We start from the raw sequence: 288,358 nt of genomic DNA, 5'->3' as shown, positions 1-288,358 counted from the left end.
CCTGGATTTTGGAAGTCATTTTATAGAACCTGATGATATAGAAGACAATTACTATGGCAATGCACAAGAGGTTAGTGTTCTCTAGCTGCTGCCTGCACTGGATGCACCTCTGTTAAAATTTTCTTAAAAGTTCATGGTTTTGGAAGTGGACAGTTACATCTTTATTGAATGCCACTTCTCTTAAAATTATCTCTTGATATAATATAATGATCTCTTTGTTAATATTTTTATTTAGAAGTCCATCATACTCATGTAAAAACTCTATTATATTTTACTTCAATGTATTTTATTTAGTTGAAGGCTATGGGTCATAGCACACTTCAACTGTGATTCCTCTAACCAGAAGAAAATCTAGCCAGGAAAAGGGAAGTAATGCAACTAGCATTGTCCTACTTTATTACATTTTACGCATTCTAACACACATTGTATTTATTTTCTAGAACCTATTTGTTGTGAAAACTGTTTTCATCACAGTTAGGATATTAAAAGATGCCTAAAGAACTTGGATGCTCGAATCTTGTTAGCTATTCTTCATTTGCTTCTGCTTACTGCAGAGGTTTTACAGTGGATAAATGTCTGGGTAGCATTTAACAGAGGACTCACCTCCAAAATATTATGCCCATTTTTGTCTGGTCTTAGATTACAGGAGATCAGGACATGGAATGAATTTGCATTTGGTTGATATTTCCAAGGTTTTATTCTGAAAGTATTGAGCAATTCCTTCTATTTAGTATGCTGGGACTTTTTTTTTTGGGAGGTGACTTTCTAGATGGCTATTTAGAATTAGACGTAAGAGTCACCCTGAATCTGTATTTGCACCTCAGTATCTAAAATGGAAATTAAAATCAAAGCTCAATTTTATCAACTGAAATCAGAACTCTGAATGGTTTTCATTTCAGCTCAAAGTCCATTTAAATCAGGTCTAGCCTTGGGCTTTTGTGTTATAAACACTTTTTCATTTGTAACTTAACTGATCTTCTGAATAGATGAAAAAGTCTTATGAAAGACAGGCTTCAGCTTAGCTAAATGGTCAAGCAAAATGCCTGCCTTTAGGTTGGTATTAATGGTATAGTTAAAGCTAAGGCTTTTGTGCCAACATGCCAAGAGAGTATCTGCTGTCTTCTGCACAGCTATAGACTAGCTGGTGTGCTTGTCTTGCTAAGTAAGCTGGGCTAGAATCCTTCCAGTAAAAGCTGAAAGGATGGTAAGAGAAAAAGTAACATTAAACAGCATCAATTTCCTTAGTTGTGTCCACAACCCCTCTCCTCTCCCCGACAAATCCATCTAGACTTTTAAAAACATGTGACGTAATTTCTGATGAAATATTGTGTTTGGCTATAGGCTCTAGGTGTGTGTTTTTCCACAGAGTCATCTGCCTCACATGGCCTAATTTGAACAATACGTGTGAACACAGGAGGAACCTGGATATTGAAGAAGAGAGAAGACCCTGCAAATATGGGGCTGAGGACATGATGACAGCAAAAAATGTGTCAAGGGAATGGCAGATAATGACCTGAGGCTTAGATTATTAAAAATAAAAACTATGTCTTATGATCATTTATCTCTGCACATGGACACAGCAGGTCAGTCCTCACCAGCAATGACGTATTGAAGACTAAGGATCTTCTTGGAAGTTGGACTGCAGCTCAGACAGAACTGCATTGCACCTTCTGGATATGCCCTAACAATGAGATTCATTACAGACAGCAAAATGCTTACGCTAACGAGCAGGAATATACTCTTTGGTGTACTTAGGTAATGATTTGTAATCCTGAGTCTAGCACCTACTGGAAATGACATGGTTCATAAAATCAAAGAACAGCCCAATTGGGAAGGGACCTCAGAAGGTCATCTGGTCACACCTTTTGTGGGAAAGGAAGCCTAGATAAGATTACCTAGCACCCTATTGAGCTGCATCTTGAAAACCTTAAGTGGTGGGGACTCCAACAAGTCTCTGGGGAAGCTGTTCCAGTTGACTCATCTCTTTGGAGATGGGCACTTCACTCAGATGAAGAGGGAGACTTGATGCTGCTATAACCTTTAAGATGGTAGTTCAGTGGTCAGGGCACTTGACTAGGACATCAGACCTTTAGGCTAAGTACTTTCCATGAAAGTATAGCAACCTTGGAACAGGAGACTTTTCTGGTCGTAATATTGTGCATCTCAGTTGTAGAAGTGTCGCCACTCATTTTTAAGGACTGAATCAGTCCCTGGCAAGGAGAACTGAAGCATGATCTTGTAAGGTTGATAAGCACACTCAGTGGAGAAGTACTATTTTTCTCTAGGTCCAGCTTTGATGTGAAGCATCTTTGCTTGTGAGTCCCAAGCCACACAGCCCTGGTTGAGCTTTTCAGACCCCTGCAGAGCTATCTGAGGAAGAGGGGGCTGTGGATTACCTGCATGAACCAAGGCATCATTTTCTTGCCTAATTTAAATTTTAGACTCCAATGTCTCATTTTTGATCAGGTCAAGAGTATGAATTAGTCGACTTTAAAGAGATAGTATGCCTAGTTTTAGAAACATAAAGATTCAAATAAATATGTTATTTGAGAGAAATGAAATACTTCCTTGGGAATATATGCTTGTATATAATACATTTTAATGGTACATGTAAAATATACATTCACTGGACTTGGTCTGCAATGGTTTATATCCTTCTAGTAGCAAAGTGTTATTGTTTGATGAGATTACTCTGCCTGATAACCAAAGATGTGCTTTCAAAATATTAACAAGGAATTTATTTATTATTCTGGAAGAAAAGTTTTGACAGCTCGAGGCAGTAAAATTCCTGTCTTGCAGAAAAGAACATAATTCTGCCTCTGTCTAGAAGCAAGACTAAAATTCACAGTTGATTTCAACAGTAAGCTTCCAGATTTTGTAAAAGAGATTTTGTTTTATTAAATATTTATCTCAGAAATATGCAGCTAAAGAACAATTTCAAGAAAGCAGTTCTTGCAGCATCGGTTCTCTGCATCAAACAGGAAAGCTTATCTGATTTCCATTTCTTTTTTCCCCAAGATTTTTCTACCACAAACACTTAATGTGTGAAATGACCTAAGATGTTTTGTTCATTCTGACTAATTTCTATAGCTTTAAAAAAATACTAGAAATGTATAGGGCTGTGAGTGAAATATAAGACCATCTATTTGTGGTTTGGTGTATGAAGTAAGCTGATGGTCTCAGGTCACTTCTTTGTTAAGAAAAACTGTTGTCATTTAAAGCAATTAAAAACCTGGTATCTTTCACTGAAACCATATGCAATTTTGAAAATTAACAAATGAAAGACAAAATTATGTTTGAATATCCACATTTTAGTAATTCTATATCCGTTTCAGTTTGTAATAACTATATGCAGTAGAACACTTGACTATTTAAAAACCAGACATTACTGATTAATGTAAATTTTAATATTATTCTATTCCAGCTTACCCACAGCCCTTTTGTTATTAGAAGTGTTGCTGATAAAAATGTGAAACAAAACCAAATGGTATATGACCCTGAATTTAATGGTACACATTTTGAACGGTGATCAGTCACCACAGTATTCTCAAATCAGGCTGAAACAGGATAAGATATTTATAGAACAACTGCAAATCGGATAATAAATTCACAGAAGTTGTGGACAAGTAACACATACAAAAATTGGGAAAATGTGAGTAATTAAATGTGAATAACTCTCCTACATTAATGTTCAGTAAAACATACAGATATTTTGTGTTGAAAGCTCTTATTCTAGATGTTTTCCCTTGAAGGTAAGTTTGTAACCTACATTCAATGAAAGTAATTTCATTCAACTAATAAAGTTCTGATCTTATTTTTCATTCAGACTAGGTTATCTTTTAGCTGGTGAACTCTGGGAAGCCGGTACTTGGAGTCTGCAGCTCTGATGCCGTGTTGCTCTCGACTTAACCAAGGGAACAGTTCTGTATCACTTTGCTTCATAATCATGGTTGTGTAGTGTCACTGTGGATCAGGTTTTAGGTGAATAGTCAACTCTTTGGAGACCACAACAGATGTTCCATGTTTTACCAGTTCTTGCACCATGATTAAAAAAACCTTGTGTTTTAAAGGTTTCTTTTGTTTCATAGGACTTATCAGAATTAATCTGTGTTAGAAATTAAGCAATTTACCATTTTGGTGGATTCTCAATCTGCTTTATAAGGAACAGATCCTTGTTTCATTCAGGAACATGGGAATCTTCTGCTGTGTTCAGCAGAGTTATGTAAAAGATAGAATTTTTAATAGATTTGCTTATGGTGATGATCAATATCAATCTGCTTATTTTAAATATAAATGATAAATGATAAACATTACAGGAACAGACAAAAATGGAACTGAAGCCATTTGAGTCTATCATTAAAAAATTCATAAGTCACAGTTGACGGTAACACAGTGATTCTGTTACAAGACAGGGGCCAACGCTCCAATCTGATTTACAGACTGAATATGGTTGAACTGTAATGCATGTTTTCTCCTCACAATAATGTACTGAACTTATACCAGTAACAATTCCAAACATTGCTATTCTGGTGACAAATACTTTAGTTCAGTCAGGTACAACTGATCTTACTCATTTTCATCTTTGCAGGGCAGGTAAAAACACACACCTGTGAAAATGTTCTGAACTTCTACACTTATTAAAGCAACATATACAACATCGCCTTGTATTGGTGCATTTCTCCAGCCAGATTTATTTTATGGAAATGAATGGAATTCTAGTGTTGCCAAATGCATGTTAACTCAAATCATTACCTTGTTCTACTAACCCAACCAATAAGCCTCCATATATTTTAAACAAGGAGACTTGCCTTTGAGAAGGGCAGACTGAGAATAGTGGTAAATCCTTCAGCATGCCACATGATGTTGTGCATTTGTACCTTGATCCTTTCCTTGAAAGGTTGGTTATGGGCCAAGTGGGCTATGTTAATCAGCTGAGTTTGAATGGTCACAATCTCTTTTTATTTTATAATGACTAACTGATGAACACACCTGTTCATTTTTTGATTGCAGGATTCGGTATGGTACATCTCCATCTTTAAAGAAATCTGCTCAGTCCCTTTTTTTCTCAAAGCATTCATGCTATTTTTGTGTGGAAGAATTCTGAGGCATTTCTTCAGCTACTTCCATGTTTCTAGGTGAGAAAAATGAAGCAAATAAGAGATAAACTTGGACTCTAGAGTGAAACTAAATAGTAAATCTCTCCAGGGTACAGAGGGAGGCAAGGTTTCCTGGGCCAAGGAAGCCAAAACAACCATATTCATCTTGCTACTTCGTCTATACTCTGACATAGACAAACTTGCTACCTCCCCCTTAGGAGTTGACTTCAGGCTATAATATGCCGGTTGCTGTTATAATAAAATGGTGGTAGCATTTCTCCAGCAGCAGCAGTGGTCATGAATGTCACACATCCCACACACTTGGCAAAAGCTGTCGCTCAAATCTGCATCTTTGGTCTTGGACATAGGAATCTCTTGTACCATGCTTTGTCCTTGTTTTGGGACTTCTTACCACATACAGACGGCGAAGAGCCTGGGTGTGCCAGCCTCTACTTAGCCCTCAGCTGGAAAACCTTTCATGAAGCGGTGGGCACACACATATTCATGGGCTCTCTGTGGTCAGGGTGAGACCATACCGGGGGCATTTACACCCAATGGCCACCAGCCTGGGCCTTCTCTTCCAGCATCTCCTGGGACCTTCTCCTGGCCAGCACCCAACAAGTCATCCCCACTGTTGTCAGAGATCCCAGAAATCACTTGTCCTTTCACTTGTCCCCAGCTCTATTCTGGGAGCAATGGATACAGTTCAGGGTATGGAGCTATATTGTCCATTCTGTGTCCCTTGGGCCCTTGTCTGAGCCTTCAACCCTCACATTGCTCAGTAGTTGTCCTCCTTGTGCTTCTTTCCTCATGAGCTACTGTTTAACAACTGGGAATGGCTAGCAGCTGTGGTTAGGGCAGGAAGGAATGGGGCAGTGAATTCCAGATTCATGTGTGTTGATCTGCCAGACCCTGGGGGAGTGGAGGACTCCAGCATAGGACAGGCATCACAAAGCTACCTTTCTCAGGTTCTTTGCTGTAATCGTACACAGAAGTCATAGCATAAAGGTACAGCATTCCTAGGACTTTTTAAAAGCCTTATCAAATGTCATTAAATTGAACTGTAGCATATTCCAAATTCTAGATGAATAAGCTGGTATCAGCTTGTGAACAGAAAGTTAAAAGGATAGTGCAAAAGCCAGTAAGTAAGTGTGCTACTTTCAGCTGGGGTAGAGTTAATATTCTATTTACAGTAGCTACCATGGGGCTGTGTTTTGAATTTGTGCTGGAAACAGTGTTGATAACACAGGGATGTTTTGGTCACTGCTGAGCAGTGCATACACACAATGAAGGCCTTTTTTTCTTCTCCCACCACCCCACCAGTGAACAGGCTGGGGTTGCTCAAGAAGCTGTGAGGTGACACAGCCAGGACAAATGACCCCAACTGGCCAAGCTCTCCTTGTTTAGCTTTGCTTGCATGTGCAGATTTTACTTTACCTATTAAACCGTCTTTATCTCTACTCTCAAGTTTTCGCACTTTTACCCTTCTGATTCTCTCTCCCATTCCACTAGTGGGAGGCTAATTGACTGGTTGTGTGGTGTTTAGTTGCTGGCTGAGTTTAAACCATGACAGTATGAAACATTTAACATTAAAGGAAAGGCATGACAATGGCTGGCTCTTTGGGAGCTGAGCATATGAACCTATGTTGGGTTATATCAGACTTTATGATTTTGAGACATTTTGAACTAGAAAGAATGTTTTAAAGTGGAAGAAAACCTGTAGATCTGTGAAAGATTCATCTCAGCCAGGGGTTGTTAAAATCTAAGGGTGTGTTTCTGCAACTTCACCCATCCAAGGAAAGGAGATTAACCACTGCATTTGAATCAAAGTCTCACCCATGCATGCTGCTACCAAATTCTTCATCCCTGTGCTATTCAGTGGAATATATCCGTAAGCCACTTCTACGTGTAGTGCTACTGAGCCCAGATCAGCAGCCTTACTGCTCCACATACTGTAAGCATCACTGGGGAGCCCCAGGGCTGCTCAGAGCAATAACTCATCCCTGAGCTTTGTCCTCAAGTGCAGATAAACCCTTTTCCCTGATACCACCCAGAACACTACTGGTCCCTTGCAATCTCAAGAAGAGCACTACTGGTCCCTGAACCAAATTTTACCACTCAAAAGATGAAAAAGAAATAGCTTGAATTTTGTCAACACTGAAGAGAAATGATGAGTTGTAAAGCACACTTGGCCTCATGTGGAAGCAGACCGGTCCATTCACAGAGAAACATTAAGTTCCAAGAGGACAACATAAAAGTGTAAAAAAGGGACTATGAAATAAAATTATATTCTATTTAGAGACAAAAAGCTTCGCTTAATTTCTGAAGTGCAAGCATGGTTTGCTATTTTCTCTGAACCAGTGGAGTTTTTGTGTGCCTGTGTTGGAGATAGCAATTCAACAGTTTTCTGTCTTAGTTGAATACAGGGAGCAGAACAATTTATTGAGAAACCAGTTGTGCTTGTGGCACTCACATCTTCCTCTCCTTCCCCAAAAACAACTTTTATGTGAAGACTGGGATTTTGAAATCTCTGCAGAGCTGGCCTGACTTTCCTAAATGTCACAGGGAGTCCTGGAAGCCGCTGCTTCTGTGGTTAGCTGGCGACACATACAGGCTTTGGAAATTCTGTATAACAGCAGAGATTTCCACATGAATCAAAACCAAATTCAGTGTCCTGAGAAAAGTTTCAAAGGTTGGACCAATGTTGTATGTCAGAACTGATTGTCACTTAGAGGCAGTAGGTATAATGTGGTGCGCCCCCTCTTTTCTCCCCAGGAGCACAGAAGAGCTGGCAGGCTCTTTCGTGCATTGAAGATGAAATCATGACCCCATTGACGTTAATGGGAGTCATGCCACTGGCTGAGAGGTAGCCAGGATTTTACCCTCTGTGACTGTACGCAATCCAAAATTGGAGATGCACCGAGGAGTCTCTCTATTTTATTATCTGGAATTCCATGTGATGCCATTGTCCTGCTCTGTCTTCAGCACATCTTGCCAATCTGCATTTTTCTGTGGCTATTAAAATTCCCTAATATTACACAACTTTGTATCTTTATCTGTATTTATATATGAGTTTTCATTGTCCATTCTGTCACTTACCGAAAAGGCTTTTGTAAATAAATACAAGAATTGCAAACAGGATAAAAGATATTTTAGGAAGCAAAGGATAAAATATCCTCTTGAAGACATTTTCATGTTTGGTTGTGGTTCATCCGAAAATCACTCAGTCTGAGAAGACCACGCAACATGAATGAAAACAAACACCCAGAATGAATTCCTTATTCACCAGGTACAAGGCTTCAAACTCCTACTGTAGGCGGAAGATACACAGAGAAGTTGGATTGTTGGACTGAATTGCAGGAAGAAGGCCTTTGTTCCTCCAGTGTGGTCTACCCTATTGAGGAGGCAATGAGCAACTGGGTTTTATCTTCTCATTCATTTGCTGCAAATTATTATATATCATTAGAGGGATCTCTCTGATGCTTCAGGGACAAAAGTCACCTATGAGAAATAATTGTTTTGGTGAAGGGAGGGGAGCTTCCCCAAGACACACTGAACTCTTCAGGGATAAAAATTGCTTGCAGAGTGCCAGCCCAGATGAATAAACTTGGATATTACTCTGCAGAAAGTTGTGGGTTTTTTTCAAGAATAAATATTAATATTAATATTACAAATACATACACGAATACATGGCACCTGGAGGCATATAAATGGATTAAGTGCAAAGACCTATTCTCACTCTTGTCAGAGGCAGCATCTTATGCACATTATGCAGGAGTGCCTGAGAACATCTCTGCTGCTGCACACATCACATTGATATCTATTGAAACTAGGAGATGCAAGGAAACGAGGACAGTTTATTTCTTATTGTTTATTTAATTAGACACAAGAGATGTTCAATGCCTTTCTCCTGCCCTAATTTCACAGTCATAACGGCAATCAAATTAAAGATATAGGATATGTAGCCTATTGCAGTCTTCTGTCCTGAGTTGAAAGGTATGTGAAATAATTTAGTTCTCCTCTACCTCAAAAGACCATGGAGAAATTGCTACAGATAATAGAGCATGCAATACTAATATCAGTCTTCTAAACCATCAAGGCTCCCTTACTTATGTTTTTAATAGTGCGAGACCAAAGACTTTGAAGGGAAAATATAGTGGGCTAATATAATCTGTTGTCCAGAAGGAATCTGAATAAATTAATTACATGCAGAAATGGTTTAGAAATGCTTGTTAATCATTTCAGTGCATTACTCAAAGGTAAAATAATAATTGAAAGATATCTAAATAACTTTAATAAAATAATAAAATGTGTCTCAGTGGTCTTTATACGCATATTTATTAGAATAGTCCTAACTGAAAATGAATTCTCAGACTAAAAGTGAGAGGAAGATAAGGTTAAGGTGAGGATACATTGAAGTGTGTTGGCTGAATATCCTGAATGACAATAATTTTCCTTGGGGCACTACAGATTCCTTGTTTTCTTATCCATTCCACTTACTGCCATGACCTAAAACAATGGGGTCCCTCAATCACTTTCTTTCTTGTTGCCTTTGTTGCACCCTGCAATTTGAAGCATTAATGATTGTTCGAAGCACCCTGAAGAAAGCTACAGTTAGCCTACAGATCAAGTCACATACCTCTACGATGCGTTAATCGACTGCTCTTTTACTTTAGGGAAAATTGAGAAAGAAAATCTTGTTTGGAAAAACTTTGGCACATTTGAGAATTTTAAATTCTAAGTACTAATTTAATGAGGGAAATTGTAATGATTAGGTTATATGTGTCCACTTTCCTTGTCCTACCAAAAAACGTCCAGACCGGCCAGTAATCTTTGTTTGCAGGGATTCTCACACTTTTTTTTTTTCCCCACCAGCTCTCCCTAGCATTGACTGGCGATGAAAAGCAGAGGTGGGTTCTGGTGTCAGTGTGGATGCAACAGAATGCCAGAGTGTAGTGCTGGTACTGGTGTGCAGGCAGCAGCTTTGAACTGGGAGATGGGGCAATGCAGGAGCCAGAGAAGTACAGTTTTACCTTCCTCCCTTCCTGCCCCTTCTTCTGTGCCACCAAACCTCCCCACCGCAGACTACTGCTTTTTTCTTGGCTTACCTCTCTCATGCCCTAATTCTACTTCTTTCCAGCTGATCTCAGGGTCCTGTGCTTGCTTTTCCCATTCTGTTTTTTACTTTGTCTTGGGCATCCTGGCCCCTCAAGCTATGCAGTTATGACAGAAAACCAATGCTCTGTGTAGTTTTCGTCTGCCACAGAGTGGAGGGAGAGTGTTTTAACGTCTAGTTTACTAATGATCAGGCTAAGATACTTTTGTTTACTCTATCTCCTAAAGATTTACTAGATATGTGGGAAGACATTGCTGACTGTTCTGGTTCGATGACAAAAAAACAATACAGTTTTTTCCCAGGTGTTTTACACAAGCCATTCTTGTAATTTATATGTGCAAAGACTAAAACTTTTGCATCTGCGGAGAGCCTATGAATTCTTAATTTCCCGTAGAGTGTTTCAGAGTGACACGTTCAGGGTTCCCATCATAACATTACCTTTTACAGAAAATATGAGTTGGACGACACCACCAAGGACCATTAAAAAAAAATTGAGGTATGTTTAAAGAATGTCAAAAAGCCCATTTGTGTGCTAGGAGACTATGACGACATCTCTTTTTCCATAGGAAACAATGAAATCTCAGAACACAACAATGCCAAGGCACAGCTGGTCCCTGGACTGCCTGTACAGCTCCCTATCAGCAGCGAAGCAAACCAGTTTAGCACATCCTTGCCTTCTGTGTCCCAGATGACAGTGATACTTTTTTAAACCTGTGCAATTGTGTAGAAAAGGAATTGAAAACCAACCTGTGGCAGGCTGGTTATACCACTCCTTGCCAAGACTTTAGAGATGTGTGGAGAGTAATTTTAGAAATGCTATATATGTAAGTTGCACTTAAAACCCTTTGTAAGCCTGAAAGGATGTTTGGAGTCACAATTTAAAAACAGTGGGATTTAGTGCAACAGGTTTTGGCAAATGAATCACTACAGTTCCTACAGCTGATGAATTAATGCGGACCCGACAGACTAACATGTACCATGTGTTTATTTTGGCAGCAAATGTGGAAAAATCATTTGGAGAAAAATTGTATTATTCAAGAGATTTTTTTTTTATGTTGTTTTGTGCTTTTTCTTTCCTTTAATTGAAATCACAAAGATAAGGTTTAGAAAGTCCTTCTGATTGGTTCCATATTTATAATGTTATGAGAAACTAACAATACTATTACATGATTTTTTGTGTATTAGGCTATCTGCTCACTGTAATTCTCTCAACTACTAAAATGGAACAATACTCCCCAATATCCCATCTTGGAAGTAAATGAAGCAGGTAGATGTCAGAGCAGAAAATGCACTGCAATTTTTTGTGGTTTAAAACCCTCTTGCAATGTGAAGCCTTTGAGCATCTGACTTATGGAAGTCCAAACATATCTGTTTTCAAGCTAGTTTGTGAAAGAATAATAGTGTTTTCTACTGAAATATTAAGAAACTCTTTAACTTAGTGTTACAGAGAGTAAAATATACCAATCATAGGTCCATAGGTTTTTTTTTTCAAGTCATAGGTTTACAAATTTCTTCGTACACAGCTGTACAAGTTAGAGCTCTGCATGACTGAAAGGATGAGGACAAAAACTGTATCTTGCCTGAATGGAATTTTCAAGTTCACTGTGTCTTTTTCAAACCTTGTAAACCTTTGTCACACACTAATTTCCGTACACAAAAAAAATACTGAAAAAAGACAGTTGTCCATTTTCAATAGCACCTTGATTGTTTTTCCCTTGTTGATTCCTAACTTTACCTTCTTTCTTCTTCCTTCGTCCCACTTTCTGCCTCTCACCCTTTCTCCTTCCCTCATGTTTTTCCATTCACCTATTAAAATTAATTAGGTGGCATGTAAATGTAATATCCCTGGCAATATCAAGTCTCTGTTCTCTACAGGATGGGCTAGAGCAGCACTTTGTGCTTCTCCAAACTGCCTCAATTCTTTTGTGACCATGTCTACATACCACAGAAGCTACAAGGCTATTCTTGTACACATGAGTGTTTAAATTAAGCTGGATGTGTTTCAGAAAAAAAAAATGCTCCAACCCAATTGTGAGAATGAGTTAATTCTATGTGTGACTTTCTACGAATTTCTACCGCTCTTGTTATGCAGGAAGTAGATTTAATGACATTAATGCTTTTTGGTCCGAAGATTTCTGACAAATGGTATCTTCTGAAATTCTTGTTGGCTTTTCCTACCCTGCTGGGCTTCCTTTTTTTTTTTTTTTTTTTCCCTTTAAAAAAATCCATTTAAAAGGTCTGTTTGCAAACAGTAAACAAATAACTAGTCTTTTCCATCCGCAGAGAATTTAAAATTAGATTTCATTAACAGTCGGGAAAATGTGGCATGGAAGCTTGGAGAGAAGTGAGGAGAGTGACCTCTAATGACCATCAGCCCTGTATTCTCTTCCTTGTGTCCTCTTTCCTCTAAGCTCAGCAGCTGGCAACATCCATAGAGACACTCTCCTGTCATCATTCATTTGGAGAAGGACACCTGTGTCCTTCTCTTCCTACCCTGAAGCCTGAAGAGAATTTCTAGTGTTAGAATCAGTCTAGTCCCTCCTTCTCCTGGAAATACCTAATAGAGTGATGGGCCAGTAATGGATGCTTATGGAAGGATCATGAAAAATTAGATGACTGCCAAGCAGGCTTTTACTCTACAATTTCCAACTCACAAACCACCATCAGGTCGGGGCCTCCATCAGAATCCCTACTTGCCTTTTAAAAATCCTTGTCATTTTATTGCTGTTTTGACTGGATTTTCATGATGGAAAGAAGCATATTTTTGTCAGGTACAATGGAACTGTCACCTGCCTGTGACACCATAGTCAGAACAACCAACTCCATAAAGACAAAGAAGACTTAAGTCGTGGTGACATACAATATTTTACTTACATTAAATTTAAAGCAAAGAGCCAGGACAGAAATGCAGATAGGAATCCAAGAGTGCCTCTGGTTACCAGAGAAAGAATAAGCTTTTCTGAGCATCATGGTGGCCACTTGAGAGCTAACACTGTGCTAGAGGATGTCTGAAGACATTCATTTCCAAAGGCTGGTTTAAGTCAAACCTTTTACAGCCTTGTAACAATTCTGCTTGATTTAATTTCCTTTTGTTTAATACAATTTCCCCTCTTTTAATCTAATTTCCTATGTTGTGTTTAATAGAAGATGAAAAGTAAAAATGGAAACAAAACACTAAGAACAGGAACAAAAAGAAGACATATCCAAATGTATATCCAGTACCTTGTTATTAAGTAAGTTATAACTGACATACTTGGTGGGACTGTGAACAGGCAAATGTAATTTTTTGCATCTCTATTTTTGTGTCTCTGCCTATGGAGTTAGATAGCTCAATACCAATGATGTCTGTATTTTATGGGGACATGAAAGAAATGCAAATGTCTTATCTGTAAATCACTGTAGCTTTATCCTAAGTAATGAGTTTCTGACTAAAGAATCACTAGCATATCCCAGAAGGAAAAAAAAAGTGATCTTGCTAACATTTATGACTAAAACATTGTCTTGGCTGCTCCAGCTGGTGTTAGGACAGTACTGATGACAAAAAATTAGGGGGTTATGCATGTCCCTTTCAGCAATGCTCTGAGAGGGAAAACCATACCAAAGCCAGCTAAAGAAAATTTGCTAACCCAATAAGACAATAGTTATAAAGACAAAACAAAACCAAAACAAACAAAAAGCCCCACTTCACTATTTCCTATTGGTACTAGAAAATGTTTACACTTCAAAAGAAAGGTGAACACAAGAAGACATTTTAGTTATAAAACATCTGATTTTAGAAAGTGTCTCCCTCAGGATCCGACAGATTGGCAATAACAAAAAGTGAAAAAATAGTTCTAGTCACTAATTGTTTTTCAGCTTTTAAATTCCCCATCCCTTTTTGTTTATTTAGCCTATGCATTGGTAGATAATTAGAACAAGTTTAAATGGCAATTAACAACTGTCTGTAGTGAATGCTTGAAACATTATAAGTATCAGGTGCTGTTTGTGAGACCTTATTGCCTGTGACCATAAGGCTTATGGGACTGAAATTTTGTCTTTAATTTTAATTTTGTAGCCTGGCCACAACATCAGCCAATTAATTTAAGCTCATAAAAGTTAAAACCTCTTTAAGGCCTTGGTTAGAGTTATTTGGGGAAATCTCACTAAAACCACCCTTCTATTGCTGCAATCAAACCTGCTACACCAATTTACATCTTAGACTAGTTTTTTCCCTAGGCAGAAGTTAATCTAAAAAATATCATATTCTTACTCCCTGGCCTAAGTCTTTTTCAAACACTTTTGTTCACAGAGAAAAGAAATATATTGTTGTGAAAAAAGAAGAAATTTGCAACAGTAAATATCAGTGTTTATGTGTTCAAGAAATTGTTCTTGTCTCTGACAAGGAGGATGACAATTTGGAATGCAGTTGGACGGGTATGGATGATTCAGTAATTAAAAGGAGTGTGATTATACCAGAAGCTACTCATGCTGCCATTTGTGACAAAAATAATTGGCTGAGGAAAAGAATGTTTTGGCATAAAAGAGCTCTTTGCAATATATGTGATTTTTTTTTTTTCTAGGAATTCATAGCTGGCTACACAAATAAAGGTTCAAAAATCTGAGATGAGTGGAAAATATGAAGAACCATAGAGATAGCTTCTGAGCATATGTCTGTGCCTGTTCCTGTTGATAAATTTTTCATGCTGTTACAGACGGAGGGGAGCATCTGCTAAGCACACAAGAAGCAAAAAAAAAAAAAAAGGCTGGTGTTGACAAGTTCACCCAAGACAAGTAAGGATAAGTTATTACTTTAACAATATAGCCCTGGATGTGGGGCAGGGCAGAATTACATCACCTGAAGAAGAGCATGTGCAAGATTTTACTTCTCAAAGCACAACCCCTAAAGGCATTTCTCTGTGGGTTTGAAGGTTGGTACAGAGTTTCCCTTGTGACTTGGTGGTCCAGCTTCCTTGGAATGTGTAGGTCTGGGTGAGTTGTGTCCCAGGTTTCCCCAGAGAAAGTGCAGTGATTCTTTTTCTGAGTTGTTGTAGTGGAAAATCTGTGAAACAAATGGAAGCTGCTGCTTTACCCAGGCACAGCAGGTCCACAGATAGCAGAAGATTATATGGAAATTTGGCAGTCTACTCATAACTTTTTATTTGTACAAATGCTGCAGATAGAGGTCCAGATTTTCAGCTATGTCAGTCTACACATTTATATATCTCCATTCATCATTATGGTCTCGCGCTCAGTGGAGATTGTCTTGATATTTTTGTTTTAATTTCCAGGGGTTAATGTATTGTTTGAAGCCAGATCTGATGTGTCCTACTGGTTTTTCTTCTTTTGCTGCTTACCCTTCAGTTGATTTTCCAGCTGAACAATAAGCTGAAACAAGAAGACCTGAATTGCAAGTGGGTTTGAGTAGCCTGCAAATGTGAATAACAGCTGGTCTGCAATTGAAGAGAGTTTGAGCTTGTCCACAGACATCTAGTTTTACTTTTCTCACTCAGACTGGTTGTCATGTGATCCAAACACAAGTGGTTTAAAAAAAGAAATAAGAAAAATTAAATGGAATATTTTCTTGAAAATCTTTAGGAACTGAAGTGACATGACTGCCAAGAAAGCCTTATTAAATAGCCATTAAACATTTTAAAAAAAGATGTTCTTTTAAGAGTCTTGGCCTCAGTCAGCTCTGTGGACTTGGCATACATTCTAAAAATTCTGGATTTCTTTTAGTTTTTTTTGTTTTGCTCCATAATCGCTGCTGGACTTCAGAGACACAGACCTATGTGCTTGCTCAAGAATAAGTACCTCCAACTTGTATCCAAAGAGTTACTGAAAGATTTGTGTCTGGTTTGGCAATTTTATGCTCTTTGGTAAATGCCATAAAATGCAATTCTTCTCTACCACACCTTCATCATAAAAACCTGACTTCTTATTTGGTGATATGTTGCAACAGAGAGCCTTGTAACATTACCAGTAGGAGTCAGTGAGATATTGAGGTCATCCCTCACTGTAAATTATTAGACTGTTTTAATGGTCAAATATTTATCAGTACAGCATTTACAGTCTAGTGAGGGACTGAAGGTTTTCTGTGCATCCTCTGCTTTAGTCATTTTTTTTTAATAAGGAGAAACTTAAATCTCAAGTTTATCAGCACAAAACCTGATGGTAAGCACCTCCAAAGAAGTCTTTTTCCATCACTACACTTAGTATGCTTACAAAAATATACTTTGAAAGTTCTTCACTTGGGAAACTAACAGATCAGCTTGGGTAACCTTGCTGTGGAGGTTTATTACTGTCCACTTCATGCTTATGTCAGAAACTATTAAATGATGCTTATTTTTTTGGCTGAAGTGGTTTATGTCACTTCATGTTTTTCCCAACTCCTCACTTGACAATAGGATGATAAACTCTGGTAAGTGGCAGAACAAACAGCTAGGGTCTTACACATCTTAAACTGCCGCAGTGTATAAAATTCTCCAGGCTTGCAAAAATTATATATTTGTCTTCCACAAAGCCACCCTCATCTGCTGTACAAAGAGGAGTAACAAGTTGAGCTTTTTAGCTTGAAGAGAGCTGCTGTGAGTTTGGTTTGTTTTGGTTCAGGAAACGGAGAAACCAGTGAAGTACCAGACCTGCCTGAACAGCAGCAGTACTTGCTAGTGTGACACAGAAGTTTAGGTCAGGATCTCGCACACGTGGAACAGTAGAAGCAGGAAATCCTCCCTAAAACATGATGGATTTCTGGTGGCTGAATGAAACCAGCTCTCTGTGTAACCTAAGCTTTCCTAACTCTATGAATTGCTATAAAACTGTATTCCAAAAAATGTATTGCAATTGCACATGGGCATGGCTCCACAGTAAGTCTTTTTTTTCCCTCATTAAGAATTCTGATCCAGAAGCAGGAACTGGCTTCATTTGGCTCTGAGGGAGTTTTTCCCACCACTGTTTATTCTGTTATCCCATGATCCCAGCTACCCTGAAAGACAGAGCATAGTGTGATTTATCAAAACAAAACAGCATAGATTTCAGTTTTCCAGGCTTAAGTTTGTTGCAGTTCAGTAGCTGGTACTTCAGATGTGATTGAAGCAGAGGTGGGCAGACCATTACAATTGGGAAAGAGTAAGATGCTCTCTGCAGCACAAGTAAACTCAGGGCAAAATGCTGAACTCAGTTGAAAGTTTACCGCCTTCATTCTGTTGTTATGCTCCACAGGGTTTGATTAGCTCCATAGAGAAAAATTTAAATTGTTATTGCTTTGTATCCCCAGAGTTACTGTTTACACAGCAAAACAAAGGTGCGATTGCAGCATGAACTAAAGCATAAGCCCTCTGGGCATGAAGGTTACTACATGGCATTTGCAGTCAGTGCTAACATCTATTCCAGCACGTCCTCATTGTTATCATTACTACTGTGAGCTGTTTTGATTGGTTTTGGTCTCTCTGTTGGTGCTGGAGTTGCCCAATATGGCAAAACAGAGGCATTTTCTTGCTTAGACCTGTCCTAAGGAAATTTAATCTGGACCAGACAGCATCACTGTGTGGGTTTCATCTCACCTAATTTTAGCTCTTTAATAGTTAGGCAGCAAGTTGAACAAGTTAACTAATAGTCACTGGAGAGGGATGCCCATCTCCAGAGAATGACTTGTCCCAGCCTGTGTCTATGGTGAATCATTTTTTATAGGCATCTGTCTCTCCCTGTTGATTGTTAAGGACTCTAGATGACTAACTTAGATGATGACTGTAATTTTTCAGTAGCAGAGGTTTTGTAAGATGAATTGCTCACAGTAATTTATATCCAGGCAAGACATGGTTCCCATCTCAAGATACACAGCATGTAGGCAATGCTTGACATGCAGTGTCTACAGAAATGGCTACAGGAGCTGTGAACACAAAGAGTGTGATATGCTCTTTATGCCTTCTTTAACCTGCCTAGAGAACAGGGCTCATCTTATGTTTTCATTCTCCTTTTTTGTATAATCAGCCTTAAGCTGCCTGTTTCCCAATGGGTCTTTATGAACCACACACAAAAGGGAATATCTCTGCTCTTCATTCATTCTTATACAGTGCTCTGCAAGCCACAGAGAGAGGCTTAAACACACATTCAAGTCATCAAGAATTAAAGTTTGGGGCCTAGTCCATCTTGGCATAAGAGCTGCAAATAAGAAGAGGACAGTTCTTGCCCCAGGGACTTAAAGGGATTTGACAATAGATAGCTAAAGTACTCTGGATATGACTAAGGTATGAAATGGACCAGTCCTAGTGAGCAGATTCACACCAGGCCCATACTTAATTTTATTTGACTAATGCCAGGCTGGCTCAATTATGTTGACTCACAGTGTTTTCTTGTAGCATGAACAGAAAGAACCAACCTAATGTTTAGAAATGTCTGACTTCTCCAGACTTGTTAGAAATGTAGCTTATTTCTGTTCTGAGGAGATGGGAAAAACAAAAAATAGCCCTCCAACTTGGCATGTAATGCTGCTATTCAGTAACAAGCAATAATTTCCCCATTGCTTCAACAATCTTTTGTCATGCCTTTTTTTTTTTTCTTTCTTCCAGCTAGCTCAGATGCTTAACATGGGAAAGCTGAATTTTTTGTACACTCTGAGTTCTTTTATGAAAACTTTCTGATACATGAAAGGATTTAGTTTCACAACACCAATTTTGTAGGTAGCTAACAAAGATGTCTTTTTTCTCTGCTTTTTCTTGGAATTGTTTCTTAGAAAAAAAATCACGGAAGTGGGTTGATTTTTACATAAAAGCTGCTACTTGTAGGAGACCTTTACATGGTTAACAATTTAAAAGAAATATTGCAACTTTTGACACACTACACAGAGAATGCCCTTCACATGAAAATCACTGTACCATTCAAATGCCATATAGTCTTCTTATCATGATAATCTCCTGCATAAAACTGAACAGTCATAAAAATAATAATTTAAGCAAAAAGTTGCTATTTCATCTGGCAGTACAGTTATTGTAATAATAACATGTCTGAGATATGAGTGACTTTAAGAAAGGAGGAGTCAAAAAAAAACCAACCAACTTTAAAGCAGCCAGCATCTGTTTCCAGTAAGCTACTAAATCACATCTTATTTGAGACCAAGGTACATGTTTAAATTTCCACCTAACTTCTAATCCAGTGGCTTTAAGATAAGCTAGTATCTGCTGCTAAACTGGATCTGCTCTTGGATAAGGTTCCAGCAATCCTTTTTTCTTAATCGTGCCAAGCCACTTGGCAAACTGTGTCCATACAGACCCAGGGCACAGAAGTCTCTCTCCTGCTTCAGGTTCGTGTATCTTTTCGTCTTTCTCCTTGTGTTGGTGACACAAGATCTCTGGATAAAATAATCTGTTTTAAAGCATGCATTATCATTGCAGCACTATAATATTGCTAATATTAGTAGAATAACAGCATACTTTAAAATGATTAATATTCAAGCACACTATTAAATACCATGCAAGAGTACACACCCAGAGGGTGGGTATTCGTCATACCTAACTTTATACACTTTTTATTGGACGTTTAGTTCAGTGCTTAGTCTGTCTTTGTAGTGACGTGTGAGAGACACTTCTAAAGGTTAACTTTAGGTGAAGCGTCTTGATTTCTAGAGGTACCTTTGTGTCTCCATCAACTATCCAAGAAGTCTGTATTGTTTCATGCTTTAACCAGGATGAATCTAAGTTAAAATGCATTTTCAGCTTGCACTTTCGAGTCCCCTAATTTGTGAATGCCAGGCTTCACAACCCCAATGAGATCTTTTTTTTTTAGACTGTATTTTCAGATATCAGTTACACATTAAAAAAACCACAAACAAATGTGGATGGGTCAGTCATGTGTAATATATGTTGTTACAGCTTTCCATGATGAGTTTTCCCCCACATGCTCATTCCTTCAACAGCCTCCATGCCTCTGATCTCCAACAGCCTAATCCCATTCCACTGCTAACCATGGTTTCTCCCTATATCTCTCTCCCCATGGCAAACAGTCCCTGACAAACCTTAGGGATGATGCTGGACATGTGCCTTTTCAGGAGGCTGAAATGTTCAGCTGCTGTTTATACCTCCTGAAAAGGCTCATGTCCAGCGTCTTCCCTAAGGTTTGTCAGGGACTGTTCATCATAACAGTTAACTTGTTACTTTGAGCTCCTTTTTCCTTATACCCCATAACCTTCTCCCCCTTCCCTATTCACCGCAGCATCCATCAGTTCTCGTCTGCATCCCTCCAGTCCTTCAATGTCAGGATACTTATGCTGAGAGGTGGGAATTTGTTACCGCTCTTAAGAGAGAGAAAGCATGGCAACCAGAACAGTAGAGCAGCTGAATTTTGGGCTTTATATGGGAAAACAGAGATGGGTTTCTTTTGTGTAGCGATTGCTGTAGAGTATTGCAAATGTCTGTATTTACAAAATGCTTCAAAGTTTGGAATTCGTTTACCTATTCCTCAAGCTTGAATTTCTTTTATCCCCAAGTTTTAATTAAGTTGAGGATACATCTCATAACTTTCCCAATCCTGGAGTGAAGGGTTGTAAATATGTGCAGTTTGTGTTTTGTCCCGATCTAACCAAATATATTAATTTAACCCTAAGCAGTTTGAGAAGCTAGTAACACAATTTTAGTTTGGGATACTGAGAAAGGCTTCCAAGCATTAGATAAATGTATATCTTCTCTGTTATTAAGTGATACCTAAATAACTACCTCTAAGTACAAGTAAGCAGACTATTTGTACGAGAACAAAATGTCAGAGTGCAGTGCAACGACTATCTGCAGAAACACAAAGAGGTGAAGGAGAAGATTTGAGGACTTGTGCCTGAATCCTTGATATCAATGCATACCTTTAACACCCATCTAAGAAATATAAAGTTTCTAAATCAGGATAATTCTACCAAACTTTTTTATAGTTAAGACCTTCAATTTTTAGATGAAAACCCTGGCTTCCCCACCTGGTGGGAAGAGAAAAAAGCTTGCATAGCTTTTATTCTCTTTGAAGTATAAACTTCACAGGTCAAATAAGGATTTTGTCCTCTTTCAGTTTAGGTGCATGCAAACACAAACAGTGGCAGATGGACAACAACATAATTCCATTGTATTTGTACATTGTGCTTATAAACATGATCAAACTTATCCAGAAAGTTTTCTTAAACAGGGAATCTCCCTACTGAGCAGTAGATTTCCCTGACCCCTCAAATAACTCTATATTGAAGCAAATAAACTTTAACTATAAAACTTTCCAAACACAATATTTTGATTTATATTTCTCTTTGCCTTCCTGGTGGTACAGAGAAGATCTATACAGTCCGGATGAAGTCCCACTCAGGGGCTTGGTCGAGCCACTATAAAACTGCTGCCAAAATATCCGGTCATTTATTTAACTTAAAACATGCTAGAAAAGTTGACTGCTGAGCACCAAGAGGCCCAAAATATTCCTACTCAATGGATCATGGATTTCCCTGTGTCACATATCTTACCATTTTAGTGCAGTACCATATGTTCCCATACAATTTTGTAATGTGCCCCATATGTTTGCTTTCCTTGATGAAAACCAAGGAGGCAGCAAATTATCTGCAGCACTGACACACAAATTGTGATTCTTTTTTAGTTCTGAGCTTAAGCTGATTTATTTTACTTTTTATATTTGGCCAGGTAAGTGCTCTGCAGTGGATGGCCATATTACATGAAAAATTGTGAAAAATTGTTCAGTGAATGAGTGTGCATGAATGTTCCTAACTAACAAGCATCACAACATAATCTATTTCATTTTTAAACTGTGGATGGTATTTACAAAAAAATATAATATAAAACTTCTATAACTGTTCAGCTCCATTCTGCAAAACATTAAGAGAAAACAAACTGAGGATCTGGTTTGTCCTGGTGAGCAGAGCTATGTCAGAGGTGAATTTGGCCAAAACAGAGATCTGCCTCTCAGCTGTGAACGTGGAAATAAATTTGAGTGTTTATTGACAAAACTCTGACAAGGTTTGAGATGAAAAGGACAAACTGAATGCAGCGAGGAAGGGTTAAGACTTACTCAAGCCACAACTTTCTCCGCCTCTGTGTGTATGCATGTGCCTGAGTGTTTGTATGTGAAAATAACTATGAAGCTCTAGTCTTAAGTGGGGTTTCTGATAGCCCAATGTCTTAAACTTAATGTGGCCCAACTAACTAACTACACATGGATCAGTGACATGATGTGACATTCTTTCTTTTGAAACAGAAAAGATTGACTAAAGATCAAGATGATTTGTTTAAGTCTTATGTTGTGTTGCAGAATGTTTTATTGACTGTTGTGACTTTTTTTTTTTTTTTTCTTTTAATTGCATACAGGATGCTTCTTATTGTTTAAACAGCTACTAGCATTTTTTTTTTTTATAATTACAAATAATGGTACAGATCTTCTACTAAGGGATGTTTGGAAAAACTAACCTATGCAATATAAATACGTGAACTCCAGCCATATTTCATGCTTATGTGGACACTTGTTCTGGTAATGAAAATGTCATTCATTCAGTTTAACTTAAGTAGCTTCCAAAATAAATTAAAAGAAATTGCATTAAAGCCACCAGTTCACCAGTAGGAGATCCACAAAGAGACCTAAGGCAGATCAGCAAGTCCACATAGAAAGCCAAGTCAGCATAATTTTTATGATGTCTGGAATTTACAGTCACAGCAACAGCAAGTATAGTCCCAGCAGATCTAAATCTTTCCCTTTCTATGTCCTGAAAATCAGGTAAAATAAGAGTTAACAAGAAAGTCTTAATCCAGCTGATAACTTGGATGTTTTTGAAAGCTTTTTTGCTATGCATCTTCCAAACACTGTACTCTTTTGTCTCAAGCACTGCAGGCAAAAGAAGATGGAATTAAACTGAATATTCACAGCATTTTTGGAGCTAATGCGCAATGTAAATTCTACTTTGCAGGTTTTTGTTTGTTTTGTTTGTTTATTTGTTTGTTTTTAACGTATTTGAGCAGTTAATGAACGGTTCCAGACTGAGCTCCTTCTTGTGCAGTTTAGCAGGATGTATGGATGCTATGGTGAGGACTTCCCCTGAGGCCCATTACTTCCTGATCTCTCCTATCAGATCAGATTTATGATATGGATAAAGAAGAGTCTGGGTCCATTTGAGGTTTACTGCTGATTAACCATTAAAACTGCTAAAGTAATTTCTAGCAACAGAGAACATTATATTGGAGATCGGGATTATGCAGGACCTTTGTATCTCGGGGAAGTGTTTATACTTTTTAAGGTCTACCAGCTTTATGGTTTACTGTACTTCAGAGCAAAGACCTTCTCTGGCTCCAGCAGGATTTTCATAGTTTAAATATGTGCCTGAAAATACTAGAAATGCATCAAACATTTTGTGAAGACATGTTAATCCAAAAGTAAAAGAAATCAAAAGATACAGCTGAATCCTTTCTGCTTTAAACTCAGCAGTCCTTGGAGGCTGTGTGTCAAGCTCAATGGAGGCAAGGTTAATGGACAGAATGGAGTTATACCACAATTTATTCTCTGTGTTCATTTTATACTCCCTTCGAAAGGGCACAACGACCATTTATTATTAGTCCAGAAATGGGAAATTGCACTTTTTGCTATTGTAAGGGAGGATTTGTTTCTGCTGTTGTTCTTTGGGTTTTAGCTTCAACTCCTTTCACTAATTTAGCTTCATTCATCTTTCACAGATTTATGTTTTTAATGTCTTTGTGTGGTTTTGATATCACCCACGTACACTCTTTATACTGCGTTCAGGGTTTAAAACAAAAATCTGGGAAACGATCTCATGTTTCTGCACTGACAGAGCCTTAATTTTAGACCATTACTATTATGAAATGAAGTCTGCATACATCATAGTCTATTTTGAATAGTTTGCCATTTATATGCTCTTTCATGGTGTATATCAAAGTATGCGATCTAAACCTTGGGTGGGGTGAGCACCTTGGAGTCAGATGAGCACTGAAATACCTAAGTGCTTTGAGTGTTCAGAACCAAACTATTCCAGTCTATTTCTGCTTTAGTTTGGCCTGGAAATACTGCAATACCAGCACTGGAAACAATAGTTCCTTACTCCATCTTGCCAGTGGGAACGCACTTGTCAAAACTGGTCCTGGCCAGGCCTAGATCATTCTCCAGCACTGTAAATGAAATTAGAGAAAATGTACATCAAAAGTAATAAAAAAGCTGTGGGAAGCCCTCTGAAGATGATGTGGATTTTTACTATCAGTGGGCAAGTTTCCGAAAGCAGTCAAGTGACTTCAAAATGTAATAATTAAGGTGATTTTGAAAAAGTTACCCAGTATCAGGAAAGTTACAATCCTGTTGTTTCTTAGTATTGTGTTTTTCACATGTTGCTGGGGAAAACATAAAACAATAAATAGAAAGCTAAAAATCAGTTAAAACTAAAAATTATCTGGCTCAGGTTAAGTTCTAGTTTTTGACAACTATTCGGTCTACTAAAATCAAGCCGCCTAGTTTTATTTGAAAATTGGATAACACTACTGTTAGTCTTCAAAATAAGGTAAGAAATGGGTGAATGGCTGATAAATCAATGGATCATTCCCACTTGATTCAGGTTTCTTCTGGTACTGCATGAGTTAGGGCTATGGGTGTTCTTTTCACTGAACAAGTCTGGAATGGTTGGTCCCATCAGGCAGAGATTCTAATTATGATTAGTATAATTTCAATGAGATATTACATCAAGAGATTTTCTAATAGGTATAAAGGCAAGAGTCAAAGCCCATGTCCTCAAAATAAAGGTGCGTGAGAATAACAGAAATTGTACCATTACCCCAGTTTTAGTGTTTAGTCTTCCACTAGTTTATACCCCACCATATAAAGGCAACTCAAAATTAATGCTGGTTTTATTGTAACTGTGATGGTTCAGAAGCTGTTTCACAGGCATTTCAGCAACCTATGGTAGAGAGGCTGAACATATATGTATGTACTCAAGGATAGGGACTATTCTATCCATATTTAATCTATGTTATAATACATGGTAAGCTTGCTTCCCGCTATCCTCTGACATCCTCTTGTTGTGATAACTTGGCTATAAGAAGATGTCTGGGGATTTCTCTATACTTGAGAAGAGTTGGTTGGGAAAGCTGTAATACAATAACTATGCCAAAAAGTGTCCTTAGAGGGGACATTCCTTAGGCCTGGAGGAGATCTTTTGTTAGCATCCTCGAAGAGAATTATCTATAATAACAGAAAGTCCCCTTGCTGCAACAGTAACAATGGTTTACTGTTTTTCTGCAGACACAGTTATATCACACAAGGACTATGACTTTTTTTGTGTTCATAGCTGATTCATTTATACCTGACATATGTTTCAAATCTGTTAATTCTGTCACCAAAATCTTACTTTCTTGTCTTTTCAATCATGTCTTTGCTTGAACTTGTATTCTTTAGTGGACAGTTTATCCCAGTGCCACATGTCACTGTGGGAATGAAGAGCACGAGACTCTGCAAATGCCAATAACACAAAGAGTCATGAAGATAATCACAGTATCCTTGTGCTTGAGGGAAGCACCACTTCAAAAGTAGCACAACTCAGTGTTGTCTTTTCCCTCTTTTATGGTAAGACCTACTACTATATGCACTATAATTATGTAAGTATTTAGAGGTTTTTTCATCTTTCTACTGCTATTTGGGTAAGAATCTATCCCAATGCAGCAGATCTTGCATGTAATCAGAAAGGAACTGAGATATAGGGTTATTCTGTCATTTCGGGGATCAAATAATAGGCTCACAACATGGTTTTTAACCTGTTTCCTTTCAAGCATAAGATCTACAATGATGGAACTTTAGTTCATCTGCTGACCATAAACAATAGGATAATTAATTAAATACTTCAGCTTTGAAATTGGATCCTTATGATTTAAAGAATTATGAGTTGGATTATAATCACTCTTTGAACCATTTAATGGACTTGGATGTAACTACTGCCTCATAAGCCATGGAGCATGTAATTACTGAGTTTTTATTATATAGCTTTTGTCACATAACTACAGAAAGATTGCTCAGGGACACATGCTTCATAAAACTGAATGAAACTAAATATTTATTTTCATTTTCTTATGTATTTTTATTGTTCGATATTTTCTCCATCAAACTGTTTGCAGGTTCTAAGGCAGGAGAATTGTTTAAGTGCACTTGGAAAGGATATTTCTTTGCAGGTTACATGAAAAAGAGCTTACAACAATGGCTCCATTTATTTCTAGACTAGGCAAAAGAGAAAGCACACGATAAGGTTTGTATTAGTAAAACTATAAATTCCACAAGTGAAATTAACTTTATCTCTTAGGTATTTCACCTGAAGGCCTGAGACTTTTTTTGTATGTGCAAATTCCCCCACATTCTGCAATTATCTTCTCTTGCAACAAACTAAAACCAGGTCTGATTTCTCATTAGCACTATGTTTTTTTCCACCAGTCTGGTGCAGGGAAAAGTCTTAATAGAAAATGCAAATGTGGTGGTTGATATAACTTATATCCACTTAAACAGCTCTTAGCACAACCAGTATGACATAAAGCATTCAACGTTAATGAGTTTCAGGCCAGGCACAGACAGAGATTCCAGTAGTTATCACTGCCTTAATTGGACATTCTTCTTGATTCTACGTGCCTCTCCCCAGGGGTGTAGGAACTAAGGCCAAGTTTATTCTCAGATCGCTTTACTTGTAGGCTGGCTGGTAGGTAAGGCATTCTTCGTGTGGGCGCAGTTAGCCTGGCATTGTTGTGCCACAGAAACACACTCTCCCCTGAAAAAAGACACAGAGTTTGCTGGCATAACTGTCTGAATATGAGGAGTTTCTGTCAGCGCAGCTGTGCCAGCCAGGGATCAAACCAACACACCTGTGGCAAAAAGTCAATTGGGAAGACAGAGCTTGGGAAGGGTGTAATTTGGTCCCTATGCTGGGAACAATGCACAGCACTCACTCCCTGGGAAGAGGAATTAAACGTATGCAGTATTATTTCAGATCATTCCCTGTTCTTTTTCCATATATAACACCTCTCCTAAATGACTCCTCATTGTAATAAAATAAATGTATTGTATTTTATCTGATGTTTTCTCTCCTGTTCTCAGCCACCTCCCTATCTTGTATTCTTTCATCTGTGTGACTCATCTTCTTTCCTTTAAAAAAGCAAGTATGTCAGGGCATTCAAGATATAGTGGAGAGAGTAAGAAGCTAGTGAATTTATTTGATCTTTCTTCCAGTATTTATGTTGAGTGAAGAAAAAAAAAAACCGAAAAAAAAATGGAGTGAGCAATTGTTTGTTAAAAGGAAAAATTCTGGATGAAACATCTCCCATTCCTTAAATGGAATCAGAATGGAGACTTTTGGAAACTTGGGAAAATTAGGTTTACAGTGCCATTATGCCCTCATTTTCTAGCGGGATTTCAGATACATTTGCTGAATTTGATTATGAAAAAACTTGTATTGATGCAATAAGCTACCTAGGAACCTCAGCCACAGTTCAGAGCACATTGTGAGGCTCACAGAGACCAAACGGAAAAATATTTTGTAACCTACGTACTTTATAAAATGAATGGAAAATCAGAGACAATACAGATAAAAACAGAGCAGAACACAAGGCAACTGGTGATCAGCACTTTTTACAGTTTCAAAAAGAAATAGGTGAACCTGCCTTGTGAGAGGAGATTGAAAGGAGAAAGGCTTGTTTTACCCAGCAAAGTCAAGGTTGATTGTACTATTCATAAATACGTTTTGGAGATGGGAAAATGTCAGAGAAAGAGAAGAACTGTTGAAATTTAAAGATACTTAGAAGCAAAATGCACACAATTTCATACTAAAAAATAGTTAGCTAGAAGAAGGCTTTTATCTCTTAGAAGCACAGAAATGGCCTTCCAACCTGAGAGGTAAGAGGAAAGAAATTAAATACTTCAAGATGGAGTAAGAGGCATTTACAGCAGGACAGAGAGGATCCCAGAGTTTGTGTTGACAATTTGGCATTGGAGACTCTGGCTTTTCAACTTGCTGATACCTGCAAAAGGGGCTGGAGGAAGACTTGATTGCTGTTTGTTGACCTTGTCTGTTTGCACTTCCATTCATATTATATTTTATTAACTCTGTGCTTCAGGGCCTCTGCCATGTAAGTGCAAGAACGAGGAAGAATGTCCTCCTTTTCCCCCCTTCAGTGCAAAACATGGCTTCTGGGAAAGATAAGGTTTCACTTCTCATATGTCAGCGATCAGTGGGAAGTCCTTGAGAGACTTTGGTCATTTTGGCTCATGTGCCTTAATCATGTCCTCAAGGCTAAAACTAGGCATTATATTTCAGGGTTTGTACTGTATTTTCTGTTAAACCACTAATGGATTGGGCTTTGGATTTTGATGGAGGAATTGCCTTCATCGGTTCTATTTTCATCTGACAAACCCCCTGCCTATAACAGGGACCTCAGACACATTTCCTCCAATTTTGCCTGGTCTCTTCCTTTGGGACAGGGTAGTTTTGGCGGCCTTTTTTATGTGAACTTGTCTAATAATGTTCCAAATATTTCAGTGTATTTTGTGGTTTCTGCTATATGGGATCATGTAGTGCAGAGCTCTCTGGACTCTGTTGAATGTGAAGTAGTTGGCTGGCGGCAACTGCAAAGGATTTATCTTTTTAGGATCTGCAAAGAGACAGTGAAGTAACTCTTTGGGTTCTTTTTATCATGGGGGAAGGGAGGACAGGAGAAGGGCATGAAAATGCTTGTCTAAAAAAACCTGCATGTTAATGCTGTAGGCTGACTTCGCAGAGGCAATGTTTTGGTAATTAGAAAGCTTGAATCCTTGGCTTTCCAGGGCATTACCTTCAGTGGTCTGCAAGTACAAGAGAAACAGTTTTTGTGTGGTGGAGGAAGGGAATGATTGGGGAAAAGGATGTGAAGCACTGTATCTTCAAAGAGCACGCCATGGGGCAGGGCATGAGGCCATCCTTGGAGAGATTTGCTGTGAGAATGAGAATAAAGCATCCAGGCATGGGGAAAATCTGGATTTTTGCTCCCAGAGCTCAGAAAACCGTAGGCACCTGTGTTCAGACCAGCAATCACTGCTGGCACTGACAGCAGAAAAGAATGATTTTCTGTCCATATATGGAAGCTGCATGATGTTTCCTTGAAATTATTTTATTGCTGCCCTTTGCAAAAGGTAGAATGGGTTTAATAATCACAGGAAGAACTACTAAATATTTCTGTGGCAAAATCCACAACACCTCCATTGACGCCGTATAAATTGAAGTATTTATCTGATGGACAGATGAAGGCAGATTGAGAGGTGATCACAGGCCTGGTAAGGTAGGCTATACAAGATGCAAGCTAATGTCATCAAATCTCCTGTGCATTTTTTACTCTGCCTTTCAGGCAAAGGTTTTACCGTAGTATGGATAAAACTCACAAAAAAACCCAAACCAAAACACAAACAAACAATTGGAAGTATAAAATAATTCCACTAAAAGTTTCAGTTTTGGCAAAACAGTTTTATTTTGGAGATGCATATATTTTGTTTAAAAACTTTCAATTATAGCTACTTATGAGACCTTTTACTTGAGGTGGACAATCTGCTGGGCTCCAAGGATAATATTGCTGGTCTGCCACTGAACACAGATAAGACATGGCCATCCTTTGGCATGCAGGTAGGGGTTTCCAAGACCTACCCTAGGGATTCAACAGCTCTTTTCCAACAGAGACTCTTCCAAACAAAGCAGCCTGGCTGAATACACCATCATTTTTGGTTAAGGTTTTACCTCATTGTACCATTCCCATCTAGACCTTATTTCAGTGCTGGATCAAACTTGATCAAATTACCAATGAATGTGCAAAAGGCAGTTAGGAAATAACTTATCGAAAGTTTCCTCTCAATTTTGTTTCAATTTCAAATTATTGTAGTGTGTTATCTAACTGCAGACATTCTCATTTTCAAAATGAAATTCCATCTTTTATTTGAGTTCTGCTCAGTTTTTTAACTCATATACCTCATGATACTGAGTAAAACAGATTAGCTGTGAGTAAAAGAGATTACATTCAAGTTCTGTCTTTTATTGGCCTTAAATCAGTGTCTTTCAAGTTCCTTCCTCTTCTTCCCTGGTAAGAGAAATGGAAAACCTGTTGACTTTGTCTTTGCTATTAATTGTTTGATATAGTCTCCCAGATTTCAAATGAAGTTGTTGCTAAACATAACATTACGTACCTGGACATAACGTACGATACCTGGACATTAATCCGTTATTTGTGAGAGAGAAGGCATCTATTTTATACATTTTAAAACCTGTTGAAAAATGTATTATAGAAAGTGAAAGGAAGATGCATAAAACTATGGTATGTTCACAGTATAAAGCTGTCCTGAAACAATGCTTTTCTTCTAAGTTCTGCTGACAAATACGAGACTTCTGTGTGTGAAGAGCTTTCAGGACTGAAAACTACAACTTGCAGAATGAATAACAGGTAATCACGGGAATCCTAACAGTCATTAGAAATAACTTACTCATGAGGGTAAAACAGCCAGTTCATTTGTTGATCCTTAAAAATAATTAAAAAGCATGTAAGCCAGAGATCTGGTTAATGTAGTTACTATCAAAAGGGCAAGATTAATCCTCTGTACTGGAAGCAGATATTTACTTTTTTTTTTTTTTCCAGTCAATGTATGTGATCACTAAGGCATAATAATATTAAGTCATGTCATTACTAAGCATTTCCCAACAAAACACAATTTACTCTTGAACTTGTGTTCATTTATATTTGACAACTGAGATGTTTCCTTCTTTTCCTTTTCTTTATAGAGGGAAAAATTCCAACTCTGTTGAAAAGTGTTTTTCATATGTTTTTCATCAGAGACCAACAATTATTGTTTATGGCCTTGGATTTTAATTGTAAATTCAAAACCATCATTTTGGAAACTTTATGAGCCTGGAAATAAACCTTGTGTAAATTTTCTTTGCTTGGAATCAGAACACTTATTGCACCAGCAGCCGATGCTTAGTCCTACGTATGTATAACCTTAAGCGTTTAGCTTCATGCTGAGAATATAATCAAGTAACCTGCTAACTTTCAAGATATCATTATTATAGCCTTGATTGTATACACATCGTTTGGCTGAGGAAAGGAGTCTTTTGAAAGTTCTTGAAAGTCACTCAAGTGATTTCTTCCATTCCCTCCTGGCCAAAGACCTGGGTGTTGACTCAATTATAGGGTTTGGGATTGTACAGTTATGCACTGGATTGTAAAACATTTAACTTACAAGAAATTAAGCCAAATTACAGAAAAAGCAAATCACATAGCATCTGTAAATGCAGTTCTCATAGAAAAGAAATCCTCTGTCCCCAAACTAACATTACTGTTGCAAGCCAGCAGAAGCATGTGGTTATAGGCTGTGCTATAGGAGAACTGAGGTCCCACCACAGACTTCCTATATAATTTCAACAAGTCACTTTTTAATGTCTCTCTGCCTCAAATCTCCATCTTTAAGGGGTGGACCACAATACTTGGATTGTTTTGCCTGTGTAGCTTTTTGTGGCAGAGACTGTCTCTAGCTGATAGCACAGCACTTAGTACAGTGGAACTACGACCAAATGATGCTTCTCTAGGGACTTCTGCAAAAAGTGTGGCACACACTTGCCATGGCAGAGTACATGTTCTTAGCCAGATAGCCAGAATCTGGAGCTTTAGTAATGCCATGTATCTATAGTAATGCCATGATGGATGTTTTCTCTCACCATCTCTGTACAGAGCAGACTGACAGTATTTTGCAAGCTTCTTTCACTCTTCTGGTTGCCCTTTTGCAGGAGTTAAAGGGTCCTCTCAGTCTGAAGGCTCATTGCACATGAAAAGGCCAGAGGCTAATAACAGCATCTTGAGGTCCCTGCTGTGACCAGCGGAGACCTTCAGATGGAATAATTTTAATGAACTTCACGTGTTTGTAGTGTTGACATTTACTTGAGAGCTAGTTTCCTTGACTCCTTTTATAGTCATTGCAGACAAACAGACACTTTCAAGAAGGATTCATCTGCCCTATTTTAGGTTACTATTTTAGGGTGAGATAAATCATCTCCTGCAGTTTCCTATTTATTTTCATTAACTACAAAGAGAGCCCAAACAATTACCTCATGTGCAGTCTTCTACCCTGTAGTTCTGGCCTTCAGCTTCTGCTCATACAGCATCTATGGATGTCACCATACCTTCCCAACAAAGTCAGTAGCATTGTCTCCATTTTATTTTTTTGTCAGTGGGGAAACTGAGGAGCAGTGATGTGACCCCAGTGTTCAAGGTCATCAAACAGTCCTATATTAACCCAGTGTTTGATACACTGAGTAACAGTGCAGGCCCAGAACTGCTGTTTTGTAAAGCTTGGCACCACTCAGTTCAGACACTCCGTGTTTAAAACTGCCAAATACTTGGATCTAGAGATCCCGCTACTCTAAACTATACACAAAAGTTACACCTCATAGCTGATATTTATCAATAGTACAATGACTTTGAAATTTTGAAGAAAAAGAAATCACCAAAGGCACCACAGTAACAGCTATAAATAAGTACCACCTGAACTCTGCAATTTTTAGACATGTGGCACCTGACACTGAGTGAGAGCTCTTCCGAGTAATTTCTAAACCAAATAAAAAGCGTGCTGTATCTGTAATACCTGGGTATCACAGCTCTTAAGACAGATAGTTCTCATGGATTCAACTTATTTTGAATTGCCAGGGGATAAACAGAAGGATTAGTAAAGATGGTATAATGTGGCTTGTGTAAAATAAAAATGTGTTAAATAATTGAATAACTGTTAATAAGTAATCAGCTAGCTTGTCAGTAGCATGCTAGCTAGCTGCTGAGTAACTGGCTGCCTAAAGTATGTTGTCCATTCCTTGCAACAAGTTGGATCAGAGCAGCCTGTGGGAAGTGCACTTTCATGTGGTTTCTCTGAATTGCTTGAATGGATGTGACTATTTTAATCATTTGGCGAGATCTGTCTGGGGGATGAGATAAAACACACAAAATCTTTGCCACCTATTACATGGCTGTATCAGAGCATGATTCTAATCACTGGCAGACTGTGTTCCTTTGTGCAAGCTGTTAGTGACAAGTACCAGCATTGTGAAAGGGTTAGGTGATGTAAGATCCAGTTCTAGGCATTTGCACGCTTGACAAATTTCTGAGGGCCAAGTACTAAGTCTAATATGGATAGATAGACCTCAGAAGGTAATACCACAAATAAACTAATGTAGGAGTCTAGTGTGGAGGCAGGTTGATTTTTTTTCCAACTTGGTTTCGTGTCTTCATGTTGTCTGTGTCTCTGTGTCAAACTCTCTAATCTCCCATAACAAATTCAAGACCTTGTCCAGCATAAAATAAATGCACCAAAGGAGTAAACTTTACAAAATATTACAAGTTGTTTAACACTAGAATGGCCAAGAGAAAAGAGAGTTGCTGTGAGAGCATCATCTGAAGGAAAAGATAGAGGAGAAGAAACACAAGCTCTTATATTACCAAACTGAAAAATTTAATTTGAATGGGCAATCAAACATCAGGCATAAATCTTCAGGAAACTAGGTACTGTTAGTATCACAGAACTACCTGTTTAAATCTTCAGCAAGGAAAGGAATGAAGAAGAGACGAGAAGAGAACAAGTTGGGAAATGAGGCAGAGTAGTGTCAAAAGACATTCCGGATGCATAATGCCTATTATTAACATGAATTTCACTTTTTGTCTAACTCCATTAATGATATGTGCTATGTAAATCAGGGAAGAATCTTGCTTCCTATACCGTTAGAAAGCTAATTTCTTCTCATCCTTGAAGAATGATGTAATCGAATATGAGATTTTGTATTAGAAAAACCCATGTCAGGATAGGGAAAGAGGAGGGCTCTAAGCTTCTATACAGATTTTGTTTCTGATTCAACAACAGATCATGCCAGTGTAAGCTTTTTAATGGGCACTAGTATTCTTGTAATCATGAATCATGAGTAGTTTTGCCTCATTGTAGAGAGAACAAAAGCTGATAGCCTGATGTTGATCTGGGATGTAATTACACAATGAAGACAATTGAGCCTATATTGAGACTTTATGACTTGTCATTTACTCTTACTCCCAAGTCTTCTCTGCAGCTACCACAACCATGTATATGCATATATTTCTTCAAGTAAACTCTCAAGTAATAATATCAATACAATAAATTTGGCAAAGTTGAGTTTCCAAGAGTTAATGGGAGAATTAAAGTGTTTTGTATGTCTTTAATCAAGTCCCCAGATCTGTATGTTTGATGACACTAATTGCTCAGAGCAACTTTGGCTCACTTAATGTGTACACTTGTTTATTTACTCTGGCTAATAATTCTTTAATCTTATTCTCATTACCTAATGAATTTAAATATATATATTTTTAAAAAAATCTGATTTCCCTGTGGTTTCCTCTTTTGTGCTCATTATTATTTGACAATGTTCCCAGATTTCTAATACAATATTAGTCTTCGTGGCTGGTTGACCTTGGATGGCTGCCAGGTGCCACCAAGCAGCTCTATCACTCCCCCTCCTTAACTGGACAGGGGAAAAAAATACGACAAAAAGCTTGAGGGTCAAGATAAGGACAGGAAGATCACTTAGCAATTGCCACCACAGGCAAAACAGATTCAGCTTGGGGAAATTAATTTAATTTATTGCATATTAAACAGAGTAGGGTAACAAAAAATAGGAACAAATCTAAAAATAACTTCCCCTCACCTCTCCCTTTCTTTCCAGGCTTAATCTCACCCCCAGCTCTTCTATCGCTTTATTTGAGTGGTGGAGGGGGAAAGACAATGGGTAATACAGTCAGTTCATAACACTTTGCCTCTGCCACACCTTCCTCATCACATTCTTCCCCTGTTCCAGAATGGTGGGAGACAGTCCTTTACAAACTTCTCCAATGATAATGGATATTGGGTTTGATTTTTATACGGATTATTTACAGAACTCTTAGTAAGCACAGGGCTTCATTCATGGTTTACATGGTACAAGCAACTGAAGGAAGCAATATGTTGTTTCCCAGCATCATGTTCATCAGGCTCCTGGGTCTGCTTTTACATCCAAGCACATAGGCATATCTATTTGGTTTTTCACTGAAAAGTGGAGTCCAGTGTAAACTGTATCTTTTCTTAAATATCTGTCCTTTGAACTTTAGTTGCAGGATAACTGTTTCTTGGAAGCCTGCTTGACTGGATCCTGTTCTTTGCCTTATTGTCCAAAATTAGTTTCTTTGGAAATACTCATATATCATACAAATACAGTAAGCTTAAAATGGAAGCATATGCTCAGGTAAACAGATACAAGAATAACTAAAAAATACTGTCACAGCAACAGGAATAAGAATAGGTATTAGGAATTGAAGAAAATCCACACTACGGTTACGTAGCTGCTACTGTCATGTAGAGATTTCAGAGGTAAGGTTTTTTACTAAAAACACTCAAACTTTTCCAGAAAAGGTCATTAAAAAATAAGGTTATCAAAACCCTTAAGTCTGCCCTGCAGTAACTCCATATAATGACCAAAGGATTCAGACAGATTTTAGTGTAGGCAGCCTCAGATGAAATGAGAACAACTTCCATAAGCACATTCATTAGGCAAGAAGAGCCAACTTGCAAACTAAAAAAACGTATAGGGAAGAATCACAAGGAAGTCTGGGCAGAAAGCCTGCTAATGTTTCCCTTACTGAGAGTGTGAATTCCCTGGAGACTCTGCAATGTGAATGTGTTGCACAGACAAGAAAAAGGCATGAGCCCAGCTCCATACAAGTTCCCAGCAGAGGAGCCCTTGCTTGGCCTGGCTGATGGGCAGCAGCAGCCTGGCGCTGTGCACCAGCTGCGTCCATACTCGTGCCACAGCAGCAGCTAAATGTTGGCTGAGCAGCGAGCAGTGTGCTGGGACCATGCTGGGGCACAATGCTTCCTTCTTCAAGCACCACTGGGGCTTCTGGGACTCCTGTGCTGCCCTGGTTGGGTCCAGGGTCATCAGCTCACATGAAGGGAACTGTCTTTGCCTGTTGCCCCCCCAACTGGCCCATGTCATGGCCCCCCATTACCAGGTGCGAGAGGCCAGGCTGCCACGCAGCACCCCCTGCAAGCCCCCTGGGGCTCATCAGCCCTGCTTCCCAAGTGCTGAGATGGGGTCGTTTATCTCTGCCGCTATTTGGTTTTCTCACTTTCAGTGAGGAGAGCAGATGGGGTAGTCAGCATCTGCAGAATCTAATAAATGCTAAGAGATACCAGGGGATGCGCCTGCTCTGAGAAGCTGAACAGATGTGCTAAAATTGAGCTGTATCCCCAGAAGGCTTTTCATGTTGATTTGTTTATTTTTTGGACAATATCAGTCAGACTGAATTGTGCTATCTGGATTTTATGTTCCTGGGAACCAGTTTCATTCACAGAGCCTATGCCAAAAAAATAAAAGTTATCTAAATCTAAAGATGATTTCTAGAAACTGCAAAGGCTAGAAGATATCTGAGCTCTGCCTTCTCTTCCAAGAGGAGGAAATAGAGCTTGAGGCTTTGGAAATACTGGGTCCACCTCAGAACTCATTCACTGGAAACTCATTAATGAGGCTCAGATAGCAATATAAAGACAAGTCAAAAAGATGGAAAGGCAGGCTTACTGTTGTGATAATCTGGTACATGAGCCATGAGGTGCACATTGTACAGATATCAGAGGACAAAAAAAAATCTCTGGCCTGTCGGCTAATAGTCTCAGAAATTTAATGAAATGTGTAGTCTTTATCAGTTTAACAGAGATAATGGGAAAAAAGAACACCAACAATGCTGAGCACTGCACATTTCTTGTGGAAGTTCACTCAGAAGGAAAGTGGCCAAAAGGCAAAATTTGAACAACACTGGAGACATCCAAGTGACAAAGACTGCAAATCAACTCTATTACACACCATAATCTATTTAACTGCAACCAATATCCTAAAAAATGGGGTTGTACCCAGATGGCCTGCTTAGCTCTCTGCTTTTCTGGTCATCCAAATCTCTGCTTATTTGAGTATTTTGATAGTCTCATGGATTGTATTTTACTGTAACTTGGTTAGGCTTCAGAAAACAGACATATTATAATGGTATGAAAACAGCAATTTGATTTTTTCATAAATGTATCTGAGACCCTTTCTTATATACCAGAAAACAGAAGTATTTGCCGAGGTAACATGTTTGGATGGAAGTATATCTGACTAAAGTCCTCTGCGAGTAAATTGAGACACTTCTGTATGGTAACACATTACATATTATAAACTAGAAAATAATATATATTAATAATTGACACAGCTTATGTCAGTTTTATGAAAGAGTAAAAATCTTGGATATAGAAAATTATTTACTCTTTCAGGACTAGAATAATCACTTTCTTTTGTAGAACTGAGCACATGAATGGGACTTGGGAAGATTTTTTCATAATTCCCTCTTTCATGTGCTGTGCAGAGTTGTCTTTGTTCATTAAGGTTAGTGGGATGGTGCAGATTAAACCTAAAGTTAACCAAAAGTTACACTTCTGTTCTGGCCCAGTTGTTTAGCTTGTACAGCACACCACTTCGAAGGAACAGCATTACATTTATCTATTATGGAACCAGTTCACTTCTCAAGTATCTTACCTTTTCTCTAGTGTAAATCTACTTGGTTATTCTAGAAAAGGTACAAATTACAGATATAAGCTGCAAACATGAGTTACAAGTACAACTAAATACAGAAAACTTTCCCTTTCCCTTTCCCTTTCCCTTCTCAGCACTTCCAGCACTTCTCAGTGACAACAAACAGCAGGACAAGGGGTAATGGGTTCAAACAGGAACACAAGAGGTTCTACTTAAATTTGAGAAGAAACTTCTTCTCAGTGAGGGTAACAGAGCACTGGAACAGGCTGCCCAGGGGGGTTGTGGAGTCGTCTCCTCTGGAGACATTCAAAACCCACCTGGACACCTTCCTGTGTAACCTCATCTCGGTGTTCCTGCTCTGGCAGGGGGATTGGACTAGATGATATTTCGAGGTCCCGTCCAATCCCTAACATTCTGTGGTTCTGTGATTTTTTTTTCAGGCTTAAAAGGAAGTATTTGTGGTATTGATCTCTGTCTTTAAGGCTGAGTTTCCTGCACAGCTTTTATTGATCTTAGGCACAGACAGAGAGGGAGATTCCTTATATGATTTTAATTCCTTGAAAGTTCTTAATTCAGTGGTCACTGAGCACAAGAGTTCTCCCATGTCATCTGCTGATAGATTGCATGTTCCTAGATATTTATTATACCTTGGAGATCACAGTCCTAGTACTCATAGACCCAGAGTGTTTGAATTCAAACTATCCATTTGCAAGTAAAAAAGCATACCAGCAGTAAAAAAAAATGTAAAATCAGAAATTCAAACTGAATTTCCAGCAAGTGCAAATAACTACAGTGAACTTTCTTTCCTAAGACAGTTCCAACAAGGTATTCAGAAGCTGTCTAATGGCAGATATCAAATAATAATTTTAAAGAAGTCTTCTACTTTAAAGAAGCAATCAAATATAAAGTGACTCAGAAATTTTCAATAACATTTAGCTGGTTTTGGTGTGGCTCTTTTGGAGTCATGCAATTTGAGATACTTGAAACGAATCTACATTCTCAGGAAAAGATGTTCAGTCCTATTTCAGGAACAAGTTACCTTTAAGATGTATCTAGGAAAGAAGTACTGAAATTTGAAATTAGTGGGTTGTACAGGAGCCTTACTCTTGCCAGAAGGAATGGAAAAATCAAGAAAATACATTCCCAGAACTTTCCATCTTTTCTTTAAGATGAATAAAGAACTCTTGTTCTTCTTCTAAATCTCTTTAGATTATCTATGATGTAAATTAGAACAAAACAGGATTTTCTAGCTATAATATTTAAACAGAGCTGCCTATAAGGTAACTCAAAGAATTCAGCCATCTGAGAGAAACCTGAGAAACCCCAAAATCCTGAGATGAACCTTACTGTAAGTGGTTCTGGCAAAGCTGAAAAACATCTTCATGCCTAGAGAATCTACCATCAAAGGGATGGCCTCTTTCAGAAATGCTTATCAAGGATGTTGCTGGGCATTATTCTCATCTGGCTTGAATAATCAGCTTGTAAAAAATCAAACCTGCAAAACATGGATACAGAATTAAGCTGTAGATCAGGATTAACTCCATCCACTGAAGTCACAAGTTTGAAAGCAATGAAGATCTGTCAAGCCCGTGTGCCATGTTACCCATTACCAACAGCTTTCAAAGTATGATTTCTGAATGCGTTCAAACTACCTGGTGCTTGCCAGATAAAAGTTTTCTTATAAACTGGAACAGTGGTAGGGTGTTACTGCTACTCTAACACCTCATGACAGCAGTTCTTTTTACTCTGCATTGTACGCTACAGCAATGTACTGGATGTACTATCAGCACATTCCAGTAATTTGGTGGCACAGCCAAAACTGAGAGAGAAAAGAAATTGTAGTTATCAAAAGAGGCAACAGTATGAATCTGTTAGTTAACTTATGGCTCAGGATGTTTCTAGACAGGAATGCTGGCACCAGTTCCCTAAAAACTAGTGTGGCTCTGCCAACACTGTGCAAGTGGTGCATGAAATTTTAGTGTGAGGGCTGTTCAAAGTAAGCTTTTGATTCAGGATTAGGAACAGTGAATGCTAAACCATAGGACACCCCTGCAGTGTGCCCTACTCCACACTCAGAATTACATTCCAGTTAAATAGAGGTCTGGGTCAAGAAAACATGGCCTACATGATGTCATCTCTTTCTGACATGATCTTGAAATGACCTTGTTTCTCTGAAGCAAGGGTGAATATATCTTTTCTCAATGACACACAGTACTTACCTTTGTACTTGTATGGTCAAGCTGGCTGGGCTGTGCTCACTTTCCATGCAGACTGAAAATGACAACAGCAAGTAAAGTCTTACACTTTCAAGACACGTCTCCTCATGAGGCATCTTCCAGAAATAAAATCTAAGCCTATTAAAAGGAAGGATTTATATCAAGAGTCTCATTCATTATATCAAACTTCATATTATAATTTGATACTCTCCAGTTGATCAGCAAAACTGCTGTAAGTAGGGTATGCAATTATTTGGGATGTGAGCAAAATATTGCCCTGGAGACCAAATCTGAGAATCTCTTTTTTTCTTTCCTAATTCAAAGGCATCTCAGAGTTTTTCTGTCTGTTTCTATGAAGGAGCTTAACACCGACTTTCTCTGCTAAGGCTGCTTTATTTTTACAGGCGCAATGAAAATTTCTTTGCTTATGGGTGGAAAAAGAAGGCATTCCAAAATGTTTACCAAAGAATAGCTGTTTACAAAGCTAGCATCTTGCTTTTTGTCTTGGGTAACTTAGCATCCATAAATGGCAAGAAGATTGTTCTGGTACTTCAAGTCCCTCTGCATTATTCATTAGGGAAGCTCAAGCTGAATAACTTTCTCTGTGACAAAGCTGTTGCTAAGCTTAAAGTTTAGGAGATCTAGAAATGCAATTTTGCTTATCCTTCTCCCCAGGAAACTCTTCTACTCACATGATGTGAGGATACTGTGACTTGGCAAAATCACACTTTGTGCTACTTCCTGGATACTGGACAACAGGACAACTATGTGAAATGAACAGAAGATTTATTAACCCTGACAGTTCGGCAATGAATCAAAATGAAAGGAAGAGGAGTCAGAGAAGGGGAAAGGAAGGGAGGATAAAACTAGTTCTCCATGGCATCCTAAATATGGCATGACATGCCTTTTCTCAGAATGAACAAGAAGAGAAAACCATATGTATATATACATTTTGTAACACATATGCCAGCTTGAATGACACATGCAACTTCACCTCTGCCAAATAAAGGTCTGTCTTCTATTTTTATTATAGGATAAGCAACAACATTCAAGATGTTCATTGCTTTTTTCAGTCACTTGTCTACAGAGTGACTGAGTGCATGATTTCCTCTGTTGCAATTTCGCTTTAAGGAAAGAAGGATTTCACTTTTGGATAGCAAAAGGAAACTTCTGTGTTCTAAAAGAGTGGAAAGGACTGAGATTCAAACATGAACTACAGCTTTTGCTGATGGGTAGCTTTTGGTCACAATGTTAGCAGTGTGATCATGAGAGCAAGCTCTCCCAGCATGGGGGGCTTTGGCAAGGGATGAAGGGTGAACTCAGCTGGGGAGGCATACAAGAAAGGTGAAAGGAAAAAAAAATCTGGAAACAGATCTGCAAGTAAGAAATGTTACAGAAGCTTAAAACATCTCTGCAAGATTATAAAAAAGAGAACAAGACTCTCTGTCTCTGTGCATCAGTCCTTTAAGAAATTCCTAGACATGCATAGAAGAAACAGTCTGAAATTAAGTCCAGCACCACTGTATTGAAAGAAAGCACAGTAACCAGTGAGTTAATTTGGCTGCAGTGATATGGAACATTTGCCAAAGTACTACTCTTGTGCATTTTTCTAAGCTCTGACTCTCCAAGGGTGTTCTACCTCCTTTCCAACTTACACTGCAACTCTGAGAAATGACTTGTTGTTTCAAAAGCTCCCTTCAAAGGTTAGAGGCTCTTGGAAATGTACTTATTCTGGCATTCTCAGCAGAAAAAACATGGACTGAGTGAGCACAAAGACTACCTGTTCATCTCTATAAGTGGTTTCTCTGTGGCTGTGTGGAGATACACTGGCAGATTGTTAGGAAGAAAGCTTGCACGACTTTTCCCTTCACTAGACTGCTTCTGCAGATAAAGCAATCAGATCTGCTTTCAGTGTTGTCAGTCCAGGACTGGACCTGTCTGTGAACAATGACTTTGGAGATCAGGGGAAGTCATGCTCGTACTACTACTCAGATGTACCTTTTATGAGGCTTACATATGCTGTAACTTTGTTTAAAAACCAAATATTTCAAAATCCTTGTTGTCTGATTTTCATAATGTTGTGATATATCTTTGTTTGTTTTCTTATCTGTTCTTCTTAGCCACCCTCCACTCTCCCCCCTGTTAATTTTCCCATGGATCTTTTGAAAATAGCTTATGAGATTCTGATGGGAGACAATATTAACCTTTTTCAGTCAGATATTTTCCAACATAGCTACTTTTTTCCATACAGACACTTTCATGCAGCTAACTCAAATTCGCAGAATAGTATGCATGAACATACACCACATATGTTAAAAAACCAACTTATTACTTTGTTTTGGGGGTCAGTTCTGGTCAGTTAAAACTAAACATTTTTGTGCTAGAACAATGATTAAATAATTTCAGTTATCTATCTTACGGTGGGTATGAAACTAGTAATTATTTTGACTTCATTGAACACAGAAGATATGCAAGTTCTCTGTCAATGTTTATTATAATTAGTATTACATTTTGTATAAAAACATTGAGATAATAGTGAAAAATTAACAAACTAAATCTGCAAAATTTTTAATCCTGTGCTGATTTATCTCTGTTTATAGCCACTGACTTCCTTTACAGCACAGTGCAATTCTCAGTAGACTGTGATTTTTATATTCACTTGTCCTACAAGTTGCCTACAGTATGTTCCCATTTATCTTAAGTATCCACATGTTCTTAATATGTAACCATATGCTGAGTACCTGCATGGTTGACTGTATAAAATAGTTGTGTCCCAGGAATAATGGTGTACACTTAAGTAAATTTATTTTGGAAGCTATGTTTGTCATTCAGTACTGCACATTGTGCATTTCACCTCAATGTCTGCAATTCATGGGCATTTCTTAAAAACACTTTGTTAAATAATCCATCCATATGCATTTGTTCTTTGAGTCTACGTGACTGTAGGTGACTATTGGTACCACACAGCTAGTAGAATGCATTATAATCAGTTCAGAAGAACTTTAAAATGTGTGTTTTGTCTTTTAGGCTTACAATGACATAAGAAAACTGATCATGACATGTGAATTTAAAGGTCATACTCACAGCACTGAAAACCCAGCATTGGAAGGAAAATGGGTCACACATCCAATCCATTTGAGACCATTATTCTAGCATAACTTAAGAACAGATGAGACAATCATCACCAGAAGGCCCAAAGTTGGAATTAATGTGTTTGGCCTCCCCTGACAAACCATAATGTCACTAAGGACTGGGGAAAAGAGTTGTTTGCGTAGGACTGCTTCTAAACAGAATGCTTTTCAAACTTTTCCATGCAGCATCAGCTGTTTTTAAACGATAATATTTTTATCTTCCACTAATCCACTTAAGGCAAGACATAACATTCTTGTTCTGTTATTTTACTGGAATTCTTATTTGTTCTAATTTATTTTGATGTCCCCACATCACTTCTTTAATCAAATTTCAGTCTGAACGGCAGCGCAGTAACTGGTTTATAGTCATGGAAGTGGCTTGTGCCAAATTAGAAAAAGCACATTGTTGTTATTTTTGCAAAGCTGAACTTGTTAGGGAAATTACAGGGGTAATGCTATGACAAAATCAACCACTGAACCATCATTCTTCTAGGTCCAATACTAAGACACTTTATATGGGCATACAAGGTCCAAAAACTGTTTAAAAACCTCAGTGAGAAAGAGCCAAGAGAAAATCAACATAGAGCAACGAAAATCCCTGAAGAACGAGGTTGTACTTCTATGTGTCCTTTATAGGAAATTTCTTTTGTAAGTTTTTGAAGCTTACAACAGGCAAGGGATAGAGATGTTTTGACATCGCAGGACCACAGCAGTGGCAGTTGTCCCTATTCATCAGTTTATTGTGGTCAGCCTGTAACCCCCTCATGTTCTTTTAGAAAGTGTAAATCATCCTAATCCAAAAAGAGCAAGGGTACTTTATCACATTATTTCTTTGAAGACTTGAGATCGTATTAAAATGCTACGTTCATAACGTGATTCAAGATGTTTCCAGGAGGCCATATAGGAATTCTCACTATTTTTATCCATATGTGAAGTTCTGGTTATGGCTGCATTTGAAGATTGTTCATGGTGACACATCAAAATGAAAGGCCAGATAGTGATATTTTCCACAGAAACCAGAAAAAGGAACATTGTGAGGAATATTTTGTGCTCTGTTTTAACAACGACAGCTAGACATTGGAGCTGACAGCTAGACACCCTGAGAAAATGTCAAAAACAGAGGCTAAAATTTGAGTTTGTATGGAAACAACTAGGGGAGACTACCACAGAGGAGAAGAGGAGACAAGGAAGGACAAGAGAAGACATAGACATTAAAGGAAGAGAGAAAAGGTGAGTAACACGAAGGACCTTAAGGAAAAACTGGGAGTAGAAGAGCAACTAGGAAAGGAAGGAAGCATAAAATCCAAGAAAGAAGATGAGCTAGAAAAAGAGCACTGTTGATGTTAACAATGACAGTTGCCAGGTCAGGAACAGAGAAGAGGCACTAGTGCTTCTGATCTTTGGTTTGTTAGAGACTTTAGGGAGCAAAAATTTGAGAGACTACCCGATCGGGAAGTATCTAGGATTGAAGAATTCCAGACACTGACGTTGAGATGAAAGCTGAAAAAATAAAAGATTATGGAGTTTAAAGCTGATGAGGGAAGTTGAATTAAAGGTAACATTTCTAAGATGTAACAGAGTAATGGACTACTGTTGTGTGATAGAGAAAAGTGGGAGGAGAGTCAAGGTTAAGGGGAAGACCATAGGACTGTTGGGAAAAATGTGATACTGTACCTGTCTGTTACTTAATGGGAAGCTGTATTTCTCTGTTGGGAAATACATTATGAATAAACCATAAAAAGACACCTTTAAAAAAGAAAAAAACAGTAATTCATGCTATATAAGAAAAAGATCATAGCTTCATTATCCAGCTCCTTACCAGTAGCATAAAGCTGGTTCCCATTATTTTTCATCTTCACTTTTACCACTTTCCCTCTCTTCTTGAAGTGTTACCATATGTTACACAACTTATTTTCCTGAAAAAATTATTACTGGAAACCCAGTGGCACGTGTGCAATATTAAAGACTGATGTCATCCTATACCTAACATGCAAATATATAGCTACTGACTGCTCTCAGTGGGAATTGCAAACTTGACTTGGTCTGCTGAGCATCTCTTAGGACTCTTTCAGATGCCTGAATGTGGATTTAATTTTCTAACTACGGACATTCTGGTAGCATTTTGAAACATGTTGAAGAATAGTTTCCAAAATAGCTTTTAGGAAATTAAAGCAAAGATTAGACAAAATTTAGGTCTTTAAATTCAAGGGGGCAACCCTTTCCCTGCCTAAACCATGTAGTTGTCTGAGATACCATTTAAGCAATTAAGCTTTATACGTATTTGGATGGTATTAGTGCATCTGCCTGTAAACTGAGTGTCTAGATGCATATTTTCTGCCTGTGCACATTTTAGAGTTTACTAATCTGATTAGAATCCCAGGCTAGAGTAGGTTCAGTGGTTGTGAATGTCTTCTTTCAGAAGCAGGGTCAAAGAGGAAAAATTGGTGGCGATGCTGCTGCTACTGATTCTGCTACAAATAAAAACAGTAGAAAAGAACTGTAGGCTCTGGTCTTTGCTCCCTGAATTGTTAAGGCAGTTTACTTCAGACAGGCACTAGACAAAACCCAGAAATGATCCAGAACACTGGGATTCCCTATTCCAACAGCACGCTCCAAACACCAAGCTCCCTCTTGTTTACTCTTCTGGTCCCATGACTCCGTTAGTCCTGGATACTCTTGGCCACACTTGAAAGAAACAGTTGGTGTTTGCTTTGATCATTGAAATATTACCTAGGTTTGCTACTTCACAGATGTTGACTATTTGTTGATTTGCTGAAAGCCTTTAAAACAACCTTACTTTCTTCCCCTCTTCTCTTTTCAAAGTCCAAAGTTGGGCTGCCAAATCTACACACTTTATGCAACAGGATATGAGGAGGGTTAAGAGTCTAAAAACCTGAAGCCAGTTCTAGGGGAATAGGAGATGTTGAGTCCCTGTGGAAATCAGAAAATATCAGGAACTTCAAAATTCACGTTGGAGCTAGATTTAGTTTATGTTCCATCCAAATCATTGCTTCTGATGTTGCCTTTTTTTTTTTTTTTCTCACTGCTCTAACGAGATACGTGGCCAAACATGTACAAAGCACAAGTCATTATGCAGTAATGAAAAAAATTAGGAACTCTTGGTCCTCATTGGAAAGCTTCAAAATGAAAACTCAGGTGTAGCTTCCACATATAGACCCAGGAACTTAAAATCTGAATCTGTTCAGCTGAGTAGGATCCATTTAATTTTGATCTGGTTTTTACTTATCAAATGCAAGAATCATCTAGTAAGTTTGTTCATAGACTTCTTTTATTAGCAAATAATTATTCTCTGTCTCAGTTGTTTACATTCCTATGTGGCCTGTTTTGTCAAAAGATATGCAACCTTTGCCAAATGTACTTCCTGGAATTTCATAATTGCACTCTGATTTGTTTCCTCTCATATGTCTCAGCATTTCTTTTCAATTTAAAAAACAAAAAGCAAAGAAATGATCTAGGCTTAAAAGGGCTTGTTTGCATCAGCATCTATGTGTTTTGGGGATCTCATGAAAACAAAACAACATGAAATTGTGTGGAGTCAGTTACATTATTGACCATTTTATTTAGAAAGAAGTGAAGGAAGTGTTTCACCTCTGCATAGTACGGACTTCATATGTGGAATCCGTTACTGCAGGATATAGTTCCAGTCAAATATTATGGCTAAACTTTAAAAAAAAAGATGCATATAAATATTGTCTAAGAATAACATCTGTTGTGACAAATGTTAAAATAAGAGTACTTCAATGTACTTATCTCATTAAAGAACATTGTAAATAACATTTCTCAGTCTGGGAAGAGCACAGTTTTGTTTTGCTCACTGGGTTTTATGACAGTGAAGGACTGGCTAGCCTGAGGGGAGGTACGTGGAATCACAGGATAGCTGAGAGGGAAAGGCCTCTTGGTGATCTTCCAGTACAATACCCCTGCTCAGAGCAGGGCTGCTCCAGACTATGTCCAGATGGGTTTTGAATAACCTCTCTGGGCAACTTGTGCCAGTGTTTGACCATCCTCACTGTAAAAAAGGTGTTTCTTATGAATTTTCCACGCTTCTGCTTGCACTCATAGCCTCTTATCCTCTCAGTGGATACCACTAAGAATGACCTGGCTCCAACTTATTTATTTTGCCGTCATTGACTCATAGAATGTCCTGAGTTGGAAGGAACACACAAGGATCATCTAGTCCAACTCCTGTTCCAATATGTGACAATACCACAATTCACACCAAGTGTCTGAGGGCATTGTCCAGTCTTTTCTTGAATACTAGCAAGCTTAGGGCCATGACTACCTCCCTGGGGAGCCTATAGATACCATCAGGTAGCTATACACAGATAAGGAGCTGCTGTGCCAGCCTCCTGCAACCTTTGCTTGATATTGTGCTCATGGGAATGGACCACTCTAGCAAAGAGAAGGTGATCATTGAAATTTTCTCTTGGATCTCTCTTTTCTTCAGAGCTGAATTCGATGGGATTCTTCTAAGCAGATCCCTGAACAACCTAAAATCTACTCTCCTGAACACAAGAGTTGTGATCCTGTTTTTTCCCCTATGTTGTCTCAGGATCCTGAACTCTGCCTTCTCATGATCACTGCATCTAAGGCTGCCCTAAACTTGGCATTCCTGAAAAGTTTTTCCTTGTTTGTTAGTGTGAGGTTCAGCAGAACAGCTTCTCTCATCATCTGCTCAATTATTTGTGTTAGGAAGATGTTATCAAATGCACTCCAGAAACCTCCTGAAATGCTTTTGGCCACTGTGTTGTCTTTGCAACAACCCCTTTTGCAGGGCATGTGAACTTGAGGTTTCTTTCAGTTATTTGAAGAAGGCCTCATTTACTTCTTCTTCCTGATCACGTTGTAGCAGATGCCCACCACGACCTCACTGCTCACAACCCTTACCTGTCCACTAGTGCTGACCCATAAGGTCTCAATTGGTTCATCATCTGGCCCCAGGCATTCCAGCTTCTCTCTCTGGTAAAGGACAACTCTGGCCCTCACTTCTCCCACCCCAGCCTGCCCTTTCTAAATAATGTGTATATATAACCCTGGCAATGCTCCATTCATGTGAGCTACTCCACCACTTCTCCCTAATGAGACTTCAGCTCTGTGACAGCACACAGATCTCAAATTCATCTGGTTTGTTCCTTTTGCTGCATGCATTACTGTCCAGGGACTCCAGAGAAGCATTCGGCAGTGTTATTTTGCAGAAAAAGTACAAGAACTTCCTTAACTCTATCAGCACTTCTTTATTCATGTAGTGAGACTTGGAGTGGGTCCTGTTTGGACCTACTTTGTTGATTATGAGGTGTCTCCTGACTACATCAGTTGACATACTTTGCTTGCCAACCCTATCCACCATTTCCTCGCTTGATTATAGGTTGTCATTTTCATTCATTGTCATTCTTAATTTGAAACTCTCCTCATCAGTTTGTCCAGTTTTGTTTTGTTTTGTTTTGTTTTTCAAAAAATGAAATGACCTTTCTAGGAAAACAACACACTATACCAGCCAATGTTTAAAAGATCCAGCTGCAACTTATGAGGAGAAAATAGATCATATCACTTGAAATAAACTGTGGTGTTATACTGCTTCAGGCCTTGTTGGTGGTTCCTAGTAGGCAGGGACCATGAGAGACAGCACAGGCAGACGTTACAGAACCACAACTATTTATTACTGCAGGAGAGCATATTATTGTCCTTTCTGCTTCCTAATGTTTCAAAACCAGATTCTCTATTTCCTGTAAAAAGGAATATATACAGATCTTCAAAGCTCTCATTCTGGAGGGATTCACAGTACAGTGATCTTTCTTCATGACTTTTGGTTAGTACTGCTGAAGGGTTTTTGGATCAGTAGAAAAGAAAACAGACTATACAAGTAGAACTAGTAAAGCCTATATCTGTTCTTCCCCCTTTCCTTTCTGCTGACACCTTGTTGAATCCTCCCACCGTAATCTGAGTTCTTACTTCTACATCTCACAACACTGTTAGTCCCTGGTACATCCTTTTATCCTTCCACAATACACACAACTTCCTCCTTTCATTGTTTTCCTCCACTTCAGGGCCTTGCACTGGACATTGTCTCCATGGGCAAAATTATAAAAGGTGATGGTGAAAGGAGGAGTGGTCCAGGAAAATCCTTTCTTAGAATTTCACATTCTCTCACTATTTGGGTGGCATTCCACTGAATTTATGAATATTCTTTACAACTGAAGATCTACAAATTTCAGGGAAAGGGCTGTTCTTTTGGTTCCAAGCATCATGGATAGCAACCTCCACTTGATCCCCTGCCCTTTGTATTCTAAAATATATCTCCACTATGTGCCTGTGTTGTGTGTGCTCTCTGGAATCTGTAGAAACAGTGTCTGTGGAATACGTTTCTAGAAGTGTCATACCTGTGAGTTGGTTGGGCTATCACCTATTTTTCCAAGTTGAAATTTTGGGAAGGTAGGAAGGTAACATGACTGGTTTTCTACCATACTTCTATGTGATCCTAGTCTATTCTCTTAGACAATCCCATCTGGAAACAACGACTGAGATTCCTTGAAAAGGGTCAGTGGAGGACACAGAGGAAAGGCGAACATGGAAGGAAGGTACATTACCATATACAAAGAGGCTTAATATATAGTGTGGATGAACACATACGAAATAATTTCATTGACTTTATGACTACAAAATAGCCTTTTCAGGGCTTCCTTAGTCTAAATTAACTGTATCTTAATTAATTTTTGATAAGCAGGAGTTATGCTTTAAAACCACTTTAAAGTGTGGAATGTTTTTAGCTGATATAGCCTGTCAGAAAGCTTTTCTATTGCACATTTTAATCCCTGAACATAAGTGGACTCTGTTACAAATGCGTGGTTTATTTGAACAGAAAGCTATACTAAAATCTGATGTGAAAATGACCCTACAAATCCCTCTTTGCTTGTAGACCTTTTCTGTTATTTCTAGTGTGTATTTTCTGAAAGTTCCAACTTTCTGTTTTGTACACTGTCCTGTGTGCTCAAAACACAGGCTGGCAATTGTTGTCACTTCTCTTGTCAGGCCTGGTGGTAGTCTTGAAAACTGTATGCAGAAAATAAAGATTTTATTTTTTCTGTTGTTATGAAAATTTGCATTTTTTAGACGCATGGAGTCCAGTTATTATTTATAAGGTGGTATTCTTCCAGAGACAGCTTTGAGAAAGCAATGCATTCTCTGTTAACCCTCAACCTGCTTGCTTGGGACCTTATTCAATTTTTGCTCACTTGGGATAATACTTAAAGCAGAAATAAGGGTAGATTTATCATTAGCAACAATGAACTTGAGTTCTCTGAGATCATGGGACCATGGAGGGATTGTTGAACAAGAAATAGAATCCTCATCCTTCAGTAATTGTGTGTGTTTTTTTGTTTTTTTTGACCACTTCTCATTTTTTTTTTCCACAAAAACAATGTCCTGCCTGAAATAAGCACTTACATGAGCCAAATGTTTTGTAAATGGTTAAATGCCACAAAGCAATAAAATAATTGACTACAATAATTTTGAAAAATAGTCAAGGTATCATATTGATGTAAGTCCAGGCTGTGGTAATCCAGTTAGAAATATGTTAACATAAATATAAAATTGCTTTTTGGACTCATTCCCAGACCAGAGGAATGCTTAGCCTGCTGATTTAGCCTGTTCTGAAGCAGCCTGGTCAAGGTTGACAGACGGGAATACAGTTGGAGGAAAACACCTAGATTTGAGTTATTTTTGTATTTTCTAGCACTCTGAGGGAAGGCAGACCAGAGCTAGTCCAGATCTTGAAGAACACATTCATTCAACAAGAACATAGCACTGGAGGGAATCTCTTGGGATCAGTTTAAGTGCATAGAAAGACCTATCTTGGACATTTTAAACATTCTACCTAGTATGTGCCTACCATCCCAAAAGGTTTCCTGCAGATCATATGTCTTGTATGCTAGTCTCATGAGGATGTGCCAGATATAGCCTAGCATGTCTACAATGGCATTTGCTGCCTATGGTAGGGCAACAGAGTTGCTCCTCTAATGGCATGACATCCAGCTGAAGCTGCTGTCAGACAGAATTCAGTTCCTGAGTTACCTAAGCCCCATTTAAAATCACCTAGAATTTCTGACTGTATCCTGGAAATCATTGTATGGTTCTTGTGGCTCATATAATGAAAGAGAATGGAGTGTCAAGTTATTCCTCATGACTTAATTTTCAGCTTCAAAAAAATAATTTTCTTATCTTCAAAGAAAAAATCTTTCAGCTCAGTTAACTTCTGACTGTTAGCATGAACCACTCTCTTGTCTTCCTGATGGCTATACTCTTCTCAATGTGAGCATAAGTATAAAACTTGTTTTGTTAGGCTAAGCAAAACTCTTCTGAAGATGGTTTCTCCAACTTTCAGAGCATCTCAGAAGCCTTTTCTGAACCATGTCTGATCTCTAGTACTTTGAGCATGGCTGGATACAACCATGCAGTTTTACCAGTCCCTTGCAGACTAATGTTAACAAAATCTTAGTTCGCTCTAGAGTTGCATTAGCCTTTTTCATATCTTAAAACAGTATTCAGAGCCAAGCTTTTCTCTTCTGTCTTTTTAGCACTATAGATACAAGTGGTGCACATTACTAACAGGGTGGGTGCTGGGTCAGTTTCTAACAAAGACTGCAGAAAGAGTATGTGGAGACATAAAGATTCAGTACTCAGAAAGACTTTCCTAACTAATTTTATGCATATTAAATGTGTTAAATGAAACTCTATCTGGAGGCTTAACACACAGAAGTCAATGGCATTCAAAAGATATTTCTTTCTAGAATAATACTCTTTAGTGTGGCAATAAATGTAATTAAGCCATTCCTCAAAGTTCTTTTTAATGACTGGCCTGTGCAACTTCAGGAAGAAGTTTCATGCATTTAATGTTTCACAGTTAAGTTCAAATTTAATATATTTCATTGAAATGATACAGCATTTAATTTTTTAGGCTACTATAACAGCATTTTAGGAAACTTTCTACCAGATAATAGTATAATAGTAAGCCTGTTTTTCCTTCTATTGTTCTTCTGTCTGCTCAGAAGATGTCTAGGAAGTTCACACATAGCAGAAAACTCTTGACACTTCTCTATCTTCATCTGTTTCAAAGACTAAAAGACCAAAGGTACAATGAGCTTTCAGAGACCTGCCTGAAATTTTATTTTTTAACCAAAGAATGAGAAAAAACTAAGGCAGCAACTACATGGTTTTCTGGATTGTTTTATGACAGTTCTAACTATAAGCAGTGTCTGTCAATATGTCACCTTATTGGAAAGGCTACAGTGACAGCATTTGTATATTTAGATGTTATGTGGCTCAGGAACAGCGCAGACTCAATGGTTAGCCTTAATGCTCAGTATTACACAGGATCACAATAGAAGGCGCCCTGAAAGATCATCTAGTCCAATAGCGGACCACAGCTCTGGACTTCGCTATGAATTTCTGACAAAAAATTGGCTTGTGTTTGTACTGACATTCAAGTGGCTTTTTGGCATGGAAATCACTATTGTTTATTCAGAAGCAGCTCTCTGGCTTGAAGGCAAAGCCTCAGCTATTTTTATAATTGTCAAGCTTGTATTTGTAAATAAATATTGATGTTCTATTATGCAGATACTTTGAGATGCTGAAACTCCGGTGTCACTTCTTGTACGGAATGCTCACAGCAATTCTGGCACTTACCCATGGGATTGCTTTCTGACATATGAGTACTGGAGTGGAAAAAGCCACTGCCAATTGTCCTGTACTATAATCTTACTAAGATTCAAACAGAAAGACCTTATTGACCTTTAAATGTATAACAGATTAAAAAACCTGTCAGTGACCATAAAACTGATAAAGTATCATAAAATGTCATCTTGTGCCATAAAAATGTGTCAGAGAGCAAATAAAAGCCTATTTAAAATTGTGTACTTAGTCACCCGTAAAAGATTTTCATGAACTTGTAATTTTTATGTAAATGTCTTTTGGCTTACTTAATAAGACAAGGGAATAAATTTAACCAAAATGTAGATGGAGAGATAAACTAATGAATGTGTTCCTGGTATTTTTTTCAAGCAGATGAAACATTCTCTCCTGTTTCTAATATTTCTCTGTTTTATATGTGAACTGTGTGTTTGCACCAGTCTCCTCAGGCGACCCCAACAACTTCGAATGGATACTCACACTGGTAGTATTTATCTGGTCTAAGAAGGACATATTTCCACATTTGAAACTTCACTGGCAAAAGCACAGGTGTTCTGTACACTTCATGCCATCTTGCCCATAGGAAATACACAGCATCTTACAAAGTTTATCCTGGTACGGCTGAACTTCACTTGAGATAACATAAGTTTTTCTGAAAACCAGTTATTTTTCATTTTTCAGTTGATTCAGCTTACTTGCAACTGTTTTGTTGTTGCTGTTTTTGTTGGTTTTTTTGTTTGTTTGTTTGTTTTTTTCTTCATTCCCTGGTCTTGTTAGTAAGTGTGCCTTTTTATTATCTATAAACCTTGTTACTGAGAAGCACAGAAGAATCCTCATTAGATCACTCACTAACTGAATGTAATATCATCAGTTCCTAGAGAAATATATGCTAGAATTTGCTAAATATTAGCAATCAGACTGGACTTGAAAATTTTGGTGACTAATATATTTAAACCTCAGCAAGTGATATCCAGAGAGATGCAGTTTCTGTGGTTTGAAGACTACCTTCCCAGACTTCCTTCTGTTCTAACTCACAAATACCAAGAATTCAAGCTGCAGCCTGCATGCTGCCAAACTTAAAATATCTTGGTCTGTCTCACCTACAAAGAGTTTGCAGACTCTGCATTTTCATGTACCTTTTTTTTTTTAAAAAAAATTTAAAAATGCTTTCCTAGACCCCATAGCTACAAAGTATACAAAACTTAAATCTTTAAAAATGCACTAGTCTTCATCAGCCTGAAGCAGTGATGTGATAAACTGAGTCCCACATCATCTACCCAGCTGTAATATGATGCTGTTGAAGTCACAGCTTTTTCCTGTGAAAGCAGTTTCATCACTAGGTATAGAGAAGGGCACAGAGGTAAAATCTGTTAGTATAGTGGTTCACAAATGCTCTAGGGAAGAAAAAAGCACAGAGGAAAAGTGGAAGAGTAATAGAGGAAAGAAGAGAATGTAGGTGTCTCCCTTTACTCCATCCAAACATCTCAGTCGCATCTGTGGGACATTTACTGTAAGCCAAGACAAGCCTATAGATCAGAATTTATGTTCCAGCTCACAGACTGCAGTTCTTTCCCTGAGTCGTTTTGATGTACCCATGTGGTAAGAAACATGAAAGGATATATTTGATTTGGCTAGAAATGTGTGACTTCTCTGTCTGCCATTCATTGGATAACGTGAACATTCTCATCTGCTCCAAATCCAATCTATAATGAACTTATCTGTGTTTCAAATATAGGAAGATAATAAGTGCAAATAATACATTAGCCAACAGCAAGAGCTAGTTTGCTTCATGTGTTTTCACTTTTTCAAATTAACTTAAATCACTTCCCACATGATCAAAATAATCAGCCAGTGATATAGCTAATTGTTTCAGCTTTATTGGCAAAACACAAAATCACTATATAACTATGAGGGACTGGAGTAATTCTGAGAAAATTTTTCAGCTTTCCATTTGTGTACATACCATTTCCCTATGGTATATAGCTCTAGCAGATATAGGCTGAACACTCTTGATGGATTGATGGAGGCAGCAGAAGCGATTATTTCCTCAAACTAAAAGGGTATTAGTATCCGAAGAAATGTTAAGAGATATACCTATTATTAGCACCAGATAGCAAGCCTATACAGCAGAGTTCACTGAAGAGAAAGTAAATGCACTTAGTCTAGACTAATTTGGCAATAAAATACTTTATACAAATAACTGCTAAGATAAATTACACAATTGCCGGGCCTTGTCTTGAAATTTTCCTTTCCAATTTCTGTCTTCCATCAACAACCTAAAATGGATTTTACTCAGGAGAAAATAAATACGATTTTTTTTTTCTCCCATTCTGCCTTAATATTTTATCAATAAAAAGAAATAGCCACCCTCACTTTCTTTCCCTCTTTTGCCCAGAGATCAGAGAGCCAAGCAAAGCAAGACAAAGTAAAATAAGAAAAAGTTAAGCAAAAGAAACCTTTAAATGAAACACTTACATTTTAATATAAAATTGATGTTCCCCTTTTGAGTTTTTCAGGCACCTTTTTACCTGTCCAAAAATGAGGATTTTTCTTCCCTGTTTTCTATTGAAATAATAGTTTTAGAAGTCAACCAATGCAGGTAATAAAGTTATCACCCCTGAAGGCTGAATATAAAAACATATTCAGTCTAATGAAACAAAGATAAAGCTATGAGCATCATTAAATGACAGCATCAAGATGATGAAGAAGCATTCATTTTGTTCAAGCTGAAATGTTCAGTTAACATGGAAAGATGTGTAAATGAAACATAACAATTCTAGTGTAAGTTACAGCGATCCCAGATGCTACAAATACAACTGAGTGGCTATTATTATGAAAAATAATATTGTGTGCTATTATTCCGCACTTCTAAAATTGCTTGTCTGGCAGATTTTCAGCTTTTCGGGACTCAGCTGGTGCTATGACGTGATTATTCCACATTTTCTTCTATGTGAAGATCCTTCTGATATTAATACCCTGCCGCAGTTGAGAAAGTGCCCTCTTACACAAGTGAATGTAACATTAGGTTAACGCCTGGAATACCAATATCTTCCCAGATTTTGGGAGGCAAAAATAAAGCCACACTGGTGTGTGACTCCCACAACTTGACTCTAGAAGTCTCTAGGCCATATTTAGGTATTTGAGAATCTATTGAGTAAGTACAAAATATTAGCTCCTCTCTCTCTTTTATTAGACCATTTTTCTTAATATTTAATTCTTCTGTTTTAAATTTATCACCTCAACTATTGCATAGGCTAGAGACACATGTCACCAGGACTGCACTGTTTTCAGGCATCTGAGGGGACTCCAGCCATAACTCTCAGGTTATTGTGGACGGGAGCATTTATAATTTAGGAAAGCTTTGAAGACTCAGCCTCTAGGCTTAATATCCCCTTAGGAAATGGAAATTCTTCTCCCATATGGAAGCAATTTCATGTTGTCCATCTCCTCCTTTATTGCACTGGCTTAGTCCACTAATCTACAGAAAGCCGCCAAGTCCAGTTGTGAATCAGTCTATACATGTGGTTTTTTTTTGCCGAAGATCAGCAGAAGAAAAACCACACAGTGGTCTGTGAACATTTGCTAATAGGTGTGAGAATGCATCAGCTGATGTGGGAGATATTCCATCCCACGCATGCTTCAAGTCCTGGTATCTTTTGCAAAATGCTGAATTAACATTATTCTCTTTACCTGCTGATTTCTCCATTGACACAACTAGTCACAAGAAAAAGGATTGGATTTTCAAAAGAAAACTTAAAAATTAACTACCACCCACTTTTTTCTAATCTCTTGCTCTGTCATAAGACTCCAGGTTCTTGCCTGAATTCCACCTTGCTGTAAGTGGAGAGACAGAGTGTAGTAGGAGATGCAGATATGATCAGCATCATGCCCACAGGGCCATAGCAAGCATAGAGAGAGAAGATGCTGGAAAAAATGTGACATAGTGGGACAGTGATTATCATACTTGCAAAACAACTTTTGCTTCTAGTTTGAAGGATACATTCGGACAGGTTTTAAAGTCTTTGAAGGAATGGTTAGTTTTATGAACATCAGGGCAGAAGTGTTACTTAAAGTGGTTGAGCATAGAGGGACAATAAGACTATTGGTAAGATTAGAATATCCCAAGAAGGCAGGGCAACCCCAATAGCTGACAGAGACAGAGAAACAAAAGAAAGAGGAAAAATTATATTGGAGATATCTCAATGCACCAGAAAGGCTGGGAAAGACTAAATAAAGATGAAACAAAAATGAAGCCAAAACTATTCAGTAATAAAGACTGGAGCTATGTCTTGACCCCGTAGCTGTTGATGAGACTTTTACGTTTAACAGGGATGTAAGTTTACCTCCCATCTCAGAGATGAGAAAAATCTCAACTTCGGGCCAAGAGGAAGCCAATGAAAAGATTTAAATAGGAGCTGGGGAAGACAGGAGTGGCACACAAAAGGGTGAGACTTAGTAAGTGTTCTAAGAATCACATCAGACTTGTTGACAGTGACTGGCTTCTTATGTAGTTGCTAAAAGAAATGCAGCTTTGAGCAGAAAACAAAGGAAGCCACGGATATGGAATGATTTTGGAAAACGTGAATGATTTTTCAGGCAACAGAGGGGTTGCGGAAGTATTGAAAAAATCCACCGGAGGCTTCTGGAGAAGAGGTTGCTGCAGCAAAAAGGAAGAGATAATGAGAGCCAGAATGAGCTCAAGCAGAGGAGGAAGATATTGACATGGACACGGACAAACACAGAGTGGGAAGACACGCTGGGGAGAGAAAGCAGGGAGAGAATATCAAAATGTCACCAAAACTGTAAACTGACCAGGACAAGGGGAAGAGGTTGGCAATTGCCAGGAAACAGAGTGAGATAATTTGGGGAGGAGTTTGGTTTTCACAGCACCATATTTCAGACATTTAGACAGGTCAGAGAATGTTAAAAGAGATGTTCATCTGAAGGGAGAACAATATACAGGATGGATACTTAAAAACATGTGGTGACTTGATTTAGATAAAGGATGAAAGTGCAGTGGAAGAATGGAAAAAGACTAGAAACAATGTTTTGCAAAGCTGAGGAATGTGGAATTGTTTCAGTGCATTTAATAGGCACAAGTCAAAGCCTGCTGGAATGTGTGAGACCTATCAAAAGGAGATTAAATACCTTGTACTGGATACCATGCTGACACAACTGCATCATTATTAATACAAGATGTAGTTAGTTCATCTTTGTAATACACTTTTTTTTTTTCTTTTTTTTTTTTTTTTTTCCCCTACAGACTACTGGTATAAGTATAGTGTAGGTAAGAAAGGAGAGAAAGACACCTTGAGGGAGAATGCACCAAATGAGTTAAAAATTGAAGGTCTATCTGTTAGGTTATGTTACTGAAGGCTAATCATATTTAGCAAAGTACTGTGGAAGATGAGCGGAACAATAATGGTCAGAGGAGCCCCCTTGACCTATTCAACTCAAACAGGGTGTCCTGAACTGGCCACTCCCAGTGTTATTGAATAAAGGTCAGACCATGGTCTCTGAGAGGAAACACACCAAGAGAACCCAAAGAAAACACTGTTCAAACTGACGAGGATTCCTGCCTCCAGGAGCACATGGATTATTGTGAGGTGTAGGGGGCAGAGAACTGTGGGATTGGGTAAAACTTGTTATTAGACCTTTTAATGGGATTGTGGGAAGGCACAAAACTTACTAGGGATGTTTAGGGAATGGACCAAAGGAAAAGGGATTCCACGTGAGTGTGCTTTCTAGTCTGAGAAATATTCTGTATGTTTTGTACAACCACTAACAAATGTCAAGTTGGACTGCATTGTGGTTTGGACAAGAGGTCTGAGTACCAGCAACTGTAGAGAGAAGGAGACCATGGGTCTTAGGGGGCCACAGTTTTGTGAGTCAACAGTGGGAGAGGCTACAAATCTCTGGCCAGCTAGTGCAGTCCCATGTTGCATTTGTGCATGTTTAACTGCTAGTGAAGTGTAAGCCAGAATGGCCGAGGAGCAGGGTGAGAGACCTGACCACCAAAGATGGAGTGGAATCACTCACCCAGGGGCCCAGAAGTGTGTGGAGCAGCAGCAGGGGTAGAATAGGGCCCAGAAGCAGCTCCTGGGTCCTGAGAGCCCCAGGTCAGCTGCAGCTGTGACCCACACCCTCTTTATGTAGGACTCACCAGTGGTCCTCTGGCCTGAGACATCTGGAGAGGTGAAGAGGGCTGGAACCATCTGCACTGCTCATGTTTCTAGGAGTGCTGGTGGGGTTTCTGGACCTTGTAGCCCACTGGATTCAGCTACTTTTGTCCTATATATATTTACTTATTTATGTGTATATATATATATTTATATTTATATTTACATTTATTTTTATATATTCCCTTCATCTGGATCTTGAGTGCTCATTTGAAAGCTATTTTGCTGTTTTCAATTTATAAATGGTGCCTTGACGTCATTCTTGGAGACTCTCTAATTGTAAATATCTAACTTTGTAAAGACAAGGATATATTAGCAGGGGACTGGTTTGTTTTCCTGGCATGTCTCCAAACATCAGTGATTTAGAGTTGGTGCTAGAAGATCTGGCCTGAATAGAGGCCTATGGGATACAATAGAGTTCTGAACTTCTTTTCCTTTTAATAAAATGATCTTTTCAACATCTGGAACAACTCTCAACTCTCAGTCACAATATCATAATGCACAAAGCATTTAAACATCATAAAATTGTCCCTTAACACTTTGATTAATTGCTGGTTGTCTTGAATCCACTTGCACCAGGGTAAGTATAAATGGATTTAAGTGTTAAGAAAGCCACTGGTTTGGTTTAATAGTTGTGTTTCTCGAGCTGTGTGTCTCCATGGAATTCTTATACTTAAAGAGACTGTTAAATGTCACTTTGTGTGGTATTGGAGAAGTGGTTTTATGTGTAAGGGAGTGGAATGGATTAATATTTGTATGGTTGTAGCTCCAAGGATGTGTCAGAATATGCTAATATTAAACCCTGCTAATTTACTAGAAGTGGCTGAAGTAAATCCTGTCAAACTGAACAGTGTTTTCTTTTATGTAACTTTTAATAGATTCTGGATTACTCCCCTCTGTTTTTTATTTGTTATAAACAATTTCCAATCACACTTGCATAGTATATACACATTTTAAATCTCCTTGAATTTTTAAAAATCTCTTTGGAAGATTGTGTAGAATGTGCTTGTATTGAATAACAATGAAAGCTGAAGGACCTATTAGGAATATGGATTTGCTCCCTGACCACAAGCCCCATGTATCACCCTATCCTATAGCAGGATAGCATGAGTGTCCATAGTAATAAAATTCCTTATTTACAAATGCTGCATTACTCAGATGTACCTGCATGCTTACACAGCATTTTAGATAAGGTTTTCTGTCACTCCTCCTAATTTTTTAAGTAATAGTGGTAATGATAGCTATAACTAAGGTAGGTGAACATATTCTGGATGTCTGAATTTAGTTGCTTACAATGTCACCACAACAATGGAAGCTGGAATTTTTCTGCTTGCCCTTCATTTCAGGCTAAATTTCTTTGGAAACTTAAGAAACCCACTTTTGTCAGTTCTATGAAGATGGTTATGGGAGCACAGCAGATAATTTTAGCATCAAAAAGAATTTCTGACTTCTTCTAAGAGGAGCTTTTACTGTTGTTAGATTCTGCAGTAGAAATTGAAGTCTATATGATTTTTCAGTTCTAAGCTCAGAATTCACCCATTGTTTGTTAATAAATTAGTGTACATCAAAGCATTTGTAACTGAGGGAACTCTTTAAACATTTAATTAAGGATATCAGGAAGAATTAGTCAGATATTTTCTAGAGAACATAATTAAGCAAATGCCCCCAAACACTTCTGAAAGACTCAGAAATAGGAAGAGCCGATTTCTTTGTCAGCATGAGCATGTTCATGTGTTCAATGGTGGAAAACTATAACTTTGCTGTTCAAGAAGAGTCACCTTAATATGAAATTTAAATCAGGAAGACTCAAGTTGTCTTTTATACGTATGTATACGAAATGTGACCATGTCAGAAAAAAAGTCTTAGATATTGCAGGATTCTTAGGTAATATCAGTCTACAAAAAAAGAGAAAATAGAATAATGGAGCTTTATAAAAATTATTAGCTCTTTCAGCCTTGAAAAGAACAATTATCTAGAGAATCCTTCAGAAAAGTACAAAAATGTACTATTGTAAAAGTACTGAATATACTATTACAACTATAAACAAGTCATTAATATTAATATATGAGCGAGACCTATGCAGATAATTTCAAAGCTCTTCACAAACTTCCTGGAGATCTTTTTAAATTTAGAACTGTGTTTTCATACTTTAACCAAGGAAACTTTATAGAATATTGCATCTTAAACCAATTTAGCCTGAAGGAGAATGGCCACATTATTAGCATGTACTACCCAGTGTATATTTTGATGGAGAAATCTATATACAGTCTATATTTGTTATAAGCAAAAGCAGGTGGTGAAAAGTCTTGTGGAGTACTTGCTGATCTTCACCTGCTACGTAGGGATAGCGTAAGTGCTCTCATGACCCACAGAACAGGTAGAAAGACACTCATCCAGCATCCCTTAGTCATGATCCATATGGCAGTGTGAAGCAACGGGAGCCTGACATGTAGAAGAGGAATGCCTTTGGTGGAACTGCATAGGAAATGTAGCTGATTGATTGCTATAGGCAAATTCAGTTTTCAAGTTGGTGTGGAAATTGCAACAAGACTGTAGAAAGCACGTTTATATCCTGAAGAATGGCTGAAAAAATATTTCCTTATTTAACAACTTTTCTTCAGTTTCACATTCCAACTTTTTCTGGAATATTGGTACCAGTAAAATTCAGGCATCCATATAATTTGTTGGATCAGGAACTGATCCAGCTTAGAGTTAGCCTGTCAGAATACCAGTTAGTTACTTCTCTGATTCAGCTCATTAGGCAGCCACTGAAAAGTAGGATCAACACAAGAAAAACAGCAGGAATAAGACCATCCCCTTTTGGCAGTAGCCAGCACTTATGTCAGTATTGAGTGATCACAGACCTATAAGCAGAGTGAGCCAAGGAATTTATTTCACCCAGTTTGTGAATGGCAGAATGACAGATTAATGCAACCAGTCACAATAACTTCTATGCATCACTGCACGAGCCTCTTACACTGTTTGATGTTGCTCTGAAAGACTGCTCTTTGAATCAAGTGTTTACAGGTAATATCACTTAAACTTCATTCTTGTTTTCATAATAACAAAGAGAAGTTTGAGAAGGCAACCCACATGTATCTTAAATGCAAAGGAACATGCAGGTTTGTCTTAAGCTAAGCTCATGATGATGATTTTTAAGACCACATAGAGCTGCTGAATGCTTGACATGGGCATTACTGTTAAGAACATGGGGAACCTTGAAGTCACTGAGGACACAGCAGGAAGAAAATTGTTTTTGCAAGGCTTAACTGAGCCTTGTTTGATCTGCAGGGCTGCTGGTACTGCTGTGGGTGCATAAGAAGGAATGAACTCAGATGTGAGTGTCAAGGTCTAGTCTGTGATGGCAAAGAGGGTAGATAGAAAAATAAAACATGTTTTTGCTTGTGTGCAAAGTACATGTGCTCTGGAAATCATTGAGAGACAATAAATGTGGGGACTTGCAGTGACATTTATTGCCCGAGCTTATAAGACCTTACAGGCTGGTATCTCTGTTGGGGTGTTTGGACCTAATGTATTAACTTGCCAGAGCCAGTCACTTCCAGGGGATGTTCTGGGCCGCCGAAGGCAGAATCCTAAGGGTTTGGGCAGAAATCTGAAAGCTAAAGGATGAAAAGCGGGGACACACAGAGTCCCTGGCATCTGGTTGGTTCACAGAGCAGCTCTTCAATTGTCTATAGATCAAAGATCCACTCTCAGAAAACTATTAACACATTCCAGCAAAACAATATCCTTCGTTTTAGCTATTCTCTTTGGTTTTTACAGTACAGTGTTGAAGAGAAAGAAAAATCAAAGAAAATACAGTTATGAATGGCAGATGGAGTAAGAAACTATCAGGGGTGTGAGAAGAGGGGACACGGGGAAAGAGTAAGTGGGTTGTAGGCCCTGGAAGAGAGTCCCAAGGAGAGGGGAGTAAGAGGGTTTGGTGTTGGGTTGGGATAGAATGAGGAGCTGGGAGGAGAGGAGAGAAAGGCCACTGAGTAAAGTGCGATTGGGGAGTTTAACATTGTGGTCTGGGCATGGGTGTAGCTGCAGACTGGGGAAGGGAGACAAGTCTTGGCCTGGCAGAAGGAAGGCACAGGAACAGGTTAACATAGTGCCATCACATAATATCAGATACATCAACCAATGGAAAGAATGCCTAAAAAAGTCTTGAGTACTGGTAAATAAGTCTTGGGGGAATAAGAACAATAAGATGGAGATGTGCCAATAATACCACTGGATGGTAGTAACAGCACTTTTACAACAGCAGGAACTTAATCGTACAAGAAAAAAATATGTGTATTTCTGTGTCTTTCATACTGCCCCATTATTTGACTGCTAAAGGTCTGATCTGAAATCCATTTGGTATTTGACCGATATACATGCACATTGGATAAAACCTTTAAAGATTAAGAAATTGATCTAGTAAGTTCCTTATTGTTTATAGCAAAGAAGGTAAGAAAAGTTATACATCAGGTTTCAGCATTAGAATAGTCTCTGTTTTAACACATAAATCATTGCTTGGCTTTATTGCATTTCTGCTCTGGAAAACTTATTAGTACCAGAGACATAAACAAAAAGAGAACCACAAGGAAACATCCAGAATACATAAATGCCACTTCCAATAATGTAGAACTAAACAATTTCCTTTAAAGATCCCAGTTCGTCAAACACTTAAATGAATTATATCCTACTGCATTAAGAGCTAAAATCAGGAACTGGCACACTCTACCCTTGACTTCCACATTCATTCAGATGTAAATCTGAAATGAAGTGATAGCAACAGAATTTTGCATGCAAATAATTTGGGAAGAAGCCTTCACAGTTTCTCATACAAGCTGGCTGAATGTGTTCTCATGCAGTTCATGCTGGATGAACAAAAAGTCACTCAAGGCCTGTGCCAGGCTTCCTAGTACTTCCAGACAGCATTTGAATAGCATTGAATTCTGGTTTTCATTTAAAAAAAGGGAATAATCTTCAAGTGCCTATGTCTGGGAAGAATAGTTTGCGTACCTGGTTTAGATGCAATCAGCACCTAGTTGCAGGCAACCGTATTCCTTCATAGCAATGGAGCACTAACTTCAGTGTCTACACTTTGGTGGGCAGAAGTGCCAACACTGCAAGCTGCAAGGCTCTGCAAACTCTGGTCCCCTGTAAAGCTGTGCTACATGAGGAAATTAACACCTAGCCCAGATCCAGTGACCATTCTGGCCTCTCCACAGGAACAGAAACTCCTTGACAACACACTTGTTAGTTATATGATGGTGCTGCACTCTCTTGGGACCTAAGGAATCCTGGAGAAGACATGCTGGATGGCAAATAGGGTCAGTGGGCTTAGAATTCATCTCCCTAATTCATCTTCTAAAATAAACCACAGTTCAATGACACTTCTCTTGGGAAATCTTGACCAGAACTATGATAATGTAGTAGTAGAAGATGGATTACATAAACCCAGAGCTTCAAGCTAAGAAGAGAAGGCTCAGATTGTTGTCTCTAAGTCTCTGGGATGAAGGAGAAGCTCTGGCACCTGGCAAAGACCAACATCGTGCATGGGGTCCTTAATGCCTTAAATATGTGACCATGCAGTTCCTTTGATACCTTGGAAAGTATACCTTACTTTAAGGTAGAATTCTGGATGAGATCCCATTCTTCTGCCTGGTCTGTTCTATTTCCTTCTTAATTTCAGGTGGGCTCTTGGATGAGCATCCAACTAGTGTACTATATTTGTGTGTGAAATGTCTGTAGTGTATGCTGTTTGTTCTCTCCATGTGTCCTTAGTGAGTATGCAGGCTGCTGGAGTTAGATTTGTATTCTTAAGTGCAGTTTAATTTTTCAGATTAGGCTATATATCTTTTCAATGGCTATTTAAGTCAAGGTGAAAGAACCATATAGCTATATATGCCGTGTATGGCTTGTGAGGTATTCAGGTCCTGTGAAAGCTACTTTAGCCACCTCCAGGAATGTTCTGTGTTTTGCCTAGACAGGCTTAACCATTGTGTTGTTCTACTTTTACCAAGGAGCAGGAATATCAACAAAATTCATATTGTGTTATTTTTTTTCAACAAAAGTGATACAGATTAGGAATTGGAAATTTCATATTGCTATAATAATAGAGCATAGAAATGCCCATGAAAATGTAAAAAGAATAGCATTATATTTGGACCAGAAGTAAATCACATGTTTACCTTATCTACTACTGCTGTCCTCATGAAAAGATGGACAAAACAGGTATTTTAGACAGACAAAAACATTGAATAAAAACAATGTATGGAACAATAATATGTACGACTGCACTCCTTTCTAGAGACATGAAGCTCAGAGTTCGACTGATGCTGTTAACAGTCCAAATTCAGATTAGATAATGGCCAAAACGGTTTCAGGAAAAAAAAAAAAAAAAAAAGAAGTTAAAAACCAGTATCATATCATTGTTTTGCAATGAAATATACTAGAAATATGTTGTTATTTTGTATTTTGCTTGGTCTCTGGGAAGAGGAGACATCATTGTTGCATCTGTTCTTCTGGGGAGCTAATGGCTTCTAATCATTTTGGCACATGTAACCCATAAATAGAGTACTAACTTGTAAGAGATCTTTTTCTTGAAATTTCTCTTGGTGTTATCATTACAAAGTCCAACCAAAATGTAATGGTTTATTAGTCTTCCTCAAATACCAAGACAAATTATCACAGTAAGTAATAAATTGTAAGTAAATAAGCAGACAAAAGGCCTAGTGATTCTAAATAAATCACTGTTCATCCAAATATAATTTAAATTATCCCAATAACATTAAAAAAAAATTGTTTCTTGTTGTAAACAACATTGGAAATGAAACCATCCCTGACAGAAATATGTTTGGCCACACAGTCCAGCCCAAATAATGTTTTTCTTATTTCTTTGTCTTTTTTAAGTAAACACTCCTCAACAAATAAGTTTATCTTTCTCTGTCTGGAATTCTTTTGTATTAGTCATTCTGCTGCACAGAAAAACAGTGAACATTCAGTGTGCATGCCACACTGCAAGGACACATAAGGCATTTATTATAAATGAATTACAAATATTTAGTGTAAGAGATCATGAAATGTACATCAGAAAAAAGATTGCCAAACAAGAGGGGGTCCAGGACATTGATAGGCAATCTGCACTAGTGCTGTTCCCTCAGGGGTATTCTACAGGTGGTTCATATTTCTGGAGCAGAAATGTATGCTATATGAAATGGAAAATTTATTTTTAAAATTTTCCACTACACCATTTGAGTTTTGATTCTTCTTACTTCTGTTGTCCTTGTAAGGTGGGCAATTTGTTTATTATTGCTCTCATTATCTCATTTTGGAAAAGCTCTGCCTTTTAAAGCTCCACTGTCACTTTAGAGAATCGTCATTTCCTTGCTGGGTTACAGCAACACCCACACTACAGAGAACATAAATATATTGGGCAAGAGTTAATGGGATAAGCAAGAGGAATCAAAAATTGAATGTACAGAGACCTAAGCTTTCTAAACGAGCCAGTATAAGTTACAATATTAGTTACTGCAGAGAAAACTTTAGAGTATATGTTTGGGACTCCCCTATCGTATCCAAGAACAAAGCTTCCATTATCAGAGTTGTCTGCATGATGCAAAGTTCATTTTTTCTAAAGATTTAGTACTATTTATGCTCTATATGAGGTTAAGCTTATAGCAAACTTCTTTTCCAAGTAAACATCTTGGGAAAGAACTACTGATGTTACAAATGAAGGAGAAATCCAAATATCTTTTGACATTTTATTTTATTTTTAAGAATGGTACATTAAAAAAATCATCTTGCTGGACTGAAAGATGTTCCAAATTTCCAGCAAAGCTCAAGCTCCTTTACTGCTGTGATGTCAACTGTCTCTGTGAAAACACTGTTTTCCAGATTAGTACTTCATAGTTGCTGGTCCTTGAAATCAGGCTTGAGCAGGCTAACATTATTATTCATCCCATATGGTGCTAATAGAAAAAGAAATAAAGGTGAAATTTTTATGAGGGAGGATTTGCAAATTGGCCAGTAAATGAATTTAGCACACAAAAAGTTGATAACATTTACTGGACCACAAAAAGGCAAGGTAAAGCTATGAAGCATTAATAGACCATCCTTAGAACTTTCCAGTCCTCTTAACAGCTGAAACAAAACTACCATAATTAAATGACCAGTGAAATGGGAGCAGTAAGATAGGCTCATAAAACAAAGCATTTGATACCTTTACACTTTCACAGGAAAACACCTCAGAGAAAGTAATTTAGCAACTTGAATCTCAATGCTTTTTTGTTTGAAACTCACTAAAACACTTTTGAGAATGTGTGGATATTTCTTTTCAAATAATTGCCATTCTGCACAGTCTTTCAGGAGAAGAAGGGGATTCTTCATGTCTTTATGCTAGCAAAGTTCTTGTTATGTTCATAGACCCATAAATCACTAGGTCAAAGTTTCCCACTAGCATTTTATCATGGCCCTGATTCAAAGCCACTGAACTCAATGCAAAACCTCCTGTTGACTTCATAGGCTTTGGATCAAGGCCCAGGTGGCTACTGAGTGGAGTGCGTAAGAGACTTTCTAACCTGAAAGAATGATCTCATTTATAAACAAGCTCCCTTCTGCGGAAATCTCACAATGATTATTCAGAGGCTTCGGTAGGTACAGTTGGTAGGTGAATAATTAGCACCGTATATCAAGGTTAAGATTCCTCTAACAAAAATATGTGTATCTGCATACTGTGCAGGGAATATGGGGCAACTAGGAAGCATCAGAGCTGCTGTCCATGTACACAAACAATGTGTCTGTATATGTGTTTCATAACTTTAAACAATGTGTATGCAAAGAGAGTAATGTATGTCGTGTATGCAAAGAGAGGCATGAAGATTGCTATGCAATTTGTCTATGGAAGAAATATCTGATATGTTGAGGAACATATACTTACTGATGCAGCAACAACAGTGCATTAAAAAACAAAGGCAGAAAAACCTACGTTAACTCCAAACTGCGGGCAGAGCAGAGGATCTCATTCTGACAGTTCTGTGATTTGCTGCATGGTGGTGCTGCTGATAGCCTTCATATGTTGTCTGGATGCATGAGAGATAAATCTTGCTTAAATCTTTCTAAAGAGAAGCACAATCAAAATTTCACTTTAGATGGCAGGTATGTCAAAAGTAGAGTCCTGTAAATGAACTGTTTTTAGCTGATACAAATAGATGCAGCATATACAGACACATTTTTTTTAAATTTATCTCTATGAACAATTAAGCTTAAGATTAGAGAACAACAGTGAGCCTACTTACCTGCACTATTGAGACCTATAATAAATATAAAAATAATAACATAAAAATATTTTATATTATAGTCACTTTTGAGAAAATGAAACAAAACAACAGACGGACCCTGAAATATAGAAAAGAATTCCATGCCTCTCTGCTTATGACTACCAGAATATTATATGAGGCATAATCCATAGGAAAGTACAGAAGTTGGAGGCCAGTTTCTTGGGGATTTTATCTGCATCTGATTTGTAAAAGCTCAAGATCTGCTACTAAAGAAAATGTATTCCCATATAATATTTAACCCAGATGTCAGTGGTTAGATACGTACCACAGTTGCATCTTTTAGAGATGTTTTCAGCTTGGAGGACAATGTTGCATACATTTAGAGATTCATTGCTGGAATAAAGCATGTTCTCAATGGCTCTACTGAAGTCCATTCCTATTTTTAAACTCCTGAAACTAACCTTTTAATGTAATTCCAAGACTCAGTCATCTAGGAAATTAATGCTCTGATGATGTGATAAACTACACTGAGCTGTAGCAGTTCCATTTGATTTACTTTAGCTGGGACACTAAATAGTTCTAAATTAAATCAATAAAGGTAATTTTATTTAGACAAGGATGATTCTTTACGGAATAGTGTCTCTTCAGCATAGAAAGCAGAAAATTAGTGTTCACAAGACAATATTTTTTCTCTTTGTTCCAAGTTAAGTGATGAACCAACAACCTTCTCTCCTCTCTCATTTACTAGGCTTAATATTGGTTAACTGAAGGCAAGTTCAGGCACTTAGAGAGAAATTAGAAAAGCAACATGTTGCTTCTTATCATTTGAGTGGAGAAGATGAGTGTTCTGTCATCCTTCAACGCAAACAGTCATGACTTGACTGAGTAATATGTTATACAAAGTAAAAGAACCTCTGAGGGGAGTCAGAAATATGCTATAAGTTGTTAAAAAGAAAAAAAAAAGCTATGACAGATGTGACAATATGTTTTGGCCTGTTGTTTCACTTCTTTGAGGTTGCTCTTAGAAGTTGACAGTGAGGCACTCTCCAGAGCTGCTTTCATGCTGTGAGAAGGGTGGGAAGAGAAAGAAATAGAGAAGCAAGCTGCGGGATTGCAGTTTTACTGTTGAGTACATGGAAGAGCAGTATTTCTGAATATCAGCACTTACACAGAAGGATTACAGTTCCACAGTGTATAAAAGGGGAAATTTTGGATGGAAGTCCCCATATTGTCATATGTTCTCCTCAGGGCAAGAATGTTTTCGCTCTTATATTTTGACAGCCAAAACAGATTTGTTGCAAAAGAACAGTTTGTAGACTTTTCCATTTTAATCGAGCTAGAGCCACAAATGAAATCTGTATAATTTTCTCATGTCTTCAGAAATATAACTTTGGGGTCTGGTGTAATCCTGGATTCCCACGTGACCTTCAATGTCAACAACAGATTAGTAAAATTTCACCTCTAGTATACCCACAGATTGGTGGACTGCTTCTTGCAAAAGAACTAAAAGCAAGCACAAACCAAGATAAAATCAAGAAGCAAGAAGAAGTACACCAAGAACTGCTAACAGTGCACTGAGACGTTGCCCTCATTTGAATTTGTCTTTGAGTTATGAAGGGCCTGGACACCCACTGTAGTGGCAGGCCTAGATACGTTGCCCTTACAGGTACATTCAATCTCAGTTTTGAATGCTAATTCATAGCTATTGTGATAAGTTGCATCACATACTCCATAATTATGTTCCAATTCTGATCTGATAGGCAGCTGCACGTAAGCACAGATAGGAAAAAAATTACATTTGTGCCTGTGAGAACATGATCAGAATCAGAGCCATGGTGAAGGACTCAGAGATCATCTCCTTGCATGAACTAATATGACTCTGTATTATTTTTTTAACATTAAACATTATTTGTCCAGAAAAGCTTACATAGTAAGCAGAAATACATATGTTCTCCCCAGTGTGCTTATCTCAGCTGGTTCAGTGAGGAGACTCCTGGACTATTTTGAACTTCTTGGATATATTGCAGAATACTAATATACATGCTGAAAAGTATATTTGCTATTTAAAAGGCACTCCCGATGTATATACGTATTTTTTTAAGAGAGGACAAGTTTTCAGGAAATAATGCTTCCAGGGGAGAGAGAAAATGTCAAATAATGATTGAAAAATGGTTTGATATCAGGTGCAGATTAAAGATGCTATCTTATTGTTTCACAGTATGACAGGACACTGTCAAAAATTAATGAGTAAATCAAACACATAGAAACAACCTCATTTTATCTTTTTGACACAGAGAAAGGAATTGCGTCTTACGTTAATTATTCCTTGATCAATGCAAGTAACAGAAGAAACACTTAAAAGGCAATTATCCTGAAGTATGCCACTTTTTGGTACATAGATTATTTTAAATGACTGTGTAATAAGCTGTCAAATAAAATTTTTGGCGAAACCAAATTTTTTTTATTTAAATGTCCATAAAGTTTAATAATCAGGTGTGACATTCCTAGAAGATACTCTAACTTGTATAACTGAGTAGGAGAACCATATGCAAAAAGGAGTCAAGAAGACAAGAGACCCATTCCTATGTGAAATTAATGGGGAACAGCGAGCAATCTTCTTTGAATGGACATTTTCATCTTGCAACTACTCATTAGTTGTTTATCTGATCTCTGGTTTAGCTTATCCCTTTTATGGATTTATGCCATAAAGGTTTTCTTGTGGCTTTCACTAGCATTAAGGAGAACATCTGAAATCAAAAGAACTAGTGTACCAAATCAACATGTTGTAGGTGCTGAGTCATATGGATAATGTGCACTGAGCAAAGGACAAGCATTATATCTCTGCACATAAACTCTGTTCAAAACTAGCCTCTAGCTACCAGCATGCTTTAATGGGAACAGGTAGTAAGGTGAAAACGTCATTACTGCTCCACACTTCAGCATCAAAATGGACCAACAAGAGAAATATATATATCAGTTGCTTGGCCTTGTAAGGAGATATACACACAGGTACCAACATTCCCCACCCAAGGCTCTGGAATCACCCATAAAAATGCTTAAGAAAGACAAGTCACTGCTATGCTACCGAGGCAGAAAGGGTGTTGGAAGAAAAATATCAAGTACTAGCCAGAGAAAATGGCCCAGATTATCAATTCTGAATAAAGTTGGAGAACATAGCCAAAGTAGAGACAGATTCCTGCTGACAAAGGTGCATTGGTCTAACATGACTGCAAACCCAAACCAAGATATGTCATAGAGAAAGCAGATGTGGTTCTTCTCAGCCTTACCAGTCAAGAACTTGGGTTTACAAGTGGCAAAAGACAATTTTATGGGTACAGAACCTTTAAGGAGATCTGCTCTTTTCCCAAGAATTACAGGTCTCTGATGGTATTACATGATGGTTTATTTATGCTTTGCTTTCCTGGCATATTTCTCCTGGACAAATTCTAACCAAATTCTAATGCCACCACAGAGGCTGATATTGGTGGAAGAGGAGTAAGGAAAGAGAAGTCTGGAGTGTTTATTTTTACATACCTGAAAAAAGAGTCCTCCATCCAAGCACAGATGAGACCTCTAGTACCTTACAACCAGTCACTAGAAACCACTTTGCGCTTAGCTCTTAGAGGTGCCAATGACTGAGTCCCTTTGCAGCAAAACTGGTGCTGATAATAGAGATATGTATTTCATATTGATAAAACAGTTCAGGAGCTACATTTTAATTTTCTGAGGGCAGGAAGAACCATGGACTCATCACCCAATTTTGTCCATACACTTGCAAAAAGCACCACTAGACATACATCTGCACAGCTTATGGCCTGAAGAAGAACAAAGGATACAGCTTTCCACTCCACTTGCTTTCTAAAAACACCATCAACAATTGTATGAGCAACACAGGCTCCTTGAACTCAAGTCTTGGCAAACAATGCAGTTCTTTGGTTCATCTTGAACTGGACAAATGATGCAGAACATCTTCTATTATAAATTCAGTTGAGTTTTATTCTACACAACAGAAACACTTTTTCTGGATGGATGGGCCATTTTTTTCAGACAAAGAGTACATTGAGGGTAAATTAAGCATATCTAATTGGAGAAGTGAATCTCTCACAGTTTCAGAAGACTTTGGTCTCAGTAAACAAGCGGCTCTTCACATGCCAGAACTAGCAGTATCACAGCAAAGGGCTTCCTATGCTTTGTGCAAGCCAAATGCCATCAGTCCCAAGATGATCACTACACCTGCTTTTTTCTAGAATGGATGAATACAAACCCCTTCTATTAATTCGTTTTCGCATTCTCGTAGCTTTGGTTGGTACTTATACACTAATTGGTCCTTTAGTAACTATTGCGTTTTAGAGTTATGTAATTATTTCAGATGCACATCAGAATTTGTCTTTTAGAATACGGACAGAAACAACAGGTGAGGTGTTCCACTGGAGAACGATAGACACTGAACAATTTGTCTTGAAAACTTCACTGGGCAGAGCAGTCAGGTTCAGACTCAGAGCAAAGTTTAATAATGATGCTCCTGCTCAAGGATTTTTGCAGAAGGGTTTGTTACAAATTGATTTCTGTATGGACTATGTTGAAGCATGTTTTTCGTTATTTGTGGTGGTATTTCAGAAACCAAGTCCTCAATCCTTTATGTTGATTTCTGTGCAAACATAAGACAGAAGGCTGATGTCTGTCTTATGAAGCTTTACAGTCTAGGCACAAAACAAAAATAGGTAGCGGGTAAAGACAGCATGGTGAAGATGCACAAGGTGATAATGGCACTCTGAATGTACAAGCCTAATGTTAGCATATAGCCTAATGACCCAAAAGAACCATTTGACAGAAATCCAGTTATATTACTTGTAAGAAAAACTGTTGTAATTATGTTGCTGTGTGTGAAAAGGTTTCCTAATAACACCAGCTCTCTTAGGCCTTAATTTATCATTAAAGCAGATTGATTTCCAAACCTCACCACGCAGACACTTAAAAAACCTGTGTTTTCAAACTATTAGATTAACTCAATTGTTCACTCAATTTTTGAATAATTTTGGCAGAAACATTTCTACTCTTGTCTTTGTTTGTTTTTTTGTTTGTTTTTTAAAAAACACCCTTATAACTATAATAGAACTAAAGAAGAAAACAATGATCAGATTCAAACCGAAGAGCCAGAGGCAGGAGGTAGAAGAATTCAGGTTCCCAAATTATCTTAATCCGGTCCTACTTTGGTACCGCTTTTTGGATGAAACATGCCTAGTGTGACTGAAGATAGGTATGCCAGATCAAGTCCAGATTCTAGTCCAATATTTTTAATAAAGCATATAAGCTGCTGTCTTGAAAACATAATGAGAAGTCTGCATTGCTTGTTTGTTATATGTAATCTTTCTTCAATGAGGCAAGGGATTTGTGACATAAACGTTCCATGGTCATGTAATTAAAGCCTTCATTGTAAAATGAGAAAGAACTAAGATTGCATTGGCAACCCACACACTGGCATTTCCTAGCTTGATTTTTCTCCCAGTATTGTACAAAAGATACTTAATAATTAAAGCAACAACAAAAAAAAACCCCAAAATAAAATCCTGAGGCAGTACAGTTGCAGTGGGTCTCATTGTAAAGTCAGAGTTTGCCTAGAGCTTAGTTATGACAATTATTGTCTTTTCTCAGAGGTAATTCTTGGCAAATGTTGACTATACAAAGCACATATTGTAGACATAAGTTGTGGACTGCATTTAAGCACTGACATGATTTTTTTTTTATGTTCTTTTCTCAGCTTCTTTGCAATATGAAGGCAGATGTCATGATCTCAATGCAGTCAGTTAAACATGGATGTGCTTTGCCTTTTTCCATGTCTCAAGATACTCTGCATGACATTCAGATGCTAGTCCAGAAGGGCATAGGTCTCCCATACAACCTGTGTCTTGTCTGCCATCTCCCTGTAGATGTCTTAGGTAACCTATGGCACCAGCCAGGTCTGATTAGGGAATTTTATCACACCGTATGGTTCTGGACTTATGCAGTGACTTGTTTTCATTTCAGTGAAATATTTACTAAAGTTTCCATGGCAAATCGCTATTAGTCCATTTGTGACTTCTTGCATCTTTTTATAGAATGGCATAAATCACCAAGCAGTGCCTAGGAGTGTTCACACCGGTGAAGACACCAGTCTCTGAGCAAAGAGAGGAGTCCAAAGCATTTCTCTGTTATTGATTGCCTGGGTGACAAACTGCTTAATTTCCCCTTTCACTTAATGAGGATAATAAACAGCTCCCTTCTAAAATGCTCTGAGCTCAAGTTACTAAGACATATTGGGCTTTTTGTATAGAAGGTAGAGGAGAAAGGGGGTACCAACATGCTAATGGAGGAATTGTCAAGTTTTACTTTTCTCCTTTTTGAGGAAAGAAATGCAAGGGATTGAAATGGGGTGCGTAGAAAATGTTTACCAGAAGCCAGTGGTAAATGAAGCTCTAGCTACAGACAACTGTAAAGATTTTTTTTCTGGTTTATAAAACAGTGAATTTGAGCTCTAGGCTGCTCTTCTGATTGTCCTTATGAGGGTGAGCTAATCCAACAGCTTCTTGTTTTAAAATATCTTTTCCATAACCAACAAAAACCCACATAGTTTCTCTAGAACTGCCGCTGCAGACTGATATTAGTGGTCTTGCTTTGAAGTCAGAAAACATGGAAAACTTCTGTCAGAGCCAGCCTGATGATGTGTTTGTTCTTTGTACTGCTGTTCAGCTCACGATGTCACTCCCTGAACTGGCCACAACTGCCAGTGCGGCTGAAATTGTGGATTCAGGTCTCCATAGAGAATTGACCTGAAAAGCAGAGTCTTTCAAAGATCTCTCCTGCTTAAAGTAGATTTGTTTTGGAAGTAGGCTAGCATATTTACCTCTAGCATGGGCATCTCTGTGTGGTTCTGAAATCTTCCGTAAGGATGTATCCAGAAGTCAGACTTAGAACGACCTCTGACTGACTAGAGCAGCAGAGATCAGTAATAGGCAATAAGAAATTGTTTCCATCCTCCTTGTCCAAAAGAAATCGATTTTCAGGATCATGTTTCCAGAAATTGGTGTTGGATGGTGTACTAGGGAAAATACAGATACTAGACCACATTAGAGATGCAGGAGAACAGAGAATGTAATTTGTGTGTGATTACAGTTCTGTGTACCTCTCAGTACTGGGTAGGAGTTATTAGTCCACAAGGATGGTGAGTTAAAGCAGGGCTGCAATTTCATGAGGCCAGATAAACTGACTCAGCAGCTCATACTTCCTGCTCCTTTTCCTGCTCTTTGCTCTGGTCTCCCTGTGCTTGTTGTGCATCAGCTGCACTACTGTGATTGGCTACCCAATGCCTATAGTGGAAGGGTCAGAGAAGATAGGTATTCCACATATTCTTTCCTGGCAATTAGGGCTGTCCAGTGTCATGACAGTAAGGATAAAGGCACTGGCAATGGGAATCACTTCAGCATCTTAATTTAACTCTATGTTGCAATTCCTATACTGTGCTTGTATTGTGATTTCAGTACATTATTGTATCAATGTGCTAATCTAAAATCCACGTAATGTCAAGTAGCTGCAAATAAATAAATTTGGAATTAAACATTAAACCTTTGCCATATAGAATACATAACAGAACCTAATCAGGGAGTATTGAACCCTGACTAGCACACAACATCCCATTATAAGCAGATTTAGCTCATTAACACTACCAAAAAAATACCCTTACAAATAGAAGTATATGTTTTTCTGTCAACTCAGTGATGTTGGGTTTTCTCAGGGCTATGTTTTATGGTTGTTGTGAGGCAGGGGGTAGGGTGGAAGAAAAGCAAAAACAAGAAGGAGGAAGAATAGACCAGGAGAGAGCAAAAGAAGTCCTTTTGGCTGTAATGATTAAGTACACTGATTCAGTTGCTTATGAAATCATGGACTACGGTTTTATTTTTGAGAACTAAGACAGTGCACACAGGCATTTTCTGCTGATATGTGGTAACTCATGATAATTAGAACCCTAACCCTGAGCTCCAAAACAAAGTCTGCAACAAGTAAAATAAAAATATGGCAGAAATTATTGGAAGAGTCTTTGCAGGTCATCAATCTATTCTCAGCTGAACCTTTTGAAAACAGAACATTCTTGAGGGCAGTTATGGTCATATGTGCTCCTCAACAAGCAGATGTTTACTCCAGAAATTAAAATATGGACATATTGTGTACAACCATGTGAGAAATCACTATGATGCTCCCAGCTCTCTCCAGAGACTGGTCATTCTGGCAGAGTGAGGTCCTCTGAGCTCTCATTTATAAGTGTGAGACCAATACTTCTGTTGTGCATGATCAGTTCCAGACAGGACCTAGAGAATGGGAAATAAAAAAAGTTGATGAAGGGGGCACTCACTGTAGCACATTCTACATTCAAACATATTCGCTAATAATCAGCCAACTTCTTGATCACATTTTTATTTGTAACATTTCCTGCTTAACACAGGACTGGCTCTGGTCTATATTAGAGAACAATCCTGGCAGTCTTTGTTGTAAAGGCACAGTTATTACCAGCACTGAATGCTCTGGACTCACTGAAAAAAAGTGTACAAGCACATATTAGCTACTGGACAAGTATTGCTGTGCTTAACACATGTAAAATTGCTTCCTAAATATCTTACAGAAGAGCAGATGTGAGTCATACTTTGAGCAATGTAGGTGTCACCCTTGACGCAAATTCTTTATAATTTCCTTTGTTTCCTCTTTTACTGCTTCTAGATCTGTGACAGTGAATGCAAAAGGTTTCTGCGTGCATTGCATCTGGCATTTAACATTGAGCAATCATAAGACATTAACTTCTCTATCGCATTGTCCCTGCTGATGCTGCTGCATTGCATTCCTTGTCCTGTTGCTTCATCCTTTACATGCAGCTCTCTGCAAACAGTTGTTCAGCTTGCAGAGGTTCATTCCCCATTCCCTTGTCCCAAACAAGTGACTCAGCCTTCATTTTAATTACACCAACTGATTTGTTTAACTGTAACATCTGTTACTGACTCCACACAAAAAAACAGGACAGATGGACATAGAGGGTCCGTGATGTTCTTGGTTTTCTGAGGTGATGAGCAGCTACCAAAATGTCTCAAGAACACATAAACCAGCTTCCACAGTTAATATTAACCATAACATGGTTATCATCCTAAACTAACTGAATGCTTCAGTTACAGAACTAGGAACAGGAGTCTTTATCGTGAGCTATCTGAGACTTCCTCTTTTCCTTGCATTTTCCTTTTAATTATGAGAAGATATGGAATACCAAAAAAAACACCAAAAACCTTAAATCACTACCTCAATGGAATAACTCGGAACACAACATAACTACTTTATGTTCTTTTAATCAGGCATCTACTGACTAGGAGACATATAAGGTACATATAACATTCTTGAAAAGGAGGATGGAAATGGAAGTGAAGAGGAGAAAGGTACTAAATAGCCTTCAGTAATATTTTCATAACACTGGGTTTAGTCATAACACTCACCAATAGTTGTTTCTCACCATCTTAGTTAATATTCTTTGTTTCCTTGACATGTTCTTTGAAAAAGCTGATTGAAACAAAATTAAGAGGCAACTCTCTTTAAGTATTATACTTCTGGATTAAGTGAAAGAAAATGAAAGCTCTGTGTTACAACTGCTTACCTTTACATATATACATAAAAGACATTTTTCTTTCTTAAGTTCTGATTGTTAATCTAAATTTGAGTATGACTATCTGCTCCTTTCACTGACAATATTTAGTTATGCATAAAATTGTCATAAACATGGTGGACTTCTAGTTTCGTAAATTGCCGTAAAATAAACTGGGAAAATATTATGTGCCTTTAAAATAGATTATAGATTCCTTTAATAGTGAATAAGAGAAAGGTTTCAATCAAATCCCATCCTTCTTTCCTGAACGTGAAGGAAGCTCAAATAAAACTCCAGATGTAAGGTTTGTATTTTGTTTCTATTCTGTTAATAGAACAAATATGAATCTTGGCACAGATCAGCCATAACTCTATTTTCTACTCCAACAATGTGTGGAAGCATATGCTTAATTTCAAACTTGTGAATAATCCCATAGATGCCATAGTTCAGGACTCAATGTGGAACACAGCTTTGTGGGTCAGGTGTATTCCCAAATTGAATAATCAAAGTACAAAGTCATAATCTGCTTTTTTTTTCATAGATGGACTACATGAAATGTATAGAGTAATAAATTCTCGCAGAGAAGCTGAAAATCTGCCCGAAGATGCCTAGCAAAAATATATTAGTAGATAAAAATATATGTGTGGATAAAATGACTAAAGGAATTTCCATGAAACAAAAAGTTATGTAAGAGGTGATTTGCCTCATCTATATGCCTGCTGTCATAGGAGTATGCTTTTTTTTTTTTTTTAATTCAGTTTTCTTTAAGAAAATAACAGAATGATCTGGTAAAACACATTTCCAAATAGATCTCTTTTGGCAAGCGTCTGAAATGAAGTCCTTTGAGAGGGGAGACTGCAGCCTGAGAATTTTGGTTCCCTGTCTGCTTTGGAGGCCTCCTTGCATTCCTTGTTTCCCACTCAGAACAAAATTTTAAAGTTGCTGAGGCAGCTTCTTGCAGTCCCTCTTCCTGAGAGGGCGGGAATGTGTGCTTGATTCCCAGCCCATTGGACTCAGAAGAAAATCGCTTGCTGGCTTCAACAGTCTCCTTGGATTTGACTTGTCCTCCCCAGATTAATAATTTATCTGCTCAAAAATCTGCTGTGTGAAAGTGAGAGAGACCCCTGATAGTTATGGAGAAACACTGGGTCCATCCCCCAGTTCCATTGAACTCAGTGGAACGCTACTTCCAAAATAAGTCCATGGTACTTGGGTTGCATTAGTGTGTAGCTATTTCCTCCTTTGAAAGAAAGCTTGATTCTGTAAACCAGGACATTCAAAAATTCAAAACGTATAAATGAAAATAAACTTTTAAGGAGTTTAAATGTAAATTTCTCACATGGCCTATTTATTTTTATGTTCAAGTCTCAGCAACTCTGCAGTTTAGCTGATACCAGAAACATAAAGCATTTGAAATATAACAAGAAGAGGGTGTTTTTATGAGATTTCCAGATCAATGTTGCAGGCCCAATGTATCGGCATTCAAATCTTCAAATGCACATCTGAACGAACTTGCTAGGACAGAGATCCACCACTTTTTAAGTACAAGTTTCTCTTCCTTCTTTGTCTGTTTATGAAATATTCAGAACAGGACATGTGTTTTAAATTAATAACTTGACCATTGTTCTGAAGCCAGACTATAAAATGCTCTTTTTCATTGTTTTTTTCCCCCCTATTCTCTAAATTTCTTCTTTGACTTTATAATAGCGATTTCTTCTGTGAGCAGCAAATTAATGAAGTCCAGTTTCCTATGAACTGCCTGTTATCCCATGGACACTTTGCTAGTCAAATACAGCATATGAAGTAATTTTTATGTGGTCTGGTTGCTGGCAAATGTGTACAGTCTCTGGCCATGCAACTCTGGCCAAATGGAGTCAATTCTGCCTGTGTTTCCTCAGTGGAGACAATAATTTGGGTCTTTCTCACTAACCCTGCATTTAGTTCATAGGAATTGTGAGTCTTGCATTCCTCCTTTAAAAAATTGCTCAAGACGTTCAAAATACATTTGAAAATAGGGATTGCAAGCACATATCAGATAAACAATATGGTTACATCTCCGGAAAGCTAATATTCCCTTAATACCTCTCTCCAAATGCTACTAATTTCAGTAGGCTACACAGGTATAAACTTCTCAGAGGGTTATTGAGAACAGACAAACCAGCTTCAATGGCAGTTACTGGAAATATCTTAGTTTCTTTCCAGGAGATATGATGTAAGTCATAAGGGGAAGAAATTTTCCTTCTCTTTCATCCTACCCTTGTCAAAGGAGAAAAGTTGGAGGAATTTAGTAAAGCCTGTACAAAACTTGTTGGTCTGCAAAATCAGTTTAACTTCCGGCTAGTAATGTGTTCCTGCAATTGAACTGAGCTGCTAGAGTAGAAATTGGTGTCAAGATATAGAAAACAATTGGCAGCTCATTCCTTTCAGAAAGAGCATTCTCCTCTCTTAGGTCTGTATTTCAGTTTGGACTCTCTTAGCTCTACAGGTGATTTTTAAACATGAATACTTTGGAAATATGCTTCAGCATGCTGTGGCAGCTAAAAAGCTTTTCCATTGAGTCCAGTTGTGGGGATGTCACCTCTGGAGTCACCTGGCAGTGAGGGATTGATATGTTTAAGGCTCAAGGCTTCCCAAGGAAAACCAAACCTTTTTTTGGATGCTACTATGCATACTTTAAGTCCATGAAGAACAACTACAGTTTTTATTTTCTGACTGAAGCCATCTTTGAGTTCTGGAGGAATTATTATGAATAAAGCTTGAAACCTAATTTTGTTTTGTATAGGTTTCACTTATAACCTTCATGGTTCTCAGTGACTCCTTTTACTTCCCTGCAATGAAGTCTTTCTCTAAGCTTCCTAATTAAAGAACCTCTGAGCTTGGCTGGTGTCACTGTATTGGAGCGCACAGTGGAGGGCATTGCTGGGCCAGCCAAGCAAGGCTGGTCATGCACCTTCTCAACAGAGACAAGATAACACTCTTACAAGTCTTTTGCTTTCCGTACGTGAACAGGACCTGAACAGTACTTACCCATTGGACTGCCAACGACAGCTTAAATGTTAATGACATTTCCACATTGTGGATTCTGGCTCAGGATAATTTACAGATACTGAAATGACAAACTAAAGTAATGAAGATGCCCAGTAAAATCAAGAGGAAGCACAGCTAAGCAATGATAGATACATTATTTTTTTCTCTCTCTCTTTTTTTTTTATTTTATTTTATTTTTTTTTTCTCAAACAGATCTACGGGTTCAGTCTGAGTTTCCATTAGCACAATAGCACAACTGAATTTTTGTCAGTCAATCACAAATATTTTCCTATTGACATTAGTCTGTAATTTGTTCAAAATTTACTAAACCAATAATAATAGCAAGCCAAAAGAAAATACCTCAGCCTAACTTCATTTTAGTCTGTCTCTATGCCTCCATGTTTCTGATCTTTTTTTATTTTCAGCTTTCAATTTGAGACATAATTTGAGCATAACTTCTGAAAAACAGCAGCGTTGGTTTATAGGCTTCTTGTGTCTTCATACTAATAACTCTAGGTTTTTATCCAAGCTATGACATCTCTCTGTGCAGTTTAAGCATACCCTGATTATTGAATTTCCATTTATTTATCAACATTAAGGAAGAATTTGTAGTTCAGTGGAAATGATCAATTCTGCCTGAGGTGGAGTGTGATCCAGCTCACAAGCACTTACGTTTGTCAGCTTTGTGGTGTAACTCACCTCCAGCATGTCCTCTTTACTTCTCTATGCCTTAATACAGAGGTCATGACTCTGTTAATGTTGCAAGTCTTTTTGTAAATGAAAACAGATCATATGAACTTAACACTGAAGGGTTCTGACTAAAATCCTGTAATAACACTTAACATTTGTGCAAGAGGAATAGCTGTTTTTAGAGAAATCTCTGCTGTGTATACAACAGGGGTGCACATGTGAAAACAAGGCAGAGAAAATCAATCTAAATAATGGATCATTTATAAAATGGGAGCAGTGGGAAAAGAGAAATAAAATGGCAGCTTTTCATGAACCATAACTGAACGCTCAGAGGACAAAATAGAAAGATTATTGTTTGCAGATGTGATTGTGGCAATAAAAGAAGGACATAATAAACTGACAAACAAACTAACCACTCTTATTTAAAATTGCTACAGAATTCCTCAATAAGCATCCGAAACACTGTGGTGTACAATTGCTGTATTGATAGGGTAATTACGGTGACTCTTGTAGTAAAACCTTTTTGAGTAACTGTGCTTTGAGAATGTTATTGCAGGAAGATTTAGACTGTTTTAATAGGGAATGAACCAAAGGGAAGTGGTACGGATAGACTGGGAAAGGAAATCAGTATAATAAAAAACAAATGCAAAAAAAAGTTGGAAGATAATAATGGATCGTTAAACATGTCCACATTTTGTCTGAAGAAAAAGATGACTTGGTGACATTCAAACAAAATGGACTATGCTGAAGAAAGTTAAACTAGTGCAACAGGTCAATAAGGAAGATGAAGGTACAGTTGTACCATGTGCTGTCATAATCTAAGCTACGTAGTGGTAGCTGTTAAGATGTGACCATGTCAGCTTTTGCGTGTGCTAATAACCAGAGTATGAGCTCTTCAGGAGATACAAGTACAGTGACACAGGTGCTTTGACATGTCAGCCTCATGGTATGTTGTCTTCTCCTGCTGTTGTTATCCGGACCAAGAATGGGCTAGCTGTAGCAGGCATCTGCCACAGCCATCCTTCATTTTGCTGGCAGACATAGTTTCATGGCGTAGTTCTTCTCACCCACGGTGAGCTGTCTGAAAGCTGAGCATGTAAACAAGTAGTGTAGGTTCCCTCTTTAGTCAGTGGAGAAGATGAATCTTCCAGGAAGTGATTCATTTCATCCCAGAACAATTGTGCTGCTGGGAAAATGATCCAGTTCCCTAAATATAGGAGCTCAGTACCATTTGAGGTGCCCTACAATATCCAAAACATCATCATGGGGCTGGCAGGCACAACACAGGACTTAAGAGAAACCTTGGCCTTCTGGATAGTCAGTAGCTGAAAGCCAGGTTCCTATGGTGTCTGAAACAACACTAGATGCCTCTGTTTAGGCAACTGAAGCAGGCCTGGAGTATAATTTTTCTTCAACCAAGGACTAGTTAGCAAGAAATTCTGTGCCAACAGCACAGCACCATCTTAGATACAAAGGAGCTGCTTCTTTTCTGGGGGAAGAGAGGTATTTCTGTTGCTAATTTTCTGGTTTATTTCCAGTTCACTAAAAAAAGAAAGAAAGAAAGAAAAAAAACCCAACCAAAAAACCCCAAAATAAAAGTCCAGGACAAGCACGTGCTGAACTACATTTTGCCTTGCTATGTTCAGGGTGAGGAAGTGACTACTACAGAAATACAACCGTTATGAGGAGAAAGTATTGCTGAAGAACATTAAATTCGATGGCAGAAGGAGGCGAAGGAAAGATAGTGTTTGACAGAGTGAGAAGAAACATTTCCCCAAAAGAAGGAACTCAGGTGCTGCAGTTTAGGAAGATGACCATAAAGACTATGTCACAGCTGAAACACTGGGAAATTCAGAGGCTCAGACAAGAAAGACCTACAATAGGGTGCTAGGGAGGACAGAAATCATGAGGTGCCAAAACAACCAGTAAACTGAACTGGCATGTTAGCACCCCAAATAGGAAAAAGAAATCAAAAAGCAAAATTAAATTTATCAGAAGGAACAAAAATTCTTGGGGGAAAGTCCATTTTGGCCAGACCAGATTTTGACACACTGCTTGGATTCTACAATATTATATTTATGGTAGGACAGGGACCATGACAATACAAGTGCCTATACTATGCCCACAGATGTCCATGAAATCCACATCTATTCCATCCTTGGTCCTGAAAGGGTCAAGAAAGATCTGACTGCATTTCTGATCAGAGCATTAAAGTCAAGATCAATAGCTAAGGTAGCTAGTATGGTATGAGCACTCTACAATAGAGCATGAAGGATAACGTTGCTGCATCTCAAGAATTTCACCGTCGACTGGCATTTTCAGATTTTCCAGTGGGTAATTCTATTTTATTCACATCAGCTGAGGTGGTATGATGTTATTATCTTTCATATTATTAATGGCTTGTCTCAAATTCTCAGATGCAGATGTGAGCCACAATGGCATCTAGCTGGAACAACCATATTCTGTTTTTTAAGTAATGGCAATCCAAGTGTGTGGGTAGGAAGGTTCATGTTACATGACCCTTGGTTAGGAGTCAAAACACAGTATGGTGGGTCACACATAGCTTAACTAAATGTGAACTCAAGGTCCAGAGTTGAATTCATAGTGAACACTGTTCATGGTATGATTTCATAAAATGTTTTAATAATCTTAAAAGTATTCTGACCACCTAGAAGGTCATAGGACTCCAGGCAGTGATTAGGGCCTTAATTAGCTACATTTGCAGAAAATTCAGTGTGAAAATAAAACCATATGAGAGAGGAAAAAGTTCCTCCTAGAACAAAAGAGCAGAGAAGATGTGAAGTCTTTTAGGGGAAACGAGAATGTGTTGCCCACTTACCTCAAGGAGAAACCAAGAAAGAACGTTTATTGTTACAAATAATCTAGAAGAGAGGAGTCTCTAAACATGCATACTTATGCTATTATTTAATTGTTAACCCAATAACAAGTGAGAATAAGAATAAAAATCATTCTAGTTTTTAAAAACACTGGCAATTTGGAAATGCTTAGATTTCCCTAAGCATGAAGAACCCAGAGGAAATCAGAACTATTGATCAGGAGACTGCACCTTCAGAACTGCAGCTGCTGGGGAAAACTGGGTACACTAAACAGGGAAAACGTTTGAAGAGGATCTTCCCTGATGGATACTACTCAGTCCTCCTCTAGGAGGGGGTAACAGCCCAATAGCTACAATGGACTAAATATTCTTATAAACCATCTACATCAGAAAGCAAGCAAGAACATTCACGGCCTCTACATTGCAGTCGACATCTGGGATATGAATAATCAATAGACTTTTCCTCTGAGCCACTAAATGATGTGTTTAAGTTCACTGGGCCAAGTAAGAGCTGAATCTAGTACTGCATTTTACTTACGTCTTTTATTACTGAATAGGACCTGCATAGCAATTATTATGTATAGCTACATTTCAGTGATAATACTGCTTAATACACTATTGCAAATTGATATAAGGACCTCAGTAATGAAGAGAAAAATCTAAGAAAAAACCAAAATGAGTGTGCAGTGGGACAAGTTTGTCACATCTTGGTATTAGATCCATGTATATCTTCTCTTTATGGAAACCTAATTGAAGATGCCGAAAAAGCAATTTTTATTATAATATCTAATAGGATAATTAGCTTTGTAAATAGACAAAAGTCAAGGTGATTAGGACAAACTGAAGAGAAATAGGAAGTGCTTATAGCTAACTCTTCCCCTACATGCTCTGCAAGCAAATCCCTGCTTCACAGCTTGGTTTTAATTAACTCAGTGACTTTTTGAGTCTCAACAAGCTCTTACCAGTCCCCTCTGGTCTGACCAGGGAACAGACCAAGGAAAAGCAAGCCAGACCCTAGAGCAGATTTAAAAACACCAAACCTCTGGCCACCAGAGGGGCCTGGGCAGAGTTTGCTGTGAGTAAGAAAGTCACTGAGTGAACTATAAAAAAACCGCCTGTCGCCTGCTCTCACTGCAGTCCCACTGTCTCCTCTACCAGCAGCAGGCTCCGGCTCCCCACTGCAACTATTTCCCACTCTTTCCTCTCCTCCACATACAGCTGCCGCTGCCTGCTTTGCTTTTCTTCTCCCCCTACCTCTTGCTCTCCTCCCCAGAGCAGGCCACGGGACCATGGAAAGGGATGATCTCTTCTTCCCTCTGGGTCCACTTGAGTCTTCTTCCTAAAGAAACATAACACAAACTGAGAGGCTGGGAGAGCACTTAGTGAGGTATCTCATGCACATGCCCTATTCTCAAAGCCTTCCCTCAGCCTCTGTTTTTAGCCATTGCTGGAGCCAGAAAAACAAACCAGATCAATCCTTGCTTCAGCCCAGCACACTAAGTCCTGCCTATGTCCCAGGTGAACCCTCACAGGTACTCAGTAGTCCAATATCTTAAACAGGACATAAGATATATGAGTAATGTCACCCAGTACCCAGTACATAGATGAATGGCTCTGACACTGTGACGCTGCTATCCCCATACATTGTGTGACTTTGTTGATCTGGCTACACTGAGTTTCCCCTATGAATGTTGCAAAAATTAGTCAGCTTTAAAGTGACACAGCAACAGCAAGCTGCAGTATGCAAAAAAAAATATCACAGAAGGAAGGCTCATTTTCTGGATTATTCATCTGCTCATTGTTTACCAGCATAATCTTCAGTGTGTGCCTCAGTTTGGTATTTGACTCTCACAGAGCTAGAATGTTAAATCCAGAATTGAGAAATATATGTATTCTAATTAATATGTTTTTTCCTCTGCTTAAATATCTCTCTACTCTCATGACCTAAAAGACTTACTGTTTCTCAGATCACTTCAGAGGTATTAGTGCAATAGTGTTGCTAAAAAGAGATATTAGTAAATCACAGCTCAATATACTCAAATGTAACACATTCAGTGCAATATCTATTTTTTGACTTTTTTTTTTTTTTTTTTTTTTTCTAATACAAACCAAAAAAGAAAGGAGGGGAAGTGTGCAGTGTGCTAGATGCTACTTTAAAAATCATTAAATTAAACAAAATTGAACTTACACAGCAACATTGTTATGTTTGCTGAGGAGATAAAGAGAAAAACAAGCGAAAAATAAAGCCAAGCCTCATTTTATGAGAGTTCCAGCCTACTTGTCACCACTGAGGACAACATTTAAATAATCTTATTGCAATCTTATTATTTCTCTCCCATTACGGCATTGCTTTATAGTCCTAGTGCCTTATGCAGCATGCAGACATATGGTGAGGCCATGGTCCTACCATAAAGACTTAGAGCCAGAAAGAAATGTATATGCCTACTTCTCACAGAAGTTAGTGTCTAAGAAGGTGGTCGTGATGGCCAGCATCTTCTAATCTAAGTAGGTAAGCCAGTTAAAACCCAAGGAACATTAGGATGCCCTAATGGTCTTTTGTCTCACTCTCACCAACTGGAGCAGGGTTTTAGAGTGAGGAGAGGGCTGCAAAAAAATGTTCCTCTGATGGATAGGAAGACGTGTCAGCAGCACTGAGGCAGAGAGATGCTACTGTATAAAGCCACAAGCTGCCTTCATACTTTGTTTAAGTATGTGGTCTTGTGTCATTCCTTTGGATATTCCTTCTGTTACAGTAAAGTCTTATTCCCATTTTACAAAACAAAAGGATTCAGTATTCTGCCAAGTGTTACACATGATGCCAATGGTAGAGCCAGAAAATGGGACAACTTGTGAATGGCCATGTGGTACCTCAAAGAGAATACTGTACTTTTTTTTTCTTTCTTTTTTTTTTTTTTTTTCTATGAAGGTAGACATCTAATTGATGAAGAAAATTTATATACCACCAGGATACCTTCATTCCAATATTTATAACTTTAGAAGTGTGCATTAAAATACTAAAAGAATTTAGGAAAAAACATACTTCAACATATAAACCCAGTTTCATATACATTGGATTGCATAGATGCAAATATGTGTGTGTGTGGTAGAACATATTATTTTAACTGGCAGGAAGCTCATAAAAACAAAAGCTTATGGGGCTGGCTCAAACTCGGAGTGCACTTTAACATGCTGGTGGTACTTTATGAAGAAATCTCAAATGTATCCCATGTGTTGCAAATGCTTAAGAATGGGCTCAAGATGAGCTTTTGTCTGCATGAGCCATACAACTATTTCAAGAATATCTTCCTTCAGCAGCACCAATATTTATTTTTGTATGTCATTTTTACAGTTTGAATGCTGGATTTGAGTTTCCACATTGCCAACAAAGAAAGAAGTGAAAAAACCCAAAACCCTTAATAAATCTAACAACAAAATCTGGTTTCAAGACTATTTTCCATGACTGCAACATTTTTTGTCAGAATCATTTTTCTTAGAGCAGCTGACATATCATTATTGTTTTCCTTGTTTTAGAATATTTGCTTTCCAAAAGTGTCCAATCCATCCTTGAACTAAAAAAGGAACATGTCTTCAGAGACCTGGCTTCTTTTTTTAGTAGCAATAATGTTCTTTTCCCCACTCCACCACCATTATTGTATTAAGTGACTGCAGGTTTCTGGGGTGTGAATAGAAATGTACATAAAAACTGCCATAACTACTTGATTGTTCTCCAGCTGTATGGGATCTATGACTAGAAATAACTTATGAGGTGAACTCCCTTGTTATCCTCAGTGGTCCACTTCCATGCTCCTATTTCTACTCTGCTTTGAAAACCGATTTCTTTTGGTGGACTTTTCTTCTGTCATCCTATGTTCATTATGTGATGTCTTCTGCCTTCTCTGTCATATTCAGTGGAAATTTCTATTGATGGCTATAGTATCATGTCACACAATCCATTACTTTTTCTCAAGTGACTTTGGAAAGTTATTTCAACTTAAACATTACATTTCAGCCCCTTGATACCAAAGGGAGCTCAAGAATGACAAAGTTTCCCTCAAAGTGCAGGCATGACCTATGGACTGAGCAGTTAAATGATAGGTTTATGTTTTAATTACTGCTTTCTCAAATGGAAATTGAAAAGAAAAAACCAAAATCAAACAAAGTAACCCAAAAGACCCGCTATCCTTCCAAGTAGTTGCTTCTCCTGAGCAAGGAAACATTAGAAATAAAACCCCAAACAACCTTCAAACAAATAGGGAACAAGTCAACAGGCCATGAAAACTTTAATACTCTTACTGTATTTTTCCAAACTTTATTACTCATGAAATCACAGGGAAGTATGATTGCACACTTTTTAATATTTCAGCAGCATATGAATTATCTTTTGTTGACAAGAAGACCAATTCTGTACATTCTAATTTTTCAGTAGCTGCACAGTACCCCATAATCATTCCCTGTAAGTGAATTAGGGCTAAAAAAACCAAGAAGAACCTGTGACTGGCATCCAAACTTTTGGTGGAACTTGAGGAACCTGAGTGTCATTTTTAAAAGTCTTTAACTGAATTTTCAAAAGATTTTCTGACTGTTCAAATACTTCTTCAGAACATCTGCAAGACAATTCACTCATATGAGCAATTCAGTAGGGAAATAAAAGACAGAAGCACTCTGAACTACAGAGATTTCATGATGATTAAGAAATTCCCATGACAAATTATTATAAACACGAACAGAAAGGTCACTTGGGTGCAGAATGTGAGCTAATGGTCAAACTGCAAGGACTAAGTATCAAAAATTCTGTCTCTCTTTTCAGTGATTCTGTCATTCACAGTCTTTCTGTGACAATTCTCATTATTTTAGAAGATAATTAAAGATTTAGGATGGATAATCCAAGGAGTGCAAACGAAAAACCCATGGTGTGGCATCCATTTTGCCTGACCTATTTATCAAAACTTCAGCAGGAACAGGGTCACCCATCTAGAGGTCTCCATTGTTTGTAGAGGGAAGGTGGGTACTTACATTAGGTCTGCCTCAAGCAGGTGTTCAGAATCTGAGCACATACAACATTCCTAAGCCAGAATTCATTTCATGAGCTCAGCTCAAGACTGTGTGCTTGCTGGTCTCCTCCACCCTGTCACAGGTTTCCCCACAGAGCTGGCAGTAATATTATGACAGCTCACAACCATCCCTGCTCTACTGTTACACATCTGTTTAGATGGCCTGTCATTGGAGAATACAGGCTGGAATCCCATTTTATCTACTGTAAGATAGGGTGCCCTCTTACACATTCTATATGGTAAGCCTGAAGCATGGGTCTTCATTACTGCGTTTTCATGCTGAATATATATGTATCTTTTCTTACATTTCCGGGACTTTGATTCCTGTTGCACACTAAGGGAGCTGAGCTGGATTCCTAATGACAGCAGTGTCTGTTGCTCTGCTATGTTCATTTTCAGACCTTCCTGTGCTATATAAGTGTTATTGTTTAATTGCCTATTCCCCAGTGTAACATGATCTTTAAAGTAGCTTGACATTTTATGTGTTTCTTTTACAGCTCATCTCAGCTGTTAATGAGCCCTTTGCTAAGTGTCTTCAGTACAGATCATTATAGCTTTTTAGTACTGTCATTTGAAAGCTAATACCAATAAACAGAAAAATTACTCAGCAGGAGGAAGGTAAGTGTGCTATGTTCACAATTCTTATTTTGCAAAGGTTAGGAACTATTCAGCAAAAGAAAGCATTTTATTTTCTAAAGTTAACAGCAATCAATTAATGTGATTTGCTCAGCTGGGCATTACAGGTTGCCTGGATGACAGGCCCGCATCATTCCAGTCCTGAAAGACCTGTGCAGATACACCTTGAAAGGTATCTCTAAAATACAGGCTAGTCCTCTGCCTTCCCTAGATACCATGAGCAAGTTTTATTTTAATGTCCTGGAGATTGCATAAGTCTGGTCAAGTGAAGAGCATCACACAGAAGAGGAAAGCCTAGACCCTGACAAAAGGTTGAGCCTGCCTGTGTCCATGCTGAGATCTGAGGAATGAAACCTCCAACAGAGTGGGGAACTTTGAAACCTGCCTGACCCACAGATGGTTCCAGAGGTTATTTTATTTACAGACTTTGTTTCTGAACTTAGGAAAAACCAAATTATTTCTTATGGGACTGTTTATTTTATTTTATTTTATTTTACTTTACTTTTTTCACAATACTTTCTCCTAAAAACTGGAACAGGCTGCCCAGGGATGTTGTGGAGTCTCCATCTCTGAGACATTCAAAACCCGCCTGGACACCTTCCCGTGTAACCTCATCCAGGTGTTCCTGCTCTGGCAAGGGGATTGGACTAGATGATCTTTTGACGTCCCTTCCAATCCATAACATTCTGTGATTTTGTAAATACTGTTGGAGCCTGGATAACAGTAGACCCATAGACACAAATAAAGCTCTGACTGCTTTTTCCTAGGCTAGCAACACCCTTATAAGCCACACACCTAACAGAAAAGTGATGGAATTGCTAAGTCACTAAGGGATGATTCATTATTTCAAGATAAATTAATATTAACTGATGAAAGTTTTTGCAAGGTCCTAAGTGCAAATGTCTTACGCTAGTGATTCTATATGTTTTTCCTCATAATATCTTTAAATATTGCTTTAGGAACCATCATAAGGCCCAGGTCAGTGAAAATTTGACTGTGCTAACCTACAATATTTGAGTCCTCTTGTCAATGTTGGTAAGAACAACTAATAAAATGCCTTTCAGTATACAATGCAACAAGAGTTTAAATTGAAAAACTGTAACTCTGCAAAGTGCTGGAAAGTAGCTTGTAAAAGACAGGACTCTTGTGGGATAGTTCTCCACTGATAGACAGCCAAACTGTAGGATGAATGCATTAAGCTGTACACTGATAATAAGGTAAAGACACAAAGATTAACACAGCTGTAATTATGAAAAGTGGCGGCTTGTGAGATAGTAAAATGAGACTGGATATTCAGGAACAATACAGAAGATGTCAGCAGTGCAGATCAGGAGCTACGGAACATGACTGTGTAAAGCATACTTTTTGTGAACAGTCAAAATAATTTCTTTTTTGCATATACAAGAATGGCCAAGAATGGTAGAATCACAGCCTTTATAGGCCATGATTAAGTCTAAATCAGTATAATTCTCCCTGTAACACTAAGAACTTTTATAAAGTTGAAATCGAGACATAAAAAGATGGTGTTAAAAATGCTGGTTAAGAAAAGAGCAACAAATAGAAAAGGTGACTGCTTTGGTACAGTACCAGAACTCTCCAGAACAAGTATTTCTGCTACATTGCCTTTGAAATAAACCAGAATTTTGAAAGGGGAGGCCTGGTATTGTCAAGGCCTGAATGAAGTTTAAATAAAACAATGCTTGGAGTACTACATGGTGCTGTGATTTTAAGAAAACAGATTTGTTTCACAGGAGAAAGCTGAAATGTTTGCAGAAAAGACAAAAAAAAAGTCACTGCTTTCCAATAAATGAAATAATACTACATAGATTTACAGAATATTCTCGTTAAAGGCATACTGGCAGTCCTGTTTCTAAATTGTTAGATGCTCCTATCTGGAAACATGTGCTTGAGAACAATAGTATTGGTTCATATGCCACTGATTTTAATGGTGTTAGTTATCCCATTAAGCTGAATAGCTGGTTCTATTGATTTCAATAATCCTGGGAACATGACCAACCATTCAAACCTTTAATGGCCCATCACAGTTAAAATAGCTATGTTTTGTAGGTGTGTGCACAGCTAATAGGAAAGCTGATGGGATAATGAATGCTCAGATGCTAACAGTAATGAAGTCACCAGACACCCACATTACATGAGTTCTGCACAGCATTAAAAAAAGGATGACCTTATAGAAGACAAGAAACAAATTGGGTAATTTAAAAGTAAATTTGTGTCCTCTCCATCATAAAAAACCCATTAAGACAGAGTGATCATGCCACTTATTAACCCTATTATTATAAATCACATTGTCACTTGAAACGTATTAGGCTGTATTCTGCAACTCTGATGCAATTTTAAACAAATATTACTAAATATTCTTAAGGGCAAAAAATAAAAAAGGCCTAACATTGGAAGGTGTGCATCAGTACCCTGGAAGGAGACTTCATTAACAGGATCTTTTAATTGTTCACAATCATTAAAATTCCAGGAAATTCAGAGGTAAGTATGTGTTTAAAAAAAAATAAAATCAAAGCATTTCACAGTATGAAAATGAAGAGTTAGGGGATCTACATAAACTTGTCTTTGTCCTGAAGTGACACCATGGTGGATGAAAATGAGAGAATAAACCAACAGTTCCTTCAAAAAAGCAGCTAACATTCCATTAAAAATCAGATTAATTTAATCCTAATCATTGTAAGGAGTTTCGTTGCACCGAACAAATGACATCTTTTACTTTCCAGAAAACATTACAGATCCTTTAGTTGTTTAAACTACTGAGTTGTTTTCAGTTCTGTTATAGAATTTTTTCTGGAATGTAAATAATAGGTTTTGATATTATTGTTCCCTGACAGAAACTTTAACAGAAAGAGAACTGTAACAGCTTTGTTTCAGTTTGTGAAAGGGTACAATATGTGGAGTCAGATCCTCATCAGGAGTAAGCTGTGAACCAGCTCTTTGGTTTTAACAGATTTACAACAGCTGATGAGTCGGCACATGATACAGAAACATCACGTACTTTCAAAGTTTTCTGCAAAATGTAAAATGCTTTGTACTAGTCCTCAGGGACTTTCAAGAGAAGGAAGTTGCTAGGAGAAGCAAGTTGGTAAAACTGAGACCATGGTTCCACAATACAGTTAATCATACTTGATGGCTTCTAGAAATAGATTAAAACAGATGTAACTGCAAGAAATAAATGGATAAAAAATATAAACTCAATATGCCAGTTCTATTGTGTTTGAAATGTTGTGAGGGCCATCCTAATAAAAGTACCTTCTGTGCTGGATCATATATCATCTGTTCAAACTACTATGCCACTTAGGTTATCTGCTCTATTACAATCAGCAAGAAACAAAATAAAAGCTTAACAATAGCATGATCTCTGTATCAGATGCCCTGGCTAATTTAGCAGCAATGCAGTCATGTGCCCAAGATGGATCCAGACTACATTTGTATCACTGGATGCACAGACCTACTTTAAGGATGACAGGCCCATGAATGGAAACTCAAAGTGAGCTGGGAATATCTCACACTCAGCGAAGCAGGGTTGATGCAATGCTAACTCAGATTCAGGACATGTTATGCTGCAAAGTGTCTGTTGAGAGTCTTCAATTTCCATTGGCTCCAAGGCAGAAGATGAAGTGGTTCTGCAGTGCATTTTGTAGTGCTCGTCAGACAAAATTTGCCATGATGAGTGCATCTGTACCCACAGCATAGGGGCATGTCCTGTGTCTTGTGACTACTGACTGAGCTGCTGTGCCATTAAGTAATTCTGATCACCAGGGTCATAGTCCAATAAACATCAGAAGTAGTCCAAAAAAACCAATCAAACAAGAAAAAACCACACCCAGAGAGAAAGGTGGCTGGTTACTGAATATATGAATTACACCTGATGAAAAAGCGGGGGAAAACATACCTTTTACAGCAAGAAATACAATTGGTGACTGATAAATTCTTCTGAAGAATGTTAGCCATGCTTCAAAATTTATATTAAGCAAATGAACAAGAATCAGCTATTTCTTTAACTATTCCACCTCCTGATAATATGGTAATGCCAGATAATCATAGAGATTTGAGCATTGTCTCCTTTGGGAAGTCAGGTTGTATTCCAGGCTCACTATTTCTTACCTCTCTGGCCTGAAGCAGCTCCCTGGAGACTGAAAGCCTGTGCCACAGTGTCAGTGGATTTAGGTAGTCTTCTGGCAAGCATTATGGATTTTATTACCTTTCTTAGATCACCAATTTAAAACTGTAGTTTTTAAAAGAAAATGGTAATAAAAAAATGCATTGTACTTAGAAGATCTATAGCAATTTATAAACAGAACCTCAGCACTTAGAGATTTTCCCACTTCAGACGGCCCATGGAAGCTATCAATCAATGTAAATGTGGGTGTTTCACAAAGGTCAAAGCATGAGAGAAAGAAGAAATGTGGAGACTAGGTCTCCAGCCAGGATTTAATCTCCCAGGTCTCCCCTCCTCTCTGGGTGGCTGCTCTGTTTACAGTCCTATAACAATGCATGAGCAGTTTAGGACCTCAAACTACTGTTGCCTGTGGTTTGGATTAACAACAGATTAGAGTGGCACCTGTTTTCTTAAATCTGATACAAACTTTCTCAGAAAGGAGCTGTTAAAGTGGTCATCCTGGAGTTACTGTTATTGTGTACAAATAGGACATTTCCCTACTGCATTTGCTAGCTAAGATGAAACAAAATCTGTCTAAAAGAAAGATAGCTATCCCAGTATTTAAGTCCACTCTGCAAAGTATTTTGTGTTGAACAGGGATCCACTGACAGGACACCTCTTCCAAGTTCATGATGAAACTGAATGATATTTCTGGAATATATTCTCAGTGCCCATGCATTATTTTGTCCTTCAAGTTTCACAGGAGTGTTTGCCTTTACTGTGAAACCCTAAATCACCATCATTCTTGGTATCTCAGAGTTTTTCCTCTGTTAAACACAATGACTTTCCTCCAAGAGAAGAAGGGACAGCATGAATAATGCCTAAAATATGTTAAATTGTTGCAAAGTCTTCCTGAATATAATTGATTCAAATGATTTCATATATTCCAACAAGAGATATACTTCTTTTAATAATACCTGTACTTTGAGACCTCTGCACAGTATGCATGTATCAGATCTGGCAGATGCATTTCAGCTGGAGTCGCTGTGAATAATGGTCCAGATTTTTGTTGTCCTCATTCATTAGTCTATTAGGAACCACTTGTTATTGAACTGGAAGTCAAGAGCTTTCTTGCCCTTTTCTTTCACTGCAAATATATCTTTAAGCAAAACATAAGAAAGAAACATTTATAAGGAAAAATAGTATTTGTAGTGGCATAAATTGCTATGTCAGACTATTTTTGGTGGTAATTATAAATAAAACTTTAGTATACAGACTTTTTGTATTACTGACTGTTAGAATGATCATTTTCTACTAAAGCCTGTTGCTAGAGGTACTAGCTTCGACAGTTCTTTGGCACATTTTTGGATCAATTGCTTTAAGAAAGGAAAATAACTACCTGCTTCCGCCTGACCCACATCAAAAAGTGTCATCTACGCTGTTCACTGAGTTGTGGCAGACCCTGGGTCTTTGCCCAGTACTTGTTCTGCAGGCTCTTATCCATGTTACCACCTGTTGTCTCTTGGGGTGGTCTATTCCAGAGGACCACTTCAATTTTTAACTTTGTCTTTAGTGCCAAGCAGACTGCTGTTTTTGCAAGTACTTCATCAGCTCAATTTCCATTTATTTTAGAGAGCACTGTAACTAGAGCTATGGAGCGTGACTTCCATTCTGCTGTAAATTTATGGGTGTGATTTTCTACTTCTTGCAGACAGGAAAAGGGATGAGGAACAAATTTTCCTTTCTTTGCTTATGTCAGGGTTAATATAAATGTACACTTGGAAAGTCTTTTGACTAGTATATTACAGAGTCTACTATAGCCCAACATAGTAGCAGTTTCTTTTCTGTTGGCAGGTTTTGAAACATTCGTGAAAGCCAACATATGATGGATTAATAGAAAAGCAACTTCTGCACAACTTTCTATTATAATAAATATGTTGAAGGAAACAAAGATTTAATCGCATCCTTCTATCACTCCATCTAGCAATGATGGAAAGGGACTGCTAAAGATAATGGCTAAGGTGATCCAGGATTCTAGATTTGGGTCACTGTGTCCCATATTTCACCAGATATATCTACTTTTCTGCCCTTAACATTTGAGACAGATGGATTTTTGGCATGTGCAACTCATGTTTCTTAAATCTCTACTATAGCAGGAGCCAGGGTTTTGTTTCTGTAAAAAAAAACCAACAACAAAAAAACACACAACCAAAACCAAAAAACAAAAAACCAAACAAACAAACACAAAACAAAACAATCAAACAACAACAACAACAAAAACCCAAAAAACCCAACAAACCAAAAAGCCCAGGTAGGTCTTTCAGCTCAGCTAACTGCAAGTGGTCTACAGGGGATCTTCAATAGTTATCAGTCACCAGTCAAAGTGTGGAAAGAAAAGTGAGAAAGGAGTGGCAGTCATAACATCTGGCATGTAAAGCCAGATGGGGGAAAATATAAACAAAGTGAACTTCAAGATTTTTTTGAGAATTCGGAAGACAGGAGGTTCTTGGAAGAAGAAAGCATGCTTCTGCGCAAATGCATCTCTAGGCTATGAGAAGCTGGCTTGCTGTGGGGACAGACCCTGCTCTTTCCTGTTCTGGGGACTTGAATAGAACTGCTGTGCCCTCTCTTTGAACTCATGACCTTGTTTTTCTGGCACCTCCCATGGTGTTCTTCCTGTCCTACTCACCACTCCTCTTTGCGATTGGAAGTGATATGAACTGTTTGTTCCTGGTTCTATTCCTAGTGTGGCTGAATATAAGTCAATTATTTAATATGGCTGAATTATCCATCAATGTGTCTAATCATATGCAATTGTCTCAGAAGAGTGTTTTGAGGCTCACAGATGTTTGTTAAGGGATTTTTGATCTTTCAATGGAAGTTGTTTATTTTTTTTCTAAGTGCTGTTAGAGTGGACCTGGTGGTGTTGGTTGACAGCTGGCTCAGTATGAGCTAGCAGTGTGCCCAGGTGGCCAAGAAGGCCAACACCATCCTGTTTTGCATCAGAAACAGTGTGGTCAGCAGGACCAGGGAAGTGATTGTCTCCCTGTACTCGGCACTGGTGAGGCTGCACCTTGAACACTGTGTTCAGTTTTGGGCCCCGCAGTACAGGAGAGACATTGAGGTGCTGGAAAGAGTTCAGAGAAGGGCAATGAAGCTGGTGAGGGGCCTGGAGCACAAGAGTTATGAGGACCAGCTGAGGGAACTGGGGCTGTTTAGTCTGGAGAAAAGGAGGCTGAGCGGAGATCTTATTGCTGTCTACAACTTCTTGAAAGGAGGTTGTAGCGAGGTGGATGTTGGTCTCTTCTCCCGAGTAGCAAGTGATAGGATGAGAGGAAATGGCCTCAAGTTGCACCAGAGGAGGTTTAGATTGGAAATTAGGAAAAATTTCTTCACAGAAAGGGTTGTTAGGCATTGGAACAGGCTGCCCAGGGAAATGGTTGAGTCATCATCCCTGGAGGTGTTTAAAAGATTCAGAGATGAAGTCCTTAAGGACATGGTTTAGAGGTAGACTTGACAGTGTAAGGTTAGTGGTTGGACTTGATGATCTTAATGGTCTTTTCCAACCAAAATCATTCTATGACTTTGTGTTTATGTTTCTATAAAAATATAATTCATTTTATGTATAATTCATGCAGAAAAGCTCATTCTTCATAGTTCTTCATTATGCCATTTTTATTTAAAAATATATAGATATATAGATATTGTATTGAGTGTATGGGCATACACACATATTATTTTTGAAAGCTGATTATTTTCTTTGAGCCAAAAAGGTATTCAAGCAAAACTTTGGAACAATTAAAAATATTTCTATTGCAAATTAGTGTTCTTGGAAAAGAATGATGAAATATTTACTCTAAAACCAAATACATGAATCTTAAGGGAATGCTTTAATATCAGTGGAGAGGGAGCTGCTTCAGAATAAAACTTATGTTAAACTTTACAGATAATAGTTTTAATGATACATTCTCATGACCAAGGTGTGGAAAAGCATTGCATTTTCATTTGGTGTTCACATTTGTTTGGAACAAATCTAGCCTGTACTTCAAGGTAGCTAGTCGTTAGTCTTTTCTGCACCCTCATTCTCTGAAGTATTAAGGATGTGGTTTTTCAACTATGATGTTAAAGAACTGTTTGAGGTCAGTATTTTGATGAAAATGTTTGTTTTTACAGATGTATTAAAAATCAAATAGTTTTACGGCATAGCTTGTGAGGGATGAAGTTGCACTGCAAGTTTTCTGACATGTCGTAAACCACAAAACATCCATTTAATCTGTGAACATTGATGAGCTAGTGTAAACTGGCATGGCTGCTTTGATGTTTGTGAAGTTGTGCCAATTTACACCAGCTCAGGAATCTGGTCTATTGTTCCTGCAAACATCCTATGACATTTTAAATTATCAAGACAATCATCTTTGCAAAGACAGCCAAAGTATTAGAATAACAGTTCCTTGCCAAATTCTCTTGGGAGACTTGCCTTATTAAAAAAATAAATTGCACGTGTTCTTTATATACAAATAAAAATTTCTTTCATAAGAAGGCATGATTTACTAGAAGGCTGAAGCCGTGATTTCCTAGTTATGGATCTAACTTTGTGAATCAGAAAGGCAGACAATGCTGTCCCAGAACTCGGTGAAGCAAGGGATGTTTGCTCAGATCGGTAGGATATAAACAGTTTTAGTGTGCTCCAATAAAGGCATCTGGGAGCTAAGCTCATCTTCTAGGGCCCCTTTTAGGGGCCGCTCCCTGTCTTTAGTAGCTATTCCTCCTCATCAAGAGTACATGTAAAAACATGTCCAAGAAGGAAAGAAAGGCAGCATTATGTCTTACATTTTCTTTCTCTGTCTTTACAGAATTAACAGGTTTTTACTATGATGACATGTTTGATCTTGAAGCTGATTTCAAGCAATCCAACTGGAAAGGGATATTTCATTTAGGGTAGTGGTAAAGATATCAGAAGGCATAGAAATACTCTACAGAGTGCAAGGCAGGTACCCATGGGACATTTGTGTGTGAATCTGCAAGGGTCTACATACATGCTGATCAGTGCCAGTAAAGTTTTTTGTGTCCAGTATTAACTGGAGCCTTTTAGAAAGAAGGGAAAAACGAGGAAAGAACTGAATCTTGAAGGTACAAACAAAGAGAAGTTCACCACAAGCTGGCATAGAAATATTAAAAGCCAGAGCTATATCCCCTCTCTAAGAAAAGATAGGTTAGGTTGATGGCAGAAGTGAGCAGCAGTAAGAATTCCACATAAGAAGATTTCATGTGGCCAAGGGAGGACACATAGATAAAGGGAACTGGAAGGGATGTGGCTTCAAGAAAATCTATAAGCAATCTGAAGATGTTACCAGCTCTGCCACCAGGCTCACAGATCTGGTTTGGTGAAAATTTTTTTGGCAAGACTTTTTTGTATTGCAAGAAAAAAAAAATCTAGTTTTTCTGATAGCTAGACTCCATAAAAGGAAAGAAAAAGCAGTAGAAAAAAAGAGTTGAATTATTAATGGAGCCTTTTAAAAATAACAGTATGTGGAGATACAGTTGTGTGTTTTGGGTATTGTAATATCAAAATGGTAAAGATCATGACAGGCTTATTTATCAATCACTCAACCTTGGAAAACCTTTGGTGCATGAGAATATTAATCCCTTCTTGCACACATTTGTATTCATTTTGAGTTTATGCAGATATAGACAAACATGGAGGCCAAAACTGTTACCCTGAGAATGAATTTGCACTGACTGTTTCACTGTTTGGATGGCTTCCAAGTGGCAGTGAAATGTAATTTAGGTAAATTCACTCATGCTTTTACTTCGACATTTCAGCAGAAAAAAAAGCACTGTCTTGAAGAACAACAGGGATGAACGTTTTTAGGATTCAAATTGGATAAGCATCATGTTGGACAAAGAAACCTAAACCAATATAGTTCTGGGAAGCTAGTATTTTGCTGGAAATCAAGTGGAAACAATCGTTCTGTGTTATGGAGAATTTTTGCTATTTTGAGACTCATCTTGATCCCAGTATGGGGTGAAAAGCAACAATTTAGAAATTCTCAGATTTGGGGAATAAAGAATTGTATGTCATTCCATTGGTCCTGGGGTCATTATATGCTGGAAACGCTGGAGATTTTTGTGGAATACATTGTCTTGCAGCTTCATAAGTCGGAGACTTGAGAACCCAAAAATTCTGGCCAGAGAAGTAGGCAGAAGATAATTGAATTTTTGATGGGGCCTCCTTTTCCACTCCTAAGCCAAGTTGTCTAAGTGCCATAGAACAACAGGCACAGCTACCTTTGGAAAAGATTTCAGCCAAATCAGTAATTTCATTTTGTCTGTCATATACATCTGTATAACAATACAGCAGAAACTGGTAAGGATTGTATGGCTATATGACAGACAAGATTCACTATCACTGTGATGTTGCTGGACAGTGACAATGGCCAATAAAGAGCTGAGCTGAATTAATTCTCCTCCAAAATAATCAGTAATGAAGACCTCTACCCCTCAAACCCAGATGCATTATTTTTTTAAGTATTCTGAAGTTACTAAAGCAACGTCTGGGAAATGAAAGGATACATTTGAACTGACACTGATGTTGATTAACTGACACTTGGAGGGAGAAATACATAATAAAATTAAGGAAATGCCCAGCTGAGTAGGTATTTTTTATAAAAGCTGTAGAAAATGTATACAAAAATGGGCTCAAACTGAACAGATCCGTGCAGCAACACCTTGAAAGCAGAGAGCTCATAAGAGACTGATGTTCCGTTATTTAAGATTTATGTAGCCCTGTCTACTGCTTGGAACATCTGAATTCTGGGTTGACTTAAGATGACTGAGAGCTGGATTTGGAAATGTTTTCATCTGTGGTGTGTCTAGAGCGGCACCACTTCAGATCTTCTCTGTCATTTTAGGACACCTCAGAAACCAGGTCTGTGTTTGGTTTTGCTATTTCTTGATAGCAGAAGAAAGCAGAAAAACACCAGGGGAACTGTACCTGTATTTTGTTGACAGTTCTCTGCATCAATGAACATTTAAAAGGAGAATTTATTTGCCCCAGTGTTTTATTTGGCCCTCCTCTGCTTGCCCTGTTAGCTAAAATCTGTTGATTTTCTTATTTTAGAGGAAGATGATGTTGAGGTTTGTCATGGAGTTCTGAAGATTTAGCAGTAAACTGCTAAGAATGTTGTATTATCAATTCCTAGAGATAAGTATATGATCTCCTGGACTTTACCTAAAGGAATACAATGGTATTATTCTAGACTTCTGCACAAATGTCATGTACTTACCTTAACATGACAAATAAGCGTGTATTTAGACACCATATATACTTGGGAGATCGTAGAGACTAGCTTGAATAGGGCAAGGAGAAACTTTTTCTGGCACCTTGAAATGATGATCTAATTTGGGGAAGAGGCTTGAAAAAGCCAGCTGAGGCTGGAAAACTGGAGTCATATGACACAATTAAAGGTTTGTCTTGCAGCCTGAAGTGCCTGCCAGGTGCAACCTCTTAAAGCAGAAAGCTACAATAGTTGTTTTAGATTTAAGTGAACTGGATGTTGCCCACTGTTGATGTATTAAATTAACAATGCTTGACTTCTCACCCTGTGTCTGTGTTTCTACTGTCTGTAGGCACCACATTGTACAGCAATCGCTAAGATTTCAGACATGGTTACTCAGCTTTATGAAGCATTAACTTCCTTTGCTAAGTGAGAAGAAGCTTTAGCTTCTGACAAGAAGTGTTTTGTATAATAGTGTTGACCAACTAAAGCAGTGGTTTCCGACCTTGTTCACAGATAATTAGTGTGGTACAAATACAAATACTATAACTTTGGTGACAAACTGGCATTCTCTCAACATCATAGCTCTGCTTACAACTGGTGTAAGACCTTCTTTGGATGTGACACATTCACTCATTCTCATACAGAAACAAAACAAAAAATACAGTAAACCACCTTCCATTATATGCCTGCTTACGGTTAGCTGTCTGTACAATGATTAAATTTGTTATGGTAACTCTTGAATTCAAGTTAAGGGAGAGAAATGTGAACCATTTCTGACTTAAAAAAATGCAAGAAGTAGTAATGAAAATTCTGCAGTAATGTTTTTAGTGATTTTTTTTTTCCAAAAAAAGAAATGTGACTCTGCTATAAACATCTTTAAGTGGCAGTTTCTAGATTTCCTACAGAAATGAACTTGTAATGTTTGAACATCTATGTTCTTGGAGTGATTAAATTTATTGTGGTGATAAATAGGCTTTCTCTGCCTCCTTCCCGCCCTCCACTGCTGTGTCAATATTGTGACTCAGAGTATTGTAGAATCATAAAAACATTTAGATTGGAAATGATTTCTGGAGGTCATTCATTGCAAGCCCCTGCACTCAAATCAGGGCTTACTTCAAAGTGAGTTTTTAACATGCTGCTCTGGGAGATATCGACATTCCCTGGGCTGCATGAGAGAACTCTGCTGCACAGGTGGTGGCTGCACATAGTAGCCAAAGGCACCTTTGAAAATAACTCTGATTCAGTGGGTTTCCTTTAACAGGGCTTAGTGATCAATAATCAATTTTTAGTGTAAAGAGAAAAAAATGAATGTAAAGCATACAACATTTTTTTTTCCTAGGGCTTAGATTATGTCAAATCAGGTTTTGAAGAAAACTGTATTGAGAGATATAGAGGATGTCAGGAAATGTAACAGTCCCTGTTTTAAGTCCTTTTGGAAATTCTCGGAGAGAGTGTGCTCTAAATGCCTCTGTCTGTAGGTCAGCAAAGGCAATTACATAGACTTCATAGACTGGTGATATATATGATGACTTTCCATTGAAAACCTCGTTGCCTCAAGGGGCCACTGCAGCAAGCAGTCCCGCTCTGAGGAAGAGACTTGAAGCACCGATCACTAACGTTGAGTGAACAGCACAACATTCCAGCAATAAAATCTAGCTGTAAACACAGGGAAAGGCCACATCTTTGATAGCTTCCTGAAATGATCGCAAGTTTCTATTTACATCTTCCTCTCACTTAAGCATCTCAGGAGGTTAAGGTGCAGGTTACTGTGACTTTTACTTTTAAAATGTTTACCCATGTGAATCTTTTTTTTTTTTTTTTTTTTTTTTTTCCTCTGGAGCTATTTACCTATTTACTCTCTCCTCTACCCTCTCACCCCCACCCCCGGTTGCTTCATATGCTTTCTCCCTCACAAAGGGAAGCCACTACAAAGCCCATGTGATTTTTAATTCAATTTAAGGTCTTCATGGGCTCAAGGGACTATTATGCAAGATATTAGGTGGTTTTGGTGTTGTTTCTTTTGGTGTTTGTTTGTTTGTTTGTTGTGTACTTTGTTTTGTTTTGTTTTCTTCTTTCACAAAAAGTATATTACTTCCCTATATTTATTTTATATTCTCTGCCTTCTGTCATTCATTCGCATATTTCAACTCTCTTAATTCTTTTTTTTTTCCTCTAAAAAGATGTGACTGATGTAGGTCTTTTATGCCTTTTCCATATGTGTGTCCATATCAGATCATTTGTTAAAGGAAAAATGTTTGGCTAAACAAGAATAATGTTGTAATAAGGGTGGAGTATGTTTCTTGTTTTTAAAAGTTCCTTCCAAGATTTTCATCTTCATTTTTACTCCAAATGTTTAGCCAAAGAAACAAAATAAACAGAAAATCCCAAAGGGTAGAATTGGTGTGAAATACCAGCAATATTTTTTTTGTCTTTGCTAGATACAGACAGGTTCTTAACTGAATTTAAAAAACAGGTCTCTTCAATGTCTGTTATTTAAAATACTTTTTGCTTTTTTCATTAAGATTTAAGACCACAGTAATTGTGGGAAAAAAACCAAATCCATAGCAGGCGAGATCCTTCAGCATGTTGGGTCATCTTTATACCACGTTCTCTCTGTCTACACCAGTAATTGCACATAAACTTAGGGTCACCCTAAAGCCTAGTCTCACTAAAAATCTGTGAGGCAAAACCTGTGTAATCCTTCCTCAGCAGTCCATGCTCTATCTGCAGGCTCTGTGGCAACCAGGTGGCAACAGTCCTTCAGTCCCTTTGGAAAGCATTCACATGTACAGACCTAGCACACTGCCCGTCCATCAATAGCAAGCCCACCTCAAGTTTACTGTTGACTGTGTTCCTGTAGCACAGATAAGCCTGCGCAGACAGACCAGAAGCCCACAAGAGTGAGAATCTGAACGTGGTTGGCCTTAGTGAACACTGGGGATTTAACAGGGAAAGGAAGCCTTGTGATTGGGCTAATTACCCTGAGTTCAACCTTGTTACTGGTTCTCAGTGGCAGAAAAACATGGACCTTACAGTGTTCTTAATGTTCAGAGAAGACTTATTCCCCTGCAGAGGTGAAACACGCAGTGGTCCACGGTCTGTGTGCCATTTCTTTTCCATCTGCAGTGTATCAATGAAAAGAAGAAGGAATTAGTTGAATAGGGTTCCTGGTGGAGTCATCTCTGAAATATGCTACTCTGTGACTTTAAATGCTGGCCTCATGTGGCCATTGCTAGTTGGGGAGCTTTTCTCAGGAATGTTTACTGAAAGACCACATTTTAAACTAATGGGGAGGAATACTGGCCAAGTGGAAGCATTCTTACCCATGTCTTGTGACTAATGCATCCAATCAAAGCAGTTCAGTTTTCCAGTCTTGGATAATGAAACCAGATGCTCTTAAATAAACTACAGAATATTGCAAAACAATTTTCCTGTTTGATTAGAATGATAAACATTTCCTATTAACACGAAATTCACCAACATGAAAAGAGGTGGGATTTGGCTGCCAAATTATTTGTTATGGAACATTTGCTGTGATTCAGACTGTAAGGTGGTCATTTGTGACACTGCTGTATTACTTTAGAACCAACATAAAAGGTTTACTGAAGATAAAAGTTAAGCAAAAAAAGGAACATCTGCCTTCCTACACTGCCTGGCAATTTGTCTGATAGGCCTAGGTAACAGATTATATCCACATTGTTTAAATTATTTTTCAAATGCCAAATGGTAAACCTGAAAGATTTTTGGCTTCTAAACAAAAGACCAAGGAGAAATGCTTTAAGAATTTCTGAGGGGAAAATAATGGCCATGTATAACAATTTTGTATAAGAATTTCATAAATATACCTAAGAATATAAAAATTACCCAAATATTTTTAAGTCATAATCTGGTCCTAACAACATATATGATGAACTGGTATTCAAGCTAAGTGTCTTCTAAGTCTATTTATATCATTAAACAGAAATCATTCTGACTTCAAGTCAGAAAGACTTGAAAGATACACAATTTTATACTGTTTTGCACAGAAAGACTTGCAGAATTTTGGAGATTTTGCTGATTGTTTATGTGTAGCATACGGTATGTTAATAAACAGAAATAATGTGTTTGGTTCTTTTTTTGAATGTCAAAAGGAGAGGGTTTAATTTCCTTTAACTGTTATGCAACAGAAGAAGGGAAATGTAAATATCCCATACACTTCCAACTGGTCAGAATAGGCTTTCTGTTGATGACTATTTTGATCAGTAAGAAAATATTTAACTGAACAAATCAGTCTTTTGTGGTGCCTGTCATCAAACTGTAAATATTTTTAAACAAAATATAATTTTATTTGCTGATGATTTTACATGTTCTGTTTTCATTCAAAATGTTGATCACTTTGGCAAATAATAATAATATAAGGGTGTGGGGTAATTAAGTTATATTATATTATTTCTGTTTCCTGGCTGAATAACTATACCTCCTGGCTAGGCAGTCTTGAGAAAAGACTAGGTTCAAAAAAAGAGTCAGGTATGGGAATACCTCACTTGCAGGTGGCTGCAACAGAACATGTAGCTGTCTGCAACAGAACGTGCAGCTGTCTGCTTGACAAATATCTTCTTGTATCACCAATTCTTTGTCCTTCTAGAGTACTTTCTTGCATCTTATTGCCCCCTGCCATATATGCCCTGTTCTCTGCCTGGCCACAGAATTAATCCACATTATCTAGGCTCTGTTCTTTATTCCCATTCTTCTAAATCTTTTGAAACTAAGCTTGAGAAAATTTATCCCTCACCCTGTCTGTTTTATGTCACACTTTTCCCAAATCTGCACAAATGTATCTGCTCCACTTGATACTACCTCACTAATTGCCTTGCTGCCAGTCTGGTTGGAGCCCTCCTTCCTAAAAATAAGTACTGCCCCTTCACGTGGTATTCGTGCAGATACCATGCCACATTGTTGTGACTTGGCTTGGCTTGACATTGCACAAGAGAAGGAGGATGAATATGTAACATATCTGGCCTTGCAGGACTGAGATGCTCCCAGCTGGACAAAGAGGAGATGTTCAAGTCCTAAAGAGGACTTACAAGGTAAGGTGAATTTTTTAAGTCCCAGAATTCGACTTATAGGTGGATATCCTGTTGAAGTCATGCTTTGGGACCGAGGCTGGAAATGTGTTGATCAGTGACGGCAGGTGATTAACCAGGATCATCAATTCCATTTTGAGTCAGTATGTTCTTGGTGCATTGCTGTTAATAAACATCAGATTTGTGTGTCGTTAGCCCACAGATATTCATGTAACATCACTGTCCTTCTCGTTGCATGCAAATCTGAATGAAAGATGTGATGGTAGAGAAATGTTTAAACAACTCTACAGGTAATTTCCTCTTTTCTGGGGTCTTTGACCTTGAGAGAAAGACTAGCGAAGAAGCAATAAACTACTGTGAGCTGGCCACTGGTCCGATTTCCACACAGCAGTGGACATCCATCTTCAGATGCACACAAAGATGGCTATATATTACTATTCCATTTTTTACTGTTACCTGCAAATACATGTTTTGGATTTGAAACACATAAAAAAATCTTTTGGCACAAATGAGAATGTGAGACAGAACTCCTATGTGAATGCTTCGTATTAATTTAATTTTTGAAACTATAGCATTCATAATCTATGGAGAGATGGTTTAATCCAAATTGAGATGGAAGACTACTGTGCAAGTTTCTTTTTCTTATAGGCCAGTCATCTGCCTCACAAGGACCCTCACTTTAGAATTCAAAAGGAGGAAGATATGAAATCTGGAGTCTGATATTCTTTTATGACATCTGCAGTATTTCTACACGTAAAGAAAAGTGACCCTAATGTATGCAAACTACATTTGAAAAATAAAAAGCTATGCTTAAAAGCTCTAGGAAGTGAAGAGTATGGTGGTAAAATTAAAAGACAGGCAAACTCAAAGAGATATGCTTCATTTAAGAAAAAAAAAAAAACAACAAGCTTACAGTCAGCATGTGGTTACCCCAGAACATAACACTCCATCCATCTCTTACTCCCTGTCATTAAGCGGTAGTGCTTTTCCCCCCACTCCCATTCCAGTCATGCCATAGTTAAGTTAGGCAGCTGTTTCCAGCTTGCAATATTCTGGTAGATAGTTAACGACGTTGCTGACAAAGAACACTTGCAAATAATTAAAATTTAAGACAAATTAAGGGATTCAGTGCAACCAATGAATATTATAATTTTATTTTAAGATGTAGCCACCAGTTTCTTATGGTGGAGATAGTAGAAGGGGTTAGAAAATGGTTCCCTCTGAGTTATTTAGCAGCACAGTCTCTGTCAACTTAGAGTTTCTTACAGTCTCAGAATCTATGAGAAGGCCTTTGGAAGATCTGCAAAACTCTTAAAAGAAAGCTACATACCACTTATATGGAATTATTGGAAAATGAGTCACATTTCAGACTTGTATTGGGATGCAAAGGGAACCTATAGTTGTGTATGCAACAAAGCTTACATATTGCTTTTCTGGAAATGGAATGGAAATGGTATTAGCAATGGAATCAGCAGTGAAGAATATTGTAAGACTTGTGCTTAGGACAGAGGGAAAACCAAACTGACTTAGTAAACAGAACAAAAAACAAGCTGAAAGAGTCTCAAGCTCACAAAGGATTTTTCTGCTCTGGAAGAGCTAGCTTACTTCAGGTAAGTGTGTATATTTTAAGTGACGTCGTGTCAGAAATGCCTCAAGATTAGGCATGAAACCAGAAAATGCAAAGCAGTCCATCAATCATGTCTTCAAATCAGTGAGGTAGAATCCCAAAGAGAGTAGGAAAAGGAGAGACTAAAGGACTTTCTTATCCTGGGGAAATACATATATGTCTGAAAGGAAAGAAAGTAAAATCTTGTCAACTAGTGACACAGATGAATAATTAGATACCCAAGATGTGAAAACAGACTTCGGTTACACATTTATGTATCACAGAATCACACAGAATCACAGAAGGTTAGGGATTGGAAGGGACCTCGAAAGATCATCTAGTCCAATCCCCCTGCTGGAGCAGGAACACCTAGATGAGGTTACACAGGAATGTGTCCAGGCGGGTTTTGAATGTCTCCAGAGTAGGAGACTCCACAACCTCCCTGGGCAGCCTGTTCAGTGTTCTGTCACTCTCACTGAGAAGAAGTTTCTTCTCAAATTTAAGTGGAACCTTTTGTCTTCCAGCTTGTACCCGTTACCCCTTGTCCTATCATCGGTTGTCACCAAGAAGAGCCTGGCTCCATCCTCGTGACACTCATCCTTTACATATTTGTAAACATTAATGAGGTCACGCCTCAGTTTCAGTATATATGGAATATATATATCAGCCATGCATAGCAGGGCTGATCTTGGCCACAAGTGTAGTACTGACAAAGAAGCTAAACAAAATACATGCTAAAACATAAAACCTAAAATGTATAACAAAATAAATATCTAAGGGACGAAAAGACCAGAGTCTTATCTGATCCTTGTGTTCAAGGGACCAATATAAATTCATTGGGTAGAAGGTTGCCTGTAGGAAATGAAATTGAAACTAGAGTAAACCTTCAAATAAGATTCTATCAGACTTTGAAGATGCACATAATGATGTTGTTGAAAGTGGTTAATGAGTTGTATAGATCAAAATTTATATCTAGGCCAAAACATATGACTACCAAATGGGCTCTTAACATCCTCAGAGAAAAACCTGAGCTTAAATTAGAGAGTCTAGATGATAGGCCAATATAATTTCACCATTGTAATATTCTGAATGAATCTCCTCTATCATTAACCGAGACAAAAATATTCACATCTGAAGAGGCTACATAAAAGTTATTGACTAATGTCTCCATGTTAGATAATTCTGTTATGTGTACAGACAGAGGACTTGACAATGGACTTAGTTGAAAGATGATTGTAAAAACGAGATGTTTTAGACATTCAAAACATTTTGTTTATATTGATGTAGTAAGTTGTTAAATGAACTGTAATCATCTTCCAAAATTTTCTAGAAATGTGATTTAGCAAGTGCTGCTTATACACTCACCTCATGCAGAGATAATACTGATAAGCCAAGCAGTGTACTTCAAACACATAGGCACTGATGTCTCCTGTAAAAAACAAACAAACAAACAAAAAACCTACATGATTAAACTACAAATATGGACTGGGATGGTAGCAGAAGAGGCAAAGAGGGAGTCCATCTTGCAGAAGTAATAGGATGAACAGTGAAATGATTCAGATTTCCCAATCATAACGTCTAAAAACATGTGTGCATTCACTTTTATCACCACTTTTTTCTCCTTGTGCTTTAGCAGTTTCAAATCATTTGCATTGCTTGCTAAGAGCAAGAGACATGCCTGATACTGAGAAGAGAACCAAGTGTTTTGGAGCTTCCCAGGCTCTCTATACTGGTTATTTATTTTGAGCAACAATTTGTCTGTAATGTAAGAGAAGAGATAGTTCTGACCCATAATGTGACAGCCACTGAGGAATAATCAACTGGCAGGATAGAATTACCACCAGTTGGAGACAGAAAGTCTAACTGTTATCTTTGGACTTGAAAGTGCCTCAATAATTGCATGGGAAGTCTCTCTACCATTTGGACAGATCACAAACCACTTGTGGGTTTTGATCGTGAAAGTCAGTGCCAGCCATCACAGCTGTCTGGCTGTAGCATTGGGCTTTGACCAAAGCCTTCAAAACATTTGCTAGAGTGCCATCAACAACTGCTGTTACCAAAACAGTATGGGAATTTGGAGTGCCTATGTTATTTGTGAATACCTGAGGAAGATGCTAATGAAGACTTTCCAAATAAGGAAGGTTTCCTGAAGAAACGTTGAAGATGGCACCTCTTTCTGAGGGAAGATCATGTTATCTCCTGGATTAGGGTAAATAATTTGAAAACATTCTAAATGGAACAAATTTGGGAGATTTAGTAGCAAAGGACCAGATGAAATGCTGGGAGTGGGTATATAGTGTAATCCAGCAAGGAGGAAATAAAATCCTGGTAACATTATCAGAAGCATGGCCCTGCATAAGGCTTTGGCTTGGGTCTCTATTTAGGGGCTGAACAGAGATGGTACTGCATGGTCAGAAATGGACACTGAGACATCACCATGGCTTTTGATGAAAAGCAGAGACAGGTATCAACCATATACAAGTTTGCTCAAGAATACCAAATCTCGAGTTTAAATCTATTTGCTTTCACCATTATTGCCCAGCTGCAGCTGACCATCTATCAGAGCCTGCGAAGAAGACATAAAAGATACATCTAATTGGAGGTTAGGAGATCTAGCTGAAATTTTTCTGAAATGCAGAAGATGAGAAAATAAACAACCCTTTGTACTTAATTCAGCCAGAGTGGAGGAACATTAGGGCACTGTGATTCCAGTAAGCACTGCAAAACCCAAAGCTGCTAATATCATACCAAAGACTGGTATGGACTGGACTTCAATGCCTTGTTTATACCAAAGTATCCAGTCCTAGGAGCAGATGTCAGCTATCATCCTAAATCAAATGCAAACTTAGTTATTTCGAAGTATACAACAGTGATGTAAATAAAAAGTGGCTGGATGAATTAAGTTCTCAAAATGGTGTTATCTGGGCTACTCAGAGTATTTTGAGCACAGACATTTTCTGTCTCTTCCTTTTGCCTTGTTTATTCTGTAGGCATTCTTCTCTCCATCTATGTTTGAAATAAAGTGGCCAGGTCCAGCATGAAGTATTGTGAATAGACAGTCACTCTTATGTTTCCAGCCATATTTTTTTGAAGTAGAGAGATCTGGTTTTCTCAGATAAGTTCTGAACAAACAGCAAGTCCTTGTGGTCCTAAACAAACCTTTAAGCCACTTAAGATTTTGTACATAACTAAGTACAGGTCATTTTCCATTTATGAAGTATTGCTTGATCTACTCATCCATACTGTGCGGGAGATTAGGAAGCACGCACATTTGAATGTGTGTATAAACATTACCTGCTCGTCTTTTCCTGCAGATGCAAGAGATAGATCAGAAATGCTTGAAGACTGTGATGGTCACTGCATGTCTCACATGAACCCCCAAGAGTCTGCTGAAATTCCTCCTTACTGCTGAATCTCCTCAGAGCTGTTGGACAGAAAGATGCGAGCAGCCACTGGAGTAGGATGATTGTTGGTTTTGGAGCTTTTCTGTTGTTATCCCATCGAATTCAGGCCTGCAAGTGTAGCAGAAAGGAATTAAGAAGCTAGTCATGGATAAGAAGCTTCCCAGAAGAACAAAAGTGCTTAACTTTTGAGAAGAGAGGGATGTAGAATAGATATCAGTTTTGAAGCTGAATAATGATCTATGCCTTTACAGATCTAACTATTTTTTTTTCTTAGTTTAGTCTTCTTTCTCTTCATTAAAGAGACAACTGAATACTAGAACTTGTTGCTTTCATGGTTCTGCTCAACTTCCTTTTTTTTTATTTTGTGTCCCTAAGCCTTGAGCTTTTAATAGACTTCCCATGGGCAAGAAAAGCATAAGGTAACATTACTGCAAAAACAGTGAAGTTCTACACATAAATATAGATGGGGATGTTTTCCTAAGCCATGAATTTCATATCTGCTACACAGCAGAGCTGCTAGAAAGCAATTTGGCTCTTATTTGTATATGTGTGTGCATGTTGTGTATGTGTGTGAATGAGCCACTACTTTGCATCCACCCCCTCCTATTGCTGGCGGTCTGACCACAATGTCATGACTTGCCCTCCTCCTACACTCATTTGGCTGGGGTACATGACCCACAGCCACCTCTGGACACACGCAGGATGTGCGTGGCAGCTGGAGGATACGAAGCTGTCAGCTTCCAAGCTGCTCCTGGCAGCAGCAGCAGGTGGTCTCGAGCTGGCGGCTCCATGGCACATCGCCCATTTCCCAAGACTGGTCTGCAGCTGCCTAGCACAGGCTCAGGCTGCAGAGGCCTCTCTTGTTTCTAGATAATGAGATCCTGAGGTTCCTTTTGGACTTGGAGAAATCTTCAGCCCCAATTTCTGTTGTTGTTGGAATAAAAAAACCTACAGCCAGTGAGAAGCACTCTGAAAAAAGGGCTTATTTTTCCCATGTGCTCACCTACTTAGGTGTTGATTAACATTGGTATAGACACTTACTATTGTGTCATTGATTCTGACCATCACTAAATTGCTAAAGTTTCTTTTCTACAGACTATGACATCTTTGCTTGGTGGATTTATTTATTGCTATTAAACTTATGGTGCTAAGTCTTTGCTGGATCTAAGTGGCCTCCAACTTTTTTTTTTCCTTTTTATACTGATAGTCCAGCTAAGTAAAGCCTCCATCACTCTTGCGCCACATTCACATTATTCTTAAAGGCATGACTGAGAAATTGAAAGTACTAAAGCAGATCAGATTGACCCAGTGTCCACTCAAGTCAATAGAAAACATCAAACCAAGTCCATTTTGTATCAAGCCTCAAATACAAGGAATTGTGACTCCATCTCTTCCAGTTCCCCAGTTTAGAGGCTTTTAACATCTGGCTGACCTGATGTGAATATAATAATCCACAAAGATGTTTGCCTTCCTTGTCTAAGTCTCTGTGGTTTATGTTTAAAGAGCTCTAGAAACAACAGCATTGATTTTTGAACTGTCCACTGTTTTGCAATGGCTCAGAAAACTCTCATTCGGAAATCAGGAGGTATAAGGAACTTTTATATCCCTGTTTGAGTACATTCAGACATTTTTTCCTTAAAAAGTGGTTAGACAAGCCAAAGTAAACTCAAACGCCAAAGCGAAGGACAAGTTTCCTATTACTTCTTTCTCCCATGAACTTATTTATTCACAATATCTTCAGCAGGAATAATAATTAAGGAATGTCTTCTCTCGTACCTTTGTTACAAACATCTCGGGTAACACTGTAGGCTTTCATTAAAAGAAAGCTGGCCTTTCAGCTTTTCACTCTGCTCATTTTTTGCTGTATACTAAAACCTGTCTGTAAGAACCCCACTGGGACTGGGGCAAAAAAGTATCCTTTGTAGGCAGGTGGTCTTTTCTTGAGCATTTTCTGATTAGAAGCACATGTTCTTGAGTGTGAGGAGGCTTCTGTAATGGGAGAGTAAAGCAGAAGCCAAAGAACTGGTTGTGCTGCACAGGCAATGCAGTTGAAGCAGATCGGGTTTGTAGCGGAGTAATTCTGCACCTCATAACACATTTATTTTTAATTTGATCTGTTGCAGTTCTCCGCTAAATACTGTAAGTTATATTGACAGCTGACAAGTTTTGAACCAGTCAGAACATGTTGCCTTGCCCTGAAAATGTTGGATACAAGGATACTGTTGCAGGGGCTGCCTGGGGACTCCCTTGGAATGTGTCAGGAAGGTAGATCGGTGCTTCAGGAGCCAATACTTTTCTCTTTGCGTTCCTAAATCACAGTGGCCATATTAGAGTGGTTGACCTGTAACCATGCTCTTTCCTAAGCGGAAAACACATTTTCCTGAGAATACAGAAAGTTTCCTCATAGTAACAAATGAGTAAGAATAGAAAGAAGAAAGTTCTGCCTCAGTCAGTGGGCTGATTATCAAAGCACCAGGGAATAGCAGAGCTCTCAGGAGACCTGTGAGCAGGGCTATGCACCAGGGGAATATGAGGAGTGGCGCTGGAGCCTGTGCTTGTTCCCACACTGCTAGTGCTGTCAACTGGTGCTCTTCATCACCTTCCCACTCTGAACAGCTTCCTCCTGCTGCTCAGAGCCATCGTCACGGCATTTACTAGCAATAAGAGGGACTGGAATGAGCTGTAAGTCATGGGGAGAGAGAGCACTGCTACTGTAAGTGGCCAGAGGCAGGTGTGATGAGCCAGGGGAAAGCACTCAGGGACTAAAAGGTGTTGAGTGAAAGCAGGTGCTGATGAGGAGCATGTCACGTAGGGACTACAGCTTATGGCTCTGTCTCTAAGGTCTTCAGTGAAATAATATGAGATCTTGGCATTCCTTCCTTTTTTACTTCAACACTCAGGTTAAAACATGTGAGTAGTTCCAGGCCTCAAGTGCATTCTATCTGTGTGCCAGTGACAGACAAGCTTTCCTGTAGTTCATCAGGAAAGGATCAGAGAGTGCCCTCACTCAATGTGGCACAGAAAACCAGGGGATATTTCCTGGGAAGTCAGAGACACATGGCTGTTTAAAGTATTGAAGGGATTCATTCAAAAGGCATTTGCTGTTAATACAGTGAAGAACTGATGTATTGATATATTGGCAGTCAAACTCAGGAGCCAACAGCTCAGCCCAAGACAGATAACTTCACCGCTTTCTGCTTTCTCTTGCTTCTGTGCTGACTCTGAGATGTACAGACACTGAAGCACTGCTCCCTACTGCCTGGTAATGCTTCTCGAGGCCATTTAAAAGCTAAAAATCCGTGGAACATCCTGGACTTGGCTATGTACCATCTTGTCCTGGGCGTTGTGTCTGCAAGATGTATGAGTTAGCTATTTTTCTCTTACCCCAGCTGAGGAATCTTCTTTGGCCGATAAATTCTTAGTTGTCCTTAATGTGCCAATATCTGTCCTATTTCCTATTACTGCGGCTGAACAAAGAACACAGTTCAGGGGAGAAAATGTATCCCAATGTCAAACATGTAATTTTTAAGAGACCTATAATCAAATATTAATAAACCAAAAGTCTTAATAAAACACAGTGTATGCTATTCATGGAAATGACACATTTATTAAGTTCACTCAAGGACAAGATATTTTGTTGTAGTCAGTAGTGAAACTCCCATTGAATTCAGTGGGAACAAAACCAAGCTCCTTGCGTGCACCATCAAACAGTTACAGCCATTTATTAATGAAGTCCTGGTGCAGCTGGGATGATGACACATTTTTGTTGCATTGCCTGGAATAAAGTCATAATAAGCTAAGGAAATTTTAGTTTGGATTCTCAAATCAAATGAGCTTTTTCATTTTGTTTTGCTATATGTTCGCAGGATGTACTCACTGATAAGGATGTTAGTTTCCATTCCATCACATAGCACAATATACTAAAAGATTGACAGACTCTTGGTGAGTCACGAATTTTCAGTGGGTTGACCAAAATGTTTCTCATAAAACAGCACAAGCTTTAGTAACACCTGTTAGAACTAGACTTACAGTTACACAAAGAATCCAATGGAACAAATTTAGGAACGTGCCAGAATGTTCATGGCTGGTTTCACTCTGAAGAAAAGGCTTAAAATCCTTTTGCAACACTATCTGTTGATTTAAGGACAGTCTGGAGAATGTATTTAAGCACAGAATGCTGCAAATAGATGCTCTGTGAGATTTTGTAAAATGTCCAGCTAACCTAACTGAGGACACTCAAACACTACTTTAACCACTTTCCTTCAAAGTTTGGAGAAACATTCTTCTTGGCTTTTCGAGTATCTCTGGCAATTGTGAGGCCAAACCACCTTTCCAAGCCAAACAGTGTCTTATATGGAAAGCTAGTAGCCATCTCAGTGCTGGAAAGGATTTGCTAACATAAACAGTGACTTGGAACTATTTCCTGTAAATGAAAAAGCAGATATGTCAGCTTGACATTCCTATGATATATCCACAGTACATTATCTATTTACTTTTTTGTAAAACTGATTTTTTTTTTAATGTACAGTTATTCCAGTTATTTCTCAGTGAAGATACATACCTCATACAAGCTGATACAAGACTTGCAAAAATTAAAGTGCTGATTGATACCAAAATTTTCATTTCAAAGGTTCAGCTAATTACTTGAACATAGGAATTCAACTGAAACAGGAAAATGCAGTCTGCATTTGCAGGAATTTTCTTTAATTATGTTATGGTTTGCGCATCTTACAAAGAATAAAGCAACAGCCTGCACAGCTTTGTTGGACCTCACAAGCTTTTTTGGGACTAGATATTAGTTTGTACTATAAAAAAGCGGGTGTTTAATTTGCAAACACTAAGCAGATGCTTTATACATTTATCAACATTGACCTACTGCAAAAGGTGCACAGAAATTGAGGTTTGGTTCATATGCATCCCATAATTTATGCCCTTGCAACAAGGAAAATATAAACAGGATCTTCTCCCACTACGAATAACATCACTGCCAGATACAGACAGTTTTGGATAGTGTTTCTGGATAATCTTTAAATTCCATCTGCCTGCAGGAGAACTTCCTGACCTACAGGGTGAATTTTATTAACACCAAGTTCTTACGAAAGCAACAACCAAAAACAACCCGCCCCAAAGAAAAACACAAATGCCTCCCTGTTAGCAAGACAGGTGGAGTTATCAGTCTCTAAGAGTTTAACATAATGAAGGTGTTTGAACGCAGCTAACAAATAAGAGATAATCCTGCACCTACAGGTAGGAGCTGAGCACCATTTCCCCGAATTAGAAAGCCTTTTTGCAGGCATTATTACAATAATATTATAATTAACAGCAATTACTACAGCAACAATGATGTCAGTGAACAATGTTTATGAGAACCCTTTGAGGCAAATTGGTATTTCATAAGAAAACTTACCTGGGGGGAAAGGACTCTCCCTCCCTCACCATCCAATTTGGACCATCCTTTGCAGCACGTAATGCACGGTGTGTTGGTGGGGGGGGCTGTTCTTCTATGAAACCCTATTCCCCATCCGCACTGAGGCTGCATCTAGCCCCCAGTATTATCTTAAAGATGAAAGCTGGGCATTTTTTCTTGCGCAAGGTTAGAAAGAGTCACCATCAGAACTGAGATGAGATCTCACCAGTCATTCCTGATCTCAAGTCTAAGCCACAGGACCCACATTGTGGGTGCCGGGATGAAGTCCACTGAAATAAATGTAAAGCTTCCTCCTTGTTATAATAAACCAGGCCCCAGCCTGGTTTAAGAATGAGATTATTCAGTGACAGAGATATTAATGAACCAAAACCATTGACTCCCATGTCTTGTTCACTGGACTATGCAGAAGATTTCAGTCCCTATCAGACTATATTCCAGCTAAAAAACTTTGGGCCTAGAAATTAACTTTGGCAGTTACTCTCTATAGTAAAAGCTACGCAATGTCAGCGGTTAATTCATCCAACACAAAATTCTTATGAGAACTGGTACCTATGCTGTCAGATCTGAGGAGGGGTATAAATAGCTCTGTTCAGTACTTTATTATTTTAATTCATATTTTGTTTGTATTATAAAACACTTAAAACAAATTAGCAGGTAAATAGTATACAAAGTTAATTAGGGATGATATTACTTGCTTCTTAACAAATGACCCTCTCTATTTCCTGTACCTACTGAAAATACTAAAAACATTGAAATCTCATTACACCAGGATTTGGTAATACCTTAATGAGAAAAATATTAAATACATGGCAGAAAAAGGAAGCACCTGCACTAAGTTTGCTACCATGACAGTGAACAACAGAATCATCGAATAATCTATTCTGTCTGCAGGGGCTGTCTGGAGGGCATCTGGTCCCAGCCCTCACTCAGAGCAGGGTCAGGTTAGGAGCTGCACTGGCTTACTCAGGGCCTTGACCAGCGAAGTGGTGAGCATCTCAGAGGATGGAGACTCCACAGTGTCCTTGGGCAACTGTTCTAATGCTACATACATGCTTCTCTGTAAATACAGTAAGGTCAGAATTGAACATGATTTCAGTGAAAACATTTCAAAAACGATTGGGAGCTCATAAATAAAGTTAATAACCCTAATGCTGCAGTGATTGTTTAGAGCTCTGGAAAAGTCTTTAAGCAACACTACCAGTGCTATGACTCAATAACACAGAAAAAAATCTCATAGTTAGAATTTCATTGCTGATGCGAGGAAAGATTGTTGCAGCTGAAAAATCAACCGTTTGCTTCCCCTCCTACCCCTTCTCCCCTAGAAATTCCAATGACTGGAATTCAGAAATGGTTAGTGGGTTTGTTGGGTCTTTCAAAGGAACAACCTGTGCCAGTTTTTTAACTCAAACTGCCTATGGTTTTCACTGTAAATGGCCCAGTTTGCAAAAACTCCTGAGTACTCACAAATATCAGTGCTGTAGGAGTGGCAGATACTCAGCCCATTTGAAAGTTGGGCATTGTTCTAGTTGTGTGACTTTGCACGAACTCATGGGGTTATGTTCAAAACACTGCAGATAGAAATCAGGGGTCAAAAGCATGGGATTTTTTTTGGTCAGTAAGGGAAAACAGAATTGGAAAAGTATTTCTGAGTGTAATGACTCAAAGAATCCAAATTACTGTAAAAATACCTCAAAACACGTGGCAGTTCTTCAGAGCAGGAGGATAAAAGATTCAGTCATCAGATGCCAGGGTGCAAGCATGCAGATGTCTTTTTTATTCAACCAGTTCACAGTTAACAGCATGTCGTGCTCTAACATTGCAGCAGAAGATTTTCAGGAGACCCTAGATGTTATTCATTTTTTTTTATAACTTCATTGGATCAACATGCAGCAACAACTGTATGGTCTATAGAGATGTAGCAATCTTGTCACATTTGTCACACATACTGTAGCATAAGCTATGTGTCTTTCCAGAAAAGCGGGCTGAAACTCAATCTGTATCTCCTGCTGAAATCACTAACCACAAAAATGAAGACAGACATACAGTTTCAGTCTACATGCTATACTACAGCAAATGGCAAAGTAATGATTTCTGGAGAATATTTGTTTCAGTTATTTTGGAAAAGATCTAAAATGAGGGAGAAGGTTCATTTTGAGTCTGAGTTAGTACAAATGCACTAACATAGGCAAGACATTAATCTTGAGATATGCAGAAGAACATGGAAATGCTTGGAGATGCAATGAAGGAAAGTTTGAAAAACTAGTCTAAGTCATAGCTAACCAACGAAAATATTAAAAAAAAAGTGATTATGCTTATTATTTGCACATGAAAACATATTTTCCATGCTTACTTTTTTCTTTTATTTTCTTATAGAGGGAAACTCAAGTGAGCAAATGCTTTTCTGTAGTCGTACACCACGAAAGAATCATAGTCAGAAAAACATTTTCCTTGAAAGATCTTTTGTGGCTATTTGGCAACATATTGCTGTTTGCAGGGTGGAAAAGGGAGAAAGAATCACAAGTTTGTAGGTATAAAGAAATTTTTGAAGGATTTTAAAAAGAGGACAGACCTTCCCCCCGAGAGGTTATCACTTTTTTTTTTTTTTTAAAGTATGTCTAGCTTTCTCTTTTCATCTCGTGTTCTGCAGGAAACTATGAGAAGTTGATGAGCAAGATATCTAAAATAAGATATCTTTGAACCTCACGCTCTAAAACCTTGACTGTTGTTATTAGCTTTGTACTTGGCTCCTGTCTCTGTAAGAAAATCACATTTGAGCTCCTTTTGGTTGTATAAACTCTATCTGGGGGTGAGAACACAGAGCAAGGGAAGATTTCAAACAACTAAATAAGAACAAAACATTTATAGAATGTAGACCTTTGTGGGTTTTTGACTCTGTAAATAAAGTACAAGACTTTAAAATGACAAATTCAAGCATTAAACAAAATATTGAGTAAAAATGCATTATAAATCATGCACTAGTATCATCTAGTTACTGTGAATCATAACTTTATACACCTTGTCTATAGTACAACAACAGTCCTGAAACATAAGAGTGCTGCTTTGATTTTTGAAGAGTATTGCTTTCATGTTCATGACTTTTAAAATAAGAACAGGCTTTCCTGATATGGGTGTGGTTCCTAAATGGGAGTGTGGTGTCTGTAAGTTTTTATGTGTACGGCAGTGGATGTATCACACTTGAAAAAAAAAAAAGAAAAATAAAGAAAAAAAAAAAAAAAAAAAAGTAAAGTCTAAGTGTGTCTTCAGAGTAATAATTATGAGTAACACGTTTTCCAGGTTGGGATTCAGCTAACTTCAGGTTAGCCCAAGAAAGAGCCAGATGCATCTCAATGACAGTTCCTCTCATTTTCTGTAAACACCTGCTGGAACATCATCAGCCTCCTCCTGGAGACACCACTCTTGTCCCAGTGCTTCCAGAGCCATCCTAAGCTCCAAGCAACATGGGACAGCTGTGAGGTGGCTAATGCCGGGGGGGACTAATCCTATCCAAAGTCAACTCACCCACTGGGATGCACTGTGGAGGAAGGGGAGTTGGTGGCACTGGACTGTGTTTGCGTGGCAAGACTAGTTCTGTGGACAGTGATCTTGAGGGAGTAAATGTGACAGTGCATTGTTCTACCCCCTGCCATCACCTTTTCTTCCCCTGTGTTGGAGAGCAGCCATGGGAGGCTGGGGGGAGGCAGCAATGGCATTTCAAAGCCTTGTCAGTGTAATCACCACACAAACCAGCAATTTTTCACTGTAGCTTGCTTTCTACATCTGTGATCAGAAATCCTGGGAATAAAAAGTTGCAGGACTTCTCTTTTTCCTCCTGTATGGAGGATGGAGGGGATTTGAGGGAGACAAATCCCTGAGAATGTGGCTTTGAACCACACATGTCCCATCTTGCTTTCTGGATATTGTTCAATGCGTGCGCTCCCTGCCCACCTGAAACTCTGAACTGCAAAATATTATAATCTCCTCATTAACAAGAAAAGCCTGTGCTATTCCAGTGTTACATCTGCACACCTCATTTGAAATGGCAGTAATGTGGTGATTAATCTAAGCAGAGTGTATTTTAAAGTGGCTGATATGTTCTCTAATGATAGACCAGGCATCTACTTTTTATCACTTATCTGTATCTATCTTCAGCTCATTTAAATTCTCATGCACAATACTCTCTTAACCAGGAAATATATTCTTATCTGCTTTAATGCTGTGTAAATATATTCATTTTGTGCCAAGTTATGTCTAATGGCTCAAAGCAAATCTTTACCTCACCTACACTGTAGTAAAATCTTTCTTTCCAATACAATAAAAAAAATTAGAATATTTGCCATCAAATTTATATTATCAGGGATAGCATGCAAGGCAGAGCAGGTTACAGAGCTCTCCAAACTCTAAGTCTATAAACTAATCATAGTTGACTGCAGCTGTGTTTGCAGTTTCAGAATCACTGCTACTATTTTTATTCCAATAGGTGGTGCTGTGTTGAAACCTAAATAATTTTCAAAATTTGTGCTAATCTATATGCCTTCCCTGAAATTATTATAAAAATACTATTCATACAAATTCTTTTGTACAATCTGAAGGAAATGTTCCTATTTTGAAGAATAAAAATCGCCTTTTCTAGAGGACGGTTGTAGACAATTCAGTGAATTTCATCCTTATTGCAATGGTGCATTATTTTTTGTGTGTGTGTGTTTTTTATTCCTCCTTCAGCAGTTGCTGTAATCATGTTTTCAAAACTGAGCAACACAGATTCCCAGGATAGGAACATATTGTGTCAATGAGGCCCATCCCTTATTGTTACTTGTGACTCTGTCATGTAATCCTTGCATAAATTTATAACGACTGATCTTAAAACAAGTTGTTCCAAAAACCTAGTCTTGCAAGTGTAGTAAATCTTCTAATCTCCATCATAAATTTATTCACATCTTGTTTTTCTCTCAATACTGTCTATTGAGAAATGTCGTATTCTGTCCAGGCTGTAGATTTGCTAGACCTAACAATGCAAAACTCTTTTAATCACTTCTTTTATTTTTAGCAGTCTTTGATTACCCTTTCACTATGCTGATGTATTAGTTCAAGATCATCGATCTTGAACACAGAACTGAATGCTGTATTTCACACTATACCAGTAGCTTACAAGAGAAGTGTGCAAAGCAATGCCCTTGTATGTCTTAATATCACATCTCTTTTATTATGGATGCATCACTCTGCAAGTTCATTGTCATCCTGCCATCAACCTGTAGACACAGATCTTTTCATCTCACTACATGTTTCCGGTTGATGAGCTCCTCAGTTACGTGGTGGTGGCTCTCACAATTGACTCTGCCAAACTTCGTTCTGTTGCAACATCATACCCACCAGTTCTTCCTGTTTGTGTCCGTGGTGTTTCCTAAATTAATGTCCTCAGCAGATTTCATCAGAAAATTTCATCACTACACTTCTTCCTATTCTGTCACGGACAAAAATAAATTAATGGCCCCCCTACTGTGAACCCATGATAATTCCAGCAGTAATTCTTGCACCAGAATCCTTCTTTCAGATTAAGTTCCCTGTACTTGTTGTTTATTGTTGTTCTCTTTTTAGCAATTACTCAATTACCACTCTTCTTCAAAACTAAAATGCACTTGAATTAATTGAATCATTAAATGAGTAGAAAGACAGAAGTCTCCAAAGTTCCTAGTTTGCTAATTTTTTAAGGATTTTATTTTATTTTTAAATTTAAAAAAACATTACCTCACTGTACACTTTAACTGTTTTTCCTGGAAGCTGATGAAGGTTTTGCCTTTGATTTCAATTGTACCTTAGGCTCTGATGTTGTCTCCAAGGAAGTAAACAACAATACCCAAATGACTAATGTTTACTGAGATTTTCTATGCAGTTATGAACAGAAAGGACATTAGATACTTAATTTCTCTTGATTTAAATTAAAAAAACCCGCTGTTACTACCTATTTGCACCTTAGAGACAAATGGATGTGTCCTCTCCTTGCCAAGTTTTGAAAAACAGACCTGAAGAGCCTATTATTTGCAATTAGGTAACCAAATTAATCTCTGAAATTTGTAGGAGGTTTATGTACAGGATCAAATCCATGGCTTTTCATTCTTTTGATCCATGTTTTAACAACTGGAGTAGCTTACAATTACATCAACGTTTCCAAATATAACTGCTTTAGCTTAAAACCTATGTCCACTTTTCTTTATTCAATTTTGTATTAATAGGATTTAATGAATTTTGAAGTAATTAAATTTTAAATTAATTAAATTGGTCATTTGCACTGTGCTTCTACCTCCGAAAACCATATTATTTAATGCAGATGTAAACATGACCAACATGTTTAGAAGCTAAAAGATCTGTGTAGCCCAAAACTCACTTGATTTATAAACCATTGAACACATATCTTTTTAAAAGCAGATACACTTAGGCATCTTTGAAAAATAAGACAACTAAGCTGCTCTGAAATATCCTAATTCAAATTCTCATTTATAGTTCCAAAATTTCACTTTGAAGATACTGCCTCACTAAATATAATTTGTCATGGTCATTCGGTGGCCCTGACCTAGTTTGTAGTGCCTTTATGTATGAAACAGCTGCTCTGCTGTTTTATCTTTGTTTCTGTAAAGACACAACATTTTCTCTTCCATAAGGTACTGGCATAATTTGGACTCTCCTGAATGTTTCAGTGTTGGAAAAAAACACACTTATTCCTGTAATTCTAGTAAGAAAAGTGAGTTTCAATTTTCTTGACAAAGTGAAAGTTATTCAGTTACAACTTAATGCAAAATGAATAGCTGTGGGTATGTGAACAGTGAATATATACTAAGAAACCTGTGAGCCACAGTGTATTGTGCCTGACTGACATAGGGATGGAAAACTAAAGGTGATTAGAGGTTTTCAGTCTCGTTTCCGTCCATTCACAGAGAACTACCCAAAAAGTCTTTCATCTTTGTGCACGCTGGATAGTCTGATTGCATACAGATTGCATGGAGTGTCACTGTCTGCCTGGAGAAGGAATTAGGGAGGATTTACATTCCATGAACCAGGAGGAGGAAGATACCAAGAGCACGGTTGGGAAGTGGAGTGCACCTCTGGGCAAGGCTGGAAGAGCTTCCTCATTCAGTTCTACAGACTTTTCACCCTAAAGTTTCTTAGGTACTTAACTGAAATTCTGAAATAATCAGAAATTAGTTGCTTAAACAACTTTGGGTATTGAACCAACATCTTTGGGAACTCCTGATAGATTTGAAGACATCCTTGTATTTGTTCCTGCCAATAGCTAGCACTGAACATACCACAGTGGAGTTCTTTCAGCTACTACACCTAACACTCAGGTCTTCAGTCTTAAGGACAAAATCTGGCTAACCATAACCTTTTCTGTGAAGGGAAAAATTATTACTATTTTTTTTTTTAATTTCTTTTTGATCTTAGCTCACCAAAAGCCAACCTACAGGAAAAAAGGGTTCTCACTGCTAGCTGATTTTCATAGAGCGAAAGAAGGAAGCTCCTGAGGGTGCACAAGCTGGGGCAGAACTGTTCCTCACCCAGCTGCGGACTTTATAATTTGCAATGCACATTGGGTTTTCAGCATGTGACACTGACTGGTCCTACACTGATTGCATCATTGCTGGTGCAGAGAATGGGAAGGAGATTGTTGACAAACCACCATTCCAGAAGAAAGTTGTCAGCATTCCCAAAATGTGTTTATGAGCATTAATAATGTTAAATGTAATGAATCACTAGCCAGAATTGTGTGAGCAAAAGGGCGAGGCTTCAAGAGCTCTTGGCAGTCAGATGAATCAGAAGTTGACTTCATCTGGCCTTTTTGCTTCCACAAACATGAAAGATACGGCAGTGCAATTATTCCTACAGAGCCCTTTGGACTAGTTTGATTCTATGTGCTGAAAACCCCCATATCAGGTCTGAGTTCTGGCAGATGCCCATGGGGAGGAGTGAAAGCTCTCCTAGATAAGTCAATGCATAAGCAGATGAAACCACTATCAGCTTACTCCTATGCCTTGCATATCCATGCTGCTTTGTGTTCTTTCTCACAGTCCTTGCAGCTCATCAAGGGTGGTACAAACTAGCTGGAATAACTGGAATGGGTAAATACCATCCAGCTTGCAAGGACAAGTAAAAGATCATGCCTCCCAAGAAGGGCTGCAGGGAGCTGGAATGCAGAGTTTCCTTCCAGATCTGAGAAGAGCATTTACAGAGACAATATCCACAGAGAGCCTCACTTATTAATAAGTAACATGTTTAAGATAATTATGGTCAGATTTCTTAATTTTAATTTTAACAGTATGGTCTGTTTTATCTACTCAGAGGAAAGAAATAAATTATAGTGAAAGGTTTTCAATTTTTCGATTGATATTGCTTTAGGCTTCTTGTATATTACATAGATCTCACATAATACCATAAATGCTTTGCCTTATTAAGTTAAATGCCTTAGTTAAAGGACATTAATGATGTTTCAAGTTTTTCTGATGTATCACACATACGTGCATGTTTTAGCATTGCTGCACATTTATCTTGGTTTTGCTTGGTTTCTCAGTGGTTGATTTATAACATTTTTTTAGCTGTCCACGTGTATAATTCTCATACATTGTGTATTCATCTACTTCAGCTGTAATTAAGGTAACTTGAACATGGGAAAAAACTGACTGCTCACAGAACAAGTAGCTCCACTCAAATTACCTTACCATGTCAAAGTAGGGCAGGGCAAAAGTAAAATCTTCCCCAACATCCTTCATTTATCGGCTGAAACTAAGACATAGACATCAGAGAAATATACATATCCGAAATTCTCCTATAGTTATGTGGAGCAGGGTCTGAGTCTAATTGGGATTTAAGTCACACCTTGGCTATGCACTTTTCCTCTGCTGAAGGTGAATTTTGCTTGCATGAAACAGAGGAAAGATTAAGTATACCAAATGGTGTAAGCTCCTGGAAATCAGAACCACCCACTGGAGATCTCCTAGAGTGGGATATCTTGCTAGCAGCTCCAGCAGCTAGAACTGAGTGGGAAATGTTGTACCTCTCCTACAAGGAAAGTCTGAGAGAGTTGAGGTTATTCAGTCTGAAGAAGAGAAAGCTCCAGGGAGAAATTGTTGGGTCCTATAAAAAAGATGAGGCTGACCTGGCTACAGCTCTGTGCCCAGGACACAGCAGGAAGCAGCAGCAGCAGCTGGCCATGCTGCTTGTAGTTCCCAAGTCAGCAGCTCCTGTCCATGCTGAGCCCCGAAGATCTGTCCCAACCCTCTAGGGGCTCAGCTCATGCTGAGAGCAAGGCAAGACTTCTCAGATGAAACAGCGTCTGTGTATCTTCTCTGAAAATTGAGACAAGTATATGTCATATAAGTTATTAAGCAACCATAGGATTTATACCACAGGGAGGACTGGAATTTGTCCTTGGTGACCTAAGGAAGATCAAAAAACCCCATTTCATAACTGCCAAGCACCAATCTCTTTTTTCTTATATTTTTTTCCTTTAGCTTATCTGTCAGTTTCAGATAAAATGTTAGATCATTTGCATAAGAAGTTCAAAATGTTAGTGCCACTATGTCAGAAAAGGTTCGTATAGCTCTAATTACAGGAAGAATCATTTCAATACTTATGGGTAGAGTACGATTAGAGGATGTTGAGAACACATACATTTCTCAAGCTAGAGTTTTGCGCACTTATAAATGTGAATTAATACAAGATCCTATAATTGGAGTTAATATTGAGAAATCAATTAAAAATACTATACAAAACTCTACAGCTTTCAGTGTAAATAAATAAATTCTTAAAATAAATTTTACAGTGGAGTGCTTTCAATATGCTATTGCTATGGAGCTTATCTGCATATAAAACATGTTGGCTATTCCAGTAGTGCATGTCAATTCATAATTAAATACAGTAAGTGTTGCAGCTATAGGAACAGGGTACTGTTTTTCTTCTGGAGGGTCAGATAAATCATAGGAGTAATAGCTTCATTGTTTGTGGTTGGAATTTTTAGTGTCAAATCTTATAACACTGAGGTCACAAGCAGCCTTCTCTATGTCTTTGAGAGTGCTAAGCATCAGAAAGACTAAAATATATATATATATATATATATCTGTAATCCTTATTTTCCCTCCTGTGCTTTATAGCTTTTTTGTTTAAAGTTACAATGCTGTCACAAAAACAGTGGCCAGCATATAAGAACATGCTTTGATTATTCTTAGGCATCTTTCCTGCACATTGTAAAAGTTTGGTTTTGTTCTCCCTACATGCCTTGGCGCTTCTGGTTCCATCTGGAAGCGGACATCAAAGCACTGCAGTCCCACAAGCAAGCTCGCATTTCTCTCTTGAACTGAAGCAGGAAGCACTGGAAGGCGTACAAAGAGACGTGCCGTCACAGGCCTGCATCCAGAGCCCTGCAAAAATTCATCACTCTAGCTTACTTCAAGGGGCACCAGATCACATTTTTGAAGACTGATGTTGAGGTACACTGTACGGACCTACCTGGACAGGTTATGGCCTGGTTTTGTACTCTATCACAATACATACGTTTTAGAGGGAAGGGCCCCTTTTAAAGCACAATATTATAGCAATCAGACAGAAAGCAGAGAAGCTCATTCAAGTTAACTGGCCACATTCTGTGCACATTACGAGACCTCACTTTCAGTAGACTCATAAATTCCACAGTATTATGAATGGGGCTATGTTGAAGAACAAAGCAGATTGGACTGCCTTTAAACATGATTCTGTTCCTGCGCTTCCCTTCTCCGAAGGTTTGTAACTTCTGAATTAGAGTAATTACTACAGCTTCTGGTTTGCAGCAATTAGTCTCCTTCCTGCTTTAACATACAGATTATTGGAAAAGGTCAGGCGAGAAACAGAGAGATTATCTACTAGTGTGTAGCTGCCCACATCACCCTGAGTGCCTGCATACATATAGTCTATCTATAGATGTATATTTGTCTTTATAAAAAGGATCAAATGTAAACATACCTTTGGTGTCTTTCAGGAACTCTTCAGAAAATGTTTTAAAGATGTACTTAGCTGAACTTTCACATTATTTTGTGTTTAGTAATGCAGACTATGTACAGCCACCATTACTGTTGTTCAGAATGACCCCTTTTTAGAGGTATAAAGAAACATAAAAGATATGGGTACAAAATTACACTTTAAGAGTGAAACTAACTTACCTAATCTGATCATTTGAATTCTTTTGGTACAGATGCAAAGATAAAAGACAGAAAGTTTCATCTGACAGGGAAAGGTAGAACTGCTTGAAAAACAGTTTTTTCAGTTCGCTTAGAGTTTGGATTAACATTTGCAACTGTGAGCTGAACTAACAGCTTGCTGCTGCCAAAAGGGGGAAGCCTTGCTCTCTGCACCTCCTTCCCACGTCTGCCTCCCAACTCCTGCCTTCCCTCAGCCACCAGCCAGCCACCCTGCAGCCGACCCTGGCATCCCCCTGACCAGCAGAGCAGCCAATATAGCCCCTGGCTGCTGGGGAGAAGGGAAAATGGGGCTGAACAGAGCAGATGGATGCCAGGGGCAGCAGAGTCTCCTCCCTTTCTGTAGTGCAAAACCATTAGTTCAGCTCTGAACATTTCAAGAAATCATAATCTTGTAACACAAGGGGATCGGAACAAACCATTTTGGTTTTGTGGATCCAAACACCAATTTTTGCTTATATATGTTTTTTGCACCAAATTTTTAAAGAAAGTCAGGTCTCGCAGAATATTTCCTTTTACATGGTTTTTAGGTCTTTATTTTTTAATTAAATAAATACAGAGTTTCAGATGAAATGCCATCTAGAAATTTAATATAGGAACACTTGTTTTGAGATTGTCAGAATAAATGAATTTCACTTAAATTTCACTTAAAAGAGTTTGGCAGATTTGGTATAAACTCAGCAAATCAGATGACCTGGCTGAAGTTTTTCTGTCATCTCCAAATAAAATTACGTGAAAAATGGAACTGAGATCAGACGCATCTTCTGGTGTGTAAACATGTGAGGTTGCAAAGATATTATGGGGAGATGTAGGGGCTTTTGTGATCTTTTACTTCCCTCTCCTCTGCTCTCCTCTTTCCTCTGAATCATTTGAAGCCTACTCCAAATCCTGGATGAGGGTTAGTTAATGAAGTCCAACTAAGACTTAAGTCTCTTTCCAGTTAAAACAAAGATTAAGTACCTGCTGATCTTTATTGCCTGTATAGAACAGAAATTATTCCGCTCAAATCGGTCAGTCAAATGGTTTGGCTTTCCTGATTCTTCTCTCTTGTATGGTAATACTTGGACAACCTTGTCAGGACCAATTCTTCTCTGTAATGGACGTGGTACAAGTATGTAGTGATGGGCACACCAATTTATGACTGATTTTCTGTGAGTTTTGGCTGCATGCAGTGAATGTCTGCACTCAAAAAAATTGGATTAAAAAAAGAAAACTTAATCCTGTCTCCAGACTTACCTGTAGCCTAATACAAAAAGAACAAACTGATCTGTATGAAGGGATTCTCAGCGGGGTGTGTTGTATTAACTTCAAATTGGTGTTTGCCTGAGACCTTCTGGCCCTGAGCTTTGGCACAGAGAAACTGTACCCTGCAGCAGGCTATATTCTGCCATCAGGCGGGGTCTTTGTAAAGGTCTTGGGGCAGGGGGCAAGGAAGCAAGTGAAGACATGGTACTAAGAACATTTTTACATTGTTTTGAAACTGAAGTGAGGTGATTATTAAGTTTTCCATGAGTCATCTGACATTACTAACTTACACAAAGCTGCATATAGCACTTTGATCTTCAGTTTACCCCTTCTCATTCTTCCATATCAAATTTTCTGGTCTCAAACATTTTACTCAAAAAGAGGACGTTACTGGGAAATGAAGCCATCCAAGCCCTGTGTCCCTCTCTGGCAGCTTTTCCTTGTGGAAGGCTGGCCTGAGATTGCATGCCATGAGATGAAGGATTACAGTTTTCCTCACAGCAATGGTGTAATTCAGTGTTCACAAATGGCATCTGGCCTGACAGAGGGCAAGGAGCTGCCTATTACAGAGCAAACATCCACCAGTGCTGGTGATGGTGGCTCCTGCCAGCACTGCTGTGCCAGTGCCAGCACCAGGCAGAGGCATTGTGGGTACCCCTATTTATTCTCCACTGTTACTGATGAAGAGCCTTTCATGGCTCAGTATGAATATACTATTTTCCCTAGCATCGGTACCTCCAGGATCTCTCCCTTTCTCTCTGCAGATCCCTCTGTCTCTTGAGGCTGGTTGTTCAGAAGCTGGAACGTTGCTGGTATCTATCTTGCAAATATGCAACCTCCTGTGCCAGGAAAGGGTTTCAGGAAAGCTTTCCTGAGCTATGCCATCTCCTTTTCCTGCTGCCAGGCTCTGAATATCTTTTTCTTTCCCACTCTCAGACCAGACCTTTACAGCTAATGAGCTGGGGCGGGGCAGCCCCACCCTTTGCCCTCCCAGACACAGAGCCCCACAGAGCAGAGGCTAGAGGCTCTAGCACTTGCTCCAGAAGAGATTTCTAGCTCCTTCCTAATCCCAGCGTGCTAAGGATAATGCCCAAGGGCCCTGATAACCACTTCCCTTATCTTCTTAGATTCTAAAGCTGGGAAAGAGATGGAAGAGTACTGCAAACATGATAAGAAAGGGAATTGCAGTGCTTCTATTCAGTCCAAATACCTCCAGATGAGGCTGTGCGAAGCTTGCATTGCAGCAAGGACCCTGGGTCCAGCCTGTCAATTCATAAATGATAAGTAAAGGAACAGTTTTGCTGAGGTCCTGACGGCCTAAGTACATAAGGGAGAATTTAAGATCTGTAGAAAATGGTCATATTTTGTATTAGACCAACAAATATAATTGGAAGTTTTTTCTTTAATGTCTTTTGGTAGTGAAGAGGATTGTACATTGCTTTGGGTATGTAGGACATAGCAGTAACCAGCTGCTGTTTCCCTGTGAGCTAGTATACTAGGCTCAGCTGGGGAAGTTAATTTTCTTCATAGCAGCCTGTATGGTGTTATATTTTTGATTTATGACAAAAAGAGCATTGATAACACATTAACTATTGATAAACAGTGCTTGCACAGTGCCAAGATCTTCTCTGTTTCTCAAACTGCCCTACCAGCAAGTAGGTTGGTGATGGACAAGAGATTGGGAGGAGACACAGTCCAGGCAGCTGAACCCAAAGGGACATTCCCTACCATTTAACATTGTGCTCGGAAGCAAATCGAAGGAGGAGTTTGCCAAGGGCTGCCATTGAGTGGCAGCTGGACTGGCTGGACATCAGCCAGCTGGTAGTGAGTGATCGCTGCATCACTTGATTTTTTTTTCTTGCTTATAAAATGTCTTTATCTCAACCCATAAGTTTTGTCACTTTTATCCTTCCAATTCTCTCCCCCATCCCACTGGGAGCTTAGATGCCTACTGGAGTTAATGTACAACAGCTGGGTAATGAGCTCTTACTGTGAATACAACTTTCTGCAAATGTCTATGCCTTTGTTACTCAGAGATTAAACAGTGACATGGCTTCATCAAGGATAGGGATGTGCTGGTGGGAGCATACCTGAAGTGTGTGTGAAAAACAATTCAAAGAGATTTAAATCACCCCAAACTTTGGTCTAACACATTCACACCTTCCACTGCATAAACTAAACTGGAATCATCAGGATAAAAAAGGAAGTTTTGAGAGAGGAAAAGCCAATCCTATCAAAACAAGGAAAACAAAAGTAATGCAGAGTTTCTCTGAGGAGCTATAGCATGGCCTTTACATTTCTGAATGATGATTTCAAGTTAAATGTAATAAAGGACTCTACAGTGGTTCATTGTCTGGAGAAAGCAATTGTGATGCTTCCTTCATTGTGCAACTGAGATCAAATAAATTTATATCACAGTATCACATTTGCCATAAACAGCACAACCAGCCACTCAGAAAACACCACCACCAACCAACCAACCAACCAACAACAACAACCAACCAACCAACAACAACAACAACCAACAAACACCAAGCATCGAAATATTTATTTGCAAAGATACTGTCTGTGACATGGAGCTGTGGTAGGTTGTCTTCCCTTTTCCTGCTCAACACAGTTGTTTGCTAAGATCTGAATGCTGGGGGGTGATTGCAGGCTCTTCCTGCCTTAGGTGTATTCAGACTCACCAATTAACTTCCCCAGCACTGTGCTGCCACAACTGAGAGTGGAAAATTAAGCATTTCCTCATTTAAGCAATGCTTAGAGAGCACTCTCTGCTGCTGATTCCACCTGCCAGGGAGTGACAGCGGTATATCAGGGGACAAATAGAGTACACAGAAATTTTGGAACTTCCCTAAAAGCCATTTCTCTCCTTCCTGCCGCACTACTTTTCTTCCTATCCGCATTCTCCGTACAATTGCTTCTCGGAACCAGGCCCCCAAAAAAGTATTGTTTGAAAGGGATAAACATAGCAGGGCTGGATTGTTAAACATTTGACAAGTGTTTGTGATATTTCACAGCTGGCATACAAAATACCTTGTGGAAAGATCAGGCTTAAAACTTGTTAGCAGCTCTTTGTGGAGTGAAAAGCCGTTGTTTGTTCTGAATTCGGCTGTTTCTTTTTGATCAGGAGCACACTCCCAGGCACTCAGAGAAGGTAAACTGTAGTTTTTATCCTCCTTCATCTCTTGCCTTTTTTAACACTTGACCTCTTCCCACAATACACAACTCTCATTCTTCAGCATCTCTCTCTTCCACTCCTGCTCTCACTTTGCTCCAGGAAAGGGCTCAGATCACACTAGGGCACGCTGAAGTACAAAACCAAATGTAGTCAAGAGAAATGAAGTTCTTCAGCTACTCTTGGCCATTCTCTTCAGTGCTGGTGTTGCTCCAGTGCTGACACTTAAATATAGATAAGGCCATGTGTCCTTTTGAATTACGTGTCCTCAGCTTCAGCAGTGGCAGATGCATGCTGTGCTTGGTGCCCTGTTGGCTTTGGAGCCCTGTGACCACGTTCTCTAATACTGAGCCTACCTAACTCTTCACAGTGCATCACTTCAAAGTCTGGATATTAGCAACCAGTAAAGGACAAACACTGTCACCGGTTTTGCCCCTCTCCTTCTCCACTTTTTCCTGCATGGGGAGTAATCAAATTCCTCATAAAATGAGCAGGCCATCTCCTCCTGAATTCAGTGTTTGTGGTGTCAGCTTCAAATACATGTTGCAAAGTGTCAGGTGTCCAAAGAGCTTTTGCTCTTTTACAAGGACTACATTTTACTGATCAGCCATAAAACTCTTTGCTCTTACTCCAGCTTTTGTGGGCCAGGAACAATCTATCCTTAAGTCCTCTCCTGTATTTACAATTTGATAAGATGGAATAGTAGATGGTCAAAAAAGGAAGTTTTCAATGTGTCTGTATTTCCACATAACTGGCACATGGCAAGTCCTCTGCCAGCGTGTGCCTACTGGCCTGTTAACAAAATGAATCATGGATGTGGGTGACTTGAGAGTCAAATATTTATGGTGGATCCGAAACAAAAATGTCCAGGCTTGCTGCCATACAGAAAAAGCTGTAGAGCCTTTTTTTTTTTTTTAGTTTTCATGAGTGGGAGCCTAACAACATACAGTGATTTAACATTTGGGATTTGACATGAGGTCATGAGCACCATGAAGATTTCGTCTTAGTTTCATTAGCACGAGGAATGCTCAAAAGTGAGTGGTTTCCTTGTTCTCAGCATGCCTGCTATTATTGCCCATAAAGTCTTTGAAATAACTGCAAGGAGATAAACCTAAGACAGAATTTTGCTTCCTCCTACCCTTCTATTTTTCAGTCTGGGCAGGAATCCTGTGGTATTTTCAGTGGAAATACTGAGAGACAGCTGCTTACAGAGGGATTTCCATCAGTTACACAAGGATAGGAACATAGCTTTGGCTATTTATCAACAGAGAAAATAAATTCTAATATCCATGCCAGTCAAAGCACTTGGCGCAGGGCTAGATTAATCTGAGGATCTGCGTTTAAGGAGGCTGGAACTGACACAAGATGGATGTGCTCATTATCATTAGCACTTTGTTTGCTATTCTTGACACCACAAAGAAGGCAAGGGTTACGTACATAAAAAGTCTAAATCGCTGTTCATTTGGACTACACAAGCTTCCCGCTTTCATTCAGCAAAGCTGGCTTTCTTTTGCTGCTTCTCTGTTCTCTGGCAGAGTGTCAGGGTGGTTGATAGGCCTTAGACATGTACAAAGGCACAAGCCCTGCACAGGCAGGCTGGGACCCCTGCAGCATCCCACACTTTCTCATTAGAGTAGAAAACAAAACAGAAGACTCAGTCTCCTGCCCACTGTGTGTCCCACCAAGATGACTGATGGCAGTAAACAACATATGAATGGACATAAAGTTGTTAGTTAGGAGCAGGAAAGTGGGACAACAGGAAATTTTTCTACCATGAAGAAGAAATTTGTTTACTGTTATTTTTTTCCGTGTGATCCTGTGCTAACTTGGAAATGCATGAAACAAACAGAAGCTTGCCTTCTTGTCCCATTTGCATGGTTGCTTAAGTTATAGTATCATTCTACCTGTGGCTCTAGGGTTGGGTAAGGCATTTGCAAATGGCTTGCATCGTTTTAATGGGTGACTCACTTTCCATGAGATTTGCTTAGAGGAGAGCCCCAAGAAATAGTCTTTGAATAGGATAATACTAGTGGAAAATCTACTTCCTAAGGAGAATTTATAACTTCCAAATGGCCCCAAATTAAAAAAAATTAAAAGGGAGTATGGTCTATTGGCTACAGCACAAAATTAATGCCAAGGAAATCCTTTTGGTAAGGGCCTATATATCTTTCAGTTAGCTTGGGTTTAGCTTTCTGTCAATGCTGTCTATTTGCCAGCATCCTGTGAAGATTACAAGATACATGAGACTGAAAGCTTGTAGGAAATTTTGGAGTCAGGGTATATGCACATCACCTTTACCTGTCAATGTGTTCTTCTGTGAGTGCTGTAGTCAATATAGTCTGAGAGTCTATGCAGTTTTGTTTGCAATAGGTTCTCTGATGCCTAATAAAGGAATGGCTTTGAGTAACACCTTTCCAGCTGTTGACATGCTCTGTCTATTACCATTTGTGGATCTGGTGGTGTTCAAAAGTAGCTGAGTTTTTACAGTATCATTTGCCTCAGTGGAACTTTTAATGGATTGGGGGGTTCATTGTTTTTGGGGTGTATTTTTTGTTTGTTTGTTTTGTTTTTTTGTGGGTTGTTTGTTTGGTTTGGTTTTTTTTTTTGTTTGTTTTGTTTTGCTTGTTTGTTTGTTTTCTGTTTTGTTCTTCCTGCAGGGCTTCAAGGTTTCAGGACTCTTACAGAAATATTATTACTTCAAAACCTCTGTTGCTCTCCTGATTCAGCCTAGAGAATTAAAAAGGACCGAAGAAGGGAAAACTAACAGACAGAAACACTTTGATGCACACAGCAATGTGTAATTCATATAAGCCTCATTTTCTTAAGAAACAAGACTGAAAAGTGCTGTATCTATACCTGATATTATTCTATAGCTGGCAATGTACTTTCAGCTTCCTATACTAATGGCAAAATCAGTATGTTTTATTAATTTTGTTGAAGACCGTCCCAATCTCTTCTCCTTCCCCAAATCTTTCCTATTATTTCCTTTCATCCAAGAAAATCCCCACCAACAGTCTGTTCACCATCCACTTATAAAGCTAGCACTGCTTAGATAAAAATACAAGGGTTTTTTTTCCCTCTTTGATTTTTCCAAACTTTCTCACACCTGCAACAATTCACTAGTTAAGGAGAAATTATCCTAGGCATAGGCCATGTCAAAAACATAAAACATATCTTCTCATCAAGAAAGCATCCAGAATATGTCAGTTCCACCAGGAGTAACATGGTCATATGACATTTGGATAAAGCAGACAGACTTTTCAGAGACTGGAGATCTAGCAAATATAAAACCACTTGATCTGGTGGATGAAGTTATTTGCATGACAGCACTTTTGGTCCTTTTGGGTCAATCCCCAAATGTATTAGACTGCAATGTTCTATCCCCTGTTTTGTAAGAACAATCACAGGAAATTAGCTTTGTGATATTTATTAAGGAAATTAATATCTTAATTATTACAACCATAGACAGGTGAAAGTGGTATGTACAGGTATATAATTCCTCCTTTTTTTTTTTTTAAATTACAATTTTGGATGCTGACATCTATTGTTGTGAAACAGTGGCATTAGGCTTGCAGACCTAGGAACTGCCCCTTTTGCAGCTCTCTCCTTCCCAGGGAAGGCAGGAGCTGCAGTCTGCTGCTGCTGGCAAGGTCAGAAAGCAGCAACGGTGGGATCCCACCTCACTGCGCAGGGAAGGGTCCAGTTTAGTAGCACAGGAAGCTGTCTCCAATATTAGATATTAGTGTTCAGGTGATGAGAAACATTTTGTTTGTCTGCATGAGGCCAACGCATCTGGTGTCAGCTAAGTTTGGGAAGATAGCCCTAGTTTTCTTCTCCCACTGTGCTCTGCAAGCACAGGTAGCTGGAATGTGACTCATGCATGTAACAGGAAAAGTTGTGTCTGTTATTGGAAGTTTGGTTGTTTCTGAGGTGCAGCATAACAACTGTTCAACAGAGAAAAGATGCAAAGTACTTAGTAGTGAATGGACGTATTAGTCAGTGGTTTAAAAGTTCAGCAGAAGACCTCACCACTTATTTTTTAATCCTTATATTTAACAGATTTTCATGCTGAAGTTCTGAGTAGCACAAATGAAACAGTCAGGGAACAACATGACTCTTACCGGCACTCCAAATTGGGAGACAAACCTTCTTTTAAATTATGTTTTGTATTAACAAGGGAAAAAAAGTGTTTCTGGTCTGAAAATTTATATGGCAACTTTCACCTCAAAGTAATGAAAACAAGCTGAGCTATAAACTCTTCAAAACTGGGGTTTATGGAAAGGCTGACAAATCCTTTACTGCAGTGAAGTGGCTGGAAGCACTTTAAAAGATTCCCATGAAGCATCATTGATCATGATCGCACACTCCCAAACACCAACACCGGGAGGCGGCAGGCAGAAGGTTCCCTGTTTTCAATTACCACACCATCCCGGCAGCATGTCCAGCTGATGGTGCTGTGTTAGCAGCCGGTCATCTGCCCAGTGGGGGCCCCCTGAGCAGTCCCAGGTCCATGTGCTTCCCGACTGTTCCTCCAGCCACATCACGTCACGTGTAGCCCTGGCTGGGCCATCAGCCCTCTGCCACATTATTTCTAACAAAGGCTTTTCATACCATTCCCACAAGGAAGGAGATCGGTTTGGGAGAATGAAAGGAAGCGGAAAAGTAAGACACTCAAGTTTTGGTTTTCTTCTTTTCATTGGAATTAAGCATCGCCCATAGATCACGTAAAAGGAATTAGCTTTTAGTGAGAGAATATAGCTTCTTTTCTCAGCCTCTTCCCTTTGGATCCCTCTGATGTCAGAAGCAACAGCAAGAGATGGTGGTTGGACCTCAGGAAATTCACAGGGGTGTTTTTGTGCTTCTAAATGAGCAACGCTGCTGCTTGTGAAGACCTGAGGTAAAATCCTGGCCCTACTGAAGTCCTTGGCAAACCTCCTACTGTCTTCTGTAGGGCCAAGATTTTACCCTGAGTCCTGCAAGCCATTAGTCTTTTGCGTTTTTAATGGGTCCACTCCTGTGCAGACAGACTGCTTTTGTAACAAAGAGTTAGCTAGATTGGCTTGGATACTACACAATTTAAAACTTAAAGGAAAGCAATTTTGTAGTGAAATTAAGGCCTATAAAAGGAATTTGGCTTTAGACAACTTGCTTCTGTTTGGATTTGGATTAGGCTGCAATCTCCTTGTCTGTTTTTAGAGTACGTGTCCCTGCCAGCATCAATAATCTATTTTCCTTAGTGCAAGTGAAAAGCTCTGACGGCTCAGAGGTGTAGTCTGGTATCCAGTGCTGCTCTGGATTTCTTCTTTGGTTTAGAAATCAAGCTAGAAATAGTCAGAGATGGCAAGCTGCTCCTTAACATTTATGTGCCGCCAAGAGCCGATTCATTGACACGTGGGCTGACACACTCCTCCTTTCCCATCGCTCTGCTTCCAGTCATTCCTGTGTTTTTTCCTGACCCCTTGAGCTAATTCAACTCCCCAAATGCTTTCTCTGCCCATGCAGTCCCTCTCAGCCCAATCTCAGCACTCATTTGCACTTGTGTTTTCATTGGCAAAATTCCTTTTATCCTGTCCACCAGCATATTAATCCACAAGTGCTTTCTTGAACTTTTCAGGTTCCCTCAAATACCTTTCTTTCCCCCACCTACTCCAAAATAAATAAACCAGGACTTTAGATAATGCATATCTAATATATCGTTTCACTTCAGGTCACAGTGTCATGTGCAAGTTAAGCTCAGGAGGACTAGAGGTTGAAGGTGGAGATTACAGAGAAAGCTGGGGAGGAGGAATATGTAGGGCTAGCCATCACTCCAGAGGAGCCCATAAAAGATCTAGTGCTAACATTAGAAGAAATAATGCGTGGGGGACCTCATCTCCTACGTGCATCTTCTGCTGCCTTGGGGGACTGTGTGGTACAGCCTGCCAAGGCATGGTTCCACTTGTGCTCTCCAAGCAGCTGAACTATGAACCTTAACTTCATTCATCTGAAGGTGTCGCCTCCTCCATCTTGTGTGAAATGTATTTTTTTTTTAAATTTTTCCCCTTACTGGGCATATGAGGGGCTGCATTTTCCTCTTATAGCAACTCTGCTTGTCTTTGGCTCATGTGACGAGTTGGAAGGCTGGAAAGTCTTCCTGGACTTCCCTGAGACTGTGTACGTGTGAAGTCTGAGGCAAGTCCAGCAGGCATTTTTCTTCAGTACTCTGACCTGGCATGAAGCATGCAGTGCTGCTTGGAGGCTGTCTTGTGGAAAACACTGAAAAGCAGAGCCCCAACAGCCTGTGACAATCAAAGGTCCTGCCAGCGTCACACAAAGTAGCTCCTCACAAAGTAGCTCCTCACAAAGTAGCTCCTCACAAAGTATTGCCAGCTGTATTTTGCTTTATTTAAACAGCGTCTTCCAAATTGAAGGAGGGTCTCTTGAGAGTGGCCTCTACTATGAAATCTTTGCTCAGAAGTGGGGTGAAAGGAATGTTTTCCTGGTAAAATTAATGGATTATAAAGAGACAGATCGTACTAGAATGGGAAAAGACCATCAGTTATTTAATCTGTGTTAAAAATACATAAATGACGGGCTTTTTTGCAACATCCCAGATGTTACATCTTGGCCTTGTCTGAAACTGCCGTCCGTCTCCTTTAACATTCCCAGTATTAACTGAAGCCACTAATGCTTGTGCCTAAGTATGATGGAAAGTCCCCCTGTGCAGGAAGACAGGGTTGGGAGAGAGCAAGCTGCAAAGCATGCTTCTGACAGGGCAACGAGGAAAGGTGGTAAAGGAAAGGTGAGGACCTTCATCTGTGGGATCCTTCATGTGTTTAAAAGCTGAGATTTAATTATTACTCCACAGTTTTTCTGTAGGAGAGAAATCCATCCTGCTTCAACACCCTGGTGCAGATATGCATTTGTAATTTTGTTGGCATGGAGACTGACTGAGTCAAATATAAGCAGCGACTGTAGCAGTGGTTTTACAGATCTGTGTTGGTACAAATGACAGATGCTTTACCTCTGCCAGGATTTTGTAATGTGATACTCACTACATGTTAATTGATAAGATCCCAGTGAAGAGATGTATGGAAAAAAATATAAGGACAAATTGAGTAATTGCCCTAATGTGCTGCAAGAACCAGATCGGAAACAACCTACTGAACATGCAAGATAAGCATAGCCATTTAAGCGCAAAGAGAGTTTACCTTTTGTGAATGCTGCTGTGCTAGTCATGCGAGAAAAAAACATTTGAGCTTGGCTCCAGCAGTGATCATCAATATGAGAGAACTCCTGGACATTTAAAAAGTATGTGAAGATTTCTGGAGAACAAAATATATAAAATGTACCCCTACCTCAGGTCATGCCTTCTTCAAGATTGATTTAAAATGTATTCTGTTCTCCACACAGTGACTCTCTTCCCAAAGAATCTGACCCCCAAAAAGGTCTCTCTGCATAACCATTTACACCTTGGCAAACCAAGACAAAGTACCTAATAATTTGTAGCTTACACTGACAGGGAGTAGTGCATGAATATTGAGGAGAACTACAGAGAGTTAACTTTTATTCAAGCATTTAAGAGAGGAAGGAAAGAATACCGTAGGCAATTTGGCCGACTATAGATTGTGTGAAACTTTCTGTGGTAATTTTTTTTCTTCTAATGATGATTAATCCATTTTGGAATGTGTTCACAATGTGCCTTATCTTAATACCTTTCCTCATGGTGACAATATTTTTCCTAATGATTTCAAATGCAAAGGAACAACGTCAGGACCTCAGTGAATGTTACTGACACCGATAGACAATGGAGCAGGAAGAAAGGCAGTTGTCACAAACCTCCTCATTCTCCCCATTTGATCAAGAACTTCCCGTCACTGCTGTGTTTCTCAGCGCCACCCCCCCCCAACAAACAGAGAGAATAACTAATGAAATTATGCATGCCCTGGTTTACTCTACAGCTGATTGCTCTGTTTCACTTGCGTTTCCTACTTGTACTAACTGCTGTACTGTAGTTATATAGATTATATGACAAGTCAATTTTGGATTGAATGGAGTGCTGCCATCTCTTGGATATTTTAGGCAGATACATTTGCAGATTGTTTCATTTTCCTTCCACTCAAGAATGGTATGAAGTAACAGAAAAACAGCTATTCTGGATTGAAACGTTTAGGCACTTAGCAAGCATAATTGTGGTTTTTATATACTTAAGCATGGAGAACAGAGTACATTTGCTGGTGTATCGGATCTCTGCATAACTTCTATTAAGTGTTTTTAGAAAACTATAAACCATGACCAGTTGGAACAGGTTGTATATGATGTGAGCACCACAAAGAAAGAGAAGTGATGTTTTTTATAGATAATTGTTGGCAATAAAGACATTAAAATACATGCATTAAGGAGTTCTGGATTAGTAAGAAATGCCTATCTTATACTATGTAATTTCACTGTCATAAGAGGTTGAATTATTCATACTGCAGATCTGATAAATAATTTATTTAAAAATGTTTTGGCAGTTACAAATGTAATTTTCTTTCATTCTTTCTAACTGTGACAGGAGCCAAAAGACTTACTGTAAGTACTGTCATGATAGGAATCCAGGGCCACTTTCTTTCTGGGCCTTTCCAGAGTCAAAGACCAGAAGTACATGATTTCCTTTCCTCCAGTAGTAGCAGGAGCCAGATGCTAATTTGATTGTTTGGTTTTCCTTTTTTTTTTTTTTTTCCCAAATTGATATATGGAGAGAAAAGAAAATCTAGTTGGATTCAAAATCAAAGATAAATACTAGAAACTTTCACTGCCACAACTTCTCCAACCCAGCTCCCTACCATATTACAAAGAAAACAACATATGACAAGGATTTAAAAATGATAATAATGCAGCAAACACTTGAAGGTGTGGGACTCCTCAGAGGACCAGAAGGCCCACACTCTGAATTTTGGTGAATGATAGGATGGAATTTCAAAGCCATTGGCTTTGTCAGTGCTCCTCAGCCATCACCATTGCATCTGTTCCGGTCATCCCTCCTAACATGAGGGCAAAAATCCAGTAGCAAATGCTCAAGAGATTATTGCCTCAGTGATGCCACATGTAGGACAGAAAAGCATTGACTCTCGTGCAAGCACAGAGCACTCAGTGTCTGAGACTTGCAAAAGCCTCCTAGCAAGGATGTGAGTTCTTGGACTAAAGGCATTGTCTGCTGTTGCTCCTGCTCTTCCTTTTGCTGCAGCCTCTCACAGCTCTCCAGCAGCACATGAGTTCTCAGTAATGTCAAGGACCTGAACTACTTTTGTTCCCTTATTTGTGCCTTCTGACACTTTTAATATTAGATTACGCCTACTATTCAGCAGCAGTTCAGAAGGATTCCTTAACATATATCTCTGAACATCCAGTCCTAGCTGCTGTCAAAGAGTGATCTTCAATGAATCTGAGTTAAATGAGGGAAACACCACTTTTTAAAAAAATCTGAACTAGGAAATCATCATCTTAATAGCAGAATAAACTGCTTAATACTAGCTTACTCTATGAGACACATTCTGGTCTTCATTCTTATTGATTTCACCTCTGTCCTGCAAGGGCAGGAAGAGGGGAAGGTGCTGCTTGTTCCCTACCCTTCCTGGGAGCCCTGGGGCACTAGTTTGCCTTTAGAGTGAAAAGATGCAAAATCTCTTTTTAAGTGAACATATTTCTGGTTCTCTAAGGAGCTTAAGAGGCACCAAGTTTCTCATTTAACTGTGGAAGCAGGAGCATAAATCTATCTGCTCAGAAGTTGCTCAGCAGAGAGGTCACAGCTATAGTATTGCTAAGGTTCCCTGAGGCATCTTCCCCCTGTAGCTGGCACAATCTCCACAGCCAGTGCATGTAGCTTCTGTGCCTCATGGCAACTTTCCAAAGTCTTCTAGCTAAAACTTCACCTCTGAACCAGCCTAAGGAATATGATAAATTAAGGTCAGGTCTCAAAAGTATGTATGATTTGCCTTGGGTCCTGCATGGTGTCTCCTTGTCAACACCCTTGATTCCTCTCTTTCTCCTCAGGCTGGTGTTTGTGGTTTTTGCAGGTTTGTTCTTCTGCTTACTTTTTTCTTCTTGCATTTGAAAGTGATCACTTCTGTCTCTAGCCAAGTTTCCTAACTGTTTGTACAATACAGCCAATGACTGAGCAACCCGATAACTATATCTTACTAAAGGAAGATAATTTAAAAGTGTTATGACTGTGCTGTGTTTACGGTGTTTGGACACACTGTGGTACAGTCTCTGGAAAAGTAAGCTTTTCTTGTATAGGTTTTCTTGTAGTAATCATAGAAACAGTAACAACTAATTACTGAGCTACATTCTAGGGTCAATCCTAGTCCTAGGCAAACTGCTTGCCTTTCAAACAGCCATTTCTTAATGAGTTTTTTATATATATTGAGAAGTGAATCACAAGTAAGGGCTTCAGTGGCTCCTACAGTAACAGGCAGTGTGGAGAAGTTCCTCTGACATGTGCTGCAGACATCATGAGGCAGTTGCAGAAATGCTAACAAGGGTGTTAACATGGTACTGCTTTTGCCAGTTTCTTTTAAAATGAACCTTGACTTTTGCAGGTTTTTTTTTTCCACTGTAAGAAATGCTATGTGCATATGTAGACACATGTTTGCTCTATTTGAGCAAAGAAAGAATGTGTATAATGCCAGAATAGTTTGACAATGATGAGACGACAGGTCACAAGTAGGCTTCAGGCATCTGTTACTGTCTGAATAAAAGAGCAGTTCAAGGCACTCCCTCCGAACAAATCTTTATCTCTTCCTTCAGTGGTGTTGACTGCGAGCACTAAGGAAATCTCTGGGTGGCAATTTCCTGGACAGCCCTGGAGGAATAGGGCTGCATTTGAATCAGAGCTTGAGTGTGGGTGGTAGGGTGGAGGAGGGAAAGGAGATATGTGGTATAGCTGCACTTATCTTCATAGCCATTCATCCACCAAAGCAATGACAGCACATAGAAGTGGCAATGTGATTTCACAGTTTTAATCTGATTTATCATAATTTTTTCCAAATAGTGCCTCAAAGCAGTCAAGGAGGGAAATACACATTAATGCTCTGCCCTGGTTCATGACTAACCATGTTCAGAATGGGCAGTGTTTTCCAGAAGAAGTGAGGATCTTATGCCTTATTGTCTTTTGCATAACAGTACAGAGTTATCTACAGCTGATATACATATAGATATATATATTTATTATTATTTATAATAATGAACATGTGCCTGTTCACAGGAGGAAGTGATCCAGACATGCAGAAATACAGTCCTCTGTCTTCCTCACAGGAAATCTTCCTTTATTAATGAAATTCACAGTTGTGTCTAAAGCCATGGGTAGTATAGGAAAGAAAATCTGTTTAATAGGGTAAGGCTAGAATAATGTATTCCTGTGTGGATACATTTGATCAGCACTCTGTGCTATATCTCAGGATAAGTGACAAGTTATACTCAGGTAGGTGTGGATTTTGGCTGAAAACTAGTGCTTGTTTGTGGTAGAATTTGTTGATAAATGGTTTGCAATGAGAAACAGATCCACAGCTTTAGAGACAGATATGATTTGTTTATCCTGCAGTCAACACCCTCATGCTCAGCTTGTCAGCTGTCTTTTCCCTGTTACAGATAAATAGCTGAAAAATCAGGAAGGCTGTGCTTTCATGGATCGACTGCATTAAACAGTTGTCAAGATGAGAGCCAGTTTAGTCCAGATTTACAGCTAGAGCAACCAAGCTCTTAATAGTAGATCTGTGCTCTCTTACCTGGGCTCATCTTTTGACCCTCGCAGTTTCATAAAAGATAAATTAAATATAGTAGCAAAGCAAATGCAATGGATAAAAATGCATTATCTCTAAGAAGAGAGTGAATAAAAATAAAGCCAAGTTGTGCATGGCTGTGGATCGTGAATGGGACATAACCAGAAATCTTTAGAGACAGCAGTTTGCAGAACAACTCCAGTGCTGTTTCAGGATCAGGATATAGACAACAAGAAAGGACATTTCTAAAAAAGCTCTGGAGCTCCCTCATTCCCCTCTGTATACTTGGAGTTCTGCTAGCTAACAAACATAAATAAACTGTTTATGTCTTGATCAGTTGTGTGAATATTACGTTAATCAGTCTATTTTTAAATAATTGCAATTGGTGCTTGAAGACCAGAGTATAGAAAGTTGAGACTTCAGTTGAATGAGATCTAGAAATGCTTGCCTGCCAAACAAGTCTATGATAGTGAAGGGCTCCTTATCAGGTAAGAAGGTAGGAAGGTCTGTGGCTAGGAGCTGAAGCTAAAGTAATTCAAGCTAGAAATAAGGCAGAGTTTTTGAAAGGTGAATAAAATTAACTTTTGGAATTGCTTACTTAAAGACAGAGTGAATCATTTAGCCATTTGACACCTTTAAATTGAGATAGATGTCTAAAATATACACTGTAGTTCTGCCACAGCTTACTCCACCTGATGTAAACTACCAAGGTAAATTATTCTACAACCTGTATTATGCAAGAGCTCAGACTAGAATATCCATATGGTCCCCCCCTGGCTTTTTGGAACTGCGAATGTTCACAGCCACAAAGGCAAGGAAGAATGGGTCCAGGCACTTGTGAACACTATCACCTAAGCCTAAGGGAGGTGCGTGACTATGAGATAGAGGATGAAAGTGCAATTCAGCTTCCAGACACTGATGCTAGATGCAAAAGTGAATAAAAAGGGTTCCTGTGGTGACCCTTCACTTTAAGTTTCCCATAGTTCTGAACAGAGCAACAGACCTCTGAAGGCACCAGCAGCTGATCAGAGGTTTGATTGAGTTTAGAAGATACTTATGATATATCAGCTCTGAGTTACTCAGTGTTTTGGCTGAGATGTGTGCTTTTAGGATTTGTATGTTGCAGCTTACTCTAACTCAATAGCAAGTAATATTTCAAAAAACATCTCTGCAGTGTTAAGGCCAGCAAGATATTTTTACAGTACTCTGATTTTCATACCTGGTGATGGGTGCATAGACCAGAAGCCTCATGCAAATGCAGATCAAACACTCTTATTGGAGGATAAAGCAGTTCAGAAGAACGAACAATGGCAGTGGCTTCACTGGTGAGTAGATCCCTATTTAATTTTTCCTGATGCACTTGAATCCATTTAAGATCCAATTAATATATTATTCTAAATTTAGGAGCAATGTAAAAAAAATTAGTATATCTAATCTCTCTTTTCATACCTTTTCCAAAGTGCATAATTATGTACTATTTTCTATAGTTTTTATTATTTAAGACTGACTTAATTCCAATGCAATCTGGCTTATAGAGATAGACTGATAAAAAGTGAGAAGTGAATAATGAAGAATGAATCAACAGAAGATCCCACCTGTCTTTCGAGGACTGCCATAGGCACAAATGTTATTGATATAACACAGGAGGTTGATTCCCTTAACATCACCACTGGCTGCAGAAGAAATCATTAAAAATTTTGCCCAGACACAGCAAATTCTGCAAAAATTGCTGCAATACAACTTTGTACACAATTGTGGAATGTTTGTATGATCTCAGAATCAGAAGTAGGCACTGAAGGCTTTCACAAGAAGGCATCGCACTGTTTTTAAGCTGGGGCACTGACGATAAGGTGGAAAGGAATTTGTACACTATTCACAGAGGTACAGAAACATATACATCTACACTCACAGCTGCATTTACCATGGTGCTGCACCACTAAATGTTATGGCTGATGGACCATGCATCTGCAAGTCTAAGTGGGAGCACTGCCAAATGCCAGCAATTTCACCTTAAATACAGAGCATATACATAGGGTCTCCTCTGCTCTGTGTGACAGCACTATCATATTCTTACTGGCTATCCAGACAACTTTTTGCCACCTTCAGAGTGCCTCTTGATATGCTGCTTTGTAGTGTTTCTCTGAGTGGTGAATATGCAATTCTGGTGCCAAGACACTATGTCTAAAGAGTGTCCTGATCCCAGCATGAGTCTGGGAAGGTGAGAAAGTCTTGGAAATGCTGAATAACTACTAGTCAAAAAAGCTTTGAGGTCTCAAACAGTAGAAAAATAAGTCTAAACAATGCTTGGAGGGGAAATGTACAAGTAAAGCAGACAGGAAGGGTTGGCAGTTTAAGAACTGAATATAATTCAGGGCAACAGCAGAGTCTAGCAGACAGCTAAGGCAACATGTGCAGGCATGAAATTAACCTGCAGTGATGGATAGGAGGGAAACTTCCTTCTGTCAGTGTCTTTTCCTACAGTATCACTAATGCAGATAAAAGAGGTGGAAGGTAGATGTTCATTATATTGCATCCTTAGATTTAGCATTCTGACTTATAACCATCCCTTATATGATTTATTTGGGAGGACTAGGTAGACAACACCTTCTGCCTATGTGGAGAAATGGTAGAAGCGTGTATTTAAAGCCAACGTTAAGCTACTATATTGATCTCTCAAGAGAAGGCAATAGCACTTTGAGATATTAGACTGCAACACAGGATTTTTATCTGCTTTGGGATGAGAAGTGGGATCAATAATGAGGACTGGTACTGTGGTGTAGGCAGGTTAATAGCAGACTGGAAACTTGTTTAAAATAATTCACCCATTCTCTTCATTTCTCCAAGAGGTTTAATTGAAAGGAATTATTACCTGGCAGTTTGTATCAGCAGAGGAACCAAGATGATATGATAGCTGGTTGGTGGCCCAATAAGAAATAGTTGGCAAATACAATTAAAAAACAAAAGCTATTTAAGCTGTGCAACAACAAGAAAAAAATAAAAAACAAAAAAAAAATAAATCTTTGACTTGGAAAAAAAAATTTTATTGCTCTTGAACATTATTCAGATGCTGGGACCCCTGTCTTTGCCCAATATAGCTACTGCATTCAACAGACAGCTGAGCACTGCAGCTTTAACTATGCTATGGGTCTTGGCATTTTTAAAGTCCAATGTTGTTTTACTTCTGCTAAACAGTGACTCCAAACATCCTTTATGTGGGAATGTTACTTAAGCAAAACAAACATTTTGTACATGCTAACAATTCACTAAACAGTTTCCCCTTACCTTTAACGACCTATTGTAAAACACTGGAATGATTCATTGAGGAGAAAATCAAGATAACACAGTCATTTTGTAAACCCAAAGATAAGAAGAAGATTTTTCATCTCTGGAACAGACAGCACTTAAGCAGTGCTCACTGTCCTGTGAGAGTTCAGAAGTGTTTGTCATCTTCCCACCATGTAAAATCTGTTTTTATTGTTTTATAACTTCTGCCAAAATAATTACGCTGAACTGCTAAAAATTAGCAGAAGAAGGTCTTAATTCAGAAACAGTCACTTGAAATTCAGTTTGAATAACCTTGGTTAGGCTAACTTTGGGGCACAGGAGGTGGGACTGCTTGCAGATTTACAAACACCTTTTTTTTGTTTAACTTCAAAATAGCTCTGGATATGTATTTTGCACATTTGGCAAACACACACATTCTGGAAGAAGAGGAAAGCAAAGCATTAATCTAATCACAGAAATGCTGTGCTCTAAACAAAAATCTCTGCTGTGTAATAATGATTATTTTCCAGGGTTTTTCCTTTCAGTCTGAAAAATTAACTTTGTTTCTTTGTTTACCATTAGGAAACAGAATGATTAATACAGTGTGCTTTTTTTTTTTTTTTTTTACTTAATAAATATACAAGCCTTTAGGAAGTCAATATATTACTGGCAGCAGGCTTCTCTTCAGTTCGTCTTGGCGATGACCAAGTAACAGCTGGATCCAGTGCTCACTAAAGTTACTGGAGGGATTTCTACTGACATCAGTGGACTTTTGTTCAGTCTTGACGTGTCTTTGGCATTTGGCACTGAAGACAAGTCACTGATGAAAAGATCCAGACCAAACATGTAGACACTCCAGTGAAGGTGTGGTTAAGAGGAAAGTGATGTAGTCTTTTTATGTTTGTGCTTATGGGAGGGCTTGTCCTCTTTTTAAAGGCAACTTGACATTAACATTTAAAAAGCAAAACATAACTGGTAAAATAAAGATTCCTGCAAGCCCAAGACTCAGTCATAGGTGTAACATTTGTTTATGGACAGTGGATTCCTCAGGCTAGTGCAAGGCATCTGTGTTTGACCAGCTTCTGAAGGAAAATCAGGCAAGTGCCTTGCTCTCAGGGCTCATTTCTGTGGAAGAGCTTTTGATATGTGTACTTGTCACTTACAAGATCTTTTGCTTCTTTTAATATATTTTACTCATTGCAGACAATATCTACCACGCCAATCACTCTGCCTGGTGCAGAAGCTGGACAAGTCCAGAAACTTCCCCAAGATTAAGAACTGTCCTCAAGAAAACTGGAAGCAACAAGTTGTCTCCAACAGATGAAGGAAGAAATTATTTTCCTACAGGAAGAGGAATACAGGATACTAGTGTAGGTGACATTATATGGGTGATACCACTTGCTAACTATATTGCTGCCAAAAAGATCCAAAGCTTCTAATTAAGTTTTTTTTTTCATCACAGGAGAAACCTGCTGAAATATCCAGTTATTACTTCTGTGATCATACATGCTTCTGACTTGTAGGCAGGAAAGGCAGTGACTCCTTACCGGTTTGGAAGGTGCTGCAGCAAAGATGAGTGCAAATTTATAATATCTTTGAGCTTCCCTATAAATTCTTCTATTATTTGAGACAGTCATATCATCATTCTGCAAACAAAAAGGAAATGCTAGCCAGCTGGAAGTACAAAATCAGCCCTCATAGACTTTGATGAAAGAATAGAGGCTTTCAGATAAATTACTTTTCCTTGCTGGGCCCTCTTTTGCTGTAGTTAATTATGAGTGACATAGAAAAGGCAAGCCAATAAGAAAAGTTTACATGCAACACTAAGGAAGCGTCCTAATTTCTCTGGGTATTTTAGCATATTGTTATAAACCACTAACCACTGGCTTTCCAAGTGATCTCACCAGGGTATCAACAATGTAGATGTCTTCAATGGATGCTTGTTCAGGCCTAATAATTACAGTTGGAAGAACAGTTGGCAATGCATTGTCTCAGTTAAAATTAAGACACACATTTTGTTCCCACAAGAGAGTTGACTGTGGGTTTTTTTCTACTGAGAAATGTATAATACAAAGTCCTGATGAACAATAGGAACCTGCAATTGAGACATGAGTTTTAGAATTGCTAATGTGGCTGAACAACACAAGAGTGTCTTCTGATGTCACAAAGGTCACGAGGCAGCAAAAAAACCCCATGCATGCATCATGAATGGCCAAAATAAGTGAGTCTACAGAAAATAACATTTAATTCCTAACAAATAATTTATTTCTTGTTCTCAGGAAATTAGAATAAGTTAACTGCATGTACAATTCTTTACAATTCAGACATGTCTTTGCTATAGGGAATGAAAGCAGAAATAGTGCAAAAAGATATTCACTTAAACTGATTTCCTACAAAATTAAATGGAGCACAAAAGGAACTGCTCAATAGCAAACTCTGCTTGCTCAAAGGTAGATTTGTTCAATGAATGAATATTGCACCTACCCTCTAGTGTTAGGCTAAGCTCTTTTTGCAGTCCAAGGAGAGAGTCAAACAGGCAAAAGACCATCTTCAGAGGGTGACTCATTCCATACACTGTAGATATGCTCCTAATATGCAGTGAATCACCTCCTCGTGATCTCTGTCTCTTACACTAAGAGCTGACTTGGAAGATACCTGGTTCTTAGATGGCTAATTTGACGTGTACTCATTTTCACATTCTCAGTAAAACTGGGGCACCCTCTCTGAAGCTGACTGGGTTTTGCCTGTTTCAGTGATTCCAAGGTCTAACTCAGCCCCGTGGTGAAGGTGCATGAAAGGACCCACTGAGGGCATCACCCATTTGAGGCCAGGAGGCCCAGGTGTCAGACAGCACTGATGGCAACAGCATGGTCTGGCTGTGCCCTGTCTGACTCTAGGCCAAACACATCAGAAACAAGTAGTAATGAAGCGATGCTGTGGCATGTCCTGGTTCTTCCTGCTACTGCTGCTCAGAGGACTCCTGCTAATCACCTCAACTAGAAATCAGGAGGAATCCATGTATGGAGTAGAGCAGAGGAGGAAGAAGGAAGATGGCTCTGCTTGGTCCTACTTCCGAGCTGAAGATCTCCCAAGCTGACCTCCTGCTCTCTCTGCCCAGGGCCCACCATGGCTCTGCCTGTGTGGGCAATATTCATAAATTTTGTGTTCCCCAAAATGAAGCTTTACACACTGCATTACATACTAACTTTGCAAAGGAAAACCACAGCCCAGTAAACATCACCAGGACTCAGCTGTCTAATTTCTATGTATGATGGGAGTGGAGGGAGATAATACAATACATTCTCCTTTTGTTTCTCCTAGTACTAACCTCATTGCTAACATTTAGGCACAATTTATCATCCATTGTAAACTATATTGAATATAGTAAATTCAACAGAAGGACAAAGAAAAAAGATAGGAAATACACCCAAACATATAACAAAGATAAGATATGAGGCAACTTAAAATGCTGTAAAATATTATTGGATCTAGTACTTCATGTCACAAGTGTCTAGGTATGTAACAGATAAGCTATCTATCACTTACAGTTATTAAGACCATAAACTTGAACTTCCTTTCTTTTCAAGATGATAGTATGAAATGATTAACAATTCTGATTATTTTTTTTTTCCCAGAAGAGTTGATGGAGATCACTTGAAGAGTGATTGCTGGCATTTTTGCTGCAGTAAACCATCTGGAAATAAGAAATACACATTCTGAATTGTTTACAGCTTGAACCAGTCACATTAGAGAACTTTAATATTGAAAAGAACTCCTTAAGAGGCAGAAATATAACTAATTGAGCATGCATTTCACTGATTATTTTCTGTGAGTGCCTATTGTAGGTCAGGCCATTGTGAACTACATTAGCTACTCTGCTAGTGATTTGCAAAAGCAGAATGCAAAGAAATGTGCTGAGATCTTCAGAAACCATCAAATTGTCCTAGAAGCTTAATCCATTGGAAATGATTGACCATATATGCTAAAAGAACATCAAGAAAATCAGAAAGCTCTTAACTTTATTCATTTTTACTTTCATTGGGCTAAAATTGGCAATGACATTACCATTCTAACCAGAGTGGAATTTTTAGTATGTTTTTACTTTGGAGATTTTTTTTTGTAATCTACTTGCATATTTCTATTACTCTTTACTACTGTCACTGATATTGATTTAAGGGCTCAATGGCCTGAGGTCTCTCTTACCTCCAATTCCTTCCTGAATATTTTTGCAACAAACATTAATGCTACAATCTTTTACAGCTGCCAAAATCTCTACATAACCTTAACAGCATGTGAGAGCATCTCCTTGGAAACAGGCACCAGTTTGGAAATGCATAAAATTTATTTTGGCAAATTCCTGTTCCCTGCTTCTACCTACAATGCCATGTTTCCTAGACCAGAGATTGTGAGGAATTTAATATAATCTGGATCTTCTAGCTGCAAGTCATTTATGTCTGTAGCTAGCCGTCTGGGTTCCCTGGGCTGTGTACTAGAAATACAGTGCCAGGTTCTGAATCCTGTGCGTGCTGAGGTATTACCCTTTCAAGAAGTGTTCTCGTCCAGATAAGTGCCTATAGGTGCTGACTATTTTCTAAATAAAAATAATTGACAGATAAATACATATCTGGGATCATATATAGTTTACCTCCTCAAGAATAAAAATCAGGTGTATATATAGTTGATTAAGTAGAAATTATGTTGGCAGCCCATATTGTCTTTGAGCAGTTAGGAATTTTACCCATTTTTTTTCTTCCAAATAGAAACCAGTAACTGTGCTAAGACAAATGTCTTAATTTTAATAGGAAATTTTCTAATTCACTTTTTTTGTTGAGAAACTAAACCCATGACAGTAGTCATTCTTACATAGGGGTAAATGCATGGGGAGTCATCTCCCTCTGAAATGGAGAAGTGAGATATGTAGCTTCAGAAGAAGTGTTGCTGCAGGGGTCATGGGTGTGAAGTGAGGGATAATAACTGAAAGAGGTGTCTGGCTCAGAGATAAAGCACAAAATTATGGCTAAGTGGCTCCAGTTCTGGAGCAAATAAGCTGTTTCTGGCTATGAGGAAACTATCCTGTTCAGATATGTTGTTGTGATCAAGTCCCAATGCATTGAGATCTTAAAACGCTCTCAATAACCATAAGATTTCCCTGCTCTTCACCTCATTGCTGTCTGGTGAATGTTTCTCACCCTGCTTCATCTATAGGATCACTTCTACCTTCATGTGTTCTGCCCTGCTTCCCTTGATTCCTCTCCCAGTGGCTTCTAAACATGTGCCCTCCTGAACCGATCCACAGGGAGCCAGCCTGTGTCCTTAATTCTTACAGGGTGTATGTGAGGGAGTAAACGGAAACAATATTTAAGAACTTCTGGTCTCCAGAAAACTCATTCTGCCTAAAGTAGCTAATAACAGCAAGTGTGAACAGAGAAGGGCAGAGATAAATCTTTCAGAAGCCAAGTTTCTTTATGATGATGTTTCTACAGGAATAGTTCTGGGCAAAGGTTGAGGTATTGTCCTGCATCCCATTGTTTTCTAAGGGCATTTCACCAAGACCCTCAATAGGAATGTTTTTGGGAGGAGATCACAAAGTGCCAAGAAACATATCCATGAATATCTGTCCAGGGTTGCTCGAATGATAATATACACTTGGCATCCAAAGTGGAATTCCACTTAATACTTTCTGGAACATTATTTTTGTAAAAAGAGAGAATAAAAAAAATTTCAAAGTCAGGAGAACGACCTGAACAGAAGAATACATTTGCACTGGGAAAATAGGTGGTGCAATACATGACCTGGAGAAACTGGACATAGTGTATATTGAACCAGTAATGTTAAGTGCTAGCCAGTAACATTTTTCACCTGGCTGCTTTCTTGAAATGAACAATGAGACGTAATTGGCATTTTGGGAGACAGATCACTTTCAAGTTTGCATAAAATAATGAATAGGCTAATTACAATTTACTTTGGTGGAAAGACTATGCAATCCACATTTGGTAAGAAAATCATTTAACACAGAAGATTAAAAAATAATTTGGTGATTTGCCATTTTGGCCAATGCTTGGAACTCAATTTCTTATACACACTAGCTGTGTGAGAAATGACTCTTGAACTTTACTCAATAAGATCAAAGAAACGAGCTGGAATTGTGACAAACACTTGTCTGTTTCTTTCCACAATTGTAAGAATCTGGTAGGCTTTTATTCCTCTGAACATCAAATAAGATTATGTCCTCCTTTCTTCTCAAAGAGTAATTGCAGAAGTTAGATCCGAAACTGGAATTTAACAAAGAAAAAGCCATTCACTCTACATTACTTTTCTGAAATAAGGCTATTCATTTAACATGACAGAAATCAATCCAGGGAAAAAGAAGGTACCAAACGTACAGCTAATATTCAAGTCAGCAGTATAACATTTTACTGAATCTGTAAGCTGTTGTTAAATGAGAAACAGTTATCAATTGTCACTGTCAAAAGAAATAAACCATTAAATAAGATTGGCTACTGAATATGTATAGCAGCTGACTGAGGACATTGAAGACAAGATTGTCTGCCTGTAAAGGCAAACCCAACAGCACACTGGGTGGTTACAACCTGTTTGTTGAAACATCACATCCCATGGGTAGTGTTGATTCAAAAACCAGTACTTAGGATGAAATGATTCTGGTTGTGCAATGTCTTCAATTGCTATTAATATCTTTTCTCTCTCAGGCTAAATGAAATAAGCACACTTTAATTTCTGTCAGGGATTAATTTCCTTCCAGTTTTCTGAGTTTGCAAGTCATTCAGGAGGATCTAACTAACATATTTTAAGTTTGCAAGGTATTTGAACCCTTATTTTACAAATAACTTTGATAAAGACATCACTTTTTTTTGTGTGTGTCCTAATTGCAACTGAAATAATTTGGCTGCTGTATTATTCTTGCACGCTTTTAACTCATAGAAGTGAATAGCTGGAGTTGCAGCTTGCAGGTTTCCAGTACAGAAATAAATCAGAACCTTTACTTCATTTCATTATGAACAAATCTAGCCTTGCCAATTCTTGCTGCTTTTCTCACTTCATTGTGCAGCACAGCTGTTTTAAACTTCCTCAAAGGATTCGAGGCTGATCAGCTGGTATTTATTGGCTTCAGAGAATATGTTAGTGGTACATACTACTGATGCTTAAGAAAAAAACAGTGTTTGTTATTAAACAGCTTTGGAAAATGTTTTAACCACATTTAAGAGGGTGACAAATAATTGTGCTTTAAGGGAATGAGTTTTAAAGAAAGTTTCTTTCTGTTTCCCCAAGGAATGCTTCTTTTGAAAAGATTGGATTTGTAAACTTCTTAACAAGCCAGTACTTCAAATATGCTTTTGTTACTTCTCTGGTGACTTAAGATTCCTTTTCACTCTTAGATAGTTTCCAGAAAAAAGGCAAGAGTGAATATGTTTCCACAAGTGGAACTTTTTCACTTCTGAAAGGTGAAGGAGAAGAATGGGCAAAGCCCAAAATATACTGTGTTCTGTAAGCCTGGAATTCCAAAAAGATTTTCAGGAATCTCAGCTAAGCAAATGTAATATCCTGCAGCATCACTGCTATGCAGCAGGCAATCAAAGCAAAAGCTGGGTAGTTAGGATGAGGCTTACTGCCTCTTTTTACTAATCTGCTTCTCATGTTTTTCTCAAGAAGACAACAGAAACTTTGGAGAATCAATAGAAGTTCCCTCCCTTCTTGCTGTCTGGTGGTTCTGTCTTTTTTTTATTTTCTCTTTTCACTGCCAGTGACAACTTTCAATTAGTCATGTGCAGAACTTCAAAAACCCCCCAAAATAACAAAACAAAAATGAAAAGGATTTCACTTTTAGTCTTATTACCCTGGATACGTGTTCAGTTCAAATGTTAGACAAGAAAGAGAAGCCATGACACAGAAATCCAAAAGGTATGGGAACTGATTGTCTGTCCTAATTAAATCCTGGTATGACCTGAGTGTGTGTGTCACAGATGTTTATGTAGCTCCAGGCAAATACAAGCACTTAAACAAAAAACCCAGCTCCAAACCCTCTTCTCTCCTGGTAAAAATCGCTCAGCATCTGTAAGCCCAATGGTCAAGTGGAGTTTTTATGACCATTTTAGGCAGGAAATTTTTGCAGTAACATAATTTTATTCTAACCATATGAAGCAATCTGTCTAGTGTGAAACTAAATGCAATTATCTACTCTGTCTATGAAACATTTGAACACGAAACAATGACTTTTGTATAGAGTAATTTAATTTCAAATGCAAAGGGTATCAAAATATACTTTCCTGAATGAAGTCCCCTATTTTTTCACAATACTTGGTATCTTGAGTCAGTCTCCCTCAGCACAAAAATGTAAATGTTTCACGTAAATTATTTTTTTTTCTTAAAGCCAGATACATTTTTTTTAACTCATACTTCTACATTTCTTTGGGCTTTTGCAGAGAAAGTAGGAAACAGATTTCCAGTTTTAAACTTTAATTTATTAATGGTCCGTTTTCTCCTGTTTGTTCCTTTGCCAGCATTGTCTTTCCCTGTTTACTACTGAGCTGTTCATATTTTATGAGGAAGAGTCATGTCCATTTTTACCCTTTGTTTTACTACATTACATGACCCAACTTCTTTTTCCTACAACTTTACTCTTTCCTTATTTATCCTGAACTACAAATTCCTTCATTACATGTATTGTAAAAATCTTTTGTAAGAAACCCTAGGATTTACAGTTTTTCAAGCTTATAGTACACTAAGAATGTTTTTCTCCTAAGTCTTCTTATGTGCTAATGTCTTATTTGGTATTGTGTAAGAATTTGGGAAACCAATGTGAAACAGTGATTCATACAGATGTTCCCACATATTCCTAATCTGATTAGAGTAAAGGTTATAACACCTTTTATCAGGCTTCATTGTCCTCTATTTACTTGCAATGTCTTCCACTCCAGTAGCTGTAGGAATGATATCTATTATATGTGCTTAAATTTACTGCCTAAACAACAGCAAAAAAATCACCAGAACAGCTAACTCTCTCCACACTTTTCATAGAGCTCTAAAGCAAATTCTTTGAGCAGAGTTAAACTAAAAAGTTATGTATGCTCTTAACTGTTGGCTCGACTGAACAACAGATATTACAGTGCCATGAATAAGACATATTGTTCAAAATCAGATCTGCCCATGTAATCATGCATGGTGGAGAAACTGAGCTGTATGGCTTGCTAATGATTAAAAAAAAAAAAACCAAAATTTCAAAGAAATTACCTGCTTTTTTTTTTTTTTTTTTAACTTGTCTGACATTCACCTTGATCTAATTCCTGGCTGTGTAGAAATGCTGAGAGGTTAAAAGAACCTGCAGATATTTAACCAAAAGTATATTCATATTTTGTGCATGCTCATGCACAAAGATTGTGTCAGAAATCTCAAAAAAACCCTCCAAATCTTCTGTGTTTAAGCCAAAAGTTTCTATACCTACTTTGACTGGCTGAAATATGTTTCTGTCTCTAACATCTGAGATCCCAAGTGATCTTTTGGCTGATATTAACTATATGAAGATATTTGTTGCTTATACTAAGGATTCTTTAAATAGTGGATTTACAAATAGAACAAGGTATGCTTTGGAGACGCCTACTGTTTTGTTTTGTTTGTCTAATGTGTGTAAAAATATTTTGACCTTGAAGACACAAATGAGATAAGTATAGAGAGGTTTACTGGAATATAAGGTTTTATGATTGCTATGGCTGGCGAATAAGCATAACATCTCATGCTATATTTGAACATTTAGTCTAAATGTTTGTAAACTAAGTAATGTGGACATTTTAACCGTAAGAACAGAAGACAGAAAATAATGCTGTGTTGTCCAACATGTGCAAAAGAAATCTCTACCAACACTATGTCAGGAGATAATATAATGCGAGTTAATGTTACCTAACAGAAGGAGATATACGATGTATATCATGAAGCACTGAAGCCAGGGCTGTGGTTTACAAGTTTGTGCTGGAGTTTTGCAGCTTAGAGATATAAATAAGACTTTTAGGAAAAGAATAAATTGTTGTTTTGGGAAGAGATCTGTGACATTTGTCTTTTATCTTGCAATCATATGAGAGAGAAAGCGTGTAATCTTGTAATAAAACCTGCAGGAGTTGCTAAAAGTCTGTCTTTATCTGAAAGTTTATTTGACAACCAGTAATAAAGAGAGTTAAGTTTATATTTTGTTATTTTACTACGCAAACATATGCTATTTGTAATAAATATGTTACCTTTCATAATTTTAATGTGCTTGTTTAAAAAGAGAACTCAAATTGAGGAGCAAGTATTTAATGGGCCTGTTTTATCAATGCGTTTTATCTAATAGTTTACAATAATTTATACGACATTATGTGTCAGTAATTGGCATAGTATTTTAGAGAAAGACTTTACATCTGGCATAGGCTGTACTGAGTACTGGAGTTTAATGTCAAGAAAGATGCAATAAAACAGAGAAAACTTAAAAGAGCCTTTCCCCCATCTAATAAATCCAGACAGAGAGTCCTGTTTTTGTTCCAGTGACATCAGAACACTGGACCAATACCAAGTCATTCTGAAAAATGCCTTTAAGAAACATATCTCCGCTCTCTGCAGACACGAGATGTAAGAATACAGCTTATAAGAATACATTTTAGTACAACAAATCAAATAAGCAATTAAACATTTTCCCACAAAAGATAATCAGAACAGCTTACGTTGTTATTTGATTTATGGGCATTAGTTGAAATTTTCTGCAAAACAAGCCACTGTGTCTTCTTTACAAGCTAATAAGCAGCATGTGACTGTTTCTTCTATTTCTTCGGGGATATAAAAAGTCTAATTTAAAATACTTTGTTTATTGCATGTCACATTTCATTCCATATGTGCTTATGCTCAGCTGTATAATATCAAGCTGACTTCTAACTGCAACATAAAGCAGAGCAAGACAATAGGCTAATATGCACCAACTTGTCCCTTTAGTTATGTGCTTTCCCACTAGATGTAACTGTTAATTTAGTGTCACTTGTGTGGGGAGGACATCTTTGGGTGCATTCGTTGAGAGGGTTAGGCTGTACTCACAAAGCTTCTTCTGGATTCAACATAATGGCTGACACAGGTCCCACCCATAGAGCCTGTGACCACTCTCTGCTGAAAGTTATCGACCCCTCATGTTCACAAGCAGTTTGCTTCCTAATCCATTTTAACCAAATGAGTTTGGTTAGCAAAGACCTGTTGCTTAAAATAATTAGTTTGATTTTCCTGAAACACTTCATAGGGCTTTCAAAAATGTGGTGCAGCTGAAAATGGTGACTTCTCAAAGGGAAACTGGAACACAGCTGCCTGTGGAAGGTGGTGTGTTAGTGCAGCTGTAGGCTATGGAGGAAGAAGGTCTCTGAGATGCCCATCAGCTACACACATGCTTCAGAAATCTTAGCCATCATGTGCATATTTACATAAATTAACATGATTAGACATTTGTGTTCTGATGCAAATATTTCCTTCACTTGGAATATGATTAGTTGTTGAAATATTTTTGTGAAGAGCCATGAAGGATCCCTGATAGACAAAATAAATTGAAGAAAATATAATTATCCAGAAGTCTGTGCTGTTTTCTACAGCCCAGCAGATACAGTGCCAACACAGTACAAACCCTATTTATTTTAAAAATTGTCTTCAAACTTTTAAATTTTTTTTTTTAATGAAGATGAAACTCCTAAACCTTAGGAGAGCAGCCAATAAGCTTTTCTTAAGCATATTGTTTTTCTATTTTTGTTTGTTTGTTTGTTTTGTTGTTTTTCAACTGCCGTAGAGGATGGGGTGAAGCTTGTGTGTTTTTTTTAAGAAAGGGTTTCTGTGTGGAGGTGTAAATATTATTATTACCACAGGCCCTTTTCCTCATTTCACAATAAGACATTCCTTGTGCATAACTCCATGGACATGGCTTTGAAACTGCAATGATCTGACAGCAAAAGCTAACATAAATCAACTGCATTTTAAATCTACCTCTACTGAATATGGAAGTTATTGCCAGTGTAAGGGGATTCATATATCACTTGTGGCATATGTTCACTGTTTCACACTGGTAGATGGCTTGCCTCACTTTTTTTTTTTCCCCATAAAATCTCTGTGGCAATTTGCAGTTCAAAAGAAACCACACTATTAGGATTTGTTTCAGCTTGTCTTTATTTTTAGTTTCAGACTAATTCCTTGTAGCACAGAAAAACCAAGTACAGACATGAGTTTTGTACACAGGTTTTTCTTATTTTCCATTCATATTTGCTCTTTCTAGTAATAACCAGCTTTCCTTTTAGAAGTTCATCAGTTCACAGGAGATTTTAAGCTGTTAAGGATGGAATGATGCTTAGAAAGTTTATATACAAAGATGTCCGTTTCCCTACAAGATCATACTGATCTTGTAGGAATAGTCCTCCAAATGTCTGTTACTATTACAGTGAGAGTATTAAGAATAACAACCATATTTCTAGTAGTGAATTATTATAACTTTGAAGGGTAAGCATCTGTAATAAAGGTGGTTCATCAATATAGCTACCATGAAGACCAAAAATGATCTTACATGATTTTGCATGGTATTGCAAAATGTAGGGTCTTTTTATCTATCTCTAGCATACCCATAATGCTGTATTTTGTGTCAAGGCTTGGGCGATCATAACTAAATTTGCATTAAAAAAGGTCATTCCTTCATAACTCAAGCCAAGCCCAGAATACTTCCTAGCCTAAAAAGTTCACTAAATTCTTCCCATTCCAGCTTCTTACAAACAAGAATGGAATTAACCAAAAATATCCAAAGAACTGAGTATCTCAAGCTGTGAGTAGCTGAATAAAGAATTCCTCAAATGGGACAAGTGAGCTTAAATGTCATTGAAACATGTGGTGGAACAGTTTCCGTCATATGCCTAATTCCAAACCCATTAATGGGAGCTGTTCCACTGACTTCATTGGGTTTGAACCGAGCCCTATAAAAGGTGCTTAAAAAATGCTTTTAAAATCAATGCCAATAAGTGAGGATTCCTTTCCAAATGAATATGATCTGGTTTGTCCAAGAAAACTAATTTATACTTTTTTTGGACGCTCAGTTTCACACATTTGAGTATTCCTATGAACATTCTGGGACAGACCTTCAGCTGGCATGTATCAGTATAATTCCATTAAGGTCTATATGTCTGTGACAGTTTACATCTGGATCACACTTTTGGAACCCATGTTTTAAATCTTTGGAGATTTTCTCATCATGCCTCACTGCATTTTTCTTGTTTGGTTTTTCAAGTATTGGTTGAAGCAAAACACCATGTCCAGGAAAACAGCCCGGACTGAACTCCTTTCTATAAGTGAAGAATGACAATGGAAATTACTTGAGAGGCACTGCATATGGAAAAAATTTTCAGGAGAAATCTGGATATCAGATTTTCTCCAGTAAAATTCTTCTTCCATGCAAGGCAGATTGTTAACAACCTCGAGGCAGCAGCCTTTTTTGTGTATACTTTGACTAAAATATCAGCCACTCCCTTCTGATTAGTTGCACCAGGACAGATCTCTGCCAGGATCAGTCAGTCAGCAGTCTGTGAACCCCACATGAATATCAGATTGTTGCAATGAGAGATAGTAAACTTGCATTGTAGAACACAACTTTGCTTGCCTCAAACAGATGGGTTTCTGGTTTGGTGGTTTTTGTTGCTGTTGGTGGGTTTTTTGTTTTTGTTTGTTTATTTTGGTTTTTTTGTTTGTTTGGGGTTTTGTGTGTGTGTGTGTTTTTGTTGGTGTTTATTTTTAATTTTTTAAAAATTTAATACTGCATTAATAAAAACATTGGCATACTATGAAAAAGAATAAACTTCCCTTTTCTGTTTTCCAATTTAAAAATATGTTTAGACAAGAAATCAAAGCAGATCATAACTTTTGGAAGCCAGTCCTTAACCCACCTGGACATGTTCCTGTGTGACCTCACCTAGGCGTTCCTGCTCCAGCAGGGAGATTGGACTAGATGATCTTTTGAGGTCCCTTCCAATCCCAAACATACTGTGATACTGTGATACTGTGATACTGTGATACTGTGATACTGTGAACTTGTTCTAAGGAGACGTAGCCTCATAAATACACATCTGCTTCATTCTTTACCAGCTAGGAAGCAAAAGAATAGTAAAAAGTTCATGAGTTCAAAAACAAACAAAAATTCCTGCGCTCTTAGTTATTTCAAGTTCAAGTGTTAAAATTGACTCAAAAACCCCAATGTTGCCATTGCTTACAACAGTTTTATATAAAAATATAGAAGGATGGAAATGGTACAGTTATGGGACTTGTCATGTCTGCTGATGGATGTCACCAAATTGGATGAGGTTTGGCCAGAAAGTTCTTTGTGTTCAATAAGTACCAGGTTTAGAGTTAATTCATCAAGAAGATGTAAGTCTTACAAAATCAACATTCTTCAGGTATGCATGATAAATTGCCTCTATCCCAAAAAGTTTGAAATGCATTTGTGAAAATTCACTTACATACAGCTTCAGAAAACTTGTGACCAAATTGTATGTTTGACTCTCTCAGTCAAAAAGGTGCTTGACTTCTTTTGATAAATGTATATAAATCTATTTCCTACTGGCTTAATACTAAGTATGTTAAGTAGATAACTTTTATGTTAACTATTTACAGACCTTTAGTTTTCTATCTGGAACAAATTATTACAGAAATCCAATTTACATGTATTTTAAACTGCAAAAAATGTAATTTTGACACCTAGAAGAGTTTTCATTAAAGCAATTTACTTGAATGACATGGAGAAGTTGTAAGAGTTGGGATGCATTTGAATGTCAGTGAATTATTTGTCATCTGATGAATAATTTGTAATGAGAAATCATACAGAAACTAACTTTAAGCTTACAAAATATTTTTAAATAAAAAATACTTTAACAAAAAATAAAACACACATGTTGGGAGTCACAGTATATGTGGATGTCCTCTGTCACTTTGCACAATGATCTTTCCATCCCCTCAGATAGCAGTTGACTCCTATGCCCACCACTCTGAGAGAGACATCTGCTTTCCTCTCCACAGATGAAGAAATGACAAAATCACAGAATCACAGAACATTTGGGATTGGAAAGGACCTCGAAAGATCATCTAGTCCAAGCCCCCTGCCGGAGCAGGAATACCTCGATGAGGTTACACAGGAAGGTGTTCAGGTGGGTTTTGAATGTCTCCAGTTTCTTCTCAAATTTAAATGGAACCTCCTGTGTTCCAGTTTATACCCATTGCCCCTTGTCTTATCATTGGTTGTCACCTAGAAGAGCATGGCTCCATACTCATGACACTCACCCTTTATATATTTATAAACATTAATGAAGTCGCCCCTCAGTCTCCTCTTCTCCAAGCTAAAGAGACCCAGCTCCCTCAGTCTTTCCTCATAAGGGAGATGTTCCACTCCCTTAATCATCTTCGTGGCTCTGCACTGGACTCTCTCAAGCAGTTCCCTGTCCTTCTTGAACTGAGGGGCCCAGAACTGGACACAGTATGCCAGATGCGGTCTCACCAGGGGTTGAGGAGAACCTCTATTGACCTGCTCACCACACCCCTTCTAATACACCCCAGGATGCCACTGGCCTTCTTGACAACAAGGGCACAGTGCTGGCTCATGGTCATCCTGCGGTCCAACAGGACCCCCAGGTCCCTTTCCCCTACACTGTTCTCTAGTAGGTTGTTCCCCAACTTACACTGGAACCTGGGGTTGTTCCTGCCCAAATATAAGACTCTACACTTGCCCTTGTTACATTTAATTAAATTTTTCCCTCCCCAACTCTCCAGCCTGTCTAGGTCTGCTGTAGGCTGGGCTTACCCAGCATTTGATATCATTCTTCAAGGTGTATTAGTCCTTCAACAGGTAAGGTGGGAATCAGTACAGAAGGTGCAGTGTACACATACACAAAGGAAAAAAAAAAAAGGAGTAAGTGGGTTTTGAAAAGGAGGTTTCTGAATGACTATATGGCAGACCTAAAGGGACCTTAGCTACTCCATCAACTCTGGGCCAGAAGATACCTCCTGCCATACAGACTGATGGGATCACAGTGACTCCATTCAGGACAAGCCAGCAAAAAAGCCATCGGTGCAAGTTAGAATAGGCAGGAGAGCAGACTCACAGTATGATGGTAGATGATGTTTTCCAAGCAGGCGTCTAATGTGTTGGGCATTTTCAGAAACCTGAGTAGGCTTAAGAGAAGTGGTATAATTGTGTCTTAGAGTATCACGCTTTCCAGTAAATTTGTCTCTAGACTGCTTTCCAAACACAGAAACTTTCATTAGTACTGTCACTGCCTGTGTCTACAAGGATGTGACCTACACTTCCCAAGCTCACTGTCATCAAGCAGGGTAAGTTTCTATAATAGTGTATCTTTCATCAGTTCCCTTATTTGAAAGGGAATTATAGTATTTCAATTTATTTTTTTCATGTAATCTTACAGTAATTGAGTTTCTTTTCTTGATCTTCTTCAGACACTGCATACTGAGTCTAGCAATACCGTTCAGTGTGTCCTGACTTACACATCTGATCTCATTTTAAAGGTGCCTCCCCTGAAATCGCAAGTTGCTGCTAGCTCAGTACTTATTATTAAATAGAGTTTTGAAATAAAATTCTGGCTAGTAGCCAGCTCTAATCTGCAGGTGTCTTTTCCTTTGGAAGAACTTTTTTCTTTTTTACAGTTGCTCTCTACATTGTTTAAAATGGTTCTGAGTGGCTAAATGAGCAGAGAAATTCACAAAACACTGAAGAGAAAGGAAAAGGGAGACAAAGATAAGCCATGGAAACTTTCTGGAAGAAAATCTGGGAATTCATGAAGGTAGGTAAAGCAGGTGAAGACCTGAAGAAAAAAAATGTGTTTTATGTTGTGGTTTTTTCATGTTTGTTGTTGTTGTTGTTGTTTTGGTTTGTTTGTTTGTTTCCCCCTTAAATACGGTTTCCAGCATGCATTCTGTTCATGGAGAAGGCACCTTGGGTGTAAATGGATACTGCTCTTGCTCACTCCTTGGCCTCCCAGGGATCTAGACTTGTGACTTCCCAAAACTCAAATTTGACAGAGGTGAGAGAATTTCAGGTGTAGATATACAATGAATCGAGGTGTGTTGAAGAGTTCCACAGTGAGCTGAAGTGTTTATACCAATGCAACCATTGTCACTCAGCCCCATGGACCTGATTTTCAACATGCCAGTTTCTTTATGTACTTGTGAAGTTGCACTAACAAATAGTGCACTTTCTCTATCCAGCAGTGCAAACACTTGCACCCACACTTGACCTGCTATTCAACACTACCAGTACATAAGTGGGAGATCTGGCATTTAAACATTCTCTGAGATAAACCACATACATAATACCACATGTTTGCGCAGGTGTTGGAGTCAGTTTAATCTGTAGCCTTCTGCACATGAAGGAACAGTTTTATGCACACATACTTTCAAAGGCCAAGAAAAAATTGCCCTCTAATATAGCCCTTACTACTGCAACACTAACTTAATTTCATTCAGTTACATAAACTTAGTTGATGGCATAGCCTGGGAATGGAAAGACATAAAACAATTGCAACATATTTTAAAAGGTTTTATAATGCATGCTGGCTAGAAACAGTAATGTGCATTTTGTATTACAAAGCAGTCTGCCTTTTTTCATCTCTCCATACACTTTGGGACTAAATAAACTCATAAGTCCATTATACGTACTTACAAGAGCCCACTTAAAACAGTGAACAAAATCACTTTGAAGCTGAGACAAGTCAAGACACCGCTCATCTCTTACAGACTTACCTAGTATGGACTCCTTTAAGGACACTGGTTACTGTGTATGTGTTCTTAGCTCTACCTAGTAACAAGTAATAATAATATTTTGATCTACAGATGAACTTTCTTGAAAGGAAATAATGTTTTTCAGCACTGTGAACAAGCTCTGAACAGAAGTTAGTTTTCGAAGAATCACAGTTCCAGACACATGTCCACCATAACAAACACAAGCCCCACCAAACCCAAACTCTACATCTAAATAGCGTTCCTCTTCTTTAGGAAATGGAGGCATGGGTCCAGATTTTGATATCAATGACAAAGGTTTCCTTTATCTCTACTTCAAAAAGTTTTCCCTGCATTTATGTAACCAGTAGGTGGGTACTAGCCCACACGCATGGTGATCTGCCAAACCAAATCACCCAACAATGTCTCAGCTCTACTCTCTCATGGCATTTTCAAATTCACTGTAGCTCCAGTGATTTTGAGGAGAAACTTTCCTACAGGGAGAGGAACAGTCCTACTATAAGTGATCCGCGCACACACTTAGGCGACTGTTTGGCAAGAAAGATGTGTGTGAGCATGTATATTTATGTATATGCATGTGCATGTGTGTATACTTGTACCAGTGCACATAGAGAAATGCAAAAATCAGAGGGATTGGGAAAGAAAAGAGAGGACGGGGAACTGGCAAGCTGTATGTTGCTTGTTAGATACTGTACACTTGTAATTAGTAAGAAGGAAGAGGATGAGAAACCTAGATGTCAGGAAGAGGCAAGTATATATGACTGTGCTGATTACAGATAAAAGACTTTTTAATGAGCATGCTTTTATTACTATAGGGAACTTTTATCCCTAGATATAGGCTAAGGAAAAAAAATCCTGCTTCTTTGCTCAGTAGTCAAGGGGTGATCACAAGAAGATAGCATTTTAGAGTTAATTTTAATCAAGTAGCAAGGACTTTATAGAAAAGAAACTCATGAGAAATATCCTCAGGTATAAAGATTAGTGCATTTAGATTAAATGAATTAATAAACAAAAGTCAGTCTATGATAAAGAATATTCTTATTACTTCAAAAAGTACATTTTGGGAAGTTAAAGGAATAATTAATTAAGAGGCAGGAGAATTTAGGGACTTAAATGCAGAGGACAAATTCAGTAGAGATTCCTTTAATTAAGAGATAGACAGAGAAATAATCTGTAAGTTTCCTCCAAAACGAGAAAAATGTTCTAAGAGAAGGCTCCACATCCTCACAACCAAATAAAAAAAATGAAATGATCATTTGGAGAAAAGAGAAGACTTGGCACAGAAAAAATGCAACAACAAAAATAATTAGTTGTTGTACAGAAAATCAAAATCGATTAAAAAAAAATATTTGTCCATAAACAAAATGAACAAAAAAAGCACAAGTGAGGTCACGCATACAAAGAGGTTGGTGCTGAGATTAACGTTAATCTACAGATGCCTTCTGTGATACTTTGCCTTCAATTTCAAAAAGAGCAAATTAATTGGTCCGAGGGTTTCCTCCAAATAAATAAGCCAAAATACAACAAATACATCTCTTTTGTACCATCTACCCAAAGGCTACACAAGCCAGTTTCTCAACGCACAGAAGGACCATGTCTATCCAGTGTAACTTTTCAGAAAATCATATAATAATTTTGGTTGGATAAAACATTTACATTCATCATCAGACTACCCAGTCTCAGTTTAAATGACCTGAAAACCTTCAGCAAGGTTTGTGAATTAGGACTGAATTTCAATTCAGGTAACTAAAGAAAGTAAGTTTAGGTTTTATAGATAAAAAGGAAAGATAAAGACCTGAGAATTACAGCACAGTCAGCCTAATGATAGTAACTAGCAAGATACTGAAACATGCAATTAAACAATCAGTTTGCAAATGCTTAAAGGTGAGGAGAAATAGCAGAGCACATAGTGTCAGACTAGTTTCATTTCCTTCTTTGAAAGGGATCAACCCATCAGATTAGGAAGTTAGAGATATGAGATACCTTGACTTTAGTAAGACTTTTGACATTCCCTGTTGATATCCTATAAGGAAATTTGAAACATATGGCCTATAATAAATTACTACAAGATATGTGTAAAGCTGATCTAAGAAAGTACTTAAAGATAATCATCAGTTATTCAAGACAAACTAGGCAGATATCCAGGAGGAAGATGAACAGTACATGTATGAAAATAGTTTTGTGGAGACAAATGTGATATGAAAATTTTATTGTAATTCAAGAAAGCATTTTTACAAAGGGGAAAATGTTGAAGCAGTTTGATTCATCATTTTCTAGATTAAATATACTGATTAAGAAATGCTGTAATAGTTGCATTAACATTTTCTAAAATCATTTTCGCATTTGAAAAATTAGTATAAATATGTCTTAAAAGATCATAAAGTGTTAATGAATCAAAACCAAAACAAATCATGTCATGTTGCATTTCTATAATCTAAAAAAATATTTTCCCCATACTTTAAAACATAAAGAAATCGAAGAGGATTCAAATGTTGCTATAACAAGACTGATGATCTGTTGATTTTATATTACCAAGAAAAAACAAAGTAGTCATCTTAACTTTTAGTAAGCAAGAGTTGGTAAAGAGTTAGTAAGTAGTACACAAGCCTTTGCAGCTATACACAGATCTAAGCACTGGAACAAGGCAGCTAGAAATGTGATCGGTGCTTTCTGAAAGATAGATCAGAAAACAAACACCAAACAGAGATGGTCTCTCTGTCACATTCCACCTTAAGTGAAAGCATGAATCCAATGACATCTTGAGATCCTCTTGTCCAATGTTTTACCCTGCTTAGTTGTTAGCTTACTGGACAGGGAATGCAGTAGTGTGAAAGTGTTATGCTGTCATCATCCTCTCCAGGAATATCGGGGTCAGAAGGGAGGTTTCATGATATGGAGTGTACATCCTTTGGGTCAAGATTATAATTTACATTTTAGTTACTACAAAAAGCTATAGATATCTGGTGCAATTTAAATATTTGAAATTAATCAAACCCTGTTAATTACAGAGATGGAAGTGTGCAATATGGGTCACTTGACAGGGTAGAGAGCAAAAAAACAAGATTGTGAAAGAGGTCATGTGTAGTTAGATGTTAAAACACTTGTTTCTGATGAACAATGCTGAGTTTCTCTCTGTACACTAGCAGTCTTTTCTGTAAATATCTATAACATAAAGCAAAACTCTGCAATAATTGAGGACTTCAATATACAGCATATCGGTTCATTAGAGCTGGCAGAATTTTTTTTGGCAAAGTTCTCTTTTTTATTAAATCCAAAATGTTTCCTGAGGACACAGTCAGACAGATTGCTGTGTCAGAACTAAAGAGAGAGAGAAGATGAACAAAAAAGAGATTGCAGCTTTGTAGCTACAGTGTGATATGCAGTATAAAAGTATCAAGCTCATGTTGGCTTGGAGTGACTGGAAGGGACAGGGCATTTTAGTAATCAAACAGATCCAGTATTTGAATAATCAGGCTGCAGGGTAACCGTTACGATTAGAAGCATCAAACAGATTCAAAGATTTGGGGATTTTTGGCCTACAGCAAAACAAAATTTAGAATCTTTCAAAAGATGTCTAAATTCAAATACTATATTTGTGATCTGTACCATGTGAAAGTCTATATTTCTGTGTAGAGGAAAAATCCTCTTTCCTCCTTAGAAAAAAATAAATGTCTACCATCATTGCTTGTCTCCATTTGCCTCTGTCTAGTCCCATTTGTTGAATTCCAAAAGGTATTTGGCTGAATGAGATCAAGAAGTTAGGAGGAGCCATATTATGTGTCTGAGTAACTCGGCAAAGAGTTTACATCTAATTAAGGTATTTTACTCACTAAGATTACCTAGCCTCTTGTATAGTCATTGGACCCTTAGAATAAGCAGTAAGATCATTAATGTTCAGGTTTAATACCAGCCGATCTTTGAACCTCTCATTTTCTGAGAGTATAAAGAATTGCCTGATCACTGTTGCATGGGAGATTGACACTTTAATTCTCCTGGTTTTCATTCTCTTGTCTTTTGTCATGTGCTGCTTCTTTTTCTTCCCTCTCCTCTCTTCCTCTTACTTTTTTCTTTTCTCCACAGATGACTGACTGACCTGTAAATGGCAATTAAATAATTTTTTTAAGAACTTCAGTGGATTTCTGGGCTTACCTGCTGCCTTCATGTAGTTATCATAGGTGCTTCAGACTTAAAATCCCCTATAACTTTTTATTTTTTTGACCTTCGCTATGAGTTGGGGAAATAAAAGTCAACCTTCTGTGCATATACAAGTCATACATGTAGATCTACATTCCGCTGCTTATGATGTTCCTTTAGTCTTTTTTTTCCCTATATCTCAGTGAATAATATTTTCCAGTATTTGGTTCTTCCTTCTTGTTAGCTGTGATACTTTATGTGATACTTTTTACTGTTCAGAGATTCTCATCTTAAGGGTATTAGAAAGCAGTAAGAAAATCATCAATTTCAATTCAGCAAAAACTTTGAGCTGATTGCTTTAGATATTGTTTTTTCCTTGCCCTACTGGTTCCATAGCTAGGGATGAGTCTTTGATGACTTTTCCTTCTGAATTAAAACCTCACATTCCTTCATCATAATTAGATCTGAGCAGTGTAAAGAACCATGGTTTTTGTGTGCTGCTTCTTTTAATGTCTGCTGATACACAGAGACCATTTTTCTCCTTCCATAAATAATCCTGAGCTGAGGAACTCAACACACATTCTCTACAGTCTGAAGTAGAGACACAGAGTAGTCACATTTCTTTAGCCTGCAGTTAGAATTCACACTGTTCCTGCCCCATGGAATACTTCAATCATTAGAGTCTTCCTGGTTAACTGGGGTTTAGAAACTTCAGTTTTCTCTATAGTGACTTTCACAGTCCCATTTTCTTTGGCAAACAAGAAATCACCACTTTTTTTTTTTTTTTTTTTCCAGCTCAAGGACTCTCAAATGCTGGTTTCTATGTAATAGGTGAGATTCAACAGGACAGTTAATTTGAGTTGGATTTGAGCCCTTATGGGTACTGTCAATGCAGACCTCCAGACCCTCTTCTCTGGGGCTGCTGGCCTGTCCATGAAGTTATTACAGGTAACATGATTGTCTTCTTTTGACATGCTCATATGAAGTGATAGCAGCAATGATATCTGTAGGGAGCATTCTCTGCAAGATGGTGCAGGATGAAGTCCTATAAGGGATGTGACAGAGGAGCATGTAGTTTGTAGATACTGATCAAGCTTGGGTGCTTAGTTGTTAATATCTGCCCGTCAGCACTGGAATATTATTGGCATGTGCAGAGGCAAAATCTCTAATGTTAAGTTCTTGAGTTAAACAGGGAAGCGACAAAGTGGCTAAGAGCCACCTAACTGTACTTCCTTATGACACATTGAATATAAAGTTACGGCCCACCTGTGTTGCCTCTGGCCCTTGGTAGCTACAGATAACATCAACTACTTGAAAGGACTCGCCTCAAAAGTGAAAAGCACATTATCCACTTCTTCTGCTTCAGAGAGGGATTGAGCCATTCTCCCAGTCTCCCTGGCATTTGAGGCAAGATGACAAACACTTGTTTATACCACAGTGTAACTTTTTCACTCCCTTCTGATGAAGCTGTTTCACTGTATAAAAATCAATTGCATCAGATACAGGCTCCAAAACCGAACTCACTTGAGCACAGGGTAGGAAGATGTAAGGACAAATAGATCATGTGCCTAAATCTGGTGATGAGTCCTGAATACTAACAAACTTCAGCCCTGATTAACTGGCAGTTCCTGTCAAGAAACATCCTGTGAGAACTGCCTTTCTCACCAATTAAACTTCCACTGGAATCCACTGAAAGTAAGTTCGTGTCCTACAAAAACTTGAAATAAACCATTTGTTGGGAAAGAGAAGTTATCTGTGCCGGTTTGTCTTCTCACTGCTGAGTTATGAAGAACCCCAGAGATCTTATTCTTTCCTAAATACAAATGCATGGGCATTTGAAAAATTAGAGTGCTTTGTTTTGTGGATGTTATTGAGCAAAGGTGACTAATTTCATGCAACTGTCAACTAGTTAGCAAGGAATGTATACCTCCAGGCACCAGCTTTCTGGGATGGGATAGGTCTGTACTACTCTCTGATGCCAAGGCTTAACTTAAAGGTCTGCCAAAACAACAAAATTAGTGTTCTAAAGATGAGGAGGTAAAATCTCTATGGGACTGCATCAGCTCCATTACCATTCACAACTCAAGACTCACATTTGAAAAAGGGATTTATTAACCTTAAAATGTTAAAAAGTAACACAAAAAAAGGGTATGTTAAAAGATCGTTGTGTTAATCAGTACAGAAAAGTATTGATTAAAAACATGTTTACTATCTGATATGCTCTTTGCTATTAAAAGTATTTGTTTACATTTTGTATCTGGCTGGACAATAAAAGCAGTTTTCTGCCAATTCTATTTAGCGTTGATTTTTCACTTCCTGCCTCTCACCAGGAATTCAACATTGTTATCTTTGGTTTCATTGCTCTACATGAGATGTTTAAACAGAAAGCCACAATATTTTTATTGAAACTTTTTATAAAACCAGTAATGAAATGTCTTCTGCCCTAAGTGTTTTTTTAAGCCACTGTGCTACAACATTTCCAGGTAAAACCCTAAGATGGCACCAATTGTTGAAATGTTTTTTTATAGATGCCATATTTATAGACTCACTCTATAATTTACTTTTTGAAGATGACTACAAAGTGTACCGCCTAGTGTACTGATCACTTGGAGTACGGGCTTTAAATAATTCAGTTTCTTCCACTGTTAGAAGTTATTCCTTCCTGTGTATCTAAGTGGTGGTCAAAATGTAATACATAAAGCTGATATTCAGCTCCAAGTCATATGGGAACCATAAAAAGACCCTATTGCATACTGTCAGACTAAGAAGCAGATTTACTATGATTTCAAACAATTGTTTCTGTTCAGCTTTCATCCACATAGAATAATAAGTATAAAGTAAGTGACTAAGAGTATAGTTCATCTGCTCTGCATAATTTACCTGTAAATTGTTTTGTCCTACATGGGAAATATGTTTTTGCATCACTGAGTTGTCAGGGTGAATTGAGGAAAGAAGTTCCTTTCCCACAGTGAATAATCTGATTTTCTGTTGTCCAGTCAGAGAACAAACTATCCAACCATTGAACTGTCTGATTTGATTTTAAAGATTAGAAAGAAAATATTCCACACCGCTCCAACTGCATGTTGGCAGTGTGATGCAAGATGAATAGATACACTATGGGGCATTTAAAATTTTTCCACTGATGACCATTTTTTTCCAAATGGCATCTTAGCTATTTCAATTTTAAAATCTTTATTTGCATTGAACTTTATTCATGATTAGTCTAACAAACCAGATGAGTATTCTGTCCAGGAGATATAGTTTTGTCTGAGCTTTTATAATGTTCTTGCGGGAAATGTCCCATTACCAAACAATAAAAGATGCTTGGCTGAATAAGGAACAATAGGATAACTGTTGGAAATAATTAGGAAAGTTTTATCACAGTTATAGGAGAGCTTATAACATGAATGTAAGGAAGAAAATTAATTGTGAGTTTTAAGTTTCCATATTTTTCTTCTGAAAGACATTCTCCCACAGGAGCAAAAAAATCTATGCACAACAGTGACCTGGTTTTATTAGAGGTGTTTTAATCAATATAATTGGCTAGACCTCTCCAGCCTCTAGACCTCTTGCTTCTACTCCATATTCAGAATTTGATAGTAGTATCTTCTTGTCCATTTTCTCACTGTTTATCATAAATATTCTTTGACACAAAGCAGTCTGTTTATTCTAGGTGTCAAAGCTCAAAATTAATTTGGGAAGCTAACTTATATGAATCAAAGAGGTGCGAAGTCCATTTTATTAGGAATGAGTTTCAAACATATGCTCTCCCTTCTCTTAAGACATCTATCAATATAAAATGAACAGAACAAATGACTAAATAAGACTGTAACTTAGCATCTTGTTATATGAAGATCATATTCCTGATTTGTTATGGTTTTGTAGCCTCCAGTAGAAAAAATGTCATGTTGATCTGTAGAATTAACTATCTTCAAAAATAATATATTAACTTAGAATTATTTTTAAAGGGTGTCATGAACGTAAGTGTCATATTAATGGCTAGGAAAGGTTTTGTACCAGCTCACTTATCTATGCCTACTAGTGACACCCACAATAAACTCTGGCTGAATGAATACAGAAAAAAGCTGAATATTTTCTTATTTTTTTCTTTGCCTGTCAGAGTCTATTCTTCTTTGCACTATGAGTAGAAATATCTGCTTAAGTCTAATAAGATGTTTAAGCTCAATGGTTTGCAAAAATTTAAAAAGGCGAATTTACTTACCATTGATTGTTGTTTTTTCTTGTAAATTAGGTAAGATCTAAGAATTAAAACTGTAGATGAAAGCTTTAGCTAGCAAATTAAACATTTTATTTTGCAGTATTATACTCTTTGTGCTTTTCCAAACCTGAGGATTCCATTCCATTTCACAATGATCTTTCAAGTGATCTGCATGATAAAAATGCTGCATGATAAAAATGCCAGTGAACGAAAAGAGACACTCATATTACTTACCTACTAATTCTCAACAATATTTCTGAGTAAAATATGGGATCAATTTTATGTTTTGATAAAACTACATGTCCAATAGTATTTTCTGATCTATAAAACAGAACATTCTGAAAAGCATATTTCAGTTATGATTGTTTCCATGAATGTTTAAAATGAAAGATTACAATTTCAGTAGAACAAAAGCTTCTTAAAGTAATTACACTTTCCAAATTTGAGATAAAGTGTAAAATCATAAGACCAGTACTATTCAGTAGGTGGGAATTTTGTTTTTTCAGAAGTAACTAATACAAACATTTTATGAGAGAAGGTAACTTTTTCATAATGAGATCAATTATCAGATATGAGCTAAGATTATGCTATAAAACCAAATTTAGTTTGCTTAGGATGATCTGTAAAAATGCCATCTTTGGAGACTGATTCAGAGGTCACTGATTCTAATACAAAGCATCCCACTGACTTCCAATAGAGAGAAACAACAAACTGGTGGAGCTATTCTGTGTCATTCTAATTAGATAACCTGAACTAGTTCTGGAGTTAGAGCTAAACTGCAGGAAGCACTGTTACTTCTGGAGATTTTAATAACACTTCAAAATGGCAAACAAATTTATCCACATGGACCAGTAAGCAAAAGATGGTTAGAACAGAAAACTGTATTCGTTAAAGTTTTTTATTTTTGTAAAGCTAGAGTACTATTGTCCCCCAGCATAGTAGCGGTAAGAATTTGAGGCATTAAATACAGCTCTATGTTATGCATGATCATGTATTACTGAGACTGTAGTTTAGTCATTAGGATACCAGAGTGTTATTACACATCTTGGATCTCTGTGCTGAGTCCTGAATCAGGACACAGGCAGTGAAATCGTGAAAGCCCAGTTTCCCACGCTCTGCATAAGCTATTGTTATAAAAACAATTAGTTGGCAAGGCTAATATCTGGAATAAAATAAGTTGGTTTCTTTGAACACCTGCAGAGATATGAGGAGAAAGGAGATCTCTTGTTGATTTTTTTTGTTGTTGTTGTTCAAAAGCCCTGTGGAATCCTTCTAGTGCTGATTGTTATCTTAATCATGCAAATGGTCACCTAACCAGGAGATAAGTTATCTTTCTGCAGTGCACACGTTGCATTTTAGAGTCCCTCAAACAGGAAAGCAAAGATTGATCTATTCATATTTCAAAAAGATTATTTGTTTAGATACTTAGCAGGTGAGAATAGATAATAATTGCTATTAAATCTAATATACAATGTTACGTGATACAGTTGAGGTAGTTTAGGGCTTACTCATAACAGCTTCCAGCTTATGGCTGGCAAATGTGAATGTCGATTCATTGTATACACTTATTCAAGCAATAATTTTTCTTACTACCTTATCGCATTGCCATTAGCCTCTTTCCACTCGGCGTTGCATAGCATGCACGCGTGCTGTAATTATGTAATGCTGTATCATCATTTATCACCTGAGGCACAAACAGCAAAATCTTTCATTGAGAAGGCAATTAGTGAGTAAAGCTAGCTGAGCACTTTCCACAGTGGTTTGCAGGACTGATAAGGATACCACACAATAGCAATTTAGGCTACTTGGTGGTGCATGACAGTTGCTGTGAGCAAAGAATGATTTTGATTGTGCATGAGGTAGTTTCTTGCATTATAACAGATAGCTATACTGTATAATTAATACGCTAGACTTACGAAATATGATAGTTAATGGAGAATAGGTCTCTTTCTCCTAATGGAGTCCCTTATGAAGTATGTATTATAGTAGACTGAAACATTCAACATGGTGTCTGCTGATCCACAGCAGGGCTCTTCTGCAATTTATAAAAACTCCATCTGCTGAGAGCAGGGGAACCATGTGCAGCTCACTAAGATATAAACTTATAAACTTCTAACCGGAGTGTTCAAAGCTGTATTTAGCCACACAACTCCCCATTAACGGTAATCGACAGTGTATGGTTTTCATACATCCCTTTGAAAATTATATCCCATGAACTACTTTGAAACAATATATTCCCATGGGCATTGACTCAGAAACCAGTACTTCTGAAGGAATATTGCAGTTGCCATAGTTCTGCAGCTTAAAAACATGGATTTTTTTTTTTCCAAATGTCTGTGGGGTACTCAATTTAGAAAAAAGCAGTGCTTTTGTTTTTGTTTTTTAAATAATGTTAATGAGATCTTTATTGTTTTAACAACTACTTAAGAACTTTTTTTCTGCATAAGTTAATGACAAACCATATTACTGGTATGTGAATGAACTAGGAGGAGAAAAAAAAGTATTTTGATTGCTTAGAATGAATTAGATTTTCTCCCTTTAATTGTAACTGGGCAATTTTTGTTTTCTGCAAACAATGGTAGAGATGGCTGTTTATTCACATGGTGCGAACATATGAAGCATGTTTATAAACACACATGTTCTAAAAATTAAACCCCTCTCCTCACCTATATAGTGGGTGACCAGCAACAGTATTTTGTGGTTTGGGTAAATAATTCTTCTACATTAACTGTGGATGTGGAATGGCCGAAAAAAATAAATTTTAAGCCTCATATAATTGCTAGGACAAACTCATATAGATTTATATGGAAAACGAAAATAACTGTAGGTGTTCTTCTTGCATGCCTCATTCTTGATCACACATCAGGAGCACAGCCTTGCAACTTCACCTTCCTTCTCTGTACTAAGTCTAGTTCACTCCGTTCAAAATTGATGGTGCTTGCATTCTAAAGCATTACAGTAAGAGCACAGTGTTTTATCCAAATATTGCTGGCCTCTGCCCTTAGAAAAATGCTACTCAGGAGAAGAATTCCATGCAAATCAAATGTGGAATACAATAAATTAAAAGTAGGATTAAAAAAGGTTAATTCCTCATTTAAGTTAATTGACTTAATTTCTGCCACTCTGCATAAAATATTACCTAAGGCCAAAAGAAACACCTGTAATATCCCTTCTTCACTCCTTGTTCCTAGTGCATCTTGTGCCTGCTTGGGTTAAATGAAACAAAATGCTATTTGTTCTCTGTGTAAACATCACAAATGTAAATAAAATGGTTTTATTCAATTACTTTCTTCGGTCCATTCTCCCCTTGCCCTTTCCCAACGTTGGAGAGGCAGGTATGGAAAATAGATGTGAAACAGAGCCCTAAGGTTAATAGCTTTGAATTTCCAGTTTAATTTCAAAATATTTTAGATCAAGTCTATTCTCGTCTGTCATTCTTACTGCAAGCTACTTCAACAAGGGTAACCAATTTTCTGAAAATGCCCTGGGAAACTCCTCCCAGTTTTTCAGGTAGATTTTATCACAATAATAACCAAAAGAAAAGCTTTTTGTTTTGTTTTGTTTTTCCTGGATTGAGGAGGGAATAGGGAAAGTGCTTGCTCATAACAGGAATCTTCAGCATGATGACATCATTTGCAATGCTTCTGTCAAGAGCTCACTTCTCTGAACGAATCCAACAAAACAGCTCTGCCTGCTTGCTTGCTTTCAAACACACAAGTAGCATGAGCACATCTGTTTAGCCTGATCACTGACAGCTCATAAAAAAAAAAAATGCACATTGCACAGCCTTTATCCAAATGAAGTGAAATATTTAATCTAAAGAGAGAGAGTTTTCCTGACTGTGTCCCTTGCAACTTTTTTTGTTATTTTTATCCACTACTAATTTTAAAAGGATAGGAAGAAAGTCATCTAGGTTCAGCACAAACAGCAGGGAAAATCAAAGGGAAAAAGGAAAAAACAGAGGGAAGAAGGATATCAAAACCCAACATCCTATCTAGGAAAGTGGAAAGTGTCTCCAGTCCCCAAAACAATCTTTTATCGCCTGATCAGGGTTGGTAATCAAGAAGTACAGAGTATTTTGAAAGATGATAAAACATCGAGCAATTATTTGAGATCATTTTATGCCCTCTGAAGTGGGGTTTGAAGCACAATGATGGAAAAAGAGGAGTGGATCAGTCCACGGCAGTGCTTCTGTTGCACACTGCAGAGTTCGTTCCTGTTGGACACGACAGTGAAGCCTGTTGCAAATTGGCTGATTGTGATAGGATGCCAAAGTGATGCAACACAAGATGCTGAAGATATAAACAACTAGCGTGTAACTTCAAGGTTGTTGCCAAGAAAACATTTACCCTGCTATGCTCTTACTGTTGTTGTTTAACATACTTTTGTTCAGATTTTCTCCAAAATTAATTTGCAAAAAAAAAAAAAAAAAGAAAGAGGCTACATCTGCCTTCATGTGCAACCCTCTAATGAGCAATTGTATGTGGATTGTCCTCTGCATACAACATTAATATTGCATATTGTCTCTGGATTACAAAGCTAGTTTATTTGTGGCACTAAGTTTTGATATTGGGTAGCTGGGAGAAAATAAGGAAATCTCATTCAGGTTTTATAAATTGAGGAGAAATAATGTCTTTCACTTTCTTTTAAAATTGATTGCCTCATGTTTCTGGAAATCTTCCCCAATAGAAGCCAAATTATCTAATAATTTTCATCACTACAACTCTGTTGAGTTTAAGGGAATTGTTCTGGGTGTATATGTAAATAACTGAGATCAGAATCAGGTCCACTAATTATTCTTTGAGCTATTGTTGTTTCAAAATAATATGCCCTCTGGGAATTAACCTAAGACAAAATAATTACCCCTCTGTGAGACTTCCCCTTCCCCAAAACTTGCACTTGGGACAGGAACACAGGACCAGGATATAAGCAGGGAAGGTGGTTTCATATTTCTATGGTCCTTGCAATTTTTGCAGCTGAATAAATGACAAAGGAGCCCTAGAAGCTCAAACAAGTATGAACAGCCTCCAGAAAACTCTCCTTAATTCTTATTTTTCCTATGGACCATCTTCTTTTTAGCATAGCTTTGTATATAGTCAAGCATCGAGTTGTTGCAGTAATAGAGGTTGTAATGATAGCCAATGAATTCAGGATGGATACTTCCAAAACAAACTCGAAAATAAGAACTTCCCTAATCAGTTTCTGTTGTCACCTGACATTGCAGGTTCTTTGTGTTTTGGACTGATTTCTTTGTAGGGAACTGATCTGAATGATAGATATAAGAAATAAATCTACAGAACATTTCAATTGCTCTTCAAAAGATTAGAATCTTATTATGGAAATGCAATAGGGACATAATTTTAAGAGGGTAAAGCAATACTGATCTACAGAACTGAGATGGCTTTTTGCAGAAGACATTCTGAAAACAGAGTATAAAATAATGATCTATATAGGTACAGGCTTTCATTAGTCTTTTATAGGACTTTCCATAATGGCACTGCACTCTGAGGCAGAGTACAACATAAAAGGCAGTCTGCATTATATTTTGTCAGTGTCAGATTTTCAAACCAAAGTGATGGAATCTGCTCTCTGTTTTCTTTCTGTGTGTAGCAACAAGAGAAAGAGAAAACAAATGTTGCTGCCTAGTGTTCCATGGCCAACAATGCTGCCTCATCTCCAATTAATATCCGATCGCAGCCTGACCAGCACTAAGGTAACAGTCAACCAAAGAGTTAAAAGATTACTAGAAAAAACAGAGGGACAAGTATCTAAATATAATGCTGGAGTAGTGAGAGAAACACATAGCTTCCATAAAAACTACCCCAACTACCTAGTTTGCTAATCTAGAATGTGTTCAACCATAACCCTGGCAGCTGCAGTTAACAGACATGCTGTGGCTACGTTAGCAACATATCTCAGTGTAACCAGGGGTGAACTGACCAGGCTCAGACAAAGCCACTTCCATCAGATTCTAGCAGGTCACCAGTGACTCCATGGGAGCAAGCAGTGCTTGAGCATGAAGTCTTGGTTCAACTGGCAACAATGGTAAAAGCTGAACAGTGAGGCCAATGTTTGACCTGGGGAACTAAAGTCTATGAATGTTAATTGGAGTTTTACCACTGATTTCATCCAACTTCAGGAACCAGCTCAGATTCTAATCTTAAAAGGATAAAGACTTGTAGGCAGAACTCAGCGCATAAATCTGATCATCTAGTAGTAGTCTTTTCCATCTTCTTGGAAACAGAAATAAATATATTTCCAGCTAATCACTGATAAACACAAGATGATGAGAACATCTCAATATAGTAGAATATTTTTTTCTTCTTCTATTTACCAACTACAAGCCAACTAACTACAATGTAAAACTATGAACTGAGATGAAGAAAGTCTGTTTGTATTCAGAAAAGCAAACCAGAAACTTTCACTATCACTGAGAGCTTCCCCATTGCAGAGACACCAAACATGATGAGGATTTTGAAATTATTGATAATGCAGCAAATTAGTAATGTTTGCCTATGAAGCCAGTCATGTTTTCAGAAACAGTAGTATTAAAAGAGGAGGAAATTATGTTTATAATACATCAATATAGATTCTGATGTTAAGAAACAAATGTAACATTTTTATGATCCATTCCACCAGATGGACTTATCCAGACTAGTAAATTAAAAAGTGCCAGAGCACTGAAACATGACCTGAAGGCCAGTTGTCTATATTATTAAGCTGTTGGACAGTTCTTGGCCCGCTTGTTGCCTTGATCAACTAGTGCTCTCCCTACAAACTCCCAGAGAAGGTTTAGAAGTCATCATACATGGTGATTTATGATGAATTATGATCCACATATCCTTCTGTGTGGCAGGAAAGGGGATATAAAACTCATCTCCGTGAACAGTCATACTGGACAATCCATTGCAAGTTGAGTTTAAAGAAAGTCAAAAGATGTCCCGGTGTTTCAGCCGGGTAGGCGGTGCCTTTAGTTTTAACCAGCAACAGAGAGAAACACTGATACCTAACCATCATGTCCTGCTTTATCTTAATGTTTTTTTGGTCTGCTATGAATTAGGAATATCTGATAGTAATTATTAAGGTTTTAAAAAGCTAGGCTCTCTTATGCATACGAGCACCAGAAAACTGCCTAGTCTGTCTTCAATATAATTTGATCATTATCCAGGTTTCCTATACTATAAGGATAATATTTTAATAACATTCTTCAGGGTCATATTGCTGACATAACATATTAGTTTGACAGACTGTTTTAGAAAATAAAGTGGACCTAATTCTGCCTAGGAATCTTAGTTGTTTTTTTTTTTCATCAGACAGTGGGAAGCATTTGTTGCTAACCTGACCCCCATGCAGAGCAGAAGAAGCTGAGGCCCAGAGGGCTTGGACAGCAGTTCAGAAGCAGAGCCCAGAATATAGCCCTAGGGCTATATTTCTAGGTGTAAATAAAAAAGCCTCAAGAACCTCCTCTTGCACTGAGGCCAGCTAGCATGGCTCATGTACAAGCTCAGCTTTTACATCCTATAGAAAAGTAGGGTATAAACCAGAGAGAACAGTCACTGGACTGTGCTAAACCCTCGGTTGTGTACTGGCATTGCTTGGGAGGGTGCTAGGTGACCAAGGTGTGCCATGGGCCATGCTGATGACAGCAATCCATTGACTGTGGGACTGTAATCAGATCCATCCCTTCGAGCAATGTAGTTTCCTAGTAGAGGCAGAGACTGGTCGTACACTCTCCTGCTGCCCATTCTGACTACAAGAAATCTCAACTTTATCTAAATGCTGAAGTCTGCTTGACTAGGTTCTTGCATAGGACTAAATATGTTACTTCAGGTAGGCCAGAGTTTTTAGCAATGTTAAAATGTCTGACCCATGAAAAAAAAAAAAGTTAGAAAATTCATACCTTCTCTGGTGTACTAATTCTTTAACAAGGCTTTTTTTTTTTTTTTTTCTCCCCCCAAGAAACTGTAAATATATCTGACAATCAGAAACCATATTATTGAGATAGACAATTAGGGAGCACAGCTGGCATTTCTTATACCAAGGAAGAGATTGGGGGGATTTTTTTTTTTTTAATCTAAACAGTCTATGATTTCTTTGCTGACAACCAAAAACTGGTTCATCTTCAATGAACAATGCTGTAAAAATGGATCTGCAGTTATTCAGGCTGTGCTCTCATTTTCATTGACTTAAATCTTATGTTTTCAAATAGCTTATTGTGTGATGCTAACAATATGCAATTTATGCTAAATAGAGTTGGAAGAAACCTAGTTTTACTGCAAAAAGTGTTCCTTGAAGCAGAAATGAACATTTTAAAAGCTGGGACACATGTGCATACAATGATTTGTACCCCCAGGTAATGCGGCCTTTGGAAGCACCATCTATATGTATATTTGGTGCATTCAGAGTGTTTTGAAACTGGTGTACTTTGAACTGCTTACTCATTTTTCATCGTTAACAGGAATTATGTGATTAACTCCTCTCACTACATACCACAATAAATAATTGTCTCCAATCTCTTCAGAGACAATAAAATATATTTTAGCCTTGCATAAACAAAATTTATTTTTTTCTTTCAAATATACATATGCACATTGCTTGTAGAAAAAGAAGAGTAAGATGAAAATTAATCCCAAAGAACATTTCATATATAAAGATTCCTTGAAATTTTGACCATTAAATTTGGGTTGCTGCTGGAAAACTGAAATGACAAGCAAGTTTTTTTGGCAAAGGATCTGAAGTGGGAATAAAAAAACTGAAGGCTTTGCAGTCAATAGACCATCGGCCTTTTTTATCTGTACCACATTGTCCACTGAAGGAGGCCATTGGTTTCACTTTGATTAAAAGCAGATGCTTAAGGCAGATGTTTGGAGTTCAAAAGAGTAGAGCTCACGCTTATGAAATGCTTCCCTGTGAGGCACCCAGGGCTATGAAAACAGGTACAGAGCGTCATCGGGTTCAAATTTCAGATATTCTAGGTAGCAGGGATAAAAAAATAGAGCATTCACCTAATACAATACTTCCCTAAAGGCAGAAACAGTTTCTAGGGTTTGAGATTGCCTGTACAGCACAGTTTGATTATATTTGTTCTCTGTTTACCAAATGTTCAGGAAAAAAAAAAAAAAGAAAAAAAATAGCCTGATTTACATTATTAGTACTGTACCTGGTCATGCCAACATCCCTGTAGTGTCCATGGGAGGAGGTGGGATGGGCAGGATCACAGGTGCCTCTTACTGGGCAGTAAACTGAGTGACTTGGAGGACAGGGGGCAGTCTGGCTGCTTCCACACTTTTAAACTCTGTCAGACCTCAGAACAAGATGAGCACATACAAAATGCCTCTTTGGGAATAGTCCTTGGTTCACCCTGCCTTCCAGACCTTCTCTGGTAAGGCTGGCCATGGTCATACAGCTGCACAGGTATCGTTAGCTTCAAAGACGGGGTCTTTTGTCAGGCCTGCTTTTAAAAAATCCTGAAGTTTTAGATCTGTCATATTTCAGATCTTGTGGACTTTAAAAGTAAATGACAGTTGCATGCCTGGATAGACTCCCTACTGGAAGAGCATGATGTTTATTATAAACATGAACATTTGAAATGCTCCAAAGTCTTTGTAAGCAAACTTGTCTGGCATTACTTGACAACGCGTGTGTTTTCCATTTGCAAATAAATTTCTGAGTGTCCCACAGGGGTTATGAAGGATTCAGAGGAACAAATATTTCTTTTCCTACATTATTTTACCTCATTTTAGGACTAAAAAAAAAAGTATAATATGAGTGATTTTAGTTGTTTCTATAAATATAATTATATTGTACTCTATAAAACCTGTTATTCTTTTTGGGAACAGTGTAATCTGTTATGTGCTATATTGAAAACACACAAAGAAGGTCCTCAGTGGTCAAGCATAACCAGAAATGCTTTTTGTTACCCAGAGTAGTATATAAGTAAGGAAGAGGAGGAAACCTGAAGGCAAGACAAATGGATGCAAAGAGATGCATATTCTCAGTATTTATCCAGTGAACGCTCAGAAGCTCAGAAACTTGCTGAAGGTGCATAATGCCGTATTGGGTTGGACAGTCATGATTCATTTTAAAAGGGATTCCTGACATTTCAGCTTCATAGGTTTTCTCACTTGCTGTGAGTCTGTAGACCTCTACAAGAATTCTTTACTATTCAGACCTGTCTCACTGGATAGTAATTTAGAGAGAACATACAGAAGGTGGACAAAGGACTACAAATTTAAGACCACCATCAGCAGGAGTAAAAGGAAAGGTAAAACACCTCTGAGTGAGACACAGAAGGTGCATCAAAAGGTTAGAGAGAAAACTAGGGGAGAATGGGAAGCCTGAAGTCAATCGATGACAGGACTCCAGGTACATCAGAGACAACAGGAAGCTCGAAGAGCTTGTGAGTAGCTACTAGGGCTGAAGACTGCCATGGATACAGGGCATTAGAAGGATTCTTCAAGACGTGTTGGGGGACAGTTCTGAATGAGAGGTTAGTCAGGTCCAGCTAGAAACTATGATTCACAGAATCACAGAATGTTAGGGTTTGGAAGGGACCTCAAGAGATCATCTAGTCCAGTCCTCCAACTCAGATCAATTCAACTCAGACAAGATGAGGGCACAAAGAGGAGTTGGGAAAAATTGATGATATAGATGACAGAAGTAGCCTCAGCCCCTCTACTGACAGAGCAAAGCCTTTCATAGCTAAAATTGTTCAAAACTTCGAGCAGTACCCAAGTGCCATCTGATGAGAATTAACACTATCAGCTCAAACAGGTATTATTAATGATGTTGACTCCAAGCTGAATTTTCTTCTTAGATACAGAGGTTGCCACTGGTCTTTGAACATGATTAGGTTATTGCAATATACTTGTTGTGACACTACACTGTGAAACTCTTTGGGGTTGGTATTTGCATAAAAAGTACTATTAATAACTTGTTCGCAAGGACAGTGTCTTGCTAGCAGATGTTTTGCAAGTGGCATCTAGGCAGATTTTTCAGCCAAATAACATGTTTTCTGCAAGATACTTTTGTCAAATATTTCACTTTTAGAAGTAATTTATGTGATGATAATTAATAATTATAAGGATACATGAATGCAGTTGAAATTAGACATTTTGACAGGAGCTTCTCTGTGACAGCAAATTTCCATCAACATTATTACCCACAGAAATCCAGTAGAGTAGTTTTTAATATAAAAATGGAAACAACATAGGAATGTGAACCACAGATTTTTTTAAAAAATGTAAGCAAACAGGGAAGAAGGCCAAATGTTTACAGAAGCAAGGAAATATCTTTTGAAGACATTCTATCAAGAGCTCAAACTGAATGTGCAATGCACATCAAAAAGGACTTTAAAAGAACAAGAAAGGAAACATTGGTAGACAGCAGAGAAAGGGTGGCTACAAAAATTTATTTTTCAAAAAAATCAAAGTTGTATGCACTAAGAGGGATCAAAAGAGAAATAAGGAGTTTTTTACACAGTTCATAACTACAGGTGGCTGAAGATGCCAACAATCATGAGTAAGTTCAAAAATAGACTAAAAATTATATAGTTACGACGGGCCCATCAAGGCTTACCTTGCAGAAAAATGCTGTTATGAACTCAAGAAATCTCTGCACCACAGATTTCCTGAAGATAGGAGAACATACTGGGAGGAGAACCATGCAATGCTTCTCCTGCCTCTTGTACACTTTCTTCCAGCATTTAGCACTGATCCTTGTCAGAGATGCAGTAGTGGGCTCCTTGCACCCAAACTCCAAATGAAATATGTTCTTATGTACCCTAGTGGGACAGCTTTCTTCACTTGACTGATTGTAATTCACACTGATTGCAATTTCCACGCTAATGACAGAATAATTAAGAGAAAGGTTTGTTTCTGATTTCATAAACATCCATTTGAAAAAAATGGAAATTGTCCTTCGGTCTTATACATTGCTAGGCTTTATACTGCAAATCACCCTCAAATAGCTATTTTTATTTCTCTATACTTTCCTCACATCTTCTTAAAACAAACAAACAAACAAAAACCTCTGAGCTGACTATTTACTCAGCTAACATTGTTAGGAGGATTTTTTTGCAGCAACAGTCAAAACTATAGAAAAGCCACAGAACTGACAGGAGGATTCTAAGATGTGAGCAGAAGGTGTAAAATAAATGAGCTAGCAAATATGAAATGGAGTCAATAAAAGGATCTCACAGGATATGATATTTTATGGCCATGGCTTTTTACTTTTGGAGGTAAAGGCAAGTAAAATAAAAGCAAGTAGAGTTGAGATCTCTGGTCCTGAACTCATCCTGCTGTTACTGAACATAGGAAAACAGTGATAGCTCAGTTAAAATCACAGCTCCCACTGCATAGTCTGAATTTTTGTGATGTAATACCAGAGGTAATGTCAGTTGGAAAAGGTTATAAGAATGACATTAAGCAATCTTTGTACTCTCCAATCCCAAGATATTACAGTAAAAGAAAATTCAGTGATCTAAAATGGTGCAGCCAGAAAATGGTCCAGCATGCCAGCTCCTTCACCTGAAATTCCCTCAAATACTTAAGTTACCGAGAATATTCTCATCCCATCAGTATAACTGTAGACTAAACTGGTGAGAAAGTCTGCCCAGGACAGCAAGAGAGAAGACTGAAAGTGTGAAAAATACTTTTGCCATCAATAGCTACTCAGGGAATTATGAGAATTAGCATCAGGATTTCCTCAAATGTCAACTGAAAAACCTATCATTTGCCTAGAGCTGTGCATATATAAGGTAATTTCAGGTTTACATTTTAAGGCAAGTTTTCTCTGAAAGTAGAAGTCATTAGAATAGTAGGATTACGAGAGATGATCTGCATATTTTTACACTTTATTAACTGCGAGGAGTGACACAGAAAATAGCTGCACTTGGAGAAAAGGAGGCTGAGGGGTGACCCTATCACTCTCTACAGCTACTTGAAAGGAGGTTGTAGCATGGAGGGTGTTGGTCTCTTCTCCCAAGTAGCAAGTTACAGGATGAGAAGAAATGGCCTCAAGTTGTGCTAAGGGAGGATTAAACTGGATATTAGGAAAAATGTCTGCACAAAAAGTGTTGTCAGGCTGCCCAAGGAAGTGGTTGAGTCACCATCCCTGGAGGTGTTTAAAAGATGTGTAGATGAGGTTCTTAGGGATTTGGTTTAGAGGTGGACTTGACAGTGCTGGGTTAATGGTTAGACTCAATGATCTTAAACGTATTTTCCAACAAAAACAGTTCTATGATTACTAAAAGATGAGCTTGCAAATTGTGGGTTAAAACTGTGAGCAAGTGGACCATGCCATAATATATTACTTTTAATTTTCTGTGGAGTTATGTTCATTACTAGATCCCTGTGGATAAGTCTGTTATTTAACACTTCGTCTAGCACCCTCCATGAGGCTTTGTGAAGCCGCAGACCTGAGATCATACTGTCTGTGTGCTCTGCCTTGTACACAGTGGGAGCAAGTACCATCCTCATGACAGCAACTCTGGCTTTTCTAGTGTGTGTTAATTGCATTTCCTCTTGATCATTGGGTGGGAAGAATCTGTGTGCTTGTACATTTTATTACTTGGTCTGGCCTATCAGCACATTCTTGCTGAATTAAGCCTTTGGCTATGACAGAAAGAAAAGGCTAAAGAAAGCATGAGTTATGAAAAGCAAACAAATCCATTTCTTTGCAGCTTCATGTAGACTATGAGTTTAGAGGCAGTGGACATTGCCTTACATTCTCATTTGAATTTACCACAGCTTTTTTCACGTGGGCATACGAGATTGGTATCATGGGCATCCAGGTCTTTGAATGTTTTGCTGGGGCTTGAGCCTGTTTGTCTTGACCAGTACCTCCATTTGATACACAGATCTCAGTCTGAGATAAGATGTCAGTTTCTAAAGATGATATAGAGAGGACATTATTCATTAAAGTTTTATTTTCTGAGAGAAAAGACGGAATACTTGCTTTTCTTAATAACAGCAGATTCTGCCAGTTAATAACAACAAAAATGTATTTACAGCTAATATCCTTTGTTTACTGTCCTTCAAGCTGATTCCAGGGCTTGTTCTTGATAGGCTTTTTGACTTCCTCTGACTGCTGACTGAGTTTTCATACTTATTTTGTTCAACTTCATTCCTTTGTCCTTGGCTCTATCAAGTCACCTAAAGCTCTCTGGCAGGGAGTCAGGCTAGCTCTGCATGATTTACATTCTATTGTGGAAACTGGGGTCAGCTGTTTGGAGGAATGAAGGTCATCAATTGCATAAAACAGGCCATTCAACCTGAGTGGGAAGTGATGCAGTCAAGGATAGATGAGCTCTCCACTAATATGGGCAGTATAAATTTCGCTCCCTTTTTGCATAAGAGGGATCTTAATCAGGAACTATTATAGGATAGGTTTGTTGTTTGTGGGTAATCTTATTATTACAATTTAAGCTTACATTACATCTGTTCAGCAAGGGACACAAAAACACAGGAACTGCCAGAGCAGATGAGATCAGTGGTCCTTCCAGTCAGCTCTTCTTCCCCTGAGAACAGCCGATTTAGAAATCTGGTAAGTAGCAAATGTTAATATACAGGACTTCAGCAGAAATCTTGCTTACCCTGTTGGTCAATCTGGAGGAGTACATTTTTCATCTAACACAATGGTGTTGTCTACTTGACTTACCACTTTCAAGAATGATTCAGAATAATAACTTCCAAACACAAAAAACCCGTCAAACTCCATGCGGCTCCTCTGAATTAAACAGATTGGAGACTCATGTCCAGAGGACATGTAACAAAATAACTGCAGGCAGTTCAGCACAAGCCACAGCACTCTGGGAAATAGGGAGAAAATCAGGTGCCTGAACACATGCATATAGTGACATTTTTTGAGGCCTTATGTTATTTGGCACAGGTACAACACATGATCTTATGGGGAGACCGGTATATTTTTGGACTAACTGTTGGAGTTTAAGCAGGACATCCTCAGGCACTAAAAGGTCATTTGTCACCTACATTTGGTAGCTGTATGTCGTTGCTGTCCAAGGCACATTATTGGGTTAGATGAGTTAGTATCCCTGATCTTGTACTAAATGTCATCTGTGCAGTAAATGTAAAGCTGCTCTTGTTATAAACTGACCATAGGTTTGGCACTGCAAGGACATTCAGTCCTCTCTCTTAAGCACTTTCTTAATCATAAACACAGAAGGTAACAAACCTGTAAGTCTCAGGCTAACAGATTGATAGTAATTCAGCAGACCCCTTAAGCAGATACTTTAAATCAAGCTAAACTATCAATGTGTCTTTCATTTCACACGTGTGAGTCCACAATATATATGTAAATAATGATCTTTTTAGAATGATAAAAGGACACATCATTCCTCCATTTCAATTTTCCAAATGAGTCTTCAGAGATCATAGCTCAGTTATGAGAAAACATTCTAAGGGAAGATTATAGTCAATGGAAATTTTAGTGCTGAGAGCATTAAACATTTATGTTTTCAGTGGAAAAACTGTAAGACTCAACAGTTATGCCTTGATCTTGAGTTTTGAGGTCAACCCTGGTCATGAATAATCTTTTAGTAGTCTTTAGATCAAACCAAGGTCAGTTTAGCATTCCTGTCAAATGGAACATCACAAAACTGAAACTTTTAGAGGGAAGGGTGTAAATCCACAAAGAATGAAACCAAGGAAAATGTTTGCAATAACCTTTACAGGAGTGAAACTGCCCAGCATTTGGAACAGTTCTGCATGTTCTGCTATCATCCCAGCAGTCAGCAGAAAAATAAATGACTGTTAATATTAAAGCAATGATTTTCACAGTTGTAGATTTTCATGTTTTTAAAGGTTCAGACTATTTTAATTGAAAGCAGGCTAAATTAATAATTTTGAAGTTGAGCAAACTCCTTTTTGATTGTTCTAATGCAGTTTGTCTTTGAGAATACCTGTTGAACTAAGCATCTGACAGTTTTCTTACAGTAAAGGTAATGTTCCCGTTATCAAATGAATGTATACTTGAGTTCCTACTAAAGAACAAACAAGGGTTTTTTGAAGGTGTGAAAACTGAGTGGCTAATGGACTCCGCTGAGTAAAGGAACAAGTCTTCCTGAGAAGACTGTTTATCATTTGGCTGTGGATTAAACAGATGCCCCAGGAAGTGTTTTTGCAATGAAGTTCATCTTACTCCATCATATTTATATTTCAGGATAGTGGCTGTCCACATTTGAATTCATGGAAATTAACATGTTCTGACCTTACTAACTTAAGAATAAAGTCATTTTCAGCAGGTATATAATAAAACAAAGTGATGTTATTTTTCCATTTTTTTTTTTAAATAGACCTTGTCAGGAAAGGATTGATAACAAAAAGTACAGAAGAAAGGAAACTATGGTGTTTGATTGCATATATCAATTATAATTCAATATGCCATAAGATATCTAAACACTTCATTATTTAAAATCTACATTTCTGCAGTGGTAGGAAATGCATTCATTTTTACTAAGAGCTAAAACTCTACAATTTCAAAAATCAAGCAATTTTTAAGTAATTTGGGTACTCCATAAAGCATCCAAACATATCTTATCATCATATTTTCACTCTGGAATAATTAAAAGAAACCAAATTGACATTTACTCAATTTATATCACAAAAAAAATAACTCTTTACATAAGAAGGATTATGTCAAATATCAATCTCAGGAATAACTTTTGGGGGCAGAAATAGCTTAAGTGCAACAAGAATGAAAGTGTCACACCACAGTCCTGGGTTTACATTAGAACAAGCAGGCAAAACACGCAGTTGAACAAGTTTGAGGATCATGGATGCAGTATGAAATGCAACAGATATAAATTTATTGATTATTCCAGATACTTTGAAGAAGAAATTATTTCCCACTTATTAGACTGCTTTACTAAATGGATGATAGACTTCTAAAACTTCACCTAAGGTCCCAAGTCTCATAATTTTAAATCATTTTTTCCCCATCTTCTGGGACCCTGATATCATGGTAGGACCAGATGGTACCCTGAATACAGTAGGTAGAAGGAAGTGTGCTGTTCATGAAAGAAAAATCCTGTGTTCAGCTCTGCAAATGATTAAAATTTGAGATCATCAAGGATTTTTGCATGATGATAAATACTTGTCCATGAACACAGCATTGTTGGATGAGGGCCTGTATTCTTAGTTCTTGACATTAGTATTTCACAATGACTTTGAGATGTATACAAGGTTATTAGCACAGTTTGTGTTTGTTGATATTTTTTGCTGTAATGATTCTTCATTGGCTCTTCATAATTTAAAGGAAACTCTTCTAGATTATTATTCACAGCCTGATGAAACTCTTAATATTATTTCTATCTCTAAAAAGTTAACATTGCCAGTGGCAAGCTGGTAATTATATTTATTACTTTACATATCAAAATACGATTATCATCTCTTCTATCTTTGAACTGTGAGAGCTCTCCCTTCCCGCTTTGTCCTTGTTATGTTCTTGGCAAAAAACACCCCTAAACCCCCAGATTTTTTAGAACTTTTTAAACTTTGATACCACTTGCTGGTTATATTATTCTAACTTAAACTTTAAAGTACCTTTTATTTGAAAAACAAAATAAAATGAGGCATTCTGTTTACCTTAAACACAGCTGACAAATTCTTCCCTTTCTACCTTGTTTAACCCCAGCTAACTGGCACTGTGGAATACATATGGCCCACAAAGGAATGTTTATTGAAATCAGATTACATCCAGTACAACTCCTCAATCAAAGAAAAAGAAAAACTACAAAGAATGATACAGAATTTTGACTGAGAAAAACTTCATCTGCATTCTATGTAAAAAATGTTGGTTAAGTTTTTCCCACCAGGGAGCTCAAAAATGATGGGATCAAAGGCATGAATCTAACTGAGAAACAGAATCCAACATAAGAGTCTCAGAAAGACTAATTAAAACTTCCACGCTCTCTCAGAGTGAGCAGGGACATGACCTCAATGCTGTTAAACCCTGTAGAATTTTTTTCTGTGACATGAATGCTGGATAGATCACATGCCTAAATCCAGACTCTATAGACCTTATACAATTTTCCAGGCACCAGTTCTGCACTGTGTGTCCAAATAATTACAATAAGCCATCAGATATCTGGAAAGGATTGTTCCATCCTTACACTTAACAAAGCTTAACAGGAACTTAAATGATTGTGTGTTTTTCTGGTGCTTCAGATTTCCTACACACTCAAATAAAATGGAACTTTAAAATATTTTTTTTTTAATGATTGTTTCCAGGAGTCTAAGATTAGACACTCATGAAGTTTTCATAGCAGGAACACACAAACAATTGTGTCACCATAAAAATGTCTCCCCACCCAAAACCCCTCCAAAACCAAATTTAAGGCTCAGAATCCTTTCTGAAATACACAAACCACAATTTGTATTGGCTTTTCATTAAACTGCATCCATATCTGCAAGGGCATAAGCTGGATTGCTGTTTTAACATAGAAAACAGGAAAAGATGACCTATAACAACATAAATTCCATCTAAGATAGACATAGTAAAAATTTTTGATCCATGACTGACCCACTAAAAGGATCTACTTACGTTTATAGAATCAATTTTCAAATGGCATGCCAGGTAAACTTCTGGAGCCTGCTAAATCTTCAATGTCCCAAAGTTTTCCTATGTTACCTTTATATTTAATGTAAATTTGTGTGTCAGTATGTGTGTGTGTGCGTGCGTGCGTGCATGGGGATTAGAATTTATCCTGCTGGTTGTGTAGGCAAAGAATTTTTTTTTTTAACTTCTCAGAGGTGTTGCTTTGTAAATGATTAGTCATAATAATTATGGGGATGTGAGAAAAGTATATTTCAAGGCAAATAACTTTGTTTTACTTTGGCACCAGCAAAAGTTAGATTTTGCTCACATTTTATTTTTTTGGGGTAGGTTAAGAGGTTGTTTCACTGAAAGATTTTTCTGCTAAGTAGATACGAGAAAAATGTAAACTCTGCTTTTCAAGAGGGCAGCAATTGATTCACAGAGGGCAGAACAATGGATTTTGCCAGCAGTGTGCTTGGGCATCCGCAGGAGGAGCCTAAGACACCAAGAGATAAAGTGAAGTGAGCAGGACAAAGCGTGGGTTTTTTTTTTTCCAACCATTTCTTTGCGCTATTAAATTTGGGCAGCTGTCTAAGGGAATAAAGTGTAAAGGGCTGAAAGATTTATATAAGGCTTCCTGAGGAATCAGAGGACTGGCACATCTACTTAATGTGAACAAAGGCAGAAATGTGAACCCCGCTCTCTTCGTTCCCTGCTCTCATGTTATTAGATTCTTAAGTTATATTTTCATTAAAGGTATTTATATATCATTAAGAACTGAGCCTTAAGCAAATCCAGCAATGGGCTAAATTGAAAATCAACAGTTTCCAGAAATATCTCATGGAAAGTATAACACTCTACAAAGTAAAATCTACAGTCAAGGAGATGGGAGGGGAGATTTTCTTGGAGGTCTTCCTCGAAGAATTAGAACTGTGTTGAGAGCATGGGCTCTAAGTCATCTGATCCTTTTCATGCCATAATCTGGTAGTAAAAACAATCTCAGGACCACATGACAGGATTTAGTGTGGATAAAATCTCAAACCTATTGAAAATCCTTGAATAAGTTCCTAGAAACAGGTCAGTATCATTAAGAGGGCTTGAACTTTTAAGAAAGTTTCAGTACAAGAGACTAAGACTCCTGTCACACTTGGAATTTACAAATGATAATTATCCAAGATCTGTGAACAAAAGAGTGAACACTTATTTTTACATTTCGTTCTTGATTTCTTTTCTTTGTTTTGCAAAAAGCAGCATCAGAAATATGCAGAAACAAAATCAGTTAATAATGGAGAAAATATTGTCCTCTCCTGCTTACAGAGTGAAAGGAAGGATGATGAATGTATCCTGTAGAATTAGAAAGACAAAATGAAATGGAGGACCCTGGTGTCAGAGAGGGATTGTTAAGGCCAAGAAAGTGGGACTGAAAAGAAGACATGACAAATACCTGGAACTTCCTCAATTGAACTAAAGATGACCGGAAGTTTTCTGACAAAATACCTTGTCAAGACGAACATAATTTTCTGTGGAGACACACCTTTAGTTTTGATAAGGATGGGGTTTCTGTTCAGAGAGAGATGCCTGAGAAGATCTAATAAACAGCTATTAAGATGCTCACTAAAATATAGCAAATAGAAGTCAAGGGTTTTATTGTGGTGGATTTAGAGCAAGGATTTGACTCTCAGTTGCTCATACTGAATGTTCCTGGGTGGCTGTGATGGGTGGGCTCTTTCACTAACCACCTGCTGTGTCTGTTCTGCTTTTCAGACTGGAACAGCGGCTTGAGCTTTGGGCTTTTGCACCCCAATGAGGGCTAGCGTCTCTTGCTGGGGCTTTTTCACCTTCATTAAGTAAATATTTACTGGATAAGTGAGTGAGTGAGAAACTCTGACTGTGACTTGCTAATACTATTCTGTTATTCTCTCCAAAAATGATCGTTTGTATATACAGATTGGGAGAAAGCAGAGAGACATTACAGTCATATCCTCTCCCCTCCTCTGAAATACCTACCTGATATATTGGTGCTCCAGTTATTTTGCTGAACCAGGCTCCTGTTATTTCAGCTAAGTGCCCTAGGGATATTTAGGTCAGGGCAGTTGGGTATTATTTAATGAATGAAAAAACTGGAAAATATTTGGTTTGTTCTGAGAAAGAATGTGAATTTTTTTTAACTCTCAACTGTTTCCATAGGATAGGTAAACTAGTTGTTTGCTTGAGTCCACTCAATCCCACAGCTTGATCTGTGCATTCAAATCACTGGACTGCATCAGCAAACAAAAGAGCCAATTAAAAACAGAGGATGCAAAAAATGCTCTGTAAAGAAATACTTCAGCATTTGCATTTAAGCAAATTAAGCATCTGTGCACATAATAACTGGTATGTACACTCAGAATTCCAGTGTGCTGTACTTTGAAAATCTATACTTAAACATGTTTTTAAGAATAATATCAGAATATCCCAGTTGAAACAAGTTTCTCAAGCATTTCTTAAAACTCACTTGAAATAACCAAGTCTGTGAAATGAAGCTGGCAGTCTCACAAGTTTGGACTTTTCTGTATGAGATCACTTCCTTTGTCTGCTTAGACAAGCAGTGAAAGGCAAACCATTAACCCATTTAACAATAGTAACTTAACCTGATACTCATCAGCCTTTTTTCACTTTGAATAGAAAGCTAATTGGCTAAACAAGACATTTTATTGGTTTCCCCTGTATCCAAGCCTTTCTTCCAGCCTGAAGATACCCTTCTATGCCAAAAAGATAATTCACCCACATTTTTTTCCACTAGGGAAGGACCAAGTATGAGGTCCATGATATGATATGGGCATCATTGAAACCAAGTTTTAGAGCTGACAAGGAACTCTTCTGTTGTCATTAGTAGCATTAGGAAAAGGTGGGCTTGTAGAGTATTTTTTCTTCTCCCAGAAGGATATGAACTCATCTGTTGAATTAATTTTGTCACATTTTAGCAGATGTTTCGTGCTGAAAATAATTTGGCAGTAGATACAACTCCACAATCAATTGGAACTGGAAGCCAAGCTATAAAAAAAGTAGCTCCAAAAGTAGTTCTTAGTATCTGATTGCAGGAAAGAGATACACTCTTCTTCCTTACACTTCTACCTCTTCCACTCCCTTTACCCTTCCTGGCAAGAGGCAACAAGGTCTCATATTAATGGCACAGATTTGAGTGATAGCATCATCCAATGAGTGCTATGAATTAGAGCAGATGAATGATTCAGTTGAGAAGGATGATTGCTGGACATTTCCAAAAAGTTTTGTCATTCAGAACTGCATTTGAAAAGAACTTCTGCTCCAAATATATCTTACTATCATAAGCTTCAGCTGTTCAAACACAGATGCATCTTCTTTGTTTCTACTTGCATTTAATAAATACAAGAAAAAATAATTTGTCTTACATGGAAAATTCTGTTCTGTTGTCACAATGCATCTCAACAACCTTTTCGTTACACACCTGACCTCTAAGGTTAGCTCTGACAGATGTCACTGATATGCTACAAGAAGCTTCTATACACAGTGCTACTATCAGATTGATTTGTCATTCAGATGGGTCTCTGAAATCCCAAAAGGCCAGAGTCCTAGTGAGTTAAAATTAGGAGAGAATTAGTCAACTTGATGTTAGCTGAAATACTCATCAGAAGGTACTAGCGTATACTCCTGATTGGTATCTCTTGGTAGAGGAGTCAGATCCTATAGACAGTAAAGCTGGTTCTGGAGACAGATTTTAATTTTCTTCTTTATATCATTGTATGTTTTAACATTACATAGCTTATAAAACATCAGTTATGATAGATGACACAGCTTTGCTCATGTAATCAAGTGATGCAAACTTTTTTTTCATCTTTAAATCTGCTCTTTTGCTAACCTTCTTAACCATCAGCTAACATCTGCTAAAGAAAGTACCTCTTAACGGGCTTTAAAAGAAAGGTATCAAGCTTTCCTGGAAAGAGGATGTTACTGCCTAAAGGTATTATACACACAGTGCTGGGATGATTGAGGTTTTTCATCCTTCCCTTTGAAAGTAAATATGCAAAAGGTTCTGGTCATATTTCCATTTCTTTTTCCACCCAGTAGGAGTGTAAGAAAGCAGTATTTCCACATGGGGTGCTTGTCTTATGCTGGGTCAAATGGAGATTGTGTAACATGTGTCAGAGGGATGCTTCAAGTTAAACACATCATCTGGTTGAATAAAGAGTCAGCTTCACACAGGCATATGCTAAACCGGGGCTGGAGTCTTGCTTCTGTCACCTCCCTTATACACTTGCTCTCAGAGACCAGAATGCAATTTATCTTTCAGTGACAACTGCCCCAAAATAGCAGCCTTTTTAGGAGAGGCTGAGAGTTCTGCAAAAGGTGAAGTGCTGGGCCTGGGCTGTCCCAGCAGAGGTTCATGCTGGTGCTCTCAATACTGCTACACAGGATGGCTTCAGCTGCCCCTGCTTCAGTTCAGCCCCTCTTTTCCACCTCTACAGATCTAGCACTAACTTGTTATACAAGAACTTTTTGTTTTACTGTAACTTCCAACACCAACATGCAGAATCTTGCTTTTATTAAAAATGTGCTTTTATTTCTATTTTCTGTTCAGAACAGGCTTTTTGGCACGAAGAGCAAAATATGTCTCATCAAAGGAGAACAGAGTATAATACAATCCATTCTCATAACAATGAGGGGAGGCAGAAGGTGGTGTTTAGATATGCTTGTAACTTATTTGCTTTGTGTGCCACACATTCCTGTGGTTGACGGGATGCCAGCAGTAGAAATAACACTACCTATGAAATAAGGGGCTGCCTTTCATCTTGAGATCAGAAAAGCAGGGCTCATGCACTTTAGGCAGTTTTCAAAAGGCTTTTACTTTGTGCACCAAGTACAACTCTACGAGTTCTGCCGTGGTGATAAAAAAATTGCTGCCTGATACAGGATGGGACTGAGACTTAGGAACTGTGTTACAAGATTACATCTAGAATTGTTTGCATGATTTTCAGGATATTTTTTCTACCAAAAATGTCTGTTTGTCAAAAGCCCATTCACTCTGAGAAGCAACACTGACTTAAATCAGTTGTTTAATAAGAAACACTGAAAAACAATTTTGATAATGTCAAAATCCTGCTGTAGGAGTTACTGGAATTATATTTTATATTATAGCATTTTCAATGAAACACACAGAAATCGGAGTCAATACTATTCATTTGTAGGAACGTTCCTATTTATTTAAATTTATTTAAGCCTTTAACAGAGGTTCCCCAAAATGTTAGTTCAGACTTCTTCTAGAGTCTCATAAGAAGTCCAGTCTATAAATGACTGACATTAACTTAGTGATCTCAAAGTAAAGGTGCCTTCAGGTGTCTGTGGTACTTTGGCCATGAGAAAATGGGATGGTTCATCTGTTGTGTCCTGACAACATAACCCCAAGAGATGGAAATCTTATATCAACTAGAAATGTATTTCTGTTGTTTCAAATATAAGAAAAGCAATGCTGAAGAATGGGATGAAATATGGTAAATGGTGGTAGGAATCTGGCTTAAGGGAGAACTTATAAACATCCAGGTATATCTGTTTAACGCTGTTTTCAAAGATTTATGTTTCAATAAATTGAAAAAGCTCTGGAAGATAAGACTACTATGATGAGCGTAGACAGCTTAATGATAGATTTTGGCTATATTTTGCATAGCCCTTATTAGAGACATAAATTGTGCCAGTTGCAGGTAAGAAAGAAAGACTCTGAGATAAGAGGTACTAACTTGGAAGGGTCTGAGGTCTTAGAGAGTAGCTCATATCCCCTGCTTCAAGGAACTATTACAATCTTCTATTGGCTGAAGCCAGAAGATTGTGTGCTTCTAAGTAATTGTTAGGGGAATTTGTTTGCAGAACAGAAATAACAATGGAATGGAAATAGGCAGGCACACAGATATTACACTGCCATGCCCTGATTGACCAAAGACAAAGCAATGGTGGGGTAAAGCAGGAGGCATTGCATCTCTGTGTAAATATCTAGATCAGGCTGGAAACTTGTAATATTCTGGTCAATAACTGAAGGACAGAGGAGAAGAAAGACACTTTCCTACATTCCCTTTGTACTAAGTAAAGGGTAGAAAAAGGCCCTTCCTAAGGGAAAACAAGTAGGAACCCTGGATTTCACTCCAGTGGAGTCTTTCTCCACTGACATAGATTGCATAGACTATTCTCCCTCTGCAAAAATTTGTCTTTGAGACTAGCCTGAGTTAAGTAAGATTAATTCTTTCATGCATACCTATGGCATGCCATCTGTTGAAGACTGGTGCTTGCTGTGGGTCTTCTGATCACCCTTTTGAAACCATCTTTGGAAGTGATCAAAGACCCTCTGGTATAATATTAACTCAGGTGCTTTGGGTCTTTGTCTTCAGTAAACATAAAATCATCCAAAAGCTAAGTGTTCTCAGTATATACAGCACCAGAGAATTTTATTAGTCGCTGACTCTAAATGTCAAGGAAAGAATTACAACTCAACAGCATTTGCACAACTCTGAATAAGTTTATTTGAAAATGGGAAAAAGGAACTCACATTGAATAGAGTGGTTCTTCGCTATTGTATCTTGAAAATTGCTTTCACTTCTAAAATTATGTTAGATCTCCTGTAAAACAGATAGTGTGCTAACCTCTGACCATGGCAACTTTCTTTTTAATTTCCAGTGCAACTTGCAAGACAAATGAAATATTGCTGACTTCAGCAAGAAAAGGTGTTTCTGAACAATTATGGGAAAATACTTAGTGGGAAATAATTCTGCCTTCCTGAGACTTCAAAGACGGGACGTGAAGTTCCTGAAATCTGTATGAGAAATTATATAAATTACCATTTTCAGTTTGGAGCAATTAACTTGGGATAGTTTTCATTCAGTCTGTATATTGGTTATAATTTTTGGTAAAAAGCTGAAAGGAAATTACTCACTACTGAGAGTACAGGATGTTGGCTAGAGGCGTAACTTCTCACACAAAGTTTGATCATGGATGGAGATGGGGATGGATAGACCATTATCAAGCATTTTTATCAAGTATTATTTGAAACAGCATATTGCTTTTCTCTTAAATATTCCACCAGCTTGCGTCAGTGTGCAGTTCTTATCCAGGGGACACATTTGTCTTTGCAGGAAATACATCATGCAGATGACTAACAGGTTCCAGAACCAGTTACAACTGAGTATCAAGCACACTGTGAATCATCATGTAGACACTCAAGAAGACAAAATAGCCCAGAACAAAAAGAATTCTAAAGATGAAAAAGGCATCCTTATTTTAGAGTTTAATTCTCTCATTTCCACCTGTAGATTTGTATGTTTCAACCTATCCTACTACAGAATATTTTACTGCAAATCATAGATGAATACAATGACTCTCTGCAAAGTTTTGTATCTGAATAAAACATAGTATGATGCTAAATGATGCAGCTGATATGTAGAATAGCAATATTAATAAGAAAGTTGAGTTAACCTGAATTAGTGATTTTTGCAAAGGGTTACATGGAGACTACTGCACTCAGTATGCAATCGGACTAGAAGAAAGGAGTCACTGCAACTTCTTTCTTTTGTTGACTGCTTATATGGAAAGCCTTATTCTGTGTCTGTTTTTATAACTAACACTGTTCATATGGATAAACTTTTCCTCATCCATCAAGCCTATTCTTACACATGGACCATTAATGTTTTTATGTAAAGGGTGGTATTTTATGAATATTATATTCATCAGATAGCAAGTGTTATATAAAACCTGCCAAGCTGGAGTTTGTCCAAAACACCTACTTGGAAGGAATGTTGATGTATCCGTATCATTCCCCTTCAACTCCCTCTTGCCCCTCCCGAGTTCAAACTCTTCAGTCACAGATTTTGCATCATTAAGTGTTGATTGCTTACATATTGGGTTCATGACTGATCATAAGGCATATACATGGGAGATTTTCTCAATTAAGGAGTTACATCATTTGATCCTGGCATCTTAAGATTCATGATTTGAAGACTCTGAAAGATTCATTAATTTTTTCCTTGGCTTTTAAAGAAAAGGTTACATTTCTTTGGCTCAGGTTATCTTTGGAAGGAAGGCACTGTCACAGCTGTTAATCAGCAGCCTGACAGATATTGAGTCTGTAATACATAGTAATATTTTTTAAGTATTCATTTAAATAAATTTCATCTCTTTCTAAATTTAAAATTTGACAGCAGTTTAACAGAGAATACTGTGGATACTCTCACACACACATAATCTATTTTTTCTGACAATTTTCCTCTGAGTACTCAGGTCATCCACTTTTGGTCTCCCAAACTCTTCCTTTTCCATTTGTGACCCTCCAGTAGAAGTTCAGTTTGAAATTCAGATTATGTGTTCTGTTGGTTTAAATGGTTTAGTGACCAAACAGTCTGATTTAAGATTTATAACTCTTGTTCTTACAGCCATCTTTATATTGCTGTACACAGTTATGACTTCATTTATAACTGCTTCAGAAAATCAACAGTAAGTGACAGCAAAGAAGCATAATGCAAGAGTGGAATATTTACACACAGTGTTGAGACATGCATAAAAGAACCAAATTTAAGCGGAGTAATTATATTTCATGACTCTTTTATTTTCCATCCTCCAGTATTCTCTGTTCAGCACCTATGCACGTTTCCCTCTGTTAATTCCCTTCTTCTATATTGCTACTCTCAACTATGTTGTTTGGCCCCCCAAAAGCTGGCAAACTGGGCTCAGAAAAGCATGAGAAAGTTCAAAGCTGGTGTCTATATATCCTCATCTCTTTGATCTGAATTCCTGTAAGTAATACTTTCCCAGAGACCTTCCTTTCCTTCCTGGTAGCTGCCTGGAAAATAATGTGAGAATCTTCTTTTGCACTGTATTTCCAAGCTTTCACTTCTAGTTCTGTCTTGAATTAGTAAGTGAAAATATGTGTGAAAAAAAAAAAGGTCTATGGAATGTTTTCTAGACATCAACTTGGTTTAATTGACATTCAACTCACGCTTACAATTGTTCCTGTGTTCTAATTCATTTTGTCAGATATCTGAACAATTCTGTCTTCATTTTCTCCTGCAACATACAAATTCATGAAACTTTCCCAGTCCTTTTTTTTTCTGCCTCTGTTTTATACCTTCCACATCTCTCCTCATTCATTAAATTCCCTTTTCTCTTCTTTCTTAATCTTGCCTCAAGGCTGGATCTCCTTCTCAAAATGATAGATCTTATTCTCAAATGTCAGATCTCTTTCTCAAGGGTGTTAACTCTTTATTCCCGTTTTCCTCATATATTCTGTAATCTTTCTTACTCTGGGTTTTTGCTCTTCTTTATCCCCCTCTTTTACGTTTTACTTGTGTGCCTGCCTGACCATGCATCTGTTTACCCACTCAGAAAGTTTAAAAGTTTGCTCCGACTCTCATTGTTCAAATCACAGACTCAAGGCAGGATACACATGCCCACTCCTGCAGTGGAGCAGCCTCTGCTCTGCATATCCTGCCATTGCCCACAGAGACACTGCTGCAAGACTGCTACACATAAAACTGTGTACAGTATATATATATTTTTTTTTTCACTTAGCTCTCGTCTTGTGTCATGTCTAGTATTAGTTCTGTTTTCAAGTTATAGGGGTAAAAGAATGACTGCCTTCATGAGAGCCAGATCCATATATCAAACACAAATTTTTCCTACAGACCTTAATAAAAAACAAGCTCAGGCATTCTACAGCACAAAATCACAGTTCTATATCTTCAGTGTTATAGCTGTAAATGTAAAAAGGCAGTACAAGGAAATCCAGGCAGAGAGATAGAAACTAGGGAAAAAAAATTAACACAAGTGATAAAGAAATGAGATTAATGAAGGAATACTACTTTTGCCATTTTGATGCCTGATTGGTGCTCAGAGCTTCAGGATACACATAGCAGATCAACAACAGCCTATGTAAGTAGTAAGAGGTTATTTGTCTCATTTCTCATCAACCACATAGATGTGACACCTCAGAGACTATGTGCACCTGTTAACATCACCTGATGAAGAAAACACTCCAGGCCATGTGGCAGAGAGATGCTCTACTTCCCTGTACAACCCTTCCTCCCCTTCCCCCTTTCCTCCCTTTCTTCCTTGACATTGTACCCAACTCCAGCCTCAAGCACCAGCCTATAAGATTGAGGATAATAATGTTTTCTTGCTATATTGTAAAACCCTGGGGGCAGAGATCTGCAAGTGTCAGATGGCTACTAATTTGTGGGTTGCTGTGTATTTTTGTTCCTAGACACAATTTAGCCATAGATAGATCAAACATAGACTGAAATAAATTGTTCTATAGTATGTATGTAAATATGGTGATTTCTTAACTTGTATTGCACTGTAGTACTCAGCTGATTGCTGCACTACTGAGTTTCTTTTCCCCAGCTCTTCACAAGATATGAGATTTTAGACAATTTGACATAAATGGAGTCCATCTCTCAAAATTTTCCCTTCAATTCTCTGTTGCTATTTGTCATTTTTTAACACTTGGGCTCAGCAGAAGTGAAAGCCTATGTTGCTACTTGCTCAGCTACATTTCTTCTTACTTTCATTAATTCCAGACAATTATAATGTTTGTTTAACTACATAGCATGGCAAATTATGCTAATCAATTCTGTTCACACCCAGCTGGGATCCTTCATGATACACAGATATCTGTATTTGGTGAAAAATGAATAGAGACAGAAGTGATGAAGTTAATTCAATAATTCATCATCCTAGAAGCATGTCCAGACCAAAACTTCCTCTGCAGACTCCTTTCCAACCTGAAAACCTTGGATCTGAGTTCCACTCTGAAATGTTCCCCCCAGGGATGCTACTAAACCACTGAAAAGCTCCCTAGATGGTCTGAACTCTTTAAAAATAGTCAATAGTTTCTATTTGTATTTCCTTTTAGATGCTTTGAAAAAGGAATTGTTCTCATTCTTCCTAGCAGATGGACAGCTACATTGCCACACACTGTTCTCATCTTCTGAAAGATGAATTAGAGTAGTGGGACAGGTAAGATCTGCAGAAAAACACAGAGGGAAAAGAAAACATATATCAGTATCATGCTACATTGCCTTTCAGTTCTCTACTTCTTCTACAGTCCACTAAATCTCTGCACAAGTGTCTACCTGTTTGTTTACTGCCATCCCTAGACATTGGTCTTAATCTTTCTGGAGACTCTTTAAAGTACACAGTAGGATACAATCCAAAGTATAGTAATATAAATACACATTTCCAAACAGTCCTTCAGTGAGTACCAAAATATTATTGCTTCCTCATGTAAGTAAAAAAAAAATCTGTTCTATGCATGCTGATGTAATTTCTGTTGATTGACAGAAAGAATTGTGAGTACAACACTGCCTCATAGGCAGTGTCTGATGAAATAAAATTTATGTTTAAGTGATATATGGAGCAATTCACCCAGGAATCTCACCCTGGACACATATTTCATCTACAATTTGGCATTTTTTAATTCACTTGACATTACTACACAGATCCTGCCATACTGATACAGCAAGTTGGGGCAACTTCATTGCATATGCAATTTCTAATGAAAACTTGAAACAAATTTAATATCTGGAGAGAAAGAGGACACTTTTTTATACATACTATGTATATATAATTATTTGGAGCAATAGAATATTCCAAAAGAACAAAGAAGAAAGCAACCATTTTCAGCCCCTTCTTTTTCTTACAAACATATTTCTGTTTGTCCATAAGTTCCAGACATGCTCACATATTCTTAAAATTGGCAAAATTGTGTTGCCAAGGGGGCAAATTGATTTCACTCTTCTAATGGAAAAAATGCATAGTATTACATAGTATTTTGAAAAAAAACACAAAAGTAAAGAAGCATCCCTTTACGTATGCATTGGAATAATTCCTAAGTGCATAAAGATGCTTAGGTGATTTTTAGTCAGAGCAAAAGTTATATCCAGATGTGAATAAATGGTTATGTGGGTTGCTTTTCTATTTGAAAAATGATCTATTTACCACAAAATAATATATAATACATACCAGACTACTCTCCTGGTGTCATCTCTGTGATAAATGAACATCATGTGGCAGGAGGAAACTTGCTTTCTTCCTATTTCTCTTTCCATACTTGTAGATTTGTATTGAGATGAAAAAGGAAACCCTGATGCATTTTCTGTTAAGTTGTTTTTGAGAGATACATCCTATTCACTAGCACTGCTCAAAGACATTGGCAATTTGTGGCATAAAATTGTGGCTACATCTGGGTAGCAATTGACAGAGAATTGAAAGAGAGACATGGAGCTCTGTTACCTGCTTGCCTTTCTATTGCACAGCTGCTTCACAAACAGACAAAAGCTGTAAGTGTAATAGGATGTACTTAAGTGTAACAAGTCCCATGTGCTCCAGGGGGTAGTACCTGTGCATGCATGCATGCGGAGAAATTTGACTTCTAGGGCACCTGTCAGGCCAAAAGCAGGCAGCCGGAGCATGTGAGAAGCAGCACAGTTCCCTTCTCTCTCCGGCTCCTGTGAAAACTTTACAAATACTTTCCAGAAGCAGGTTCATGTAAAAGGCAGTATGGTAGGTTAACCAAAGCAAATTCTTAAAAGCAAGCCAGCATGATATTACTGGGTACCTCTCTAACCTACATAGGAAATCTCCACTCTGCTGGCTGGCACATTGTTACAAGAATTTTTTCCCATTGTCCATCCTCTTCCATGTTCTTAAGAAGTATCTTTTACCTGCACATGTGAAGGGAAAATGATGCAGCACTGCTATATGCATCCAGTTAAAATCTCAATCCTTAAAGGAGCCTCAAAAGCAATCTCAGCAACTTTGACAGTTGTTCTGACCCAAACAAGTGTGGATGCGGATGTGTGGTTTTCACTTTCTCTGTGATTAGCATATCAGAAGACAGGGCCAACACATTATCTTCCTAAAATTATACTTTTCTCTTGGTGTATCTTACCTGATGTGAGAGAGGCTGCTTTGCATAACCCTTTACACAAACCAGTGATGTTTCTAAAGGAGAACAGACAGCAATCATGCTAGAGAGGAAAATCATTACTTTTTCCTTCATTCTACTGTTGTGGTAGTCAGGAGAAGGTGGGCCTGAGTTTGTTTTAGGAGGAAAACTATGTATTTGGATATAGGACTTCATGCTTGTAAGGCCAAATGAAGCTGGAAGTAAATAATGGAATTGAAGGAATGGAGGAAACCAATGTAGGATTTATTTTTCAGATTCAAACGATGAAGGATGTTTTTAGCTATGTTTGCATTACTTGTAGGAACCAAAATGAAGTACTCTTGACTTCTGTTGTTGATACCAGGACACCCTTGGAAAAGGACCTGTTTGCAGGCTTTAATGGAATAATGTAGAAACAACTTCCAAGGCCTTTGTCTTCAGATAATTCAGATGATTTTGTTTCTGTTTTGGCAATCTCATGGAAAGACAGGAGAGGAAGTGCTACAATGTCAGCTGGGCTATATGTGTCTATCTGCACAGGAGTCTCTGGTGACAAAAGGTTGAGAAATATCCAAACTGAGGACTTCCGTCTTTCGTCTTTTCTTTTCATTTATTTTTTTTTAATAATATATAGTATCTTGTTTATGGTGGACTTCAACTACATTTTTTTGAAAGAATGTCCTGAAAATCCTTACATATTTTAGATTTGAAAGAAACAATTGGCTACTATGTGCAGCAGATATATTTGGTACACCTCTCAGACTTCTTCTCTAGATGATTATTCCAAATCTTCCAAATATTTTAGGGAGTAATCTCAACCACTTCCAAGAACAGCAAGCCAATGACAGTATGGAAAACAGATGCCTGACTCTGAAGGCACTTTCAGAGTGATTGCCAATCCTGTCAACTATCTCAAAAGTGGGAAGGAGATGATTTTGACTGTCATTGATAATAAGAACTGTTGGAAGAACAAAAGGCATTTTACATCAGCACTTTAGCACAGCTCCCTTATTCCCAGCAGTGATGCATGTATCACACACAAAAGACCTGAGACAGACTCCTCCAACTTAATTTTCCTTGAGGCTTTGGTCTACACCAATTACATAATATTCCTTCTCTTAACAGGTCTAGTTGAAGAAAACTTGTGAGTCAAGGTACTAATAAAAGCCTTTTGGTGGATTGCCCAGTTCACCTCATTCAGCCAAGATGTACTCCTTTACATTCAGGGCATCAGGCCAAGGTCTTTCTCTGATGTTTTTAATTGCTAACATCAACACTGTTACTGAGACACCTTGCCAGAGACATCAGGGGCTCTGGACTTCACCAAAAATATCCTAAAACTTTCAGTACACAAAGGCCCAAAGAAGGTGTTTTCCCCACCTGGGAAAAAGCAGTGAAGAAGCCCATAGGACTCCATTCTTTTGTTCTTCTCCCAAATCATCAAGTGCCCCTGCAGCCTGAACTGCCCTGTACATGACCTGAAACAAGTCATTTAATCCGTCTATGCTTTGCTTCCACATCTGTAAAATGGAGATAATCCTTTTCCACTTCTCCAGGCAGCTTGGAAGATAAATTCATTAATTCTTGGGAGCCACTCAGTACTTTGACAAATTGAGCTTTCAGCATGCAAGCACTTACAAAAAGTTTCTACTCTTGAAGCAACCCTTCTTCTATCTGACAGCTGAAAGATATAGGTTTGAACATACTAATCCACTGGGTCTTAAGACTTTAATCCTCCAAAGTCACCCTAGTGCTTATTATGCCTGGTTGAGCATTAGTACTGAACAAATGCTGAATAAAGTCAGCCTGCCAAAAGATTTAATTTCAGACATTTAGGTTTTGTTGGGTTTCCCCCCAACCTCAGGCTCTCTGAAGAAAAGAAAACACGTTGATTGAATATTAAGGCAGCTGCCAGACTTGTTTTTTCCCACAAATGCCATGAAACAGAAGCCATGGAACTCAAATCCCAAGCATCTTGCTGTAGTGGAGGATACAGGAAAATTAACAAGAAAAAAGAGAAGAAGAGTCTTTAAGGAGAGAAAAAACGTGACAAAGGTGGTCTTGGTCAGGTCCATTAAAGTACTGTGCATTTTCTCAGGCACCAAGTTCTAAGATAAGGCTGGTGTCTGGGTAACTGTTGCCGCTGTATACATATACAGTGGTCACCAGAACCATGTTGGTGGTGTGTTTCTTTCTACTTTTTTTGTTGTTTTACTATTTACTTTGAACTAATGTTACCTTAGTGTCCTGAATAGATGCACAGAGAAGAAAATGTTTTAAAATTAGACAGTGGGAATTTAGTTCCTATGAAGAAAATAATACTGTGAGATGGGCAGACCTTTGAGTCAGTGTCGTTTGAACCCTAGAGGTGTAATGAGATTTGGATTGGACATGTATAGGACCTATTGTCTGCTTGATGAGTGTGACTGTAGAAACATACAACCAGACCATGAATGACAATTAATTTCTTAAATCTCTGCATCTACCTTCTCTTATATTAACTTGCCAGATATTAGTGGCGATTTCTATAAATATCATCACTTACTTTTATAGAGCTGTGAAATAGAACCTTACTACAAACTTTTTAAAATGAAAAGCAAATATTTTAAAACATAATTCTCTGGAAATATAATGCCTTATTCAGGAGAAAGCATTCCATAACAAACAGTTGAGCACTCAGAAAAAAAACCTAAGCATGTATGTTTAAGGCTAGAATTAAGACTAAGTAAGCAAAATTTTTTGCACTTATCTTCCATCCTGATATCTATAAGAACTTTTACTCATCACTTGCTTTTAACCAGGAGGTATTACTTTGAGGTTCAACACGATCTTTACATTTGCAGGTGGATCTAAGGTTTACAAGTCTGCTGTGGCTCTAATCAGTCACATGCTGTTCAAGGACTATTTATGAGAACTTGTTGATATGGAAAATGAAGCTGGAAATATTGTTAAAACACACTCAGTCTGGTATGGAAACAACTTCCAAGAAGCTATTTTTGAGCAATTTCCACTTCTTGTCTTGCCCTTAAACAGGAAGCAGGAATAATCATAACAGTAACTATGTTTAAGCTCTTAAGCTTTCTAAAACCTTACAAATGAGTTAAACTTTCTTGCATAACTACTGGGAGATTCTTATTAAATTCAAATATATTTTAGCATAGTCATCTTGTGCTTTCCTGACCAAGAACACCTTTAAATTCAAAGGTGTTTTCAGCGAAGGCTTTTTATAAATCAAAGATTACATTCCCGTCTGTAACAACCTTTTGGCTGAGATGTCCTCATCTAACTGTTTCTTCAACATAAAACTACATGAATCATAATGTTTGCCATTGTCCTGAAGCTGCAAAGAATTGTCCAGCAAATTAATTTCCCCATTTGTAAGTGCTCAGGATTTTACTTCAAGATAGGATAGATGTTTGTTCAGATTAATAGAAGGAACTCTGCATTGTACTTCAAATATACAGTCAGTCCAGGCAAGTGCCAGTAACACTGTGGGTGTGACGTGTTTGTCTTATCTGTCCTTGGCTGATAATAAAGGAACAGACATCTAGCGAGGAGAATAGTTGTTATGGAGAGGGGAAAAAAAAAAAAAGCAAAGGAAAAAAAATCTGCAACTTTCCTTTTGCCAGATAAGGGAAGAGAATGAAAAAAGGTGTCTTACACTCGAAATTACTATTAGTAGAACAAAAAGTAAGAAAAGGCACTTTTTCACCTTTTGTATCTCTCTGATCACCCAGAGTGTTCTACATGTTTTACTGAAGAAATCATTTTGCCAGGTAATTGTGTTTAAAACAATAGCTGATACAGGGCATGGGAAGCTGAGCTTCACATTCACTGTCTTTGTGCCTGCTCAGGATGTCCACCACGTGCAAGCGGCCTCGCAAGCCTTCCCTACAGAGGGCATTTCTGTCTATGACCTTGGCAGGCCTCATGCTGGGTTATTTTTATTGATGAGGTTAATTTAGGATATTAACCGGAAAGGAAGTTGTTACCATGAGGGAGGAGAAATATAGTATAACATTTGTGGAAGTTTTATCTGCGGTCCACATCTCAAAGTCATAAAAACAAAGCTGACTGATATGCATGAGAAGGCCCTTAAAACACCAGGCCCTTAAAAACAATATTTAAAATTTACAGCAAACAATATTTTGCCCTTCTCTCTTTTTCCTCTTATTTTGCAAGTGAATTGGGTTTCTCTAAATTTCTTCTCCTCATCCTCCCTTACTTGCTTCAAGGGTATGGGCAGATTTGTGTTTTATTTAGGAGACAGCATTTTATTTAGGTGATGGACTTCGATAGAAAAGGTAAAATCTAATTGGTTTTTTTTTAACTTCAAGGAATTTTTAAGAACAGTGTATAAAATATTATTTTATGCCCTCAGTTCCAGAAGGACAGGGAACTGCTGGAGAGGGTCCAGCGTAGGGCAACAAAGATGATTAAGGGAGTGGAGCATCTCCTTATGAGGAAAGGCTGAGAGAGCTGGGGCTCTTTAGTTTGGAGGAGACTGAGGGGTGACCTTATTAATGTTTATAAATATATAAAGGGTGAGTGCCACGAGGATGCAGCCAGGCTCTTCTCGGTGGCAAACAATGATAGGACAAGGGGTAATGGGATCAAGCCGGAACACAAGAGGTTCCACTTAAATTTGAGAAGAAACTTCTTCTCAGTGAGGGTGACAGAACACTGGAACAGGCTGCCCAGAGGGGTTGTGGAGTCTCCTTCACTGGAGACATTCAAAACCCTCCTGGACATGTTCCTGTGTAACCTCACCTAGGCGTTCCTGCTCCAGTAGGGGGATTGGACTAGATGATCTTTTGAGGTCCCTTCCAATCCCAAACATACTATGATTCTGTGATACTGTGATAAATGAGTTAAGACATTGAATGCTGGCATAGTTCTACAAAGGAACAACAAAGTTAGATGTATGTTGTTGAAAAGGATCTCAGAAAGTTGCCTGAGAAAGGAACCTAAGAATTTGAGTAATCCTTTGTTCCTTTTCTCTGCTTTTAAATATTTACCCTAAGTCATTGTGGATAAATTACAATGATGGAACTATATATGTCTCAAAGTGCCGTTACCTTAGTTAACTGAAGAACAAGCAAGGGCTGAAATAAGGCTTATTGTCTTCTGTTTGCTGCAAGGAACTACTGATACATGTACAGACATACACACAGTTACGTGTATGTATGTATATATATACATGCATCCATGCAATTATTTGTTCTTTGATGTTAAAACAAGATATTTTAATCCTCTGGGAAAGGACACTTCCTCCAGATGTGCACACTTTTCAAGACAGAAGTCTAGATGATGGTGCAAAGCAGGAATGGAGGGAATGTTGTTTGGCACCTGATTTCTGCACAGCTGAACAACAGGATTTATCAATGCTGTGACACCATTGCATATTTCAGAAATAGTAAAAATCTACTATGAGAATGTTTCTCTCGGAATTTGAGAGCTCAGCACAGGGAAGTGAGAAGACTTTGGGCAGTTCAGGACTGAAGTAAGCCTTTAATTACCAAGCTTTTCAGAAGTTTAGGACCAATTTGGTATTAGTCTTGCTTTTCTGGAGAGATGAATACATACCGATGCTAGACTGGAAAACAGTCTCTCTACTTGTTTAAAGTGATCTGATCTGTGTCTTTCATAGTATCTCTGTCGCACTATCGGCCCTCTCTTAAGGAAAACCAGCAAGAGGGAATCTGCCACATCTCAAACAAGCCAGCTCAAAAGAAGCAGTGGCTAATTAACAAAAATTATGTGCACAAAAATGGTGTGCTTTTACTGAGTTTCATTTTGCCCTTCTCCCACTATTTCATCTTCTTCCTTGTTTCTCAGTGGAGCTGAGGAAGCAATCTCTTAATCATGTGCAGAATCAACTGAAAAAAACTTCCTGAGTCTTAGAGCATGTCATTTGTTTCTCAGTAATATAAGCATCACTGTACTTTTTTCCTGGTTTTGTCTATCCTTTTGTAAGTAAGGGTAACAGAGCTGGAAACAGCAGTAATGGTCTCTGTAATATCCTATGAAGAGATAAAATTATCTGTTACTTTTTCAATGTATTAATTTGTTTATACATCGAAAACAGATGTTTACCCTCTAAGTATTGCTGTCTCTGCAGGAGCTCATGTTTAATGCGTTACCTACCAAGCACCATGAAATCCATGTCAGCATCACTGCTTTGCAAGATGTAATCACTCTTATAAATACGGCTGTACACCTAGATTAATGACTCTGCATTTTGCTGTGCTAAACTGCTTCTTGTACAACTGAACCTACTTCATCAAGTTAGTTTGATTGCTAAATGCCACTGATATGAAGAATGTGAACTCTCCAAAATCATTCCAGTTAGAATTCATCTTGTCAAACTTAACCTAATTAAAATCTGGCCATCCAGGCTGCATTAGCCCCCTCTGCTCAAGAAGCAGAAACAAGCCCTTCCTAACAGTAATTCACGTTTAGGACAAACGGGATAAATCACGATCTGCAAACGCTTGATTTTCCTCCAGTGTTTGTGAAGGCAAATGATGTGATTTGCTTGGACCTCACTCCTAGCTTATAAGGGGTAAAACGGATCAGATTATTCCAATTCTAAAACTTCTACCCTTGTCCATTACAATTCTTCTGACAGTTTGTCTTTCTGAACCATGCCAGGAACCTCTCCTTCTTTCTCTCTCCTTCCCTGCAGGTAATAATACTGATTGAGTAGTAATTTCAGATATTTTAACAAGGTCAGTGATACTGCATTGCACTGCCAAGACCAATATTCGTGCGGAGATGCTATGTTTTCTCTTCTGGTATCATGCTCTCTGGGTTTCTCTTTGTGGTTTCTCAGAATATGTTTTTTGGTTTTGTTTTCTTTTGTTTTGTTTTTTTTCCCCCTGTATTTTTACAAAATGTAAAGTGAAGTTTATGTTTATGAACAGAGTCTTGGAAACCAGAACTATTTATCTCAGAAGTCCAGTAAGGGCACCAAGAGGGCAAGTGAACATTGTTCTGGGGGTAACTCTGAAAGGGCTACTCTCTTGGGAGAGTGAGTAGTTCTGATTTTTGTAGAGGTTGACCTGGAGGTGGCTCTGACTCTGTATTCAGCTGACTCTGTATTTCTCTCATAAAAATGCATCAGCTATCAGAAGACAGAAAAGATTTTTAACCAGTGGTAGTCTGGGTGAGATTTGAATATATGGCCAAGACTAGAGAGGCTTCCTTTCCCACAAAGCTGCGCCCTGAATTTTTCAACCAAAAAAAACCCAAAACCCAAACAATAAACAAACAAACAAACAAAAAACCCCAAAACCCAAAAAAACAGATTACACAAAACCCAAAACCTAGGCCAAAATCCTCCCACTTACAAGTAGGCAAACCTTATTGATTTCCTGGCCAAAACCATGCTGTGAGACCCAAACCCTAAGACTCTAGAAGCAGAGAAAATAGGAAGGTCATGTATTTATCCACAGACCACTGATTTCCTAATTTTATACACAGTATCCTAGACTAGGAGACACTAACAATGCCGTCCAAACCTCTTTGGTTGTGAATGTGTTATCAACTGCATATCACAGGCATACTTTAGATCTTTCGTAGGGAAGCAAAACATTTTTTAAAATAATTTTTTTAAATGGTACATGGAAAGAGTTTCTGTAGACGTAAAAATGAAGTGAGTCTGAATTTGATCAAGAATTAAGCATTTTTTTCAAGGCAAACTGATACTGTGATTAAAGCAATGGGCTGGTATTCTCTCACAAAACTCTCGTTTTCTTCTAATAATACTTTTAAAAGTCATTTAATTGCAGAGACAAACCTTAAATAAAGGGAGTTGAGGCATTGTAACAGTATAGCAAAACCCCTACAGCTGTCTCCTGGCTCCAGAAGTAGAATTAATTATGCTGAGATACTGGTGGTTATACGACACATCTCTTACTGGAAGGGGTTAGGCTTCTGCACTGGGATACTCAGCAGCCATGGCTGGGAGCTGGGATGCTTCAGAGAGCCAGTAGGAAGTGCCAAGAGAGAAGTAGATTTGAAATTTCCTTTCCAGATTGAGTTAAGTACATGTTTCAATGCCACAGTTAAGCTGGATTTATAAGGATTTGGCCTTCACAGTCTGAAATGGCTTCAGTTTATCTGACTCAGCTACAGTTTTCTGTCAGGACTGTTTGTGTACTCTGCATCAGAACCCTGTTGGAAAAATTAAGTGTATTCTATAGAGTAGAATCTCCCTTTTCAATCTCTATGTCTGAGGCCCATAAATACTGCCTTTTTTTTTTTTTTAATTTTATTTTTTTATTTCACAGTGGTATGACTTGCCCTGGAGATATGAGCAGTATTTTCACACAGAAAATCTCATAGTGTTAGTATGGTAACTCTCTTGGTATCTCATACTGGGGAGTCAAAGCTCCAGAGCATGCAGAGACCAGGCCCACAAGGTGCTGGAAGTGCTCTCCATCTATCATCCTGACCCCTACCATCTTTGAGTGGAGTTAGCCATCTATGTAGTCAACCTAGAAAAGAGAGAGGTGTCGCTTAGCCATTCAATAGACAGGACATTAGACAGGGATTTTCTTCCCTAAAATTTCATGAAAGGTTATCCTAAATCTCTTTGCTGAATCTGGGGTCTCACACTAAGGACACTTGGGCATACACATCATGTGCTGAACTACAGTGTTTTAGTTCTCTGAAGTGTATGGTCTGTAAACACCTGGACATCTGGCTGTGGTGCACTGAATTTAGAGACTGAGTTAGTCCCTTCCAATCCTATGTTCCTAGAATAGCTTGGGAGCATAGGAGCAGAAATTACTTTCTTCTATACCTTTGTGATGCCTACTTAGTTTCTAGGAGTTTTAATGGAAGACACTCTTTGCATGTTTGCATCATATCTGGCATGAGGCTTTAGTCATGGCTGGTGCCTGAGGCATTATCATAAAGTGAAAAGAAAAAGGGTGATCCTGACATTTCCTGGAAATCTCTCCTCAGCATCTGGGTGCACAAGTAATGTACAATTCACTTTATATCACAGCTTAGCCTGATTCGTACACGTCTTGACAAGTTCACTTACTGCAGTGTGACCTGCATCTTTGAACAGACCTCAGGTCTTCACCCCACATTATCCCACCTCTAAGAAACATGTTACACACCATTAAAGGCTTAGTGAAAACAACAAACTGTCATGTGCCAGGCCTTATCTTGTGAACCTCAGTAGATGAAAGCAGAAGAAGCCACCCAACGTTAGGCAACCTTCTCTGTGTGGGAGGATGCGAGTGGCAAGATGGGGTCACCAGATCTGCTCACAGACAGCAACAGGAAGAAAATTCAGCGAGCACAGCGCTCCCAACCCAGCCAAGCACAGAGAACATGAGCCTTGAATCAAGATGCCAGTCAACACTGCCTCTCTTTGATGTCATGCAAGATGGGAGGCATCAGCCACAGGTATGCAAACATGAAAGTCGAACACCATCAATCACAAGGGTGCAGCTGCCTCAGCAAATCAGACAGAGCGTGGGTTTCCATTTGACTAAAACAAATAAAATCTGAGAGGAAAGAAATAGCTGCAGATGTACGTAGGTCATAAAATCACAGAAACATAGAATCATTTAGGTAGGAAAAGACCTTTAAGATGATCGAGTCCAACTGTTAGCCTAACACTGCCAAGTCCACTACGAAACCAGCACCACATCTATATGTCTTTCAAACACCTTCAGGGACAGTGACTCAGCCACTTCCCTGGGCAGCCTGTTCCAATGCCTGACAACCCCTTCTGTGAAGAAATTTTTTCTTAATATCCAATCTCAACCTCCCCTGGCACAACTTGAGGCTTGTTGTTTGTTATAGTTGAATACACAGCTGACCTCTTCAATGCCAAAGACAGGTCAGAAAACACAGATAAGTGACAGCTTTCAGATGTATATTTTATTGATATTAGTTCTTACATCAAAGGGGTGGGTAGGGAAAGGTAAGGATATTTGCTTTTCTACTGCCTTTCTGTAAGTTTCTCTGAGACTTTATCTATCATAGTAAACAACATGCTTTCTGAAAAGCTCCATACATTTGCTCTGCAGATGTAGCTTCCATTTTTTTATCACTTCAGATTGGTTTGTCTGAATCCCTTTGTAATAAACATTAAGATTTAGATCACATAATTCCCCAGAGCTGGGAAATGTGGATCCCTCACATTTGATGTCTCTCCTGGGACTTTCTGGATCGTTGGGGCTTGCACATGAGCTACGTAAGGTAGAGTGCACCAAAGAGTGGATAGAAACCTGCCTGATGTTTCCCAGTCCCTCTGCCTCAGCTGGCAAAGCCACTACCCTGCATTATTCCATACTTTAAACAGAGATGCCACAAAGCCAGCATTAGTTTAACTGACTTTTTTACCCCAGGCAGCAACTGATCCAGGAAAGCTCTTTGGTTCAGGCTTATCTTTAATAGCTAAATGGTCCATGGGACTACTTATAACTCAGCATGTACTACAGGCCCAGCAAAATCCCTCTGTGAGAGGCAGTTCCACTGGGCACAAGGTTATGCAGGTCTGTTTTCCTGAAAGTGTCCATAGACAGTGATTTGGTCATGGAGGAAAGTGACTTCAATGAAACCGGCCCTGACAATGAGCCTATTTGGACTACTAATTTCAATGGATGAGTTAAGACAAGTCATAGTGAAGAAAAAAATATCCTGTCCTCTATCCATTGAGCATCTTCTCAGAAGAGTAAGTCTGTAATTAAAGTTTTGCTCTAATGCTGAATTAGTCTGAGTAATTAACACAAGGCAATAACTGGAACAACAAACATCATGGAGGTGACAAACAGAAGATGTACTTTTAGTGCTATATATCATAACCATGTTTTCTCAGGAAATAATTTTCACTGAAAGAAGAATATCTGTTTTTTCTTGGTAAATTTTTATAGACTGCTTGCATGAGAATACTAAAAACAGGTGACAAAACCTCTCGTGAAATATGTCAGCATCATCAGGTGAGATTTGGACCACACTTTCTGCATTCACTGTTGTCCAGGGATTCCTTCCCTGCTTTATACCATCTCGCCTTGAAGTAGGACTGCAAAGAGAAGCCAGCCAGAGACTGAAACTCTCCAATCAAAGGCTTTTGCAGTATTAAGATCACATTTACAACTGTTTCTAATCACAGCAGCCCATCTACCCAGTGACAAAGACCACAGAGAGCACGCAAGTCTGTCTTCTTTCTCTTCACTGGTGCCCCACTGACAAATCGGTTGAATGCAAGGCTTCACGCTTCCTTCCAAAAGCCCGAAGCAGGACTGTCTTCAATTACCACACTGCGTGACTCCCACATCACTTGTGTCCTGCTGGAAGGATGGACCTGTCAGCTTCAAGTAAACACTGCGAGTGCAGGAAACAAAGCTTGCCCAAGGACAGCCCGTGACCCTGGAGCTCACTCCTCAAAAGGCATGGATGACCAGGAACCACTGTACCAGGGAAAAAGGCAGTAAGATTTTCTTTCATTTGCTCTGTCCCATAGCTGCAGCAGGGGATTAAGGAAAGAAGCAGCTGCTCAACTATACAAATAAATGCATTGCAGTGTGTGGAGCTGTATGCTTCCCTAATCGGTAAATACAGGGAGTGTTAATATAGCTCATTCTTTGTTGACAGGGGCTGGTCACATGCATGAAATAGAAGGCAGAGTTTTGTTAGGTTCAAGAAGTGTTCAGCTTTCGTAAGACCACACATTCTGTATGCTACCAGTTCATCTGAGGTCAGAAGCACCTGCCTTCCTTCATTTTTTGCTTGCGCAGCTCCCTCACTGTAGATAATGTTTTTTCCTGTCCCTTTAATCCTCAGTAATAGCACAGAACAGGTGAGATTCAGGTGCTATAATATATTTATTTTAGTTTTGGTAAGTAAAGGGTCAACCTCTTTAAAATGTACCTTTTGAAATTTTGAAATACTCATTTTTCATCTTTTGTCATTCTACTCAGTCTGCTAACTTTATATTGATTAATTACCCTAATGGAGCATCAATGTTATTTATGCTCTTGAAACTTGCTTTAAGTCCAAATTTCTTTTTGTTACAAAGAAAACAGACCGGTGTTGCATTTATGGTGTTGCAGACTGTTGTTTTAACACTTCACACGATATCTGTTATTCTAAAGAATAAGGCTATTTATGTACTTTTTTGCATTTACGGAAAACAAATATATATTTTAAGCGGTGTGCTTTTAAAGATATAATTTTGTGGGTGTTTTTGTACATGTAAGAAAGGACACCAAAACAGCAGAGATTGTTTTGTCTGTAGAATATCACGGTCCTACAGCTGGTTACATTTTTGGATACAGTGGAGCAAACAATTTCACAGCTATGTAGATCCTTTAAGCAGCACAGAAAAGAATGAGTTACTATGAAAGTTGTCTGGAGAGTGATTCCCTCTCAACTTATTGCTTGCTGGTGTGAGGGGGACAGTTTTCTCCAACTTCTGTGACAAGTACCTTGGAAAACCCCATGGTTTGGCTTTCAACTATGAACTGAAAAACATGCTACTTCTAAGTATTCTCCAAAATTTGTTCACATTATATTATACAGTAAATAATGAGCCATAAAATTCCATGTTGAGGGTTTGCTTTTTAGTGAAAATACAAAATATTTCAACACAGAAAAGCAAATGCTAACATCCTTTCTTTTTCCCCTGTCCTCTACAAATCATAATATTTTCTGGGTCTCCTTTATTAAGGACATAAACATTATATATAAACATAAATATGACAATTAACATCTTTTGAACTGTATGTAAAACATGGCTGCATTGTACCCAAGTATAAAGAAACTTTACTAGATACTTCAGTTTAGTTGCATACTTAAATAATAGACATGCTTTTGTTAAGAAATCATGGAAGTATTGCAGTCAAAGTGGGTAGCTGCCATTACCAGTGAGCCAAATCCTCTTTATATTTCACCTCTTTTTGGAACACTGTGGGATTTTGTGTTTGTGTTTCGTTTTGTTTTGTTGTTGTTGTTGTTTCATTGGAGTTTTTTGGTTTGGATTGGTTTGGTTTTTTGGTGTAAATATCTGGAACTTGTTAATAAAATTGTACAAGAACACTGAGCTGAAACAATGAAATTCTCCAGATCAGAGAAAAAACCAAAAATAGCTTAAAATACTCAGTAACCCAAATATTCTCCACCAAATGAAATTCTAGCTAAGGATGTTGTCTAAATACACAGGACATAAAGATATAAAGAAATAATCTTTCCAAAAATTGCAAAGCCATACCTGAAGAACTTCCCCCCCCACCCCCAGCACCAGGTTATATGTTTTGACCAAATGGTTTCTGTATTTTCAGTTCTCTTTTCTACCCACTTAAAAACTCTCTCAATTTTTTAGCATGGGTATGTTTCCTTTCCTGGCAAACAGCATGTAAGGGGAGTCTGTGTATTATTTCTATCTTTATTTGATTTTATACAAAATAACAGTGTTCCAGGAGAGCTACTGAATTATTTGAAAACATTACCAAAAAAAAAAAAAAAATAAAAAAAACAACCACTGAATTTCCACAAGTTGTTGCAAAAGACAATATAATTGAAAAAAAAAAAAAAAAAGATGGCTAAAAAATCACCCTTGCTTCACCACACATGTCCCCCCCTGCTCCCCCTAAAGCCAGGGGAAAACATTAGAGTTTTGCAAGTTGTTTGGGAGGGACGATAGATGTGGCTACCTTCAGACCAAAGATGAAATATGTTCCAGAGATGGGTGTCCAGAGCCGGTGGCTTGCCAGCAGTCTGGTACTTCCTAAGCTAAGCAGGTTCCAGCCCGTGAGCCTCGTCTAATTGCCATGATGACAGATTCACACTGGGAAAGGAGGTGGTTGCTCAAGCAGATGGTTCCATGCCACTAAGCCAAAGTCAAAAACACTCCCAGCAGATTGGTGACTTTTAATCTCAGGGTTCAGAGACACTGTAACTCTATAGCCCTCTTCCCGTCCATAGGAAATGGGAGTATGGTACGGAGACGAAAGCACGATGTTGTCCACAGCTCATAGCCTGCTCAGCTGATGGGCTGGCAGCAGCTGGGGACCGTGGCCATCTCATTGCAACTCCTCCTTCGTGGAAAGATTTGCCCTCAGCAAGTGGGTGTCTGCTTTTTTACTGCAGCCACTTTGAATAAATGCTCACTGTAGCTCTAAGTAGTGTTCATTTGTGATTTACCATCTTTTGCAGCTTAGTCAAGTTTTGAAATCAAGTTATTGTTTATTTGTTTTGCTGTTAAGGAGTGTGCTTATCATTTATTTTAGAAATTTTAAAATATACATAAATTTAATATTGTGTTAGAATGTTTGTCTTCTAGATGTCTTGTGCACCTTGTATCCAGGAGTTCATCCACATGGCCATTAAACAAGTAGTCTAAAGCGACCACAATGAGAGAAGCATTTTGATTTTAGAGGGACAAAATTAACCATAACATCATAAACACAAATCAGGATGGAACACAGCAGGAAAAGGATGCTGTGTTGAACCCAACAAAGATCAGCTCAGGTGTGACTGGAAATCACTTATGTCCTGAATATGTCAGGGCAACTTACAATATAAGAAGGAAAGGGAAGCTGGGAGAGAAAAATACAGCATGTGACTGTATACAATGACCTGCAAATCTGGAATCCAGAAGGTTTTACTGAAAAGTTTTGACACCCACACATAGATTTAAGTATAGCTGAAATGTGAAAAAATATTGTTTCTTTAAATAAGAAATCATATCTCCATTTCATTTGGATCCCATTAACAAATTCAAAATAAATCTTTGTGGTTTTGTAATCCAAGTAATGCTTTTTTCTTCTTAACCTAGTCTTTTTTTGTTGCTCTTCATTAAGATATTTTTATTTAGAATATTTCATTGGTCCAGCATTACTGATCTTACTGATGTTTAATTACTTCATGTAAAAATATTTTGTTTATATGTGTTTTGATTGATCAGATCTCCTCCTCCTTTTTCCATAGAAGAAGCAGCTAAGTCAAAGCAAAAAGAAGAGAGTTTACCGTATATCCTGTTTGGTTAAGCATCCTTCACATAAAAATATTGGGTCAACAAGAGAAAGCTGTAAGAAGATTTCTAAGAGTCACAAACCAATTCTTTATGGCTTTATTCTGCTCCTCCAAGACACTATAGAAAGTGTGATCTGTTTGATTCAAATTTGAAAATGAAACTACTGAAGAGGAGAATGTCACCTGGCAGACAGGATGGGATGCGACTTACCTGAGTGTAGAAGACTCACCTCACCAGTTTTAGACATCAGCTGCAAACAAGCTGAATTGTGCTCTGGAACTGCTCCCTAAAAAAAAACAACGGGAACCTGGGTGACAGACACTTATGTTTCCTCAACTTAATTCTACCACAAGGGTCTGCAGTTAGAAGCCCAGTGAGACAAGGCAAATGTGTTAGGCTTTATTTAAACTGGGCAGTTGAATGATAATTCTTCCACTAGAAAAGTATTTTTTCCAGATACTTTTTGCTGCCATCCAATCAGACTAATTCTGAAAGAATAAGTTTCACTGAAAGTCTTTATTTCTTTCTCCATCTCTGTGAGCTTAAAGATCTTTCTGCTTTCAAACACCAACAATCTCTTGGGTGTTTTGTATTGCCTCTTGGTAGTCATACCGGCTGTGGACAGAGAGCAAGGTGCCTGAGTTGAAGTCTTGGTTCTTTTGAGTGGTATCAGGAATCACCTAGACCCAGCACCATCATGTCTGTTCCACTTCTGGGTTTTTGTTGTGTCACTTTGAATTATAAGTTTCCTTAAGCAGGAGCAACATACCTAGCAGAGATCGCAGTAGTGATGTCCATCTGGACTGCTACCAAAAGTAATAAGGAGTACAATAGAAAAAAGTTCTTCAGCCTTTATTGCTCTGCTTTTCCTGTAAATCCCCTGGCCAGCAGGAAATATTTGAATACCTATTTTGTTCTTGCTTAATGGCAGGGTTACATACAGTTCAGTGGCAGAAGAGAGAACAGGGTGAAGGTCTACTGCCTTTGAATCGACATCTGCCCAGTACTCTGCATCACCTGCACAGAAGCTCTTCTGGTCTGAAGTGGAAAGAAAGAAGATGGTAACATCTTGTTTGTGGGGTCTCTTCCCTGTTTTAATTCTCATTATGGAATGACATATCCAAATCCATAGGATGTTAATGTCAAGCAAAGCAAGGAAGGAGTTAATGTCTGTGATAGGAAGAGTCAGCCCCAGCTCTCAGTGGAGCCACCTGGTACTGATTAAGGAGTAGTTGTGAGAGACAGGTGAGAGATAAAGTAGGAAAGTTTTATAGTGTAGGAGAGAAGGAGAGGCACTGTTGGGCCAGTGGCAGAGGTAGTAAACAGAGCCAGGTGTCTGAAGCCATGGAGAGAGAGAAGATTTATAAGCTTCTTCAGTAGACAAAAAGCTACTTTCTTCTTCCATCTCTTGATAATGAGGTACTGGTAGGGCCTAAACCAAATAAATGTTGATATGGAGAAGATACCAAAATAGTTAGCATGAAGGTGACTGGGTATTTACTGAAGACTGAAACAAGGATCCTCGGTTAATATTAACTGGCTGGAGTTACTGGTGTTCCAGGACTTGACTCATGCTCCTGTCCCTGTTTGTTGATAACCTTTTGAGGTTTTTACTTTGAAAATAATCTAAAAAATATCCCTGTCTGCCAAGTGGTCTGGTAATTTTTAGGAGACAAAGCTGGCCAAACAGACTACTTGTGCTTTTTCCCTTTGCAAAATACTTCTTGCCTGAGCAAGACAATATGTTTCTCAGCTTCGATTAGAGCAAGCTGGGTATTATTAACCTTTATTCTCAATTGCTAGGTTGCCTGCTGCTCCCCTTCTTTGCCTTTCTACTTCCCAATTCAAAATCTATTGTGAGAAGTATATAAATCACAGTGCATAACTAAGTCCTATATCAAAAATTGCTTTAAAATTTGGTTGTTATTTCCCCTCCCAAATAATATATTCTCTTTATTCGTAACGTGGGGTGAAATAAGACTGCTGAGTTATTTCTCAAAGATCTTACTGCAGGAAAACAAGCATACGAAGTCTGAGTAGCAGAAACAGCTCTGGGTGTTGGCTTCTGCCCAGTCTCCTCTGGAGGCTCCACACCAGGCAGTAGTGTCAGAGCTTCAGGTGAAAGGACAGATTTCTACATGCCTTGCGCTAACTTGTGGGTGTTCAGGATCATCTTCACCTGAGTCAGCCTTTGTCACTGAAAACATGGTAAGAAGTCTGTGGCCAGCAGAGGATGGGGGTCCTTTCAGCCTCCTGACTTTTATCTGCTTGCCTTAGAAGGTTAAAACGCACAACACTGTGGTGAATGTGTTGAATTTAAATTAAAAGACAGTTCCTTTCTGGGTTCTGCTAGCTAAGTTTTAGGGGATAATACACAGGCATTGTCTTTGTGGTAAAAATGACCAAAATGCAAACTCCTAAATTGATGTGTTTTTCTCTACTCAGTAATGCTGTGGCATAAGCATTGTTGTCAGAGTCTCTGTTTTGTTCAGTGGTCATTTGGCAACAGTGAGTGTCGAAAACACAAAACACAATAGTAGACGTGCTGGAGCACTTATCTGTTCCCATGATCCTTTGTTAAGCTATTAAATTCATACATCTTAACGCCAGCAGAACTGGAATAATTTGAGGAATAGATTTTGCAACATGCTTTTTGTGGAAGACTGAAGGGCAGGGCTGAGAAGACTGAATCTGCCCTGTGTGAGTGTACTCGCTGTTCTTCCCTGCACAGCCAAAATACAAGTTTCTTTCAACAAGTGATTTTTGTTTAATTTTTTTGGCTGCTGGCTGTTTCAGAGCAGGTCTGCTAAAGCACTCCAGGGATGCTGTTCCTGCCCCTTCCCTGTGCAGTTTTCCTGCAGCTGGTCAAACTTTTTTATGTTGGGAATTGCTTGAAACTATTTGGTCTCTAATTAACTCAACTAATAGTAAATTAATTCAATGAAATATTGGCAGTAGTTCTGTGTAATACTGGTTTAACAACTCACTGTTAACTTAGGTGCTTTCCTAAAAGTCTTAAGGGAGCCTGTGTTTGCCATTAGAGAGCTTACAAAATGCCCCGGATTTCAGAACGTCTCACTTCTTTTTCCAGTGGTTAAAAACACAACAGTCTGCAAGCTGGCCTGATGGACTAGCAATGACAAGAACAAATGATGTATCTTTAGGAAATCCGAGTATGCTGTCTGTGTCACAACAACCCCATGCTGGCTGTGGTTACCTGTTTCAGCAGATTTCTCCCTCTGTCCCACACAGAGCCCAAGGACTCCTCTCTGCCCTGCAAAGTTTCCTGTTTACGGCCGTGCATCCTCCGAAAGCAGAGCGCTCTCTGCTTCCCACACCTCAGAAGCCATGGACGGATCCCGTAACATCCTGTGCCTTTCCGTCATCGCAGCGCTGCTTTTTCTGAGAACTGCCGGGAGAAGTCGCTCACAGGATTGTTAACAATTGGTCATCACCTTCTGGATGTGTCAGACCGTTGAGTGCTCCTGGCCATCAGGCTTCACAGACAAGGAAACAATATCAACAAAACATTTGCCCTTTGTTCCCGACATATATTGAGTTCGCTGTGTATCACAGCGGATAGCACACTTCCTACACAAGAAAACCCATTGCCTTTTGATTTGAAGCTGAATGTTATATCACTGAAGTGTACAGGCTGAACCAGGACAGAAAAGTAGCTCAGTACCGAACAGTCCTGGCAGCTGCACAGCTTATCTTCCCTGTTTGTCTTCTTGTGGTTATGGTCGAGGCTGAGGTATGTACACTGTCTCCTCAGGGAGAAAAATGTCCAGTCTCCAGCTCCCTCTGAAGAGGATCCCAGATTAAGACTTCGTTCCTCTCATTTCTTCCTCTGCCCTCTGCCCTACAACGTGTGCCTATTGTACTCAGCGGTTACCTAATAGCATTCAAAAGAGAATGAGCAAGAATGATAAATTAGAATATAAAGAGTGAAATTTTCCCTAGTGAGGAAAAAAAAGAGTTGACTGGTGCTACAGGTAATAACATTTGTCTGCTGAGGGCTGCCTACACAGGCACACTTTCAGTCATAGAAAAGAATTAATTAAACCTGAGCAATATTTATTTTTTTTTTTTGTCAAAGGTAGGGTAGCTTCAGACTGTGTAACCCAAACCTGCCCTCAGCCTTGTGCCCACCCTTAGTGAGAAGAAACCTGGCACCATGAGAAGTGGGCTGCACCATGTTCCATGGCATCCTGCTCCCTGGGGACTGGCAGGGAGCTGCTCTGGTCCTTTGCCTGGTGCTGCCCATGGCAGAACACTGGGATGTTGGTGTCTCTGTGTGAGTCACACAGCTCGTGTAAATTAAGGTCAGGATTTGGCCTCAGTGTACAAATCTAGTTTTATCCTGTATTATTAACATTGTGTGAAGTTTGGAATTTGTGTTGCTCTTGTTTAAAGGTTACCTCCAACTAAGCCTTTCCAAACATATTAGGGATTACAGATCCCTCACAACCTTTCCATTGTTCTTGCAGTCAAAATAGCAACAGCTGCAATGATGCACACCACATTACGACTAGTTTAAAGACTGTAATTGCACTCTACTAAGTAAAATGTATACTTTAGAAATTCTAACATATGAAATTATTCAGTAAAAGGTAGAATTTAACAACAAAGAAGTTGCTATAAGCCTCAAAAACTCACCCTATGGAGGAAAAAAACTATTTTCAAATATAAAAGAAAAAAAAATCTAGAGAAAGGTAAAATGTTTGAAAAAATGATTGAATAAACCTCAAATCCTCTGCTGAAAGAGAGCATATTCTTCAACTTGTCATTTAAATAAATGCAATAAAAATGAACTGTAAGTTAGGGGAAAACCTACTTTTCTTATTTCTGAAGTAAAATCAGTAATGAAATCAAGTAGTAAATAGATCTTCCTTTCTACAGGTTCTCTCAAAAATAGTCAATGGACACAGAATTTGTGTGAAATAGGGCTTTGGGAAAAACAATGAGTTCTTGCCAAAACTCATTAACTCTACCAACTTTTTTTTTTCCCCATCCATTTGGAATACACAGATAAACTGTCTCACTGAAAAATTACTACTCACACACATATATAATGTCAAATGAAAAGAAACCCAAAGGGACAATGCAATAACCTGGCACGTACCTTGGAATTTTAATACATCTTTCTTGTCTTTGTATAAGTACACAGTACCTTTGTAACAATAGAAAGATAAACTTTGTTCTTAAAAACCTTACTTAGTTGATTGCTGGAATGCTCGCACACTATCAAGCAATAGATTCAGTGTCATGTTGCTTTGTTGATGTTGGGTCTTTGACAATACCACCAGCAAGATAGGGTTCATTTAGCTAGAGTGATCCTGGACGGGAAGCTTTCCTTTTGCTTAGAAGGAATTTTAAACACCAGTTGAGTGTTCTGTCTCACAAAGGTATATTTGACAAACTGTGACTGAGGCATATATATATATTTATTTCTGTGGGACTGCTTTGTGCTTTCATTTAATTAGGTGGTATTATCTTGTTGCTAGATTACAGTAATAGCAGAGGTGACTCAAGTTCCCTGTGAATTTTACTGTGACAGAGTCCCCTAGGTAATTCAGGAAAAGTCTAGCCCAACTGCATCCCATGGCTATTGTGTGATTGTCATTGAGTCAACAAAAGGGTCTGACCCTGGGTGAATTTATACGGGGCCAAGGTAAACTTATCAGTCTCAATAACCTTCACACTTTTTTCTTCCTTCCTTCCATTTCAACACATGCTAGTTTCACTCTGTGGTAGCACAGATGCTTTGTGAGCCACTGTGACCTTCCTTTCCCTTTCTAAATCTCATTTCTCCCTTCATCCAAAAGATTTTTACTCTGTGCAACTTGCTACCACAAGCTCTCAGGGAGGCCTTGCCGCGTCATGGCTTTAGAAAGGATGGCACAGCTACCTGCAGGGCTACAACGTGGTGCAGACCCGCAGTCGTAGGGCTTGCCATCTCTCAGAAACAAAAGCTTAGAAGAGACATGCATCCTCCCACTTAATGGTACAGACTGGTAGCTCAGGCAGATTACTTTATGCTTGCCATTTCAGATCTTAGGCACTGCCTTCTGAGGTATAAAAGACATCTTGCCTGCTCTAACTGTTGGTCTGTCCATTTCTGTGGTCCCCTCTTGTCTTGTGAACTGTTAGGTCACTTCAAAGCCTTAACCATTGCCATAGACAGCAATAATTTCCAGGTTTCAGCCACTACTTCATTTTTCAGTGAAGACAAAAGGAATTTGAAATCCCAAACTAAAAGTTCATAAGAACCATGGTAATTTTACCAGGTCAGCCTGAGGTTAGGGCTCTAAATAAACTTAGCTGTGTTTTGTTGTGCTCTAGTATCTAGTATGTGCTCTAGTGCCCTACTACACTGCACCACAGTCACTGATCTTCTTAAATCACATCAGTACCAACTGCCTGACTCCTTCACTGATGCTACAAGCACTTAAACAGGTAAATTTGGCGTCAGCTATAAAACTCAAATTATTTGGGTTTGAATTATCCAAGGACTTCAGGGGAATCCATCAGCACAAGCCACAGACTATTCACTGTATTCACTATGTAGAGAAAACAAATGCCCTGAAATGGAACAAAGAATTATGTAATTTTTGGTAACAAATACTATGTGAAAGAAGACCCTTTAACAAACAAACAAAAAATGTAGAAATAGAGTTACAGAGGTCTCTACCCATCCTTTTCCCTTTCAGCTGACCGTTCAAGCTCCATAGCAGGAAGAAGGCGTATGCCCAGTGCTAACTTTGCTCTGTAACACTAATTAAGCACCGTCTCTGGAAGAGGTGCTTTCCTTGGGGAATGGTTGCTAGACTAAGGTCATGTCTGCACATCTCTGGTATTTGTCTATGTGTCACTTATATTTAAAGAATATGGAAATAAATGCCAACATCCTGGTTAACATTTCCTCTATCTCTACTGAGCAGTTTCTTCTGTTTAAAACTGTATTTGTGAGCTTTCTGACTGCTACATTTACCACAGTAATATGCTACTCTAGTGTATTTAACAACACGTTTTATTTAAAATCCTGAACATCCAAAACACAACATCCATGATGTTTGCGAAACAAGTGATTAAATAGGCAACACTCCCTAGCATGTAGGTAACCCCACTGTATCTTATGAAGTTATCTGAATATGGGTTTGTCTCTTCCAGCACTGTCATTTCTCCCACACTGTATCACAGATAGCAGAAGTTCATTTCCAGAAACTATTCCTGCATTTCTGACAATAGAAACACTGCTGCCATCTATATTGTTTTTTAATAAATTCCCTTCTCCATAGATAACAGTGCAACCTTCACTTAAAATATAAATGTCCATAAACAAAATTTTTAAGCATTTAGGCTCTGCATTTAAGAATACTTAACTTCAGACTCACTAGGCAGGGCAGGATCTGGGCTATTTTATTGTGATATCCAGCAGCTCCTCAGTTCTCCTCCAAATATATGCAGTATTTATAAGTATTGTGTTTTACTGGAGTAAGTTACGTTCTATTGACAGCCTATTGTCCCTGCTACTTGTCAATGGACTCTGGTAATTTCTTCAGTCTCTCTCTTTCTGTACCCAAGGGAAGTTCAGCTGAGGACTGTGTTAGATGGCTCATAAAAATTCCTTTACAACACCTTCCAAGGTGAAAGAGTCTTGGTGAGGCATTTATCATACAGACTGCCTGAAGACGTGAAGCTTTGTCTATGGAGACAAAACATGCTCCCAATGAAAAATCCGATGAATTAAAAATCTTGCCCTGACCTTTTCCTGCCATGCAAGCAAACACCATCCAGACTGATCCAGAGGATGACTGGGTGGGAGCAGCACGAGCAGCAGGAGGAGGAAGTCACAGCTGTGCTGGTGCTCTGCAACAGCCCAGCAGAGGAGAGGAACTCATCCAGTTTAGTTTCCTCATTCATTTATTTTGTAATTCAGGTCAATGGGAAGCACTCTACAGCTATCAGAAAGAAATCTTGATTTAGTGTGTTTAAGAACAGGAAATTGAAGTGGAAAATCAAGGAGTGAGAATGCTCAGGTAGCATGAGTGCACACAATTTATCTGTGTCAGCTGTACTGTGATTTTGCTTATGCAAAGTACAGTCATCCATGAAGGGCTCAACTCATGAAGAACACCATCCGTCAGGGCTCCAGACTCCAGTATAGCACAGTCTCAAGGATTCTGGTTCCTTCCTTGCTTAGAGCAACGTGAACAGATACCTAACTTTGCCCCAAGAAGTATATACCTTTTAACATTTCCTTCCCCATTTCCAGTTCTTCCCAGGTAACCAGAAAGTACAAAAAAAAAAGAAGGTAAATAGATTCAGAATTTAGAGCCGCAGGTGGCTGATAAATTTTCCTTTCTCTGAAATTATAGAAAAAACCAAACAAATAACAAACAAAACATTCTAGAAGTGCAAAAACTGCATTGAGGTTTTGTTGTTTTCTGGACCATTTCCCACTGAATCCCTGAATGTATATCTCATCAAGGTTAGTGGAGCTATATTCATCTAGCAACATCAAGAAGAAATCCCTTCCAATCCCTCACAGTACTGGCAATGTTAAAAATGTAAATTCTCAATTCTTATTTATTTTCTGCTTCAACTCTTTTCCAGCCTCACAACCCATGACAGATATTCCCATTGCAAGACATGCCCAGGCCACTGAAGGAGCACTTCCAGCATATGTTTATGTTAGTCTATTGCTTTCCTCTAATTCACTAGCAAATGTATAATGCAGAAATAAATTTGAAATTTGACTGTGTTTCTTTAATATTTTACCTTCCAGTGGAAGATCTAACTAAGGGGATGGACATCTGAGAACTTGGTAAATTAAGCTACACCAATTTCAGAACAATATTTCAAACATATATGACTCAACCCTGCAAAGGCAGCATGAACCCATTCAGCAGTGATTTTTTTTTTCCCAAAAAGAATTACAAGCAAATTTATTGGGATTTCAGATCTCTACCCTTTAACCTGCTCATTTTTGTACAGCTACTGTAACATGATTTGTTTATGCCACAGGCTCACCCCTCTGGTCATAACTCCACGGTGTGGGTACTGGAGTCAATGCAAAAAAAGTTACTTCTGGTGAGAGTTAAGAATGCAAGATCTCACCAGCTGAAGGTTAAGTTGCTTCTTCCTTTTTTATTTCAGTTTAGTGCTATTGAGACAGAGCTGTAAGTTCTGCTGTGGAAGAGAGATTTATAACACATGGCACAAAATCAGTTGTTACCCTGTCCAATTACATATTTTTTGAGATTGATCTACTCCCCACTGCAGCCAGTGGGTGGTTTTCCACTGAATTCAATAGCTTTTGAATTGAGCCAAAATGAAGGAATGAAGCACTAGGGCACTACAGCACATATAAAGAGCAGGACAGTACATTAAGTGCATGTGTTTTTTCATCACGATTGGTGTTTCAGGCTGTTAAACCACTGCCTCTCCCCATAAAGTAACAAAAGATATCTGGGCCTGGAAAAGATAAATTTTCTTAGTGTTTTTTTTTCTTTTTTTTTTCTTTTTTTTTTTTACAATGTATCCAAAATATACGTGCCAAAATGTGACTCAATTCCTATGTTTGTGTAAATTCATAAAAGGTCTGTTCTGAAAAAAAATAAAGGCCTTAGTATTTTTCAAAAATAATCACCTAGCTTTTCCAAAATATGTAGGTACTTAACAATACGTATTGTTACATTCTCATAGGAAATTACATGCCAGCAAGCATGCATATATTCAAACCCAGGCAAACATCAAAAGAATTTGCCTTGATGGTAGTTCATAAGTCTTAATATCTTTCGACATTAGTCATCTCTATGTTTAAGTTTTGTTAAATGTAAAAACTATGTGGCACTCCACCCTTGTTGCAACATCAGTTTGCAGTGTCCAGTATTTTTTGTGGTTTAAGGACATATTGTCTATTAGGCCATTGGTCTATAGTAAACTGTATTTGCGTATTGGGGAGAAATAAAGAAGGGAAAAAGAATTACAAGGTTTTGCTGACACTGAGGTAACTTAGTCAATATTTTTTTATTTAATTAAATTTACTGAAACAAATTCAAGCCCTGAAACATTAGAAACCAATCACACTAAGGTCATCCTTTCAATGTACATTTACCCTTGCTGCATATGTGCTTCATACTAAAGCTTTACATATATGATCAAATAACACTCTTTTTTAGGAGGATGGATGGTACTCTAGGGATGAGAGTGAGCTGTGCAGTGATGGCTGTAAGAGGAGGAGGTAGTATCAGTCTGAGTTTCTCCAGATGAATAAAGTAGGCACTGAGAATAGCTACAGGTCAGTGTTGATGGCAAGAAGGAATCAGAGAGTGGGACAAGAACCTATTTGCTGCCTGCTGAGGAGAGGAACAAGATCCTACATGCCAGCATGCAAGAAAAGGAGATAATTTTTGAAATTCAGGTTTGGATGGTTTTAGAGAATTAAGTGTCCATGAAATGGCAGAGGAAAAAAACTTCATTACCCAGTTACTTCTTCCCTTTCCACCCTGTGATTATTTATACTGAGTGCAGGCTAGGTTGCTAATGGATTATTTTTTTCAAACTAGCTCTTCTCAAAGAAAAATGGTGGTACAGTTTGTCAAGGGACTGCTGCTTATAAGAATTATGGATAATATTTCATTCAAGTTTGCCAGCTCCTCTCCAGTTTAATTTTCCACCAGTGTTCCCATGGTCACTGCACCCTCCAGTACTCAGTCAAGTCACTATGACATATTTCAAGACATAGCATGGGAACTCTAGCTATGTATTTGCTTATGAAGCCTAGAGGACAGTTCAAATGTCTTGCCCTCTGGATGTGTTCAATCCATTTTAGATAGGACTAGCTCTGAGCAGTGTGAATTTGAATCATTTTGCACAGCTTGGTCTAGGGGTGAAGATGAGTCCTTGCAAGAGAGGCCTTCAAAAAGGTGTGGAAGACCTGGAGTAGAATGGAGACTTAAAGAAATTGAATTAATCAGAGTATATTATACAGAAAACATCAGCAGGCAAAAAGTGACAGCAGGTGACAGCAGGGTCTGTCTACCCATAACATACATTGAATTCACCATTCATTCAAACGAGAGGGGCTAAAACTTCATGGGTATGTGTGAAATGAGAAAGAACTTACTGGGTTCCACCAACATAAAACAATGTCCTCTGCAGCAGAGCAGGTAGAAAGAAATTAACATAATTGGAAAAATTGTGGTATGAAGAGAGAAGAAAACTAAGATGCATCTCTGTGGAGCTGGCACTGGGCCTCCCAAGCCTTTAGTTTGTTATGAGTAGCTGTGCTATATTCTGCCTCATTTCACTTCTAGAGGAAGTTACAAATCCTTACAAACCCCTCAACAGTGCTGCAGCATCAAATATTGAAAACCTGAGAATTCTTGCTGCTTTCTGGGATATTTCCAGATCCCACTTAATGCCCGACTCATGATGGCAATTATCCTCTCTATGCAAGGGGTACAGTTACTAATTAAGTGGGCTCATGAAAGCACATTCAGAATCTGGAAGGAAAGCATAACTGATGTGATTATATTCCTGACATATTCCTCGGTCCAAAGCAAGCTTAAAACCATTTAAGTCCAGAGTTCAAATGAACAGAAATCAAGTGCCAGGGATTGGAAGTACTGCAGTTTAATGTACCATTTACTTTAAAATATATTATTCTTTGGAGGAGTCATTCTTTATATTTTATGATGTTTGGAGGCAGAGTTTTCTAATGATTGCAGCTAAAAGTTGTCTGGGTACAAGTGAACTACTTAAACATCATTCATATGAGGGAAGACTGATGGCTACCTTGATCTGCAGTCTGTCGAGTTAAAATAAGGGCAAGGTACTGAACCTCCTGGAAACCAAATAAACTGCATGTCCTGAGCAGATTGAAAGCACAATATTAGCAACAGCCGTACTTGCACTCTCTCTTGGACTCTGAGTTCCTGAGAAAGAGGATGATCAAAGCTTCCAGGCTTCTGATAGCAGTAAAAGGAAGAAAACAAATGAAAGAATTAAAAAGATTAAAAGAGGAAAAAAGAGAAAAATAAAATAAGAAATAAAAAGAGTCCAGACTTTCCCTGAGAAGAGAATTTGTACTGACATTGAACCAGGGAGTTATGGACCAGAATTTGCTGAGTAAGGAGCTGTGTACAAAGGACCAAAATGTCTTCAGGCTTTTCCTACATCTATCTCTGAAAAAGTCACTCAGTCACCCTATTGAATTTCTTTGACGGTGGTGCTGAAAAGAATGCACTTTTCACATTGTGAGGAGAAGAGAGAAACTCCCTACTTTATCCTGGATAATTAATGATCGAAGTCCTCCTTCTTCCCAAAGGCATTTGCTGTCATTTCAGTTGCTGATTTATAAATGGGTATTTAGGAAACAGGAAGAGAGTTGTTTGGAAAGTGGGCAAATGATGGCCAAAAACTTACTAAAAAATCTGTGATCCACATTTTCTGTTGTTACTGTTTCAATTAGCTGAGAATCTAGTTCATACATAAGTATATGTACATCTATATTTGTGTGCATGTGGTATAAATACATATGTAGCATATAAACTTTATATTCTGTGTGCATATGTTTGTGTGTGAGGATACACCAAAATTTATAGCTCTTCAGAGCTTTCTGATATTTTTTTTTCCTTGACTTCATACAATCATTTAATCAGGTAAAGGCAGAAGACTCTTTCATATCTTCTCAGCACAAAATACAGAGAAGGTGATATTCCTCCCCCCCCCACTTCACACAAACTACCACTCATCAGAGTCCTTTGAAAAGCAGAAATAGTTCTTGTTGAGTGCTCAGATCACGGGATCACACTGTCACATGCAGTTTATGTGGCTGATTATATGCGGACAACTTCACAGCCTATTGCCAAAGGCTTTAAACTTTTTAATGCTACCATTAAAGTTTTCCTGCTGCAGTTAGGTTTCAAACACTTGAGTTTGAAGTACTTTCATAACAGATCTCTGACACTATATTTTCCACTCTGGTGCATGCTTCTGAGAACAAAATTATATAAATACCTAAAGCCCACATGTGACATGTCTTGAGAGACTCAATAGTATAAAAATGTGTTTTAGCTATTTCTGTAAATTGATTTTTAGTCAAACCTTAAACATGTCTGCAATTGCTACTGTCTTCTTTCTGAAATTATAGCCCTCTCTCTGGCTCAACTATTTAGTCTTTCAGAAGTTTTATACCAATTTTTCAATGCTATTATTTTGTTCCATGGCACTCTGCTGTAAATTACATAAATTCTAAAGCACAGAGGCATGTTCACCTGCTCAAAATGCTACAGTGGCTGAAAATATGCAAGGATATACTTTTTAATAGAACTATCACCTTTAGGGAAACAGCAAGTAATTCCTTTTATGTCTCCTCTTAAAGGCATAATGCTTCTTTTTATTAATTTTATACTGTAGGTTATTGTCTTTTGTTAAATACAATTAACTGCACTATAAGATAATGATATTGCATAACCACACTCAGAAACAGATGAGTTTGCCTCTTGTGACACAGTAAACATATATTTCAAAGCAAAGAAGGAGTTGCCTACTATTATGGTCTTTAGTGCAAGCTTCATTTACTTTCAATAAAATACCAGTCATCTGAAGTCAAGGGGGCAATGACTTTAATCTATGACTTTTGGTAACAGAGGCTGAACTATTCAGAGCTATCTAGGCTATTTAGCTACAAAACTGCAATTACATTAATGGGAACTGCATGGCTAAGCCTTCTGCTTGGTATTCAGTCATAGCATCTGCTCCAGGATCCTAGGAAACTGGAAAAGCTGCTTCAGCTTTGAAACTGGTTAGATTGCTTAGCCTGCCCACTTACCTCCAGCCTTGTTGGGCAAAGGGTAAACCTTGACACAATTGTTATGTTTTCCATTTGGCAATAAAGTGTGTATACCTTTTTTGTGTTAGTACAAAGGCTTTGTGCTTATAAATTTTACCTATCCTACAGCTGTAGTATTGATGTAGTAACCAGATGGGGAATGGTCAATGTCTTACTGTCCTGAATTTAATAAGCAATATAATAAGCAATATTCAAACTGGAATAACAGAAAAAAAATTGGAGAAATCGCTGAAGAGAGCTCTGATTCACAGTACAGTGAGCTGTAACACATCAAATTAAGTCTGATAGCTGCAAGTCTGTAATATCTCCAGAAGTTCTGTATTCTGTCTGTGTCATCTTACATTGAAACATTTAATATTTGTCCTTCTATCTGGAAGGAGATAATCTGCTGCAGACAGGTGAGACAACACCCTTAGTTATTGTTAAAAGCCTCAAAGTAAGCCCAGAAGGAAAACAGAAGAGAGTCAGAAAATATCCATGCAAAATAAAAATATTTTATCATTTTTTTCTAGATATTTTCAAATATTACAGCACTCACCACTTTGCTGCTGGAACATGCCCACACACACACTGGACACTGAGGCAACGGGGCCAGGATTTCATTCAGACTCACTGAGGTTCTCCTTATTTTGGGTGTGAACCAGCTCCCAACAGACATATCAGAAACACTTCCACCCCACAAAAATTGGGGGAGGTTGTCAGGGGCTGCCAAGCAAGGGGTTGTAGGGAGGAATTAGTATGAATTCCTTCATCTCCCTATGGGTTGGTGCAAGCAAGCAGTGCCCTAAGGAGTATTGCTGCAATCTATTCACCAAATGACTCACTGCCAGAAGTTTTGTCTTTTGTTATTTGTAAGCTAGAAGGCAATGTAAACACAGCTTTTCCTGCCATGAAAATTGAATATTTTAGGAAAGGATATATGATGTTTCAGAGCCCTTTTAACTTAAAAAATGAAAGTGAGATCAGATGTGCTATTAATATGAAACATCTTTAATCTAGCAGATAAAGTGATTTAAAACCTGATTGCAGCTGACTTAATAAAATGAAAATTACTACTTTTCTGGAGACAAATGTTTCTTGGGAACTATATAGCTCCCTATGGACTGTGCAGCTGGCTATGCTCTTACCACACTAGAAGGGAGAAAGGAAACTGCTGGGGCTCCATTGGCCACAGACAGAGTCTGGGATGGCAAAGTGCAGGGAACCATTGGGGAACCAGTGAGCATTGGACTTAGCTGATACCATGGTTCTTCAGACCAGCTGAGAAAAAACAGAGCGAGAGGCTGAGGAATCAGCAAGAATCACTCTGGAAGGAGAGAACCAGGTCAGAAACTAATTGTTAAATTTTATTGAATAAAGAGAACAAAAAGAGCTACTACTGGGAGCAACAGAGCTGCTAAACCAAATATTTCTAATTGCCTTCATGGAGTAACAACTTTCTTAGCTGAGTTTGTGTTGGATACTTGCGAAAGTGTTACTGTTTCTGGTCCTTAGTTTCAAGAATCTGGAAATACATGTCTATGAGCTGGTCACACAATCCATACAGTCTCCTAAATAAAGATTCGTCACAGTGACGAAAATTAATTCACAGTTTTTTTAAAAACAAACAAACAAACAAAAATAAAGAAGTTATTTATGATTAGGTATTTACTATGATTTATTGTCCATCTAGTGTAGGAGCAAGTTATTTTCATATTAATACACAGAGTTGTTCTATACAGTCCCTTTCATAGGTCCATATTTGTACATAAAATGAAAATATCAGAAACAAGTGTAAGCCCTTAATTTCACATCAATCTGTGCTTTATAGTAGGAAAGAACCTTTCATTTAAAAAGTATTAGAAAACAGAAAATGAACTGTTTTTAATCTCTACCTCCCTGCCAAGTTTTCTTTCCCTCCTGAGTAGGAAAGTTCATTTATTCAATGATCATGAAATGTAAAAAATGTTTTCCTTTAAGTCTTCAGGATTTTATCTGCCTTTTTAAACCACACACCCTGCCGTCATTGTCAAAGGGTCAAAACAAAGAGATTTTCAAATTGCAAGAGCAGGTATCAAGGGAAAATGTAAATCTTTCATAATCCAAAAATCTCTCTTTTTTCTTTTTTTTTTTTTTTTTAATACACTGTGGACCAGATAGATAATGTCAACATTTTTTTCATAATTTTCAGACTACCCACCAGAGTCAGTAAAGATATAGCCATACATATATGCATGTGTACATGAAGATATAAAGTATAAACAAAACTATTTGAAGAAATGTTTTTGTTACTTCTGTAAAATGAACAATAAAGTGAATAAAAAGATTTGCACAAGGCAAAGAAGAAATAATTCTGGGTTCCTTTATAACCACCAGGCGATTGTGCAAATATACTTTTAAAATTGTATATGATTCCACCTCTTTGTTATAACAACTCAGGTGCCAAAATGAGAGCCAAAAAATACTTGAAGGTGGTGACTCATTTTGTTTGTATACATGCCTAGTTCACCTGAATCCTTTCATGTCTTCTTTTCCTACTTTTATTTCCCACATTCCATTTACCTGTCCCTGTGATCTTTCAGTGAGCAACTATGACCGTATTTCCAGAAAAGATCTGCCAGAAGATGCTTCCATGGCAGTGTTCTACCATCCAGTTTCATCACAGGAAGCAATTTGCCGACACTTGGCCTGTCACTATAAATGCAAATGGATGTGCCCCCATTTACAATATGAAGGTACTGAGAGCTAAGTGTATGTAGGTCTTTTGAGCAAGAAATCTTCATTGCAGTAGACTGATCTCCATCTCCAGTTTTCAGTTCCCTCTTTGGTGAACACATATCAGGCACTAGGATTTTTAAAAATGTTGCTGACTGAGAATGAGGATTATGTCAGTTAACACACCTGTTCCTACTCTTCATAAAGGAATCGCTATTAATTAGTATTAAAAGCTAGAGCTGGACTGAGATTTTACAAGGGGTGAGGGCAGAACACTGTGCTGAGAAAAAAATGTGTATGTTTTTCTCCCCTCTAATGATGCTTGTCAGGTAGATTTGTGTATTTGTCTTCCATTTCCTCCCGAACTAGCTTTGCAAAATTACTTTGGCAACAAAAAAATTTCCATAGAGAATAGTAGGGGAAAACACCTCCCACCCATGAGCTCTACTTGGTGCACAGTAACAGAAGGCTCAGTAGGAGAGCTTGTTTGAGATCTTCAGCTTTTTCCTGGGGTGAATATAAGCAATGTTTTATTGTACTGATATGGTGTTTTTTCATGGAAGTTAAGTTTCCTCTCATCTAGCTCTAGCCACCTGAAACACAGGCCTCCAGCCTGAGCTGATCCTTGAGGGCTGTATTATGGATTGTAGTAAGAAAGAGGCCCCTCCAATGGGTAAGTCAGATACTTACTTGTCTTGGGGCAGGATGGAGAGTCCTCCAGACATGCCCGTCTTCCTCCATTGAGTCTCGGGGGAGCTTTGGTGATTTGTTCAGACCAGATGACTAACCTTCACATGGCTAACGTCAGGCCAGCCTCAGCTTGCAAGATAATAGCCCAGACAGGGAATGGCGAACCAGAATACAGCTTCATCTATTTCTTATACTAACCTGCTTTCAGTGTTGTCCTTCTGAGGAAGAGTCCCGTCTGCATGTTTTGGCAAGCAGGGAATATTTCAGTGAGGAAGAGAGATGCACTCTGCCTCCTTTGTTCAGTCGAAGTGCCATGAAGCTCCAGCATTAACTTTCCAGAGTTAACTTTAAGGAACAGGCTGCAGAAAGATAAATGATCATCAGACAATTCTCCAGGATAGATCAGTTCAGCATTAACTTCTTAGTTCATAAAACAGAAAAGGATCAAATTCTGTGATGAGAAATTTTCTTCTGAAATAAACAGCTAGTTGTAAACTCACATGCCACTCTCAAAACCTAACCTGTTGTGACAGTCTTGCCCAAGTGAGATGGAAGTTACAAGAATCTTTATTCTTATTTTGTTAACAGCTTTTAGGGAAAAAAAAAAAAAAAAAAAAAAAAAGAAGGTTTCCAGAATAGTTCTGTGCAACGACTGACTGTCCTTGCTATACACCCTTAGCTCCATTCAGATAACTCTATGAAACACCATATAAAAGCCAATTAAAACCAAGTGTGGAGCAATCAAAACTATCCTAGATTTAGATGTCTGGTATTTTATGTCACTACTAGTTATCCTACCCTTATTTTAATCCTCCACTCACACCAGTTCAATTTTCATCTGGGCTAACCATGTAGCTATTCTTATAACTTTGCCATTCTTCCAAGTAAAATCACTGTTGTTCTACTAAGACAGGCTATTGAATATCAATATACCACAGCAGCTTGTAAGCATCTTCAAAAGTGATTTTGAATGACTTTTTCTTTTTTTTTTTTTTGGTATCATTTAACACAGTAAAAAGTGCTGCTATGCATTGCACATTAAGCAGTTGATTCCAGAGAAATATTTGCAATTATTTGAGGTACACCAGAATCATGTCAGTTAAACTAAGTGAAAATGTCATATTATTAACTCTCACTCACATGATGGAGTATATTTATTGCACATTTTAAACTGCATATGGGTCACTTACAAGGCACAGAACTAAAGAAAGGTAAAAAATCCTACCTTTTTAACAATCAACTTTTGTTCTTACTGGTTATTTGAACTTGTGTCTTTTTTTCTTTCTTTTTTTCACTGTGTGTTTAGAGATACATCTCCTATGATGATAAAAGACAAACATCAGTACTTCTTTGCTTTATGCTGAATGAATTATTTCAAGAGTACAGTAGCGGAATTATTTACAGCAGATATGCTGACTAACATACAAGTTTACAGCTCCTAAACGTGACAAGCTGCAGGTATGAAACCTAGGTGGTGTCGTAAAAGGATATAGCATTGTTTAACGTATTTTAACTACAAATGCTAGAAAACTTCCACCGTTTAAAACACCTATTACATTTTTGCAAGATTGACATATAATTAATGTGCCAACCATGGACGGTTATTGAGCTATTCATACAAGCCGCTCACTGGGTTTTAGGGCAGGGGGAGTGGGCAAAGAAAAAAAATAATCATGAATAATTTTCATATGTGCATGATGTGAGCCCTCTTTGCAGCATTTCCAGCTCCTCTCTGAAAATGTAGAGATATTGTTGATGCTGACTGTGGGAGACCTTTAAGATAAAGCGGTACTCCTGTAGTATAATGTGCAACACAAGATTGTGTACCTTCTCTTCCTGATTGCAACTAAAGTAGTTTACTAGCATTTTGCTAGTAAAGTAAAGCTGCGGTTTCTGTGAAGGTACCTAAAATCTCACATACTTATTTAAAGAATTTCTTGGAATGTTGCAGAAGAGGTAAAGGTGATATAAAGTGTCTATGCCTGGTCTCAGGAATCTTTTAGAGAAAAGTGGGACTTTTTCCTCACTTGGCACTGGTCTAATGGAGACTCATATTAAGGTGAATAGACAGACACTGAGAGACTAAATCATGTTCAGGTTTAGCCCTTTAACTTTTAAACTATTGAGTCTACTTTTTTTGTAAAAGTTCTAAAAAAAAAAAAAAAAATCCATATCAGTATTTAGATAGTTATAATCAAATTGTGTGATTTGATATTATGTGAAGGGGAAACTGTACCTTTACCTACTAGCTGGATGAAAACTTGGTACATGACAGTTCCTGTTTCACTTTGCTTACCAGAAGGAGAACCTGCTGAGCAACTTCCACTTCTCCCAATCCTTCTGTAATAGAAAGTAATGGTGACATTGGAAAGTCTCTGTCCCAGTTTTTCATAACTGTTACAGCAGGACCTTGTGCTCGCAGCTACACAGAATCCCAACACATTTTAAAAACTGAAACTAAATAATTTGACTTAGGTAAGTTCAAATAGTTAGCAGAATACCAAAATGCTTCTTCTCATTTGAAAATGGTGAAATGAATTACCTTGGTATTTCTGAATCAAGATGTTTTATAATTTTAGTTCTTCTATGTGCTTTGAGCTTTTGTCCCTATTTGGAAAGTAAACAGGTGTTGAAATGAATAAATGTGACAGAAATTTCATTTCCATTCAGCTATATTTATTTCCATGTGCAGCACAGTTAAATTCTGCAGGATCTTTTGGAGCATCCTGCACTCCAGAAAGAAGAACCAAGAGAAGCGGATTTGGGACCACTCCGTATTTCCAGCTAGTGCTCTCTATTATATCACTAATGGAAATGGTCTTTACACAGATCAAGGCTAACAATATATACTAAATTGATGGCTACATGTCAACATAAATTTCAGCTGAACAGTGTCAGGTTTAATTTGGAAACGGCAATATAAATAATAAATAGAAAAGTATTTTTAAAGTGCAGTGCATTGTCTTTTGTTCTAGCATTTCCTGGCTCATTGGTCTCTTAGTTCTTCATGCCACTTACACCCCACAGATACGCCTTTTAAAAAAAATTGTTTTAAAGAGAATGTAACACATAATATCTGTCTCTGAAATAGTTAGGATAGGGCAGAGAGAAGTGGGAGTGATGAAACTTTTTTGATAATTTTAATTGCAAGTTTAGTACAGCAAGGGGTTTAAGCCACAGGCTTGGCACTGGATTTGATGTAAACTTTAGGGAGGAGTGTGCTGCTGACATGCAAAAATGCAGGTTGTGAAAGCACCGTAGCTCTTCCTTCCCTGCTCTGCAACCAGAAATACTGCCAGAATGTGCAGCACAAAGGGAAATGAGACGCTGCTGCAAGTAGTTTCTTGCATTCAGCAGAACAGCCCCTGGTTGTGGGAAGCCCATATTAGTTTTAAAAACAATCTTTGGAAGTAGTGTTCATTTCCCAGGAAGTTCTGCAGGTGACCCTAGTGCTGAGCTTTTAAAAGCAGAAAGATTTTAGGCATCACCACACAGATCTGTCGTATACTTTTCTGTTCTTAGAATGGATGCAAGGTTGTTATAATAATAATAATAATTAATTATAATAGCACTATTAACAAAAGGTGTTGACACTCTACCTTACATGATCCTTAAAGGGAAGTTCAAAAGCTAAAGTGTAGAAACAGCTTTTTATTGGTTTCTCCTTCCCGCGACATTCATGAGTCACAGCTCTGTCAAGAAAAAAAAAAAAAAGAAAAAGAAAAAGCTTAGTCCTGCCTTCTTTTAATAGTTTAGCTCAAGTTGGAGAAAGATGATTCAGGCTGTTTCACCCACTGCTGACTGAGCTTCTCACTCAAGACACGACAGAACTTGACTGCAAAGTCAAGAATCCCTGTAAGTGGCAGAATGGGAAAAGGGTATCCCTGGAGGCTGCTCTGCCTTTCATTGCCAGCCTCTATAATTAAGCACTGCCTTTCAAAGCAACTTGTGAAAGCTGTCTTTGCAGCTTGCTTCTTTTTCCCAGGCTCTGGGGAAAGTGCATCACAGCCATTCCCTGCCAAATCCAAACACCTTATGGTCAAGCATTTCTAAATATGGATCTGCAGTACAGCTGCTGGGAAAAAAAAAAAATAAAAAGAAAATTAAACTTTTTTTTGCCTGAAAAAATGGTATTTTGTTTAACCCATCAAGCTTTACAGAAATATCTGTGTGATGTGATGAATATCACACCTGGAAAGTTTTTCAGGTCCAGAATATTACTGGAGAGTGTGGAGTCGAAATACTTTATAGTGGCTGATAGCCTTAAGTCTGTGATGTTTTTCTTTTCATTTCCAGGTCACTAGTTAAAACAAACTGTGTTCACTTGTATCTGGCAAAATCTTTCAAAGCCTTAAACCTCTTCATAAAGCGGAAGTCTTCTCAATCTAGCCCCAGTGTCAAAGATGCGGTCAAAACCATGAGTTAAAAAAGTCTTTGTGCTTTTACTGATACATGTATATTACAGCATGGATAACGACGGATAAGTGTACCTCCTCCTGCATGCTTATAGCCAGGGAAGAATAGCTATTTTTCTCTCCACAGCCTCATGTGGTAAGAAGCCAGATCTTTCCAGCTTATGTTATTGCATTCCTTGGGAACATTCCTGTACAATACTGCACTGCTTCCCCAGTGCTAAGTGAGAAGGATTGTAACTCCTTGTCTTGGTCTGGTGAACACTGGTGTGGGCAGATTCAATTTCTTAGTGAGTACAAGCTCACTGACAGGTATGGGCTGCAGAGGCTGCCTCTGGGTAGGGGAAGGCAAACATAGATGTGTCCCTCGGTTGCTCTTTTCTCAGCTGATGCAGGTTCCCAAGGCTAAACTTGTTGTGTTATCCTTTCCAGTGACTGTGCACTTTGGAAGGTTAAAGAACTATTTTAAGTTCTCATTTATATGGTGTGCTATAAAATCAGGTCCAAGATGGATGAACAGGGGCTCTGTTTTTTAACAACGGTGACTTAGAGATTTGCACATCAGCCATCTCTCCTGTAGAGTCAGACAGATTTACAGTGCCTGGAAATGTTTGCCAACAAAGATGTTATTGTAACTCCAGTGCCTATTCAGTGAAGTTTATGAGGTAGAGTTAGAAACTGTTCATATTGTCTTCCTGCATTTGATGTATGGGAGAAACAATATGGCAAATGCATTGCTGAGTTAAAAGCAAAGTTACTGCAATGTTAGGATTGCATCTAACATCAAGTAACTCACTTTCTGGTCTGTTGCCTCCACCCTTCACCTAGAAAAGAACAGATATATTTAACCCTCATTGAGTGACGCTGAGCACCTCAAGCACCTTTTCTGTGTTTTTGCCTGCACAACTGATAAATAGGGGCAATGTTCATTATCTAGATCAAATTAATTTCATACATTCAATTATTTGTGAGAAAGTTGCCTGATCCTTCATACGACTGCTTGTGGCTAACAACACTAACAACTGACTTTTCTTCCTCAGATGCCATCAAAGACATGTCACTAAATTCACTAAATGGGGGGTTATTTCTGTAAGTGGGCATAACTCCATTGGGTTTCACAGCAACTGACCTTTCGTCTGGATGTTCTTTTCCTTTCTGAAATATGCTAGTGCTATTTTTTTGTTTTGATATTGACCTCTTGGGTTGTCATTTTTACTTATTCCAAACACTCGTCCATTGCTAATACAGTTTGTCAAGACAGTTCATAAATCTTTATCCAAAGACAGTTCAATTTGCTGGTGGAGAGCAGGAGGTAGCTCTGCTTCTTCTGCTTGTAATTCTTGGAGTTTAGAAAAGTTTCGTATGTGTTTAAATGCCTAAAATGCACCTTCACTAAATCCCTCCTGTGGCTTTCAAACTGAATGTTAGCTGTCTCTAATTAGTGAGATTTTAAATAAGTTAGCTGCTTTTTTATTTTCTTGGGGGAAGTTAAGTAGGCTCCATAGTAACTATCCTGCTCAGGGAACATCCCCTGCCTCATTTCTTCTACACTTTGCACCAGTTGTGTTAAGCCTATCCTCAAGAACCAATGCTCTCCTGTGAATACATCACTGACATCAGCTGCACATTCCTTGGATAGCAACAAAGTATTTGGCTGTCTAGACACAGCCAAATAAGAGCACAAAGCTTTGAGCAAATTGCTAACAACTTCTGCTGGCCAGCAATGGGGAGAAAGGTTCCCCGATCCCTTTAACTGTGGTACATGGGAGTAAGTCCAGGCTGTACGCGCACTAAACATTTTCTTCTCCATCATTTCCATTCTAGGAAGAAAAATATGATCCAGAGAGACTATAAAGAAATGTGGGATCACAGCCAGAGTAGTCGCTGCTAAGTCTCTCATACTGGTGTGGTCATTTTTTAATGGCCCAGGTGTAACACAATGTTGGAGGGATATACAACAGGGAAATGGTACCTGGCCAGTCATTCTGTTGTTGGAATGGTTCTTTCTCTCTCACGTTACTGTCCAGTTCTGTGTTTGGAACATTACTTTGTTTAGGCTGAAAATTTAGCATTGAATATTTTTTCTACTTGTGGTGAAAGCAGATTTTCTCTTTGTGATCCATTTAGATGTAGAAGTAAAGTTTTGAGCAGAGTTGTGTTTTTGCCTGCTTCTTTGGTTTTAGGAAATATTTTCCTAGAGAACTGACTCTTTAAAGTACTCAAGAGCCAGATTTAACTGTATGCTCCATTACAAAGAGAAAACTGTATGCATTTCAGAACAGCAGATAAAAAATACATGGTGAGAGGATATTCATTCAATGTCTGAAGAGATTGTTGGGCCTGAATGACAATTGGAGCACTATTAACGGAAGCACTATTTCCTGTGGTTTTATTTAGTTTCATTTATTCATTAGAAACAAGCAGAATCCTATCTAATAAAAGATTAAAAGTCATGGCACATGTAGGTCATTTTTCCATTCTATATGTAGCAAATTAGATGTAGAAGTCTTGGTATAACAGAAACTGATTATTTAATCCATTCTGAATAGCAATATAATGTAGGTTGCCACAGTACATGTCATGAGTGTCAACTAGAGAGGTTGATCTTGTAAGATGTGTAGACTTTCTATTGTTTTGTATTTTTTTTTTTAATTTTAATGATCATCTTACCAAGAAGCCTTGAGATTACCAGTAATGATCTTACACACAGCACCATTCTTATTTACTTTCCATTAACATTAAAGTCACTGCATCATTCAAATTATATTGCAACCCATAATAAAGACCTAAGTGTTTGGATCATTGCAGTTATGCTGAAAAATAGACACAGGAGGCCTTGTAAACTGTATGCTTGGTACGGATGGGGCATGTAATGTTTCAGCCCATACAAAGGTATTCAGCCTGTGAAGGCTTGTAAGGAAATGACATATAATAAGTTATTTACATGAAAATATGTTAAACAAGCAAGAACCAGAGCCAGTAAAATGAGTGCATTCATTCTGCTTCATGGACTTCTCCCGCTTCTGCTGGGAATAACTGAGTAGCTTCACTGCTGCTTTGCTGTTACAGTGCACCATGTGGTTGGGCATTGTAGAGTGGGAAAAAAAAAAGAGGTGTCAAAATGGGTTAGAAGTAATCTTCTTTCTCATTTTCTCGCTCTCTATCCAAAATACTTTCCTTAGTTCACCAAATATGTGTAACAGAGGGTCACCTGAGTTTACACAGGGTATTCTTGTCAGCTGTTTCCAGACAAGCCATGGATACAGCAGCAGGGTAAAATCTTTTCTTTCAAAGATTGTATCACTTGATAAATGATCTGTGATACAGCAACAAGATTGATGTGATTTTTGTCTCCAATATGTGTAACCAAATAGCTCAGACACGGCTGAAGGTTTTCTACATGTAAACTAGAATTAATTGAAATAAAAGTTTTATTTTGGACAATTGATTTTCCAAACTGCTCTAAGTACATTGATTTGTTTTTCTCATTTGCAAAAAACAAGTGTTTATCTAAAAGCAGAGGTTTATCTAGAAGCAGGTGTCAATAGCAGCCAAAGAACATGCTCTTTACACTTCTGCAGCCTCAGCTGGCCTTGCAAGGAATGAAGTTCAAGGTCATCAGCAAGGAATGTTCCAGAAAGTTGTCATATTTAGCACTAAATAGCACACTCATCAATCATCTGTGTGAAGCAAAACAGACTTTGACAAATGGCATGTTCGTATAAAGTGCCTGAAACTATTGCTATTTTAGGAGGCCTTGCTCTATCATCAAAATAGAAGAGCTATTTAACTTCTTGCAGTAAAATCACCTGTTGAACCATGACACTGAAGTCTTGCTGGTAAACAACCTGAATAAATACATGCTTATTCTCTCAGCTCTGATGTGACATATTGCACACATCATCCTCAATAGCAACAGAGTGAATAGGGTCCCTTCTATCCACCTTGGTCGACTGAAGGCTGAGTCCTGCCCTCCAAAGGCTGCACAGATAGAGCTGGCTAGCAGTACAAGAGACCTTTCTCCTCCGTCCCATCTGGGCTGAAAAGACATACCCCTCAGCTGTCCTCCTTACCACTTTGCTTTCTCTTTTTCCTTCCTTCTCGCTCTTTGGTATGCCAGACAGCCATCTGCTTTTCCCAGTCGTCTGCTGTTTCATTACAAAGCCTTTATTTTTGCCAGTGCTGGTGCAATGTCCTTCAGCAGTAGTTGTGGGTAGATACCTTCAGAAGTAGGAGATCTGATTAGGAGAATGACAGCAGTGAAGATTTTGTCTCCAGATAGCCTCGTCTCTCAGCTGTCACAAGACATAATGACATAAGTGAGAGACACACAAACAGAGCCTGAATGTGATAAACTAGTAGACTGTCAGTGGCCTTTGTCTTCTTAATATGTCTTCACTTCTGAAATTAGGCAGTGCATTTTAGTATCTTTCCTGTTTCCTCCTTCAGAAACTGTTGGTGCATCAAACCCCAAAAATATGGATTAAATGCTAAAAATAGGTAAGAAAAGTACTTGTTCCCTATGCTTCATAATTCTAGTTTCTAAATTTGAAATTTGTTGTGCGCTCTGTTGGAGTATTTTTTGCGGGATGGATTTTTTTTTTTTAATTCAGTTTGTTGTAAATGGTGGTTTTTTTAATTGTTTATGTTACATTTATGAGTAGGTTTTAATAGTACTATTATTCAAATTTTATTGTACTTTCGTCAAGCTCCTATGACTGGACTTTGACAAAACAACATATTTTATATCCCAAAGACTTCCAGTAGTATCAGTATCAGTCAGCACCCTGTAGTCTAAGCAGCAAACATTATCTTTGAGCTCTTTATCTGACAGTTTTCCCTCTCTCTTACTCATCTTGCAAATTAAGACAGAGGTTAACCTCCACCCAGTACCACCCATAGACCCACATGTCTTGACTCTTCCCTTCATCTCAGCCCACAAATCCAGTCTTTTTGGCATGTTACATTTTCCATTCACTCTGTAAGTCCATGGAATATTTGAAGACATGTACACGCAAGGAATTCCTAAGGATTCCTTTATTTTAGTTAGCATGGGAAATGTACTGGTCCAAGCCAAATTATACATACTTCGTAGAATCATAGAATCATTTTGGTTGGAAGACACCCTCAAGATCATTGAGTCCAACTGATAGTCCATATCTGTCTTGGCTTTCTTATATTTTTGAGCAGCTGGGGCACATCTTTCATCTTTCACATTGCTCCTTTTCTGTCTTTATTGTAGATGTCCAAATACCTGATTCTTTCCCTGTTTCTTCAGTCACAAATAATTTGAAAGAAGCATTTCCCTGCTGGAAGAGTGGCACCTTCCCGTTCTGCCTCATGTCCGTATTTCCTCTGCCTGTGTATCCTTGCATTCAACTCTTTGGCCTTTCTGTTTCAAAAAGGCACTACCAGAGCTTTTTTTTGGCTCTGTCTCTGAAGAAATGCTAATGATGTAGACCCCAATGCATCATAGCGGAGCTTTCCCCTAAGCTTCTATCCTATTGTTTTGTCTGACCAAGTCTATTCACAAGATAATAATACTTAATGAGTCTCTCTCTCTCTCCTTCCCACAGACAGACTTGTAGACGCCACTCTTCGGCTTTTTAGTGTTAAGGGTAGGAAACAGTCACTACAAAGGCATGTCTACATTGCAGGCTGATCTATGATTGCATCACACACGAACATAATTGAGTTACCTTTACGGTACTCCCAGTACCTTGTTGGGTTCCTGGGAGCCATACTGTCAGCTTCAGGAGACTGTGTGCTTACCTGTGCCCTTAACCTTTGCTAAGCTACAGCCTCCTGCAACTCCATTTCCATCTGCAGCCAGGTTCTCCCAAGTGTATTCCCACAGGTATGTATCCAGCTGACCTGCTGTTGTAAATATTTTGAAAAGCTGTCAGATATCCAAATAACATCAACAATTTATAAAGCAAATCTGGAATCCATGTAGTTATTAAGAAAGTTTCTATGCAAACTCACAAAATAACAAGCTTGATGTAGTGCCTGGTCAGAGATGTTATAGATAAGTATTTTCTGAAAAGGTGACTTTGGCCAGTTTTATGCTAATAGTATCATCCCAACATAAGCACCAAGACAGTCTTAGCAGGCTTACAGCTATACTCCTACAGTGACTTTTGGTGTCAGGGTAGTATAGCCAGGTGCATGTTTATTGAGCAGCAAAGGGGAATGTGTCTCTACTTGGGTGCTCTGGTTGCACACAGACACTGCTGCATGTTTTCTGTACTTACAGCCTTGAGTAAAAGTAATCTCCTCACAGGATTCATACCTGTAAAATGCATTCAGCAGCTAGTGATCTATTTCCATGAAGATTTGTCTGGCTGGGGTCTCCCAGTTACACCATCTCTTTCCCTGCATCTTGGACATAAATGTGCTGGCAGAGAGGCAAGAGTGTCCTGGCTGGATACCTGGCTGTCTTCTCCCAGGAGAACCCTCATTCTTAGCTCATGAGTTTCTCACCTCAGCTGCTGAATGGTGAGCAGCTGCCTTCCCCTGCCTTTTCTTCCTTGTTTTTCTACATCTGGCCAAGATCCCTGAGGAGTGCTTCCTTCCTGGCCATAGAGACAAGAGGGCTTTTGCAGACAGATGTTCCCCCACAGATGCCAGACAAATTATGAACCTTCCCCATCCTGAAGTTTTGCTCTGCAGTTAAACCCCATTTACCAGTCTATTCCCTAACATATTTCCCTTATTGCATTTCCTAATGGATATTAGATCATTTGGATTTTCTAAAAATCCCTTTGCTTTATACATGAGCAATCGCTGTTGCATTAGTTATTGCACCTATCATCTGCTTTGTTTGAGGCAGCATTTGCAGATTAGTGAGATTCATCATTTGAAAATTATATGCATAGAAATTGTGGGAACGTGAAAGCAGTGGCATGTTCTGGCAACTGCGAGGATGATCTGCAGATGTGAGCTGTAATCTGGGAAAATTAGCCCTAAATCTTGAAGGCTGAATGTTAAGATTGTTATGTCTCACTTTTGCAGCCTTTATCCAATTGCACTGAATGCCAGCTGGTTACCTCTTTCATATCAACCAAATGCAGTTATGTAAATTTTTTTGCAGCTCATATCTGACCTGCATGGCAATTTTAATTAAATTTTTTTTTTAAAGTATCAGGTATTATTTTAGATCAAGATCTTGGCTGGTAAAGCATCTAAAGTAAGAGTTATGTTTTCATTAAGAGTTCTTTGATACTGTTCATAATATTAACATTGAGCTGCTAAAGTTTTTTTGCTTGCTGAACACTAGCTCTTTTGTTGCATTTAATGATCCTGAATTTCCTTACTAATACAGCATGCTAGCTGCAACCTCGGCAAACACCAACCCATCTGTTCTTTGAGTAGGGTGCAAAAAAGGCTGACAATGCACCGAGGGTGCCTAAAGCAACTTGCTCGGCTGCACAAATGTGACGCAGAGCCTGCCCCGTTTAAAGAGACTTAAACGTTATTGTTCAGAACAGCTGACTCAACCAGCCTATAAAACTCTGCCTGTACAAAGAGCTCACCTATGCCAATGTGACTTGTTTTTGGTGCTTTGTGCCAAGCATTCTCAAATTATTCTTGCAGGGTGAGCCCCTGCCCATAGGATACCATCTGCTTCCCTCTTGAAAGCAGTGAGACCTTTGCAGCTGGCTTCAGTGGTATGGGCAGCCTGTGATTGTCCCTGTACAGTTATTAATCTCCAAGAACAGTCCTCTTCTACCATTGTTTTCATTATTTGCTGGACACCTTCCTCTCCCACTGCATTTTCAGGGATGGACCTCCCAGCTCTCCACTTAAGAGTTGGACTTGATGATCTCTGAGGTCTTTTCCAACCCAGTCAATTCTGTGATTTTGTGATTCATTGAACTTCTGGGTTCTGGGGCAATAACTGTAGGAACAGTTGAGTTGAAAGTCATGAAGGATTGTCAAAGGAAGTGCTAAGGAACACTGAACAGTGAAGTAGCCTGTGATGATGTGGTCCTCCATCCACACATCCAGCCTGGACTATCTCTCTGCCTGTTAAAGAAGAAGTGATAAGCATAATGTAAGCACTGCCTTCTGAAGTATTCAATCTAACGTTTGGAAGCAAAAGGGAAAAAAACAGGAAACACACTTAATGCTGAAAAATGTGACCAGTGCTTATAGGAAGCTCTGATGAGCTCTGTGGTGCTGTGTGTCATGTCAGCTCCATGCCGAGGACACACATATGATTCTTCATAGGATTTGTGTGGGAGCTTACATGTGAGGTGGCTCACACAGCTGACTCCAGCTCAGGAACTTTCATCCAAGGAGGGCTAGCAAGCAGAGTAATAAACATCAGAGAATAAACTGTTATAGGAGAGAAAAACAAACATTTAGGCATTTAGCAGAATAAGAAAAGAAAATAATTACAGAGCTATATATTATCTCAGTGCAACTTTGGTCACCAAGTGCTGCTCTTGTCTACCCACCATGACATCTTCCCTCTGCATTTTCACTTACTTTGTCTTCTTGCTTCAGTTCACACAAATTAGCTTTTATTAATCACAGATTTTTTGAATTAATAGTTATGGTTTTCAATTCACTCACCTGTCAGCTACTTATATCAATGTCTCCTTCCCACGTCCAGGACTTCCATGTTTTAAATATACATCTCTCTTCTGATTTTCTAGCCTTTACCTTCAGGGTCTGTCCTCAAGGCTTCCTGACCTTCTGTCCATAACTTCTTTACCATAGTGGAGGTGTCCCATCCAGTCATTTTTATATCTGCTTTTCCAAAATGTATTTGCATTGCTCACACAAAAAAATGTGCCCAGAGATTGTGCGAAGGAGAGCAGAAATTTCCCCTGAAAACAAAACCTAGGAAAATAACTCTGATAAATATACAATCATATTTGTTAAGTCTGAAGAGTTAATAAACACAATAATTTCTTTTTATTTTTCATTTCTATTTCTATTTCTGTTTCTGTTTATATTTATATTTATATTTATATTTATATTTATATTTATATTTATATTTATATTTATATTTACATTTATATTTACATTTATATTTCATAATGGTATCATTTCAAAATACATTATTAGAGTACAAAAAATGTTCAAGATTGAAATTTTGACATTTCAAAAACCAGCAAGCATTGAATGTTCCAAAATGCAGGTGGGGCATGGGGGGACAGTGGTATTTTCTTCAGAATTTCCCTTCATAAGTTATACCAGAGTTGAAGACATATGCTTTAGTTTACAAGAAACAGATCTTTGAAACCATAACACTAACTACAAAAGTCCTTCCTCTGCACAGTTTTAAATAAAATAACTTGCAATTTACTGTATATGCCACACTACTTTCAAAAGTTCGGGGCAATACCTGAGACAATTCTGTTTCAAAACTATTCTGGATGGATAGCTAATGTATTACAAGAACAATCTGATTTTCTTACAGGTTAGAGCATGTTAAGCATCCAATCCAATAGTTTTGTGAAGAGTTCCTGCCAGTTTCTGGCTGCAAATATAGAAAAAACCTCATGATTTAAAATGTTTCCAACTCAAAGCAATCATATTCTAAATCTTCCTTCTTGGTATGCCAAGTTTATATACTCCTGAAAATTCTTTACCAGTGTGTACTATCATCAAAGGATAATACAAAATTATATGTAATGTTTGCCTTGAAAAACATGTCAGTATTACATTTTAAATATAAAAATATAACTTGATTCCACTGTATATGTTATTAAGATCTTCTACATAAAGATGAAATTGCACCTTATTTTAAGATGTATTCCAGCCTATTTCTGTAACAACTGAAAACAGGCTTGTGTGAATTCTTCAACAAACCAATTCTTTCCTAAGTAAAGCTAAAATTACAGAATCAGGTTATATTTCAGTAAAATAAAAGTATTTTGACATTACTCATGGGCCACATTTTTAAGGCAAACAGAGAAGTTATTATCTCTTCCATGACACATTTGAGTAGCCACTTCTAAGTGGTTCCAGCTTTGAAATCTGGGGAATTTCCAGCCACAAAAAGAAAATACATTGTACTTCTGCTCCTCTTGTCACCTATAACTGTGCACTACTGAGAACAAAATCTTCTCATAGAAACTATGGAATACACGCACTTTTAAAAATAATTGCACGATTTTCCGTATGATACAAGCAGGAAATGAAACACTGGAGTTTACCCAATACAGACTAACTCCTGCTATGATTTTTAGAAATGTTTTAAGTTAGATTTTTCTATTAGAATTCTGTCTGTCAGTTATGCCAAGGAGTTCACTTCCCCCAAATATGTTTTATTCTCAGCTAATGGTGATTCTTGTACAACTACAGTAGAGTAGTAAACCATATTGTGAGATAGTATATTAAGTCGAGGCAAAACTGTAGATTCCTACTTACAATCTAATAAATAAACAACTAAACTAACTCATGCATTTGAGAGAAATGGTTGCGCATTCTTTGACGTTAATATACTGACAGGAGAGAAAAAAAAATTAAATCTACAGTAACAATAAATTACACAGATGAGAAAGTCACATATTAATCTCATTACTGGAAAAGAATCATGAAACAGCGGAGCGTCAGATGTAAGGCTGAGGCTTTCTTTAACCCCTTCAAGAAGTGATAGGGGATAAAAGGTGGGGAAGTGCAGATGCATTTGAACAAACTGCATCCACATGTGCATGGTGGGTCTGATCCAAGCTGATTGAGACTGACGGGAAGACCGTCGCTGATTTCAGTGCCGTTCGGAGCTGGCTCTCAGAAAAATGACTTCTCAGCCAAGTGCCACATCACCAGGTCATTCCTGTGCTGCTGTGCCAGACACTCCTTCTCTAACAAACTGTCTTTAGTCTTTGGTGTAATGCTTCTGGTTGGTCATGTCGCAGCACTCCTGGGAAGGGATGGAAAGTGAGATGGAAAAGTAAGAATGAAGTAGGCACTTCGATTAAACTTCCTTGGAGAGAGAGAGAGAGAGAGAGAGAACAATTGGAAGAGATCAGACAGAAGTTTTTGCCAGGATGTGTGAGTAAATGACATCAGGCATTTGTGGAGGTTAAAGCAGTAACAGCCAAATTTCTCTCAACTTTGAGAGAACCCACTAAGGGCTCTGAAGCGGAGTGAAAGGAAGGGCAATTTGTCTAGTATGCCTGCTTGACGTATATGCGTGTCCTGAACATCGTCTGTGCATAAGCCTCCGAAACCACAGCACTTCATTATGCAATCTCTTCTTGTGCTACAGAATCAATGTATGCATCTCTTGCATTACCTTTGAGGAGACCATGAGCTGATTTTTCCAAAGATTTCTAAAAAACTTGTATACCTTCACTGGTCTGGAGAGAAAATATCTGTGCCAATGGAAGGAACACATGGTTTCCTGCTCAGGCTCTCAGCTTCTGTTGAAATCTAAATATGAAGCTAACCACAAGGCTGTGGCCAAACTCTGTCTTGGTGTCGAATAGCCAAACTCCATTGAAACTCATAGAGCTGAACTCCACAACACAGCACATAATTTTTCCAAGTGCTTCTATTCATTTTCGTTTCTTACACTCACCTCAACATTTCTACACTAATCTCTCACTCTCCAGTTTTCCATAGATCATTATACAGACATTTTACTTAAGGCAAGAGGCCTTTTTGTTGCCGGTGGTGGTAGATCGATGTGGACTGGCCCGTAGAGGGTGCTACTTGAATTTGGGAATAAAACATATCAATAACCTTTAAGAATAATTGGATTTCCATGAAACTCTGCAAATCACAGGGGTCATTACCTTATTCTGCCATCAGCACTAAAGAAACTGAATGATGGTATATTTTCTTCCTGAAATGCTTGTTTCAACTGGCAGTACAAAATACTGAGAGGTGATCTAAGTGAAGCTTTGGGTTTATCCTCTGACAGCAGTCTAAATGACACAAGATACTACTGCTCAGAAATAAGCATTGTGTACACAACCCTATACTCTTGCTTCACTCTGGTAGACTTCTCATTTTATATTGTCTCCCCAGATAAGCTGGAAGTTAGGTTTCCACTCCAAGTTGGTCTTTTTACCTCTTTGCCTTTTACCAGACCAAACCAATCTGCTTGAAATTTCATAAGTATGTTATTCTGCCAAAGAAGAACTTTAATGGAAAGTTTGAGGTAAACTCAACAAGATGTTTGGGAGACATGAGGGCTCAAAAAAAGGAAGCGGTTTCACCTCTTGAAAATTTTCCTAACATTTTTTTTGGCTTATAGTAACTGCAAAATGGCTTGGCTGAGAAACTAGAAATTTGTTTTAATCTTTTGTAGACAGTGATTTCTGTTTCCTTTGGCTTCTTTTGGGGTGCTTCAGGGGGCAATTATTTAGTCGCTAAAAGACGTTTATGCAAACATTTAGGGTTCCTAAATCCGCATGTCAGCTTTTATAAGGCTTATGAAATCCACAATAGTGGAATGCTGCCTTCCCAGGCTGCGCATACTTTTTCACAGGGTAACTCTTGTGATCAGGGCAGGGCAAACTTCATTTCAGAAAAGACTTTGTTAGGTTTCAGTTGCCTTGTGAGAAGCTTTGAAGGGTCCTACCCACAGCACCATCAGGTCCTCTGAGAACTGCTTGAGGCAAAGGCCATTTCCATATAGGCATTTTGCTTCCTTTTTGTCGCTACATCTCCTTAGAGCTCTCCTACTTGTCTCTGTTATCTGCATGTACATCTCCTGGCAGGATTTGAGGGCGAAGATATACTTCACCACGAATCTAAACTGGTTCTGTAAGCTATGCCACTCCCAGTGCGTGGCCAGAGGCAGGCCTGTATGTAAATATTTACCCCAATAACATCCAGGAAAAAATAAACTTTTGCATTCTTCTCACTGGTTGGTAAAATGTCCTGCCTTGGCCCTGAAGACCACATCTTTTAGTGTATTTAACAGTTTTTCAGCAGTTAGCAAAACTTTCCATGACGAGGTTTGTAGGTGTTCTGAACTTTCACAGTATGTGATTTGTTACTCCTATTGGCCCAAAGTCTAAGGAGTGAAGCAATTTACTGGCAGCATTTTTTGTAGAATAATATTAAGGAAAAGCTGAGTTCCCTAAGGATTTATGAACAGAATATGGTCAGAATTAGCACCAACCTGGTAAAGATACTGTTCCATATTTGAGATTTTTGTGCTGCTCCCAACGTCTTAGATTTACCATGAATTATATCTTTTTCAATCCAAAAATACAGAAATAAGGAGGTAGGATCCAAAAATATAAGTCAGAAAGAATCTTTGGAAATTTGTGAAACTTGAAACCAGGCTGTCAGAAAGGAATGAGAGAGGTATGCGAAAAGTATAAAAGAATTAATATTACACCTGCAGGCAGAATTATCTTCCAGAGCACAGAACATTTTCTGAAAACTATTTAGTGTTATTGAAATGTTGACTAGAAGGAACAATGCGTAAATCTAGTCCTGAGACAGCCATTGCACTACGAGTGAGATGACCATTTGTCACCAAACTTGCTTTTTTTTCTGTTCCCTCTTTTCTCCTGTCTCCCCACACACAGCTTTACTGTAAAATCTATTTTATGAAGGGAAAATGTATTTTGAAGAAGGCCTTGCTTATAGTCACCTATCATCTCGGTATGCATACAGTTATTGGCCCAGAGTTTTATTTGTCAGCAAAACAGCTTGTAGTGCGACAGAAGTAAAGAAATGGTACCTTAAAAGATGATGTGCTAAATCTGCATCGTTTAAAATAATGAAAACCTGGTGAGTTCCAAAAGATATGGAGTTGGTAGGGAGCAAGACATGCCAACAAAATGAAAGAAGTAGAAGTGGCAACCACCTCAAAAATGCCTACAAAGTGAAAAATAAAGTATTTCTAAAAACTATATAGAAAAGCGGTCCTCAAAATTTTGTTTTTGGAGGGCAAAAGAAAAAGAAGAACAAAATTATTTTTTAATTAAAATCCTTGTTCCTTTAACAAAATTGCCATGATTTACAAGTTTGCAGCTTGTTTATAAAGAATATGAAAGCTTCACTTTGCTAACCACTTCTATAGAAAGTCTGCAATGAATGATTTTCGATGCATTCATTATTTCTCTTCCACCAAAAAAATATTATTGAGAAAGCACTGATGAACAGAAGACCAGAAATTGGAAACAGATCAGAAAAGAGACATATTTCATCCTGCAAGTAATTATGAGGACCAGTCAGCATCTGAAGGAAATTTCTTCATTAAAATCCATTTGTCTTGTAATTTCTCGGTTCACAAATATGCGGTTTCATTTTTTTTTCACCAGACAAGTCCATCACCTTTCCCATACTTGAAAGGGAAACTCCGACAAAGAGATCTTGCATGTTCACTATTTGGCTCAGTTATTTGCCAGATGTGAGTGAGGCTGTGTTTTGGCTAGCCTGTATGCTCTAATGTAATATTAAACCAAATAAAAATTTAAATGGGGTCCAAGTGCAGACCTGCAGCTAAGGGAAGCATTTTATGGAAAAATGAAAATTCCTGAAATTTTATCTTAACTCTCAAGGTAATCTAAATTTTTTATGCCAAAACCATAAATTAAGCTCAATATTCTGTTACAGATATTACAAAAATCCACTATTTTTTCAATCCAATTAATTTCCAGCAAGACTCAACCCTATTTTACCTTCAGGATAATATTGTACTATCTGGAAGGACTGTTTGTAAGGGATTCTGACCTCTGTTTCCAATGCTCCCCGTGAAAATAGCAAGCTAGCTGCAGACCTGGTTTCCATGTGTCCCAACTTATAAACATTTAAAAAAAATTATGCCACCAAACATCCTTAAATGGCAAAATTGCTGTTTCTGGCTGGCAGTTCACTTGAGCATCTGTATTATTAACTCATCCACAATTGCCAAATGACAGATTAGCTACTGATACAGTTATAGCCTGATTGAAAACTTCATAAAATGAAAAGCATTGTTGTATGAAAACATTTGGTAATTTATTTATTTTTTCTCTGTATACCAAAGGATGATTTTTGGAAGCTTGATAACATGTTTGTCATCATGACTCCCAAAGTCTGCTTGCAAGATTAATTGATCTCTTCCCTCTGTATCATTGCTATATTTATGAAAATGTACTTTACATGCTTTTATGAGTTTATTCAGCTGTTATATAGAATAGATATCATAAAACACTATCCTGAAGAAAAAAGCCATGAAATATGTATTTAAGACAACAGAACCCACATGAGGAAGCTCAACATAAAAAATCTAACTGCTCATATTACTCGATGGAGGAGATCTCTGACACAAAGTCTGTTCTTTACTGGAGCATGTGCTTTTAGTACCAATCTGCAGCTAATGTAAATGCTGTAAGGTTATTTTTTTTTAAGAGAAAAATTCTTTTTCCTTTACTCTTTGATGGTACTGGGACCGTCTAGTTCCACAAAAGACCTGGTTTGGTTTTGGATTTTTTTGGCAGATCCTCCTTGACTTGAGTGATTCTCACATCAGGCTTCAGTTCTGTACTAGATAAAACTTTCATCAGTATTTTTCTGCCATTCATTATAGACCAATTTGGAGGAACCAGGAGGTTATCTGAACCTTGAAGTGCACAGATAATTGTGAAGATTGCTTCTGGCTTATCTATAGGAACGATGCAAAAATCACACTTGTGATTGTTTGAAAACTCCCTAAACTGTCCCTCAAATAGGATTTGTTTTGTTTCTTGAAGCTGCTCTGGCACGATATACATTTTTCATTTGCAATCCATCGTCCATGACTAATCACCCCCTTGTGAATAGACAGTGATCTTCAACTAATTCTGGTATAGGTTGGAAACTACATCACAGCATGAGAACATCTCTTCTTTTTCTTTCTTTCTTTGCATATGTATTGACAATAATAAATATGCAAATAAATAGGAAGTAGCTCAGATTTCATCTGTGTATGTGCATACATGCCCATATATATTTATGAGAGAAACACAAAATACAGGCATATGCATGGCCTAGAAAATAAAAGAGTAGGTAAAGAAATACTTTTTGGTGTATATGACAAATAGGTACAATTTATATAAGTTAAATTCCATGTACCTGCATTTGTCCTCAACCATGCACAAGTGAATGTATACATATATGAATGTCTGGACTTAGAAATAAAACAGCGTAAACTAACTTCTATTTGAAACAATATTGAATCTCTTCTTAAGGCAAACTAACAGGAATGGAATGATGTTGAGACAAGCCTTATGATTAAAAGGCTTTTTTAGCTGTTTGAAATTGAGGCAAGAGAAGGCTTAGACCTGTCTGGGTTTGTAGCATTTTGCCCTAGCACTTCCACATTTAATGAGCATAGCAAAGATTTGTGAAAGTTATAGCTGAAATAGCTGTACATAGCAGAAATAAAATATTAAAAAGTTATTACTTACATTTCAAAGCGGCTGTGATTAGCCATAAAAATAAGATTAGTAATTATTACAAACATGAACATCTCAAAATACCTCTAGCAAGAGCTAAACTGTGATCACATTAAGGCCATTTGATACAAACTTCTAATTTAACAACAAGCTCTTTGCTTGGAAATCAATCTGTAGTAGCTAGAAATTAATCTAGGTTTACGCAATCACTGTTCAGAGCTTAATCTTCCATTTACTGTGGTTAACTTTTCTTTGTCTTCCCCAGAGAAATGTAGATTGCCATGTCATTATTAGCTGCTGTCCCTCTGCCTCCTTTTCCTTCCAGGTGCTTCTACTGAAATGGTACCAGTCTTGTGTAAACAAGATCATCCTTAATCTCCTTAAAGTGTCAACCTGAGAAGTCTTTCAAAACATATGCTCTAAAGACAGTATGATCTTCATCTAAAAAGTTTTTGGCAAAGGAGGATTTGGTTTCCAGTTGTGCTTTTCCTTGAGCTAACTGTGGAGTTATACAGAAGAGATTAAGGACTCTCCAGATGTCCCCGATGCTTTGGAGATTCAGGAGTTTGCTCTCTAGACTTCTTGTTATATTTACTCTCTTGTTTGTCAATGGAACACCTGTCCCCAGTGGGCTGGGAGCAAATTTGCACCCCTGAGTTTTGCCTGGGTACTGTAACTGCCTTGCTAAAGAGCCAAGTCTCCCTGCCTGCCTGAGTCCGTGCTCCTGGGATCACAGCTTCCAACTCAAAAAACCCCCACACCTCTGCCTCTGAACACCCTACAAAACAGGGACCTTCTACTCTAAACTTGCATACTCTTTGTAGGGAATGGAAATAATGTCCAACCTGGTGGGGCTTGACCAAAATCCAGGTGTGACAGTCCCTGGATCTACTCTAATGAGAATACGACAGTGGTCTGACTAGATCATATCAGAGGTCCATCCAGCTCAGAGCACTGTTCTCAAAAAGGTAAAAAGAGGATGCCTAGGGAAGGGTGTAAGTGATGTTACTCAAGAATATTCATCTGATCTTCAACCATTTCTGCCTCATAGACTTCTTGAAGCAGTTGTCTTTTACATACAGTAATTCTCTATCGATTTTTCTTACATTAAGTTGTCTACTTGTTTTTTGAAATAATTAAAATGTCCAGCATCAGAAACAGCCTGTGATAAGGAATTCTACTGCATGTTGACACAGGTGGATTAGGGCGAGTTTGTTTGAATCTATCTTCTAGACCTGAGTTACACTCTAGGAATTTAAGTGCTATTTACAGTTCATTCTTGGTCCCCTAAACCAGTGACTTGGTTGAACAAAATCTGAAAGCCAAATACCTGCCAGCCCCACTGAAGCTTGTATTTATTGTTATTACATTTAAGGTGAGATTCTGTGGTGACATTGCAGTGCTGTGCCAGGACTGAAATCTTAAAACTGGGCCACTTATTAGACTGTTCACCCCTGCCTTTCTCACACTGTTTTATTAGTTCCTTCATATTAAGTGCATTTCCATTTGCTCACACTTGCACTGTTTTCTTTCTTTTTTCTTTTTTCTCTCTCTCTCTTTTTTTTTTTTTTAAGAAATTATTTTTTAATTTAAGAAATTTACATTTTAAAAAGTCCAATCAGACTAAGCTGAGATGAGGCTTTAGGACACTGAAATCCAACTTACCTTCTTAGGCAGAAATACAAATTCTATTCAAATTGTAGACAAGAAGCAGCAAGGAAAGATATCAAGTATCACGTTACTTTTTGATGGAGGAATAGAAGCAAAAGTATTGCTGGTGGGAGTTTAGATCTTTAACGCACATTGAACAATGCAAAATCAAAAGATAGAAAAAAAAATCTGATTTGTAATGCAAACATTTTGGTTTTGTCTTTTTTATCTGTCTTTTAATCTATGTGCAAACCATCTATTTGTTTGCCTATAACCCACAGGTCATTTTCTTGCCATTGTACATGCCATTCCCACTGTGGTATTACAGATAGGCAAAGCAGATAAACAGAAGAAGCAAATAAACAGTCTTCAGTGTGATGAATGCAATTTGTAATTAACACGGCCAGGAAAAAGATTCTAAGCAGAGGCTTAAAAAAATTACATGTCTCGATGTTCTACTTGTTTCTAAATTCGTCTGTGAACCACTGATAAAATAGAATGAGAAAAGTCTTTGTAAAGTAAATGATATACTATTACACAAAATAATAGGAACATGCAGTGCTGTAAGTATGAATTAGGCAACCTGTGGTTGACTTTTGCATCATATAAACATACTAGTCAGTCCAATGCTGAAAACAGAGCCAGGAATTCAGTAACCAGTGTCCCTTGTCCAGCTATTAGTGACTCCCAAAGCTCCTTGGTATAAAGGACCTATATGGAACTACTCATGGGAGTAGGGCAAACTGCCAAAGAGAGCTGTATATGATGACTAATAATATATTAGCCAGAAATTGAGAGTATAAATATAAGAAGCAAAATTAAAGCTCACTGAACTCAATTAGAGTTTTCTATTGGATTTGTTGTCATTGAATCATGATGGGAAAGGAAGACTTGCTTAATGTATGTCTAAAGCGATACATACAAGTACATCGTTATTAGTCATGTTACCAGTACATTGCATCTGTTGAGCGAAGGTCTAATAGAGTATTTCTGATATTGGATTGGGTAATTTTTGAGATGGGAAATTTTCCTCTAAAGGATGCTTGAGTGCTGACAACTTATCAGGGTTGTTTTTTCCCCTTGCATAGTGTGGACACATGTTTAGGGAGATGGTCATCCAGTTTACTAGTTTGGTTTAGTTGTCAGCAGCAGACATTGGGCTTTCTTCATGAGGACATTAATCCGCAGAAACTCAGTATCATTTATTTCCAAGTTATTGCTGAGCCAGAAACAACTTCATTTTGATGGAAGACTGCTCACATTTTCCATTTACTCAGTTGTCCTCTTTCTGTGTTAAGCTCTATAATCATGATATTAATGTTCAAGTAATGAACATATCTCCAAATTTTCATTAATACCAACTAAGCTGAATTAAGCCCATAAAATCAGCAGTTCACATTTCTCTTATTTATTACACTGAATCCTACCAGAGACAGATAATTAAATAAATTTATTTTCTTTGTGCTGCTTGGTGCCTTGATTAAGGCTGTTCTTGACAGCCTGACATTCCACTAAGTGCATGTCTTCTAATCTTTTCCCCTTTTGCTATAAATTTAAGAGTCTTCCAATTAGTGCAGTGGGCTAGCGAGACAGAGACTATTTACGTGGGATACTCACTTCTCTGCTTAGAAGATGGACCATATTGCCTTCCACAAATGCTAGCTTCTGCAAAATGTATCTTTCTCTTTACTATACTTGTCTTCCTGGTACAGCTGCCTGCTTGCTCCTCCTACGACCAGGGAATGACAGCAATGGGTGGTACAGACCAGGAACAGGGAGATACAATGAAACTTACTAGTAAGAATCCTAGTAGTGCTACAGTGCAAAGACAACCCAAGGAATCTGCCATTATCTACAGAGTTGCTTCATAATTTCAGTTAGCCCAGGGGTCTTTACTGCTCCTGGAGAGTTCCAGTTGTTAGGATGTCCAGCCTTCTAGTAATCTTTTCCCAGGGACATTATTCTTCATTCTTAGAGGTTTAGAAGGGAATGTTACCATCTCTGAGCTCTAATGCATTATAATAATTGGAGTACAGTTTCTCACTGTCTTTTATAGCACTGTCATTTTATAAAAGCATAATAAGCAGCTCTAGATCTTCAAAATCCTGTAGGGATTGCCATTTTGTGTACATTTTAAAGGTCATTCCAAGGAAAAAGGTCATATGAATAAAATTACTAGTTGACCTCCCAACAAGTTTGGATTGCTGCGAGGCAAAACATAGGGTATAACTTTGGAAGAGAGAATTTTTCATTTATAAATGCTCAGCAAATGAAGCAAACTGGCAAATTAATCAAATTGATTAAACAGCCTGTGCCATGCCCTTGCCCTTGGGATGCAAGAGTTCTTCAGGTATGAACTCAGTTTTGAGTGTGCAGCCATTACAAACAGCTACCTCATAGATGCCTTTGTGACACAATGTGTTTCGTGTTTAATAACCCATGTTTTATACCAAATGTAATTAGGGAAAGTAGTGGGCACCAGCAGTATAAATAAGTAGCAATTAAACTACTTTTCTATCTATTACACACGGACTAAGTTTTTGGTCACAATATTAAAACTTTTAGTATTTTATGATAGAATTAAAAATAACAATTACTCACTCTGAATTGTTTGCTAAATCATCTAAATCTACATTTGATGAATATGGCTAACCGGACTCACATGCATTAAGTGAACCAGAACTAGAAATTATTTAAATACAGCTTTGATGTTGTCCCAAAATTCCAGAGGAATACTTCTACCCACTAGCAGGCATGTACATGGAAAAATTACTTCTGAAATACTAAACCTAATATTTTCCTTTTAGCCAACATAAATGTCCTTAATGCAAAAATCTGATCCTTTAATAAATTAGAGATTATGTGAACTCTGCAAAATGCTTTTTATAGGCAAGAACTAGTCCTGACAAAAAGCTTCTGTGAATTGGTTTACTTGTATCTCTACTGTTTCCTCAATCGGGAGGAGGATCAGTCCAGGAAAGAGTCCCTGGAACCTTCAATGAAAAATAGAAATTAAGGGACCTGGTAAATTAAAGAGACATTTGCTTTGGAAATCAGGGTTTATATGTGTTGTCTCAGCCACTCCAATCTTGTTTCAGAATTATTAGTAACTGTGGATTTTCCAGTGTGTTGGAGTAGGCAAGGATTTTACTTTTGCTGGTCAATGCATGGTCAGCCTTGTTACAGCAAAGAGATTAGCCTCAGAGAAACACAGACACACAGCTTCTGGGAAGAATGATACCAGAGCTCTCTTTGGACTTGTACTTATGCATTAGAGAGTGAAAGAAAATAATTTAGGTGTAGAATGCTGTTTTTACAGCCTGATGTTGCAATTCCTTGCTATAGTCTTTATTCATAGAAGCCATCTCATCTGCAGCAGTAGTGGGACTATTTCCTTGATTAAAGCCTTCTCAAAGTTCTGATAGATGAAGATTCAGAGACATCATTAAAGATTATTTCTCTGACTTTCAAATCTGGCTCTTTTTTTTTTTTTTTTTTCAAAAAAAAAAAAAAGAGTTGGACAAAAGAATCTGCACACTGCAACAATTTTAACATTGTAAATCTACAGACAGAAATGTGTTTCCTCTGTATCCACTTCAAGTATAGAAAAACTTGTGTTGCTCCACTATAGGCCAGTAAGAAGTTGTGTGAACAGAGGTCAAAGCCATGCTGAACCTGAGCTAATAAGCCTCACTGAGCAGAAAATATCTTACCTGAGAACTAAGACTGCATGACACATGTTAACACACTTCTGTGCAGATTTATCATGTATATTTGATCTCCAGTCTTTTGGGAGTATCTCTTTGCCAAGAGTTATTCTGAGGAAGGATGAGCTGCAGAGTATGAGGGACTACACCTTCCCAAGGGGAATTTGGTATAAGTGACACTAGAGCAGGTGGCCTGTTCAACAAAGGTGCTTAGTGCCTGATTGTTGCACACCCAGCTCTGCTCTTCTGAGGTGTCCAATGGCTCCTGCTCAAGCACTGTGGTGCTTCTGAAGCAGGTTCCCTACACCAAGTCTGGAATAAATGTGAGTGGAGTCTGATCTTGTTTGCCCTTTTGTAGTTACATAAACTCCCCCTAGAGACATCTGCCTGGTCCCAAAGAGAGACTTGAGTAGCCTCAGGTTTTCTTTACACTGTCTCAGCCATGAAGCATACCTGAAGTCTACACAGCCCAACACAGAGCTGGGGGTAAGGTGTGGAAAACCAGAATATCATACTCTGTTTGATATCCACTGGGCAAGCAGAGGATTTAGATAAACTGGCTTCCATCTAATTTGCATTGCTTCAAATCTATTTCTACATCTGCATTCACTCCCTTTATGTCTCCTCACACTGAATTCCCATCCAGAAGTTCAAGAAGCTTTATCTGGCTGTTAAACAGTCTGGGAAATCAATGCAAAAAGAATTTGCAAGAGTAATCAGGCAAACGTTTAGAAAAAATGGCTCTGTTTATACCCTCTTCTGTTCAAGCAAATGATTTTACTGCTAGATATTTTCAAACAGAAAAGCTTAAGACCAGGCCGGTAGTCATTAACAGTGTGCAGAATATGAGTTCCAAAACAGCAACCTGGATCTAAGCATAGAGTCCAGCCAGTCAGAATGGAAGTGCATTTTATGACCTATTTCTCCCACCTCACATAATCAAAACAACTCAAACTTCTCTTTTTGAATACATGACAGTTATAACACACTAATTGCAACTAGTTTGCAGGCCAAGAATTGTTCAGAACAATTACATAGTACAGTTTCCAAAATCCATGTATTTGAGAAAGTTTCCACTTGTAGATTTTAAACTGGAAAAGTACAGATGCTAAAAAATATATAATGCTCCACAAGTAATCTCCTAAACTTGGACATTAGTTTATTAGTCTCTTTCTTCCTTTCTTTCTTCCTTTCTTTCTTCCTTTCTTTCTTCCTTTCTTTCTTTCCTTCTTTCTTTCCTTCTTTCCTTCTTTCCTTCTTTCCTTCTTTCCTTCTTTCCTTCTTTCCTTCCTTCTTTCTTTCTTCCTCTCTTCCTCTCTTCCTCTCTCTCTTCTTCTCTTTCTCTCTCTCTTTCTTCCTTCCTCCCTTCCCTTACTTTCTTCTTTCTTAAGACAAATAGAAACACGCAATAGAATGTACTTTCATTGAGCATTCAAGAAAATGGATTAAAATCCTTGCTCTTCCTCATATAGACTACAGGCTTGATCCCAAGTGCCTTACTTCCTAGTTAAGTAATATATATTATAGTGTGGATTCATTTTCATTTTCACAATAAATCCCACATTGTGGACCTGATAAACATTTTGTGTGTGTGTGTGTGGAAAAATACACTGTCAAAAGTTCCCAGCCAGTTCTAATTGTAAGTTTGTTTCTAGAAAGGGAAAAATGAAAGGGAGGACGTATAACCATATTTGTTTGGCAAATCACATGCTAAATGCATCCTTCTGGTGGAATGAACAGCTGTGGAATGAAAGGCAGAAGAATCCAAAAAATCAGTCTTTGAGCTGGCAACAGGAGATTTATGTTCTAGTCTCGCTCTGTCACTGACTGATTTGGGCTTTACTTTCCAGCTCTTTGCCTTTTTGTATCCCTTACATGTCTTGCCTATTTAACTTATAAATACTCTGGAATAATAACATTCCCTTAAAATCTGTAGCGGTTCAGTGAAACTCTGCATCCTCCATGGTAGCAGTACTGCCACATTAGCAATGTCAAACTGTGGGGACCTCTCAACCTAGATCTAAGTAGGCAAAGGTAGGAAGAATTGCTTCAGCAGCGGGAACAAGAGCTCTTAGGAGCAGTTTTTAAGAGTCAGTTCTAGCAAACCAAGCCGAGCTTCTTCCAGCACAGCTCTCAACCTCTAATTGCAAGTGCAAGCCTCCTATTCATCTCCACTGTCCAGGGAGTTCTCTGTGCTTGCATAAATTTAGAGCTTTGACATGAAAAGGATGAGGCTTTTCTCATCCTCAGGAACTTTTCCAGTTAGGGACTGATACTGTTACTATTTAAAACCAAAAGAACTTTGATGCCACAGAGGGATACCAGCATAAGCCAAGGTGAATGTGATAAAATCAGCCCCCAGTGCAAAACATCAAACCTTTCAAACACTGGTACTTGACAGGTTGGTTCTTGTTTGGTTTTTGGCATTTTTTTTTTCACTTGGCTGCATGGAGTTTAGGCAACAGGTCAAATTCTACTCCCACAACACTGTGAGCCTGTGAGACATGAAGTTAATATCAAAGACGGCTGAGTCTAGCACTGTGCTCACACCATTAATCAATAAATGTGTTGCACATATTGCTAAATGGATAATTTATTCTCAGTGTTAAAATGACACATAGCATCTTTATAAAACTAGAAATAATTGTTCTTCAGTAGTATATTAACAGCTATGCATGGGTTTTATGGAACTTTCCTTTGAGTAAAAAGGGCTGTTAGGTTGTGGCACCAGGTTTTATTTCTTCCTCTTTCTAAACTTCATTTTTAGTCATTTAGGAGGATCTTTTTTCTATTTTTACTTGTCTTGACTCATGCTTGAATTTACTAAATTACTCTTCCCAAATGCTCACAGGGAGAGCATTTTGAATTAAAGGATAAAGCTAAACTCATTCCCATTCTGCAACTAAACTAGTATATTACATGCAATTACTTATGATTCATCCAAAGTGGCTTCCCATGGCCCTATAAATCTTATGGAGTCAGAACATTGTGGCATCATCTCTGATGATAGTTTTCGTTCTTTTGCCAGGCATAATACTCCTTGAATCGGAGAAAAACTTTTCCTGCTTAGCAAGGACTAGTTACACTGCTGGTGCCAATAAATTTGGGGAACTGTGTCCAGCATGACAGACACAAGGTAGATCTTTCCAGTGGGACTCAGCACCAACATCCAAAACTGCAATCTTCTAAATTCCTGCTCATCTGTTGCCACACCCTGTAGGTGCCTAAGCTCCACAGGCACCAGCTTTTCACATTAAAATTCCCCAGACTCCTGAAATTCTGCCGTGGGCCTGTCCAGAAATGCCTCTTATGTCATGGCACTAAATTATCTCACATCCCAGCACTGTCAGATCTAATGAACTCAGGTTTCCTGCACCTGCACCCGTCTCGCCCAAGGGGTAGAGCTGGTGGGTGTTCCCAAAACATGCTACTCACAGAGAGCTGCCGCAGTGGCAATAGTTGCTACTCTCCTCTGCTGTGCTCAAGAGCTCCTTGGTCAGAGCCTTTTCCCTAGATGTGGGAAATCTGGGGTTTACACCCTCCTGTGCCCAAGGAGATCAAAACCCACGCCCTCATCATGAGGTAAGGGCTGTTCTAGGTGAAAGTGCTCTCCACCCTGCCCTTTGAAGCTCTTCCATCCTACAGGAGCAAACCACGGCTTTGCAACATCCATAGAGAACATGAGTGAGCATGATGCTTCGAGGGGTTATGGCCCTTGTGGAAGAAGGCAAGGGAGGTTTTGGTGCTGTTTCCCTCCCCTAAGGAGTTTCTGGGTATTATGTCCTAGGTCAAATGTATAAGTGGTCTTTTTGAAGCACTTATGGGAAGGGGCTTCCCTAGTGCTGCTCCATGGGAGGCCAAGGAGGCTGCCAGAGGTGTGTTTCACCCGACGCCTGTGTCACATCTCCTCAGTTGACCCGGCCACTGGGACCTCTGAGCACCACTGCAGCTCCTCCTGGCTGGCTCTCCCGAGGGCCTCGTGAAGGCTGATTTTCTCAACCCCGCTCTCCAGAGTAGCAAAACAATAACACGACCTAACAAGGACCTGCTGCAGCATTTCAAGCACGTATGATGTCCATCATACTCCACCTCCCAGCTGCCCTGCAGTCCCACAGGCAGCTGTAGCTGCAGCTACCCCGCAGGAGGCCAGCAGGCACCCCATGTCCCTATGGCAGCCTGGCTGCCAGGTGGCAGGGATGCTGCTTGTCCTCATTTGCCATGGTCCAGGAGCTCTGCCCTCCCAGCTTGCTGAAGCTATTGTCTGCTTGACAAACGGCTTGAGGAAAATGGTGAACTGGGTTTCTTCTCTCAGGGGTTTTGGAGAATGAGTTGCATATTTCTCTCCAATATGCATCTATCTGGGTGACAACCCTGCCAGACCGGGGCTGCCCACTTCTGCTAGCAACCATTGTTTCCCAGGGTAATTTTCATGACATGGTAGCAGCCCCTGGGACCCCATTTCACACTGAGCTTTTTGTTTTGCCTTGACTTTTGGAAGTTTCCAGTGACAATCCAGTTTCTAGCAGTGAAGTCATGCACGACACACAAGTGCCCTTCAGTCTGTGCCCTTTTTCGTGTGCTAGTTTGGATTCCTTGGCCTGCAAAGTCAAACCACTGCGCCACTTCATAAGCTTGAGTGAGTCCTTCAGCTCGCCAAGTACATTGTTCAAAGATTAATTCCTGATCTTCAGTGCACTTCTTTGACTTTCTTAGGCATGTTTCCAGTGGAAGTGAAACTTGCAACATCAGTCTGTCTGCATATCTGTGCCATCCACAGTGCATTTTAACTCCTTTGTCTGATGTCAAAAAACCTGACAGGGGCATACAGGTTTGACAGGAGAGATGGGCCCTTAGCATTCACAAGTTCTCCCCAACAGTATTGCCAGCTGATTTCTGTAGTGAGATAGATTTCTGTAGTGAAATATGTGTATACATGATACATGAGACTTATATCATTGCCAAAATACTCTTCAGAAGCAGGTTAGAAATATACAAAGATGACAGAAAATTTCATTAAAACTTGTCAACTGACAGAAACAGGTAGGAAAGCAGCCTTCACAGCCATCCATGTTCAGAGAATTAATTATTGCAGGGCTGGTGACAGAACTGGGGTTAGTGTTTTAGAGGGCAGGCACTGCACGAACAGGTTTATGAATGCAGCCTATGCAGCTCACCAGGTGAGGACAAGGGCTGGACCTGTCTTGAGGCAATTGTTTAAAGCTACCTCAGGAGTGGTTAGAGGTATATAACTAATGCCCAGGATCCATACCCACTCCATAAATCACTATGTGACATTGTTTGTGGAATTCGTTTTGATCTGGTCATTTCTAAGGGATACGTTCATCTAATTTTAACCTTTTCCATACAAAGCAACTGCAAGGTTGGACTCCGTGTTTGAGTATAAGAGTCATACATGTTTTGTTTTTCCTGTGGTTTGCAGTATTCATGACTTTTTTTTCTGTTATAGAAGCTGACTACACTATAATCACTTCCAAATACTCCCCCTGACAAGGATAAATCAGCCTATGCTGAGCTCTGGGCTGCTATGGCCAGATTGCTGCCCATATCAAAGCCTGTTTAAAAGTAGCTGGGGGATCTCAGTGCTGCTCTGCAGATACAGATGTTTAACATTTCATTACTGAAGTTTCATGCTAGTCTCCTGTACGTGACTGAACTGGAACCTTTTCAATATACTTAATGCTGCAGAATCAGCTATTGTTGAAATAAGGCTATCTTCTGTATATCTTCTCCTGGGCTGGCAGGTGCTGCTGGCATACACAGTGAATCACTGTTTACCCCTCCTCCAGCAATCCCTTACACTTCTAGAGCATTTCAGCCCTGGCAGGGCTTCTAGCAGCTACGGCAGTCTGTGGCTCCTCTTTGTTTTACTCCTACTGCCCTACGTGGCTGAGTAACCACTCAGAGCTGAGGATTGTGACCAGCCTGTTTCTAGGTGGTCAGCCCTGCAGAGTACTGTCCTTGCGGTATCCCACCAGGTGGAGAGGATAGCCTGGAAAAGCCCAGGCCCCCTCAATGCTGTGGCTGGTAGGGATCATGAAGCTGTCACAACTGTGCTCCTTGATATACTACTCAGTGTGCTTTTGCTATTTTCGTGCACTAAACACCTGCACTTCTCAAGCTAGAGGGCCTTGTTGATACATAGACATAGTAATAAAAAGACTGAATGGCTTTTTCAGTTGAAAGAGAATCTCCCTGGTCATATATCAGCAAAGAAATTTCAGAAGATCCCATCATTTTCATGTGTTTTTACAGCCTCGGCAATATTTTTTGGAATCATATCCTGGGCTACACCAAAAGAAATGTGGCCAGGAGGTCAAGGGAGATGATTCTCCCGCTCTGCTTTGCTCTGGTGAGACCTCAGCTGGAGTACTGCATTCAGCTCTGGGGTTCACAACATAAGACAGACATGAACCTATTGGAGGAAGTCCCAGAAAAGGGCCACAAAAATGATCAGAGGGTTGGAATACCTCTCCTGTGAAGAAGGACCAAGAGTTGGGATTGTTCAGCCTAGAGCAGAGAAGGCTCAGGGGGAAACTTATTGTGGCCTTTCAACACTTAAAGGGAGTTTATAAGAAAGCTGAAGAGAAACTTTTTACCAAAGCCTGTAGTGGCAGGACAAGGGGCAACAGTTTTAAACTAAAAGAGACTAGGTTTAAATTGAACATAGGAAAGACACTGGAACAGGCTGCCCAGAGAAGCTGTGGATGCCCCATCCCTGGAAGTGTTCAAGGCCAGGTTGGATGGGGCTTTGAGCAACCTCATCTAGCGGAAGGTGTCCCTGCCAATGGCAGAGGAGGTGGAACTAGATGATCTTAAAAGGCCCGTTCTAACCCAAACCATTCTGTGATTCTATGTTTCTATTAGTCTATGAAGGAAATATACTAGCTATACTGAAAGGAAAGTGGCACATTGTAAGGCTTTAAACTAAGTTTTTTGTTATTCTATTTGTTTGATATTTAGCAGCTCTTGTAAGAGTGACTCACATCCTAGCTTGGGTGTGACTAATTAAAACCACTATCTCTTCCAACAAGATTACAGACCAACTGATTTTAGTAACATTCTTCATGACATCACACCTCGGGAGGCGAAATTTGATGAAGTTCAACTTGAAACTGTAAATAAAATGGAAACACTGATAGATAGTTTAAAATTATGCCCAGAAGCTTTGCAAAGAGCTAACTAGAAGAACGGCTTGAATAATGTTAGATCATACAGTAATGAGATATCTTGACCCTTTAATTTTAGCAAATACTGTGTGTGCATGTGAAAGAACACATTTCCAATGGCATGTGAAAACTCCGAAATTTCAGCTAAGGAAAGATCATTGTTAGTTTCCAAAATAATTCCATTTTCATGAAATTTCCACCAGAAAGGACTACACTCAGTCCTTCAGAGCTGTTTTCTCATCAGCACAATTTAGGACAATATCATCCCATGTGGCAGCAGATACTTTGGGGAAAGAACTTAGGCAAGAATAAATCAACAAGCAGATATGAAAACCAGCAGAGTTGGATGGATTAAATGAATTTAGAATATGGCCTATCTGTTGCATAAAAGTGTTCTTTGTAAATGATAAAGTGACAAAAATGTGGCTTTCTTTTATTAATTAATTTATCTGCGCTAAATGCTAATGGAGACAAAAGGTTGTTTGGACACAAGAAAAAATATACAGCAGCTTTAGAATGTCATGAAAGTTTTACACAAGAACCTCTCATGATAGGAGTGATTTTTGACATTTTCAGGTTCAGCAGACTTGGACCTTGCATACATATTGCACATATAGGAATACACATGAAGTTTTTTGACTGTTTTCATGGGAAGCATATTTATAGCAGAAGAATGATTTTGTGGACTGCCCTGTTTTATCTTGCAAAAACTCACAAATATTTTTCAAAAGAAGGTCTTTTTCAGTGTCAGTTTTGATCCTTGCTCCTCTCCCAGAGGATACTTAAAGGCGAGAAGCATTGTCTGCCAGCTTAGGTCTGGGAGTGAAATTTTTACTACCATGTATCTTCATAGGAAAGCCAGTTACTGCTGAATGAGATCCAAAACAGCCAGCATGTTAAGCTTGGACCTGCCCAAAATCCGTACACTCAGCATGAAGCTGCTGAAACCTACTTATTAGGGATTGCTGAGGGCAGGGGACTGTCTGAAACCTGTGGCTAGCACAGAGCTGCAGGTAGTCACCTCTGCCTGCTGCTGCTGCCCAGCCTGCAAACAGCATCGAGAAAGCTGAGAGGCGAAACTCCTTCAAAGAACCAAACAGCTCTCCTTGTAACCACTTTTAAGAAAAAACTGCTCACCGTGCTGGTTTTTTATTGGTTGTTGGTTTTTTGGTTGTTTGGTTTTGGTGTTTTGTTTGTTTGTTGGTTTGGGGTTTTTTCCCAAAAATATAAAAATATGGAATTAATTTACCCTCTTAGCCTGAGGGGTTGAATCCCACTGCTCTCAGAAGAGCAGCTGGCATATCAGGCTGTGAGATGGGAATAAAACTCTCCACCCACCTGACCTGCTGAATCTGAGCCACAGCACAGCAAAAAATTCAAGAGGCACTGGCTTGGAGCTGCTTGTTCCTGTCAAGACCAGGGCAGCTCTGGGCATGTATGAAGAAAACCTGTGCAGAGATACAGCCCCAGAGGCCTGAGAGAGGGTAAAATTAAAAGTAGTGTCTAAAGGGGATCTGGGATTTTCATCTGGGATTTTGCTGCTGGAAGGATCACAGGCCTGTGCTTTCATGCTTGTACTGGATGGTGCTTCCACACTTCTCACCCACAGCATCAGTACTTGGGCTCTGACATGCACAGCCTTTCACAGCAGTACAATGTTTGCAGAAAGCGTGTGCTAACTCCTCTGTCTGCTCCCTCTGCCCAGTCTTTGCTTTATGACGCTCTTACAATCTGCCTTTGAGAAAGGGATCCCTGCCTGCTACCTCTCTTCTACCTCTGGACTGTATTATGCCTTCATAGTGATACTCTAATGTGAATAATAAAATGGGATGCAGGCCCTGCCTGTGCTGCTTGAGGTCAGTGAAGCTAAATCTATTTACAGCAGCTGAGAAACAGCACAAGTGTATTTGTTTTCCTTCTTAAGAAATCTGAACCCTTCATTTTCTGTTGCATTAAAAAGACACCGCATAATGATTACTTTGGTGGATCATTTCCCATCTGCTCTGGGTTGTCCCTTTTTATTTCTGACTTTATACTGAAGTCTGGGCAAAATCTTTTTAAAATGCTATATTTGCCTGTGAGCTGTGTCATGACAAAGAGAATGAAAAATAAAAGCTCAGCTTTTTATTTAACAAAAAGAGTTCTCAGGTATGTCTTGGAGAGAAGTAGGAAACAGATTCCAGGACCATCATAGTGGTGTGTCTGTGTAAACTTGTATAGGATATGTCATCAGAATTTGATAGCTTTTTATTTTTAGCCTGATGTCTAAATGAAACTACAGTAAGTCTGAGTTGACGGAAAATTTTTTTGATGTTTGAATTCCTTGGAAACAGAGGTACACTGGTTGAAATAAATCAGTTTCTGGTTTTGGTTTGTGTACCTGAAAAGTTATATTACTTCTACTGCACAGAGTCTATTAGAGGCCTAATTAGTCACTGCCCAGTACAGTGGTCCACAAATCCATCGCTGCTCAGAAAGTAAAGTGTGTGCTTCTACAAACCTAAATAAATTCTTCTGTGTTTTTCAAGCAAGAGGCTATATTTTCAAGAAAAGTTATGTGGGAGGATCTCATACCTAGTTTACACTACTTTACAACAGCTATAAATCATAGCTCAGTAAAATATCAGACCTGGCAACTCAGAGGTTTGAACAGCCTGCCCTATTTATATAGACTGGGTGATAATACTGACGTTTTAATTACTTCTTAAAGTTGTCTCAGCTGATACCCTAGTGCTCATTAATACTGCAGTCACTTATGGCTACTGTGTTTACCCTAGAATCCAAAATCCACCTCCTAAACTGACCAGGTACCCAGACTTTCAGTTCTCTACTCCCCCTTTCCTCCATGCACAGTCTCTTATCAGTTAGGTACATAATGAATTCACAATAATAAAATATTTGGAGCATACTACAAGTTTAATATGAAGCATTAATAATGTGGAAGCTCCTCAACGCTTTCATGAATAGATCTTTCCCTGTAGAATTAATTTTCATCTATGTTTGTAATGAAAATTTACATATGGTCAACCTTCATTCTCCAAGGACTTCTTTCAATATTTAAACTAAGACAGTACCCAACAAATACGTCTAAACATTTGACTGTCAGAGACAAACTGTTGACTGTCAGAGACACAGAACTCCACAACACTGCAAACACAAACTGCCCTCTTGTATCTTTCTCTACCTGTCATCCCATCCAAAAAAAAAAGGCCACTAACTGCAGCAGATATTGTAGAACATCAGGAAAATCAACAAGTCCGAACAAATGAACAAAACATATTAGAGCTGGTTTTGCTCACCAAATCGGTCTCTCAGCAGATTTACTTCTGCATTAACTGCTAACATGAACACTTTGGATGCAATAAAAAGTCTCTGAGCTGAACAGGACTAATTCATTAAGAGTTCGATGTTGAGATCTTCAAACAAACCCTATCTTGATTTTAACATTGACTGGCTCAATAGAGATAGTTTGACCAAGGCTGTGCCCTTCAGAATCATTGTACCGATCGGGGCTGTTCTGTATAATATTGTTCACAAGTTGAAAGGCAGACAATGTGCTTTAAATGATGACAAAAACAACTTGATAAAAATAAATTATATGAAGCTCCACTGGAATTTTGAATGCACCAAACTTGTGTTACATGATTCAGGGGGAAATTGTAGGTCCAAATAGTACAGAGTATGCAAAGTCTGATGATGCTTTTGCTCCATTCATAAGTTTATCTGATGACTCTACTTCTAAACATAATATTTAAAAACACACAAAACTTGAATTTGCTTCTGCTTTTATTTGTATGTATTTTCTATTGAAAACTGACCTCAGCCTCTTGAACTTCTTATAGAATAAAGACTCTTGTCAAATCTCTGCATAAACATATCTCCTCTATTGTGTGCACCGTAAGATTGTGCTATTTCTAAACTATAATCAAATGGTTTTTTGTCTTTTTTTTCACTTAAAACAATACACTGTTTTTAAACAGGGCATTTTGCTTAAGCTATGCCTCACACATATTTTGGAAGAAAATATATCATTATCTCCATCAAGGGTCAACCGCAGATTATAAGCTTCTTTTTGCTTTTTATGAAGAATGCTTTTTCTGTGGACAATGATAAGATATGGCAAGAAATGTGTGAGAACAGAATTTTAAGTGGAGTACATTGGGTTCAAGAACCTTTTTCAATTATTTTGCATTACGTTAGTTGGCTAATATTGAATTGCCACACTCCAAATTAGTTCACTTCTACTTTTTTTTCTTTCAAAGGCATCGGGGGAACACTATGCATCAATTAAAGCTGATGGATGCTGTTCCTCAACTTGGGTGATTTCCAAGGCCCTCAGAAAACAATCACCAAAGGAAGGTTATTGCAAGAAATACCAATGAAAAAAACAGGCCAAGAGAAGAAAATCTGAGAACCAGCCACATTGACTTGTGGTCTGCAGGACCCAATTACACATCAGGGTTGCTGAAGTGGATGTAGGTTTAGAACCCAAATGTAACTGGTAACATTGCTTGAGAAAGCAAACCATCTCTAGGCTGGATGTGTGCTGCAGAGCAGCAGCAAAACCATGCAGCAAAAATTTGGAACACACAGTGATTTGTTCACGTCATAGCAAAGCATAGGGAAAGGCTCTGAGGAGTGATCAGACCAGTCTGGAACAGGGTAAGCTGAAGGAGACATTGACTGAAGTACTCTGTGGCCAGTCTTTAGCTCATAACATGTAATAGCCAAGTGTTGCCTCAGACAGCTTAACTCCCACTTTGTATTTTGTAACGTGTTTCTACAGTGCTACAAGATGGAGCTCACGTCCCACAGCCGGTGGCTGTATGATTGCGTGTGCAATGGTAAACTTGCGGATCAAGGGAGCGCAGGAACTTTTGAGGTGCATCCACACAAAGGGAGGCCCACAAACACATGCCTTGTTTTTCAGACTGCTTAGCAGAAGCTAACTCTCTAGTTGGGAAGCAGAGGGAAGCGTTAGGCTTCTGCAAGTTTTCTGTGTTATTAGAGTAGTTATTATTGAACCTTCTAAGATTTAAGAGCTCGGTACACATGTGTTAAAGAAAAGAAAAAAAAAAAATACAGTCTCTCTCACACATGGACCTATAAAATATATGCACCAAATTCTTCAGATTACAGTATTTTGGCAATGAGTTTTCTTCATTATTTAGTCCTTGACATACTTTTATACATTAGGTAGCACACAAGTCTACTTCTATATATATTGTGATTTGTTAATTTAAAAGGAAAAAAAAATAGAAAGCAGAGTGGTCTCAATTAGCTGAATCACAACCAGTTCATTCTTCTTATAGTACAGCTCTTCAGTGGATGAAGAACTGCATGGTTTTTACACAGGCAAAACTCCTCAGAACAATAGGGCAAATCTGGCACAAAAGAAAAACAATCATTTTCTACTGGGTTATCAGCAAAAGAAGTGTTATGCAGCAGCCACTTAGTATTATAGACAAAAGCTAGGGTCCTGCTGCAGAATGTGGCTTTGCAGAGATCTTGATTTCCTGACTTGAAACTAAATCCTGCAGTTCACCCACTTTGCTACATTTATCCTGCTTCAGGACATCTTACAATTCCACTGCTATTAGTTATTGATTGATTGTCCTGTGAGAAGGATCCCACCACAGGGAGGAGAACATTTCTTAGTATTCAGTTTGTCTATAGGCCTACAGGGGTATGTAGAGAAGGGAGGACAACACTGTGGAGTGTCTCCACCTGCACTGACGTTAGTAAGACTGATGGTGCTTCTCCCACTATGAAGATACTCATTCTTTTAAAAGGAAAAAAAAAAAAGGTAACTTATCATTGGCTGGATAGAGGCTGAGCCATTAACAGTGCCATGGCGTGATTGATTTGTTTTTTCTAACACAGCCTGTGCAATATCAATGAGTTGAGAACACCCAGATGAAGGGAGGAAGATTAGGTAATACTGATTGAATTTCTACATAGCTCTTTTTTTTTTTTTTTTTCTCTCCCAAACCAATATTTTCCTTGGAATAAAACATATTTGTCAGATTATACAAAAAGGAATATTTTTTTCCTGGTGAAAAGGATGTTCTTGTGGTTAAAAAAGTGAACGTGGTAATAGGAGTTTTCTGTTCTATTCTCATATATTTGACACATCAGGCCACATTCAGCTCTCACTATCCCACTGGCATCAAGGAGAGCTCTATCTCCTTAAGCCAGGTGTGCTGTTTCTGTCTGGGACTGGCACAGATATTATTCAGTGACTCTCTTTTCTCAAGTGTTTTTATGAAGATAACATTCACTCACATCTTTGAGCATTCCGAGGTACTGCTGGAACACCAAACATTTTTATTATTTACCATTAAGTTACAAGTAGCAGTCTAAAAGGCCCAGCTGGAACCAGCATTTTTATTGTTCAGTTTTATTAGGAGGCCATCCTGATGTTTTATTACAGAAGTGTACTTGTCCTGTGTCTGAGTTCCTCCTCCACTAAACCTAGAAGGGCACCAAAGAGACATTGTTCCTCTCGCCTTAAAAAGGAAGGATGTTCACAGGTCATGAACAATTTTTAGAAACTACAGGCAATTCAACTTACCTTTCTCAATGCTGACTTAGGCCTGCCTGGTTGTGGATTTCTATCAGAAGCAGCAGCTCAGGTTTTTCAATACATCCATTTTCAGCAGAGCATCATTTAGAGAAGCTGAATTCATGCTATTGTTACATCTCTACTCAATCTTCTGTTCTTCAGATTTCAAAAAATGCAATTCCATTACATTTTCCTTATAGTCTTCTTTCCTTAGAGACTTTTCTGAGTGTAGTGCATTGATTGGTAGTTATGTTTGCGTGTGAAAGTGTAGGGTATCTAGTCTGGGGGAAACAGTGCAAATAAGGCACTAGATTCTGCCTTTTGGGGTATCAGGATAGCCTGCTGCCCAAGCTATTCCTTGGCTGATGGTACATAGCTTTTAGTCTTTATTCTATCTCTCAATACCTCTATCACTCTTATTACTGATTCAGGGGACTGGCTTGAGCTCACTCTGCAGCAGGTAACCCACTAATGGGGGACAAAATGGGTTGAAGTTATTCAGTGCTCATTTCAAGGTACTTTTACCATCATTCTCCAGCCTTCACTCAAACTGCTCGAATTTGTGGTGAATGCAGATTACAATCTGAGGGCAGCTCTGCTAACATTTTCCATCACATGACATTGCAGAGAAAATTGCACATCCCATGAAAGGCAGAAAAAAAACCAAAACCACCCTACAAATCTGTTTTCAAGGACTTTGATTTGTTTACTCCAGTCTTCAAAGCATTATCTTGCTAGGAAAGTGAGAATTTGATAATATGGACAGGCTTGTGGGAAACACAAGTCTTATTTTGGAAGTACTCACTCAACAACAATCATTTAAGAACTATTCTTATTCAGCAAAACACTTTAGTTTACCTTTTCTTATCATCTTCTTAAGCAGGCAGACTGGAAAAAACATCCATGCCACAAAGATCTCCACTGAAGTTAGCAGCCATGCGTGAGTATCTGAACTGTGTTGAACTCATAACTGGCTGTGCTTATCCTGTAGCATTTTCTTGAGAAGCCTTATAATTGCAGTTTTGTGTGTATGCCTAGCTCTATTCACCTTAAAGCCATCCTCACATTGCACAGAATAAAAAAATATACTGTATTAAAGAGGAATCCAAATTTTCTCTAGTGCTCTGAGTGCTGAGAACAAGTTCCTGCTTGTAACAGACCATATGTCCAAACATCTCCCAGTTTCTGGCCACCTTAGAGCTACCAAGCCCTCCCTGTGGTGGCATGTTCAGCTGCTCTCTAGTCAGTGGCTCTTATGCTGACTTCATAAAAGTGAGAGCTGGGCTGCATAACCTAACAGCACACACTCTGTCCTGTGAGACCATTAAAGAGGGTTTAGGGAAGGAAAGCTGCAGTAATAAATCAGCCTCTCTAACCCTACCAGTACCCTAATCTCCAATTAATCACTCCAGATGGAAATTCGTAATTCCTGTCAGCAAAAAATAAGCCGTAACAGTGTGGCCAATTCAAGAACTGAAATAGAAACATGTAAAGCACTGCAAATTAATCCCACAAAAATTACACAGATCAATGAACATAGAAACTGATCCCAGCCTCTTCTTTGCACAGATACCATTAAATCTTTGCAGACTGATTCCTTAAGAGCCCTAAACCCTCCACAAACAGAACTTATTTGGAAAGTAGTTAACCAGTTTCTCTGCCACTTAAAACATATTAAACAAAGTGTGGCAATGATAGTATTGCATATTGATTGAAAATGAAGCCTTGTCTACAAACTGCAGTCAATTTGCTTTGGCAACAGGGAATGTACCAATGCTCAGCCCTTCCCATGTCCACCCAAGGTGAAGGGAGGCATAGATGGCTACTTCATTTCTCTTAGCTACACACTACCTGTGTTGGATAGGCCCTGCCACTCCACAGGTAGCCTCCTTTCCCTTCAGCAGAAAATGCAGACCATCAGCCCACTGAAAAACAGTGAGATTTGTGTTCTCTTATTTTTTATTTTATATTTTTAATAGCCTACCCTGAACATGGAGCACAGCATTAACTGTGGAAATATCAAAGTCCTTAGTTATTTTTCCCTCTTCAAGACTGGTGTCAGTGGAGGAGCAAAACAAAACTACAGCATTTGGCATAAATCACAGTACACTCTAGCTGAAAATTTGCAGTATCATTCGTCCACAGTCAGTACAAGTCCCACTTGCTGAAAGTGCAATGTCATAGAAATGCAGTTATCATGCCACTGCCAGCATTTGCATAACAGATGGTCATTAAAGGGAAGCTGAAGGACATTACTATAGAAACAGGGAACATCAGCCTCAGTTAAGGATAGCTATTTTGGCCAGAAACTTATAAACACTAGGAAATCAAAATGACTGATGAACAGTAGGTAAATCTACCTTGCTTGTCATTTTGATTTCTTTTTCACTCTACTAGATTCTTATCCTGGTTAAGCTTAACAATTTCCAAGTATAAAAAAGAATTTAAAACACTGGAAGGACAATGTCAGATCCTCTTCCAAACTAATCTGCCAGTCCAAGAGAAGTTGTGTCACACATAAGGCAGCATAAAGCAAATAAAGTTACACAAAGCCATGCAGCTGCACAAGTTTGAATTAGATCATCATAAATGTAGTGTGTGGCCCACCACGGCCACCTCACAGTGCTCCCAGCAAACCAATCTTATAGCAATGCTTTGACTAACTTAATCACTCTGCCCAAGAGGCTTTATGTAATGTCTCAGACAACGGCAGAATGAACTGATCAAAAGCAGAGAAGCCTTCTATTTTTCACCATGAACTCACAAATCAGTAGTGAATTGTGTCATTCATAGCACATCAGGAGACTTCCAGCATATGACAGCATCTCAACTCCAGATCAACTGCTAGGAAGAAACATAAAATTTAGGAAGGTACATTAAACTGCAGGCAGCATACACACACATACATACACGCACACACACAGGAGTTTGATACTACTTACATTAGTTTGTTCAGTCCAGTACTTCTTTGCCCTGAACTGATGTCATCACTCTGCAGCACCATCATAAGGAAGCACCTCACCTGGTCCAGGTGGTCACAGCAAAATCCATTTCAGTGATCACATTAATTTACTACAGCTGAAGACCTCAGTGAGGTCGACTAACTTCAGTGAGGCCATTAAGTTCAACCTTGGTCTTTCACAATATCTGTAATCACAGTGGTGTCCATTTTACACTTCAGTGGTGCTAAGAAAGAGCCAGTATTGTTATGCAAGAGGTCTCAAACTGGGCTCTGACTTCCATGGTGACAATAAGCCCTCCTCAAATGCTTATTTCCTTTTTTAGCAAATATTTTCCAGCAATCCAAAAAAGGTCATGGCCATCTTAAATCACACATCAGTGTATTTTGTATCTTATCAGATCAACACTTCATCTGTTTGTCCCAGTCTTGAAAAGACATACATGTCTTTTGAAATGTATTCACTAGTAGTAATGTAAAAATACAAAAAAGTAATCAGTAGAAGAAACACATCTGTCAGAAATGTACAGACAGACTATTATTTTGTATCTATAAAGAACAGCTTAGATGATAGGAAACTGTTTTCTTCATTTTATTTCATAGATAGGCTCTTACAAATGATTGCATGAATTTTTCCTATCAACTAAATTTTAAAATTAACTTTCGAAATAATATGTTATGAGAAATGTTATGTAAGTTGTTAGCACTGAGATCTTATTTTTTAGCTTTATTGTGGTTATTTATATATATGCATATCACTGTAAGAGAGCAGAGCCATAGGAAATCCAAACAAATGATATTTCTGAGTAAAGGGTTCTTTGCTGTAGTTTATATATATGTAGCTTTTAATGTAAATATAGTGCAATGAAAATCATAAGAAAACTTGGCATTCAGACTTTCCTTAAGTAGTTGAAAAATTCTTAGCTTGAAACTGTCATTTATCTGCCATTTCTGAAAGGTCATTATATCCATAATATAAACCATTATGTTAAAAATAAAGGCACTAAACATTTATAATAGAATATGCAATCCCTCTTTACATTAATCAGAGCATTCATATGAGTCTTTTATGCTGTAATTCTTTTTAGCTTTGCTTATATTTGCTTCATATAATTGTTTTGGCTAATTGTTCAAATTACTCCACTGTACTTACTATTCTTTCTAATATTTCTCCAGTATTTTCTTGCACAGTTGCTTTAAGATATTTAAAATTCAGATTATTTCTTATGAAATAACGCGTCAATAGTTTCTCTTACAGAAGAAAATACCTAAAATACACAATTCTTATTAGATGATACTTTTACAGGCCACAGTCTTCCACTATTCTGTTCATTTCTAGAAATAAGAATAACAAGAGGCAAGTAGCTGTTCTGTTTTAATATTTCACTCACTGATTATAAGTGACTCCAAGCTTCAGGCTCACTCAGGCACTGGCCTCTCTGGGGAGGATGCCAGCTGAAAAGGTGTTTTTGAAAAAATACACACTTTTGTGTGGGAGAGCATTGGAACAAGGAGCACCAAATGCCTCCCACTAGATAATTGCTTGATGGTGGGTAATGACCCAGCAGAGCCTGACATGGCTGAATTCATTGGTATGAAGGAGGTTTTTAAAATAATGTCAGTCCCAGTTGCTGTACTGAAGACAGAGTGCTGTTTTCTCTGTAACATTTCTTTGACCTTTGTGGCAGCCTTTGAATAAACCAAGTTCTTCACATCTTTTCCTCCCCTCCTCTGGAGGAGTTTACTTCCATCAACTCTTCCACCCAGACTTCGTGCTCAACACCATCCCTCCCACCAAACTCAGAGGCAAATTATTCAGTTATGCGAGGGGCCAAACCTATGTTATCTGCCCTGTGCTTACTAATTACTGCCACACACTTAATGAGAAACCTCTTCTTTCCTTGCTCTTTTTCCTATTGCTCCTGTTTTCTTTGCAAAATTGAACTTATCTCAACTTCTAGCGATCCCCATTTTTTCCTTGACATTTCTCAACCTTTAAAACACCAGATTTTTTTTTTTTTTTCTGCTAAAACATTTTGTCACACTGCCTCTAATATCCTTCATAATTTGGTTCTTTAATTAGGTTAGGAACATTTCTCTATAAGCCTTTACCCCGACATGGACTTGTAAATCATCATAGCTCCTGGCCTATCTGATTTAAAGAAATCCCAGCCTGCAAAACTAGGCTTATTAGAAGTTTTGACATATGCACCAAAAGATTAACACTTCTCATGTGGACAATCACACGCATTGTTGCCTGCTTGGCATATTTCTTGTCTTTAGCCTTTTTATTTTCTGGACATTTTTTGTCTTTTTTACAGCTCAGATCATACTTATAGTTGGTTTTTAATGAAGAAACTGCTTTAAAATGCCTAAAGATGGTTTTTTAATTTATTTGCTCTTTAAAAAAAAAATAAAGTCTCATTTTCTTCAAGTCCTTTACCATTTTTTTTTTTTTTCTGAATTAAGTAAAACATGAAACTTTCATATCTTTTTTTATTCCCTGGATGTAATGATCTTCTGACTCTTTCGCTACTTCTTCCAAGTTTTTTCCCCATTTTGTTATCCTGAGTAAGAAATCTTCTGTGTCTGCCCAGTGTTTCTGTACCAAACCACTATCCCAAATACTGCCATTTTTAGCTCACACTCATATCTGTGGATTTCCTGTACAGTTCAAATTGCTGTTTGAAACTTTTTCCAGGGCTGCAAATATAAATTGAAACTGCCACCAGTGCATTTGTTTTCCAGTAACTTTTGTGCCAGTAAAACTTGATCATTAGAGTACTTATGAAAAATGGTCTTTACAAGGATGGAAGATGAGTCCTCTCATTTAATGCACACCTAGTGGCTCTCCCTCCAAGATTATAGGGGTTTGCTAATCTTTCTTTCTTAAAAAAGCTCTCTGCTAAGAGATGGGACCTGGAGCTTTCAAGATCTCAAAACTGAGTTCAAGTAGCAACAAAACAGGTAAACTTCTGACTTAAACTTTATAATTGAGGAAGCCATTGCAGATATATTTTGCAGTGCTTATCCAACACTAAGAAACTTTCACTAAGCTTGATAATTTCTCCCACTTCTTGAACAAAAAGCAAAGGCAGAAAAAAAATATTTTTTTTTTTCTCAACAAATGGTTTGTGTGCTACACATTTTTCAACAAAATGGCAAGATGATTAAGAGTCCAGATGAGGCCAAATCCTAACCCAAGTCATATGGATTTAGCCTCCTTCCTCAGTCAAACTGTCCTTCAGACAGTGAAACTTAAATGAGGAATTTGTCCAAAACCCAGCATGTTTTGCAGTTTCATAATTCCAAAGCAATCCTTATGATTTCTCATGAAGTCCCACCTTGTATATGTTAATGATAATTTACATTTTCTGTCCTAGCCACAAACTATGACTCACCAAGTATGCTCTTTCCTGACTTTTGGGTTTGTTTTTTTTGGTTTTTTTTTCATCTGTGTGCCATAGTGTTAAAATGCCAGCTGCGGTTTCTGCCTGGCCCTCCTTTTCATTTACCACTGCCTGTACATGTAGTTATATTTTAATAAATGGAAAGGGTTCTTACAAATGACCCTTATTAACAGCTTACATGCTTTGTTGCACAGAGCAGGTACGTCTTGGCTGAAGATCCTTCATTCCATGTTGAGATCTGGGACTTCAAAGCACGTTGTCATACATCAGCCATCTGGCAAAACAAGCATGGCAAAGAGATCTCTGGTCTTGCTGCAGGCACGAATGCTGTTGTAACGACTATTTCCGGGGTGAATGTACCTTCTTCCCAAGTACAGTACGCTGCAGTAAATATGCCGAAAGCTGATGGAAGTCCCAGCAACAGAGAAGTCACTGTGACCAAGTTGCTAGATATGTAGCTCTAGCACTTCTGCCATGTACCAACAGAACAAACCAACATGCTTCTGCAAATTCATAAAGATGATAACTACAGCTGATTATCTGACAGAGTAGAGCTCCCTAGTGTGGGAAATGACATGGTTAGTTCTGCCAAATATTTTCCATTTCCTCAAATTATTGTTTCTATGTTGCTCACTGTGAGTTTTAGCCAGTTGACCTTCATGAACATGCTAATTTCAGCTGGGCATTCAGGCCTCTCAATTATCAGCACTGAGAATGAAGAAGATGCATGGCTAAGGGTACCCACATACTGCTGACCTTCTAGATGTTTCATTATTTTCTCCAGGGTATTTGAATAATAGCTGAGCAAGATAAGTGACAGTAAAAGCAACATTGGATTAATTTTACTTACAGAGTCATCAGCTTAAGTAAAAAAGAATAGTACTAGGAGTCTCTAATATTCTCTCTGTAGATGAGCAGAAAGGTGGGAAAGCCAGAAACATCTTTGTTCTTGTGCTCAGTACAAGGTTTTCACAGCCATTAGAGGTCACCACAGACTCCAGTGAGCTTCTCTGTGAAATAGGACAACTCATCCAAGCATATAATGCTCTTCAGGGTTAATACAAGAGAGTAGTGACTGCTTATGTGATTTACTGGGCTAAAAAATGTTGGCAATAAAATTTGGACACAGAAATTGACCAAGCAGGATGAACTATGATTCAAGGATTATCTGTTGAAGAGGACAAAATTTTCAGCAAAGAACATAAAAAGAAGAAAAAAAAAAAAAAAAGTCAGTCTTAGGCAGTGCTTAAAAGACATAGATTTAAAGTGACTGAACCAGTAAGTAAATGAGAGCTGGATCTTTCTGTGTTAAAAGAAAATGAAGAAATGACTAATGCTCAGAGTCCAAGTTTGGGAATAACTTTGTTCTCCTCATTAAAAAACATGTATGTTGCAATGGAAGGCAGAAGCCTTGAGATGCAAATGATGACTGACTAACTTGTCTGTGAGTTCCTGTTATTGACCAAGACCCTCTTTGCTGGACGGGAAAACAAATGAATGTCTCCTTCCTCACTAAATTTCTAACCTAAAAAAAGGAGCAGGGGGAAAGAGAATGGAGATTGGTATGGACTGTCAGTACAAAAGTGTAGAAAAAAACTACTAAAAAGCATTATTAACAGTGCCAGCATACCAGCAGTCTCCTTGCTGGGGTAGCAAAATTTGATTTTGCTTACTCTGCTGAGAAACCTTGAGCTGGGAATGTGCAAGTACATGTCTGAAAAATCTAGGAAGTGGGTGGTGAAAGCTGGCCAACAGAGAGAACAGAGCTGGATGCTAGGGAGGATGGCAGCAAGCCATGAGACAGCCTGCGAAGTGCAAGGGGTAGTTCATTTGATATGGCAATGAAGGAGGAGCCAGTAGAAGAGCAGAAAGCCGGAGAGGGCCATAGGAACAGGCAAATAAGCACTGCAAAAACCTCCTGGAAAGACAGGTGTAGGAAAGCACTGCATTAGCCAAAGAAAGAGAAATGAGTATAAAGGTTCATGGAGCATTAGTAAAAATCCCAGAGGATGACTCTGGATTGCCAGGAAACTTTTCTCTTAAAGGTGTTACAAAGAAGAGTTTAGACATAGCCTGAATTTGTAGAATTGAAGGAGATTGTGTGGATTATGCTTAGAGTACAAATGGGAATGACAGGCGGGAGGGTGGTGTGTAAGACACTGTACAGACACCAGGTAAACTCTGACCTGAAAATTTTGCAATCCCAAACACAAGGCAGGTGTTTAAGACAAGCAGTGGCCAGTTAAAGTGGAGAGGTAAAATGTGCTTGTAATGCTTAGTGGAGCTGTAGCAACAACCACAACTCACAATTTACATAAGATGTTCTTGCACAGCAGGTTCCTTTTATGCATTACAGCACAGATGTATTTTAAAGTGGCGTTTGAAGGAAGATGAGTTGAGAAACTGGCATGTCCGGGCAGGTAGAAAGCAGCAAAGACTCTGTGCTAGTACCTAGATCTGGAGCCAGGAAAGGACTGATGGGAACTGAGTCTTCTGGTTATCCATCTGGTTTGGGGTTGTACAGCATTTCTTGTCTACCCTGCTACTAAAGAGTCAGCTAAATATTTACTTGCTTGCATTATCACAACCAGACTAATGTCAATATTTTCCTTTTTAACTGTTATCAGTATATTGCAAATTCCTAAATGTGAGAATGTTTTTTCATGTTACATAAAATGGGAATGTGAGCAATAAACCCACACCGAGAGAGTGATAGTAACATATGTGTTGCCATGAGTTTTAGGGAGCAGTTTGAGAAAGACGAGTGGACACTGAATTAATGAAAAATAGGTAGATAAATCCTCTGAAGCTCATTAAATTATTGGTAGGACATAGAAACCTTATATCACAAATTGAAATCCAGCAAGATTTTTTTTTCTCATAAGAAAGATGCATGACAGAAAACACAGACACTGCTGGACAGATGTTCTCTCTCCCTGCTTTGACACATCCTCTGTCTCTTGGACCATGCTGAAGAGACATCTCACCCCTACACAAGACTGTCCTGTGCAGTGGATTCCACAAGCTCTGTTGGGGACCTATTCCATCACATCACACTGTCTTTCAGTTTACAGCTTTTTTCCCAATAGTACAGAAAAGCATCTTTGCTGAAGATTAAATCAACACCTTCTAGCCTGCCCCATGTGGACATGGAGAACAGCTAGCTCCATATACTGGAAGGCTGCTGTCACATTGTTCTTGTCTTCTCTTTCTAGACTAAACAGAACCAATTCTCTTGGCCTTTCCTCATGCAGCGTGTTTTCCATACCACGTACCATTCTTGTTCTTCTCATCTGGACTCTCTCCAGTTTGTCTCTATCATTTTTAAAGTGTGGTGCCCAAAACAGGACAAAGTACTCAAGCTGAGTCTCCCCAGTGCCAACAGAGTAAAACAGAACAGCCATCGTCATCTTACATAAGATACTCTTGCTAAAATGCACTACAGTGAGATTTTTCTTTCCTCAGCCATATGACACAGTTCACTCTTTTTCAGTTTAGGGGCCTTATAGTCTTCAGATTTCTTTCCTGTCTTGCATCCCACATAAATATTTCCCCTTTTGTATTCATACAGTTGATATCTGTGGCAAATTTCATTTGTCCCTTTTTCCTGAATTCATACTCTTCATATCAGATCATCATTCCAAGCCCTAATACATTTCTCCAAAGTGCTGGCACTTCCTATCTGCTGGTGTAACTTGAAGATCCACTGCTTCATCTTCCAGTCACTTATAAAAATATTGAGTAGAACCAGACCAAGAAGTGACATCTGTTCCGTGTGTATGTTATGGTGAACTAATATACACTGTATTTTCCCAGCTTACTTTTGAGAAAAGCATACAGAACTATGCAGAAAGCCTTCTTAAAATCAAGATCTAGCAAGTCTATTTTTTCATTCTTACCTCCTTGGCCAATTACTCTGTCAAAGAAAAATGAGATGGATTTGTTTCTGATAAATCCATGAAGCACTTTGTTATTTCTGTACAATGTTCAAAGTGTTCACAAACTGATTATATGCTGCAGTATTGTAGCATTTCTCTAGTAACACAGTTATCTTTGTAGGCATCTACAGTTCAGTTCTCAGTGTGTGACGTGGACACCTTTATTTCAGTAAGGTGTATCAAACCATACAGTCCTCGAATAGAAACACCTTCCAACACTGAAACCTCTGAGGGCTTGAAGGAATACAGTGACCTGAGAAACAGTCTGTATTTTCCAGTCCTTATTAATGTTTCCATAGACAAGTACTGAGGGTATTTATCCAGTCAATATAAGGAAACTTGCAGCTGCAACAGAAGAGTGGGAAGGGGATTCCTGTTTCAAGAGTTCAGTAGTCTCTTAGATTATGTTAGGACTAATACTAACAAATAGGAAAGTGAGCTTTTAGGAGTGTGTATGATAACCAGCAGTTAGTTATTATCTCACAACAAGAATATCTTAATATATTTTCCTTACCTTCATACTATTTTCTTTGATCGCTGTTTAACATAACATCTAAAGCTGTGACTACAGTTTATCTTGCTGGTTAGTTAAAGG

This window comes from Nesoenas mayeri (assembly GCF_963082525.1).
Source record: "Nesoenas mayeri genome assembly, chromosome: 3".
NCBI classification, from domain to species: domain Eukaryota; kingdom Metazoa; phylum Chordata; class Aves; order Columbiformes; family Columbidae; genus Nesoenas; species Nesoenas mayeri.
Note: the sequence above shows the minus strand (reverse complement) of the source record.